The sequence below is a fragment of the Schistocerca gregaria genome, chromosome 1, assembly GCF_023897955.1.
Source record: "Schistocerca gregaria isolate iqSchGreg1 chromosome 1, iqSchGreg1.2, whole genome shotgun sequence".
NCBI lineage: Eukaryota > Metazoa > Arthropoda > Insecta > Orthoptera > Acrididae > Schistocerca > Schistocerca gregaria.
Genome location: NC_064920.1, coordinates 462,416,949 through 462,643,228, shown reverse-complemented (window position 1 = coordinate 462,643,228; position 226,280 = coordinate 462,416,949). Strand labels below are relative to the sequence as shown.

The 226,280-nt window shown below is 40.5% G+C and overlaps 1 protein-coding gene and 4 non-coding genes across 5 annotated transcripts; 2 read left to right on the top strand and 3 right to left on the bottom strand.

Moving 5' to 3' along the window:
• Nucleotides 1-31,476: 31,476 nt before the first annotated feature.
• Nucleotides 31,477-31,551, bottom strand: Trnas-cga (transfer RNA serine (anticodon CGA)). Its single transcript has one exon. It is a non-coding gene; the product is annotated as a tRNA-Ser (tRNA).
• Nucleotides 31,552-31,776: 225 nt separating this feature from the next.
• Trnas-cga (transfer RNA serine (anticodon CGA)) lies at nt 31,777-31,851 on the bottom strand. Its single transcript has one exon. It is a non-coding gene; the product is annotated as a tRNA-Ser (tRNA).
• A 225-nt stretch (nt 31,852-32,076) lies between these two features.
• Trnas-cga (transfer RNA serine (anticodon CGA)) lies at nt 32,077-32,151 on the bottom strand. The gene has a single exon. It is a non-coding gene; the product is annotated as a tRNA-Ser (tRNA).
• Nucleotides 32,152-32,606: 455 nt separating this feature from the next.
• On the top strand, nt 32,607-32,681 carry Trnas-cga (transfer RNA serine (anticodon CGA)). The gene has a single exon. It is a non-coding gene; the product is annotated as a tRNA-Ser (tRNA).
• An 8,954-nt stretch (nt 32,682-41,635) lies between these two features.
• On the top strand, nt 41,636-226,054 carry LOC126352518 (uncharacterized). Its single transcript, XM_050002693.1, has 8 exons — nt 41,636-41,767; nt 152,664-152,779; nt 154,953-155,068; nt 162,408-162,577; nt 166,490-166,677; nt 175,668-175,778; nt 209,801-210,013; nt 225,658-226,054. The coding sequence occupies exons 1-7, from the start codon at nt 41,713-41,715 to the stop codon at nt 210,008-210,010; spliced, it is 966 nt and encodes a 321-aa protein (XP_049858650.1). The 5' UTR covers nt 41,636-41,712; the 3' UTR covers nt 210,011-210,013; nt 225,658-226,054.
• The last annotated feature ends 226 nt before the right edge of the window (nt 226,055-226,280 follow it).

Genomic DNA, 226,280 nt, shown 5'->3' with positions numbered 1-226,280 from the left:
CATATGCTCTTATCAAGTAGTCCTGACTTGAGTGAAATAGAAATGATACTTTGATATTTGACATCCAACAATTACCTGTCATCTTTCCAATAATTATACCAACCTCTCAAAACTACAGTTTCAGGTTCCTTGTGTGATGATGCTGGCTCTTGAAGGCTCAATTAAGAGCTAATATTTTCACACCTGCACCCCATAATGGTTAGAGAAAACAAATATTAGCACAATTTCACACTTAGGTATAGAAAAGATTTATCTGCAAGTGCACTAAAAGACACTGTAATTTAGCTGGTGATTGGATACTCATGTTTCTTTACTAAAAGATACAGTGAAGTTGAAATTCTGCTGCCACCAGAAACCTTGTTACTTTCTTTCGCAAATTCACTGAAAAGATGTTAGGTGCATCATTTATATTGGCAGTAGCAGAATCAGAATATACTCTCATTATTGCATTAATTTTAATCATTTGTAGAATTAAGTGAGCTGCTGTGGAACTACAAATTACCTTTCACTAATAACTCAGATTCCTGCTTATTCACACACAGATCTGATGCATGCATCAGATAATAAAGTATTGTATACTTTCACTACATAAATGTATCATTTTGTACCATTAATTGAAATGGCAAAAATCCTTAGCTACCAGCAACCTTGAATGTAGATAGGTATTACTTTCCTGTTAAAATACGCCTCATGTTGTCATTGATCTGGGCACATCCAAAAAAGTTTTGCGTCACCTCCGTTCTGAGAGTTCTGGAACTTGTACAGAAAATTGGAAGAGAGATCAACGTAAACATCATTTCTGTCCCCCCCCCCCCCTTTCCCTCCCCCCTCCCCCCCCCTTATGAAAACCGCACATTTCATGTTGTACCACCATACAGCGAGACCTTCAGAAATGGTGGTCCAGATTGCTTTACACGCTGGTACCTCTAATACCTAGTAGCACATCCTCTTGCATTGACGCATGCCTGTATTTGACATGGCATACTATCCACAAGTTCATCAAGGCACTGGTGATCCACATCGCCCCACTCCCTCAGTGTGGTTGGTGGGTCATGTCATCCATAAACAGCCCTTTTCAATCTATCGCAGACATGTTCAATAAAGTTCACGTCTGGAGAACATGCTGGCCACTCTGGCGAACATGCTGGCCACTCTAGTCAAGCTATGTCGTTATCCTGAAGGAAGTCATTCACAAGATGTGCACAAAGGGGGGCACAAATTATCGTCCATGAAGGCGAATGTCTCATCAAGATGCTGCTGATGTGGTTGCACGATTGGTCGGAGGATGGCATTCACATATTGTACAGCAAATACGACATCTTCCATGACCACCAGCAGTGTATGTCGGCCACACATAATGCCACCCCAGAACAGCAGGGAAACTCCACTTTGCTGCACTCACTGGAAAGTGTGTGTAAGGCATTCAGCCTGACCAGGTTGTCTCCAAACATGTCTCTGATGATTGTCTGGTTGAAGTCATATGTGAAACTCATTGAAAAGAACGTGATGCCAATCCTGAGCAGTCCATTCGGTATGTTGTTGGGCCCACCTGTACCATACTGCGCTCCATGGTGTCATGGTGTCCAAACAAAATCGCTTTGTTTCACTCCGAAATGCTTGTACACTTCCCTTGTTGAGAGCCGTACTTGGCACAAATTAACAATGTAGATGTGATTGAACCGTGGTGTTCTTGACCGTCTAGGTATGGTTGAACTACAAACAACACATGCCGTGTACCCCCTCCCTGGTGGAATGACTGGAACCAATCGGCTGTCGGACCCCCTTCTGTCTAACAGGTGCTGCTCATACATGGTTGTTTACATCTTTGGGCGGGCTTAGTGACATCTCTGAACAGTCAAGGGACTGTGTCTATGATACAGTATCCACAGTCGACACCTATCTTCCAGAGTTCTGGGAACTGGGGTGATGCAAAACTTTTTTGATGTGTGCAATTTAGAAAAAACAGACATATTATCAGAGTTGTTTGGTTCTCAGCGTATGGAATGAAATCTGAGGCCACATCACTTTATTGTCATTATAGTTGTGCAAGCATAAAATGTGTTTTATTATTATTATTTTGAATCTTTTTCTAAACTTGCATAAAGAAAAGATTTAGTGTATTTTATTTTGTTTATGACAACACATTTGCTGCATGATTTTCAGAAATCAACCTTTTTTTGTGCCACATTGACCTGCAGCCACACCACTCATAAGATTTTAACCTTTTGTCATGTCAACTGATGTAGGTTTTGCAAATGCTTATTTTTAGCTTTTGCAATAAAAAAAATATCACAACTGGAGGTGTGTTCCCAAATATCATCCACAATTCCAAAAAAAAATGCTCAAACTTTTGTATTTGTAGCGCCTGTTTTTGTGCTTTACAATCACTCACTCACTGTTCAGTTCAGTAAACTGTAAAGTTGTTACAAGCAATCACATTTTTGAAATTTTTAGGTACAGCAAAATAAATACAGCAAAATTATTGCTGTGAAACCCAAAACATTTTGATGGCGCATTAGAATTCAACCCTGAGAAAGACAGTAATTGGTGGTTGGGGAAAGAGAGTGGTGCCACATTGTTAAAAGCAACTTTGTTTTGTGGCATGTCTAAAGGTGGTGTCACTTATGTGGTGCCATAGGAATTTGGGTGTTTCCTCATGCAACTTTGGTGACTCCACTGGAGTGGTGGCCAAGTGGCATCACTTTTATTGCATATGGAGACCCAGCTTTATACAAGCAGCCCAACAACCCTGTCTTACACTTTTTGGTTCACTGAAGAAACTAAATGTGCCAGCACGTCTTCACGGCTGTATTGTATAGACTTCAGATAAGTACTGTCAAGTGTGGTGAGACACCAAACTTTGCAAGCACCTGTCACACCTTTTTTCCCTGACAACACAGTCAGAAGCTTTCCTGAAAAAGAGGAAGTAGATTAAGAGAACAACACAGAACTCCTGTAATTACTCAGTTATTTGTCACATGTTGAGAATAAGTTCATGAGTTCCTTGTTCTGTGGATATGTGAGACTGTAGAGCAACATTTTGCTTGTGTGGGATAAGAGAGCAATAGTTCGGTAGTTGGAGCACTTTCCTGATAGACCCTTTCTTGTGTTGGGGGATGAAGAGAAACTTAGACTAGTGTTCTGGCCACTCCCCAGTTTCCCATATTCTTGTACTCATTGAATGAAGCACATCACAATCTTCCTGCCCTCAATTCTATAATCGTATCATCAGATATACTGTGTAGACCAGGGGATTTATAGTTATTCAGATGTTGAAGTTCGTTCCGTGTTTCACTGCATAATATTGTAGGTTACAGTGTAAACTGCTCGTCTGCTGAACAGTCCATACTGGTTTTTAATCCCAGAATACAATTTTCCACAGCACTGTTTCACCTCTCAACAGTGTCTTCCTGGTCTACAAATGGGTTGCCATTCTCATCTTCTCCCACCAATGTAGGAGGATTAAATTCACCGGTGATGCTGTTGAGTTTCTTGAAGAAATCATGTACATTATAATTATGATGATATCGATCTCATCACAGATCCCATTAATGAAGTGTGGTCTGCCCTTTCCCCAATGACATTGTATTTCTCTGTGCAGGTTCTTATATCTGTCTTGACCCTGAGTGGTTTGGATACCAGTTTTCTTCAGCTTCCTTCTCTGTTCAATTAGTAGTAGTGTGGACTGTGGTATCCAAGGATGTTTTGCACTTTGTGGTCATTCTGATGGTAGATGAAGAAACCACCTCCTCCACTTGTTTGCATGTTTGTGATGCTGGAGCATCCTTATCAAGACTGATGTGGAGTTTCGGTCTTAAAAATTAACCAAATTCCCAAAGGGCTTCCAGGTTTGAGAGTCTCAGTTATATTTCACCAATCTTATTGGTGGATTAGAGCTTAATCAGTAGTCAGCTCCTGGGAAGGTCTTCCAACACAAGACCAAAGTCTTTCAGTAGCTTTGCACTAGGATGACATCACTCTAGTTTCTAAATCTGTTACCAAATGATAACCAAGTGTACAGTCATCTTGGGTGATGGAACATAGTGTTATGAACAGTCAAGACCTACACAGAAATCTAGTAAGTGCTTGTATCGGTCATTTCTCTCACCTAGACCATAAAGTCCAATCACAGTTTGAGTCTGCAGTTGTATTTCCAATTTTAGCATTGAAGTCTCCTTGAATTATTGCTTGATATTTATTAGGGATCTTACTAAGGACTTGTCCCAATTGCACCCGAGGCTGCAGCAGTAGTGACTTAGATCTGAATGATGTTGAATTTATATGAAGAGCCAATCAATTTGATGGAGATTATCCTGTCATTAATGGGTACATAATTGAGAACACAGTTGTTCAAATTTCTAGAAACAACTATTGCAGCACCATTTCTGCTTTATTTGATTAAAATGCATAGACAGGGTTTTTTTTTTACTTTCCCTGCATAGAATGCTATGTTCACAATATTTGTTCAGAACATGTTGTATTTGGTTGTAAGCTACTTTCTTCATATGGTTTGAAATGATTTAAAGGAACAAAACGAGTCTGTCATTCGGGGTGATTTACTTACGTATGGTTTCATAGAGAGATAGATAGATTTAAATATACAGTAGTAATAACGGTTAAGATAGATGCCTCAAATTATTACTTGATTTCAGTTAAAGTGTAGAGGGAGCTTGGCAGGCAGTGTGTGTTGGGAGGGGAGGGGAGGGGAGGGGGGGCAGGTAACATTTTAATAGGTCAATGCTCACTCAACTAGCACTCTCCTATCCAGATTAATTACTTATTTCCAGTGATCTAATGATTGCTGCAATACTTTTCATGGTTGTATGCTGAAAATGAATTTCTGTTGATGGTGTATGCAATGTAAGATGGAATACATTTAGGAATAACATGGTTCTTACAAGCCTTACTACTTGCACAGTAATATTGCCAGATCATTCTTTCTTTGCTGAATAGTTTTATTTTGTGTATAGTGACTGCAGTTTGTTAATACTTTGGAGCATATTACTGTACCATTGAGAATGTAGTTTCATCTCTTGACTTCAGCCTAGTTTCTAAATTAGGTAAACATTTCTCTAACAGGGACAATACAATTTAATTCCGTATGGTGTTATTTTTTCCTCATAGCATTTTCAGTTCATCTGTTGTTGGGGAGGCTAGGAAAAACTGCTGCAGTATTTATTACATCTTGTGAACTGGAGTTCTCATCTACAACTTGGGCTTCTAAATCTCTTCCAATTACTTCTTGTAAGTTATTGCTTACAACTGTTACATTAAGTTTTTCTTTTTATTAGCTAAACCTAACTAATCAGTGTATTTATTCTATTGTCAGTTGTCTGCCATGGTGAACTAAATAATTTGTTATTACTGAATTCTGAGTAATTAGCTTCCATGGAAAGGAAAAAAAATCCAGAAATCTTTCATTATGTAAATACCTTATACTGAAACTATAGGGTACAAGTGATTGTTAACAAAACACACACTTTGAATGTCAGTATGATAATAAAGAGTTCTGGCACAATCAAAATAATTAATAATAATATTTTACTCATCATTTGTAGCATTTCAAAGAATGTATTGAACAGAGTTCTCAGTGGAGCTACTGTTGGGGAAAGATGAGACAACAAAACAACACTGGGACCTGAAAATGCATTCACAAGGAAATATTTGCAGTAAATGCCATAGGCTTACAAACTCTGCAGAAGATAGATGGCTGAGATAAGACTCACCGATACTGTAGTGGACAATTAAAAAGTACTAGACTCATTTGGAGAAACAAAACCCCTACTTTAAGTAGAATCGACTACGTTCATGGTAAGAGGGCTGAAAGGTGGAAGGTTTCAAACTATGTTTAAGGTCCGTTGGAAGTGGCTAAGTGCTCTTGTTATCAAACACTAGATATGTACAGTCTGAGTAATATGCACTCAGTTCTAAGCAAAAGCTGTTTTGACATGTCTGAGTGTTTATGATGTCATATATCATATCGTACAATGATATAAGTTTGCAGGTACGTTTAGTTGTGTATATGGATACTATCTACAAAATGCGTTGCAAATAGTTGATAGTAAAGCAGTAATAAATTAAAGCTTCATGCCCACTGCTGCAGTTTTTCTGCATAAACAGCAAAAATGTAGTAATGGATGAAGCTACATATTAACTTTGAAAGATGTGGAGTCCAGTTTGATTGTCATGTCCAGTGAAGCATGAAGTATAACAGAACAGACTTTGGCATTCATTTGGGATTTTGAAGGCAGAAAGTGAAATGATGGTTTGTCAATCTGATTTTAAACCATATGCACCACCACCTGTGTGACATTTTAAATGCATACTCTTTGAACATGCTTTCATCATACTGTACAACTAACTCTGTATGTGGAGCCTGTTGTTGACCATTACAAGAAAATACTCCATGTCGAAAACCAATGTTTTATATTGACTGTGAGGAAGAGCATTTTTTTCCCCACTCTGTTGAGCCATTCGTTCAAAAAAAAGAAGACAAAACACAATAATATAGAGCCTTCATCCAACTAATGTACTCTGAGGGTTAAAAACACATGAATGCTTACATCCTGTACAAACACCAACAAATTTCACACAAGTAGTAAGGATTATCTCTGGAGCTAGGTAGAGATGTGTATACGAAGCTCTCACTAAGTTAAGTAATTAATATTGAAATGAGAGGTAATTTAGTTAATATTACATTTTAGACTAGTGTATATACTTCTTCTCTAGGCTATCTATTGAAGGTTTTGGTAATTTTCTGACCGTGATTAGATAGAAAAGGAAGTATTTCGTAATAGGTCGGTAGTCACTAGGTTTTTTTTAAGGCATAAATTTCTTCAGTGTATAGATTTTAGTTTTTGACTAGTTATCACTTCAGAGTCAAATTAATTCGTATCGGTCATACAGAGTTTAGGTAGTTAAAACTTTTGGGAGAAAGTTTAAAGGTTTGTTTACATTAGTGTTTATTTATGGACTAGTAGGATACAAGTTACCAAACTATTGTGGTCTTCGTGCCAACTTATTATCTGCTTTTCTGTTAAGTTTGTCTATCAAACCATGTGTGACAAATGCGGTGGTTGCTGCAGAAACTTGAAATGGGGGGGGGTGTTTTGTGTAGACTAAGTTATGGTTTAATTGGTGCGAATGTAGCGGCGAGGAAACGAGGGTAGAAAATGAGGCTCTTCCGTGGCAGTATAGGTTATGTAGAAAGGACAGAAAAATCACTGAACAAGAGGCAAAAATTTGTGCTCTTAAGGCTGAATTAGAAAATTCGAACTTGAAATTACGTAGGTTAAGGGAGGAAAAAGAGACTGGGAAAAGGTAGCAATCAAAGGGCGAAAAAGGGAAACACTTGAAAAAACTCCAGAAATTTAATTAGTAAAACAGTTTGGCTTGCTATCTGAAGTGGAGGAAGGTCCTCATCCAGTTATAGTTGAAAGTAGGTTGAAGCAGAATATTATCTTAACGAAAAAAGACAGGTCGGGATCAAACCAGAATAGGAAAAGAAGAATTCTGCTTATAGGCAGAAGTCATGGGAGGGGTGTGGGCCAGCAGCTTCAGGAGAAATTCGGTGCAGGATACCAGGTCACAAGTTTTGCGAAACCAAGTGCTAACCTTAGCCAGGTGATAGAAAACTTAGGTCAGCTATGCAGGGACTTCGAGAAGGAAGATCAGGTAATTATAGTTGGAGGAACAGGAAACAACCTGGCTATGAATATGTTACAGTATTAGGAGTGACCTGGATAAAATAGGAGCAGAAACGGAGCACACAAATGTGGGGTTTTTGGAGGTCTTTCAGCACCATGATCAGCTGTGGGTAAACACGGCTGTAAGGCATGTTAACACTGAGCTGAACAGGATGCTCGAGACACTGGCAAAATTTCATATAAGTGGTGTTCCAGTAAATGCTATTGGTAGGTGGAGATACACTCCACTTGGCCTGCACCTGAGTAGGGTGGGGAAAAATAAGTTAGCTTCTCTAGTAGGAGAAACTGTAAGGCGTTCCCCAGTCACACAAGACAGATTTTTTAGGTTAAAGCCAAAATCCAGACAGATGACAATCAAGATAAATAGAATAAAAGAAAATTCATGTACAGTAAATAGGGGTAAAGCTAAGGGCAGTATCAACTTACTGCGTCAAAAGATTGGGGGAATAAAATATAAAGTAGATGAGCTATTAGTGTGTTTAGATGATCTCAAAAATAAGAATGAGATTGATATACTATGTCTGTCTGAACACTGTGAGAATGGATTGTGTCAGTATAAGTGGGTATAATTTAGTATCTTACACTTGTAGATCTAGTAAGAATAAAGGAGGAGTTGCCATTTTCATAAAACATGGATATAAATGCAAAACCCTAGAAGTAAGCAAATTTTGTGTTGATCAGCATTTTGAGGTTTGTGCATGTGAACTTCAGCTAGATAATGTAGTATTGATATTAGCAACAGTGTACAGGTCCCCATTAGGAGACTGGGAGCTGTTCATAAAAAAGTTTTACTCCCTATTATGATGCCTGACAGACAAAAAGAAGTTATTAATCCGTGGTGATTTCAATGTAAACTTTCTAAGTAATTCTTACAGGAAAAGTGAACTAGTACTGTTATTAACGACATATAACTTAGAATCGGTGATCAATTTCCCTACACATATAGCTCGAGAGTAGCTAGCTAATAGATAATGTATTTGTATAGAAAGAGGATGTAAAACAAACTCATGCTTTCCCTGTGGTAAATGGATTGTCAGACCATGATGCCCAACTGATTAACATACAAAACCTAACAGGGCGTACAGTTCAGAAACCATTAAATAAAAGTGTGAGGTCGCTCAACCCGGTAAGTATAGAACACTTCAGAGAAAGCTTAAGAAATGTTAATTGGGGAGATGTATATAATGGGCCAAATGCTAATGATAAATGCAACATATTTATTAATAAATTTATATCTCTTTTTGAACATTGTTTCCCAAAGAAAATTACTAAATGTAACACCACACACTTTTCAAAGAAACCTTGGATTGCTATAGGCATTAGTGTCTTCAGAGAGAGAAAGAAAACTGTATGAGACAGCAAGAACTAGTAAAGATCCAGAAGTAGTTTTACCCTACAAAAATTATTGTAACATACTGAGAAAAGTTGTAAGGAAATCAAGAAATACGGATGTTAGAGAAGAAATTAGCAATTTTGGCAATAAAATAGTCAATTTGGAATGTTGTTAGAAGGGAGTCAGGGAAAGTACCCACTGGGGTAGGTAGTATTACTACTAAAGAGAATGAGACCATCCTAACCAACAGTACAGAAGTAGCTAATGTATTTAACAACCATTTCTTAAGTGTAGGAGAAAAAATTGGTGAGAACAGTTCAAAAGATAAAGCCAGGAAGTAAATGGAAGAGTCTGTTTTGAAAAAAATTTTAGACAGATTAAGTTTCACCTAACAACCTCTTATGAAATAAGTAAAATTATTAAATCTTTGAATAATAAATGCTCTGTTGGAGTAGGTTACATCTCAAATAAGATATTAAAACAATGTGAAGTAATTACAGCTGATGTTCTGAGTCACATATGTAATATGTCACTAACTCAAGGTATTTTCCCAGAAAGGTTAAAATATGCCATTGTCAGGCCTCTCCACAAAAAGGGGGGACACCACAGATGTCAATAATTATTGGCCAGTATCCTTGCTTACAGCATTTTCAAAAATCTTTGAGAAAGTAATGTACTCATTAGTGGTTAGCCATCTCAACAGTAATGGGATACTTAGTAAATCACAGTTCAGATTTCAAAACTGCTGCTCCACTGAGACAGTAATATACAATTTCACTGCCCACATAATAGTCTTTAAATAGTAAAATGTCACCAATAGGAATTTTCTGCGAGTTGTCCAAAGCATTTGATTGTGTGAACCATGAAATTGTGTTACAGAAATTACAGTCGTATGGTATAAATGCAATAGCATATGAGTGGTTTAACAGGAAGCAAAAAGTTTCCTTATATGGGTCAAGTGATTTAAATAAGTTTCCCCACTTCATCTAACTGGGCGAAATTATGTTAGTTGTTCCACAGGGTTCAATCATGGGTTGCCTTCTGTACTTGACATACGTGAACGACCTCCCTCCCTATCTGAAACAGGAAGCTGAACTGACACTGTTTGCTCATGATACAAGCATCATTATTGATCCAGTAAAAGGAACTCCAATTGAAAATGATACAAATAAGGTCTTTGAAAAAGTCACAAACTGGTTTTCTGCAAATGGGCTTGCTCTAAACATTGAAAAAACACAGTGCATCCAATTTTCTGCTAAAAAAGTACAGTTCCTAAAATATATATAACACATCAACAGAAGTCAGTAGACAGGGTAGAGAATGCTAAGTTTTTGGGAGTACATATAGGTGACAACCTTAATTGGAAAATTCATATTTTGGATCTTCTAAAGCGACTAGGTTCAGCAACTTTTGCAATCAGAATAATTGCCAATTTTGAGGATATAGAAATTAGTAAGCTAACATACTTTCATACATTCACTCCTTGATGTCATACAGAATAATATTTAGGGGTAACTTAACATTTAGACAAAAAGTATTCACTGCTCAAAAGAAAGTGGTTAGAATAATAATGTGTGGGGTTCATAGTCGCACATCTTGTAGGCATCTTTTTAAAAGATTGGGAATTCTTACAACAGCCTCACAGTACATTTACTCACTAATGAAATTTGTTCTCAACAACATGGACCAGTTTAAAAACAGTGACATTCATGAGAATAATACCAGAAAAAAGAAAGACTTATAGTATCCTATACTCAACCATCTTTAGCACAGCAAGGGGTAAAATATGCTGCTCTAAAAATTTTCAACAAATTACCAGATGAAATAAAATGTATGAGAGACAGCAGTAATAGCTTCAAAAATAGATTGAAATAATATCTCTTGACAACTCCTTCTATATCATAGATGAATTCTTCAATAGGAATAAATAAATCTATAAAACTTTGTGCCATTTAAGGGAAAGGGGTAAATAATAGAAATATTATATATGACTGGGCCAAATATCTCACAAAATAAGCATCAAATGAAAAAACTACAAAGAACGAAACATGTCTAGCTTGAAAGGGGAAACCAGATGGCGCTATGGTTGGCTCGTTAGATGGCGCTGCTGTAGGTTAAATGGATATCAATTGCGTTTTTTTTTTTAAATAGGAAACCCCATTTTTTATTACATATTTGTGTAGTATGTAAAGAAATATGAATGTTTTAGTTGGACCACTTTTTTCACTTTGTGATAGATGGTGCTGAAATAGTCACAAACATATAAGTACATGGTATCACGTAACATTCCACCAGTGTGAACGGTATTTACTTCGTGATATCTTACCCATGTTAAAATAGACAGTTTACCAATTGAGGAAAAGATCGATATTATGTTGATGTATGACTATTGTGATCAAAATACCCAACGGGTGTGTGCTATGTATGCTACTCGGTATCCTAGATGACATCATCCAAGTGTCCGAAGCGTTCACCGGATAGTTACGTTATTTAAGGAAACAAGAAATGTTCAGCCAGAACGTGAAATATCAACAATGACCTGCAACAAATGAGCCCAAGTAGGTGTTTTAGCTGCTGTTGCAGCTAATCTGCACATCAGTAGCAGACAAATTGCGTTGCTGAACCTAGTCGCTTTAGAAGATCCAAAATATGAATTTTCCAATTAAGGTTGTCACCTATATGTACACCCAAAACTTAGTATGCTCTACCCTGTCTACTGACTTCTGTTGATGTGTTATATTTATTGAAGGAACTGTACTTTTTGCAGCAGAAAATTGGATGCACTGTGTTTTTTCAATGTTTAGAGCAAGCCCATTTGCAGAAAACCAGTTTGTGACTTTTTCAAAGACCTTATTTGTATCATTTTCAATTGGAGTTCCTTTTACTGGATCAATAATGATGCTTGTATCATGAGCAAACAGTGTCAGTTCAGCTTCCTGTTTCAGATAGGAAGGGAGGTCGTTCACGTATGTCAAGTACAGAAGGCAACCCATGATTGAACCCTGTGGAACAACTAACATAATTTCGCCCAGTTAGATGAAGTGGGAAAACTTATTTAAATCACTTTTTGAGATTTTAGTTCCTGTTGGAAAATGTTCTCCCAGTAATGTATAAGCGAGAAAGGGGAGGGTTTTTTTCCCTGATGTAGTGCACTTGGGATGCTATTTGGGCATAGTGTTTAAGGGGAACAATGGACACATTTTCTCTGTAGGTTAGTTAGTTAGTTGGTTGCGTGATGATGTGGAATGTGTCAAGTGCACAAGAAATGCACATATGAAACAAGATTTTTTTATATATACAGGATGGTTCATTGATAGTGACCAGGCCAAATATGTCAAGAAATAAGCATCAAACAAAAAATCTACAAAGAACGAAACTTGTCTAGAGCTTGAAGGGGGAAACCATCAACAATGACCTGCAACAAATGATGAGCCCAAGTAGGTGTTTTAGCTGCTGTCACAGCTAATCTGCACATCAGTAGCAGACAAATTGCATGGGAATCTCAAAAACGTCGGTGTTGAGAGTGCTACATCAACATCGATTGCACCTGTACGATATTTCTATGCGCCAGGAATTGCATGGCGATGACTTTGAATGTTGTGTACAGTTCTGCCACTGGGCACAAGAGCAATTGCGGGATGATGACAGATTTTTTGCACGCGTTCTATTTAGCGCCGAAGCGTCATTCACCAACAGGGGTAACATAAACCGACATAATATGCACTATTGGGCAACAGACAATACCCAATGTCTGCGACATGTGGAACATCAGCGACCTTGGCGGGTTAATGTATGGTGCAGCATTATGGGAGGAAGGACAATTGGCCCCCATTTTATTGATGGCAATCTAAATGGTGCAACGTATGCTGATTTCCTACGTAATGTTCTACCGATGTTACTAAAAGATGTTTTAATGCATGACAGAATGGTAATGTACTTCCAACATGATGGATGTCATGCACAAAATTTATCTCATGGATGTTACAATAGCTCGCGTGTGGTTGAAGCGGTATTGAACAGCATATTTCATGACAGGTGGATTGGTCGTCGAAGCACCATACCATGGTTCACAATTTCACCGGATCTGACGTCCCCGGATTTCTTTCTGTGGGGAAAGCTGAAGGATATTTGCTATCGCGATCCACCGACAACACCTGACAGCATGCGTCAGAGCATTGTCAATGGATGTGCAAACATTACGGAAAGCGAACTACACGCTGTTGAGAGGAATGTTGTTTCACGTGTTGTCAAATGCATTGAGGTTGACGGACATCACTTTGATCATTTATTGCATTAATGTGGTATTTACAGGTAATCACGCTGTGATAGCGTTCTCAGAAATGATAAGTTCACAAAGGTACATGTATCACATTGGATAAACTGAAATAAAATGTTCAAACGTACCTACGTTCTGTATTTTAGTTTAAGAAACCTACCTTTTACCAACTGTTCGTCTAAAATTGTGAGCCATATGTTTGTGACTATTACAGCGCCATCTATCACAAAGCGAAAAAAGTGGTCCAACTGTACGTAGTACACCAATGTGTAATAAAAACTCGGGAGTTATTTTAAAGAATGCAATTGTTATCCGTTTGACCTATGGCAGCGCCATCTAGCGGGCCAACCATAGCGCCAACTGGTTTCCCCCTTCAAGCTCTAGACAAGTTTCGTTCTTTGTAGATTTTTTGTGTGATGCTTATTTCTTGACATATTTGGCCTGGTCACTATCAATGAACCATCCTGTATATATAAAAAAAATCTTGTTTCATATGTGCATTTCTTGTGCACTTGACACGTTTCACATCATAATGGCTACTGTACCGTGCGATTGATCAATGGAACACGCAACCAACTAACTAACCTACAGAGAAAATGTGTCCATTGTTCCCCTTAAACACTATGCCCAAATAGCCTCCCAAGTGCACTGCATCAGGGGAAAAAAAAACCTCCCCTTTCTCGCTTATACACTCCTGGAAATGGAAAAAAGAACACATTGACACCGGTGTGTCAGACCCACCATACTTGCTCCGGACACTGCGAGAGGGCTGTACAAGCAATGATCACACGCACGGCACAGTGGACACACCAGGAACCGCGGTGTTGGCCGTCGAATGGCGCTAGCTGCGCAGCATTTGTGCACCGCCGCCGTCAGTGTCAGCCAGTTTGCCGTGGCATACGGAGCTCCATTGCAGTCTTTAACACTGGTAGCATGCCGCGACAGCGTGGTCGTGAACCGTATGTGCAGTTGACGGACTTTGAGCGAGGGCGTATAGTGGGCATGCGGGAGGCCGGGTGGAAGTACCTGGGGTATCGGCGAGGACCATTCGCAACCGTCTCCATGAAGCTGGGCTATGGTCCCGCACACCGTTAGGCCGTCTTCCGCTCACGCCCTTACATCATGCAGCCCGCCTCCAGTGGTGTTGTGACAGGCGTGAATGGAGGGACGAATGGAGACGTGTCGTCTTCAGCAATGAGAGTCGCTTCTGCCTTGGTGCCAATGATGGTCGTATGCGTGTTTGGCGCCGTGCAGGTGAGCGCCACAATCAGGACTGCATACGACCAAGGCACACAGGGCCAATACCCGGCATCATGGTGTGGGGAGCGATCTCCTACACTGGCCGTACACCTCTGGTGATTGCTCTAGAAGGTGTAAGTCAACTACCGTGGCCAGCAAGATCTCCGGATCTGTCCCCCATTGAGCATGTTTGAGACTGGATGAAGCGTCGTCTCACGCACTCTGCACGTTCAGCACGAACGCCGGTCCAGGTGGAAATGGCATGGCAAGCCGTTCCACATGACTACATCCAGCATCTCTACGATCGTCTCCATGGGAGAATAGCAGCCTGCATTGCTGCGAAAGGTGGATATACACTGTACTAGTGCCGACATTGTGCATGCTCTGTGGCCTGTGTCTATGTGCCTGTGGTTTTGTCAGTGTGATCATGTGATGTATCTGACCCCAGGAATGTGTCAATAAAGTTTCCCCTTCCTGGGACAATGAATTCACGGTGTTCTTATTTCAATTTCCAGGAGTGTACATTACTGGGAGAACATTTTCCAACAGGAACTAAAATCTCAAAAAGAGGAGAAGAGAAAGGAAGAAATTGAAAGGAACGACTGATATAACTCCAGTGTCCCTGGATACCACAGATGCCTCCTAAAGAAATTATGCAGATTGACAACAGTTCCTCACAACTGGAACTGGCTCTCACTGAATTGTGGCAAAAATTTCCACCACTTTCTGGCAGCCCCCACCCCCCTTTCCCTCCCTGTCCATCAAAAATGAACACAGCTAATAAACAATAGAACTTCCACATCACTGAACTTAAAATACCTAATAACACTTCACATGGTGGTTGGTATAGTCCTATAAGAAACCAGATTCCCAGCAGACTACTATCTTATTCTCATGCATTACAAAGCATATTACAAAAATGAAGCTGACCTTTGGAGTGCATTGAGTGAGGTTTCTAATGTAGTTCACAAGATAAATTTCAGTGAATGTGTTCCACTCAGTACTTCACTGGAAGCGGTTGCTTGTCATATATGGTCATATGCACATTTTGCTCCTTGTAACATTTGTCATAAGGAATTTTAATCCTCACAATTATTTTTAGGGCACTTCCAAAATTTCTCAGTGCGGTATCAACTAGAACAGATTTTTTTTAATTTAATATCTGTGTTTTAAACTCTGGATTTCTGCGTCATTTTAACCCAGCATTGATCTGTCTGTAGCTCCAGTTTTTCTCGTGTATATATTGGAAGGTGCACAGTGATTGTGACAGTAACCATTATCCTGCCATTCTTTCTTTCCCACACCAATAACTATCAGAGCGTCCGCCATGAGGGAACTTAATGCAGTTTAGCATAGCTTCATCATTTCTTTAAATTCTGGAGTCCCTTCCCCAGGGGGGAAATGAAGTTATCATCTGACATACAACCTGTATTCCTGTGATATTACAAGTGGCAGAAGCAGCGAGTCCTCTTCCATCAGCATCCCACAACAAAAATCTGTATGCACGTGGAGCCATGTAGTAACTGCAGTCATTAAAAAATCACAGAAGTCTGGCAACATAAATGACGTCCATCAAGGGGTACATTTATAACATTCAAAGGTCTTCAAACCTGGGACCGCTATTTTCTTAACAAACACAAGTGTGTTGGGAAGATTTGTAATTAATATTGGGGCTTGTACTTATTCCTCTCAAGGAAGGGGCAAACTACTCTGCATTTACTGTCTCCAGTCATCCTCTAGTATCCTGAACATCTTTCTTAATCACATCTAGCATGAAGGTGAACCAGTCCGCACCCCCTACTCCTCCATCTTTCCAATCTGCCAACTCCCTCCTGTGGAGTGAAAGTATAGTTACCCCAACTTTGAAGCCAGAACAGAACCCTCGCGAGGTGGACAGCTATTGCCCTGTTTTTCATACAGATGTTATGTGTGTGTGTGTGTGTGTGTGTGTGTGTGTGTGTGTGTGTGTGTGTGTGTGTGTGTGGCATGAATGGTGAATAGATAATTAATTTGGACTCTAAATGCTAAGGAATTTTTAACCAAATTTAAGTGTGGATTTCAGAAGGGCTGGTCTATCAGTGACCTGTAATTCACTTGGAATATGCTATCACAATGGCCCTCACTTGCTACCAACATCTCATTAACATCTTTCTTTAAATTTTTTTTCCAAATCTGCAAAAAGTTTATGACAGTGTGGCAGCATTGTATTCTTATTACTTTATGTGATTGGGGCTTTAGAGTTGTTATCCTGATTTGTCTCATCAGTTCTTCCATGCCATTGCTGGTCTGTTCACCCATACTATACTACTTTCTACAACTAGTTTTTGATATTAAACTATGAGGGTGCTGATAACCTCAGTGTTGAATGCCTGTTAGCTGCGCGTGCGCGCGCTCACACACACACACACACACACACACACACACACACACACACACACACACATTCTCTCTCTCTCTCTCTCTCTCTCTCTCTCTCTCTCTCTCTCTCTACAGTAGCCTGATTTACAGACCAGCGGCCCTATCAGTGATATATCTTTTAGATCCTGTACATCACGGTGGGATCATACTTGCAACTTGTGCCTTATGGATGAGCCTTATGGCTATCCGGCTAACAGAGATTGGACGGCTTCCACTAGTACTTTACTATGCTGTCCGTCCAAATAGCCTCGAAGATGGTCTAACCAATCCTTTTATCATCCCAGATAGAAGGACATGACTTCCACAAAAACACTGTCTTTCTGGTGCCTCGATATCAATCCTTGTAAAATCCATCCTCTCTGAACTACTTACAACCTTTCTGAATCTTCTCATGAACATTCTTATGAACACCATCTTGAGGGTTCCCTTGCCCATAACTTTGTCTAGATATATCCTTCAGGCAAAACAGCATAACAGATTCATTTATTCTACAATCACAGTTTTCTTCACTGGTGAACATATTTGAGTTTGGAAAAAATTTACACTGATGGATAATGTTGATGGCCAAATGGGCTATGCCTTCACACATACAGGTGCACAGGAATGTAGTGTTTTTACTGCAGAACTAATAGTCCTTGTGCAAACACTGAAATACAACCACACTCACAGTGTGGGTCTTTCCTAATTTGCAGTGTCTCTCTCTGACAAGGTTACAACCCATAACACTCTCTGCCCCAACACAGACACCAATTGGTACTGTCCAGTCAAGACAACTCTTAACACAGAAACACTGTAAGGCTGATCCTATTTCTGTGGACCCCTAACCACATTTGAATCCCAGAGAACTAACCCATACATCATGTGGCCCGGAAGGCTACCAAAGGAACATCTTGGAATTAAAGGTACGGGGCCTTGACTTACGGAAGAACCTATCCCAAAAACTTCTAGTGTTGTGGAATAGGGACTGGTGCACTGTGGCTTACACTAAAAAGCTACACTCTATAAAAGATTCTTCAAGTAGAATGTACCACTAAGAATCTAAGATTTTTTGCTGACCCTCCATTGGCCACACAAGACTGACCTGTAAATACATTCTTAAACAGGCTGCTCCATTCTGTTGCAGTTGTGGTGCCCATTTAGCATTTTAATAGAGTGCCCCACTTTTGCCACATGGTGTCACATTTTATTTGACAATGCAGCTTGCAGATTCTTGTTTGAAGATCCAGAAAGTCCCTAAAGTGTGCCTGGCTGTAGGATTGATCTGGCCCCAGTTGTCAGTTTGTTTATTCTTTTACATCTCTCACAGTTTTAATCTAAGGATTTTATCTTACTCTCACTACTTTATTGACCTGATTATGTCACCAGTCTTTTATAATGATCAGGGTTCTACCATCTGGACACAGTAGGTGTGCTGCTCACTATTTGACATGCTCCAGAGGGCCTTCAGCTGTTTAAAAGATATGTACTTCCTTTTCCTTCCAGTACTTTACCTTCCCTTTACAGATAGTTTCATCATTCCCTTCTACTACTCCTCAAGCCACCGTATAGTGCATGACAGAGGGTACCTTGTACTGCTGCTAATCATTCCCTTACATTTTCCACTTGCAAATGGAATAAGGAAAAACGACTGCCCATATGAGCTGTGACAGCTCTTATCTTGTTTTTGCAGTCCTTCTATGACTTGTTGTTTGGTGGCAGTAGAATTGTTCTGCAGTCTGTGATAAATGCCGGTTCTCTACACTTTCTTGACAGAGTTTTGCAAAAAGTATGTTCCCCTCTATCCAGGATTTCTAATTTGAGATCACAGAGCATTTCTCTAATGCTAGCATGTTGAATGACCCTACCAGTGGCAAATGTAGCGGAACACATATTAATTTCTTCAATTACTTCCTATAATCCTAACTGGTGGGATCCCAAACATTCAAGCAGTTTTCAAGGATGGGTCATGCAAGTGCTCTGAACGCAGTCCTCCTTATACATGAGCTACACTTTCCTAGAATTCTCCCATTAAAAGCAAACCTTTTGCCTTCTCTACAATCACTCGTAAATGCTTAATATCATTATGCATAATCTACTCACCAAACAGTGGCAGAAGGTCACACATATAAAGCGATATAGGTTTGCAAGCTTTCACAGCCAGTGGCTCCTTCTTCTGGCAGAAGGATTGTAGGGTAGAAACAGGAGTGAAGCTAAATGACTGGTGAGGTAGGGGTAGATTTCAGAAAAGCCGCTCAGAATCCCGGATAAGGGAAGATATACTGGATGGGATGAGAAGGAAAGACACATCGTTGGGGACTACACCTGGTGAGATTTGAAAATGTGAGAGCTTAAAGCTGGATGATACACAAGACAGAGTTTATTGGCAAAACATTGTGTACAAGTTAATGAGAGTGGAAAGCTACGTGCATTGTATGTGATAGAGGATGGTGCAGGGGAGGTGGGGGGTACGACATAGACAGGTCAGAAAATGAAATATATAAAAAAACTCTAAGGGACTGAATAAAGGAACAGTTACTGTGAGGAAATGCTGAGAACAAGGAAACCAAGTAAATTAAGGCCAGGTGGATGGGGAGAACCAAGAACATGTTGCAGCTCCATTTCCCACCTGTGGAGTTCTGAGACACTATATGTGTGGGAAGAATCTGATGGTATGTGTGGTGGAAACAGACACCAACATCATGACCTATGCCCATTCACCCTAACTGATAACTTGGTGGCAGTCATGCCGATGTAAAAGGTGAAACAGTGTTTACATAACAGCTGCTGTATGACATGTCATTTCACAGGTGGCTCTCCCTTTGATAGGTTTTGCCAGTTACAGTGCTGGTATGGGTGGTGGTAGGAGCGTGCAGAGGGCAAGTTTTATAGCGGGAATGATCATAGGGGTAGGAGCCGTAGGACAGTAGGGAGATTGGTGCAGAAGGGGCATAGGGTCTGACAAGAATATTGCTGAGATTTTTATTTTATGTTTAATGTTCCATAGGACCAAATTGATGAACAAGTCTCTACGGCCACGGAATGAGTCAGTACATAAAATTACAAAAGAAGAGAAATAATAGATAAATGAAATGTATATTAATCATTTGCAGATAAGAAGCCATAAGTTTATATAAACGTAATCAATAATGCAATACAGGAAATAACTTTCTTTTTTTTAATATTTCCAGGAGTTCCTTGACAGAATAGAAGGAATGAGCCATGGGGAAATTCTTCAATTTGGACTTCAAAGTGCGTAGATTACTGCTAAGATTTTTGAATTCTTCTGGCAACTTACTGAAAATGGACACTGCAGAATACTGCATGCCTTCCTGCACAAGAGTCAAGGAGGTCTGGTCCAAATGCAGATTGGATTTCTGCCTAGTATTAACTGAGTGAAAGCTGCTAACTCTTGGGAATAAGCTGATACTGTTAACAACAACAACAAAAATATTGCTTAAACCACCCGTTTCTGAGCCAAAAATACCATTTTTGAATCACAAGAGTTACTCCAAAAAATAATACCATAATTCAAAAGCAAATGTAAATAAGCAAAGTAAACTACTTTCTGTGTTGAACTACCACTTATTTAAGATACCCTTCTAATGGTAGCTAAAGCAGCATGTAGTTTTTGAACAAGATTGTGAACATGGGCTGTATATGACAGGTTACTATCTGTCTGAGTGTCTAGGAATTTGAATTGTTCAGTCTCATTAATCGTTTGCCCTTTCTGTGTAATCAAAATGTTGGTTTTTGTTTAACTGTGTCTTAAAAACTGAGTCCTACTGATAAATCAAAATATTATGAGCACTGCCCACCATGATGCTGGATGCCGTGTGGTGGCATTGTGGCCACTTCATGTAGTAAGAAAAGAATGTAAGTGGAACAGACAAGGACGGAGGAGCATCCTAATGAAGATATGGGTTGCAAATGGGACAATCTATTGAGATAATCGATTTTGACAAAGGGTGGATTACCATTAGGTGCCAAGTGGTTGGATACTCATGACTCTACACAGAATGTGGAGTTCAGTTAAGTAGGATACATGATGATCTGTGGCATCTCTGCCAAAAGAGCACAATACTGGTACATGCACAGGTGTTTTGGAACACACCGCTCATCGTACATTGTTGAACATGGAGCTCCACAGCAGACCACCTCTATGCGTTCATATGTTGACCCAGCGATATCGTCAAGTATGATTACAGTGGGCCCTGGACCATCAGGATTCGATTGTCAATCAATGGAAACGTGTCAGCTCTTCGGGTGAATCACATTTGTGCTACACTGTGCCAATGGTCATCTCCACAAACACTGTCATCGAGGTGTGTGGCAGCTTGAAACATGCAACATGCCACGGGTGCAGGCTGGTGATAGCAGTGTCATGCAACAGGAGACATTCTGCTGTGCACGCATGGGACCTGTGGTAGTAATTGAAGACACGCTAACAGCTGCAAACCACCTGCGTCCATTAATGCTTGATGTCTTCCCCAACGGCAGTGCCATCTTTCAGTAGAACAATTGCCTGTGCCTTGCAGCCAGAACCGTGCTACAGTGGCATGAGGAGCATTATATTGAATTCATGTTGATGCCTTGTGGCCAAATTTGCCTGATGTAAATCCTATGGAACTGATCTGGGTTACTATTGGGCACAATCACTGCATACACAAATAAGTGGCCTATTATTTATGTGAAATACGTGACCAGTGTGTAGACATCTAATGCCACATACCTTCAAGAAACTACCAACAAACTGTCAGAGCCCTGATACACAGAAAATCAGTGATGTATTTGGTTCCAAAGGCAGACAAACAAGCCATTAAGCAAGTGGTTGTAATGTTTTGGCTCATCAGTGTATTTTGTATAAGCCATAAACTTATGTCTTGAACTGTGTTATTTGATACTGTGCCAGTACTGCACACAACATCCTTGACTTGCAAACTGCTGTCATTAGGAAACAAACAATTTTGAACCACCTGTAATACTAGAAGGCATGTTGTTGTTGTTGTTGTTGCTGCTGTTTGTGGTGATCTTCAGTCCAAAGACTAGTTTCATGTAGCTCCCCATGCTACTCTATCCTGTGCAAGCCTCTTCATCTCTGAGTAACTACTACAACCTACATCCTTCTGACTCGGCTTATTGTATTCATCTCTTGGTCTCCCTCTACGATTTTTATGCCCCCCCCCCCCCCCCCCCCATACTAAATTGGTGATCTCATTAGCTACGTGATCTACCCATCTAATCTTCAGCATTCTTCTGTAGCACCACATTTCAAATGCTTCTATTCTCTTTTTGTCTGAACTGTTTATTGTCCCTGTTTCACTTCCATACATGGCTACACTCCATAAAAATACAGAAAGGACATCCTGACACTTTAATCTATACTTGATGTTAACAAATTTCTCTTGTTCAGAAATTCTTTACTTGCAATTGCCAGTCTGCATTTCATATCCTCCCTTCTTCGACCATCATCAGTTAGTTTGCTTCCCAAATAGCAAAACTCTTCTACTACTTTAAGTGTCTCATTTCCTAACCTAATCACCTGATTTAATTAGACTACATTCCATTACCCTGGTTTTGCTTTTGTTGCTGTTCATCTTATGTCTTCCTTTCAAGACACTGTCTATTCCATTCAACTGCTCTTCCAAGTTGTTTGCTATCTCGACAGAATTGCAATGTCATCAGCGAATCTCAAAGTTTTTATTTCTTCTCCCTGGACTAGAATTCCTACTCCATATTTTTCTTTTGTTTCTTTTACAGTTTGCTCAGTGTACAGATTGAATAACATCGGGGATAGGCTACAACCTGTCTCACTCCCTTCCCAACCAGTGTTTCCCTTTCATGCCCCTCGACTCTTGTAACTGCCATCTGGTTTCAGTACAAGTTGTAAATAGCCTTTTGCTCCCTGTATTTTACCCCTGCCACCTTTAGAATTTGAAAGAGAGTATTCCAGTCAACATTGTCAAAAGCTTTCCCCAAGTCTACGAATGCTATAAACGCCAGTTTAACTTTTCTGAACCTATCTTCTGTGAGAAGTCGTAGGGTCAGTATTGCCTTGGGTGTTCCTACTTTTCTCCAGAATCCAAATCATTCTTCCTCGAGGTCAGCTTCTACAAGTCTTTCCATTCTTCTGTAAACAATTTGTGTTAATATTTTGCAACCGTGACTTATTAAACTGATAGTTAAGATAATTTTCACACCTGTCAGCACCTGCTTTTTTTTGGAATTGGAATTATTATATTCTTCTTGAAGTCTGAGGGTATTTCACCTATATCATACATCTTGCTCACCAGATGGAACAGTTCTGTCATGGCTGCCTTTCCCAAGGCTATCAGTAACTCTGACGGGATGTTGTCTATTCTCAGGGTTTTGTTTTGACTTGAGTCTTTCAGTGTTTTGTCACATGTTTCACACAGTATTATATCTCCCTCCTCATCTTCATCTGCATCCTCTTCCACTTCCATAATATTGTCACGTAGAAGAAGGTGCAATTAGATGAATGACAAACACTAACTGCACTTAATGAAGGTTTATTCAGCATTTGCACATACAAGAGCACGGGACAAACTGCCTCTGGCTAGAACACATACAGTATATGTACAGTCACAGAACATTCCACTACAATGATTCTTGACATTTGTGGATACTTCTAGAATGTACTCGAACCAAATATAGAAAGTAAAATTTTACAGTCCAGGTGGGTTTAGAACTCACAACCCTCCATGCATCAGTCTAGTATCATAACCACAACACCACAGTAACTGTGCTTCTGAACTTCTTCTGCGACATTGCTCCTTCCTTAAGAGAACAGCGTCTCAGTGTTGTATCCTCCTGGTCCGGGAACGAGTCATCAGTCCTGCATACTCTGACTCCCGACGATGGTGGTGATATTCTTAGATCTTCCTTTGCCACTACATTCTTTGTCACCTTTCTACTCGTTGCCTGTCGCTGGAGCTTCAAATTTACCCTGCGTTGCAGGATCTTTATAGGGCTTCATTCAAAGGACGTGGTCTGTATTTCTGATCTTTCGTCGTCATGTGTCGGGGTCGAAATCTTCAACTTTATAAGCAACATAAGACAACTGTCTTCCAACCTTATAAGGCCCAAATTAGCACCTGAGGAGCTTCTCTGAGAGACCAACCTTACAAACAGGAGTGAAGATCCAAACGAGGTCACCAGGCCGGTAGACAGCAGGGCGGTGGCTCGCGTCATACCTTCGGCATTCATTTTCTTGAGCCTGAAGTTGGAGAGTCGAGCTGACTGTCAAGCTTTCTCAGCTCTGGTTAACACCTGGCTGATGTAGTTGTTGTACATGTCATCGGGATGTAATGGAAACACAGTGTCCATCGTCCTAGTCGCCTCATGCCCATGCACCAGGAAAAATGGCATAAATCATGTGGTGTCTTGTTTGGCAGTGTTGTAAGCTAACGTCACAGAAGGTAGCACCTCATCCCAGTTGCCCTGCTCCAAATTGACGAACATTGATAGGATGTTGGTCACGGTCTTATTAAGGCATTCAGTAAGCCCGTTAGTTTGTGGATGGTAGGCAGTCGTCTTGTGATGAGTAATGTTGCAGCAACGGTTTATCTCTGTCACAAGATTCGATTGAAAAACTTACCTTCGATCCATAATTAATGACCGTAGAGCACTGTGTTTTAATACAATGTCTTCCACGATGAATTTGGCTACCTTGGATGCTTTGGCTATTTTCACATCTTTTTTAATGGCACAATGTGTCAGATAATCAGTGCAAACAACAATAATCCATCTATTGCCACTAGCAGATGTTGGAGATTGTCTGAGGAGGTCAATCCCAACACGGTGGAAAGGCATTTTGGCTGGTGGAATTGGTATGAGTGGGCCAGGTGGTTTCTGAGGAACTGCCTTTCTCCTCCAGCACTCTCAACAGTGTGACACATAGTTGCAAACACTCCTAAATAAACGTAGCCAGAAAAATCTCTTGTTCATCCTATCATATGTCTTAGTAAATCCTAAATGTCCGGCCTCAGGTGTGTCATGGAATTTCTGTAGAACATCTAAGTGCATGTGTTTAGGAATCACTGGTAGCCACCTCTTTCCAAACGGATCAAAGTTTTTCTTGCAAAGTAATCCATTAACCACATCAAACTGTCCTTTCACATCCTCTGACTGGTTTAAAGCAAGCATAATTTGAGATATCTTGGTGTCCTTCTTCTGCTCAGCAGACAGATCCTGTTGTGCAGCGAGACAGTCACTATCTCCATCAAAGTCTTAATGGTCTTGCACAGGGTTTCTTGAGAGACAGTCGGCACCTTGGTGTTTTATTCCACATTTTTACACTATGGTAATGTCATACTCTTGAAGACGTAGTGCCCACCAGCAAGCCGTCCTGTTAGATCCTTAAGGCCTGTGAACCAACAAAGTGAATGATGGTCTGTAACAACAGTGAATTACTTTAGATAGAGATACTGTCGAAATTTGCACATGGCCCAGATCACAGCAGGACATTCTCTTTCTGTAGTTGAGCAGTTTCTCTCAGCTTTTGTAAGTGTCCTAGAAGAAAAGGTTATAACCTTCTCTTTTCCACCTGAAATTTGAACCCAAACAGCACCAATCCCAAGCCCGCTGGAATCTGTGTGTAGTTCTGTAGGTGCTCTCTCATCGTACAGACAAAGTACAGGTTAGTCGTCAGAGCTTTTCACAGCACATCCAAAGAATATTGTTAAGCACCACCCCAGATAAATTTAGCATCAGCTTTTAACAACTCTTGGAGTGGTCTGGCTTTGATACAAAAGTCTTTGATAAAATGACGGTAATAAGAACATAATTCAAGGAAGCTTCTCACGTCTCTAACACTTTTAGGAATAGGAAATTCCGTTAGAGATCTCACCTTTTCTGGATCTGGCCGCACACCTTCATTTGACTCAAGGTGTCCAAGTATTCTGATTCCTTTTGCTCCAAAGAGACACTTTCTTGGATTAAGTTTCAGTGCACCTTGTCAGAGACACTTAAGAATGCTCCTCAGTCTTTTTGTGTGTTCATCAAATGTCTGACAACACTATAATGTCATGTAAATAACAAGATTATCCATCATCCATTCAAAAGTTGCTGGTGCATTACACAAACCTAACGGCATTACCTTAAACTCAAACAGGCCCTCAGGGGTGATGAGTGCAGTTTTCTCATGATCAGCTTCATCTACTTCGATTTGCCAGTATCTCGAGTACACGTCATGACTGAGAAAAACTTAGCCCCCTTCAGACAATCTAGTGTATCGTCAATTCATGGAAAAGGGTAAACGTCCTTTTTAGTTATCTTTTTAAGCTCCTGTAATCAACGCAAAAGCACTAACTGCCATCCTTCTTCCTGACGAGTACCACTGGTGAAGACCATGGGCTCTGCGAAGGCTGAATGATGTGATTCTTCATCATTTTCTCTACCTCGTCGCGAATTATTTGACAGTCCATTGCTGACACACAGTATTTTCTCTGGCTTATTGGTTGATGGTCTGGTGCTTCACCATCGATTTGCCTAATTTGCTCTTCACCTGTTGATTGAAGCATTCAGAGAACTCTTGAAGAAAGGCAAGTAGCTCCTTCTGTTCTTCCTTGGTGAGATCTGGTGATAGTCGAGCTAGAAGATCTTGTCTCATAGTCGTAGCACTAATTTTGCCCACAGACTCGGCATGGGAGATTTCTATGATGGTCAGCTGTTTGGCAATTAACGGCTCAGCATTTGCTATGCACATGTGTCTTGGAAGGATATGCGGTTCTCGGCGACAGTTAACTATCCATAATTCATCGAATCTGTTCTTAAACGAGATGACAGAGGCTAGGATGACCAAGTTATTCTTCAGAAGTATGCTTCTCTTACATTCCACTACAAGATCCATGGATTGATGCATGGTATGACACATGACTGTTACCTCTCTAGTGCTATCTGCAGGAATGATCACTTCATCCAGCTCACATAGTCTCCACACACTCGGATGCGCATCTTCCTGTCCACAGTATCTCATCTCGTCTAGCATAATCTTTGAGCGACCACAATCTATAATTGCCTGAGAAGCTTTCAAAAAGTCCCATCTGAGAATGATGTCATGACTAGACTCTTGTAGGACAATGAACACTAAGTGTTGTGTATGGTCACTTATACCCACACGAGTGATACATCTTCCTGTAGGTTTTACATATTTACCATTAGCCACCTTCAGCAGAGATGTTTTTATGTTGACAAATATGGTTTTCTGCAACCAGTGACAGTACTTCTCCTAAATGACTGAATATGATGCAACAGAGTCCACAAGAGCTAGGGCTGGTCAGCCATCCAAGAGGATATCAATGTAGTTTCCCATCATTTTGGTAGTGATCGACGGATTTTTCTCTTCTGCAGCCTCACCTCCAAGGAAGGTCACCCTTTAGTTTTCCAGGTTGCAGTGGCAAGGTGATCGACTGGAGCTTCTAAACGGTGATGGAGACCTTCATCAACGTTTTGGGGAGCATCTTCCCCTGCAGCTAGCTTGCGGTGATGGTGACCTATGTTGTTCTGACCCACACCTCCTTGTTCATCTTCGTCATCCCAGAGTTGGTGTCAGCTAAGATCGATCTGCTGTCTTCTGATGTGGGTATCATCAAATATCTGTCACTTTTCTCGACAATAGTGCACCACATGTCTTGGTCGTCCGCACTGGAAACATACTGGTTGGTTATCCTGGGTCCTCTTCCTTGGTGCCCAAACAGGTTCCTCATGCGGCATTGTAGGAATGTAACTCTGCATGGGTCTCGACTTTTTCACCATTTTAAAGGGAAATGAAGGGCAAGAGATTGGGTTCAATGTCTGTTCCACTTCCTCCCTTATGATCTCTTGAAGTGTCTCAGTTTTTTGCTCACCATGCAATCCAAGTGTCTTTTGAACTTTCTCTCTCACTATCTGATGAAGAACACCTGTGAAATCAGTTTCTTCCTCCATCACAGACATCGATACGGTGTTTGGAAGCAATTCAAACTTCTTGCGTGTAATTCTTTTTTGATGCATTGTCTCAATATACTGGCACAATTTTATGAAGTCGTCTGCTGTCGAAACCTCCTTTAGGAGTAGGGCTTGATGGACGTCCTCAGTAACACCCTTCAGGAGATGTGTAACCTTATCTTCCTCCTTCATTCTAGGATCCACCATTTTACACAGCTCCAAGACATCTTGAATGTAGATTGCTGTAGTTTCTCCTGGACGCTGTGCCCTACGCTTTAATTTCTCTTCTGCCTTGCACTTCTGTCGTTGTGTGTCGCCGAAATACTTGCACAGTTCTGCCTGGAATACTTCCCAGCTTGTGAACTTCTCCTTGTTGTTCTCATACCATTGCTTGGCAGTGCACCCCAAGCAGAAAAATATGTTAGCCAAACAAACACTGTCATCCCATTTGTAAAATTTGGCTATACTCTCTTTTACCTTCAGCCACTTGTTTGGATCTTTGTCATCATCACCAGAGAACCCAGAAGGATCTCTCATGTGGTGGCACACAGTTGCTGTTATCATAACATCCTCATCTTCTTCTGTCTCCTATAGATTGCAAGCTCCTGAATATGGCTCGAACTCGGGTTTCTTGCCACGTAAACGTAAGCTCTGTCGCAGCCTGATGGGAGCCACTGTGTTGTCAATAACGTGCACTATCACAAGTTCCAATACCCAGTGTCTCCACCAGAATAATGTCATGTAGAAGAAGGTGTAATTAGATGGATGACAAACACTAACTTCACTTAATGAAGGTTTATTCAGCACTTGCACATACAAGAGCATGGAGTGAACTGCCTCCAGCTAGAACACATACAGTATATATACAGTTACAGGACATTCCAGTACAAATGTCAATTTGTGGATACTTCTAGAATGTACTCAAACTGAATATAGAAAGTAAAATTTTACAATCCAGGTGGGTTTAGAACTCACAACCTTCTGTGAAACAGTCTAGTATCATAACCATTACACCACGATTACTGTGCTACTGAGCTTCATCTGCAACAATATTGCCCTGAAGTACATGCCCCTTGTATAGATTTTCAAAATACTCTTTCCAGCGTTCTGCTTTCCCTCCTTTGATTAGGACCGGTTTTCTATCTGAGCTCTTGATATTCACACTGGTGGTTCTCTTTTCACCAAAGTTCTCTTCAGTTTTCCTGTAGGCAGCTTCTATCTTATCACTCTTAAACCTAGTGACATATGCTTCTATGTCCTTACATTTGTCCTCGAGCCATTCCTGCGTAGCCATTTTGCCCTTCTTGTCAATCTCATTTTTTAGACCTTTGTATTCTCTTTTGCCCTGCTTCGTTTATTGCATTTTTATATTTTCTTCCTTCATTGATTAAATTCAGTATCTCTTGTATTATGCAAGGATTTCTACCAGCCCTTGTCTTTTTACCTACTTGATCCTCTGCTGCCTTCACTATTTCATCTCTCAAAGCTATTCATTCTTTTTCTACAACAATCCTTTCCTCTGTTCTTGTCAATTGTTCCCCAATGCTGCATCTGAAATTCTCTAGAATCTCTGATTGTTTGAGTTTATACAAGTCTCATCTCTTTAAATTCCTGCCTTTTTGCAGTTTCTTCAGTTTTAATCTGCAGTTCATAACCAATAAATGGTGGTCAGAATCCACATCTGCCCCCAGAAATGTCTTATTATTTGAAAATTGGTTCTGAAATCTCTGTCATACTATAATATAAACAATCCAGGTTTCTTCCACATTTAAAATCATCTGTCATGATTCCTAAACCATGTGTTAGCAATGATTAAACTATGCTCTCTGCAAAATTCTACCAGGTGGCTTCCTCTTTCATTCCTTTCCTCCCAGCACCTATTTACCTATTATTTTTCCTTCTCCTCCTTTTCCTACTTTCGAATTCCAGTCCCCCCTGGTTATTAAATTTTCATGTCCCTTAACTATCTGAATAATTTCTTTTATCTCATCATACATTTCCTATATCTCCTCCACATCTTGCAGAGCTAGTGGGTGTGGGCTTCCTGTCTATCTTGGCTATAATAATGCATTCACTGTGCTGTTCATAGTAGCTTATGTGCATTCCTATTATTTATTCATTATCAAACCTAATCCTGCATTACCCCTATTTGATTCTGTATTTATAACCATGTAGTCACATGACCAGAAGTCCTGTTCCTCCTGCCACTGAACTTCATGAATTCCCACTATATCTAACTTTAATTTATCTGTGTCTCTTTTCAAATTTTCTAACCTACCTGCCAGATTAAAGGATGTGGCATTGCACGCCCCCATCCATAGAATGCCAGTTTTGTTTCTCATGATGATGACATCCTCCTGAGTACTCCATGCACAGAGATCCGAGTGGGGGACTATTTTACCTCTGGAATATTTTACCCAAGAGGATGTCATCATCAAACTATACAATAGAGCCCTTGAGGAAAACTTGCTAGAAGGCATATCATTTATATAAATAAGAAACAGTAGTGACCATGGCACCAACCCCAGGGGCACCCCACATTTAATTGTACCCCATTAGGAATGCATGTCATAGCCATTCTCAGTACTGCAGAAAATGACCTTCTGTTGTCTGTTCTTAAAGCAAGTAGTGAAGCTACTCCCCTTATCCATAATGGTCCAACTTTTGCGCTAACATTTTGTGATCAAAACAATCAAACATTTTAGTTAATCAAAGAAAGTGCCTAGTGATCCCAGCCTATTATTTAATCCATTCAGAGCCTCACAGAAAAAAGCAAATGTAGTATTTCCAGTTGTTAAACCACTTTTAAAACCAAGCTGTTTGTTTGACAGCAGGTTATGTGACTTGAAATGATCAATTACCCTTGTATATACAACCTTTTAAATAACTTTAGCAAACAATGATGGCATAGAAATAGGTCTAAAATTGTCTATAGAATCCATTTCTCCTTTCTTAAGAAATGGCTTCACTTCCGAGTATTTTAATGTCAGGAAACTGAGCATTCCGAAAGAAAAAGTTACAGGTATGGCTAAGTACGGGGCTCACTTATGCAGAACAGTACTTTAGTATATTCTGCTAGATACTCCATCATATAGATGAGACTCCTTGCTTTTTAGTGATTTAATTATTGACGCAATCTCCCTGTTGTCAGTATCACAGAGGGATATTTCAGATAACAGTCTTGGAAAGTTATTTTATAGGAGAGTTATATGATTCCCTGTAGTAACTAACTTCTACTTAGTTTTGCTATATTCAGAAAGTGATAATTACATGCTTTATGTATATCTGACTTACCAGTAACTGAAACATTTCTACTAGGCACTGACTTTATAGCTTAGCGCTGCTGACCAGACATGTCGGTCTCAAGTGAGCATTTATTTATGATTTCATCCTGAGAATTAGATATTCTATTTGTGCACTACATAATTTTTGCCTTTTGTTTTGAACATTCTAATGGAAAGCAACTCTAAAGAGCAAGAAAAAATGCATTGAAGAAAGCATTATATTTATTTGCAGAATGAGATTTTCACTCTGCAGCGGAGTGTGCGCTGATATGAAACTTCCTGGCAGATTAAAACTGTGTGCCCGACCGAGACTCGAACTCGGGACCTTTGCCTTTCGCGGGCAAGTGCTCTACCAACTGAGCCACCGAAGCACGACTCACGCCCGGTACTCACAGCTTTACTTCTGCCAGTATCCGTCTCCTACCTTCCAAACTTTACAGAAGCTCTTCTGCGAACCATGCAGAACTAGCACTCCTGAAAGAAAGGATACTGCGGAGACATGGCTTAGCCACAGCCTGGGGGATGTTTCCAGAATGAGATTTTCACTCTGCAGCGGAGTGTGCGCTGATATGAAACTTCCTGGCAGATTAAAACTGTGTGCCCGACCGAGACTCGAACTCGGGACCTTTGCCTTTCGCGGGCAAGTGCTCTACCAACTGAGCCACCGAAGCACGACTCACGCCCGGTACTCACAGCTTTACTTCTGCCAGTATCCGTCTCCTACCTTCCAAACTTTACAGAAGCTCTTCTGCGAACCATGCAGAACTAGCACTCCTGAAAGAAAGGATACTGCGGAGACATGGCTTAGCCACAGCCTGGGGGATGTTTCCAGAATGAGATTTTCACTCTGCAGCGGAGTGTGCGCTGATATGAAACTTCCTGGCAGATTAAAACTGTGTGCCCGACCGAGACTCGAACTCGGGACCTTTGCCTTTCGCGGGCAAGTGCTCTACCAACTGAGCCACCGAAGCACGACTCACGCCCGGTACTCACAGCTTTACTTCTGCCAGTATCCTTTCTTTCAGGAGTGCTAGTTCTGCATGGTTCGCAGAAGAGCTTCTGTAAAGTTTGGAAGGTAGGAGACGGATACTGGCAGAAGTAAAGCTGTGAGTACCGGGCGTGAGTCGTGCTTCGGTGGCTCAGTTGGTAGAGCACTTGCCTGCAAAAGGCAAAGGTCCCGAGTTCGAGTCTCGGTCGGGCACACAGTTTTAATCTGCCAGGAAGTTTCATATCAGCGCACACTCCGCTGCAGAGTGAAAATCTCATTCTGGAAACATCCCCCAGGCTGTGGCTAAGCCATGTCTCCGCAGTATCCTTTCTTTCAGGAGTGCTAGTTCTGCATGGTTCGCAGAAGAGCTTCTGTAAAGTTTGGAAGGTAGGAGACGGATACTGGCAGAAGTAAAGCTGTGAGTACCGGGCGTGAGTCGTGCTTCGGTGGCTCAGTTGGTAGAGCACTTGCCCGCGAAAGGCAAAGGTCCCGAGTTCGAGTCTCGGTCGGGCACACAGTTTTAATCTGCCAGGAAGTTTCATTATATTTATTGTCTAGATTATCAGCACTATAAATATCCTGCCACTCTTGTTCCTTAATGAGTTTTAAATGGGAGGATGACCATATCTATTGTAGATGTGATGGGCAAAATGTCAGACAGAACGGATCTCATTTCAGGCAATGATTTTAAGAAGTCATAGTCTTGCTAAAGTACCTGATAAATATATTCAAAACCAAGTTAATACTGAGTGACAAGAGGTGTATTCCTAAGTGTGGTGTTTTTTTTTTTTTGTTTTTTTTTTTTTTTTTTTGGGGGGGGGGGGGTCTTCAGCATTACTGGGACTGGATGTAATGGCACAGGAAATCTGCTTTTGTACTCGGTTAGTGGGGTAATTATGTCCAGTGAACGCTGAGGTGAGATTGGTGGTGTACTGCTGTAAAGAGTCTGTAACTGAACAAAAATGTTTGCTTCAGATGTCAAGGCTGTGTGGGAGGACACGTTTGACATGGAAAGGATGGCAGCTGTCCAAATGTGAGTACTGTTGTTTGTTAGTAGGTTTAATGTGAACAAATGTTTGCAGCAGACATTTTGCGAGGATGAGATCAACATCAGGGAAAATGGCATGAGATTCAGAATTAGAGATTCCATGAACTTTAACAGGTTATCCTCAATGTGAATCCATATGGCAGAGAGGTCATCAATGTTTTCACACCAAACCAAGGGCTAAATGCTTATGGATCCTGGGAAAGTCCCCTCTAAGCGACACATGAACATGGTGTCATTGGAAGTAGCAACCCTTGTTCCTATGGTTGTGTCCCTAATTTGTTTTTGTATCTGCCCCTCAAATGTAAAGCTGTTGTTGGTGAGTATACAATTCATTAAGGTGCGCAGGAAGAAAGTCATAGTTTTGGAACCAGGTTGGCACTGACTGAGGAAATGTTCAGCAGCAGACTGACTACAGACACAGGTGATGGTGGTATAGAGGGAGGTGGCATCAATGGTGACAAGCAAGATGGGTGGTTAGAGTGGGACAGGCATGGATTTCAGACATTCTAGGAAATGTTTGGTATCATTAATACAGGAGGAAAGTCTTTGTACTATGGGTGTTGATCAACTAAGACAGATATACAATCAGTGGGTGTTTTGAAACCAGCAACTATGGGATGGCTGGGTGATTGGGTTTCTGGATCTTAGTAAGAAGATAAAAGGTGGGTGTGTATGGTTTGGATAGCGTAAGAAGTTCTATGGATTGACGTGTTAGTCTTTATAAGGGGCCTGAGGTTTTAAGAAGGGACTACAGGTAAGTTTGGGTCACAGGGTTGGGATCTTGATGGCAGATGTTGTTTGTAGAAGTGTCAGATAGCTGGCATAGGCGTTTGCTAACTTACTCACATTATTCAGGTACCACAGTGCTAGATCCCTTGTTCCCTGGGAGGATAGTAGTAGTAGCTTTACTCATCTGTAGATCTCTTTTTACAAGGATATAGGACATGTCAAAATATTTACAAGTTTAACAGAGGAAAATCCAGGATGGAATGTCCTACCGTGGTATTCCGCCGTCCACCGCACCTACACAATACACTCGTCCATCCTTACACAACCCCTGCTCCCAATCCCTTATCTCATGGCTCATACCCCTGTAAGAGACCTAGATGCAAGACCTGTCCCATACATCCTCCTACCTCCACTTACTCCTGTCTGGTCACTAACATTACCTATCACATCAAAGGCAGGGCTACCTGTGAAACCAGTCATGTTATCTACAAGCTAAGCTGCAACCACTGTCCTGCATTCTATGTAGGCATGACAACAAACAAGCTGTCTGTCTGCATGAACGGCCACCGACAAATTGTGACCAAAAAAATAAGTGGCCCACCCTGTATCTGAACATGCTGCCAAACATGATACTCCTCATCTCAATGACTGCTTCACAGCCTGTGCCATATGGATCCTTCCCATCAACATCAGCTTTTCTGAATTGCGCAGGTGGGAACGTTCCCTGCAATATGGGTGGACTACACAGCCTTCATTTCACCACCACACCCAGTCTTTTAATTTCTTTTATTTTTATTTCTCTCCTTTCCGCTACTTACCCCCTCCCCCTCCACACCTTTTCTCCTACCCTCTGTCTAAACTGCAACACTTCACTGCCCGCCACTCCCACCATACTATCCCTCCCCCTTCCCGCCCCAACCTCCTCCTTACCCCCACCCAGTCCCGTCATGCACTAGTGCTGCTGCTTGCAGTGTAATTTCAGCTCTCTGAAACTGCAGATTTGTGTGCAAGTTGCGCTTGCGTTAGTGTGTGTGTGTGTGTGTGTCGCGCGCGCGCGTGTGTGTGTATGTGTGTCTACTGTTGACAAAGGCCTTAATCGTCGAAAGCTATGATTGTGTGAATCTTTTTATTGTGCCTATCGCGGCTCAACATCTCCGCTATATTGTTATTTACAAGTTTAGATCAATTTAAAATAAGGTAATTTGTATACACATATATTTACAGACTTCTAGCTAGAGACAATCATTAGATTTGCTCCTGGTACCCAAACTTTTTTTTTACAAATAACTTGTTAAATAATGTAATGCCACACTGTTCACTCATATTTCACTATCAGTCACTGCACACACTATACATACATTGTTTCATAACACTTCACTCACTACACATAGCTTCCCATTTGAAAAATTGAGACAGCATCCATCCATAATGAGTGAGGTGTTAGTATTGTGCTTTGCATATAGTATTTCTAGAAAGGAAAAAAGAAGGAATAAAATTAGAAAGTGAAAGTGTTATGTGGAATGTTGGATGTTTTCTAATAATAATAATAATAATAATAATAATAATAATAATAATAATACTTTTTAGCTGCCTTTTTAAATAAGTGTATTTTTGCAATTTCTTTAATCTCTTTTGGTAATTTATTGTACAATTTTATTCTTTGGTAGAAAATGCTGTTTTGAGTTTTATGTTTATTTTTTCTTGGTAAATGTAAGTTGAGTCTATCTCTTGTTGCATAGTCATGGACAGAGCTGTTTGTGCAGTAATTACAAATGTTATTTTTGATGTGTACAACTGACATTCACATGGAGCAGTTAAAATCCCCAGTGTTTTGAACAGATCTTCACAATGAGCTCAACTAGAATTTTTGGTTATTATTCTTGTGGCTCTTTTCTGGAGTTTGAAAATTGTGTTCATATTTTGTGTGTTTGTTCCCCAAAAATGAATGCCATAGCTAAGCACTGAGTGTACATATGAATAATATGTAACTAAAAGACACTGCATGTTACACACTGATGATAGGATTCCAAGGGCATAATATGATGGTGACATTCTGTTTGCAAGTACCTTTGTGTGTTACACCACTTCAATTGAGAATCAATATTCATTCCTAGAAATGATGCATTTGTTACACAGTCTATAGAGGTGCCATCTACATTTAATTTAACATTGTCATTTTTCCTCTTCAAACTGAAATTCATGGCATTAGTTTTCCTTATGTTCAATGTCATTTTAGTGATTATTGACCAATCATAAACTTCCTTGAGAGTTTCATTTGCTTTCTCAGCAAGAAGTTCTCTTCTTTTATCAGTGGCTATAATATTGCTGTCATCAGCAAAGAGAATTTTTATCACCATGAGTAACACTATTGGGAAAGTCATTTATGTATATCAAAAATAGTATTGGTCCTAATATGATACCTTGAGGAACCCCTATATTAATGTATTTTGATTCTGATGTGTTTTACTAAATGTTTAGATCTATTTGAAGTACGTGTTATCTCTACTCTTTGTACCCTATATGTTAGGTATGATAGAAACCTGTCATTGGCTACCCCTCTTATTCATAATTCTTCTAATTTATTTAATAGAATCTTGTTGTTGATGTATCAAATGCCTTAGAAAGATCCCAAAATATGCCTGTGACACACTCATCTTTATCAAGAGCATCAAGTACAACTTTTATGAATTCTACTATGGCTGATTCCGTATTTTTGCCACTTCGGAAACCAAACTGTGATTCGCTTAAAATATTGTACTGTATTTATTCAGGTAATTCATTAATCTGTCTTTCATAATTGCTTCTATTATTTTTGAGAATGCTTTAAACAGGGAATGGGTCAGTAATTTTCCATGTCTTCTGCATTACCTTTCTTAAGCAAAGATACAACTCTTGCCTGTTTTAACTTCTCTGGAAATGAGCCCTGATGTGAAAGATTCATTTATTTTATTTGTTAAGGGGCCTTATACAATCCCAATGCGTTGTTTCAGTACACACACTGGTACTTCATCTGAGCCTATTGACTTTTTGTTTTTTAGTTTTTGAACAGTTTTATTGACTTCGTTCTCTGTGGTTGGAAGTAACATCATTGTATTTAGTGCAACATTATTTACAGGCATTACATTTGCTTTGGGGAATTCTTGCTGTAACTTCTCTGCAGTACTTGAAAAATACCCGTTTACATAAGTTTGCTAAGTGTTGTGGATCATTTATTACCTTACCCCGCTCCCTTAGCAGTATGTTATTCTGCACTTGTTTGCCTCTCCCCAGTTCCTTTTGTATAACATCCCAGACTGCTTTGCTTTTATTCTCTGCATTAAATATTTTTTTGTCATTAAATGACTTTTCTTGCAGCAATCAGCACCTTCCTATAGATTTTTTTGTATCTTAGATCTGTTCGTATCTATGATAGAAATTTAAGAATTCTGGATCATTGTGAATCTTTTTCATAGAACTGAGGTGTTTAAGCATTTGGGAGGACTTCTTAATATCTGCTGTTATTCATCTGTTTTTATGAGATGGTGATACAGACATGCAAACTTTTGGAAATGCGTTTTCAGAGTTCAACTTAAACAATGTGGAGAATATAGAGAATTTCATATTCACATTGGATTCCTTGTACACTTCATCCCAGCTTTGTTTTTCTAGTTCTTTTGAAAAATCTTTTATTTTGATTTCTGATAGATGTTGTTTGTAGGCTTGTAGTTTAGGGAATGATTCGATGATTGAGTTTACTGTTGTTATTTCACAGAGATTGTCTGATAGGCTGAGATCTTTTACAGCTACATCACATTTTTCCTTGTCTATATTTGTGGCCACATAGTCAGTTACTGATGCAGTCGTTGTGGTAACTCTCGTTGCGCTACTGACCAATAGGGACATGCCAAAACTTTGATGGATGTTTTTGAAGGTGCTGCTGGATTCATTTATGATATTAGTGTTGATTTTAATGTCCCCACACAGAATTATGTTGACCTTTGTACTTGAGACTTTATCTAGAACTTCTGTTAATATATTGAAAAAAGTGTCCACACTACCACTAGGAGATCTATACACACACAAAATGATCAATAATGATGGAGTCATCAGTTTTTAGGGAACAAAGAGCCTGGAGTTCTGTAGAGGACAGGTTAGTGTCATGTTGTAGGGACCTGAGGAAGGACAGTGAAGCAATGCTGGATGTGGAGAATTCTTGGAAGGGTTGATTTAGAGCTAGTGGTGGGGGATCAAGTTGGGATTGTGGTAGGAACTGTCCAAGGCAGATTTCAATGTCAGGTTTGCTGCTGGAATGGTTTTGGGATTGGGCTCCAAAGTAATATTTCCAGTTGACATTACATGAGCAGCAAAGTAGGCCCTTCATCATAATCCCAAGTTCACCCATCAGAGCAAGGGTCGCTGGAAAGCAACTTTCCTGCGGTCTGTAAGGATGCAGATACATTGATGACACCTTTGTCAGATGAACTCATAGTGAGGCTCACCTGTTTATATTCTTGGTTTCTTTAAATATATTCTCCCAATTAAATTTCAGATGTTCATATTCAGAATCCCGTGCTACTTTCCTTGACATTGATCTCATCCTCACTGAAGGTCAGCTATATGCTTGTGTTCACATTAAACCTACTAACAAACAGCAGTACTTGCATTTTGACAGTTACCATTCTTTCCATGTGAAACTATCCCACTCATACAGCCTTGGCATTCAAGGTAAACACATTTGTTCAGATGCAGACTCTTTACAGCAGTACACCATCATTTTCACCTCTGCCTTCATTGGATGTAATTATCCCACCGGTGCTGGTTCATAAGCAGATTTCCAGGCCATCACATCCAGTCCTGGTGCTGCTGCTCCCTCCAAAAAACAAATTAGAAGTTTGCCTCTCATCACTCGGTATTATTCTGGTTCTTGGATGTAATATATAAGCTACTTCTGTCTACCAGGTATGTACCAGCTACCTACCTGTTGACAATCTATGCTGCAAACTCTGTGTTCATTGTCTAGCTGGACTTCTCAAGGGATCAGAGTGGTCTTGGGCCTACACATAGTCTTGCAGTATTTCACAGTTTTCATCTTTTGTATTTGCAGCTCGACAGAACCTTTTGTTATGCTCTGAATTCATAACCTGCACAGAACATGTAATGAATGTTTGCGTTCATGCGAAGGGAACACAAATAGTGGCCCAACAAATTTAATTTCCAGTAATAGCTCACCTTATTTGCCAAGATTTGAGGGAAGATCAGAAAGAAATGCACAATAATTTTACTACCAAAAACTTTAATAGATAAAAAAATCTTAAGCCTTTTATCTACTGTTCTACATACTCACCAATGTTGTCAACACATTTCTCTCATCATTGTACCAGTTTCAATATGCCATATTTGTAGAAGTATATTTGGTTGGAGTATAGCCATCTGCGGACTATTATTTCACTTACGCATATTTTGGTCATCCATGAATTTCTCCATGGGGCAAAACAGATGAAAGTCTGACAGTGAAAGGTCCAGAGTGTATGGTGGATGCTGGAGCATCTCCCATCCTGACTTGGTGATTTTCTCATGACAGTAGCAGCAACATGGAGGTGAGCATGTCATGAAGGAGTCTGACACCATCAGCATTAATGTTATGGCTTTTGTCATAAAGGACATGATGCAACTTAACCAAAGTTTTAATATAGGCTGCAGCATTCACAGTGGGCCTGTGTTCAGCAAAGTCAACCAATAACACACCATACATATTTTAAAACACTGTCACAAGCACTTTCGCAGCAGAGTGAGTCACTTTGAATTTTTTTATACTGAGGAAGCAGTATGTTTCCTCTCCATAGACATCTGGTTGGTTTTGGGCGTGTAGTGCTTTTCGATCCTCCCCCATATATTTCTTTCAGTTGTGTATTACTTCAATCTGCTGTTGCTCTAAATGTACTAGGGATACCCTTGTAAGTGCAAGTCTTAGACTGGAATAGGGACACACACCAATTTACTCAGTGTTTTGACATATTTATTGCTCTGCTGGAAGTGTGTGGATTGCAACTACTGCACAGAGTCCACCACACTGTGTCTGGTATCAATTCTATTATTTCTCTCCCAGTACTAAGTAGTATAAGTTGTAACTTGTGTCTTATGCTCTGTAGGCCTACTGAGAAAATGCTTCTGGTTTCAATAACCTGTTTGTACACTTTGCTGGATGAAATGAAAATGAAAACATTCATCAGGCACTGCAAGTGTGATAACTTCTGTCTGAACATCTCAGACAGCTACTGCTCTTGTAAAACTAAAAACACAACAGTTATTTGAGATGTGTGGACAGGAGCAGTACCTCCTGAATCTTTTCACTGATTTGGAAGGCCTGACATGCATCCAGTAATGATTTGACTCTGCCAGTACAAGTATAAATTGCTGCTCACAACTGTTTTAACTCCTCCTGTGCAATTTCTTATCAGATTTAAGATTAGTTGCTTTTTATCAATAACTGTATATTGGTAATATTATTTAATGGATTGCCAAAAATAATCAGCATATGAGTTCAAACATTGAGCTAATTAGGTTTCCAATTGCTCACCAAGAATAAATTTTTTCAAGTCCCAAAAAGGACAGAATTTCCTCTGCTATTAAGCATAGGAACACATATCAATTTATTTATTGTTTTGACACCTTTGTTATTCTGCTGAAAGAGTATGGATGGTGACTAAATGTGAAAGGATATTTTGTCACAAGTTTTCAGATAGAATGGCAGTGAGAACATTTATTTATTTCCTCCATGACAGGACCATTTCTGTCGCATTGTAATGTCCTTACTTCACAGGTTTGTGTCAAAGAGATAGTTTTCTATATGGTGTGCTGACAGAAGAACTATATCTGACAAAAACTCAAAAGATATAAGCAGAATTTTCATCACAAAATCATGTGATATCCATGAAGATACTAGCCATACTTCCAGAAGTGAAGCTGTTATGTAAGTGTTTGATATCTGCTACTATTTAATTGGAATATGTGGCGGCATCATAAAACATTGAAAACTGATGAAACATGTGCTCCAAATGGCTCACTTGTATTCTAGCTATTACGTGTCTTCTTTCCCACACACATGGTCAACAACACTACAATTTTTTGTAGTGATAGAGCAATGGAGAAAAATACTAGAAAATGTGATTCTGTCAAAGATAACCTATCGTTTTTCTCATATTATACGCCACAAACTGTTGTGGTCATTAAGCATGAGGGGATGTAACATGGGGAATTTCAATTGAGAATAATTGGATGTACATTGCTTACCCAAAACAACTTAAAAAAATATGAAAATGTCATGGCATATATTAAATTCCAAATCAGTTAACAGTAAAAGATATGATTTTATCACGTATTTGCGTAAAGTTCCTTATGATGTCTATGTGTTACAAACATGCTGATTGCATTAAAATAATAATAATATTAGGAGAAAGAGTTGATTAAAAGCAGGGAGATTTCAATTTCTTCCTGGAACCTGATACAATGCAAAAACAATTGTACTATTTCGATGTAAGACCTAGAGTTCCCCAAAAGGAAGCTACATTCATCTGGTAATTTTTAGCCGTAAATGAATTAAGTAACTGCTGCAAGAATAACTGTCAATTGTATACACCTCTGGTGGTATCGGCATAAACTAATCGAAATGTGTCTGTCATAGAGCGCCTCTGGCGGTGGCGTCAACAGTTTTGCAGTCCCGCGTATATGAGCTCGCCAAGTATCAAGTAGACTGGCATGTTATGCCTTTAGTCGCTCACTGTCAAGCAGAATGGAGACATTGCTGTCGAGATCAGAGATTCCTATAATCGACCTCGCTCACCTAGGTGAGTACAGCACTCTTGCATATTAACGTTCTTTCTCTTACTTACAATTCGGTTGCCCTAAGTAAAAAGTTGGCGGAGTCGGTGATCTCACCCGCAAGTTAATGATATTCGGAACACCAGTGTCCAACGCAAACGTCGAAGTACAAGTTTAGAGACAATATATTGCAAGAAAGCAAAATAACAGATGTATCTACATGTCTCGTACAGTTTCTGCGTACGTGACGTTAAAATAAGAAAAATAAAGAAACCTATCGTGCCAGTAGCTCATTTTAAAAGTTGCAAACAGGATTCCTCAAGGCAAGAGTTTTAGCAGACATTAAAATTCTGTTACTAAAATAAGAAAATAAACATTTTTCGTAGCGTAAATGATTACAAAAATGTGGACAGAAAGTCACTGAAATCTACTAAGAGTGCTTGTGTTCACACCCCTACAACTAGAGCAGTTGAAAGACTCAATCAAATAATTGTGGCAATCTTACAGCTGAAAATGTGTTTCTTAGATGGCTCGTCCGTGGTGTCCTTCAGTAGCTCAAAGAAAATGATTACTCTGGAAAGCAAACAGCTGATTTTTTTTCCCATTCTGAGTCCCACGCACGCTGGTCTCTCTCCAAACACACATTCATTTGCTACATTTAACTGAGTTCCATAAAGGATTACAGAAGTTAAAAGCGAAGTTGTAAAATCTCATTTAGAATGCACTATGAAGTAATTTTCACAAGCTGTACACACGCGTCCTTGCATTTAAACTCAGCGAATCATCGTGAAGCCCGTACTAAAGAGTGTATACTGTTACTGTGCTTGATTCTGCGCAACAATTGCAGCTGCCCTAACGTTGAAACAATGGATAGACGGTTTTTCGTGTTGGTATATGCGTCATGTTTGTCATCAAGATTAGTGTGTTATCACAATGTGACAGCCGGCATTCAGTTTCTGATTTTACTATGGTCGCAGTTTTCACGGACCCTCTGTTTTTCATGATTTGTCATATACGAACTCTCGGCTTTTATCACTGTGGCGATACAGCAGGATACAATTCGTATTTCTTTTATTCGTAAGATATAGTATCACCAACGAATCACCACTCTCCTAAGTACATTTGCTCTCTTAGTTCTACCATGGGCGTCCGCAGAAATTTGTCCGTCGTGAGGGGGGGAGGGACCACAAGATTATTAAATAACCATTTATTTTTTATACAAATAAGTGTTGGTTAGCTTCGAGACGTATCATGCCACATGAACTAAATTTTACAGGTGACACAAAAAATTTATCTCAGAGCATTGTTGGTTATCCGCTCAGTAATTGTTATAGGGTCAATCCATACCAAGTGGTCCAAAAAAAGACAAAAAAAACGCTTGCTTGACCATCTAGGAAAAAAATTATATATGCTGAGTGAATTCCCCAATACTTAGTAGTCACAAAAATATTTTTTAAAAAATTATTGTTTATTATTTTGAAATGACGGCCATATTTGTTCCAGGCAGCGTGCGTTTTTTCGTATTTGCAAGCATCTACATTTTTTACAGCTATGCCGTAATAATTGTCCTAAGCCTTTCAGATAAAATGCATTTAGTTCAACACACTCTGGGCTACAAATTAACATCATTATCACAAAGCTGAATGTATTCTTTAATATATTTTAATAGTTCAAGGTTATCAGCCGGAAATTAAAAAAAACTCAATTTTTGAACAGTTGTTTTCCAAAGAAAGATTAATTTCTCAGCTTTAATATTTTCTACTATTACACTGTATAGTATAGTTACTTTTTATAGAGTATCAATGATCAGCAGCTTACACTTTAAAAAACACTATTTTTAAAAACGGATTTTTAAATTTTTCCTGCAAAAAAAGTAAGTAATCATAGATATGATTAAATTACATACTGTAACTGATCTATTTTATTCCATAATCCTAGATATCGCAGATGTTAAAAAACGTATTTTTGACTCATGTTTGTAATATTTTTTCCATAACTTCCAAATTAACCTCAAAGTTGAAATTTACACTGAAGTTTGATATCATAAAGGTCTATTAACTGTGAAATTTTCAGATTTTTATCTGATCCCCCACCAAAGATATTGTAGGCCACAAAATGGAAAAATTTAAAAAATCTATTTTTTAAAACAGTATATTTTTTTAGTGTAAGCTGCTAACCATTAATACTCTATAAAAAGTAACTATACTATACAGTGCAATAGCAGAAAAAATATTAAAGCTGAGAAATTAATGTTTCTTTGGACAATTACTGTTCAAAAATTTAGTTCTTGTAATTTGTGGCTCATAACTTTGAACTATTAAAAATATGTTAAAGAATATATTCAGCTAAGCGATAATGATTTAATTTGTAGTCCATAGTGTGCTGAACTAAATGTATTGCATCTGAAAGGCTTAGGACAATCCACAACTGCATAATTGTAAAAAATGTAGATGCTTGCAAATACGAAAAGACGCATGGGGCCTGGAACAAATATGGCGCCATTTCAAAATAATAAACAATAATTTAAAAAAATATTTTTGTTATTACTAAACATTGGGGAATTCACCAAGTAAATATAATTTTTTTTTTCTGAGATGGTCAAGCAACCAGTGCTGGACCACTTGGTATGGATTGACCATATATGTAATGAACAGAAACTATATCCGTTACTAATTTCCCCCAATTCTGTGGTTAGCATCAATTTCTTGGTAATTTAGCGTGTTGCTGTTTCACAAAGCATCGTCAGTCTTGTGTTGACTTTACCTCATGTGGCGTGGCGATAAAACCCACTATCGACACACAAGCGCGATTAGAGATGCATCCTTGTGCCATGTCCTGAAAGACAGTGGTTGATGCGATCACAGAAAACGCTTTTTGAAATCGGATGTTATTGCTGATTGGGGTTTTGGGTACTCAACACCTGGGACTCTGTTGCGCTTAATGACGCGCTCGGTATACGCCTGGGTTTGGACCGACACCTGTTTCTAGAGCGTTACAAGTCGGGAAGTGGTGGATATTGGCAGGAACAGAAGGTTTAAGGATTTAAAATTCTGTGAGCAAATGCTTGACACGTTTATCTCCAGGCGGTTAAAATGTATATTCAGTATCGTATCTGGTGAAAAGACGCATGGTAAAGACCTTTTAAGAGTTTCTTGTTCAGTAGTGGGTAGAATTGAAAGTTTATCAGAAGCCAGTTCTACGGATTTTAATAGTCCAGTGCCCACCATGCGTTTGTCTTATCCAACTCTGGTTTGGTATTTAGTCTACATTTGGCCGAATTTTTGAGAGAACGAGAACTGCAGAAGTCTCGTTCGGTCGTCTCTGTGACCGTCGTTTGTAATCAGGTATATATTTAGTCATGGCCAGAATGATGAACAAAGAAAGGAATTTCCTGCAACGTGTGTACACGAGATCAAATAAATTACATACATTGTAATGGCTGTATGCTAAATGGTTGCATTGCTAGAACAACTCTTAAGAGAATATTACAGTAAATGTTGATTGGTAAGTTGGATTACGTCTTTCTACGTTATTTGAAAGTATCCAACAGAACCTGCGAAACCTGTTTTTGGTCTCCTCAAAACCCGACATAGCCCTGATCAGAAGATGCAAGAACATGCACTTCTTGAGGCGTTTCGAATCAAACTGTTCCGCATAATCCTCACAGACCAGCACTGGCGCCCTTCCCAAAACCTCAAAAAACTGCCAGTGGACAGCTGAATATACCTACCGAGCTTTCCTCATCAGACATCCAGGCACATGGCATGCAACCTAAGTGCCTCCAGAGAATATATACAACTTGGAGAAAATGTGAACATAGGAACGAAATTCCAATAGTTTTTATAACTTTTGAAAAGAACAGCATGATGCTGTTAATGTATATTTCGGATGAAAGCAGAAAAGACTCAGTCACAGTCATGAGTAACACTGACTGAGCTGTATTATGTCAAATGTAGTAATACAGGGCGTAAGGAACAGTATTTGGGGAAGCTGCAGATGCCGTATTTGCTGCGAGATGACACAATCATTTATCATCTCTCGCTGAGTAAACAATCCGTGCAGTATCATAATTCATGAGCGTTTGACACCCGCTTCATCCATGTTCGCCTGGTGCGCACGAAGATAAGAACGTCCTCCACCCCTTTCCCCAGGGCTACTCCTGGGGTCACTTTATTTTCAGCAGCAATGGGAAGCTCCGCTTAGTTGCGAAACTCTCTATCCATCTGTTTGTCCGTCTGTCTGTCTCAGGTAAAGAGAAAAATCAGAACAGGAAATAACAGTACTTAGAAGTTAACTACACCTTGTGCAGTCGAGCTAGAATTGTAAAGTGCGAGACAGAGAAAATGCATGCTCTTTATTTGGGTATAGTACGCCTTAACGTATAGAAAATAACGCAAGAAATGAGGTCGTTACGCTATAGCCCCATGCAGCATATGGCATACCGTGGGTGTTAGTCAGATTGAAGTTATCCAAGATCAGGAATGATATGCACAAGTGAAGTGTTTCCACAACTCTGATCTACAGCTATTTACCTATTTCGTCAACACCGCCACCATCATAATCAGCCATTTGCGTTAGAGTGCTAAAAAGCAAGATCTCTTCGGTCGTACATATCTGCTTTGCTCGTCCATGTTCTTTAAAGTCACCCCCTCACCTTCCACTAGGGCTCTGTCTTGGTCTTTTGTCGTGCACTGGATTCAACCAATAAATTTGCTAGGTCCAACTGTCATCCAGTTGCTGGTTACGTGTCTAACTGAAAGTATTTTTCTTCTTTCGTCGTTATGTCCAGTTGAAGGGCGCGTTTGAACTTGTTGGCTTGGTCTGACAGCTTCTTTTTCTTCTTCTCTTTCCAAAATATCCTGAGTTCGCTGTGTTGTTTTTAGCGTTCCTCTGTCCAATGTTTTCTAAGCTTTCTCTGCAGTTGAGTGACTCGCAACTAGGATTCTAAAGACTGCGTTCTTTGTTGGTATCTGCTGTGACATTCATTTATCGTAAGTCCTGCTTAACTTCTTCTAAACAAGTGAGTTTCATCGCTTTTAAATTTATTATATCAAGTAGTTTTTTGTTAATCTAGTGTTGTCCATTCTTAAATGTGAACACAGAACTTCAAGCATCTAGGTATTGCATCAGTGAGCCCATCTATTGCTGTGTTTAAGTCTGTAGTTGTTCTTTTAATCCACTTGCAATTTACATTAGAAAGACCACAACTTTTTCTTAGAATTTTTCGCACCTCCTTTGCAGTATCATCAATTTTCGAATGGTCTCCTAGAGTTGTAGTTTGTGAGACATATAGTGCTCAAGGCAGAACAACTGTCTGTCTGGCAACTGTCTGAAGTTTCGCATTGCAGACTATCACTCTTTTATTTTAGTGATTCCATGTTATTCTGTACGTTTTCTGAAGTCTGTTGGTTCTTTTTAAATTGACTTCACTGTCTACCCAAGATTGTACAGTGATTTCTTCGGGACAGTTAACAGAAGACATATATGAAATCGTCCCGTATCTCATTTGTAGTGAAAATATTATGACATTTTAATGTAAATTTTCCATCAAATAAGTTCTCTTATATGATATTTGGAGGCCTGTCTTTGATGCTACCTCGTCTAACTTATCTATGGAGTACTTGATTTCCCCACTAGTCTTAGTGAATGTAGCTAAATCTTCAGTTTGATTCCCGATATTTATAACTTTGAATTATTTCCCCCATTATCTGATGACTTTGTCCAATAAAATGTTGAACAGAAGCGGGGAGACGTCATCTCCTATCGAACTCCTGTACGTACTTCAGAAGAATCAGATATTTCACCAAGCAACTTCGCTTGAGATATTTTGCCTGTGAGAATCCGGTAGATTAGTTCCCTGGTCTACCTGTCTACCCTGAGCTCTTCTGAAGTGTCCAAAACGGTTTGGCTGTCAGCAACGGATTGAGCTAGGTGGCACAGTGCTTAGATCACAGGACATGCATTCGGGAGGATTATGGTTCAAACTCGCGTCTGGGCATCCTGATTTAGATTTTCCGTAGTTTCACTAAATCGTTTCAGGCAAATGCTCGGATGGCCGATTTACTTCCTCATCCTTTCCAAATCCGAGCTTGTGCGCCGCTTCTAAAGACCTCGTTCCCGACGGGACGTTAAACACTAATCTCCTTCTCCCTCCTCCTGTCAACATGGTCATACGCCTTTTTGAAGTCCACAGACGCGATGCAATGCGTTGATACTTCACACATCCTCAATTTGTCTTCAGACACCAGATCTCCTCAGCACATGATGTGGTTCTTCCGAAGTGTGCTTCATGTTCACCAACCAAACGATATATTTGCTGTTCAAATCTGTTTCAGAGAGCTTTGGTTAGAACCTGAAAGAAGAGTTAGGCCTCTAGTTGTTGGGATGTGCTCCATCACTCTTTTTGTGCAACGGATATATAATAGCTTTCTTCCAGTCCTTTAGAATCCTTTCAGTTTTCCATATTTCTGCTTAGAGGGTATGAATCCTTCTTATGAGGTAATCTCTTCCTATTTTAAACCTCGCATCGGTTATGCCATCCCCTCCTGGCCCTTTGTTATTCTTGAGTGGCTGAATTGTCTCTCTTGTTTCTTGAATTGTTGGAGGATGATGACCTAGGTTTGTTAAAGGTTTCCAAAATGCAATCTTTCCACTAGAGCATCGCAGTTCAATAAATTTTGAAAGTAGTCAACAACCATCATACAATTCACTTTATTGTTTGCCTCTAGTTTTCAATTAATTTGGCGAAAACACAATGTTGGTGGTTTATACCGAAACAAATCCTCACGTAATGTCTTGTAGAAACATCGGGTGTTGTTTTTCTAGAAATCCTCTTCTATTTCTGTGAGCCTGCGTTTGTCGTAGGCACGTTTCTTGTGGCGGATTCTTTTTGAGGTGAGTTTTGTATCTTCAGTGAGGACTCACATCTTTCAACTGTTTGATATCCATTCCAAGGATTCCATTCTTTGATCCACTTATCGACAACTTCATCGCCACCATCTGTGTTTACATTTCCTGGCTGGCTATCCTAGTTTCAAGACTGTCTGTAATAATCGTGTGCCTGGGTAATGTGCCGCGGAGGTCTGGCTACTCCTTGGGATCTTGTTCTCGTGTCACAGGCGAAAGCCTCGGAGTTGTTCTTCAGGCAATCTGTATCAGCTTTGTAAATCGATTTCCATTAGATCTGGTCTATTTGATGGGAACGTAATTCTGTTTTGTGTTAAGTAGTTATCCAAATCAGCTACTCCCTTCCGTACTCTGACATATTTATTCTTATGCATATTCTCTGCAAGAACTGCCACATTCCCTAATCCGTTACGTCACTGCTCGGCAAACCGCGGCTCGCGAGCCACATGGGGCTCTTCAGCTCCTTGCCTGTGGCTTCTCCATAAACACCACATGTGAACGCACGCTATAGCGCTAAAGCTCCTGATCATCGCCAGTTTCCAGTCTGTTTAGTTGAAATGGAGAGTGAGTACGCGCTCTTCTGAAGCATCATAAGATACTTTGATCGTATAGAGGAAATGTTTTGAAACGTTTAGCTTCCTTATTAACATAAATTAAGGCATTTCTCCTTTAGGAAGCTGTCCACGATCCAGAACGAACGATCAGTGGATCCAAAAATTCTACTTCATAGTAGACGTTATGTCGCAGTCTATGTCAGCTTAATCGTAAGCTACAGGAGAAAGGAAACACAATTTTTTCGACGTTAGAAGAACTTATTTCGTTCGAAAATAAATTATCTCTTTTTGCTCGAGATAGTGAAAGAGAATCTTTGATTCACTTTCGAAGCCTGTTGAAACATTGCCAAGAAAATAATCACGATATTGGATATTGCTGTTTCAAAACAGCGCTTTTAAATATAATGGAAGTTTTCCTCAACAAGTTTCAGGGATTTTTTTAAAAAAAAGTTGCTTGGAGAACAGGTAGCTGTATCAAAAATGAACTGAAAAAATGTCACCTTCGCACATTGCTTCATTTGCATCAACAGGTTCATCATGAGGGACACAGGTAAACTGCTTCTTTATTTTCTTGGAATGAATTTTCTTTTCTTTTTCAAAGTGTGATGAGATCTAAGTTTGTCAGCTTTCACTTTTGCAGCATCCGTTACCCCACGGGTAGTCCTCTCCTTATCTCGTCTCCTTTAAATAAATAATAAAAAGAAATGAACTGCCATGAACCTGTTATGCTGTCGTAGCAAGGGAAGGGGTGGCGCATGTCATAGTCAGGTGGCGAACAGGTGAGGTTCTCAGCGGCTTGCCGGCGGACTTCAGCGAAATAAAACAGGTCTCGCGGACTGAAACAGCTTAGCCGGAGAACTGTTACAGGCACCACTAGATCTCTACAATCGAGTTGCAATTTTGGGATCTTTCCCCAAAGATCATCTCCACTTATTCCTTTAATTTGTAAAACAGGCATAACGGAACAAACGCAACTACCCCAAACCCCTGACACATATCCGAAAGTTTTCAATCCAAAGGATTCTCTGGGATTGGGAATATCATACAGAGATGAATCGGAGATTCTCAAAATCTCTTCGCCACCTCCCCCCCCCCCCCCCCCCCAAAAAAAAAAAAAACTTTTTAAGGTGTTGTTAATATCCAGCACCCTGCTGAAAACTGACACACATACACAACTGACACTGTAGAAAAATTCGCCATTCATGTCCTAGCAATCCAGGAAACACGTTTCCAACTTTACAGCCATTTCGACTCAGAAAACTTGAGCATATTTAAAGATAAACCAACCATAAAAATCAAAGGAAATTTATCAGTGCTTGGAGCTGTCTTTGCAGTAAGAAATAGGATTTTAGATTCAGTTGTCGACTTTACATCCTCATGCGAAAGAATCTGTCATTACTTTAAAATCAAGCAACAAAATAAATGCACTGATAAATGCTCACGCTCCCTCTAACAGTGACAGCAAGAAAGCTCCTCAAACACTGGAAGATTGTGGGAAAGACAAGAAGGAACTACGTGCAAGATACCCAAACATTGTGAGAAAATCTTGTTAGGTGATTTTAATGCACAGGCTGGCATGGAGGGGGTGAAAAAAGTGAGTTGTATGACTTCATGCAGCGCATCAGCGAACGAATAAGTATGAAGAATATCTAATAAGCTTCTGTATATTACCCGCACTGGGTCTTAAGTCAACAAAGTTTACAAGATCTCTATGTAAAAAGAAAACCTGGACATCACCTAATCCAACGGTCGACGTACTCATTAGTCGACAAAGCCCAATATCAACAGTACAATGATTTAAATTTTTTTGAGAATTAGATTTTTTACACTTAAACTATATAGGAAGGTACATTGTTAGGGTCGTCATAAGCGGGCCTTCGTTAAAAAATATCCTCAGTCTGATTGATGTACGTTCGCTGAGGTCGACCCCATCCTAATCTCCCATCCACATTCGTTTCGTATGCTTGTTTCAGCTATCTCCTTTCGGTCCTCTCCTTTGTATGTCCAGACTACCTCAACATATCTTTCTCAATATTCCACACCCCATCTTCTTTCACTACACAACGCTCCCTAAAGTTAACTTAATATACTTTACTAAAGTTTAAGTCTTATTGAACTACAGGTACGTTGAATAAAACTTGATGTCATACTTGTCAACGATATTATTTGTTGGTGAAATTTAATTGCAAAGTATACATAAAATTAAATTATGACAATGACTGACAAACACTAATGTGCACAGTAGCCTCGAATGTCTTTGTAAAGTTTGGTAAGTCCAGTTTCTATGTTGTTGATTTCAATTTTAGGCATGATTCCAGGTTCTAATTAATAAGACGACTTCTCAATCAACAAATGGCACCTCCATTTATGAGTAGCGGCCACATTTCTCGTGTTGGGAGTTGTAATTGTACTTCTTTTGCCAAAACACAGTATAATTTGCACAAACTCATTTTTGCAGCAGCTATTGTGACATAATTCTGAAACAGAGTATCTCATTAAACAAGTAATTGGCGACCAGAGAGCTCAATAGCTTACGAGAAACCTATTGTATCGGTTTGGTGTGACCTAAGAGAAGAAATTTCATGTTTATTTTCGTACTAGGAAACTCTTGTTTTTCCCTAACTGTCGATAACTCTTAAAGAATTAGCGTCACTGGAAGAAAAAACAAAATAGAAAGTACAACTTGTGGTATATCACCATAGATAAGAAAACTCAGTGTGCTTACGAACTGGAACTATACTCCCCTCCTTTTGTGCCATCAATCGTCAAAATCTCGTTCCATGTCTCGAGTGGTTTAGGGGATGTGAGGGCTGTTGCGAACATTTGAGTAGGTTAGAAGCATAACTCACATGCTCCAAAAACATACATTTTCACAAATGAGTAAAAACGTGTTTTATATGCGTCGTGCGCATGTCCCATATATTGACATCGGTATGGAAAGAACAATGGCTATAAATCATTATGTATATTTCAGATTATGTTTGCTTATTGAGAAATTACAATTATTTAAGGTTATGTTATGGACAGTGTGAATTTTGTTAATGAGGTATGGAACATGTAAGTTTTGACAATCCCCATTTTGGATCTTGTGAGTTTTGGTACTGAGCTGTTTGGACGATGTTGGTTTCGCGGGAACTAACGTGTAGCGACTCGATATGCAGATCACGAAAGTTTTTGATATCGTTCATAGAAACTGAACAACAATTAAACGCTCCTCCACGGTGTTGACATGTCGCATACTGGGGCAGCACTGAAGATTTGTACCTATAATGATAGAACAAGCTGCACTGTGAGGTTCTGTTTATTTTTCAAAAATGGGCTTAAAATATTGAATTTGCGATTCCTCACTGTTAAGTTCCAAAGAAAGAGTCCTATACATTCTTACGTGGAGGAACAAATCAAGCCAATAAAAAGAATCAGTTTAATTTGAAAACAATGAAGAAAACACGATATTGTAACGTCATTCGTTTGGCTTCCACATTTCTGGATGCTGTGGACGTTTCCTTGGCCTTCCTCTTTCTCCAACGGGTGAAACGTTTTCTTCAATGACTTGTGTCTCAAATCAGTTTTATTCCAACCACTATATTGAATCATATTCCCCAAAATAACTGAACAGAAGAGAAAACACACTCCACTGGCATAAATATTTACTACTACACAAGAAAATTGCGCCGAGTGAGCTAATCGCTAATTGGTCAAGATGAGGTACGGGAGAAAACTTAACAAGATCCCGCGGAACATGAGACTTTTGAAACTAACCATGCAGTTTAACACCGGTTTTCTCAAGGATCTTGTGCCAAATGTGAATAATTGTTTCGTGAATTATGTTCTTTGTATAAAGCTATATGTGAATACGTCATCATTTCAATTTTCGTTATTTTGGAGCATGTCAGTTATGACTCTAACCCACACATTTCATTCCCGCGGGCGTGAGATCGGGAGTGAATGCACTACATAGGATTAGCTTTCTCGGGATCGGAGACAGATAGAGACCTCCTCCCAAGTCTAAAGAAAAATCCAGTATGTTAGTTGAATTTCGTGCGCAGCAGCGTATGGTGTATTACGACCAAACGCAAAGTCATAGCGCCCCCTATTTTTCACCGCACATTTTTTGAATTTTGCATAGTGTCTTAGTTCAAATGGTTCAAATGGCTCTGAGCACTATGAGACTTAACTACTGTGGTCATCAGTCCCCTAGAACTTAGAACTACTTAAACCTAACTAACCTAAGGACATCACACAACACCCAGCCATCACGAGGCAGAGAAAATCCCTGACTCCGCCGGGAATCGAACCCGGGAACCCGGGCGTGGGAAGCGAGAACGCTACCGCACGACCACGAGATGCGGGCAGTGTCTTAGTAAAATGTGTTTATCACAATAAGTATGACCATTAGCGAGATGATGGGCACTTCACCATGAAGCTGACATATAACGCTACAGATAAGCCAAAGATCAAATCTTTTCACTGAATAGTTTCTATAAATTCGTTTGAAAAAAATCACAGTGTGCGCGCGCTTCGATTCTGTCAGCGCAGAGCGTCGTCAGTCGGCGCTTGCGAAGCTTGTGTACGCGTCGCAATGTGCGCAGTTCCAGAGCGACTAGTGTAGAACGTGCGCGTCGCGTTGTAGTTTTGTGTCAGGTCACACGTGCTATAAGTTTCTCAATTTGTGCTTAGCCGTATAGTAGAAATGGAGTTCCTTACCGTGTACGACGGAATTAAGTACTTTCGGCCACTGCTAGATGCAAGAGTATTCACCATATACACTGATCATAAACCACTGAGATACGCCTTCAAGTGGAACAGCGACAACTGCTACTCACCTCGCAAGTATAACTACCTGGAATTCATAGCCCAGTTCGGCACAGACGTCAACCACAGTTCGGATATTGACAGTGTAATTGCTGATTGCCTCTCCTCATCAACAGTTCATGGAACTCGCCCAGGCATAGCAGGATGATCATAAGCTCCAGAGCTTTCTACTTGACAACACATCTGTGTTACAGTTACAACTTGTGAGCGTGCCTGGTAAGAAAGTCAAACTGCATTGTGATGTCTCTCAGGAATCCTTTCTGACCAGTCACATTTCGGAGACAAGCTTTCAGCATCCTACACAACTTTTGCCACCCTGGAATATGTCCATCTTTTGCCTTTAATCAACGTGTTTTGTATGGCCTGGTACGGAAACAGACTGTCGTGACTGGACACGTCCATACCTACAATACAATCGTAACCAAGTGTTTTGCCACGTGCATAAGGCTGCCTGCGATTTCCCAGATACTACTTTACGTTTCCGCATGTGCACGTTGACGTAGTAGAACAACTGCCTCCTATGAATGACGAATGCCACGTATTAACCATGGTAGATTGTTTCACTCGTTAGCCGGAAGTGGTGCCGGTGGACAACATTTCCGCAGGAACTTTAGCTTCCGCTTTCAAGTGGACGCGGTTAGCTAGGTTTGGTTATCCTCTGCACATTACAGCTGACTGCGGACGACGACCTGAGTCTTATTTGTTCGCCCTGCTCGCAAGTTTGTGTGAATATTTGCACAATAAAACCAGCAGCTATCATCTGGTGAGCAATGGCATTATTGAGTGATTGTTCCCTCAAAGCTGCTCTCATGTGTCATGACACCTCTTGGACGACTGCTCTTCCGATAGTTATCCTTGGTTTGCGGAATACTTAGAAGCAAGACACAGATTCATTCGGAGCGGAACTGGTTTATGGAGAAAAACTACGTTTCCCAGGAGGACTTACTGATGCCAGTTCTCTGCAGTCTTCATCTCATGATCATCCAGTCTCTATACAATGATTGCAGTACCCCATAGCTCGCACCCGTCTTCGCAAAGCCTCCAGACAAGGTACATCACCTTGTTACGTCCATCGTGACTTGGACGATCGCTCGCACGTAACGTGCTACGTGTGGACGGCGTGAAACCGCTGTTTCATCCTCCGTACATTGGCCCGCACCGTGTTTTAAGAAGAGGTACGCGGACGCTGGATACTGCGGTAAATGGCAGAAGGACAACCGTCTCTCATGATCGCGTCAAGCCCGTCTACACCTTCAGGGAGGCGCTTCCAGCTGAAGCACCAAGAAGACAGGCTCATCTTCCGATGCCGGGACAGGGACAACAACCACAGACTCAACCGCCCGACGCACAACCGCAACCGGTACGCACGACTCGTTCGGGACGTAGCGTGCATATTGCTACGCATTTTCTCGACGACGCTCCGCTTCCGCCACGCGGTCTGCTGTAGCGTCAGACCGCTGTCCTCTGCTGTGTGTGAATGGTAGTGTCGCGGCAGCCGAAGTTGTAATCATGCGTCAACCAGCGACACTGTATACAGCGACAGTGGCAATGTTTATTTTTTTTATCTTCGTACAGCTTACTCTTTCCCGTGAATTCTGTACGCAGTTACGCAATTTTTACCATCGCGACTATGCCCATCTTCGACGGGCCGTTCAGCATTCATGTATAGATTTTATAGTATATTAATTACAAAGATGGGACTGCCCTAAATCAAGCAGTATCCGTCAGGAGGAACACTCTCAAACATTGCACATACATATTTATATGTAGTAAAAGATGGAGAAAACATAAAATAAAAAGGTTCTGTATCGCTGCAGATAAATGCTAATAGAAAGAAAGAAATTTCAAAAGAGAAATCATTCAGAAATATAACGTTTACTATGGAAATTGAGTTAACAAAAGAATTTATTTTCAATTTAACTTTTTGTAAATTACTGAAAATATGATTTAAAGTGCCCGTGGTTAAAGTAGAGCTCCTGCAAAATAACGTGATATCAGCGCAGAAACATATTCTTGTTTTGAGCGATAGGTGGTTTCACCCCTTTGTTCCGCCTCAGTTGAGTGACGCCAGTCATCTGGCAGTTCCAGCTTTTGTTGTTGGAATCCCTTTACTGCATAGGATGGTATTGCAACCTCAGGGCCAGTAGCCGCCGGAGCGGCCGAGCGGTTCTAGGCGCTACAGTCTGGAACCCCGCGACCGCTACGGTCGCAGGTTCGAATCTTGCCTCGGGCATGGATGTGTGTGATGTCATTAGGTTAGTTAGGTTTACGTAGTTCTAAGTTCTAGGGGACTGATGACCTCAGCTGTTAAGTCATATAGTGCTCAGGACCATTTGAATCATTTTCTAGGCCAGTAGGTGCTGCGAAAGTTCTTCATAATCAGGCAGTGTGATTATGTGCAATGTCTTTAAATTTTTGTCGGAAGAGGCAAACGAGAAAGCAAAAATCTCATTAAATAGTATGCTCGGAATGGTTACAGAAACCGCTAGCTATCCCAGTCGCACAATAAGAAGAGTAAAATAGGTGTGGGTAAACAAAACTTCAAGTACATCCCAAGGCTTTACTTTTTTGGGAGAAGCATGTAAGAAGGTGAAGAAATTTTTATATTTAGGTTATATTAATGAACTGGTTCTCAGGAGACTGATACACAATTTCCACATGGTACATGTTCTTTATTCTGCTATGTCAGTATAGCAATAAGAGGCATTGTCCTGCATGCTACATTTTTACACCTTTTGTGTTTTATGAATTTTCCGTCTGCTAGTGCATGGTTAGACTTCATTGCTTTGGTTGATCCCTTGTTTATTATTTCTTTTTCAGTACTTACGATTTTGGTGATCCCTTGATGCCTCCAGAGTACGTTCTACCAACCGATCCCTTCTTCTAGTCAAGTTGAGCCACAAATTCCTCTTCTCCCCAATTCTATTCAGTATCTCCTCATTAGTTACGCGATATATCCATCTAATCTTCAGTATTATTCTGTAGCACCACATTTCGAAAGCTTCTATTCTCTTTTCAAATGGCTCTGAGCACTATGGGACTTCACTACTGAGGTCATCAGTCCTCTAGAACTTAGAACTGCTTAAACCTAAGTAACCTAAGGACACCACACACATCCATGCCCGAGGCAGGATTCGAACCTGCGACCGTAGTGGTCGCGCGGTTCCAGACTGTAGCGCCTAGAACCGCTCGGTCAACCCGACCGGCTATTCTCTTTTCGTCTAAACTACATGCTGACCATTAAAATTGCTACACCACGAAGATAACGTGCTACAGACGTGAAATTTAACCGACAGGAAGAAGATGCTGTGATATGCAAATGAATAGCTTTTCAGAGCATTTACACAAGGTTGGCACCTGTGCCGACACCTACAACGAGCTGACATGAGGAAAGTTTCCAACCGATTTCTCATAAACAAACAGCAGTTGACCGGCGTTGCCTGGTGAAACGTTGTTGTGATGCCTCGAGCAACGAGGAGAAATGCTACCATCACGTTTCAGACTTTGATAAAGGTAGGATTGTAGCCTGTCGCGATTGCTGTTTATCGTATCGCGACATTGCAGCTCGCGTTGGTCGAGATCCAATGACTGTTAGCAGAATATGAAATCGGTGGGTTAAGGAGGGTAATACGTAACGCCGTGCTGGATCCCAACGGCCTCGTATCACTAGCAGTCGAGATGACAGGCATCTTAGCCGCATGGCTGTAACGGATCGTGCAGCCACGTCTCGGTCCCTGGGTCAACAGATGGGGACGTTTGCAAGACAACAACCATCTGCACGAACAGTTCGACGACGTTTGCAGCAGCATGGACTATCAGCTCGGAGACCATGGCTGCGGTTACCCTTGACGCTGCATCACAGACAGGAGCGCCTGCGATGGAGTACTCAACGACGAACTTGGGTGCGCATGAATGGCAAAACGTCATTTTTTCGGATGAATGCAGGTTCTGTTTACAGCATCATGATGGTCGCATCCGTATTTGGCGACATCGCGGTGAATCCACATTGGAAGCAAAATCGTCATCGCCATACTGGCATATCACCCATCGTGACGGTATGGGGTGCCATTGGTTACACGTCTCGATCATCTCTTGTTCACATTGACGGCACTTTGAACAGTGGACGTTACATTTCAGATGTGCTACGACCCGTGGCTGTGACCTTCATTCGATCCCTGCGAAACCCTACATTTCAGTGGGATATGCGCGACCGCATGTTGCAGGCCCTGTACGGGCCTTTCTGGATACAGAAAATGTTCGACTGCTGCAATGGCCAACGCCGGCCGCGGTGGTCTAGCGGTTCTAGGCGCTCAGTCCGGAACCGCGCGACTGCTACGGTCGCAGGTTCGAATCCTGCCTCGAGCATGGATGTGTGTGATGTCCTTAGGTTAGTTAGGTTTAAGTAGTTCTAAGTTCTAGGGGACTTATGACCACAGCAGTTGAGTCCCATAGTGCTCAGAACCATTTGAACCATTTTTTTTTTGCAATGACCAGCACATTCTCCAGATCTCTCACCAATTGATAACACCTGGTCAATGGTGGGCGAGCAATTGGCTCGTCACGATACGCCAGACACTACTCTTGATGAACTGTGGTATCGTGTTGAAGCTGCATGGGCAGCTGCACCTGTACACGCCATCCAAGCTCTGTTTGACTCAATGCCCAGGCGTATCAAGGCCGTTATTACGGCCAGAGGTGGGTGATATGGGTACTGATTTTTCAGGATCTATGCACCCAAATTGCGTGAAAATGTAATCACATGTCAGTTCTAGTATAATATATTTGTCCAATGAATACCCGTTTATCATCTGCATTTCTTCTTCGTGTAGCAATTTTAATGGTCAGTAGTGTATTTATCGTCGATGTTTCACTTTCATACATGGCTACACTCCGTACAAATACTTTCAGAAAAGACTTCCTGACACTTAAATCTATACTTGATGTTAACAAATTTCTCTTCTTCAGAAACGCTTTCCTTGCCACAGACAGTCTGCATTTTATACCCTCTCTGCTTCGACCATCATCAGTTATTTTCCTCTCCAAATAGCAGAACTCATCTACTACGTTAAGTGTCTCATTTCCTAATCCAATCCCTACAGCATCAACTGATTTAATTCGATTACATTCCATTATCCTCGTCTTGCTTTTGTTGATGTTCATCTTATTTCAAGACACTGTCCATTCCGTTCAACTGCTCTTCCAGGTCCTTCGCTGTCTCTGACAGAATTACAATGTCATCGGCAAACCTCAAAGTTTTTATATCTTCTCTATGGATTTTAATTCCTACTCCAAATTTTTCTTTTGTTTCCTTTACTGCTTGGTCAATGTACAGATAGAATAACGTCGGGGCTACAACCCTGTCTCACTCCCTTCCCAACCACTGCTTCCCTTTCGTGCCCCTCGACTCTTATAACTGGTTTATGCACAAATTGTAAACAGCCTTTCGCTCCCTGTATTTGACCTCTGCCACTTTCAGAATTTGAAAGACAGTATTCCTGTCAACATTGTCAAAAGTTTTCTTTTCTCCAAGTCTACAAATGCTGGAAACGTAGGTTTGTCTTTCCTCAATCTACACTCCTGGAAATTGAAATAAGAACACCGTGAATACATTGCCCCAGGAAGGGGAAACTTTATTGACACATTCCTGGGTCAGATACATCACATGATCACACTGACAGAACCACAGGCACATAGACACAGCCAACAGAGCATGCACAATGTCGGCACTAGTACAGTGTATATCCACCTTTCGCAGCAATGCAGGCTGCTATTCTCCCATGGAGACGATCGTAGAGATGCTGGATGTAGCCCTGTGGAACGTCTTGCCATGCCTTTTCCACCTGGCGCCTCAGTTGGACCAGCGTTCGTGCTGGACGTGCAGACCGCGTGAGACGACGCTTCATCCAGTCCCAAACATGCTCAATGGGGGACAGATCCGGAGATCTTGCTGGCCAGGGTAGTTGACTTACACCTTCTAGAGCACGTTGGGTGACACGGGATACATGCGGACGTGCACTGTCCTGTTGGAACAGCAAGTTCCCTTGCCGGTCTAGGAATGGCAGAACGATGGGTTCGATGATGGTTTGGATGTACCGTGCACTATTCAGTGTCCCCTCGACGATCACCAGAGGTGTACGGCCAGTGTAGGAGATCGCTCCCCACACCATGATGCCGGGTGTTGGCCATGTGTGCCTCGGTCGTATGCAGTCCTGATTGTGGCGCTCACCTGCGCGGCGCCAACAAGCACACGACCATCATTGGCACCAAGGCAGAAGCGACTCTCATCGCTGAAGACGACACGTCTCCATTCGTCCCTCCATTCACGCCTGTCGCGACACCACTGGAGGCGGAATGCACGATGTTGGGGCGTGAGCGGAAGACGGCCTAACGGTGTGCGGGACCGTAACCCAGCTTCATGGAGACGGTTGCGAATGGTCCTCGCCGATACCCCAGGAGCAACAGTGTCCCTAATTTGCTGGGAAGTGGCGCTGTGGTCCTATACGGCACTGCGTAGGATCCTACGGTCTTGGCGTGCATCCGTGCGTCGCTGCGGTCCGGTCCCAGGTCGACGGGCACGTGCACCTTCCGCCGACCACTGGCGACAACATCATGTACTGTGGAGACCTCACGCCCCACGTGTTGAGCAATTCGGCGGTACGTCCACCCGGCCTCCCGCATGCCCACTATACGCCCTCGCTCAAAGTCCGTCAATTGCACATACGGTTCACGTCCACGCTGTCGCGGCATGCTACCAGTGTTAAAGACTACGATGGAGCTCCGTATGCCACGGCAAACTGGCTGACACTGACGGCGGCGGTGTACAAATGCTGCTCAGCTAGCGCCATTCGACGGCCAACACCGCGGTTCCTGGTGTGCCCGCTGTGCCGTGCGTGTGATCATTGCTTGTACAGCCCTCTCGCAGTGTCCGGAGCAAGTATGGTGGGTCTGACACACCGGTGTCAATGTGTTCTTTTTCCATTTCCAGGAGTGTAACTTCTAAGATAAGTCATACGGCCAGTATTGCCTCACATGTTCCAACATTTCTGCGGAATCCAAACTGATCTTCCCCGAGGTCGGCTTCTACCTGTTCATCCATACGTCTTTAAAGAATTCGTGTTAGTAAATTACTTCCGTGACTTATGAAACCGAGAGTTCGGTAATTTTCACACCTGTCAACACTTGCTTTCTTTGGGAAGTCCGAGAGTATTTCACCTGTCTCATACATCTTGCTCACCAGATGGTAGGGTTTGGACAGGACTGACTCTCCCGAGGCTATCAATAGTTCTAATGGAATCTTGCCTACTCCAGAGGCCTTGTGTCGACTTAGGTCTTTCAGTGCTCTGTCAAACTCATCACGCAGTTTCATATACTCCATTTCATCTTTATCTACGTCCTCTTCCATTTCTATAATATTGCCCTCAAGCACATCAGCCTTCCACCTTTCTGACATCCCTTCTTTGCTTAGAACTAGTTTTCCATCTGAGCTCTTGATATTCATACAAGTAATTCTCTTTTCTCCGAAGGCCTTTTTAATTTTCCTGTATGCAGTATCTATCTTACTCCTAGTGATATATGCGTCCACGTCCTTATATTTGTCCTCTAGCCATCCCTGCTTAGCCATTTTACACGTCCTGTCGACCTCGTTTTTGAGATATTTGTATTTCTTTTTGCCTGCTTCATTTACTGCATTTCTATATTTTCTCCTTTCATCAATTAAATTCAGGGATTTCTACTAACACTCGTGGTTTTACCTACTTGATCCTCTGCTGCCTTCACTATTTCATTTCCCAGAGCTCCCATTCTTCTTCCGCTGTATTTCTTTCCCCCGTTCTTGTCAATCGTTCCCTAATGCTCTCCCTGAAACTCTCTACAGCCTCTGGTTCTTTCAGTTTATCCACGTCCCTTCTTGAATTCCCACCTTTTTGTAATTTCTTCAGTTTTCATCTACAGTTCATAACCAATATATTGTGGTCAGAGTCCACATCTGCCAATGGAAATACGTTACAATTTAAATCATGGTTCCTAAATCTCTGTCTTATCATTATATAATCTATCTGAAACATTCCAGCGTCTCCAGGCCTCTTCCACGTATACAACCTTCCTTCATGATTCTTAAACCGAGTGTTAGGTATGAATAAGTTATGCTCTGTGCGAAATTCTACAAGGCGGCTTCCTCTTTCATTCCTTACCCGCACTCCATATTCACCTACTACTTTTCCTTCTCTTCTTTTTCCGTCCCACATGACTAAGACCAGAAGTCTTGTTCCTCCTGCCACCGAACTTCACTAATTCCCACTATCCCTTATTAAATTTTCTAACTTACCTGCTCGATTAAAGAATCTGACATTCCATGCTCCATCCGTAGAACGTCAATTTAATTTCTCCCGATAACGACGTCCTCTTGAGTAGTCCCCGCCCGGAGGTCCGATATGGGTGACTGGTTTCGATGAGTGTTTCCATCCAATCGCCGTAACTCTCAAGCTGGCGGCTACCAGTGGAATACAAACCACAACCATTGTTTATACGGTAAAATGTCCACGAAATGACAGTGACAGGCGCACCTGCTGTTGATACTGAATACAGTGGCGAGGGGCAAGGCGACTCACCGAAATCACGCACGGTGTCCAGCATCCCGACGTGAACAAAAGCTATTACACCCACAGCTTTGTTTCTGAATCACACTAAACGTAGTTTCTAACCCGGGAGTGAATTAGCTAATCGTATTGTACTGTACAACCAAATTTGCAACAATGAAGTAAATTTCGAACGAAATTATCAATAGTTAGAACACAAAGGTTTACGTTTTCATCGTAAATTAAATGCACAACCAAATATGTCGGCTCTTAGTTGGAAAAACTGTCGATTAGAGCACCATCTACCACGAATTGAAAACAGTGGTCTGAATACAACTTAAGTCTTTTTGACGTAGAATACGAATCGCAATAAATGGGGGAGAGAAGGGTTCTCATTTGAAAATACAAAGTTGACCCTGTCCACACAGGAGCGATGGTTAGGAGGTCGCTAGTTATAGCACGGACTGATGTCCCCTTTATAATATCAACGTTTCACCTGGAACTTTTTTTCTTCGTCCAATCCCTCATTTTCGAGATATTTAGTGTCTCAAGTTAAAACAAACACTCTGTATATTTGAGAATAAAATTCAGTCGTCAGCTGCAAATACATTTTTATTTTGCTTGACAAGTTTCGATAAGTTAATTTGTCGTCTTCAGAAGCTTAGTATTGGTTTAGCAGATGCCAATAACTTCTTCATAGAAGCATAAACCCATGATAAGTGTACAAATTGCATGTCATTCGAGGCGCTTCAGTCTGGAACCACGCGACCGCTACGGTCGCAGGCTCGAATCCTGCCTCGGGCGTGGATGTGTGTGATGTCGTTAGGTTAGTTAGGTTTAAGTAGTTCTAAGTTCTAGGGACTGATAACCTCAACTGTTAAGTCCCATAGTGCCCCGAGCCATTTGAACCATTTTGCGTGTGATTATTGTAAACACAGACTGACAGATTGATAATTCACCGTAACTGAATCACATCTATGTACATGTCAAGCTGTTGTGCCGGCAGCATGGCATTATGCTTCTATAAAGAAGATACTGACTTAAGCTAAACGAATACTCAGCTTCTGAAGATTACAGAATGATTGGTTTTAAACTGGTAAAACAGTAAAAATATATTTGCGTCTGACAACTGAAGTTTTGTTCTGAAATTATAAAACAGTTATCATAACTATTCGAACATTGTAGTTTTTATATTCGTTTCTTAGATATTTGTTTATGGCGAGAAGGACTTCGTCACATTTTTATTTCACAGACCTCACTACTGGACACGCCCTAAAAATCATTCAGCGCACACGGTACTCCACTATCCGTACATCGTAATTTTCAAGTTACTTTATAAGATTATAGTCCACGACAGGAAGCACTTTAATATATTTATAGTTTAACTTCACAGTCCGATATATGTGTGGGAAATGGGGTGCCGACGGTGTGATAGCAGAATAATGACACAGCACAGAGATACGATTTCCACACTTATCTATTGGTGAGCACAATATACATAACTCGTGTAATCGTTACGAGCGTACAGAAATACTAACGCCCACTGCCTTGCGGGGCAGCGATGTTACTCCGCCACATATGCGCCGCAGACAATCCGCGTTATATACCAACAACATAATCTGGAACTACTGCTCTGAAAACGACATTACCTCGATAACGTGCGACATTGTTGTCTCTGCACTTCTCAGCGGACACCTTTGTTAAGATTTCACATAGCTACCTTCCGAAACATTTCAAAGCTCGTCTTTCTTGCAGAGTATTACGTAGATTGCAATGTTTTGAGCCCTTAAAACAACTTAAAATTTTATACCAGTTAAATATTTAAACCCTACAACACTAAAGGGGTCATTTTACATTGTTACTCAATCATGGTAAATTGTACTACTCTAGGTTTATTAAAAGGAAGTCATAATGTATAGGTTATGCATTAGTTACAATTATTTGATCTCCAATGGTGTGCTACGAGAGTAATTCAATAATTAAAGAGACAAATTCGTCTGGAGAAAAAAAGCGTTTATTTTTACAAAAAAAAGAAACTTTTCTGCTTTTCAACATAATCGCCTTGAACATTAATGCACTTGTTCCAACGAGCTACAAGCTTTTTTTATTCCGGCTACAAAGAACTCTTTACCTTGATGTTTGAACCAATTTCCCACAAACTTTTTGTCCTCGTTGTCAGGGAACCTTCTACCACGTAACGCCTCCCTCAGTGCACCAGACAAATGGAAATCGCTATGTGCTAAATCAGGACTGTAAGGGGGATGAGGTAGTACTGCCCAACCCATTTTGTCGACGGTTTCACGGGTTAGTTGACCAATATGAGAACGTTGTCTTACTGGAGAATCGCACCTCTCCCCTGAGATCCACGACGCCTCTCTCTCATAGCTGGCTTCAACTTGTTCAAAAGCAAATCCGAGTAGTATTGGCTGTTCATTGTACACTGCTCTTCGAGATAATCACAAAAAACTGGACATTCAGCATTCCAAAACACCGTCAACATGACCTTTCTTGATGATGCTTGGGTTTTGAATTTTTTCTTGAGAGGTGAGTTGGTGTGCTTCCACTCCATGCTTTGTCTTTTTGATTCTGTCTCATAATTTTCGTGTGTAGCCGCGTCAACTCCTTTGAGACCCATCTTGTACATGTTTTGCGGCACTTCATCTTATTGCAGATAATGTTGTGAACTATACCAATAGTAACTTGAAACCTTATCAGTTGCCGCGCGGGGTAGCCACTCGGTCTGAGGCGCCTTGTCACGGTCCGTGCGGCTCCCTCCGTCGAGGTTCGAGTCCTCCCTCGGGCATCGGTGTATGTGTTGTCCTTAGCGTAAATAGGTTTGATATTGATTAAGTAGTGTGTAAGCTTAGGGACCGATGACCTTAGCAGTTTGGTCCTATAAGACCTTACCACAAATTCCCAAATTTTTCCTTATCAACTATCCTCTCCACAGTCACACGGCGGTCGGCACGAATAATGTCATCAATTAGACTTTAAAGTGAGGGAGTTGAAACTGCAACTGGTAGGCCAGAACAATGTTTGTCAGTCGCTGAGTCGCGACCATTTTTGAATTGCCCCACACACTTGTAAAAACTTGCGCGATACATTCAACCTTCACCATAAACTTTAGACATTCTACAGTATATATTCACTGGTTTCTCGCCTTCAGTAAGTAAAAAACGAATAACAGAACGTTGTTCAACTAATGTGGACGTTTCTAGCGCACTCCCTATCTTGAAACGTATTTTTGATGTTATAAACAAAACAATGTTGATACATCACCTGATTAGGGCTCATCCCAGTGATGCCAACTCAAAGCCACAAAAGTACCAATCTTGCCATACTAACAGTTTTTTTCCTCAGACCAATATGTCTCTTTAATTATTGAATGACCCTTGTACATAACAACTTACGTACAAAATGTCCTGTTATTATACCCTACTGCAATCGTAAATTTTACGTTGATTTAGTAATCTACGGTTAAGCAAACAACAGCAGAAAATTAAAAATTACAATTCCCTAGATGGCAGTTACAGAATGTATATAGAAACAAACGCAAAACCTTGCAAATATCTTTTGTGTATAACGGATTGTAGTAATATCTTCACATACTTTGCGGTGTACTCGTCTATGATCACCAGAATTTCGATTGTGGTTCACGAGTGTCACATCCTGTAAAATTTGTTGTTGTTCGATAAGATGTTAATTTCATATTTAATTTCATTTTGTCGTCGTCAAGCCCTATTTCTATTTGGAGAATGTGTTACTGACAAATATATTGTCTTTCTTGTCATATTGTACTGATACGATCTCTGTCGTTTCTGTTGCCGCGTGTGAAGTTTCCCGCTGGAGCATCGGTCTGAAGTTGTCTTTCTGCTTATGCGTCACAATCCCCGTTATTACGTTGCAGTGAGATTTGTGGGTGCCGAGCGAGGTGGCGCATTGCTTAGCACATTGAACTCGCATTCAAGAGCACGATGGTTCAAACCCACGACCGGCCATCCAGATATAGATTTTCCGCAATTTCCCTAAATCGCTCCACGCAATTGCCGGGATGGTTTCTTTGAAAGGGTACGGCCGATTTCCTGCCCCATCCTTGACAGAGTCCGAGCTTGTGCTCCGTCTCTAATGATCTCGACGTCGACGATACGTTACACCCAGTCTTCCTTCCTTCCTTTATTTACTGTGGACGGGCACTCAAAAGTTAAACACAGAGATTTCGACACCCATACTGCTAATTTGTGTGTTGGTGAGACTGGAAGTAGGTATGATTTCGTGATATGTACAAGAATATACTGAACAGGTGAGGACTGATTCCTACGGTCGCAAGTTCGAATCCTGCCTCGGGCATGGATGTATGTGATGTCCTTAGGTTAGTTAGGTTTAATTAGTTCTAAGTTCTAGGCGATTGATGACCTCAGAAGTTAAGTCGCATAGTGCTCAGAGCCACTTGAACCATTTGAAGGACTGATTCCTTGAACGATGCTTCTGGTCTCCGTTATTGCAGTCCAGAAGGCAATCATTCAAGGGCGGTCTAGAAGTCAGTCCATCGACAAACTGGAAAAATTTGGTGTTGCTTAAGTCATTTTATCCAGTCTAATATAATACTCCATTGGGGTATCCCATAGGCCCGCCCCCTTGCCACCACCCCTCTTCAGAATTATAGCAGAAGGGAGAAATGGAAAGCGACTGACTGACAGCCAGAATGGTGATATTTTCAGCTAAAGGAGGGAAAATCCTAATAGAAAATTCAGGAAATTCTACGAAACGTTGACATCCTCAATAGGAGGGAACCCAAATTCAGTTTATTTGCGCTGACATATTCTAGCGCATCAATCAGTTAGCACTGGCCCGAAGAGCACGCATCTGTTAGAAGAAAATAACAAAGAAATGTTTATCCCATTTTCAGTAACACAATCGTACGATCATGTGTTGACACCGGATTTTAAAGTAGTCGAACTTCGGCGTCTTATTATGCGTTTCTAGAATAGTTGCTCTCAGCAATCTGTAGTCCGCCAGTAGATTCTTTAACGAGGATCACGTCTTATCAGCCTTTTTGTCGGGATTCTTCTTTTCTGCAGTTTCCTTTTCTTCAGCCTTCTCTATAGCATTAAGTTATGTCACCCTTACGTACAAGACCGATTTGCGTCAGAGGATACGCTTATCCGAAAAAAAAACAGTCCATGCATATCAGTTAATTGAGCGCATGTGTTGTTTTGGGAGCCTCTATATCAGCGGTTCTTCCGTCAGCTGTTTCCCACGTCGCAGCTGTGTTGTTGAAACTCTCGTATCGAGCTATTGACGGACAAGTCCCGTTTCGTAAGCCGATGATCGGTCTATTTTCGTATCGAAACAGTCCAGCTATAGATTACATAGTACTGCGATTCCTGACTTCCGGTTGTGTTTCGTTTTTCTTCTTCCCCAGTATTTTTTCATTGTTCCGCTCTGCTGTTTGTTCTGTTCTGGTGCGAGGTGAAGATTCCTGTTTTTTTGGGAAACGTTCAGAGCTCTTACTTTTAGTTCTGATGTTCTTTCTGTCAGAAAACTTCAGTAATATTGATTTCTTGTAGGTCTTTTCGAGTTTCATTTATGTAGCTACTTTTATTCTTATTAGCACTGAATTACTGAACATATGTTTAGTTAATCTGCTTTCATCTATTCTTTCTAGTTGTCCTAACAGAGCGATATATTCCGAATTGTGTCTGAAAGTTTTTAAGTTTCCTGTAGAGTTATACTTAATGTATACTTCAGAATTACCAGTTTAAAGCACTTCCCCCCAGTCTTCAATAATATTTGTAGTTACAGTGTACCCCATCGCACAGAAATACAATCAGTTTCGCTGCATGTGTCACGTAATTTTTGCCACCTTGGCTATGATGCCGCACTAAATGCGAAGTAACAATTTTATAACGTGGCACAGCAGTCATAGGTCAGGCGTGCATTACACGCCGGAAGCGGCTACGAGGGTAGCGGAGTACGTGTGGAGTGCACATGGGGTTTTTTTAGGTTAGAGAATTCCCTCCCTAGGCCCGACAAGACGCCTCCTGAGACGCGGCAAGGCAGGAGTAGGCAAAATGCAACAAGGAATAACAATATTAATGTGCTAATAGTAAACTGCAGAAGCGTCTATAGAAAGGTCCCAGAACTGCTCTCATTAATAAACGGTCACAACGCCCATATAGTACTAGGAACAGAAAGTTGGCTGACACCAGACGTAAACAGTAATGAAATCCTAAACTCTGATTGGAATGTATACCGCAGAGATAGGCTGGACAGTGAAGGGGGAGGCGTGTTTATAGCGATAAGAAGTGCAATAGTATCGAAGGAAATTGACGGAGATTCGAATTGTGAAATGATTTGGGTGAAGGTCACGGTTAAAGCAGGCTCAGACATGGTAATTGGATGTCTCTATAGGCCCCCGGGCTCAGCAGCTGTTGTGGCTCAGCACCTGAAGAATAATTTGGAAAATATTTCGAGTAGATTTCCCCACCATGTTATAGTTCTGGGTGGAGATTTTAATTTGCCGGATATAGACTGGGAGACTCAAACGTTCATAACGGGTGGCAGGGACAAAGAATCCAGTGAAATATTATTAAGTGCTTTATCTGAAAACTACCTTGAGCAGTTAAACAGAAAACCGACTCGTGGCGATAATATATTAGACCTTCTGGTGACAAACAGACCCGAACTATTTGAATCAGTTAATGCAGAACAGGGAATCAGCGATCATAAAGCGGTTACTGCGTCGATGATTTCAGCCGTAAATAGAAATATTAAAAAAGGTAGGAAGATTTTTCTGTTTAGCAAAAGTGACAAAAAGCAGATTACAGAGTACCTGACGGCTCAACACAAAAGTTTTGTCTCAAGTGCAGATAGTGTTGAGGATCAGTGGACAAAGTTCAAAACCATGGTACAATATGCGTTAGATGAGTATGTGCCAAGCAAGATCGTAAGAGATGGAAAAGAGGCACCGTAGTACAACAACCGAGTTAGAAAACTGCTGCGGAAGCAAAGGGAACTTCACAGCAAACATAAACATAGCCAAAGCCTTGCAGACAAACAAAAATTACGCGAAGCGAAATGTAGTGTGAGGAGGGCTATGCGAGAGGCTTTCAATGAATTCGAAAGTAACGTTCTATGTACTGACTTGGCAGAAAATCCTAAGAAATTTTGGTCCTATGTCAAAGCGGTAGGTGGATCAAAACAAAATGTCCAGACACTCTGTGACCAAAATGGTACTGAAACAGAGGATGACAGACTAAAGGCCGAATTACTAAATGTCTTCTTCCAAAGCTGTTTCACAGAGGAAGACTGCACTGTGCTTCCTTCTCTAGATTGTCGCACAGTTGACAAAATGGTAGATATCGAAGTAGACGACAGAGGGATAGAGAAACAATTAAAATCGCTCAAAAGAGGAAAGGCCGCTGGTCCTGATGGGATACCAGTTCGATTTTACACAGAGTACGCGAAGGAACTTGCCCCCCTTCTTGCAGCGGTGTACCGTAGGTCTCTAGAAGAGCGAAGCGTTCCAAAGGATTGGAAAAGGGCACAGGTCATCCCCGTTCTCAAGAAGGGACGTCGAACAGATGTGCAGAACTATAGACCTATATCTCTAACGTCGATCAGTTGTAGAATTTTGGAACACGTATTATGTTCGAGTATAATGTCTTTTCTGGAGACTAGAAATCTACTCTGTAGGGATCAGCATGGGTTTCGAAAAAGACGATCGTGTGAAACCCAGCTCGCGCTATTCGTCCACGAGACTCAGAGGGCCTTAGACACGGGTTCACAGGTAGATGCCGTGTTTCTTGACTTCCGCAAGGCGTTTGACACAGTTCCCCATAGTCGTTTAATGAACAAAGTAAGAGCATACGGACTATCAGATCAATTGTGTGATTGGATTGAGGAGTTCCTAGATAACAGAACGCAGCACGTCATTCTCAATGGAGAGAAGTCTTCCGAAGTAAGAGTGATTTCAGGTGTGCCGCAGGGGAGTGTCATAGGACCGTTGCTATTCACAATATACATAAATGACCTGGTGGATGACATCGGAAGTTCACTGAGGCTTTTTGCAGATGATGCTGTGGTGTATCGAGAGGTTGCAACAATGGAAAATTGTACTGAAATGCAGGAGGATCTGCAGCGAATTGACGCATGGTGCACGGAATGGCAATTGAATCTCAATGTAGCGAAGTGTAATGTGATGCGAATACATAGAAAGATAGGTCCCTTATCATTTAGCTACAAAATAGCAGGTCAGCAACTGGAAGCAGTTAATTCCATAAATTATCTGGGAGTACGCATTAGGAGTGATTTAAAATGGAATGATCATATAAAGTTGATCGTCGGTAAAGCAGATGCCAGACTGAGATTCATTGGAAGAATCCTAAGGAAATGCAATCCGACAACAAAGGAAGTAGGTTACAGTACGCTTGTTCGCCCAATGCTTGAATACTGCTCAGCAGTGTGGGATCCGCACCAGGTGGGGTTGATAGAGGAGATAGAGAAGATCCAACGGAGAGCAGCGCGCTTCGTTACAGGATCATTTAGTAATTGCGAAAGCGTTACGGAGATGATAGATAAACTCCAGTGGAAGACTCTGCAGGAGAGACGCTCAGTAGCTCGGTACGGGCTTTTGTTGAAGTTTCGAGAACATACCTTCACCGAAGAGTCAAGCAGTATATTGCTCCCTCCTACGTATATCTCGCGAAGAGACCATGAGGATAAAATCAGAGAGATTAGAGCCCACACAGAAGCATACCGACAGTCCTTCTTTCCACGTACAATACGAGACTGGAATAGAAGGGAGAACCGATAGAGGTACTCAGGGTACCTTCCGCCACACACCGTCAGGTGGCTTGCGGAGTACGGATGTAGATGTAGATGTAGATGTAGTTTGATCTGCTGGGATCCCAGTCCTGCCCCTCCCCCATACTACTGCTGGTTTATTCATGAGTGTATTGACTAGTTTGGTGTGTTAGCCACGAATTCATTTCTTGTGCCAACCTCTTCAGCTCAGACGAGCACTTACACCCACTGACCTCAATTATTTTTCGAATATTTCCATTCTGCCTCTTTCTCTACAATTTTTCCGCCCTGTGGCTGCTTCTTGTACCATGAAAGCTGTTCCACAATGTTTTATCACGTGTCCCGTCATCCTGTCCACTTACTGAAGACCTGGGGTAGGAGTGGAACACAAACGAGCTACTCTGACTACCCATAACACTTAACGACCACCCCACACCCCGAGACTGAATGCAGCTTCCCGCCCGGTGGCGTTGCGGGTACGTTACGCTCTAAGGGAAGTAGACGAGCGTAGCAGAGACGGGTGGGGAATCATTTGGGCAACTTTATGGGACACAAATGGGGAAACCAGCTAAGTAAGCTGCTTTTACAAAAACGAAATTATTATGGCCTGGCATCTGAGAACGAGCATCTCGAAAACGGCGAAGCATTTCAGCCATTTACGCACTACGTAGTGAGTATCTATGGAAAGTTGTCGAAGGTCTGTGAAGCCCCGAGTGGCGACAAGGTGTTGGACGGCTGCGCCTCATCACATAATATGCGGCTTGAAGGTTCAAAAATGGTTCAAGTGGCTCTGAGCACTATGGGACTTAACAGCTGAGGTCATCAGTCCCCTAGAACTTAGAACTACTTAAACCTAACGAACCTAAGGACAGCACACAACATCCGTACTGTAAAGGAGGATAGGCCGATGCTTTTATGTGTGCTCTCCACAAAGACTGGAAAAGGATTACTGTCATGCGTCTCATGCTGGTTACTGGGCAAGTATTTGTAGGAGCCCTACTGTTATCGATACAGGCTGGATACAGTTGGCCTGCTCTGATATCCCCTTCAGCTGTTTATCACTAGTTGATTGATTGGTCGATACGTATGACACTGTATTGACCTTGTTGAGAAGCCGCTGCTTATCGTCCTCTCCATGTTAGGTTTATTGCTTAGCTTGCAACTTTCCTGGGTGGTGGCTGGGCCTCAAAGATGGGTTCATCCATTTGGTTTTCATCTGCAATGAGAAACTGTAGTGTGATATAAATAGCACTGGACATGCAACGTGGTGCTGCTGACGTACGGTTGCGAGAATTAGACGGTCCTCCTCGTCTCTACTCGCAATCATCCATCTCTCGCACGGAAGGAAGGTTAACACACGATTATATTTGAGTACCGTACAAGTCTATCACTAGAAAACGCTAAACTATCAGTCATAAAGAATGGACTGTCGACCCGTGCTCGCGAAAGATGTGGTCTAGTCCTGATGAAAGGTATTCCCGTGCAGTGAATCAGGAGAGGAACACCTATGGTACAATGGTTGCTGAGCAAGTAATGCTCCTTGAAGTTATCACGGAGTGAATACTAGCAACGTTGTTAATGGTGATCTGCCCATCGGATGTAGAGTTGGAGACTATGTGCCGGCGCATGGTTACTCCCTATCAAGGCCATACCCAATAGGTCTCATCTCACTTCTCCCTGTCCCTAAAAAAACAACAATGACATTTCGAAATGAATTCGCATCCTGTCGCGTCACACAGACAGACATCTTGTTTCGATGTCAGTTTGAACAACATGTCGTGAACGCAACTGTATCAAGAGCCATTTGTCGTGAACTGTCAACACTATTTAGGTGTTTACCACTACACTTCCTCCAATTGGAAAACTCAGATGTGCCCGGATTCTAAAAGCTCCCAGTAGCGTGCCTTCAGTTCGCAACTTTTTTGATGTTTTACCACCCAATGGCGAAAACTACTAAAGCATGCCTACAGGATGTATCTCCATCTGAAAGTTACCTGCCTGGCAAAAAAAAAAATGTGTGCCTCTCAAAAAAAGTTCATCTTCTCGGTTAAGTACACTGAACGTAGTAAAGTAAACTAAAACCGTATGGTATGAATGTCTGGGAGACCCCGAAGGGCAGGTTCAGCCGCCTGAATTGGAAAGGTGTTTTCTGTCCATTGCATCCGTAAGCACCTTTCCATCGAAGTGTGAGCGTTCTATGTTGTTTAAGTGCATTTGCGGAGTCTTGTTGAGTAAAGAATGCGCGGATAGTGTGGTGTTATATTTGTATTGTATGATAATGATGAGAGAAACCCGGTGCCGGCACATAATCTACTCCTCTCGAATTCCGACAAGGGGCCGCTGAGCTTAACGTCCTTATGCGACGGACGGATCACCGTCCACAGTTTCGCGTGCGCTCACTCCATGAGACACTGGAGAGGTTTGCAGTTTACTACAGGACATTCGCCGTAACACTGGTGATCAGAGACTCTACGCCACAACCCCTCGTGTCCCCTTTGCTGTAAAGGCAAAGGGGAAAGAAAAATTGCCAACAGCACGGATTACCTGGGCGGTCTCAAATACAAGTAATGGCAAGGCGCGACGGAGATTAACTTCGGTGAGCTAACGGGAGCCGGTGTATCCACCGTGGCACGGTCGTTGACGTTGAAAGAAGTAGGTCCCTTATATAAAGTGGTAGCATAGTACGTTTAGTGATTCATAAACACAGTTTTTCTTAAGTTCTGCGTTTTATTTTGAACTAAGTTGTGCTTCGTTTTCTCCACTCTATTTCCAAAAAACTAACATCATTTGCAACCCTCCCCCCTATCCATCCTCCGAAGGAGAGTTTCTCTCTCTCTCTCTCTCTCTCTCTCTCTCTCTCTCTCTCTCTCTACTATATCTACCTGTCTCTCTATCTCTTCACAATAATCCATGCAACACAAACATGATACCGCAGTGCATAAGCATAATTATCCACAAACGAAATTAAATCTTCAGTGGACAGATGAAGCGAATTTGCATAAGTATAAATCCAGTAATAGAGTAGATATTGTTACTCTTTGCAACGATTCTTCCTCAGTTATGTTTATCATGCACATATAATAAATATTATCCAGCATTTGCAACGGATGTTTGTGGCTAAAACAAACATTCAGTTGTAAACGACGGATAGTAATATGTATTATTATCTACATAATAAACATAATGAAATAAATAAAAGTTCCATTATGGAAGACAGCCCTAAAACCTCAATTTAATAAATTTATAACGAATATTAAATCTAAGTATCCTGGTTGAGGCTGCTAGGGCCTCGGGGAAAAAAGAAAAAAACCCTGGCTTCAGAACTGAAACTGTTGAGTTGTATTTTGCAGGGCATTTTGGCGGATGTATCGTGCAGCTTCCCAGTTACCAATGTGCACCGCTAGTACAGTTTAATGTTTTCTAGAAACTCAGGTTCTACAATAAGTCAGCGGGATCTCTGTAATCCCTTAACTGCAACCGACATTTAAATCCGCAGTCTTAAATATCGCTCAACACATTTCCATCGGCGACTGTTTGTACAGGTCTAATCCGGGATAAACGGTTCATCTGGAAGAGTCAGAGATAAGATCAGCTGGGACGTGTATCTTGGGCTGGTAGGCGAAGCTGTGGGCAGTCGAGGCTGCTAGGGGCACCGCCTGATTCGGAGGGCGTCGGCTGCGGATCGCTTTGAACATCCGCAAAGAGAGGGCCGTAGTTAAAGGCACGACTTCCCCCTACATGCTACACTTTTCACATAATCTGTGGCGCAAGAAAGCTGGTCCAGACTGAATGAAATTCGAACAGCACTGTTGGCTGGAAAATCACCTGCGGGTGAATTGCAGAAATCGGAACGGTTTTTTTTAGTGGGTAACTACACCGCCTATGGGCTGCCGTTGATGTCAAATGGTAACTTTGATTTTGTGTTACTTGCGTCAGCCTTCACTATAAAAGTATTTGCGAATTCGGTGGATAGCTTCGTTCTGCGCTAAAGAATTATGGCAGAAAAAGTTTCACGTGCTTGTCAATGCTTGTAAATCAGATTTAGTTAAGTACTGGGAACCCTGCCGAAATTCCAGGAACTGGAACTGAAGTGTTATATGGTAGCGCACTTAGTCTTAGCACGTTTTACAAGGAGCTATTAGTTTCTGTGGCAGTATTGTGGACACCTTAAGAAGAAGCTGCTATCGAATTAAACAACAAATCTGTTGTTTGTACGAACAGTATTTTCAAAGGAAATCGGAGTAAAATATGCGAAGAAATGATACACGAAGCATTACAGGCGGCATAGTTCGCACATCTGAAAAGGTAGAGGTAAAATGTGAAGCTCCGCCTTTTGGCCTATACAGATCAATCGGGCCCGACCCACGGATGTGCCATCTTCTGCTTGTGGCGGCACCGGATGCGCGACGGAGCGGCATGTGGTCAGCACTCAGCTCCCCCGGTCTTGTCGGTTTTCTTGAAGTTGGGGCCGCTATTAATCGGTCGAGTAGCTCCTCAATTGGCCTCGGAAGACAAGTGCAACCCATACCAGTCCTCCCACCAAGGAAAAAACCCTGGGAGAACCGGGAGTGGAATCTGGGTCCCCCGCTTGGTAGTCAACCACAATCAGCTGAGGAGGTACAGAAGAGGAAACTCAGTGTCAATCCAGCTACGTTTCTTGATAAGTATAGTGTGACTAAATATAGACAAATAAAGCTACTCAGTAAGGTTTGACTGCGAAATAATTTTATTATCAATCACAATCACCTTCTTCAGCTGCGACCTGTTTCGACGTTGGTGTCAACATCGAATATGCAGGACCTTGTTATCTTCTGCTCAGCCGCAGTAGATCACTGCAGCAGAAAGTAGTCCAGATCGAACTGAATGGAGCAGAGAAGTGCAACATGTGGACACGGATATAGCTTCACGGGCATCTGAGTCTGCATCAGTTGTGTAGCAGACCCGGTACTTGCATCTGTATAGAAATTTCTCTACTTTTATTGCCCTCTGAACCTATTTCTTCTATTTCGGCAAATATGGCTAACTACTCTATGTCTTTACATACATTGTTTCGCGCAATTGTTTAGCTTTTTACCGTACAACACATTTATGTCTTTTGTGGATCTACGTTTTTTCACCGTCTTGTGTTTTGGTTTTTAAGGTAATGACAAATTTTATTTTAAATGAGACACTTAAAGTATTAAAGGAGTTTTGCTATTTGGGGAGCAAATTAAACTGATGATGGTCGAAGTAGAGACGATATAAAATGTAGAATGGCAATGGCAAGGAAAGCGTTTCTGAAGAAGAGAAATTTGTTGCCATCGAGTATAAATTTAAGTGTCAGGAAGTCGTTTCTGAAAGTATTTGTATGAAGTGTAGCCATGTATGGAAGTGAAACATGGACGATAAATACTTTGGACAAGAAGAGAATAGAAGCCTTTGAAATGTGGTGCTACAGAAGAATGCTGAAGATTAGATGGGTAGATCACATAACTAATGAGGAGGTATTGAATAGGATTGGGGAGAAGAGAAGTTTGTGGCACAACTTGACTAGAAGAAGGGATCGGTTGGTAGGACATGTTCTGAGGCATCAAGGGATCACCAATTTAGTATTGGAGGGCAGCGTGGAGTGTAAAAATCGTAGAGGGATAGCAAGAGATGAATACACTAAGCAGATTCAGAAGGATGTAGGCTGTATTAGGTACTGGGAGATGAAGACGCTTGCACAGGATAGAGTAGCATGGAGAGCTGCATCAAACCAGTCTCAGTACTGAAGACCACAACAACAACAACAACATATTTAACTCTGTAGTCAGATACTCTTCTTGACGCCACAGTCGTCAAAGTAATGTGAGGAGAAGGAAATTGTACGCGCCATGTGTCTGTGAATTGTGTGAACTCTTTTTGTTTCTTATCGTATTTCAACTATTTTTGTATGAATCGAAATTTTTGAGTTATCTGGCCGCATGTTTCTGCATTTTTGCAGACCCTCCACCGCCCCCCCCCCCTTTAATCTATCACACCTCTCTGCCCCCCGCCCCCCAAGAGGGTCGCGCTGGGAACCACTGTTGTAGATTATTATGAATTCTGAGTCGCGATTTACCACAAAGGAGCTGACTGACTTTTCAACAGCAACATATAAACTAGCTTCATCGGCTTCGTAAATATCTCTTATACATAGATTCTAATGAAGATACGATTTCGCTGCTACTTATATCCAATTTCCGGCGGCATGCAGTATTAGGCACTCACTGAAGCATGAAGGGCTGTAGTTATATCTCTGACAACTTGGCAGGCTTGAGTTTCATGTGGACGCATCTTTATGTGGTCTTTTGCCAAAGTTAATTTGTGAGTTCGAAACCCGCCTTTGAAAAATGCCACAAGTGCATGATCTGAAGATGCGTACAGAGATTCCTCTAACGAAGAGAACGCACAAGTGAAAGGCCGACGAATTCTGCAGTAAACTTAGCTCTTTCATGCATATATGACATGTGTGGCAGCTTTGGAGGAATCTCTAATTCTCTGTTTCATTTTGGCTCTCACGAAATGCGAATTTGTACTAGCTTTGTGGAAAAATGATGTCGTGCAGATCAGCAACGCCACATCGGCGATTTAATTGAGCCGACATCCAATTCTAGTCTATCAAGAAATAATTCATTCCACTCAAGACTGAATATAGACTACTTGTGGGAGAATCAGTTCTCATTTATCATTATTGGATGTCTTGTCTTTCACAATATTGGCCCTGGTAACAGGACATCAACAAAAAAGTCTCGTCTTACTCTGTTATGGGGTTAGTATGTTGCATTGTCGATTCGTTTTGCTCACTACCACAACCCGTACTCCTGCAGGAAGGCTATTCGCCAAGTTGCAATGGATCTACGTGTATTTTCCTAGTCTGATCCTTTATTTCCGACGGCTCTGTATCTGTTCTGTGGTGGGCTTCTGGATCTGTTAATAGGCTGTTTAGTTCAAGATATGTTCATCTGGACCGACGTCAGACTGTGCGCCAGCCGTACTATCTTACGTCATTCCCTCTTGAACAAACTGCGCGATTGTGACCTTCTCGATGTAAAAAGAAATAAAGGAAGGAAGATCGTTAAAGGCGGAGCACAAGCTGGGACTGGGGAAGTAAGAGGAAAGAAATCGGCCTTGTCTTTTTCAGATCAACCACACTAGCCATTGCCTTAATTGATTTATGGAAACCTGGAAAACCTGAATATGTACGACCGAGCGAGGTGCTCCAGAGGTAAGACACATGGCGTGTATTCGGCAGAACGGCGGTTCAAAACGCCGCAAGGCCATCCAGATTTAGGTTTTCCGTGATTTCCTTTAATAGCTTTAGACAAAAATCGGCATTATTCGCTTGAAAAGGCTCAGACTCTTTCCTTCCTCAGTTCTTCTCCCTCAGCTTGTGCTCCGTCTATTATTGACCTCGTCGTCGATGCGACGTTAAACCGTAGCCTTTCTTCTCTTTAATCCGGATGGCCGGATAGAGACTTGAACCGCCGTCCTCCCGAACAGGAATCCAGTCTCCTATTACTGCGTCACCTCGTTCGGCGTGACTGTAGTAAGCTCATGACGAGAAAGAAAAGAGTAGTTCTGAACTCAGTCTGATCCAGTGATGTACATTCAAAGATCTATGTCTACGGTGAAAACGCTCACTTCTGTGACGAGACTCGAGTAATACACTAAGCTGACAAATCATGGGATTGCAATATGCACATATGCAGATGGCGATGGTATCGCGTACACAAAATCTAAAAGGGCAGTGCGTAGGCGGAGCTGTCATTTCTACTCGGGTGATTCATATGAAAAGGTTTCCTACGTGACTATGGCCGCACGGCGGGAACTGACAGACTTTGGACGCGGAACAGTAGTTGGAACTAGACACTGGAGTTGGAACTGGGACATTGCATTTCAGAAATAGTTAGGAATTTAGTATTCCGAGATCCACAGTGTCAAGAGTGTGGTGAGGATACCAAATTTCAAGCATTACCCCTCACCACGGACAGTGCAGTGACAAACGGTCTTCTCTTAACGACGGGGAGCAGCGGCGTTTGCTTTGAGTTCAAAATGTTCAAATGTGTGTGAAATCTTATGGGACTTAACTACTAAGGTCATCAGTCCCTAAGCTTACACACTACTTAACCTAAATTATCCACACACACACACACCCATGACCGAGGGAGGACTCGAACCTCCGCCGGGACCAGCCGCACAGTCCATGATTTTGCGTAGAGTTATCAGTGCTAACAGATAAGCAGCACTGCGTGAAATAATCACGGAAATCGAGGTGGGACGTATGACGAACGTAAGCGTTAGGACAGTACGGCGAAATTTGGCGTTAATGGACTATGGCAACAGACGACCGACGCGGGTGCCTTTGCTAACAACATGACATCACCTGCAACACCTCTTCTAGGCTCGTGACAACATCGGTTGAACCCTCGACGACTGGAAAACCGTGAGCTGGTCTGATGAGTCCCAGTTTCATTTGGTAAGAGCGATAGTAGGGTTCTAGTGTGGTGCAGACCCCACGAAGCGATGGACCCAAACTGTCAACGTGGCACTGCACAAGTTGTGGTGGCTCCATAATGGCGTGCGGTGTGTTTACATGGAATGGACTGGGTCCTTTTTTCAACTGAACCGATCATTGACTGGAAATGATTATGTTCGTTTACTTAGAGTTCATTTGCAGCCATTTATGGGCTTCATGTTCCCAAACAGCGATAGAATCTTTTGGATGACAGTGCACCATCTTACCGGTCCACAATTGCTCACGATTAGTTTGACGAACATTATGGGCAATTCGAGCGAATCTTTTGGCTATCCAGATCGCTCGGCATGAACCCTATCGAAAATTTATGGGACATAATCGAGAGGCCAGTACGTGCACAAAATCCTGCACCTACAACAGTTTCGCAACTGTGACGGCTATGGAAGTAACATGGCTCAGTATTTCTGCAAGGGACTTCAAACGACTTGTTGAGTACGTGCCACGTCGAGTTGCTGCACTACATTGGGCAAAAAGAGGTTCGACACAACATTAGGAGATATCCCATGACTCCCCCTCAGTGTAGAGCGGTACAGAAGTGACTTGTAGCTTCAAACGCCGTGCGGTGACCTTTCTAAGTGACCTGGCGTCAGTATTCCAGCGTACTGTCCTTCAGGTCCGAACGTTTCTCTTCTAGCGGACGACAACAATAATAATTGTTCACATGTGTGTTAAATCTTATGGGACTTAATTGCTAAGGTCATCAGTCCCTAAGCTTACACACTACTTAACCTAAATTATCCTAAGGACAAACACACGCGCACACACAACACACACACACACACACACACACACACACACACACACACACACACACACACACACACACACACATGCCCGAAGGAGGACTCGAACCTTCACCGGGACCAGCCGCACAGTCTATGACTGCAGCGCCTTAGACCGCTCGGATAATCACGCGCGGCGATAACAATAATAGGCTAGCGGTGTACGTCGTAGCCCTTGGCTGACATTCTGAATGCTGAAGTTGAAATTTTGATGCCAAAGTATTGGAGAGACATATGACCGATCATTTGAACACATGTATCTCACCAACCTGTTATATGGCCTCCATCGCAGTATGTGCGTAAATTGTGCCTCAACTTCATTCGGTGAAGTTGGCCTTCTCAGACGTCTCGTCCAATTCTGCCAGCAACGACTGCCACCCTTCTCTCCAAAATGCAAATGCAAGTGTATGGCTGCGCACTTGTTGGCGTCTAATAGATAACGTAATGGCGACCTCATCTTTAAGCCGATTGTTTTGTTATTCCCGGGAGCATCTAACAAAAATAGTCGAACAACTGAAAACAACAAAGAACGACATTCAAAGCTGTGTGGTACAACCTGTGGGGCACTGGCATCAAATGGTTCAAATGGCTCTGAGCACTATGGGACTTAACATTTATGGTCATCAGTCCCTTAAAACTTAGAACTGCTTAAACCTAACGAACCTAAGGACAGCACACAACATCCAGTCATCACGAGGCAGAGAAAATCCCTGACCCCGCCGGGAATCGAACCCGGGAAACCGGGCGTGGAAAGCGAGAACGCTACCGCACGACCACGAGCTGTGGACGCACTGGCATCCATTGTTGTCTCAAATGATGAATATTGCGTCCCAGTTTGACTAAACAGCCCGTATGCACAAAAGAAAGATGTAAAAATGAATAACGCCTGATAATGTTGGTTTGTGTTATCAGATCAGCACCTACAGAATGGCTGACAGTGCTAAGCCACATTCCATCTCCTTAACTAAGGCGCATAAACATCTTCACGAATGAATACAAAAAGATCGTGAATAATAGAAGTCTACCAGTCCATCAAGATTTCGATGATGCAAATCCTTATCGACTTCGCAGTGTAGACGACCACTAACAATAGCAGCAAGGATTACTATGGAAGATCGGTTCAACGTTGCTAATGCATGTACTGCAGTACGAACTAGACAACAAATTAATAATACGCTGTGTCTCACCCAAAAACCGTCGTGATTTGACGTGACACGTCAAACTTGATCATTGCCAGACAGAATTAGAATGAAATACGGCAGATGTGCACATTGTTTGCACAAATTGAGTAAGCATCCATCACTGCTTTGTGATTGCGGAGAGCCGTAGCCTACGAAACACATCGTAGGAGAATGCTCCGTAGTATGATGCGGTGGTAGACCACATGGCTCGCTGTTGGAGACTCCAAAGTCGATAGATGACGTAAATGTTCTAGATGTTTCTCTATAAAATTTTATACTCTAAATGTTATTCTCGGCACTCTATTTATTCTTTTTCAATGTGTCAAAAAGCCATACGACAAATCAATAAATTTATTAAATCTAAGTTTCTTGTTATTTTTGCAATTCCTCCCCATAATTCGAGGAAACTGTTTTAGCGAGCTAATGTACATATGAAGACAGGTGAGCGCTTATAGTGGATGTGAGGTCGTTGTGGGTCCACCGCCGCCTTCAGAAGTACACGCTCGTTGTTGATTCGTGACCGGTTTTAACGCATCGCGCAGAAAGCCGGAGTGGTCGGGAAAACGGCGCCAGCCTCGCCGCGAGGCACCTGGCACGACTCCGCGGCCCCTTGCGTAATGAGGCTGTCTCCTCGTCACTCGGTTATCAGTCGCGGGAAGGTTGCACGCCGACACGGGATAGCAGCACGTGAAATATCGCCAGTTCAAAGCGTGCAAGCGTTGGCTATAAGTTCCATGTTGCCTATAACTCAAATAAATAAACAAACAAAGGCGTTTTATCGTGCGTTCTTATTTTCTGCTCCATAGAAAGTTTTGTTGCGGTATCGTTACTTTAACTCACGATAGGAAGTCGATAGTACACATAAATCACGTCTTAAGCAAATGTAGTAGCTAAATGGTAGCTCAGACCGCTGAAAAATGAGATTGACAGGAAGTGTAAACTGGCAAAACAGGGACACTTAGACGAGCAACTCAAGGCTGTAGAAGCTAAGATAGATACAGCTTAAAGGAAAATTAGACAGACCTTTTCAGAAAAGAGAAGCAGCTCAGAAGGTAAGCCTGTACTAAGAAAGTAAGGAAAGGCTGAAAAGTGGAAGGAATAAATAGAAGCAAAGCATTCACAAGAGCAACTGAGCTGAATGGCTAGGTCTTCAAAATGGGTTATAAGATGAATGTCAACAAAGTGAAACAAGGATAATACAATGTAGTCAAATTAAATCATGTGATGATAGAAGAAACAGAGTAGGAAATAATACGCTGCAAGTAGTCGATAAATTTGCTATCTCGACAGCGGAGTAAATGACAATGGCTGAAGAAAATAGGATATAAAATGCAGACTAGCAATAGCAAGAAAAGTACTAGTGAAAAAGAGAAATTTGTGAACATCGAACATAAATTGAAGTGTTACGAAGTATTATACGAAGGTATTTGCATAGAGTGTAGCTTTGTACGGAAGTATAACGTGGACGATTAGCACCACAGACAAGAATGGAATAGAAGCTTTTGAAATGTAGAGCTACAGAACTGACTCCATCCGAGCAGGCCTTGGAAGGCTAACGGTATCGATCGGCCGCCGTATCATCCTCAGACGGATGCGGAGCTACAGAGGAACGTTAAAAACTACATGGCTGGATCGAATAACTATCGAGATACTGAACAGATTTGGAGGAAAAACAACTTTATATCACATCTTGACTATAAGAAGGGATCGTTTGATAGGACACATTCTGAGACATAAAGGATTCATCAGTTTGGCCATGGAGGGAAGTATGGGAGGTAAGAAATTTAGAGGGAGAACCAAAGAAGATCTGTGTTGTCTGAATTGCTTACCGTCCGCGTTACACATCCCTCCAAGGTTGCACTCCATATAGACAGCTCCAGGAAACATTTCCGTACATTTAAATTTATCTTCGATGGTAACAGGTTCTAATGGATGTTGGTAGCAGACGTAAGCAGATATGAAGAGGCCAACACAGAACAGTCTAGCATCGAGAACTACACCAAACTAGTCTTCCGACCGAGGTCGCTACTTAGAAGATCGTAGTGAAACGCGAGGAGACAAGTAGATCTTTGGTCCTTGGTGTAGGAACTGGCAGAGATCCTCAACATGCAGAAATTTAACGTATTGGACATAGAGACAGAAAAATCCGTTATTGTATGGTTACAACTTTGTCGAACAGTCACTGTAAGCAGACACAGTCATTAAACAGCTGCGAGTATGCATACAGAGCGAACTGAAGTGGAATGACCACATAACACTAATCGTACGAAAGGCAGACGCCATACTGAAATTCTTTATGTCAGTAAGTGTAAGCCATGCACGGACGAAATAGCTTACAAAACCCTCGTTTGGCGATGCCTGAGTACTGCTGCTCAGTCTGCCACAATTGCCTCGTAGGACTGATGAAGGAACGACGGAACGTACAAACAAGGGCAGCGTGTTACGTATTAATTACTATGCCACTTCCGTCTCTGTGACTGAACAACAACAACCAATTACCTTTAGTTTATTATGTCACAGGTACTTGTTATGCGTAGGGTGGAAGTAGAGTGGAAGGAAATTAATATTCTGTCGATGATGAGGTGATTACAGACCACGCAGAAGGAAATAATAGGGAAGGGAATCTATCGATTCTCTCAAAGGAAATCACAGACAACCAAAATAGAGATGGTTGGACGGGGATTTGATAAGGGTTCAATGCCGTACCACTGCTCCAAATCGCTCGTTTAGATGTATAGTGCCGTTACCTCCGTTGACACTCCCCTATAAATAGTAGGCTCTTTGACAGATATCAGCATAGATCGATCAGCAACAAAAGTTTCTTACCCTCGGTACTGATCGACGTGGCGGAGTGCTGGCACACTGGAATCATATGCGGAATGGCGGAGGTTCAACTCAGCGTCTGGCCATCCGCATTTAGGTTTTTCCGTGGTTCCTCTAAATCGCTACAGTCACTCGCCGATGGGACATGAAACGGTAATCTTCCTTCCATTTGCAGCTAAAGGAGCTGCGAAGAGGGAAGTGGGGAACGTGACTACATCGTCGCCAGAGACAGCTTACTATCTCGCATTTGGAAAAACAAACGGGGAAGAAAGTCGGCCTTGTCCTTTCCAAAGGAACCATTCCGCTATTTGCCTTAAGCAGTTTAGCGAAACCATGAAAAATCTAACTTTGTATGAATGCGAATTCATCGCGCCAAGCTCGGTAGCTATTTGTTGGCAGTTTATGGATTCTACGGGCCAAAGACTGTAGGCGGATGGCCCAATATATTCAATAGGATAAACACAGGGCGTCCCAGCAGGAATGGTCAATATTCGGCGATATGACAGGAAGGTTCATTCGAAGCGAAAAAGTGGGCTCTAAAATGGATACCTTAAGAGCTAGGAGCACTTCTTCGATAATGTGAAACAAATCTATTCTACTGCAAGCTTTTTGCTTTCCGTATTTTGAGAGGTGGCAGTATGCAGCAAAACAAGAAAGAAATGTCCAATAAATACGGGATCCGAAATGCATATCTTGAACGTTATTAGCACTTTTCAACTTCACTATTGTGACCACATCTCTTCTACTGAACAATTGCTCATAGGCCTTTAGGGGTGCATTTTAAGAGCCCATCTTTGCTAGATAATATTTTCTTGTTTTGGTGCATACCGCTACCTCCAAAATTATGAAAAGTAAAAAGCTTGCAGTAGAAAGATTTGTTTCACAATATCTAAGATGACAAAGTGCTCATAGTTCTTAAGCCACGGATTTTAGAGCCCATGTTTAACAGACTTTCTTACTTCGGAAGAATTTTCTTGTCATTTCCCCGGATATTGGCCACTCCTCCTGGGACACGTTGTTTACCAACTAATTCATACTGTATACAACGTATACGCCATTCTCTAAGTTTCGCGTTTCACTGATGAACACTATGGATTAGTCGGTATTATTTGTTGTATGTAATACCTGTAACAGTGCGAATATAATTAGAAGGGTCATAATTTCGTTTACATGTAATCCCGGGATATTTCCGCTCATAAGCCTTCACAACAAGTTGCCGTAATTGCGATTTTGCGCTTCGTCATGCTTTCCAAGGACACATGTGGCATGTGGCTGCTTGATTTGCAGGCCCCTTCTCAATGTGCAGAGATATTTGAGGGCCGCGATATCGTACTGTTTGGGGATTAAGGAAGGAAGGTCAGAGTGTGACGTACCAGCCCTCAAGGTCACTAGGGACGGAGCAACTGATCACGCGGACGAAACGGCGTAGGTCTGACAGTACGTGTAACCCGATCCGGTTACTTGAGAATAGCCTATTCTGGCAAGCTGTTTTTGTTTTACAGCATTAACCGTGCTAAGTAATGTCGTGAGCTGTGACGCTCATTCTCGAATTTTCATGGACTGCATAGGCGCTATCTTGGAATCTGGTAAACATACTTGTAATTCATTACGCCTTTCAAGAAATAATTCTTTCCTATTGTCCTAAACTACAGATTTAGCGCAGGTGGACGGGGAATAATATGGCTACATCAGTCGCTGCTCAACTTAGCTTTGTTTGGTTGTCGCTCTCTTGGCGGGAAACTATGTGGTTTTCCGTGGCCCGCGACTGCGGTTTCGGTGATGCCCTGCAGTCAAATCGACTGCAGCTTCAGTGTATTTTTGAAAGCAGTTTGCTCAGCTTTAATTATGCCAATCAAGACATAACACAACAGCACAAGCGTTAACATGATCCAATGTGAAGCTTTATAAGCAAAGTGCTATAAATGAAATGAAAAATAAATAGCCGATATTTTGATTTGGTACCGTATTAGTTACATTTCTTAATCCCCAACGCCATTTTCTCAGTTCTTGGAAAGATTTCTGCGGACGCAGTGGAAGTGAGCACCGACGGTCTCCCAGGAATGTTACAGAAAATTTTGGTGTAAGGAGTTTTTATAGTGTAAGAAACTGTTAGCAGTGAGTATGTATCTCGGCCACCTCCATCATAGGATTTTGTCAATGGATTTTTCACTGCGGATCCTGTGTCACGTTTAGTTAACGAGCTTCCAGAAGATAAGTCATTGGATGCGGTTACCACGAATTGCAGCAGCTGATTACACGAATTCCGTCCTGTGCTGGAATGTGTACTACAATACGCAAGGCCTCACTGCACCGTTGCTGGTAGTTGTGTAAGTCGATTTTCAAAGCAACGTGATGAACCTTTTAGGCCGCCACCGCTTTTGAATTAGGATAATTACGTTGCCCACGTAGCTCTGCATACTGCTTCGTTTGTCAATTTTCAACTAATATTTGTTAGAAAGGAAGGAAAATTTATGTCTAAATTCAGGTCGACGACGAAGAGATTGTAGATGGAAAAAGTTCGGATTGTGGAGGGATAAGGAAGGGAATTGTCATGAAAAGAAAACATCCCAGAATTTGTGTAACGCAGTTTATAGAAATCGCGGATAATCGGATCTAATTGAACCCCAGTCCTTCCGATTTTGAGTCTAGCGTCTTATCAAGTAATCTTTATAGACTACAGAGCAATAATTAATTGATTTACTGTTGTATGTATAAGTACAGTTCATTACGTTCAAATGAACGTGGTACGAGTACATATCTAGCACAGTATCAAGTTACCCTTTAACAGAGCACCGGAGGCTGCATTATTCATAACACTCAACCAACACAACTAAACTGAAAGTTTCGTGAATCAAAACTGCGACTTACAGCGGCCAAAATGAAGTTTAGGGGAAGACAGGCATTTTGAGACGACCATTGAGGTGAATCCCACTCTGCGTACGATCGTAACCTGTCTTAAATGCGCACTTCTGTGGACTTTTTCGTAGTGTAATTATGCACACGCGCCTTTCATTTGATCTTTATTCAGACTCGTTTGTATTAGAAGGTGTGTGTCTCTTTTCTTACAGAATATTACTTTATGATGGCAGTTTTGCATAACAGTGATGCAAGCCGTGATGAGACGCAGTGGAGTCAATATAGCGTTACAAAACGGATGGTCACTGATCAGCTGAAAGACCAGGTGTTAATAATGATTTGGAGTGACTCCTGATTCCAATATTAGTTATGAACCTTTGTGGATGTTAGAAGTCCTGTCGAACGCGATGGGAACGTAGCCATTTACGGCAGTTTACTTGAGACATGAGTTGTGATGCGTAGGGGTCGCAGAGTTACTTCAAGTGTATAATTACATTACTTTCGTGGTGGGGTACTGTGGTGGGAGCTGTGAGAGAAATGTCCTTGCTGTGGAACTTTTGGTGGCAGTCGTGTGTTCCATTGTAGTGGTTGCAGCTAAATGAAGGAGGGCGTGGACGAACGGGAAGACTCGGCTTTGTCTAACAGAGGTGAAAAAACTGTGTTGTTGCTATGGAAGTTACTGTTCAATTTGAGTGACTGACTTTCGTGATTATTCATTATTACTCCGAGACTTTTAATTCTTAATTTTGCTGGACGTTCCAAGAAGCCAGTTAGAAGAGTAAGTGAAGACTGTTACCGTTTACAATTTTCATTCCAGTGCCCGGGTCAAAACTCTCTGATAGCAATAGGATAGCGACAGGGTTCAAATCAGTGTTGTACGAGGTGTGAGTGGTAAGTTATATTCACAGGTCAAAGTGCAATCGGCAGTCTTTATTATTACGGTTTACAAGTGTCATGTGAGGGAGGAAAAGTCAATAAAATGTTCCAATTACAGACCGTGACTTATTTAAGTCGCGTATCGAAATTGCGGTGCTTGAAAGCTCGGGAGAAGGAAAGGAATATCTGTTGCTAATAACTTGCCTCTATTTAGTTCCTCTGTCGGTGAGAATCAACATTTTTAACTTCTAAAACTGCGTTAGAAGTGTAAACTATATCAGAATAAAACAGGAAAAAAATCACGTTTCGCTCTGTTTCCACTGTAATCATTGCAGGATTACCTCATCAATAAGGGAAATTCAGTGTCACACTTACCCCATCTCTGTCAGGAAATTAGGATTATTCTAACTAGAAGTCACATTATAGAACAAAGTGGGTATTACCTGAAACACGCTTGACCCTCGGAAGGTTACAGCACGTGACAAATATGCAGTTGGGCCGCGTAGTCAGAAGGCAATGGAAGCCGTGTTGTCGATCGTGGCGGCGAAAGTGGGGCGGGACCAGACCCACATCGCGGGAACCGGTTTGGGGGCGAGGGGTATCCAGGAAGAGCACCTTCTGCTGCCGCTGCACGCTGCACATCTCACCTGCCTCCGTGGTCGATGTCGCCAGCGAGCGCCCGTGCGGCGACGTTCCACCCGGATCCGGTTCGGATCGCGGTGGTGGATGGAATTTCGGCAACCAGTATTTGGTCGGCAAGAGGATGAAAGGTGGTGGTGTAAAGTTTCTGGCCACAAGTCTTTGCATCAATGTCCTGGATTCCATTCCAAACCCCTCCACAGTGTCTCATGAAGGGAGAGAGTGTGACGCTGTCGATGGTGAGCCATCCGTCGGATGCAGACGTTAACCTCGGCGGCCGCCTCGATGCTATTCGAAAGGAGTAGGCTCTGTGCCGGCACCGTGTTTCATCCTGTCTCTTACCTCATCATTACCTACACGAGCACGACGCTACATTACACTAACGCCCGTTACAGTCACCTACGCTTAATAGCTACACTTACGGACACGGTTCTCATACTACTCGAAGCAAAGGTGTCTTGTGGGCGCGAAGGATAGGCAAAGTGTTTCCAGTTAGGCAGCTGAACCTTCACTTCAGGGTCTCCCAGTCATTAAAATCATACTATTTTACTTTTACTACACATCGAGACCAGATGGGCACTGGGGCTTTGAGTGCACGCTGAAGGTCTGGCTTTCGTTGCAGGAATGCTTAGCCTCAGTTCGAAGTCTGTTATACACTCCTGGAAATGAAAAAAAGAACACATTGACTCCGGTGTGTCAGACCCACCATACTTGCTCCGGACACTGCGAGAGGGTTGTACAAGCAATGATCACACGCACGGCACAGCGGACACACCAGGAACCGCGGTGTTGGCCTCGAATGGCGCTAGCTGCGCAGCATTTGTGCACCGCCGCCGTCAGTGTCAGCCAATTTGCCGTGGCATACGGAGCTGCATCGCAGTCTTTAACACTGGTAGCATGCCGCGACAGCGTGAACGTGAACCGTATGTGCAGTTGACGGACTTTGAGCGAGGGCGTATAGTGGGCATGCGGGAGGCCGGGTGGACGTACCGCCGAATTGCTCAACACGTGGGGCGTGAGGTCTCCACAGTACATGATGTTGTCGCCAGTGGTCGGCGGAAGGTGCACGTGCCCGTCGACCTGGGACCGGACCGCAGCGACGCACGGATGCACGCCAAGACCGTAGGATCCTACGCAGTGCCGTAGGGGACCGCACCACCACTTCCCAGCAAATTAGGGACACTGTTGCTCCTGGGGTATCGGCGAGGACCATTCGCAACCGTCTCCATGAAGCTGGGCTACGGTCCCGCACACCGTAAGGCCGTCTTCCGCTCACGCCCCAACATCGTGCAGCCCGCCTCCAGTGGTGTCGCGACAGGCGTGAATGGAGGGACGAATGGAGACGTGTCGTCTTCAGCGATGAGAGTCGCTTCTGCCTTGGTGCCAATGATGGTCGTATATGCGTGTTTGGCGCCGTGCAGGTGAGCGCCACAATCAGGACTCCATACGACCGAGGCACACAGGGCCAACACCCGGCATCATGGTGTGGGGAGCGATCTCCTACACTGGCCGTACACCTCTGGCGATCGTCGAGGAGACACTGAATAGTGCACGGTACATCCAAACCGTCATCGAACCCATCGTTCTACGATTCCTAGACCGGCAAGGGAACTTGCTGTTCCAACAGGACAATGCACGTCCGCATGTATCCCGTGTCACCCAACGTGCTCTAGAAGGTGTAAGTCAACTACCCTGGCCAGCAAGATCTCCGGATCTGTCCCCCATTGAGCATGTTTGGGACTGGATGAAGCGTCGTCTCACGCGGTCTGCACGTGCAGCACGAACGCTGGTCCAACTGAGGCGCCAGGTGGAAATGGCATGGCAAGCCGTTCCACAGGACTACATCCAGCATCTCTACGACCGTCTCCATGGGAGAATAGCAGCCTGCATTGCTGCGAAAGGTGGATATACACTGTACTAGTGCCGACATTGTGCATGCTCTGTTGCCTGTGTCTATGTGCCTGTGGTTCTGTCAGTGTGATCATGTGATGTATCTGACCCCAGGAATGTGTCAATAAAGTTTCCCCTTCCTGGGACAATGAATTCACGGTGTTCTTATTTCAATTTCCAGGAGTGTATCTACATCTACGTCCATACTCTGCGAGCCACCTTGCGGTGTGTGGACGAGGATACTTTCCCCATTTTCTTGTTCTATTTGCGAATGATTCGTGGGAAGAACGGCTGCTGATAAGCCTCCGTGTGAGCTCGGATCTCTCTGATTTTAGATTTAATGGTCTTTTCGCGAGACACACGTCACGCTGGCAGAAGTAATATATTGGTTGCCTCTTCTAGGAAAGTACGCTCTCGGAAGCTTAGCAGTAAACCAGACCGTGTTGCAGAACGCCCCTCTCGCAGCGACAGCCACTGTACTTGGCGGGACTCGTGACGCTTTCTGGCGCATTAACGAAACGCGATGCTCCTCTGTATTGGTCGAACGAGGGTTTTCCTTCTTTGTGGGAAGACTGTATTTCCTGAGGATTCTTCCAGTGAATTTCGGTTCGGCATCTGTCTGACCTGTAATTAGCTTTATGTGGTAGTCCTACTTTAAGTCACTATGTACGCCCACTCCTAGACATTTTATGGATGTGACAACTTCCAGTGATTGTTCTGCAGCTGTGTAATCATACAATAATGGGTCTTTCTACCTATTTATGCACAATATGTTAATTTGTTTATGCTGAGGATCAACTGCCAATCTGTGCAGCAAGCTGATTCTCTGTAGGTTTTTGTGCAACATTCTAGCGTTGGGACTTCAGCGTATACAACAGGATCACCCGCGAAAGGACCCGTGGAACTTCCGACATTATCTACTAGGTCATTCACATAATTTTGAGAAGGAATGGTCAAATAACGCCCGCTTGAAGCTTGCCGAAAGTTACTTTTTCATCTGAAGATTTCTATAATTTGAGGATAACGCCGGCCTCTGTGACCGAGCGGTTCTAGGCGCTTCAGTCGGAAGCCGTGCGGCTGCTACGGTCCAAGGTTCGAATCTTGCCTCGGGCATCGATGTGTGTGAAGTTCTAGACTTAAGTAGTTTTAAGTCTATGGGACTGATGACCTCACATGTTATGTCTCATAGTGCTTAGGGCCATTTGAACCATTTGAGAATAATGTGCTGTGTTCTGTTTGCTAGAAACTCTTCGGTCCAGTCATATAGCTAGTTTGATATTTCGTACGCTCGTATTTTTTTTTCATTGGGCAGGAGTGCGGAGCTGTATCGAACTCCTAGAGGTCAAGGAACACGACATACACATGGGCCCCTGTATCCACTGCTTTCTGGGGCTTGGGGGCGCGCAGAGCGAGCTGATTTTCACGCGAAATCATTGTTTTCGGAACCCATGTTGATCCCTACACAGGAGGCTTTCCCTCTCCAGAAATGCTATAATACGCGAGCATAAAACATGTTCCAGTAGTCTACAACAGACCGCCGTCAGAGATAAAGGCCTAAAGTTTTGTGCCTCTCTACGACCCTCCTTGAATACGGGAATGATCTTGTACGAGAAAAACTTGAAAATGAGTAAATCCCTTCCGTTGCACTTTTTCATGGTGTATCATTCTGAATAATTTATTATCATCATCATCCTGCGTCAAGTGCCTTTAACGCTGTTCTACGACAACAGGTTTCTCCTAACGTAAGCACGGCCACAAGTGTTGTCTTTGTCTCCAGTTCCACGAGTGCCATGTTTGTTTGTGATTTTCTTGCTTGAAGCGGAAAGGCAGCAGGGTAAAGAGTTTTATGTTCTTTGTTGCTTGAGTTTCAATTATGTTATCGTGATTTTGTGCTCCTTTTTTATTTCTTACGGACGATATTTTGTGATGTCCCGACGCTACTAAAAATAATTGGCATTTACAACGAAGCAGCAGCAAATATAGCTTTATTTTTAGGGTGAACACACTCAGCTTCATTTTATTCCGCTGAGGCATTAAGCCGTTCTAGTACTTCAAGTTGTGCTCGTTGTGGCGTTCAGTTGGAAGACGGGTCTGTTGCAGCTTTCCTCGCTCGTGTATTCTGTGCCGGCCTTTTCACCTGTACATGACCACCGCAACCTGCATCCACTTGAGCCTGCTTACTGCACTCTAGCCTTGGTCTCCCTCAGCAATTTTTACCCCCTCACATCTCAGGATGTGTTTAACAATCGATTCATTCTTTTAGTTCATTCGTGTCATAAATATGATTGAGTATCCCCTCATCTGTTATTCGAGCTACACATTTAATCTTCAGCATAATTCCATACATCCACATTCAGAAACTCCTCTTCTTCTCCGAAATGTTTATCTTCCGCGTTTCACTTCAAAGCCTTACCTGTGTAAAAGACTTACTTACACCTAAATTTATATTGGATGTTAGTAAATGTCTCATCTTCAGAAATACTTTTTTTACTAGTTGGTTAATTAGTTAGCTAGTTAGTTACATGTTCAATAAATCATTTGAACGATTCTTTTTTCGAAATGATGTGGAAGAATCAATTCAAGGGATATATGTAAGTGGTTAGAGTTAATATTAACGATCTTCTTTTTTTTAATTTCCACTGATGCAACTGCACTTAAAAACTAGGTCTTTTTTCAGCCTGCAAGTTTTTAAACAGAAATTAATCCCTGGAATGGAAGGAGTTTTTGCAAAAAATGTTTAGTAAGATATAAAACTTGCTTTGTTACGAGTCAGACACCTTATGTTATTGGGCAACATATGACACATTTTTGTTGCTGCATATTGAACTCGTTTCTGAGCAGTTGACAGCTTTAATAATGAGTAATAAAGGTCAGTTTATCCCGTAATGTTTAGTTATGGACATCAAAGTTCTTTTCAAATTTTGATGGATTATTTATGATGAATTTCATTACTGGATGTATGTATCGCGATAGTGCAGTTAAAATGCCTATTTCTTTGCAGAGTGCCTACATGACGGCCGCGGGTGAACACCATATATTATTGTTACTGCTCGCTTTTGTGCTATCATTACTTTCTTTCTATGTGAAGAGTTAACCATTATACGAGGCATTATTGACTGCAATATGCGAAGTATGTCAAGAGGCTGATTCATTTGTTCCCAAGACTAGCAGTTATACGAAGAGCAAAAACAGCAGAACGTGATTGTTTGAAAAGATCGGTAATATGCTTCTTACATGTCAAGTTTTCATCAGTTTGTACATCCAGTCAAGTCTTTGGCGGAGGAGATGTGGGATGTTTCCACAGTTGGCTTTGCCGTTTGCTCACGGGCTGTCGAAATGCTTTCGGAGGGGATCATCCTGTTGCACGATAATGTCCGCCACCACATTGCCAGTCGGGAGAAGGCTACGCCTCAGCAGTCTGCTTTAGAAACGCCGCAGCATCCTCCGTACAACCTGGATCTTTCACCATATGGTTTTCATATTTATGGCGATCTGAAGAAAGGCATGCATGAGCGTCGGTTCCTGTCGGACGAGGAAGAGCAAGTGTGGGCGCTGTTGAGGGTCCGCGAGCGACCGACCGCGTTCTACGAAACAGGAATTCTTCGTCTCGTCTCCCAGTGCGATAAATGTCTTAACGCGTGTGGTGATTACTTTGGAATCAAACAATTCCGTGGTCTCGTTGTGGCGGGCGTCCGATTTTCATTTGACGGCCCCCTCCCATACTTTAAAGTCTGCTGTTTGCTATGCATTAAGATTATCTTTAACGCCATTCTATTATATAATGAAACTTTTCTCATTGAAATGCTCTCTTTGAAAAGCGTTCTGAATGTCTGAGTTAAAAAAAAATGTAACTTAAAAAATTCTTTTCATGTAGGCCCAGATACCTCAAAATTTTGGGGTAACTGGGTGCAGCCAAATACGATGTGTCGCCCATAAGAGTCGTCAAGAACATTTTGTCTGTTGATTCGGCTCACGTTTCCGGAAGGTAATAGTAGTGGTGGTGTCTTCTTATCTATCGCCGAAGGATGATATGAAGTAACTGAAAAATGTAATTCGGACAGTGGACAAAAATGTATTTGGGCTGCCATCAGAAGATGTGCGGATATTCTGCAGTGTTACATAAAATGAAACGAACTACAATTATGACTCGAAAATCAACGGCATGGCGCCGATTTTTTCTTCCTTCGGTAAAAGTTATTTACTTTCTATAAAAAAGCCTCAAAGTACTTAACATTCTCGTTGTGCCCATGTCAACGTACAAGTGTTTTTTTTTAAGTACTCTGCCTCTGCCGCAGAATTAAGTGTATGGGAAACACAGGACAAATGTAGAACTGTGATGAAACCTCATTTTCTCATGAGACTAGAGTTCTTGGTTGAGCTGCGATCAAAACTGAATGTGAGAATATTTCTTCTGAACGAGAAAATCCTATAGTCTTATAGCGTTCATCAGCTGATGGTAAAATGATGCCAATACTTTGCACATTTAGAGGAAAGTACGCGGAGAAAAGTTGTATCGACAGAGAGGTGTCTACACGGATTGCAACTGGTGTTATTTGACCCGGTGACCCCGAGTATATGGCCCTGATGCACCATTTCATAAATCTGTAACGGGTAATTGGACCACTCGTGCTAGAGGTAATCAGAAACAAGCATTTACGTGAAATCTATCTATTATATTAAAAACAATAAAAAATAAACATTATGTTATGGAAGAAAACATGCAAAATTTACAGCCTAGCTACTCAAAAATGCTTATGAATTAAATTCAGTGTATTTTTTCTTTTTAATGTAAAATACTTCATTTAGTTATGGCAACACTGTAAAAATTAAATATTCACCCATTTCTTCGTGTTGACATTATGACCCAGTTACCCTCTCGGCCCCTTTACCGATATATATATACATGTTACACAAATGGTTCAAATGGCTCTGAGCACTATGGGGGGTCATCAGTCCCCTAGAACTTAGAACTACTTAAACCTAACTAACCTAAGGACATTACACACATCCATGCCCGAAGCAAGATTCGAACCTGCGACCGTAGCGGTCGCGCGGTTCCAGACTGTAGCGCCTAAAACCACTCGACCATTCCGGCCGGCCGTGTTACACACTTCGAGAGATTGCAGAGGGGACGTAGCAGCTCAAGTTTTACATAGGAGCCCATGTCCGAAAACGGTTGGTTTCCATGTTACAAAGAAACAAGTTGTACAGATTCTACTCCTATTTACTATGATATTACAACAGCTGTTAGAAATGTGGACCACCAAGTTCGGTGCACACATTATAACTGCCTTGTAACTTCGCATAAAGCCTGTCCAACATGCGTGGTGTATGGTTACTCACTTCTGCCGCAGCCATGACCGTGCAATCATATTTTCCTCCGACTGATTGGCGGTCTCGTAAACAAGACTCTTCATGTGGCCACACAAGAAAATGGACAAAGGGATGAAATCTCTATCTTGGTGACAAAGTGTGTGGTCCACCTCGACCACGTGTCCCCATAGATTACGTTCAGATGGTTTCGGCCGCGAACTGCAAAATGTGCTGCCGCCCCATCATGCTGGAACTACAATTCGTCCTGAACGTCACATATTCAAAAAAAACTCCGTCAGCACTTGTTGCAGGAGTATCAAGTAGTTAGCACACATTAGGTAGGCAGCGAGGATGTGCAACCTAATCGAACGACCATCGCAGATACCTGCCCAGACACTGATGCCGAAGGTGTGGTGAAATCTTAGCGTACATGTGGCTTTGTGGTTTCCTTAATCCCAAATGTGGCTATTTACAGCGTTCAAAATACCTTCCTTATTGAAATGAGTTTAGTCAGTGAACAAAATTCGTCTTGAAACGTAAAGAAAATTCACTCAACGGTGTACAAACCAAGTACAGAAACTGACACGTGGCACAAAACCCGCCGGGAGCAAGGCGTGTACCTACTGAAGGTGATAAGGGGTGGAATGCCTGTTCATGCAGAACGCGCTTGACAGGCGACTGAGACCCATGCAGATCAAGTGCAATGGCGCAGCCTTCTTGGAGCACAACAATTTTCTCTGCCGCTTCTAAATTTTCCACTTTCCCGCAGCCGTTGATCTACTCTGGCAAAAGTGGAATGAGATGGCTCACACGATTTTAAAAGTACTCGTGGTACATACGTTGGGCTTTCCGTTATGGCGAGCCTCACCGTAAAGTTAACAACATATTGGTGTACTCTGCGAATGTGTACTCAGGCATCCTGTTACTTCAGTACTAGTCACCTTGATGTCAACTAACGCATCACCGGAAAGCATAAAAACGAGATAACTGGGAACAGAGGACATCACATGACATCGCGGCATCGTGCTATTCATGAATGAAGGTAGCCTACCATAACAGGCGAAATGCTAAGAAACATATACCCCGACTGCGCGATTGAGCAGGTGTCGTTTAAACTTCATTTTCTACGAGTATTTTGTGTGTCACACGAATAAATACATGAATAAAAAAAACATGAAAGCGATGTCATAACAGTCATTAATGTAAGGGAGCTGATATGGTCACACATCAGCGAATAATGAACAGCGACGGTTCTACGACCTTCGTGTTTATGTAGGTAGCTAACGGAACGCTCTAACCTTTACGTAAACACCAGAATTCAAAGAGTCCGCAGTGCGCTCGGTCGCCGGCAGGAAGCCAGGTAATATGCCTACCTCCATAATTTCATTGCCACAGAAGAATGAAGTAGACACAGTCTTCTGTAAACGACCAACTGCTGTATAATGAAAATTATTTGATAAACTTTGTATAGAAATAGAATTTGCGGAGAAGAGGCTATAGCAGCCGAACAGCTGAAAATCTTGGGACCAAAACCCTTCTACGAACTCACTCAAATAATGACAGAGATTCAGTAGACAGTAAAACTTCTTGAATATGTAGATGCTCCCTAATTCACCCAGTTCACAGACGAAAGACACCTAAACGGACCTCCTCCAAAGAGTTCGGGACCAACGCGATCACAAAATTAACGTGTACCAAGGCGGCATCTGGAATGGTCAAGGCGGCTCCCGGAATGGTCGAACTTGTATAGAACAAATATTCAATTTAAAAACAACGTTAAAATACAAAGCTCAGTAACTGCCCGACCATATCCTCCTTTGTGGACTTCAAGAAGGAGTAAGAGTCAGTCGATTGACAGTCCACTTTTAGTATCCTCGAAGAACAAGGATTCGACCTGAAACAATTAAATCTCATCAAACAAATACTCACCAACACTACGTCTACAGTATTATGTACGATCAAAACGTTTCCGTTCGATGGTCGTACAGTCCAGAATCGGTATGCCAGTGAGACCAAATCGCCGTGAACATTGGAGCGATCATCTTACCAACGCACCAAGTTGAAGATACCGTTTGGGAAAACACCGTCTCCCGCTACATGAAGAAGTCCTTAACTGTCTGCTGCACAGCCTCGTCGACAGAAATCGCCAACCCTTCAAGGACATTTTTAAGGGACTGAAGGCGTGATAATCGCATGGAAAGAGACCAGAACTACAGGACAGGTGCTCGAGTGCCTCCCACTTGAACTGGCGTAACTTCTACGTTACATTTGCTATGCGAGGACGTGCGTTATCATAAAGCTGCCGGCCCATTGTAGCAGTTTGCATTCCACACGAATTACGATAAATAGTTTGGACAAGAAGAGAACAGAAGCTTTTGAAATGTGGTGCTACAGAAGAATGCTGAAGACTAGATGGGTAGATCACATAACTAATGAGGAAGTATTGAATAGGGTTGGGGAGAAGAGAAGTTTGTGGCACAACTTGACTAGAAGAAGGGATCGGTTGGTAGGACATGTGTTCAGGCATCAAGGGATCACCAATTTAACATTAGAGGGCAGCGTCGAGGGTAAAAAAAAATGTAGAGGGAGACCAAGAGATGAATACACTAAACAGATTCAGAAGGATGTAGGTTGCAGTAGGTACTGGGAGGTGAAGAAGGTTGCACAGGATAGAGTAGCATGGAGAGCTGCATCAAACCAGTCTCAGGACTGAAGACCACCACCACAACAACAACAACAACAACAACAACAACAACTCTGGTTTGCGAGAGACTTGTTGCCCCATACGCGTTCGGCATTCTACAGTGGATGTGTACCGGTGTTTGTCATTCGGCAGCCAAGAAGAGAATAACAGCACCTTGATCCTATTTGGACGCATTTGGTAATAACACCGCCACAGTTCACGTTTTCGCATCTACCTCACGCATGTCAGAGAGACAGAATGCCACACTAATCCCTTGCGTACATGTCGGTGATGGAGCAGCAACGTCCTCAAACGTGAACTTTTTGATCGATGGTCCGTCATAGAACTCATGGGTCAGGTGCCATACCGGTGTTCTGCAGGACGACGGTCTGTTTGGTACCCTTTTTAAACTGGTTTTGGACAAAATTATCCGATAGTGTCAAAAAGAACTTAAAAATGAAAGCTATTGGAAACCCATACGACTTGGGAGACCTAATAATGACATCAAATTTCTTGCCATCTTCGCAGACGGTCTGGCAATGTTAGCAGACGAAGAGAAGACAGCGGAGCGGTTAAACAGACAGAAACGCTCAAGGAATGCACAGAAAGATTTGACCTCCAAATATCCTTTCGAAGAACCAAATACATCCGCTCAAAACGTCTCACTCAAAAACTGATAACAAAAAAAAATGAACAAATCGAGAGAGTTCCATACTTCAGATATTTAGGCAAAAACATTGAATTATAGGGGGGAGAGAAAATGGCGCAGAAAATTCAGATGCAAAAACTTAGGAAAGCTTATAGCAAAAACTAGAATATGTAAAGCAAAACAAGCATGTCCATACAAACGAAAATCATGCTCTATTACACAGATATCAACATCATACAACTTTTCTGTGTGGGCAATCGCAGTTTAATCTATACATAGCAAAATTTTTTTCAAACTTCGCGTGTTAAAATCTTCTAAAAGATTGTACGGTATCCTTGTAGCGTGTGTGTAGGAAATTTGGGAGCGAAGTTGTATAGATACGCAGTTACATATTAATATTCATTGTTTCTTCTTTTCCCGATCGGTTATTTCCATATCTCCCGAGCAGTGAACAGAGAGTCTCCATTTTTAGGAAATTAGTGAAGTCGTTTTGGTTTATATATACAATCCCACAGACAATATCAATAGTAAACTCATGCTTTTTGAAAATTGTGCAGGTATCTATAATGAAGTACTTTCCGTGGAAAGCTACACAAATGTCCAGGCAGGTGTTGCTTGATAAGCCTTGAAAATGGTACAATGACTGTCAACGTACGTTAGCTGTACAGAAATGTAAAGTCATGCAATTCACAAAACGCAGAAAAGTAACATCCTGTGACTGCAACATCTGTGAGTCGCAGTTGGGATCAGGCAACTCATACAAATATCTGGGTGTAACAATTTGTGTGAACACGAAGTGGAATGATCACATTTCACTTGTACGTAAGGCAGGTGGCAGACTTCGGCTCGTAGGTAGGATTCTGGGAAACCACAGTCAACCTGCGGAGATGGCTGCTTGTTAAACACTCCTGCGTCCCGCCTTACAATAGCGCTCAAGTGTGTGTACCCACGTCAACTAGGATTAACAGGGGATATTCGTACAATGAAACCCAGCGCGAGTGTTCAGTTTGACTTACGGGAGTGCGCGACGGAAACGATGAAACAACTAAATTGTAAGACATGTATCAATTATTCCGCGAAAATCTACTTAGTGAGTTTCAAGAAACAGTATCAAATGAAGAATGTAAGAATACGCCACAGTAGGAACATGCCCGTGTGTGTCGCCCCCACAGTCACCGAGACCACCAGAATAGGCAAATCAGAGCGAGTAGGGAGGCGTTGTAACAGCCATTCTGTCCACTCTGAATTCCCAACTGATAACGGAAAAAAAATGATAATACTTGCAGAGGGAGGGGCCCTCTGCCACGCACTTCAGAATATGAATGGAGAAGAGCCCGATGAAGTGAATTGTGTGCGTGGTAGGACAATGGTTCATATTGCATGCGACCTTATACTTCCGTATTACTTCTAAGGAGCAAAGAAGAGTACAAGTTGTAAATGAATAGACTACTTAATGTCCCATTTGTTGTTTCTCATGAGTATAGGCTGCTCGATACATTTCATCCCAAGGGTAGGACAACACAGACAGTACAGAAGTTTGCACAGATTAGGCATAGCCTGCTGGTACGACTTTATTATGGTCTCTGGGGATTCATTTGATTCACGCATGCTTCAGTCACAGAGTTGTTTTGTGGTTTTTAATATGTTGTAAAAAGAATTTGAAGATCTGAAAAAACCCACAAAGGCGAAAAGCATTGTCAATAAAATAATAAATTGCAACCAAAACTGTTTTCAATTCAAGTAGGCATATTGCCTTAGCGACACTCTGACCATATTGTATTTTTTTTAAAAAATATTTTTGTATATAAGCCTGATGTTAGATGAGTGATATCGTTATCGGTTTCGAATTATTAACAAGTCGTAATCATATGACCTACTTAAATAGCAAGAAATGGCGGGATAGTAAACTTCTAGGAAACTAATGTACAAATCAAATTAACTTCTATACACAACCATACATATTTCGATACATAGTAATTCGTCAAATGAACAGGCCCAGAAAGGCTATCACAGTGTAAACCTATATGCGCTCTGATCGTTGCAAGTGAAGTCCGCACGCCTGCACTTGACAACTTTATGTTATTACGTAGTCAAGAAGCACTTTGTTCATAGCTTTGTTGCAATTGCCGCGTGAACTTGTTTCTGAAATCATAGAACCAGTGGCGCTTTACTGAAATTTTGTGAGTGGAAGTGGCTGGCTGGAAGAGAAGACCCAATCTCCTCCCCTCGAAAATTCAGGAAAATTACCTTAAAAAATTACTATATTAAGCTGTTTTGATGCGTAAAAATATCAAAGAAGTACGAAAATGTTCTTTGTTTCAGACAAAAGTGTTTTAAATTTTTTTTTTAATGTGTAGCATTCATAGCTCCTTTCTTAGTTAACTTCATTAATACAATCGTGAACATATAACCACAAGCCCTATACCCCTTCTAACGCAGAGCTATTTTTCAAATTGAAAGGGAATAAACTGAAATTAGAATAAAATACTTTTATAACTGCAGTTTTTAATTTATTGACAGTTACAGTTTTGACAGGGGTCGTTCTGAAAGTAATGACTCCTATTTTTATTGATGAAAACTACAGGAGATACATAAATCACAATAGCACAGCAGAACAGAGCAGTATTTCAGCTACAGACTGTTATTTTTCCACATAATCATCACCATTTGATATGCACTTTTGCCAACAATGAATTAGAGCCAGCATGATGCGCTTGTAAAAATCGGAACCAGCGAACCACTCCCTTACAGCTTTGACAAGTCTTGAAAATTTTTCGCCACGTAGTCCATCTCTCAGAGGCCCAAAGAGATGTAAGACCGAAAGCGCTAAATCGGGACTGTACCGTGGATGTGGTAAGACAGTCCAGCCAAAAATTTTGCAGTGAGCTGCGTGGTCGCAAAACTGGTATGGAACGTGGCGTTATCATGTTGCAGGTGAAAGTTGGTCTTCTTCTTTGGCCTTACCCTGGAAATTCGGGCTTTCACCTTAGTCATTATCGTCTTGTAGGGTGCTGAATTCACAGTTTCTCCAGGCTCCAGGGCATCCAAAAGAACCACACTCTGACTATCCCAGAAGACTGTGCACATCACTTTGCCTGCAGACGCCCTTGTCTCGAATTTCTTCTTTGACGGAGGATTCACATGTCACAGTTCCATGGTCTGTCTTTCGGATTCCAGCTCGTAGTGGTGACACCACGTCTCATCTCTGGTGACGATGCTATTCAGAAATCATCTGCAGGTCCATGTTGGCCCAGCAGGTCCTGACAAATCTCCATTCGATGAGTTTTTTGTTCTTCTGTAAGCACCCGCGGGACCCATCTCGCACAGATTTTGCGACGACCAGCATTGTTTCCCAGGCATTACAGCCGCCATCAGCTTTGCACACAATTCTCTCGTCGTTATCTGCCGATCAGCACGGATGAGTTGATCAAGACACCCTTCATTACGAGGGATGACATCTGTGCAGGGTCGACCGGACTGTGGCTTGTCGTACACACCTTTTCCGCCACCTTGAAAGTGCCGTACCCGTCGCCTCACATTGCTCACGTCTATAGTGACATCTTCGTACACCTTTAGCAAGCTTCGATGGATTTCAGTCGGTAATTTCTTCGACAGTGAGGAATTAAGTCATATATCACTGTTTTATAAGCGCGTCCATATCAGACTCCATTTTGGAACACTTTACTTATTTCCTTATTTGAAACAAACATAGTAGGAATAAAAATGCAATGTACATATTAATTATTTAGCAAAACAATGTATTTGAGGCTAATACATGTAAAGAAGTACAGTGAAATATGCCGTTACAGTGACTCAGAACTTTCCTGTAGGAGCATAAAACCGTAGCTCCGATGTAACATTGTATTTTTTTAATACAGTGAGTGGTTAAAATCTGGCACAGAAGACATTATTACAAAAAAATTATTGCGTTTTTATTTTTCATTTTAAGTCTGTGCTCTTATGCATACATTTGGCGTGCTTCACTGAACTCCGCATCTTTCGCTTCTGTATAAAATTGTGGAGAGTAATCGAAGTGTGTGAATCCTAATCACTCTATATTTTTACATCACGGAAAATTAACTATAGTATTATATTATCTGTACCTAGTAAATCATGTCTTCTCTGTTCTTTCCGCCCTGCTCAATATACCTATCTATAATTTTCTTTGTTAACAATAATGATGTCTCTATGGACATACAACAAAGCAAGACGCAACCAAGTATTTTTGAGTTTCAGTGTCGAGAAGGATCTTTCTTCTGTTGCAGTCGACGCGGGAACGAAAGAATGGATCGGCATTAAAGGTGAAGCAAAGAATGGATCGGCATTAAAGGTTTAATTGAAGGGAAAATTTCTAGAGTGCAGAACTGCAAGCACTGTACTACATAATGTGTCAGAAGTACTCTATTTGCATTTTGCGAGTCACAGTTTGATCTCTGCCTTCAGGTTAAGAAGACAGCTACTTTCATCCTCCCCAATTACTTTGTTGCTGAGTTTCTGCATCCCTCATCACTGACTGCATGTATGTTGTTGAATATGATCAAATTTTTGGTCGAATTGTGTTGAGATTGTATAAATCGAAATGTCTTTAGCGACTCTGTTTACTAGATCGTTGTTTATTGTGTGCGAAAAAGGACCAAGACATTTACCCTAAAATAACTTGCCGTACTTGAGGGAGCAGCATTAGGCATGTCAACTTGTCAAGATATGATCCAGAGTGTTACAGTGGTGTTTCCTACAATATCTGGCTTGATCGTACAGTAGTCTGAATCCTTGAAACCACATTTTCTCGCCGTGTTTTCAAAATTGAGGAAGTATTAGCCAAGAGCTCAGTTGCACTGCTAACACCAATAGTCTCTTTTTGGCAAAACCTACTGAGAGTTAATGTTTGGCTGAGCACACCGGCCAGGCACACGAAACTTATGAAGAATTCTCCATTACTGATTGCGTATAAAAGGGTCCCAGCTGTTACACTAGAGGAGTCAGATGAAAAATTTGGCCATAACGAAATTTCCTCACGCATGATATGACTTTTTCAGTTTAGAAAAGACGCTACACGTAGCTGCCTTTCCATCCACCTTATTTTGCACATGGATACTAGTTGGTTTTCTCCACATGTTTTGTGAGTGTAGTACTTCTTTTGGTCGAAGCAGTAAAAATGAGACAACCTCTTTAACGATCTCAAATGAGTTTCGCACTAATTGCACATCAGAACACCTAGAACCTGACAAGTTTAAAAAATGAGCTCATTCAGCATTATTACATTCTTTCCTTACTGTAGTGACTGCTCCCACAAGCACGGAACTCATGACAAGCGCCCACCTGTTACAATGTCAATGTTTTTGTTGTGGTCTTCAGTCCTGAGACTGGTTTGATGCAGCTCTCCATGCTACTCTTCTTCATCTCCCAGTACCTACTGCAGCCTACATCCTTCTGAATCTGCTTAGTGTATTCATCTCATGGTCTCCCTCTACGATTTTTAACCTCCACGCTGCCCTCCAGTACTAAATTGGTGATCCCTTGATGCCTCAGAACATGTCCTACCAACCGGTCCCTTCTTCTGGTCAAGTTGTGCCACAAATTACTCTTCTCCCCAATTCTATTCAATACCTCCTCATTAGTTATGTGATCTACCCATCTAATCTTCAGCATTCTTCTGTAGCACCACATTTCGGTAGCTTCTATTCTCTTCTTGTCTAAACTATTTATCGTCCATGTTTCACTTCCATACATGGCTACACTCCATACAATACTTTCAGAAACGACTTCCTAACACTTAAATCTATAATCGATGTTAACAAATTTCTCTTCTTCAGAAACGCTTTCCTTGCCATTGCCGCCAGTCTACATTTTATATCCTCTCTACTTCGACCAACATCAGTTATTTTGCTCCCCAAATAGCAAAACTCCTTTACTACTTTAAGTGTCTCATTTCCTAATCTAATTCCCTCAGCATCACCCGACTTAATTCGACTACATTCCATTATCCTCGTTTTGCTTTTGTTGATGTTCATCTTATACCCTCCCTTCAAGACACTGTCCATTCCGTTCAACTGTTCTTCCGAGTCCTTTGCTGTCTCTGACAGAATTACAATGTCATCGGCGAACCTCAAAGTTTTTATTTCTTCTCCATGGATTTTAATTCCTATGCCGAATTTTTCTTTTGTTTCCTTTACTGCTTGCTCAATATATAGACTGCATAACATCGGTGAGAGGCTACAACCCTGTCTCACTCTCTTCCCAACCACTGCTTCCCTTTCATGCCCCTCGACTCTTATGACTGTCATCTGGTTTCTGTGCAAATTGTAAATAACCTTTCGCTCCCTGTATTTTACCCCTGCCACCTTTAGAATTTGAAAGAGAGTATTCCAGTCAACATTGTCAAAAGCTTTCTCTAAGTCTACTGCTGGAAACGTAGGTTTGCCTTTCCTTAATCTTTCTTCTAAGATACATATACTAAAATCGAGATTAAGACTTTTCACAGTGTTAAACATAGTTTCATCTTAGTTTACTCCAATAATTTGGGGACCTTCAACCTCTTGATTTTCTTTACCTTTGTCACAAATATTAGCATCTTTGACATCTTCGAAAGACTCCTTTTGATCACTGTCGCTTAAAGAAGTTGAAGCGAAATCTTCTTTTATTTTACTTTTCTGGTGAACTTTGGGAGTCCGTTTTCACAGATTTTTTTCTGGCTCTAGTTAGATGAAACGTATGAAATTTTCTCTGATCATACCTCGGCAAATGCAACTCAGAAAATTTGTCCTTTGAGTTTTGTGACGAATACCAGTGGTCATCAAACCCCATTACTGCAGAATCCGTTTTCTTGGACTCTGTGTAATTTTTGCGAAAAACTTTCTTCTTCACAGCGTTCATTCAAGTAGTTTTGTACAGTTTTACTAGGAAATGTACCACCTTTACTATCACAGCTATACTGCGCCGCAAATTCAGTATCTCCACGTTCTTCGACAGAACATTTCATCCATTGTTTAGTTACCTTTATTTGATAGTCTGGGCTCTTTTGAAAAAACAGAGCCATCATCACGATGCTCTCTAAAAGGTATGTTCAGCCACCAAAGAAATAAAACGTATTGCAAAGTAAATGATAACTTTTTCTGTTTCGTTTTCGTCTTTTTATTCTGTGTGTGTACACTTGATTTTCAGTCGATTTCTCGCTGTTTTTATAAGTAACCAGAAAGTCATTAGCACATTCTAAAGATTGCTGATGATGCAGCGTTTTGCTGTGGGATTCAAAGCCGCCGTTTTTGGTGACAAAGCTAACTATGATTTATATTTATTCAAGTGCTCTTTCTTGAAACACCGCTTCCAAAATTTCCTCCCTTGTTATGATTAGAATATGGAAATTTGTATTCGGCAAGAGGTTGCCAGTGATTTTGAAGTACGGTGCCAAGTACTCTACATGCTTAGTCTCCATATGTATACCAGTGTCGTTTTCGTAATAAATACCTGAAGCTGAAGTGTAACCTGTAGATAATGAAGCTGCAGAGCAGCTGATCAGACCACCTTGGACGTGCGATGTGTCGCTCGTTGGAGGCTCTGAATCCGGAAGATGTTCATCTGGTCTGGAACGTGAAAAACATACGCAGCACCTAAATTATAAACGTTATATGTTTAACCCTTTTGCCATACAGGCACGCATGTTCATCTCAGTTAGGACGCTCAAGCTGCTATTGGCACAACTGAACGCGTAGCTGCTCGTCATGTTACGGGGCTGCTGGCCTACGCCCAGAGGTTATTGAAAATCATCATAGAATCAGCCAGTATTTCTTCCTGCGGAAGGGGTTAAAAACTGCACTCTGCACCCTGTACCTTTAATATTATTGCTTTCTGTAAAAAATAACTAGGCCTAATTACTTAACGTTTCCTATTTAGGAAAAAGAGTGCTCCAGGACGTAATTTTGTTTTGAATTTTAATTAAAATTGTGACGAATCCGTTTACCCTTCGCCAACTACAAGAATGGTATTTATGTATAGAAAATGGAACGACAACAGAATTAATGAAACTTATCAATATTACTAAACGACTCTCCGAAACCTGGGACCTAGTCCCAACTGCAAGATGCCTATGTAATGACTTCCTGGAGAAAATAAAAAATAAAAAATCGCGCAATTATTGACCGAAATGAAACATTTAAATGCTGTCGTAATGTATTCATTTAGAGGTATAACCTCGCGTTAAAAGTTTAACACAATAAGACAAGTATTGTAGTTAGAAAATGTGTAAAAATGCGTGTTTGTCTTCAGACAGCTTTAACTGCTGGTGGTGCAAACACCCGCTTTCCATTAATCCAATATTTGAGAAGGGGAGCACTTAGCCACTTCTAACAGACGTCATACATAATTTCAAGCCTTTAGGAAATTTTTCTCGCTGACATCCCGCGCAAAACGACGAAAGGAAAAAAATTCGTTGCTTAAGACATTTTCACAGTTCATGCAGTAAAACTTGAGCATTAGAAAAAACGTTTTAATTTGTTATTTATTTACTACCGACTCCATTCATGGCACAGTTTGCAGACAGTGTCCACGTATACCAGTGAATGTACCTGCAAAATTATATGATTGCACGACATATAGCTTAGGAGATATGACATATTAGACATCCAGATGCGTGAAAAACTTACTTCTGACTTCTGCTTAAAATAGTGCGCAAATTACCGAGACTACATTGATCCTCTGTTTCATAATGAGAATCAGTTGCAATAAACTTAAGACATAACTTCAAAGCCTTTGTAAGCTTTCTCTCGTTTGTACGGTGAACTTCAAATATTGAACACATTAACTCATTTGTAAAGTAATCAGACGTTTTAAGCTGTTTTATATAATCGAGTTAGATTCTGCCAACAATTGCTGGTTCAGTAGTAAAATATGAGTACTAATGTGGATGTAAAACGAGACTTGCTCTGTTGTACAGTGGCATGAGCATAACATTCTCAGATGTAACGTGTACGGGTAACCAGACGCAGGTGTGCCACATAATTTCCACACATTTAAAAATAAATTATCAGAAATGGTTCAAATGGCTCTGAGCACTATGGGACTTAACATCTTAGGTCATCAGTCCCCTAGAACTTAGAACTACTTAAACCTAACTAACCTAAGGACGTCACACACATCCATGCCCGAGGCAGGATTCGAACCTGCGATCGTAGCAGTCCCGCGGTTCCGGACTGTAGCGCTAGAACCGCACGACCACCGCGGCCGGCAAAAATAAATTATCAGAGAAAGGGAAACATTCTAGGAAGATACCTTTGTTTTAGATAAGTATGTGTAGCCGTATTTATGGCGGTTACGTAAACAAAATCACATACACATGTCACACTAAACGATGCGTGGTCATACAGATGTTAGGAAAAATTCTAGGAAAGATATGCTATCATTGTCTCAAGAGGACTCATTACACCAACAAGCCCGTATACTCATGAAAGCTCGCTTTTTGCTGCATAACCAATGAAAACCTATTAAGTTCGATCAATTAGTTTGATCGATTTACCACCTGAAGATGATGGTTGACTACCAAAATACTTTGTCTTTATGAAGTAAAGCAACTGATGCAAAAATACTCTTTAACTATACAGCTCCAGTGTTAAAAACAGTCCGCCATGGAAGAGAACTGGTGAGTAACCTCAAATAATGTGATCTTAGTCTCAAATAATGTTACATTAATAATCTTAAGTTTCGAAATTAAGTAAACCAGGAAAAAAAGGTACCGGTGCACATAATCCGTAAGGGGCAACTTGCATGTTGTCTTCTGTTTTTAGAGAAGAAAGATTTTATATTTTAAACTCTTTTCATGAAGCAAGAAACTGAAAAAAAATCTGAATGTTAAGACGAAACCTTTAGATAGGCTACTGGTCCAATCAAATTGTGACTTTTAATGGAAATTTTGTAGAAGTTTCTTTGACAAGCTTCGAGTTTTCGTATTTTTTTAAGTCCCACCAAAATTCCGCGTAGGAAACGGGTCAAAATGGGAAAGGAAAATTGGGATTTTTTGTAAGGGTTTTCACGCATAACTTGGAACCGACGCAGTTTTCAACAAAGCTGTCTATTGATGAAAATAAACAGGATAAAACTTCCCACAAACTATGTTTAAGTGATGTTCTTCATCAGACCAATCGTATGGCGTGTAGCGCTGTTGAATTTAGCGTAATTTCGTGCGCCGTCACCAAAACCGAGCACCTTAATCCCCAACTACGCAATTATGTTCTGCAAAATTATATCTTCTATCCCTCCTAAAATTAAAAGCTGTTCAAATAGCTATAATAATCACTTAATAATGGTGCTTTATTAGGCACTTGATGAACATATTACACTTTGCGCTACTTGCACCACTGCCCTCTTCTTTACTTGATTCATCTGAAGACTGAGGATATATATATATATATATATATATATATATATATATATATATACATATATATATATATATATATATATATATATACTAGCGGACCCGACAGACGTTGTCCTGCATGATATTTCAAGCGATTAGGATATTAAACAAAGTATGAAATGAAAGACAAATAATATAATAATTTCATTATTCTTTATTTTGAAATAACATCATTTTTTTCTAAAACCAATTCGTTGTAATCAATAATGTTTGTTTAATTTTATCATAATGCGAGTTGATGAACAGTATTTTTAGTCAATTCCTGAGGAGTATAAATTAATAAACTTGACTGTTTTCAACGCGAAAACACACCACATATAGTTGGCCAGCTGAACAGACCGGATTTTCTAGATCCAACCCACAAATCGACATTGTGTGTGCGATTATTTGCTGCTACTCATCACCCATGAAGTAGATTTGCAGAAATTTTGAATTGGCATCAGGCGTCGGCATTAAAGAACCCATTTTATGATACACTTGGCCCTGAATCTTAAACGTTGGTTGAAAATGGCGACCATCCTCATTCTGAATGATTTTTGTTGCTCCAAATAATTCAGTTCTGAATGCTGATTTGATATAGCTTCTGTATCGGATGTGGTTCACCAGCATACGACTTGGCAATAACGAGGTCATGAGATTTCACAGCGGTAAATTAATATAACAATAATGTGAAATGTGGCATACCTTCTTATGTTGCAGACCTCCTCTCGGTTTCTTCCTCCACTTCCATATCACTTACCACAGTCCGCTACGACCTCCTTGTCCATTTGGATCTTAAATATTTGTTTGTTCTGATGATATTCAGGATTTTCTTGAGTGTTTTGACACATTTCACATTGTCTTATCTGTAAAGGGCTCTCGGTGTTGTGATGCGTTTAACTTTGCCCAGAGGAGAGTAGCACCTGCAGTGAAATTTTCCCCGTCCTGGTTTAATTAATAACACATTACATTGTTGACTGAGGCATGTTAGAATGACAAAAAGCTCATGTCCTCCCCAACAACTACGGCGGTTGTTTGTGTGTGGACCGAAGACAGTGCGGTGTCGATAATCAAGGTATCAGCATGTTCCATAGTTTGCTTGGAGGCGATGCCTGCTTTGGCCAATTTACCCAGTAACACTGATATTAAGCAGTCCTCGTTCTTGGAATTAGAGAGTAATTTTATCTGAGCCCCACCTGTTACCATCGTTTCGCTGAAGATTATTGTGACAGAGCTGTGATTGCGGAACCTTCTCGCTCGTTCGTTGTACTTAGTATTTCATTAGTGTACTATTTTCGACATGGGTCATGAACCTTAATCACAATTTTGCCCTTCAAAAGGGCAGCCATACCATCCTTATCCTTCTTACTTGTTTCAAGTCTATTCTTCAACCCCACTTCGTGTCTAAGTGATGGTACTTTTCTTCCATCGATCAGCACACTATCACTTGGAACACACTGGTGTGTGTGGTGTCCTTAGGTTAGTTAGGTTTAAGTAGTTCTAAGTTCTGTGGGACTGTTGACCTTCGATGTTAAGTCCCGTAGTGCTCAGAGCCATTTGTACCATTTTGGAACACGTTGCTCACCTGAACTCATTACATATGACTATTTTAGATATTTAAGCCGAATCAACTGATCGGGAATACGTTCTAAGTAATCAACTGCGGGCGAACTCGTAAACAACTGTTGGTGCAGTGGACCAGCCCCTGTCAGGATGGGCAGGTGCCATATGATAAACATTTTATCCAGTCACCATCCCTAGTATCAACTATCAACCTCACCAATAACTTCGCGACACTATTGGAGGATGGAATTGGACAATAGATGTGTAACTAAAGTTTGGTACGGGTGCGGGGGAGGGGGGGGGGGGGTAGGACCTCAGATACCCATTTCTTCAGCTTTGAAATTGTGTTGTCTTCAACGCACGATATACACTATATGGTTGGTCAGACAAAACGAGTCATTAAGACCAAGTTTGTGGGAAATTTTATCCTCTCCACCTTATAGATAGTCAACTTAGCTGATAATTGAGTCTTTCCCGACTTGTTAGCGAAAAACACAAGAAGTGCCATTTTCCCGGATTTTCCCATTTTTTGCCCATTTCTGGGCCGAAATTTTTGTAGAATTTTGGAAGTTCAGATTCGGCACCATCGAAAATAACTAGAAAACTTGTCAAACAAATTTCTACAAATCTTGCCGCTATTTGGCCTTTCTGAGCACCATACTGCTCGATTACATTGAATTCTGGGCGAGCAGTCTAACAAACAAAAGCAGCATTGACAACAATGGGAGAAAAGCAGATATTGTCGTACGTGCGACGCGAAGCGTGCGCTGCTGTTGTACGTAGATATATTTTCCCACGCGCGGAAAGTAAGGTGTGATGAGGAATACGGAAGTAAATGACTAAATCTACTGAGTAGGACTCTAAATTTGTATGCTTTACTGAGGCACAAAAAAAGAAAAAGAACTGGTTTTAATTTAGTTTCGCCTCTCGTGGGAGGGGAGACGGCGATCGCTCCTAACCCCCTATTATTCCGCCCTCACCTAGAACAAAACTTCTTCGCCCGCTGTTCACACACAGTGCGAAGATGTGCTGCAGTCCATTTAGAAGGGAACACCTTACAAAATGTTCGTGTGCCTGTTTTTTTAATTTTGTTGTGAACGCAGGAAATTGGTACAGTGTATGAAGACGAATATTGAACACTTAGAGCTGTGTACTGGATGTAACATTTCTTTTCTGTTATAATACACGGGCTGACCTCTCGTAAAGCACCTCGCTAGTCGGAAGAAAGTCATTTGTAAAAAGCTATGTGTACGATACACAGTCAGGAATCTTTTGTTTCGTCGATTATTGATCGCTTACACTGGTGTGAATAAGCGTTGCGTCTTTTTCTCTTTTAGAGGCCCACAAGTGGCCCCGCAAAGAAATCGAAGATTAAAATTACTTCAGTGAACCGGATAAGGAAGTAAATATTTACGTACAGACTATCAGGGGGCCTGCTGTATATGAACATCGATAACGCTACCATAATAACACCCAGAAAGCCTCATGTAGATTCACAGTGAACGCTAAAAATGTCTGGAGCCTTCAGAAATCTGCGATAAGCACCAGCTTTCGTGGAGATTCCGCCCCGCTATTACTCTTGAGATGAAATGGCGTTGCTGTTACTGAGCTGAGTTTCATTACAGACGATGCTTTATTTTCCATTGTTTTTTAAGATTTTTGTCCAGGTTAATGGATTCTTCCGTCTCTTCCTGGCAGAAAAATTCTGTGTTTGACGGTAAAAAGGAAACAAATTTCGTATTTCATTCCACTGACATTAGTTATTCGTTACCATAAAATATTTATGTCAGAGAACAGTTGTGGTACAACTTGACTAGAAGAAGGGATCGGTTGGTAGGACATGCTCTGAGGCATCAAGGGATCACCAATTTAGTATTGGAGGGCAAGGTGGACGCTAAAAATCATAGAGGGAGACCAAGAGATGAATAGACGAAGCAGATTCAGAAGGATATAGGTTGCAGTAGGTACTGGGAGATGAAGAAGCTTGCACAGGATAGAGTAGCATGGAGAGCTGCATCAAACCAGTCTCAGGACCGAAGACCACAACAACAACAACAAGGTAAGGGTAGAAGTATCACTGATTTTCTGTACTAGAATGTCTTTCTAGCTAATGTGCTAGTTTCAAAGGCGAAATTATTAGGGCTATATTTTTTTCAGGGTTCGATGCGTCGGGAAATGAACACCACAGTGCAATTAGAAATTGCTTTATTTGTAACATTTAACTACATCTTCCAGCTACTTCTCTACATAGTCGCCTCTCCGATTCAGAGATTTATTGTAGCGTTGTACCAATTTTCAAATACCCTCGTCATAGACGGCAGCTGCCAGTGCTTTCCGTCAATTCTCTACGCTGGCCTGCATCTCGTTGTCTGTGCCAAAATGCTGTTCTCATAGCCAGCGTTTAATGTGACCAAAGAGATAAAAGTCAGAAGGACAACGCTCCAGGAACGTCTTTGTTGCAGCTGCATGCTCACAATATTCATCTTAACCTTGTTCTGAAATGCACTTCCCACCCGATTTTCGCGAATCGACGGATCTACTCGCTGAACGAGAACGTCAGTTGGCACTCGCTTCCTGCCCAGACTGCCTGCATCATAAACGTCTGTGTGTCCTGGTTCAAAGTTCCTGCATCCTGCTGTCACGCATGACAGCTACGTTGTACGGACTGGATGAAATCAGGCGGAACCCCTCAGCACGAAGAAATCGAACGACAGCACGCGCTTCGCGCTCGGCGGGAGTCTTTATAGTTCTAGCCATCTTTACATGCTGACTGTGCACTCAGGACGGAAAGGTGAGACGTGGCGCGATCGACGAGTATACTAGAGACGCAGCGCAACACATCTGCGCCAAGATTCATCGGATTCTCGCGGTGATTTTAATTTCTCGACCGATCGGACCTCGTATATGCTGGTTGTGGCCCATAAACTATCGGCGTCGCAACAAAAGGCCCGACCATCATTCTTTCTTGCTTATGTTTGACAAAACAATTAGCGGAGGAAGCTGTTCTTTTCTATTTGTTCAAGGTTAACATTATGTGATGATTTAAAACAATGTTAGCGTCGTCATTTTCTTCCTTCCTTTCTTAGCGCTTATTTTGAGCCTGCGTTACTTAATGTGCTCTCTTCCTTGCGAAGTATGATGTATGTGTGTCAGAAATAGCGAAGTATTTCATCTACACTCCTGGAAATTGAAATAACATCACCGTGAATTCAGTGTCCCAGGAAGGGGAAACTTTATTGACACATTCCTGGGGTCAGATACATCACATGATCACACTAACAGAACCACAGGCACATTGACACAGGCAACAGAGCATGCACAATGTCGGCACTAGTACAGTGTATGTCCACCTTTCGCAGCAATGCAGGCTGCTATTCTCCCATGGAGACGATCGTAGAGATGCTGGATGTAGTCCTGTGGAACGGCTTGCCATGCCATTTCCACCTGGCGCCTCAGTTGGACCAGCGTTCGTGCTGCACGTGCAGACCGCGTGAGACGACGCTTCATCCAGTCCCAAACATGCTCAATGGGGGACATATCCGGAGATCTTGCTGGCCAGGGTAGTTGACTTACACCTTCTAGAGCACGTTGGGTGGTACGGGATACATGCGGACGTGCATTGTCCTGTTGGAACAGCAAGTTCCCTTGCCGGTCTAGGAATGGTAGAACGATGGGTTCGATGACGGTTTGGATGTACCGTGCACTATTCAGTGTCCCCTCGACGATCACCAGCGGTGTACGGCCAGTGTAGGAGATTGCTCCCCACACCATGATGCCGGGTATTGGCCCTGTGTGCCTCGGTCGTATACAGTCCTGATTGTGGTGCTCACCTGCACGGCGCCAAACACACATACGACCATCATTGACACCAAGGCAGAAGCGACTCTCATCGCTGAAGACGACACGTCTCCATTCGTCCCTCCATTCACGCCTGTCGCGACACCACTGGAGGCGGGCTGCACGATGTTGGGGCGTGAGCGGAAGACGGCCTAACGGTGTGCGGGACCGTAGCCCAGCTTCATGGAGACGGTTGCGAATGGTCCTCGCCGATACCCCAGGAGCAACAGTGTCCCTAATTTGCTGGGAAGTGGCGGTGCGGTCCCCTACGGCACTGCGTAGGATCCTACGGTCTTGGCGTGCATCCGTGCGTCGCTGCGGTCCAGTCCCAGGTCGACGGGCACGTGCACCTTCCGCCGACCACTGGCGACAACATCGATGTACTGTGGAGACCTCACGCCCCACGTGTTGAGCAATTCGGCGGTACGTCCACCCGACCTCCCGCATGCCCACTATACGCCCTCGCTCAAAGTCCGTCAACTGCACATACGGTTCACGTCCACGCTGCCGCGGCATGCTACCAGTGTTAAAAACTGCGATGGAGCTCCGTATGCCACGGCAAACTGGCTGACACTGACGGCGGCGGTGTACAAATGCTGCGCAGCTAGCGCCATTCGACGGCCAACACCGCGGTTCCTGGTGTGTCCGCTGTGCCGTGCGTGTGATCATTGCTTGTACAGCCCTCTCGCAGTGTCCGGAGCAAGTATGGTGGGTCTGACACACCGGTGTCAATGTGTTATTTTTTCCATTTCTAGGAGTGTATATCAGCTGTATAGTTAATTCCACAGTATGTTTATTTTCTCCAGCCAAGTCTCTTAGAGTATGTTTATTAAATATACAGGAAGTTTCAAACAATTTCATTTGTTTTAGGAAATATAAAAAATGCTCATAGTAAGTAAATTCCGTCAGGACTGCTTCGGAGTGATGCCAGTCTGTTTCTACTTGTGATGTGTTCACATAATGCGGGCTAAACAGTTGCTGTAACTGGAAGTAGCAATTTAACCAAGGACGAACAAAGTAAGTAGGAGAAGAAAGCGGAAAAAAAAGCCACTATTAATTATGATAGCTGTTCTTGGAATGTGACTTTTGACCAGAGTGCCCTAGAGCCAGCACTATGATCTAAAAAATGGTTCAAATGACTCTGAGCACTATGCGACTTAACTTCTGAGGTCATCGTTCGCCTAGAACTTAGAACGAACTAAATCTAACTAACCTAAGGACACCACACACATCCATGCCCGAGGCAGCATTCGAACCTGCGACCGGAGCGGTCGCACGGTTCCAGACTGTAGCGCCTAGAACCGCACGGATACTCCATGATATTCTAAATCAGCCAAAATTCCGTCCCTTTTCTTTTCATTTTTTTTTCGTAGGAAGTCGCACTGCAGATTTCTTACGTTACCCAATACTATTCTATTTCGAAATGTACGCCCTCTTACCTTCCAAACAGATGTGATTTTATAAATAATGTAATGTGCGTACAATTCTCAGTTTTGTATAACCTTAAAATAGATCTAGAATGCCACGAACAGGCTATATACACACACCAAAAAAAGTTTTGCATCACCTCGGGGTTCCGGAACCTGTACAGAAAATGAGAATAGAGATGAATATAAACATCATTTCCGCCCTTTTTATTGCTCATGAAAACCACACATTGCATGGTGTAACACCATACAGTGAGACCTTCAGAGGTGGTGGTCCAGACTTCTGTACACACCGGTACCTCTAGTACCCAGTAGAACGTCCTCTCGCATTCATGCATGTCTGTATTTGTTGTGGCATACTATCAACAAGTTCACGAAGGCATTGTTGGTCATTGTCCAACTCGTCAACGGCGATTCGGCGTAGATCCCTCAGAGTGGTTGGTGGGTCACGTCGTCCATAAACAGCTCTTTTCAATCTATCCCAGGCATGTTCGATGGCGTTCATGTCTGGAGCACGTGCTGGCCACGCTAGTCGAGAGATGTCGTTATCCTGAAGGAAGTCATTCGTAAGATGTGCACGATGGGGCCGCGAATTGTAGTTCATGAAGACGAATGTCTCGCCAATATGCTGCTGATATGGTTCCACTATCGGTCGGAGGATGACATTCACGTATCGAACAGCCGTACGGCGCCTTCCAGAACCACCAACGGCGTACGTCGGCCCAGTATAATGCTACCCCAAAACAGCAGGGAACCTTCACCTTGCTGCACTCGCTGGACAGTGTGTCTAAGGCGTTCAGCCTGACCAGGTTGCCTCCAAACACGTCTCCGACGATTGTCTGGTTGAAGACATATGCGACACTCATCGGTGAAGAGAACGTGATACCAATCCTGAGCGGTTCATTCGGCATGTTGCTGGGCCCGTCTGTACCGCGCTGCATGGTGTCGTGGTTGCAAAGATGGACGTCGCCATGGAAGTCTGGAATGAAGTTGCGCTTCATGCAGCCTATTGCGCACAGTGTGAGTCGTAACATGACGTCCCGTGGTTGCACGAAAAGTATTATTCAACAATGGTGGCGTTGGTGTTAGGGTTCCTCCGAGCCGTAATCCGTAGGTAGCGGTCATCCACTGCAGTAGTAGCCCTAGGGAGGCCTGAGCGAAGCATGTCATCGACAGTTCCTGTCTCTCTGTACCTCCTCCATGACCGAACAACATCGCTTTGGCTCACTCCGAGACGCCTGGACAATTCTCTTGTTGAGAGCCCCTTGGCACAAAGTAACAATACGGACGGGATCGAACCGCGATATTGACCGTCTAGGCTTGGTTGAACGAGAGACAACACTAGCCATGTACCTCCTTCCCGGTGGATTGACTGGAACTGATCGGCTGTCGGACCCCCTCCAGTCAATACGCGCTGCTCATGGATGATTGTTTATATCTTTGGGCGGGTTTAGTAACATCTCTGAACAGTCAAAGGGACTGTGTCTGTGATACAATATCCACAGTCAACGTCTTATAAATAATTTCTAAAGATTCTTCAAAAGTACACTGAAGGAAAAAATTGCAACATCAAAGAGTTGTACGACATAAACGAAAGTTGGTAAGCGAGTCTCTACAACCAAAAGATGATGTCTATTCAAATTTCGCATCAGTAGCATAAGAGTGGCTCTAGTAGCGCCACTATGAGAATAAAAATATGGTTTGCTTTAAATATGTAGTGTAACAGTTGTGTTATTTTTGAGATTGAACGTGGTGGGTTTATGTTAGTCAAGAATGCCATTAAGGCGACAAAGACGCCACTATCAACATCTCACTGAGTGTGAACGAGATCATGTAATAAGCTGGATGTTCCTTGTGCGCTACTGCAGAAAGACTTGGCAGGAATGTAGCCGCTGAACGTGATTGCTCGGAGTGGTGGCCACGAGAATGTACAGTCGGCGTATGGCTGTGGCGCATCGTACCGTGTCTGCAGCAACAACCTGAGCTGTAGTTGGCCCTAGTGACACAGCGAACTGTTACAAATCGGTTTCTTCAAGGATAGCTCCGAGCCAGACGCCCTATAGGAGCATGCGCTGATATGTAACTTCCTGGCAGATTAAAACTGTGTCCCGGACCAAAACTCGAACAAGACCCCGAGTTCGAATTTCGCTCCCGCACACAGTTTTAATAAGCGAGGATGTTTCAGGACAACGCTCGCCTCTTGCGTTCAACATTCTGGCGGTTACAGCTCTTATTAATGTACCAGCATTTCATATTTGCAATGGCTTATCACGCGCTTGCATTAACCAGTGATCTTGCAATGCTAATCAGTTAAATATAGTACCTGGACAAAGGTATTCCCGATATTTCATTACTCTCCATTAATTCATTTTTAGTGTTGCGATTTATTTCCGGCAGTGTAGATAGGCCATATACATCTACATGTGCATAGATGCTCTGCAAACCGCTCTTAAGTGCCTGACAGAGTGTTCATCGAACCACCTTCACAATAATTCTCTGTTATTCCACTTTCGAGCAGCTCGCGGAAAAAAAACCAGCGCCTATATCTTTCCGTGCGAGCTCTGATTTCGCTATTTTATTATGATGATCGTTTCTCCCTATGTAGGTCGGGGTCAACAAAACATTTTTGCATACGGAGGAGAAAGTTGGTGATTGAAATTTCGCGAGAAGATCCTTGCGACGAGAAAAGCCTTTATTCTTATAATATCCACTCCAAATCCTGTATCATGTCCGTGACACTCTCTCCCCAATTTCTCGATAGTACAAAACTTGCTGCTCTTGTACGGACTTTCTCGATGTACTCCATTAATCCTATCTGGCAAGGATCCCCCATCAAACAGCGGTACTCCAAAAGAGGACGGACAAGCGCAGTGTAGGCAGTGTCTTTAGTGGATTTGTTGCATTTTCTAAGTATTCTGCCAATTAAACGCAGTCTTTGCTTCGCCTTCCCCATAACATTTTCTATATGTTCCTTCGAATTTAAATTATTCGTCATTGTAATTCATAGGTATTTAGTTGAATTTACGGCATTTAGATTTAATAGATTTATCGTGTCCAAACGCTAAATAACGTCTAAAAAATTAGGTGACGGGAAGCGCGAAATGACTAAACAGGAATGGCTAGAGGACAAACGTTGGGATTCAGAAGCATATATCACAAGGGGAAAGATAGATGCCGCCTACAGGAAAATTAAAGAGACGTTTAGAGGAAAGAGAACCACCTGTATGAACATCAAGAGCACAGATGGAAAACCAGCCCTAAGCAAAGAAGGGAAAGCTGAAAGGTGGAAGGAGTATATAGTCTATACAGGGGAGATGTATCTGAGGGCAAAATTATGGAAATGGAAGAGAACGTAGATGAAGATGAGGAGAGAGATATAGCACTGCGTGAAGAATTTGACAGAACACGGAAAGAGTTAAGTAAAAAAAAAAAAGGTCCCGGGTGTAGACAACATTTCATTAGAACTACTGATAGCCTTGGTAAAACCAGCCATAATAAAACTCTTCTATTTCGTGAGCAAGCTATATGACAGAGGCGAAATACCCTCAGACTTCAAGAAGAATATAATAATTCCAATTCCCAAGTAGGCAGGTGCTGGCAGGTGTTAGAATTACCGCACTATCAGTTTAATAAGTAGTGGATGCAAAATACTGACACGAATTCTTTACAGAAGAGTGGAAAAACTGGTAGAAGACGATCTCGGTGAAGATCAATTTGAATTCCGGAACAACGCGAGGCAATATTGACCCTGCGACTTCTCACACAAGACAGGTTAAGGAAAGGTAAACGTACATCTATAGCATTTGTAGACTTAGAGAATGCTTTTGACAGTGTTGATGGAATACTCTCTTCCAAATTCTAAAAATTACAGCGGTAAAATGCAGGGAGCGAAAGGCTATTTACAATTTGTTCAGAAACCAGATGGCAGTTATAAGAGTCGAGGAGCATGAAAGGGAAGCACTGGTTGAAAAGGGACTGAGAGAGGGTTGTAGCCTATCCCAGATATAATTCAATCTGTATATTGAGCAAGCAGTAAAGGACACCAAAGAAAAATTTGGAGTAGGAGTTAAAGTCCAGGGAGAAGAAATCTGGGTTGCGCCGATGACATTGTAATTCTGTCGGAAACATCAAAGGGCTTGGAGGAGCAATTGAACGGAATGGACAGGGTCTTGAAAGGAGGGCATAAGATGAACATCATCAAAAGCAAAACGAGGATAATGAAATGTAGTCGAATTAAATCAGGTGATGCTGCGGGAATTAGTTTAGGAAACGAGACAAAGTTGTAGATGAGGTTGGCATTTGTCCAGCAAAATAACTGATATTGGTCGACGTAGAGAGGATATAAAATGTAGACTGGCAATGGCAAGAAGAGCGTTTCCGAAAAAGAGAAATTTGTTAACATGAAGTGTATACTTAAGTTTCAGGGAGTCTTTTCCGAAAGTATTTGAGTGGAGTGTAGCCATGTATGGAAGTGAAACATGGTTTAGACAAGAAGAGAATAGAAGCTATCGAAATGTGGTGCTACAGAAGAATGCTGATGGTTGATCACGTTACTAATGCGGAAGTAATGAACAGAACTGGATAGAGAAGATATTTGTGGCACAACCTCAATGGAAGGAGGATTGGTTGGTAGAACCCGTTCTGAGACATCGAGGGATCACCAATTTTATACTGTAGGTAAAACTCTCGGAGGGAAACCAAGACATGAATATAGTAAGCAGATTCGGAAGGACCTAGGTTGCAGTAGTTACTCCGAGTTAAAGAGGCTTGCACAGGTTAGAGTAGCATGGAAAGCTGCATCAAACCAGTCTTCGGACTGAAGACCGCAGCAACATCGCGTAACCGAAGTTCAACGGATTCCCTTTAGCATGATGTGGCTCACGCTTTTCATTTTTTAGGGTAAATTGCCAATTTTAGCATCATACAGATACCTTGTCTTAATCTGTTTGCAATTTGTTTTGATCTTCTGCTGACTTTACTAGACGATAAACGACAACACCATTTGCAAACAACTTAAGGCGGCTGCTCAGATTCTCTCCTAAATCGTTGATTAAGGAACAGCAGAGGGCCTATAACACTACATACACTAGGGAACGCCAGAAATCACTTCTGTTTTGCTCGATGACTTTTCCTCAGTTACTACGAACTGTGAACTCTCTGACAGGAAATTGCGAATCTACTCGCATAACTGAGACAATATTCCATAAGCACACAGTTTAATTTGTGAGGAATAGCGTCAGGGGCCGTCTGGAAATCTATAAAAACGGAATTATTTTGAAATCCCTTATCGATAACACTCAACACTTTGTAAATAAAGAGCTAGTTGTGTTTCACAGGAACGAATTTTTCTAAATTCATGCTGAGTGTGTGTGAATAGATTGTTCTCTTCGAGGTGCCTCATAATGTGCGAAAACAACACATGTTTCAAAATCCTGCTGCATATCGACGTTAATGATATGGGCCTATAATTTAGTGGATTACTCCTATTACCTTTTTTGAAGATTGGTGTGACCTGTGCAGCTTTGCAGTCTTTGGATACCGATCTTTCGTCGAGTGAGCGGTTGTATATTATTGTTAAGTATGGAGCTAATGGATGAGCATACTCTGGAAGGAACCGAATTGGTACACAGTCTTGACCAGGAGACTTGCTTGTATTAAGTGATTTAGGTTGCATCATTATTTCGAGGATATCTACTTCTAAGTTACCCATGTTGGCAGCTGTTCTTGATTCGAATTGTGGAATATGTATTTAAAATTATATTTCATGGAGTAGATCTATGAACCGTGCATCACAAAAGAAGTATAACTTCATGTGTGTTCAGTTTTACAAAGATATCAATAATGTTATTGTATTTTCTTGGCAAATTACGATTTGTTGGACTTGTCGAATCAACACTAACTTGACTGTCTGCCCAGTGCAGACACCCAGAATAAATCAGAAGCTATAACATTTTCCACTCGTACAAAAACTTCACACTTCTGAGGAGTTGTATAGTAACTACACCGTTACTGAGGAATGAACAGGACCATTAAATTTTTTATCACTTCTTAAATGTATTTGCTTTGTCTGACATTAACAAATTAAAATCTAATGGTGTACGTTTCGAAATGATGAGAAGTTTCCTAGTACATAGAAATAATCGAAAGTAAGTAAGTCTACGCCTGATAAAGACGCTAATTGTGCTAGCACATACGAAGAACAAGATAACCGCATCATCTTTGAGGAGAATGCTATGTGTTAAAAAATCCACCTATTACTCTCAGGCAAAGAGATTCCGTATCACGAAAAGTTAGCTCAGAAGCTTTAGAGAAAATTTCAGATCTTTAAATTGGCAAATCGAATAAGGAATACTTTAGTTAAAGTTTTGGTACTACTTGCTATGTACAGGTCCAGGGTTCGTTTTTGCCAATGGGGTCACAGTTTTTCACTGTCCTTCCCAAATGTAATTTGCTACCACATGTACATGTGCAAATTGTGGCTAGGATTTCAATAATATTAACAAAAATATATAATTTTTTAAAAATATTATCATAATTTGTTTATATCAATGTTTAATACAGTGTATTTCCTTTTTTGGGGGAAGGGGGGGCAGAGGCCATGACTCCATGACAACACCTCTCCCTCTCTCCGATCAGCATCCTCTTGGATCTGCGCCTGGTTATTTATAGCGTATCGTTGGCTGTTTCACACCGCGGAGCGATGAAGCAGCAGTTGACATTGTCAAAGAAACCGCAGATCTGTTACACACTATCAACTCTATTCCTGGGAAACACCTGTTCGTCAGATGCACACTTTCTTCAGTAACAGTATGCACCACAATAAATGCCAGTACCACAGAGCTGATAGAAGATAACATTTATTTCTTGTATTAATTACAAGTTATCACAATATTGATTACCGTCGTCACTGTGTTATTTAAAATGAAAGGAGAGCTTAAAAAAGTACGAAGATAATATGTTCAGTAAACTAGATAAAGGCGTTAGTGAGTATCATGTCTCAGGGAGGAAATTGAAACATGTACCGTAGATTGTAGTGGAACTATGGTTCAAGTTTAGAACAATATTTGACCAACCACTGGATATATATGTGCCCTTCTGGAACATTGCCCCTGAGCGCAGTCAGATATCAGTTAGTACCTCCCCCACCGTTATTAAAATTAGCGCTTAACTAAACTATAGAATGAAAAATAATTTTCTTTGAATACTTTCGTTTTTAAAATGACGGAAGATAAATGACATTTAGTAATTGTCTGTGTTTCATTAAACCACGAACTATGACTAAGTGGGACAATTGGCAGTGAGTACCTATGACAAACTTTTTTAAAGAGTGATGACGCAGTCTTCAGCGCATCGTTAATGCTACCTACGACTCCTTCTCAGGAAAGAAAACTAACTATCCAGATTGAGGACTGACACTTGTTACAAAACGTGCTTCCTGTGCACCAGTCCTCTCCCCAGCGACATTTGCTTTACCCACATCCTACACCTCTATTTAAAATCAACCAAGTTAAAACGCGTGCACTATACTTACACCTGCTGCGTGTAGATCACTTGATTCCTAAATTACTTACCTCTGAACTGGCACAAACTGGAAGACTTCAGCCTGCCATTGCTTCGTGTCTGATCATTGTCACTACTATTTCTACTGCTACTACTAATGTTGTGCTGTCAATTAGATCAGTTTTTGTTCTCAAGTGAAGAACGAAGCAATTTCTGTTATTTTGCTGGAACTATGTACAACTCCGAGAAGGCATTTCATGACATACCTCTGAAATGGTACAAACTGGAAGAATTCAGGCTACCAATGCTTTGTATCTGATCATTGCCACTACTATTTCTACTACTGCTAACAATAATAGCAATAACAATAATAATACTGATTAGGTCTTACAGTAGCGTAGTAACTATTACATAGTTCTGTTGTGCTGACCTGTCAATTAGTTCAGTTATTGTTCTCACGTGAAGAATGAAGCGCTTTCTGTTCTGTTGAAGGAATCATGTACAACTCTAAGAAGGCATTTCATGACATATTTAAAGATATGCGATGTATAAGTCTCAATTTTACTGTTATAGATGCATGGTACATAGTACGAAGAATGTTTGGAGTTGATGAACTATGTGAGGGAGATATTGTTCATACATTCGTTTCAGTAGCTGTAACCTCCACCATACTGTGTCATGCATTAACGCTAGTATTTGAAAAGAAAATGTAATTATTGGCAACTTATGTAATTAATATTACAGTCACGAAATGTTGATAGTAATAATGCTCGTTTAAAAGTATCTAAATTTTACGGCCGAAGTACATTTAAATTTGTTTTTCCTCCTCAGAAAATTATACATTATCCCTAAGGTGATAGTACCCCCCCCCCCCCCCCCCCCCCCAGGTTGGGAACCACTGCTCTACAGAAAGATATTAGCCGCTCCACAGTTAATATTGTTCTATTATTGAACTAATAATAAACTAATTTATGTTCTATTGCGGAAACTATATGGGGCAGTGAAATGAAAAAGAGACCGAAACTTCAGCAGCATAGACGAAACGACAGGCGCCTGCTCCCGACACTATGACCTTTTTCTTTGACTGTAACCACAATTAACACACAGTGGTACGCGGGCACTTCGCAAAAATTGAAGCTTCCCATGGAGATCAGACGCCCAGGAATGTTAATGGATAATGCCCGCCTACATGTTGCCAAGGCTGTTTCGACTTCGCTGCAGAAGTTTCGCTGGTTAGCCCTTACACATCTTTCATACAGTCCCGATCTCTCTCCATGCGATTCCATATTTTTGGAACCCAGAAAAATGACATTCGTTGCCGTTGATTTCCTTCGAACGGAAATGTGCTCGACTGGGTACAATCGTGGTTCCCTATGCAACCGCAAACGTTTTTCCATGCTGTCTCGTTTTCACTTGACTGCCCCTTATACTTACAACACGGAGAGGGCATTTTCGTGAGATATTTAAGCATATAAGCGCCACCTGTCTCATAGATGTACGGTACAAGGTATGTGTGTAGTGGATGTTCTATGCGGTGGAAGATGTTGTTCATATATTAGTTTCACAAGCTACAATCTGCACCAGATTGTCATGCTTTACTGCTAGCACAGTACAGTCTCGATAATTCGAGGTGAACGGGACCGGAACCATCTCTACCTAAAGAAAATGGGACTATCGAAATTTATGTTGGAAAAGATATAAAACGATGGTTATAAGAATAAACTGCATGAACAACGCCTCACTTGTTTTTCTTTTATTTTCAAACTCCGTCTTCTTTATAGTTTTTCGATTGAGAGACTCTTGAGAGCATTTCCTTGAAGGGAAAAAAAACTGTTCCAATTTATGCCAGTTCCTTGGCCAGTGACCAACAATAACTTCGTCTACGCCATATTCGGGAGCAGTTCTCTTATTGCTTCTCCTTTGTCAAGTCGTTTCAATGCTTCCAACTTAATACTCAAAGCAACAAATTAGTTTTTCTTTGTTGCAGCAGTCATTTTTAGGTATACAAGCAAAACAGTCAACAAAGAAAACGAAACGCAACGTTGTACTTTCCGGATAATGACAAACATAAAACACCACTTTCAACTTGAATAAATTGTGCCATCAATGGCTGGGGGAAACGGATCGAGGTTCGAAACACAGTACTGTAGCTTATTTATTTTATATTAATTAATTAATTAATTTATGTATTTTATATCAGGCCCGGATTTTTGGGACACAAGTTATTCCGAGAATCTAAATATCTGGACTCTGCTGTATTTTAAATAAAAAAGATTATTATTGGTAACTTATGTAACCAGTATTACAGTCTTACGAAATAGTGATGATAGCAATGATCTTTTTAAAAAATTACTTTCGTTACTCTTTTTTAGCCCTAGAAAACTACATTTTACTTCTTAGGGGGTGATTACTTCCAGGTTGGGAACCACTGCTCTAACAGGATATACAGAAAATAATAACCGAAAATTTGAAACTATCCAGTGATAATAGCAATGCAGTACGGTTTTTCTTCTGTTAAAAAATGACAACCGGCTTTTATGACGTATTTTTTCAATACTTGGAGGAACAAAAATATATTAAAAACTGAAACACACATTAATAATATTCCACAATAATATTTGTCTTCCGTTTCGCTGTGTGCCAGTTTTCGGTTTTTTATGCCATCCTCAGACAACTTAAGACTAACCTGCAGTACGTGATGGATAATTGAGTTACTTTAGCACATTTTATGCCATTTGTGAAATAAAATTGTTCGAGTGTCACCTAGAAAGCAGAATGCCGGTTTACAACGAAATACATACTAATATTATAAATGCGAAAGTAACTTCGTTCTGTTTTAACAGCTAAACTGCTGACCCGATTTCGATTGAATTTGTTATGGAGATAGCTTGAACACTGAGGAAGAACATAAGCTATTTCAGAAAGCTTGCAATACAAGATATTTATTGATTTGAGGAAAATTACGCGAATTACTGGAATCTCATTGACTGGAGTACAATTGTCTTCAGTGATGAGTCCCGCTCCGAACAGAGCCCCTATGAACAGCAAAGACGTGCTTGGTGACGCTTCAGATAGCGGTAGGATACCAACCTAACTATTGCCCGCCAGACATCCCGACAATCAGGAGTGAGGGTCTGGGTGCCATTTCTTTTTGTAGCAGGACCACTTTGGTTCTTATGTCCAGGGCACCCTTACAACAGAGCGGTGCCTCGGCGATATTCTAAGTCCCGTTTTGTTGCCTTCATGTCAAGCCATCCCGGGGTTACATTTCAGCAAGATAATGCCCGCCCGCACAAGGCGACAGTTCCTGCGGCTTGTCTTCGTGGTGCTAAACTCTACCTCGGCCAGCAAGATCGCCGTGTGTCTCCCAAATTGAGAACATTTGGAGCGCTTTTGCAGAGCCCTCCAACTGGCTCGGGATTTTGGTGATCTAATGCGCTAGTTGGACAGAATTTGGCAAGATATCTTACAGGAGGGCATACGACAACCCTATCAACAAACGCCAAGGCAAATAACTGCTTGCTTAGGACCCAAAGGTGTACCAACGCGTTATTGATTTGCTCAATTTGTAAAGCTGTTACTCTTGAATAAAGTATCTGATTTTCGGAAATTATATTCATTTGTTTGTCTTTGCATGTACAGGGTGATTATAATTAAAGTGAAACTTTCAAACAGCTGTAGAAATAACACTACTGGTCAGAACGACGTCAAATTGCAACGGAATATTATCGGAGAAGTGGGGAAACGTATGGCGGAAGAAAAATAGTTGCAAAATGTAGGACTAGATGGCACTGTAAGCATCATACACTACTGGCCATTAACACTGCTACACCAAGAAGAAATGCAGATGATAAACGGGTATACATTGAACAAATATTTTATACTAGAACTGACATGTGATTACATTTTCATAGAACTTGGGTGCATAGATCCTGAGAAATCAGTACCCAGAACAACCAACTCTGGCCGTAATAACGGCCTTGATACGCCTGGGCATAGAGTCAAAAAGAGCTTGGATGGCGTGTACAGGTACAGCTGCTCATGCAGCTTCCAACACGATACCACAGTTCATCAAGAGTAGTGAATGGCGTATTGTGACGAGTCAGTTGCTCGGCCACCATTGAACAGACGTTTTCAATTGGTGAGAGATGGAGAATGTGGTGGCCAGGGCAGCAGTCGAACATTTTCTGTATCCAAAAAGGCCCGTACAGGACCTGCAACATGCGGTCGTGCATTATCCCGGGTTTTCCCCGGATCTCCCGGTTGTTCTGGGTCGTATACGCCCTGTACTACTTTCCTTTCCTGTTCCACGCGCAAACATAACGAGGGAAAAACGATTATCTGTATGCCTTTCTTTGTATGGGTCCCAATTTCTCTCATCTATCTTCGTGGTCCTACGCGACATGTACGTTGGTGGCATAGGAATCGTTTTGCAGTCGGTCTCTGATGCCGGTTATCTAAGTTTCATCAACAATGCTTCACGAAAAGGAATTCGTCTTCCTTCCATGGATTAGCATTTGAGTTGTTCACGAAACATGTTCGTAATACTTGCGTGCTGATCGAACCTACTGGTGACAAATCTAGCAGTACGCCTCTGAATTGCTGGGATATCTTTGTTTAATACGACCTGGTGGGGATCCGAAACACTCGAGCAGTATTCAAGAATGCGTCATACTAATGTCCTATATGCCGTGGTCTTTATAGATGAGCTGCACTTGGCCGGCCGCGGTGGTCTCGCGGTTCTAGGCGCTCAGTCCGGAACCGCGCGACTGCTAGGGTGGCGGGTTCGAATCCTGCCTTGGGCATGGATGTGTGTGATGTCCTTAGGTTAGTTAGATTTAAGTAGTTCTAAGTTCTAGGGGACTGATGACCTCAGATGTTAAATCCCATAGTGCTCAGAGCCATTTGAACAATTTGAGCTACACTTTCCAAAACACTTCCAGTAAAACTAAGCTGAACATTCGCCTTCGCTACTACCAAATTGACGATATCGTTCCATTTCATGTGGCTTTACAACATTATGCCTAGGTGTTTAATCGGTGTGATCATGACAAGTAGCACAATACTAATGCTGTGTTCTAAAATTATAGATTTTTGTCCAGTCACCCACATTAACTAACTGTCACTCAGCGACAACACCTTCTCATACAGCGCAGCGTAGTCAGCAAACAGCCTCAGAGAGCTGCGCACTCTGTCCGTCAGATCGCTTACGTATGTCGAGAATAAGATCGCTCCTTTCACACATCCCTGGGGCACTCCTTGACGATATTCTTGTTACTGATGAACACACGTCGTCGAGGGCAACACGCAGTGGCGAATTTAAAAATTTTGCGCCCCTAGGCAATCATATTATATGCCCACCCCCCCAAAAAGATTTAAATAATAACTATTACTCGATCACTTTACAATTGCCGTTTTGGGTGGGAGGGCTGAGAGCTGTTTACGTACTCTGCTATTCGTTGTTCTGAAGGGCGCGTCAGCTGTATAGTCGCGCTCAATTAAAATGTAATACGGATCCTGAACCGTACTTGGTTTACGAGAGCGGATAAAACAAACTTAAAACTACATTGTGTTAACTCATTCTTCTGTCGAAAGACAAAAGAAACGAACACAAGGAAAATAACTTTTCTTTTATGGCCTAAAATTTCGGCAGAGCGTGTAGAAGACAATGGATTTTTGGGGTCAGCTGAAGAACGGGATTCGGTTTTGACAAATGACGTCGCTTGTCGTACTCACGATTTATTCATATGGAGGTATAGCAGGGATCGACTCTGGCGCTTAATTAGACGAGGAACGTGGTTTGTGAAATCGAAGCTGGCCTCAAACAAGTGATATCCTTAACATTGTGTTCGAAATATTAATGCACGTGCTAAATGTCTACCATTTTCTCTCTACTGCATTCCTTTATTTATGAACAGTCGTCTTTGGTGTTAAATCTGTGTAATAAATCATCTCTGGTAAAGTCTGACGTCATTGCGCAAAGCCGACGGGTTGTATCCCGTTCTTCAGTAGTCCCCGAAACACACGTTTGGTATTAATATGTGCATCTATAGGAAAGCGTAAGGAATGAAAATGAAATAGAGATTTCGGCTCACGAACTAATAACTAAATAGACGAACAAACACAGAACTAGATTTGTTATTACTAATTTTACAGACTAGTGTGGAAAAATCAAATTTGTTCTGTAATCTAATAGTTAACGTGTAAAGCATCAGGGTCTGTGTAGCTAGATGCTTCATAATAAGTGTACATAATACCTTTAATACATGTAAGGGCTGAACAGTTTTGTACTGCAGCTACTGCCCTCACCACAGCTCTTTCTAAGGATATTAGCAAAGCTTTTACGTGTTTAGCGACAGAACTGAACTACGTTATTTATAACACTTTTTCATCTGAGAGTACTCTCCGATAACGTATATTTACGCGATAACTATTCATTTCAGCAGATGCCAAGAATTCGCGTGAGTCGTATTATATTACAGTACCAGTATGACTTGACTATACAGCGCCGAGCGGCCTGGGTCATTCGGGTATTGTTTAGTGTCGTCGGGCGCCTTCGGTCACGTCTGCTCGTAAGCGATGTTTAGTTCCGCGTTCTGCCATTGGCAATTGTCAAATAAACAGGTAATACGAAGTTCGTAAATCCAATGAATGTGCTCTAACAAATTATAATAAAAATAAGTTTGCGTCACAATCTCCATGGATTTATTTTCATAATAGTCGAACATAAAACGAACAGATGCAATAAATCCTACAAGTAGTTCATGCTGCACTATTTCAGTATCAATATTTACACTCTGCAATTTTTAGATTTACTCTATTAAATCTCTGGAGTATGCCCTTCCAAACAGTCATCATGAATGCTGTTTCTAGTCTGCTGAGTTGATTCAATAAAGCTGAAGCCTCATTTCGCACATATGGTTTTCCAAACGTATTGTTGGCAATGTGTGTGAGTGCATTGATAACGCCCTCCCAGTTTTCATATAGACTTACACACGCTTCTTCTCTTGCTGACCAACGTGTTTTTGATAAACATTTTACCGTTTTGTTTCCTGATTTCATGAAAGAAAGAAGTTCATCCCAAGGCTATGTAGAAGCAGAGAAAAAATTATAAAGATTTCGCACTGCATTGAAAAATGAATAAGCTTCCCGACAACAGCTTGTAGTACTAGCGCAGACTAAATACAAAGAATGCGCTGCACACGACACATAATGCGCTATCGAATTTCGTTCTTTAATGCTTGCCTGCAAACCAGTGTAGGTTCCTGACATTGCTTGCGTTGTCATATCATTGGCCTCTACATTCAGTAATATCAATGGAATTTGTAGACAGAACTTTTAGTACGGCCTCAGCTAAGTTTTCGGACTTGCGTCCCGGGTTTGGTAAAAAGAGACGGAAACGTTCAACAGATTCACCGTTCTCGTTCACGTATCTTAATATTGATGAATATGTGAAATGTCCGCAGTAGAGTCTACTATTATAGAGAAATATTTGACCTCTTTTATTTTACTTATGATAATTCTTTTTATTCGTTCAGAAAGAAGCTCTATTATTTCATCACAGATTGGCGAAGAAAGATAACTTATATGTCCATGCCCAGGATTTACATATCTCTGAATAGATCAAACTCGACTATAAGTTCAAGAGACTTCATAAATTGACCATTGTACAATGAATGGAAACTTTCAACGTGTCCACGTAGGGGAAGTCCACGACTTCTTAGCTTCTCTACTGCAAACACTCTTTTCATCGCCAGCACACTTTTTGTCTCAACATATGACTCGAAATGGTTATCTATTGTTCAATGTAACTTTTTTTCTTTTTAAGAGTGATAACCTGGAATTTTTGTGTTCAAGTGTATTCTCATGATGAGATAAAATACTAGAAATATTTTTCCAATCTGCAATACCATTAGTGGCAATCGCGGCCTTACCTCCGAACAATTTACATGGTACACGAAAAACAGCACCGATGCTACAGGAGTATACTAGAAAATACTAGAAAATAACGCAAAGTTGATTCACCATTTAAAAGCTTTCGGTAAAATACATTTTGTTCAGATATCTTCTTGAATTAGAAAAACCACTGTTACAATTTTGATTCATGCCACGTTGTAAGAGAATGTCGATTGTCGATTCATTGTCACACCATTCTGCAGGATCATCACTATCGAGGTTATTTCTTTTTGTAATGTCTGACTCGACACTTAGCTTTTCGTTGAAATTGGGAACAATTTGCTTTACTTCATTTTTAACTTTTGTGTCGTCTGTATTTACTTCTTTTACAGCAGCTGCAGTGCCAGAAATCTCAACCGTTCTACTTAAGTCGAACCAACAGCACTTTTTGAGAAAAATTTATTTACTCTACCAAACAACATTGGCTCCTCCTCGCCTTTCCTTCGATAATTTCCGAAATGCCGCCCCACTTAATTTTGCACGTTGCTTTTATCACTGTTATTAGTGTTAAGGCACTTACAAAATTGTATACCAATAGTGAAAACAAAAGAAAAAAATTGTAAAAGGAAAGAAAAACTGTATCCAGTTCCAATCGTACAACATCACTAAACCACTCATGAGCACAAAGCTTTTTACTTTAAATACGGCACACGAGAACACAGATTTTTCCTTTCAACACGAAGCGATGAACTGTCCAACTCGGATTACTCGATGTGACTGTGCTGTACTGCTATGAAAGAAGGACAGTTCAGAATAATTTAATTTCATTGTCGCCTGTTTCTTTGTTGTCAGTGAACAGTAGAACCACATCCGCCGGCTGGAATTCGTCTCGTAAAGAAAACGGGACAGTCCTTTTTTTGGCTTCTGTTTAACGCGCCGGAATTTTAGCTGAGATACAAATATGTTCTAAATATTCTTCACACTGTCTTTCTAATTCAAAAAACCAATAATGTTTGCAGTTTCTTGTAGTGACGTGTGCTGGATCGAGTCTTATCCCACATATTCTTATAACATTATGCAATTTCTGTGGGCAGAGAAGACAGACTACAAAATTTAAGTGTCTACATTCAAGTCCACCTTGTATTCCAACAGAAAATAAAAATAACATTTGCTCGAAGAAAAAAAGCTTAGGTAAGAAATTTAATATAAAATTTGCAATGCCACGTACTATTCGATTGCACAGAGTGGGAACTTTTGTTATGGTGCATACTGCAGCACTACAAATGAGATAAACTAAAGTTGGATTTTTCTTCTTTTTTCGCCAAAAAAGTATATAAATAAATAAAATTCTTAAACTGCTGTGAAGTGTATTTCACACATTATTAGATACTCTGCTAATGTTCTTTTCGTATAAACATGTGTTCAACAGGTTTTATTAAACGGGTGTCATTAAATCAAAGCTCAGACAATGAAGACCACAGACCTTTCATATTAATTACAGTAATGGAGGACTGACTTGACACTTCCTCGTAATTTCTACAAGAAATTTAAGTAGAGTCGGGTTTTACAAACTGAGGCCCACACATGTTACAGTATTTAAGAAACTGCTGATTAGTTTATCACAGCTATTCAGTGGTCCCCGTATTTTCACGGGGAAAACGTGGTAGGGTTAAATAGAAGTTGACAACATTCTCGGAATAATAACGTCTCAAATACTGTATTGTAGATTGCCGTCCTGACAGCTTGCTTCAAAATATTTTGAACAATCGTGAAGTTGATACCAGACAGAAACCTAATGATAAATTTCCATTCAGCCACCAAGTAAACTGTGTATATTTTCAATCTTGTATTGTCGAATTTCACTGTTAAGGACTAGCAAGTTGTTTAACAATATTAACATTTTTTGGCATTTTTAAGCGCAGTTATTGTAAAACGTAAAAAGTTAAAATGAGTGCAGAGCAAAAAATTCCGCCCGCCTTAAGGTGCCGCTCCTAGGCCCGTGCCTTGTGCGCCTGTATGTAAATCCGCCACTGGCAATATGCTGGGTTCTGTTACTTAAGAAATCTTCCAGCCACTCACATATCTGGGATCCTAATTCGTGTGCTCGGGTTTCCGTCAACAGTCTGCAGTGGGACATCCTGGCAAACACTTTCTGGAAATCTAAGAGTATGGAAACTGCCTGTTACTCTTGATCCATGGTTCGCAGGATATCACTCGAAAAAAAAAAAAAGGCCAAACTGAGTTTCGCACGAGCGATGCTTTCTAAATGCATGCTGGTTTGTGGACAGGACCTTTTCTGTCTCAAAGAAATTCATTACAATCGAGCTCAGAATGTATTAAAGAATTTTGCAGCAAACCGGTTGTTAAGGATGTTGGTTTGTAACTATGTGCGTCCGTTCTTTTACCTTTTTTACACGTGGGACCCGCCTGTGCTTTTTTCCAATCGCCTGAGACTTCGCAATAATAGGCTAAGTAAGGAGCCACTTCTGCAGAGTACTCTCCGTAAAACCGAACTGGGATTGCACTTGGACCCGACGATTTATTCTTTTTCAATTCTTCTGGTTGCTTTATTACGCCAGGTTAGCTATTTATATGTACTCATTGCGGGAGACTATGCGACAGTCAAACGACGGTATGTTTTTACGTCATCCTTAGTGAATGATTTCTTGAACGTGAAATTAAAAAACTTCAGCTTTCTTTTGCTGTCTTCTGTTACCATCGCTGACAAGTCGACGAGTGACTGGATAGAAGCCTTCGCCCCGCTTATTGATTTTACGTGTCACCAGAATTTTCTCCGGCTCTCGGCAAGATCTTTTGCTAAGGTATGACGGTGGATGCTGTTGTATGATCCTCGCATCGATCTTCTTATGGACGCACGAATTTCTGCTATCCATTACCTGTCGACGTTTGAGCGTTCTTTTTTAAATCGATAGTGTAACAACCTCAGCATTTTCCGAGTTTTGTTATTAAACTACGATGGGTCTTTTCCATTGTTGAACCCATTATTCGGTGCATACTCCAGCGCACGATTTGCATTTTATACTTTTAATAATTTCCGGGTAAGCAGCCGGATCCCGTCGACATTCTGCCGCGATATTTCGGCCCAGAGACGTCCGGCCATCATCAGGTGAGTCCTACAGCGCATGCGTCAGGTGTTGACATGCGCGGCATAGCCGAGTTGTACGTGCTGCCCTCGGTGGTGAAAATAAAAGATCATCTAGTCATTGAGTATCGAATGACGCTGTCGATTCCGCTGTGATTGTATAATTATAATAGCACGATTCCAATTTTTATCCAGCTGAAAGCCGTTGTCACGATTCATAAGATTATCGGCAAGACGTATTTCCACTGATTCCTTGTTTACGGAATTCCAAAATCCGGAAACCGGAGTTAAAATTTTTGTTCCATTGTATTTCATTGACTGTCCCACTGAAATACAGTGCTCTGCTACTGCCGATTATGACGGTTGCGCAGACGGGTGTATCTTTCATGTTCTGTACATCGTTCATGGACAGGTCTTGTCGTATGGCCAATGTATGCAGAGCCACATTCACAGGGAATTTTGTAGACGCCTGCTTTCTTCAGTTGTAAATCGTCTTTAACGGATCCAACCAGGGCCCGGTTCTTTGCTGGTGGACGGAAGATAACCTTGATTTTATTCTTCTTCAGTAATCGGCCTATTTTCGACGACACATTCCCGGCGTATGGAAGAAACGCAGTTGATATAAAGTCATCAGCGTCCTCAGTGCGTTGCTTCTTGTTATGACAGTTGCGCATGGCCTTTCTTATTTGGCGTGAAGTGTAGCCATTCTCTTTAAAAACCTTCTCCAAGTGTTCTAATTCTGCGTGGAGGTTTTCATCATCCGATATTACATGCGCTCGATGTATTAAGGTACTGAGAACACCGGCTGTTTGTGCTGGGTGATGGCAGCTTGACGCCTGGAGATGCAGATCTGTGTGAGTCGGTTTCCTGTACACAGAATGTCCTAATGACCCATCACTTTTACGGCGTACTAGCACGTCTAGAAATGGTAAAGTGCCATCTTTTTCAATCTCCATCGTGAATTTGATGTTCTCATGTAATGAGTTTAAATGATGAAGGAATTTCTCCAGTTCCTGTCTGCCATAAGGCCATACAACAAAAGTATCATCTACGTTCCGCCAGAAGACCGTAGGCTTTAAGACAGCAGACTCAAGTGCTTTCTCCTCAAAGTTCTCCATAAAGAGATTAGCTACCACAGGGGACAAAGGGCTCCCCATGGCGACGCCGTCTGTTTGTTCAAAGAATTCATCATTGAATAAGAAGTACGTTGAGGAGAGTATATGTTCAAACAAGGCCGTCATTTCTGCACTGAATAAGTTGCCTATAAGACGTAACGATTCCATTAAAGGCACTTTGGTAAAAAGTGAGACCACATCAAAGCTGACTAATAAATCCGAGCTGCTAAGCTTAACTTCCTTCAAGCTACTGACAAAATCCTCGGAATTACGTATATAGTGGCAACACTTCCCCACATACGGCTTTAGTAGTGAGGCCAGATATTTTGCTGTAGAATAGGTCGCAGCACCAATATTACTCACTATTAATCGTAGTGGGGCACAATCCTTGTGTATCTTGGGAAGACCGTAGAGTCTTGGTGGTACTGCATTGTGTGGTCTCAATCTCTTGATAACTTGTTCAGGTAGAGAACAGTCGTTCAAAAGGGTAGCAGTTTTCCTTGATATTCGGCTTGTTGGGTCCTTTTCAGTTCTGCGGTACGTAGAATCATTTAGCTGACAATATATCTTCTCGTCGTAGGCTTCCCTTGTCAGAAGAACTGTGGTGTTACCCTTATCCGCAGGCAGTACGACTGTGCTAGTATCTTCTCTGAGGCTGCGGAGAGCAGCTCTTTCAGCTGGCGAGATGTTACTCCGTTGTGGCCCACATTTCAACAACGTTCGGCAAGATTCACGTCGAATTTCATCTGCAGTAACCGCAGGGAGACGTCTAATGGCTTCCTCAATGAAACTGATGAAATCCGTTAAAGGCAGTGAAGCAGGTGTAGGGGCGAAGTTTAAACCTTTCGCAAGCACTGACATCGTCACATTTTATACTTTGCCCATGCGCCCTTTATACTGGAACTAAATGTGCCCATTCTTTGTCTAAGCGGGATGCTAATAACTGCTTATCTGCTTTTTGTAGCATAATACTCTGCTACTCCTCGTAATGAATTTATTAACTTCCATAACCATCGCCGCTATGATGACATAATGATCACTAATTACTGTATCTCTATTGTCACTGTCGACAAGTTCAGGTCTCTTCGTAGCTACAAGGTTTAAAATATTTCCATTGCGTGTGGGTTGTCTAACTACTTGTTCCAAGCAGGTTTCGGAAAACGTGTTCAAAAGCACTTCGCAAGACTGCCTATCCGTAAGTCTTATAATGAATCCATTGTAGTCCCAGTCTACACTCGGTAGAGCAAAGTCGCCTCCGACTAATATTACATGATCTCGGGATTTCCGGGTTACTGAGGGTTGACTTTCTTTAAATGCTTCTACAACTGTTATGGCTGAATCGGATGGCCGTTAAAAACATCCGATAACTTAACTTCACCTAGGCCTGTTACTCATCTCCGCATAACTTCAAAGTCAGACTCACTTTCGACCTCGATAGATAGACTGTTTTTGTCGACAACATTGAATACTCCCTTTCCTATGGCATCTAATCGGAGCTTTTGTTTCGGCTTTCTGGCAGCTCTCAGTTCCGAGAATCGAGCGCGACATTTTCCTCGAGGGCAGCAAATTCAGTGGCTTTGTAACGAGTACTTCGACAATTTACGTCAAAATTTTGACAGTCAAGGTGTCTACTTTCAACGCGATCTGATTTTGCGCTCTGCACGTTGAATGGCGAGCGTTCATTACAGGACCTCAAACTATCGCCAGTTACACTCCGCAAGTGCTCTGCTACCTGAGTAGCCTCTTCCTTTGTGTAGTGCACCCATGAAGTTTTAAGGAATGTTCTACCACTGTCCAAGTCATAGCGCAGGACCACAAATCTGCAGCCATGACTGTCACAGAATCGACGGAGCTTCTGGTTGAGACTGTCCACTCGATTGCAAAAAAAAAAAAAAAAAAAAAAATAAATAAAAATAAAAATAAAAAAGGGGCCCGTATCGACTCGGGCTAAGTTATGCCAAATAGCTTCTGTGTATCTGCTACTGCTTCCTTAATATACCAGTCGGATAACGAGGGGTTGTCATAACATTTTAATTATCACCTCGAAAGTATAAAGTTAAATAATTAATTTTGGTTAGTTTGCTGGTGCACGTCAGTAGTCTAGCTACTCACTGAAAATCCTGTAAGAGTACCGCTAGAGGCCCAAATTGTCGCAGCGCACTGATAAAGTGAAGTAAATCTGCGTTTTGAAGAAAACAACGCAACAACTCACGATGAGTCGGGGAAGTTGTACGGCAACAGCATGCCACCATATGGCACAGTGGTTAGGCGGGGCAGACGCTTCCAGTGTGACGAAAAACGAAGTGGGGTACCATATCTCTGCGAGTAATATTTAACTCCAAGAGAACTGGAGGCCTTTGTGCTCCAAATCCATCACTGTCGAGGCGACAAAGGAAAAAATGAAAATTTGTCATGGATCAGTTTCCAACACCTTACGCGACATTTGTAACGTGACGGAAGTCACCGCCCGCTGGACTCCACGACTAATCATATCCATTCAAAAAACCTTTCGGATTGAGGCAAGACCGTAGTTACTGGAATTCCAGGAACTGTGCTAGCAGCTATGTAAGGCCTGTCCTAATGAGTTGAGCCTGAGTCAAAGCAGCAAAGGAAGCTCACAACCACCGAGAAAGTCGGCCGCAGTGGCCGAGCGGTTCTAGGCGCTTCAGTCCGGAACTGCGGGACTGCTACGGTCGCAGGTTCGAATCCTGCCTCGGGCATGGATGTTTGTGATGTCCTTAGGCTACTTAGGTTTAAGTAGTTCTAAGTCTAGGGGACTGATGACCTCAGCTGTTACGTCCCATAGTGCTTAGAGCCATTTGAACCATTTTTGAACCACCGAGAAAGACGAACACACATCCTTCATGGGGCAAGGTGCTGTTGAGTAATTTTTCGGGATTGCCACGGTGTGGGCTAAAACATTCGACGACAGAAAAAACGACACGCCATAAAGGAATTCTCCGAATGAGCGGAAACCGGTAGATGGCATGTACGTTTGCAGACAAATACATGATTACAATTTTACAAAAACTGAATAATTTACTCAAGAGAAAGAGCTTCAGAAGTTGAGCAAGTCAATAACCCCTTGGTCCACCTCTTGTCCTCATGCAAGCAGTTATTCGGCTTGGCACTGATTAACAGAGTTGTTGATTGTTCTGAAGGGTAGCGTGCCAGATTTTGTCATTTTGCCCCATTAGATGGTCAAAATACGGAGCTGTTTGCAAAATGCTGCAAAAATTCTCGATTGGGGAAAGATCTGGCTGGCCAAGGTGGGGTTTGGCAAGTACGAAGACAAGCATAAGAAACTCTCGTCGTGTGCGGGTGGTCATTACCTTGAAATGTAAGCCCAGTATGGCTTGCTACGAAGGGCAACAGAACGGGGCATAGGATATTGTGAACGTCTTCTACCTGAAATCTCATAGACTGGAGTAGAATTGTCTCAGTTATAAGCCCCGCTTCAAACAGAGCCCCGATGGCCAGCGAAGGAGATGCCCTGGACAGCGGTGGAGTTCCAACCTGATTGTCGCCCGCCGTACGCCCGGCAACCATGAGTGATGGTTTGGGGTGTCATTTCATAGCACCAGTTTTTTGATTGTCATCTGCGGCACCCTTAGAACACAGCTGTAAGTCAACGATGTTCTAGGACCCCTTCTCTTGCTATTCATGTCAAGCCATCCTGGTGTTACATTTGAGCAAGATAATGCCCGACCGCACAAGGTTTCAGTTTCTATTGCTTGTCTTCGTGCTTGCCAACCCCTACCTTGGCCAGCAAGGTCGCCGGATCTCTCCCCATTTAAGAACGTTTGGGGCATGATGGGCAGAGCCCTCCAACCAACTCGGGATTTTGATGATCTAACGCGTCAGTTGGACAGAATTTGGCACGCTGTCACTCAGGAGGACATCCAGCAGCTCCATCAATCAATGCCGAGCCGAATAACTGCTCGCGTAAGGGCCAGAGGTGGGCCAACGCTTTATTGACTAGCTCAATTGGTGAAATAATCCGGTTTCTCTGAAACTATAACAATTTTTTTGTCTGTACATGTACGTCAAATCTACAGATTTCCATTCCATTCGGATAATTTTTTCGTGGTGCGTCGTTTTTTCGTCTTTGAATGTAGCTCATACTCATAAGGATGAAATTGTTACAGAAGCGTAGTACCGATATCCCCTGATGTGGTTTTGGTAGGCTGCGAATCCGAAACGAAGCGGGAACCTGTCCAATGAGCTATTTTTGCCCTACTGCAACACCCCATTGTGCACAGTTCACAGTCACGCACGCTGCTTCTTTGATTTGTCGATTTTTGCACTCTCCGTATTCTCTTGACATGGACCCAGTGTGTTCTTCCTCTTCCCCGGAGTAAGAAACCACTGCGTTAAAGGCATTTCCAGAATGATTTTCAGGTGGATCGTTTCCCGCACGGTGAAAATCCATCCAAGTCTTCCATGGGGAAAAATGTGTCGCATTGACTGGTGAATACGTAGGGATCTCACACTGTCGCCAACCTTTCATAATAGCAGCTTGATTGTATCGAGATGTTAATTAAAACGTGATGACTGCCCTTCAAAGAACAACAGTTGTCTTTGACGTTAACATTGTGTTCTCTCCATGTTTCCAACCTAACTGCTCGATTATTAAATTTAGGTAACGAGAAGATAACTGGTAGGTGTGTTTTTACTCATTTGAGATAGCATAATACGAGTCTCCGCAGGCTTAAGCTTGAAGCTGTTTACTATGGATCTGCTGTAAGTGACAGTTATCATGTGGCTATATCTTTTGTGGCTGAGTGCGTGCACCTAATTACTCTGCTCGAACCTTAAAGCAAATTTAACAATTTTGCACAGTGTTCTACAGCCTTTCGATGGCCATTTATAAAGTTTTTAAAATATTTCGTTTATTGGCACAATTACAATGATTAATGGATATGTTCTTATCCCTAGTAGGTCGTCTGTATATTGCTATGACTACGACTTTTCGCTGTATTTTATACAACTGTATAGCTGCTGCTTCAAAATGATTTACACGCTCAGTGATTCAGCTTCACACCTTCTGTTGTACCTGATACTTGATTTAGTAAAGGTACATACACCTCCGCTTTTGCCATTTTCTCTACAATACTGACTTACATTGATGAATATTAATGATATGGCGCTATTCATTGCTATCAGAAATTCTATTGATTTATTTCTAAGACACTGAATATTTAGGCTTAAAATCTGCATGTGACTAGTGTACGAACTGGTTAGAGTTTTATTTACGTTTTTTGTTGTAATATTCGTTCCCATGTCCTGGTGAGGTATCAAAAGTCCTTGTGAAGGACAGGTTTCCAGCACCTCTCGGGACGAACCTGTACATTGGGCAGCGGTGAGTTGCTTGTTGCTGCTGTTGTTGACGGTGATTATGTTTCTGACACTTCCATTGTTGGCTCTTCCACTGCTGCTGTGCTTTCTTGTGAACTTGGAGTCTTTGCGTTTTTCTTGTTTTCATCTAAAATAATATTTGGATGAAGAGGAACTGTAGTTATTGTCATTCAAATCGCTGTCCACTGTTCTTTCTGTTAACACTTTGTCTTTTTTTACATGCTTTGCTGGTGCTGATGGCGGTTCTAAAGCTTTTACCTCTTTTTTTTGAAGTGCTTTCGTTATGAAGTCTGGCGATGGCGATGCGATTATCATTTTGGTTTTGAATTTTTTTTATTTCCTTGGTTATCAGCACTCGCTGTTTGATTTTTGTAGACGTCGTTTGCGTCTGCCAGAAGTACAACAAAAGTCTTTATCGTGCAGATTTTTTACCTCTACGGATGCAGTAATTTTGTTATTTCGCTAAGTGGGACTCCCGATTTCACTATATTACACGAGTGTGTTTTAGTTGTTAGTCCACGACCATGGCAGTCTGAAAGCACAAACAGTTTGCTGTTATTGAAGATCACTATTTGGGAATCGTTTCGTATTGTTTTACTAAACACTTGGGCACAATTTTCGGTCGGCACATTTACATTGACCTCATTCACGCTTGTTTTCGTCAATAAATTTTCTTCTCCTACCTTATTCACAGTGCCGTTCTGGTTTTCCCATCGTTCACGCGAACTCTATGTTGCATTTTCACTATCGGCGGTTGAAAGTACTTGAAATCTGTTTTCGTGCACAGAGCTTGCGTTACTTCCACAGGTTTTCCGATTTTGCACTTAGGTCTTGCTGTTATTGCCCTTCACATTTGCCAACTTTTCCGTAACGGACGAATTATGTCGCTCAAGTTTTAGCATGTTCAGATCACTATTTTCTTGCTGTATCTTCGAAATATCCGTTTTCAAACTACCGATTATAAACTGTAAGCTCTTATGTATGTGGATGTATATGAAGCAACTGTATTTTTTAAGAAGATTTTACTGTACTCAACTGGAGCATGCGAAAGCATGAATGAGATACAGTACTTTAATGGGAGTTAATTGTTAACACGAGGTACATAATTCGTGTACGAGACCACACAGACTAGTCCCAATCACATAAGTTTGTTCAAGGAAATATGACGATTGACTGACTGAATAGTTCAACTATAACGCATTGTCTCATCTTGCCCATTGCAGTTACTGATCTGTTTCACGTAAGCCTCGCTTCTGCAAATTTAATGTCGATGATGGATGAGGCCTCCAGTCAAATCGAGCAAATTCAGCTGCAGTCAGACACGAATTGGGGCAGACAGTTGATGACGGCCTTCAGTGGAATATGAAGATGAAATTGAGAAGAGAAAAGAGTGACGCCAATATTCCACGAGAAGTAGTTAGGCTGATAAAAGAAATGCAACGTACTTCTAACTCTGTTACGAGCGTTTAATACTGATTGCGTAACTGTTAATGATAAAGTTGCTGCGCAGACGCGTTAGAAGGTGCGGCCCACGCTTCAAATCCGCCGTCCCAGAAATGTGCACGAATGTAGCTCCTTGTAGGTGGAACAGCGCGGTTTTCGCCGGTCGTAACTCGGGCACTAACGATAAGGCGCGACGTTCAGATAAAATGTTAGGTTTCACGAAGACTATTAGGAGATCGTTCCGTTCTCGTTCCTTTCTCTGACACTGTTACCAAATTCAGGAATTCCTTTTATTTGTTTCTAGCAGCCGTCCGTCAGTTTGTAAACAGAACGATATAGTGCAAGTTTGAGGCGGAATGGTATCTTGACGGTTCTGACATGGGACAGAAACTCTATAGTACAAAGATGTACAGTCACGATCAAACTGTCCAGTGTTGCAAATGACTGAAATGTGAGAACATATACAAGAAGAATCTCAAGGAACACAAGCACCGTATTAGTGTTCTCTAATGTTGCGAGGCCAGGTCAGTCAATCAACCAGACTGTTGTTCTTGCAGCTGTTGAAAATGCTGCTGCCTTTCTACAGGAACCACAGATATGCCCCCTTTGTGGCTGTACCTAAGTTAAGGTTCTATGTATTATTGAGGCATGCAAGCACCCCACCTCGACAAAGGTATGGTTCATGGAACATACATGATTATAGCGTAGTTCCAAGGAAATCAATCAAATCGAAATAACTGTGACAACGGTTAATATAAGATCAATATTCTGAATGTGTTGGCAGTTGAGAGAATCCCAAGACCAATTAAAACATAATGTCCAGGTCCAACACCTAACCAGCCACATAAGACCTGCATATAACACAACTTATCCACTGAGGATGTGAGAGGAATGGTACCAAACTTTTCACATATTTGAGCCAGGTACGGATATGTCACGTACGTCAGAGATTAGCAAATAAAATTTATTGCTTGGCATCTCACAACAATAATATACATACAGACAGTGATGCACCAAAACATTATGACCATTGTACATGAAGCAATAACATAAGTGAATAAGCTGAGTAGAGACAAATGAGAAATCATTCTAGCAATGATATGGGCCGCAAACAAGCAAATCGACTGACATACACTATCTGATCAATTGTATCCGGACACCTATGGGTGTCCAACCTATTAACAACAGTACAGTCAAGTTCTGAAGCTAGTGAAGGGATAAATAACTGAATTTATTTCTTTTACACATGATTACAGAACACATTTTTAATCATTACAAATTTTAATTGTACATTGGCCATTTTTAGAATCCATATGTCATAAGCCATATATGGATTCTACAGATGGCCAGTATTAGGCAGAAGCTGTCATGATTAAAAACATGTTATTTTGTTGAGTATAAAAGATATAAAAACATGTGCATAATATATGTCAGTGACTTTTCACCACAGATAGAACGATTATTTTTTTTTGCAAAAGTACTAAATTCTCGAGAATTTTGCTATTTATCTCGATAGTTATGACGTTGCTTCTCGTAGGGAGAGTGGAAACATTAGGCAGAAATACGGGGTGCATCCAGCCTTTGCCTTTACAGTGGCTCTAACTCGGTTGGGGACGCTTTCATTTGGTAAGGTGTCGGAATGTCTGTGGAGGAATGACAGCCCATTCCCCCTCAAGGATCAAAAACTAGAGAAGGTAGTGATGTTGGATGCTGGGGTCTGGAGTGACATTAAAAGTTTTGCCTGAGAAATACCGCTTTATTACACGGTGCATTGTCATGCTGATACGGATGATCATTATTTCCAAACGGTTCCTCTATTGTACACAGTACTCAATGCTGTAAAATGTTTTCATGTCCTTCCACATTTGACGTTTTCTTAAGCGCAATAACGGGACCACACTACATCCACAGAAAACACCCCATACCCTAGTAGCACCACCTCCTGTGTATTTATGTACTTCGTTGATTGCAGGCAGTGTTCCCTAGACATCGCCAAATCCAAAACCTTCCATCAGATTGCCACAGAGTATAGCATGATTCATTACTCCAAATTACTTGTCTCCAGTCATCCACTCTCAAATGACACCGTTGTTTGCACAGCATGAAGTGTTGCTTGGCGTTGACTACAGAAGTGTGTGGATATGAGTAGTTGCCCGATTATTGTACCCCATTCTTTTTAATTCACTACCCATAATCATTGTGCTAGCTGGACCACTGTTAGCTCTTTCGAACTCACAAATGATTCCTTTTGTTGACTTCATGAGATTTTTTTTACAAGCACTCATCACAGTGCTTGACGATCCTTATCCACCAGTGCATGACGTCTGTCTTGTCTTTGTTTAGATGTGGTTTTTCCTTTGGATTACCCCTTCACCACTGCATTACCAACAGTCAACATGGACAGCTTTAAAAGGATTGAAATGTTCCTAATGGATTTGTTACTCAGGTGACATCCAATGACTAGTTCACATTTGAATCACTGAGCTCTGCTGACCAACCCACTATGCTGTGACGGCTTCTCTACTGACAATACAGAACTTTTATACTGATGGGTTCATGTCTCATGACATCTAGCGGTCAATTCTGGATTAAGCTGAGCTGCCCGGATACCTTTGGTAAGATAGTGAAAGCGACTTCGATAGGAGGCAGATTGTTACAGACCAGTGCCTGGGTATGAGTATCTCAGAAACAGTGAAACTGGTCTGTCATTTGTGTCCTACTGTCGTGGACATCTGTGGAAAGTGGTTGCCACACAGTGAAACTATGAATAGACGACAAGTTGCGGATGTCTACAACTCATCACAGAATGAGGAGGTAGGAGGCTTTCGCATGCTAGGTGGCAATCTGTGGTCGACTTGACAGAGTATAAAGCTGGTGCAGTCGCGAGTGTTCTGGAGCATACCATTCAGCACACATTGTTGAACACATGGCTCTGCAGCATATGACCCCTAGATGTTCCCACGTTGACGAAAAGACATTGTCAGTTTCTATCTGACTGGATCACGTTTCTTGTTACAACATATTGATAGTCATATCAGGATACTCTATCATCCAGGCAGCGAGGGCAGCATTCCAGAAGCATTAATTTGTGATTCCTTGTGACCCCGGTAGTAATCGAATGCACCGTGACAGCTGTAGTCTGTGTGGACATTGTTGCAGACTAACTGCACCCTTTCAAGTTTGGCGTCCTCCCTGATGGTGATGGCATCTTCCAGCAGGATAGCTCTCCATGTAACAAGGCCAGAATCATGCTACTTTGTGTTGCAGACAATAATACTGTGGCTCAGGCCAGCAGGTCACCATACATTTCCCAAGCGTGCACTATGGCGTCGCTGGCGGTCCTCTCGGCCTAGTGCCCAGGTGGTGGCTAAGTGTAGCCTGGCTCTTAAGCCAGCCCTGTATGTGGGACAATATCAGGTGCCAGCTCCACACTCACAAATCACCAGCCTGAAACTTATGGAAACTGTGTGACCTACATGTAGATAACTGTGGCACATACCTCCTGAAACCTTCCAATGGCTTATTAAATCCATTCTACCCAGAATTGCAGCCTTATTGTGTTTCAAATGTTTATCACTGTGCTGTTAAGCAGGTGGTAATAATGTTTTTGCTTAACAATATAAATTATACACTCGTGGAAATTGAAATAAGAACACCGTGAATTCATTGTCCCAGGAAGGGGAAACTTTATTGACACATTCCTGGGGTCAGATACATCACATGATCACACTGACAGAACCACAGGCACATAGACACAGGCAACAGAGCATGCACAATGTCGGCACTAGCACAGTGTATGTCCACCTTTCGCAGCAATGCAGGCTGCTGTTCTCCCATGGAGACGATCGTAGAGATGCCGGATGTAGTCCTGGGGAACGGCTTGCCATGCCATTTCCACCTGGCGCCTCAGTTGGACCAGCGTTCGTGCAGGACGTGCAGACCGCGTGAGACGACGCTTCATCCAGTCCCAAACATGCTCAACGGGGGACAGATCCGGAGATCTTGCTGGCCAGGGTAGTTGACTTACACCTTCTAGAGCACGTTGGGTGGCACAGGATACATGCGAACGTGCATTGTCCTGTTGGAACAGCAAGTTCCCTTGCCGGTCTAGGAATGGTAGAACGATGGGTTCGATGACGGTTTGGATGTACCGTGCACTATTCAGTGTCTCCTCGACGATCACCAGAGGTGTACGGCCAGTGTAGGAGATCGCTCCCCACACCATGATGCCGGGTGTTGGCCCTGTGTGCCTCGGTCGTATGCAGTCCTGATTGTGGCGCTCACCTGCACGGCGCCAAACACACATACGACCATCATTGGCACCAAGGCAGAAGCGACTCTCATCGCTGAAGACGACACGTCTCCATTCGTCCCTCCATTCACGCCTGTCGCGACACCACTGGAGGCGGGCTGCACGATGTTGGGGCTTGAGCGGAAGACGGCCTAACGGTGTGCGGGACCGTAGCCCAGCTTCATGGAGACGGTTGCGAATGGTCCTCGCCGATACCCCAGGAGCAACAGTGTCCCTAATTTGCTGGGAAGTGGCGGTGCGGTCCCCTACGGCACTGCGTAGGATCCTACGGTCTTGGCGTGCATCCGTGCGTCGCTGCGGTCCGGTCCCAGGTCGACGGGCACGTGCACCTTCCGCCGACCACTGGCGACAACATCATGTACTGTGGAGACCTCACGCCCCACGTGTTGAGCAATTCGGCGGTACGTCCACCCGGCCTCCCGCATGCCCACTATACGCCCTCGCTCAAAGTCCGTCAATTGCACATACGGTTCACGTCCACACTGTCGCGGCATGCTACCAGTGTTAAAGACTACGATGGAGCTCCGTATGCCACGGCAAACTGGCTGACACTGACGGCTGCGGTGCACAAATGCTGCGCAGCTAGCGCTATTCGACGGCCAACACCGCGGTTCCTGGTGTGTCCGCTGTGCCGTGCGTGTGATCATTGCTTGTACAGCCCTCTCGCAGTGTCCGGAGCAAGTATGGTGGGTCTGACACACCGGTGTCAATGTGTTCTTTTTTCCATTTCCAGGAGTGTATATATGAGCTGCAGTGTAATACAGGTGTCTGGATTCTAAAAGATGTTGGTATTGCAACACATTGGCATAGCATTGGCATTAAGTGTTTCTTTATCTTGTTCTCAAACAATTACGCCAACAATACTGCGCAAGAATACACCACGAAATGTAGCAAGGGGATTCCCAAATGTAAGATCACGGAGTAAGATACTTTTTAACCCTCATTTACAGTTTACACCCTTGAACTGATACGGTATCTTACAACAGCCTCATTTGCATGTATTTGGTGTAGCAATATTGCCACGGGCAAACCTTTATGTTAAAAGTTAAAATGTGGTACTGTCAGTCAGTAAAGCAGTCAGTTGGTGGCATTTCAGTACTGTGTTAGTACAGTAGCTTAATGCGTTTACTGTAAATTTACGTGGAAATATTTATTAAATTAACTTACCTATCAACCAGATTGTGCTGAACCTCTGATTGTGAAATCATTAGGGTATCATATGAAGAATGATTGTTGAACCGATGGAAGAATGAACTAACTGTGAAAAAGTGTGTGTACTAGTGCACTGCAAAAAGGTGGGAATTTAAGGAGATGGGACATGGATAAATTGAAAGAACCAGAGGTTGTACAGAGTTTCAGGGAGAGCATAAGGGAACAATTGACAGGAATGGGGGAAAGAAATACATTAGAAGAAGAGTGGATAGCTTTGAGGGATGAAATAGTGAAGGCAGTAGAGGATCAAGTAGGTAAAAATACGAGGGCTAGTAGAAATCCTTGGGTAACAGAAAAAATATTGAATTTAATTGATGAAAGGAGAAAATACAAAAACGCAGAAAATGAAGCAGGCAAAAAGGAATACAAACATCTCAAAAATGAGATTGACAGGAAGTGCAAAATGGCTAAGCAGGGATGGGTAGAGGACAAATGTAAGGATGTAGAGGCTTATCTCATGAGGGGTAAGATAGATACTGCCTACAGGAAAATTAAAGAGACCTTTGGAGAAAAGAGAACCACTTGCATGAATATCAAGAGCTCAGATGGAAACCCAGTTCTAAGCAAAGAAGGGAAAGCAGAAAGGTGGAAGGAGTATATAGAGGGTATGTACAGGGGCGATGTTATTGAGGACAATATTATGGAAATGGAAGAGGATGTAGATGAAGATTAAATGGGAGATATGATACTGCGTGAAGAGTTTGACAGAGCACTGAAAGACCTAAGTCAAAACAAGGCCTCAGGAGTAGACAACATTCCATTAGAACTACTGACAGCCTTGGGAGAGCCAGTCCTGACAAAAGTCTACCATCTGGTGAGCAAGATGTATGAGACAGGCGAAATACTCTCCGACTTCAAGAAGAATATAATAATTCCAATCCCAATGAAAGAAGGTGTTGACAGATGTGAAAATTACATGTGTGTGTGTGTGTGTGTGTGTGTGCGCGAGTGTACATCTGTCCTTTTTTTCCCCTTAGGGAAGTCTTTCCGCTCCCAGGATTGGAATGACTCCTTACCCTCTCCCTTAAAACCTACATCCTTTCGTCTTTCCCTCTCCTTCCTGAAGAAGCAACCATCGGTTGCGAAAGCTAGCAATTCTGTGTGTGTGTTTGTGTGTTTTGTTCATGTGCCTGTCTGCCGGCGCTTTCCCGCTTGGTAAGTCTTGGAATCTTTGTTTTTAATATATTTACTGAACAATCAGTTTAATAAATCACAGCTGCAAAATACTAACGCAAATTCTTTACAAGCGAATGGAAAAACAGGTAGAAGCCGACCTCAGGGAAGATCAGTTTGGATTCCATAGAAATGTTGGAACACGTGAGTCAATACTGACCCTACGACTTATCTTAGAAGCTAGATTACGGGAAGCAGTGGTTGGGAAAGGAGTGAGACAGGGTTGTAGCCTCTCCCTGATGCTGTTCAATCTGTATATTGAGCAAGCAGTAAAGGAAATAAAAGAAGAGTTCGGAGTAGGCATTAAAATCCATGGAGAAGAAATAATAACTTTGAGGTTCGCCGATGACATAGTAATTCTGTCAGACACAGCAAGGACTTGCAAGAGCAGTTGAATGGAATGGACAGTGTCTTGAAAGGAGGATATAAGATGAACGTCAACAAAAGCAAAACGTGGATAATGGAATGTAGTCGAATTAAGTTGAGTGATGCTGAGGGAATTGGATTAGGAAATGAGACACTTAAAGGAGTAAAGAAGTTTTGCTATATGTGGAGCAAAATATCTGATGATGGTCGAAGTAGAGAGGATATAAAATGTAGACTAGGAATGGCAAGGAAAACGTTTCTGAAGAAGAGAAATTTGTTAACATCGAGTATAGATTTAAGTGTCAGGAAGTCTTTTCTGAAAGTATTTGTATGGAGTGTAGCCATGTATGGAAGTGAAACATGGACGATAAATAGTTTAGACAAGAAGAGAATAGAAGCTTTCGAAATGTGGTGCTACAGAAGAATGCTGAAGATTAGATGGGTAGATTACATAACTAATGAGGAGGTATTGAATAGAATTGGGGAGAAGGGGAGTTTGTGGCAGAACTTGACTAGAAGAAGGAACTGGTTGGTAGGACATGTTCTGAGGCATCAAGGGATCACCAATTTAGTACTGGAGGGCAGGGTGGAGCGTAAAAACCGTAGAGGGAGACCAAGAGATGAATACACTGAGCAGATTCTGAAGGATGTAGGCTGCAGTAGGTAGTGGGAGATGAAGAAGCGTGCACAGAATAGAGTAGCATGGAGAGCTGCATCAAACCAGTCTCAGGACTGAGACCACAACAACAACAACAACAACAACAACAACAACAACACTAGTGCACCTCAAACTTTTTATTGGCAACCCTTTTTTAAGCACATTAATAAACAACCCTCCAAAACACTGTTGGAAATGTAAATGATTATAGATAGCATACAAAACAACTGATAACCTAGTTTCTGCATGTATTTTTCTGCATGAACAATATCCTAATAAGCCTCTTTCCTGAAACTCTAATAGAATAAATTCTTGACAAGCCCTTTTGTTATGGCCATCACATAACACATTATTGAAAGGCTGTGGAAACTCCATGTGATCTTGTTGAATCCCAGCAATGGGAAGCATAGTCTGGAAATCTTACAAGGTATCTGCTCCATAAAAATGAAGTGTTTTGGTAATATTCCACTGTAATACAACTTAGGATGATATTGATACTCCAAGCTAATTCTCGTTTCTTTCTCAGAGCAACAATATCAGAACAGTTTGGCTGAATAGTGCAGTTACTCTCTGTCCTCATTGTTACTTGACGTTTCTTGATCTCCAGAAAATGTCCAGCTCCATATTAATCAATGACATGTGCAGATAACTCTGAAGAGTAGAGAAGAATACATTCTGATTTCATTTTTAAATGTTCTTTCCATTTTCTTTGAAGTGTGATACTGAGTAGAGAACATTTTAGAAGCAAATTTCTGTTATTCCATGACTGTCAGGACTGAAGCCTGCTAGTCATGTTTCATGTGACCAGTGCTTTTGCATCCCATCACAATTGCCACATAAAACACCACTTTGTTTGAGATGAGTCTGTATGTTCAGATAACATATGTTTGTAGCTTCTGTGTTATTGTTGGTACTAGCTCCAGACAGGTCCTCTACTACATGGGTGTGATTTGTGCTCTCTTATAATCACTAAGGAAAGTTTTCTGTTTTTTCTTCTTCTTTTTTTTCTTTTTTTTTAAAGATATATTTGAGAAGGCTTGTGAGTGATATGCTCTAGATGAGGCAAGTTTATGTTTTTCATACATACTTCCGACTGCTAATTTTTACATTAAATGATTCCACATCACTGAAAGTTCTGCTTCTGATTGGACAGAGTAGAATATAATGTATGATTAAATAAATAAGTGGATAATCATTTTAAATTCACAAAGAGAACAAAGCTTTAACTCACATGCAGGGCCTTCCTAGCATATGGGAACATTATTTCTTCAGGAGAGAAAAAAGGAAGTCGTTGAGGTAGGTTGTAGAGGGGACAGGTCTCTAGAACACAGGTGAAAATAGAGTATCTTTGTGCAGTGGGTTCTGAAGGAACTCATGGTCTGGAAGAAACCTGCAGCTCTGAAAACTAAGAGTGGTTTTACTTTTTTTATTTTTCATGTTGCTGTTGGATGTTTAGTGTATCCCAAAGCTCAGTACTGTCCAGGTTTTCTCTCCCTCTCTCTCTTTGCAAATGGAACAAGTTTTTGTATGAGATTTTCCCTTTTTATACAATTAACTCATCATGTGGGTGAACATTTTGTATTTTAATGAAGCACAATAAGTGCACAGACTTTACTCTCACTTGCTGTTTTGTTGACTATTTTACTATAAAAATAAAATGAGATTATACCACATAAAAATCCATTTTGCAGGTAGCGTAGAGAAACCAACTCGTAGCAACTTGAAGAAGGTTGCCGCTCAGCTGCATCGATCACTGGCACAAAAAGGAATTGCTTTCCTTGTTAATCATGGTATTCCAAACAATAGGGTGAGTTAAACTCTATTAACAGCCACATGTTAAATTTGTTGTCACATTTCAAACTCATGTATGTATGTATTGACACTTTGTAGTTGTATTCTTCTTCTTCTTCTTCTTCTCTCTCTCTCTCTCCCTCTCCCTCTCCCTCTCTCTCTTTTTTTTTTTTTTTTTTTTTTTATTTATTTATTTATTTATTTATTTATTTATGATAATGCTATTTTGGGTGACCAGTTACGTGATTCAGTTTGCAGAGAAACTTAAGTTATTTTACAAAATTTATGCGGTGTTCCACATCTGCTAACTTTTTGATGAAAGAAATAATAATTTGTGAGAGATGTAAAAAGGACATTTAAAGAGTTCTGAATTGTAGAACACTCATGACAGAATGACATGTTAACAAGAGTGTACAATGTTTCCACGTACACTTGGTGCTACTCACAACTTCCCTGGATGGGACCTCCAGGCTGGCAATGCCACACGATTATTTCATTTCATTTTTTCAGTATCTATTACATGTTCTTCCTTTCTTCAAAATTTGAAAAGTGGTTGTGATTTACTATGCTTATCTGTGATGCATGGCAGAACTTGAATCCAGTTTGTGAAAGTAATTTTATTCTAGGGGCTGGGGGGCAGTTGTAACTTCCATACTGGGCACACCCATGGGAATTGAGGAGGAAGGGACACACACACACACACACACACACACACACACACACACACACACACACACACACACACACCTGTCAAAGCAGCCATGTCAGATACCAACTCAACTGCCATTGCTGCACAAAACTGTGGCCAAGAACAATGTTGAGCATCCAGTTGCACAACACACTAAATGCTTGTGTTCAGCAGCTCCTTCGCAACCCACATCATCTGGAGCCTTCCTTCCATCACCATCTTTTCCAAACTATGTAGATGGGTGCTGTGTTTGTAATGTCGTCGCTCCCACAATACTCCTGGCCTCAGTCTCTGCTAATCCACTGTCTCACATCTTCCCTCTAATAGTTTCTTCTTTCACTGTCCTGCACCCCTCTCCAGTCCATGCTTCCACATCATCTTCATTGTGCACTACATCTCACCAGCTTCAATACTTGTATGTCACATTCCTATCCCATGCACTTGCTACCCCCTCACTCCTGCATTCCTAGCCATGCACATCTGCTGCTTCCCTCTGATTTCCTAGCTACCTTTCCCCAACATATTCTCTTGTTTCCTGCCTTTTTGTCCCTCTATTCTCCCCACCTCCCAACCAACACAACCCCCACCTCACTTCACTTGCTGAACTGCAATCTGTATTTGTACTGTAGCTTGTCAAACACTTTCTTCCAAAAGCTAGCAAAGTTTTCATTACCTTTATGTTTGCCTGTCGACGAGTCTGCACTTCTGCTATTTAGTGATTGGTCACCTTTTACATTCTCCTGGAAGTTTTCTTACTGTATGAATTACTTAATCTTTCTTTCAAGGTATAGAAGAGAGGGGAAAGGGGGGGGGGGGGGGAGAGAGAGCCCAGTTTCAAAGGAAATGCATATAAATGTTATTTTCCTAGAAATTTTCACCCTCATTTAATAAAAGTAAAACAAACCCTACTTTAATAAATAAATAAACCCTAGCACTGAAGTAAATACCACCCTGTTTTACTAAATCTTGTCCTACTAGAGACAGATGTCTTCTGACCTGTGAACTCTCATGCCTAGCCACTTGCAATGGAATATATAGTTTAACAGTGAATGTGAACCATCAGGTACATTTGAAATTTGTCACAAACATAAAGCAGTGTCAGTGATGCTTACATGCCAGGATAAAAAGAATCCTATGAATGTGTACCATGGATCAAATCCTAAAACTTTGTAGGTAAGTGTTTGACATTTACTCTGTGCAGCATCAGATCATGATCAGCTTATAACTGCTATTGAAAAAACTTTTAGGAGGATGTTCATAGATTTCACAAAAAAGGACAAAATTTAAGCTTTGCACAGGAACATACATAATACACTCTAACCCTGAAATGAGTTGTCAGTAGTGGTTGTGTCATGCTGGTTCTAATAATGTGGGACAGTAAATTCTTAAAAGCCAACTTTTCTATCATGTTTCCTTTCTAAAGAGTGATTGAAATGATATCTTAGTATTATGTCCACAGTAGAGTTTTGTGAAATGTATTAAAATACTTTGTAATTTACAGCTGGAAGCAGCATATTCAGCAATGGATCGATTCTGTGAGCTACCAAGAAATACAAGGGAGCTGTACTTGAGACATCCACCTAGCAACCATGGATATGTACCTCCAGGAGTTGAAAGGTAAATTTTAACTTGACAACTACCCAGATATGGAGAAAGGCTGTGCCTTGGAGCACCTAGGCATGTCTTGAAATCAGAAAATAATGATGAAAGAAGAATCTTTGTTATTCCAAAGGAAACAAAAGTGTTTCCCTGATGAAGCCTGGTGTTTCAATACTTATGAGAAGACAGACAGCACAGTTCCATGGTCCATCAACATTATTAACAATACAAAGATTCTAAGACTTACCAAGCGGGAAAGCGCCGGTAGATAGGCACAATAAATAAAACACACACACACAGAATTTCGAGCTTTCACAACCGGCGGCTGCTTCGTCAGGAAAGAGGGAAGGAAAAGGAAAGATGAAAGGATGTGGGTTTTAAGGGAGAGGGTAAGGAGTCATTTCAATCCCGGGAGTGGAAAGACTTACCTTAGGGGGGAAAAAGGATAGGTATATACTCGCACACACACACACACACACACACACACACATATCCATCCATACATACACAGACACAAGCAGATGGATATGTGTGTGTGTATGTGTGTGTGTGTGTGTGTGTGTGTGTGTGTGTGTGTGTGCGTGTGCGCGAGTATATACCTATCCTTTTTACCCTCTAAGGTAAGTCTTTCCGCTCCCAGGATTGGAATGACTCCTTACCCTCTCCCTTAAAACCCACATCCTTTCATCTTTCCTTTTCCTTCCCTCTTTCCTGACGAAGCAGCTGCCGGTTGCGAAAGCTCGAAATTCTGTGTGTGTGTTTGTGTGTTTTATTTATTGTGCCTATCTACTGGCACTTTCCCGCTTGGTAAGTCTTGGAATCTTTGTTTTTGATATATTTTTCCCATGTGGAAGTTTCTTTCTATTTTATTTACATCATTATTAACAATACAGAAAGACAATAAATTCACCTTAGAGAAAAATTGAAAAGGAGTCCCTTAGGATCCAGTCCTTGCTGTTCTTAGTTCAATGTACTGCTCTGCCATTTATTAGTAAGTAATACGGTAAAACTAGTTATGTTTGCTGATAATAGAAATATCTCGATCAAATACCCTGTCTCCATAATGCAGGAAACAACTTAAACAGCAGAGTGAATTGCCTGGACATTACCTTCTAACACTTTTCAGATTGAAATTATTCAGCCATGTTTGAAAACATAAAAAACGGAAACATTTAAATTTTTTCAAATGTTTCTACGTATGTTTCTATTACCAAGGCAAAATTTGATTATTTGTTTTAGGAGTTGCTGATTTTGCTTGCATATCAATTGTAAAATCAAGGCCAATTTAATTTAAAGAAAATGTTATTGAAATCAACTGAAAAATGTTTGGAAAGTACATAAATGCATTTTACAGAGTGAATCTTTAACTGTGCAGCAGAGTGCCTGCTGTCGTAAATTTCCTTGCAGCTTAAAACTATATGCGGGACTGGGACTTGAACGTGAAGCCTTATGTGGGAGAACTGTGAAGTTTGGAAGGTAGGTGAGAGGCACTGGTGAAAATAAGACTGGTGGGGGGGCTTAAGCTGTGCCTGAATATCACAGTCAATAAAGCATTGCCTGCAAATGGCAAAGTTCCAGGTTGGTGTACGAGTCTGGCACACAGTTGTAATCTGTTAGGAAGTTTCAAAACATGCAAAGTCCACTGCAGAGTGAGAAATTGAGTCTGGAAACAGTCTACTAGGATGACTTCTTCTACAAGTAGTAGTCCTGCAAGGTATGCCAGAGTACTTTCATGAAATTTGGATGGTATGAGGGAGGTAGGGGCTACTGGGAGAAAATGAGCTGTGAGGTTAGGTCTTGAGTTGTGCTGGGATAGCTCAGTCGGTAGGAGCAGCAAGGTTCTGAATTCAAGTCATGGTCTGGTGCATGGCTTTAGTCTGCCAAGAAGTTCTGTAACACAGTTTTGACTAAATATGCAATGAAACAAAGTAATGCTTTGTTGTTGAAAACAGGTACCTAGGTCACAGTCATCATGCACTGAACAGATAGCTTTGGGGCAACACCACGTTCTCCAAGGTGATGTGTTACAACCCACATCCTCCCACTGAGATGAATGAGGTCATGACAATTCTATCAGAAAAACAAACGAATATTCTTCTTAACTGACAATAAACTTTTTACATTAATACTGTGAATATGGACAACATATCTGTCTCTTAAGTTGTCCTCTTCTGATTCCATAAATCAAAATCATAAACATCTCTACTTGTCAGACATGAAATATTCTTTTGCAATATTTATTTTATTAGTTCCTTAAACATCACACGCTGACACAGTCAGTTATGCTTGTATGTGGATTATCCACATTAAGCATTATTCATTTATTCTTGCACTGCGTTTGTCATTGAGTGACTCTGGTCAAATGTGCATTAGTGTCATTATAAACTGCTCATTCCTTCTCTAAAAAAAGTCTGATCAACCCAACCATAGTGCTTACCTGATCAAAAAAGGTATAAAAAAAACCCAGTAGAAATTTCATAGCAAACAAGTTTACTTTTCACTGTGCAAAAATTATACAAAATCATACAAAATATATGAAGTTATATTTGCATACTATGCCTACATAAGGCATGGTTTAAGTTCCAGTTTCTCTTTATTGTAGATCTGGTAATTTACTTAACATTTCCACGATACATGACACCATATCCATAAGTATATGATACTTTATTTGCTTATGAAACATTCATCCACCCTGAGGAGTCACATACTTTACAATTAGCAACTCTTCATTGCTCAGCTTACTATATTTATCCGCTTGCTGTTCTCTTACCTCAGAACAAGCTGACAAACTCAGATATCTGCGTAGATACTAAAAAATGGACTCCAAGCTCGTGTAAGGTAATCTGTTTTGCAACTTTGGAGTAAGCCTCAACATAAAGGTATCTTGCATCTGTAAGAAACATCAACAGATCTTCCTGTAGAAAGAGCCTCCCAGAATAACCCTCGATTTGCACAGTGTTATTCATCCAACTCATGGTACAATTACACAGAAAATAAAATTATACTTGCAGCCCTCCATAGATGCAGTTGTCAATCTTTGATTCTTGGACTTCTATAATCTTCTTCATTGTAATAACCATTGAAGAGTTAAATGATATCTTCTTGAGTACCAAACTCTACTTAAAATTTCATAGGTCTAATGCATCCAGATAATTTGCAACCTGCATTCTAATTTTGGCCGTTGATCTTATTTCTAAGAGCAACACCAATCTATTTCTGTACAGCCTTCCTTCAAATTTATTATTTTCTTCAAAATTCATAGTTAATTTATTTGTGTTACTAAGATGTCTTCACTTTTCTATCACAGAAGAATTCTGGATCCATCACTTAGGGGACCAGAATGAAATGGTCCATGTTATGTTTGGTATACCATTTGTGAAATAAATTTTCAGTCACTATTTTTAATTTATTCTGGCTGAGTATATTTCAGTTCACCACCAGGAGAAATCAAGTTCTAACAAATGACATTGGTTTCTTCTCTGATAAGTATGCATATATATTGATCAGCCAGAACATGACGACCTTCGTAATGGCACAGATAACAGCAGTGATGCATCATGGCATGGAAGCAGTAAGGCCTTGGTAGATTGCTGGAGAGAGTTGGTACCACATCTGCACACACAAGTCACCCAATTCCTGAAAATTCTGGGGAGGGGAGTGATGGAGTCTGAGGCCACATTCAGTCACATCCCAGGTGTGTTCAGTTGGGTTCAGAACTGACAAGCTGGGGACCAGCATATAAACTGGACCTCACCGTTGTGTTCCTTGAACCACTCCATCACATGCGTCGCTTTGTGACATGGTGCATTATATTGTTGAAAAATGCCACTACCATCAGGAAACATGATTGTCATGAAGGGGTGTATGATGTATGCAACTAATGTCTGATAATCCTTGGCCATCATGGCGCCTTGCATGAGCTCCATTGGACCCATGGATGGCCATCCAAATGTTCCCCAAAGCATAATGAAGCCCCAGCCCTTGTCTCGGTGTCTCACAGTACTGATGCCAAGGAGCTGTTCTCCGGAAGTCGACAGATTCGTGCCCTCCTATCAGCATGGCGAAGAAGGTACTGGGGTTCATCAGACCTTATAATGGTCTGTCATAATGTCAGCATCCAGTGCCAGTGGTCACGTGGCCACTTCAGTCATAGTTGCTGATGTCATGGTGTTAACATTGGCTAATGCATGGGTTGTCGGCTGTAGAGGGCTGTCATTAGGTGTGTTTGGTGCACTGTGTGTTCAGACACGCTTGTACTCTTCTCAGGATTACAGTCTGATATTGGTTCCACCATTGTTCACCACTTGTCTGTTTTACCAATTTGCCCAACCTACAACTTCCGACATCTGTAATGAGGGGTGGCTGCCAAACCCCATGACATATGGACACAATCTTAGTTTGGTTTTGCCACATGTTCCAGACACTGACCACAGAACGCTTCGAACACCTGATAAGTTGTGCAGTTTCTGAAAAGGCCACACTGAGTCTCTGGGCCATCACAATCTGCCCTTGGTCAAACTCAGACAGATCGCATGCCCTTCCCCTTTGTGCATACAGACAGCATGCTGACAGATACTACATGCACTGTGCTTTTGCCTGACTACCAATTATTCCTTGCCATGTGATGCTGTTATCAAATGTTTATGTTGATAGTATGTCAGTGGTCATAATGTTCTGGCTGATCAGTGTATTATACTTTCCAATACAACACAATCACTCCATATATTATTTATAGAACATTGTCTGAGGATTCTTGTCTGTGTAAATTGTCTGTCTTAATACATATCTGTCAGACAAGCTAAAAAATGTTATTTATTTTGACAATGAAGACATCATGACCTTGTCTTCCACACCTCACAGCACACTTCCTATGTGGGATGCAGTTAGTATGGAGTAAAGTGTCGAATCAGTGAGTGCTGAAAATCACAGAAGGACTGCTGGCATCATACTGTCTGTTATATTTGGTGTATCCATCCCAACTTCTGCAGATGTCTGTTAAGAAAGACAAAATTCCTCTCACAGTATGCTAGTTGAAATGGACTGTTAACTAAAATAGGAATTACTTCCAAAGATCATGATAATCATTCAGTAGACAGATATCACTCTCTCACAGAGCAAAACACACGGAACTTAATTGCTGTACAAGCTTTATTACATGGTGATTGAAATTTAAGTTGTCTCATCCTAGCAGCTTTGTGAGTGTTACACTACTAATGACTTCGTCACCCAATACCGGATCTGGATTTACATTTTCACTTATTTTTCCCAAATTACATTTACTTTGTATAACTTACATTTAGTACCAGTGAAATAGATGAGTAGTGGACCTGCTTAAGGGCTTTATCAGTTGTTGTATGAAACAATTTCTTTGGCTCACTTAGCATCACACTAGTGTCATATGCAAATAGCATGACTTTGGCTGAACTATGTGGGGTGTGTATGTCATTTATATAGATAAGAAATGATATGGGACCCAAATACTGCTTTGGAGTACTCCTAGTTCCCCTTTCTTTGCATTTGAAACTAAACTGATTTTGTGACTGGACTAAAGTGATATCAGTTGTACAATGCATTTAGTTTTGTATGTGAGATTCAAACCCCTTTCTGCCAGACTCTTGTATATGTAGTGCTTCCAATTTTTCGAAATTATTGAATGCCATTATTGACACATCAACTGCTTTGGAGATATCTATATTAACTCCTACTATGCTATTTTTTCAAGATTTCTGATTATTTGTTCAGTGTCATACATTGCTGCTATTTCTGGGGTTTTACCTGCCTGAAGGCCGTGCTGGTTACTGTTTAGTAACTTATGATCATTTAGATATTCCTTAATTTGATGCTACATCAATTTTTCAGATGTTTTGGGGACTGCTAAAAGGAGTGAGACTGGCTCATAGTTTTCTGGTGTATGTCTACCAATTTCAAATAACAGCTTCATTTTTGATATTTTAAGCCTTTCTGGAAATTTTCCTTCACTAAATGAATACTTGGCAATGTATGCCAAAGGTCTTGCAATCTGTGAAACGGTCTTAATTATGACAGACCCTGGCACCTCACCTGCATCTGCCAACATTTTGGGTTTCAAGCTTTCTTGTACCTATTAACATATTGTCTCTCTTTGGTGCTTGTGTTATGTTGGTGTAGATTAGAGTGTATGCCTCCAGCACTTTGATCAACAAAAGTACTCTAAATATAGATATAGAAATTACTGTTAAAATTAAAGTTTTTGGGAGTTAACTTTGTGAGGATTATTTAGGGATAGTATCACAGATAATTATTAGAGCTCTTTTCTGTAAGACCAGTAGCCTATTAAAGTTACCTTGGATTGGTGCACCTGAGAGCTGCATAGCAGAGAGTGCTCCATACACTAGTTACTTCCCTCCTCTTCTGCTCTAGTAACAAATGATATGTGGGAAGAATGGGGGTGTGTAAGCCTCCATTTGATTTCCAAAATGTCTAATATTACATTCAGTCTTTTTGTGAGATATCTGCAGTAAGATAGAAATTAATGGTTGATTCTTCAACAAATGCAGGATCTTCGAATTTCAGTAGTAAACAACATTGTGATGCACAAGACATCTTTACAGTATTTTCTTAACATAATAATTACAAATATGCTTTTGAACAAGGAATGTTTATTAAGTTTTTATATTCATGTTAAATGGCCATCCTTAGAAATTTTACAATCAATTCTTTTTTTTACAGTTTCAATACCTATGTATACTTTCACAGCAGTGCATTTCATACGGATGCTGTGTTCAAGAACTATTTATTAGGAACTTGAATATTTACAGTCTTTACACATAATCATTTATTTATTAAGTTTCATAATGGAGCAATTTGAATACATGACCAAGTAGGCTTTTTTTTTTCTTGAAAATATCATGATGCTAACTGCTCTTCTACTGTGCTGGTATGCAACATCAACCACACATCATTAATCTCAGTACAAAAATGTATGGAACGTTCTGGTTGAGAATTACAAATTGATTAGAAATAAAGGAGATGACTCTCCAAAAGGCAGAAGTACTGCATCATTTAGAAGTTCACAAACAAAAGGCAGCTCTGATTGAGCACAATGTAGGGAGACAGGTGTGTGTTTGTGATTGAGTGTATGTGTGTTTGTGTGGATGCTTTTCCCAAAAGCTTGAAAAAGGAAGTGGATTCTGAGAGCCAGCCAAGCTCTGTACCATTTATTTGTGCACCTATCGATGATGCAGTGCTTCTGCCTTTCAGTGAGTCATCTCCTTTATTCCTAAATAATTTGTAATCTCAATACATTTCTTTTATCCAGTATACATTTGTTTAGTGTGTAACTTTTCACATTTATTTGCTTACTCCTTTGTTAGTGCAGGTTCTCAAAGGAACCAGCTGATGAAGCACGCCACACTTTCAATGTTCTCTGGTTAGACAGAGGGCTACCAGAATCTGAAGTACCAGGATTCCGTGCCATTGTTACATCTGTAGCATACGACTTTCAAAGGGTGGCTTCATTATTGTTACGCGTTCTAGCTGCTGGTTTTGGTAAGTGTGCTATTGAAGTTATGACAGAATTATAAAAACAGCTTTAGGGAACTCATAAAACACGAATCAAGTCTTGGATGAGGAATTAAAATATCATACTGTACCATAGCTTCAAAAACCAATTTATAATTTTGCCCTATTTTATATATTTACAAATTTTAAATTTTGATTAATATGGATAGTGTAAAAGTAAATTTGTAAATTTATCTTTGTTGATAATATTATGAAAAGAATATATTGCTACTGACCACGTGGTCAGTAACACACTACTCTTTTCACAATATTGACTTTTTTCTATCACGTGTTTTCCATTGTTTGATGGATCTTTGTTGTTTATTCCTCACTATCTAGTTGTGTGTTTCTCTGTTACATAAAACATTCCACTAACCTTTAGATTCAGAGTGGCTTCTTTTTATTTTTAAGACTTTCAGTCTCTTTCTGAAAAGTTTTTTTTTTATCTATTCATTTGTTTTGCTCTGTAGTCAGTGAGTTTCATGTTCCATGGATCATTTGTTTGATAAATTGTAATGATTTGAAATGAGTCATTTTAAATTTACATTGCAAACTAATTTTTAAATATGACTGACTAGCTTTTTTAATGTACAGAAATGAAATATTAGTTCCTATCAACCAACTTTTACACATTACAGTAATAGAAAGTCTTCTGTGGACTAGAAGGACCTGTCAGAGAAAAACATTCTCAGTTTGTTTTCAAATTTTACTTTGCTGTCTGTCAGACATTTTATATCACTGAGTAAGTGATCAAAAGCGTTGGTCGTAGCATTGTGCACCCCTTTTTGTGCTAAAGACAATCTTAATACATCACTGCTAATTTTGAACTGCAGTGTTGTATTTACAAGAAACTTCATGAGGAAATTAGTATTTTGTGGAGCAGTAGTCAGAATGCCTAACCCCTTAAACAGATTTCTACAATATGATCACACCACATATTATTCTTACAGTAAATTTTTGAGCATTGAAGACTTTCTTTCTTAAAGGTGAGTTACTCTACAACATTATTCCATATGACATCACTGACTGAAAACACTCAGAATATATTAACTTACTGATTTGTCTGTTTCCAAGATTCACAATGATTCTAAGGGCTGATGTGGCTGAACTAAGCTGTTTTATGAGTTTCAAAATGTGTTTTTTTCTGCTCAAATTCTCATTAATGTGGACACAAAAAATTTTGAATTTTCTATCCTATTTATTATTTACTCACAATGTGTTACATTTATCATCAGTGTAATACCACTAGATGTGCAGGAATGATCATGTCGTGTCTGTTTGAAAGTGAGAGTGAGACCTTTCACAGAAATTCAGTCAATGATACTTTTAAGAACATGTTCTTGTTTCTTCTGTTGCTGCATGTGTGCTTTGTTTGATTATGATACTAATGTCATCCTCAAAAAGAAATAAATCTGCTTGTTGTATATTAGACAGAAGATCAATTTTATATACATCAGAAACAATAGCAGTCCTCAGACTGATTCTTGGGGAACCCCATACGTGATTTCTCTCCAGTCAGAAGAATCTCACCTGAGTACATCGGCTGAATTACTAGGTACAACTTTCTGCATTCTTTTCATTAGATATGAAATTATCTATTGGTTGGCTGTATCACAAGTTCCCTAAAACCTTAGTTTATTTAGGATAATACTGTGATCCACACAATCAGATGTCTCAGATAGGTTGCAGAATATACAAGCCAGTGCTGTTTTGCTATTTAATGCTTGTAAAATTTGTTGAGTGAATGTGTTAGTAGTATTCTCAGTTGAGTAACGCTTCTGAAACAACTGCAATTTACTGAGGATATGATTTTCTCAGGTGGGATAGTATTCAAGAATACATCACCTACTCAAAATTTTTTGTAAATGATGTCAGTAGTGACACAGGTCAGTAGTTAATGACATCTCTCTTATTCACCTTTCTTATAGAGAAGTTTAACAATGACATATTTCAATCTCTCCATAAAAGTACCTTGAGTTAGTGATTCATTACACATTTCAGATTTGTCGGAACAAAACTTTAGTACTATGTTGGAGATGCTGTCAAATCCAGATGAACTTCTATTTTTAAGAGAATGTAGCAGTCTCATAATACCAGAATGAGAAGTTGGCAATACATTCTTATGATTGAATTTTATGAGAGTTGCAGCTTATGCAAGAATAGCTTTTAAGGAACACAATTTTCTGGCAGAAATTGAAGGAGAACGTTAAAATCATTACCTCTGAAGTCTTATAAGCCTACACTACTACACATTGTGAATGAGATGATCCTGATCAAGGGCATGAATTATGTGGGTTATTTGTGATCTACAATAAAAGTGATTCAAAATTTTTCAAAACTGTCCTGTGAATTGATGAAGCAAGCTCTAAGTTAAATGGAAGAGTTAACAACACAACTGTGGGTACTGGACTTCTGAAAATCTGCAATTTGTTATTGAGGAGCAGTTAAATGTTCTAGGTGTTGCAGTTTGAGCTGGTACATGCAGCAAAGGTGTGATAGACCCTTATTTTTCCAATGGGACTGTGACTGTGGGAAGGTATCTTGAAAAAATCTTAAGAGAAGCTATTACTGTGTTTGAAATTGTACAAAATAACCACATTTAGCAACAAGACAGTGCTCCACTACACTACAGATTACATGTCCATGCAATTTTGGGTGACAATTTTCAAGAGCGGGTAGGAAGGCGGCATAAAATCAATTGCCCTCCAAGATCACTGGACCTCAAACCATATGATTTTTCAATGTGGGTGATAAAAGTTTTCATAACAAAAATCAATAAACATAAAGCAAATGATTTAATTGAACAAGAATTTGAAAATTTTTTGGCAATAATAGGCAGTTAATGTGACAAGATATGTAATTTAGAATAGAAAGAAACTTCCACATGGGAAAAATATATTAAAAACAAAGATTCCAAGACTTACCAAGCGGGAAAGCGCCGGTAGACAGGCACAAGAAAATAACACACAAACACACACACAAAATTTCGAGCTTTCACAACCGGCGGTTGCTTCGTCAGGAAAGAGGGAAGGAGAAGGGAAAGATGAAAGGATGTGGGTTTTAAGGGAGAGGGTAAGGAGTCATTCCAATCCCAGGAGCGGAAAGACTTACCTTAGGGGGAAAAAAGGATAGGTATATAATGTATGGATGGATTTGTGTGTGTGTGTGTGTGTGTGTGTGTGTGTGTGTGTGTGTGTGCGAGTATATACCTATCCTTTTTTCCCCCTAAGGTAAGTCTTTCCGCTCCCGGGATTGGAATGACTCCTTACTCTCTCCCTTAAAACCCACATCCTTTCATCTTTCCTTCTCCTTCCCTCTTTCCTGACGAAGCAACCGCCGGTGGCGAAAGCTCGAAATTTTGTGTGTGTGTTTGTGTGTTATTTTATTGTGCCTGTCTACCGGCACTTTCCCGCTTGGTAAGTCTTGGAATCTTTGTTTTTAATAGAAGATATGTAATTTGGTGTTTAAATGATGTGTTCAATGTCTATATAAAAATGGAGGATGCTTTGAAGAATTTCATTAGTAAAAATTGCTTTGCATAACCCATGAAATTATGAAACACTGCAGTACATTTTTGGTTGACTGGTTTTTGCTGCACCCTCTATTATACAATGATATTGTGTGAGAGAGTTGTTGACAAGTTACCAGTTAGGATGACCGTGAAGTTATGAAAATATTAAATAAAAGGTATTGTTGTGGTAAATGTTCAAGCTGACTAGGAGTTGGATGAGTAATACTTTCATTAGTGGTAGAGGAGACAGAGGGAGGGTGGGGAGGAGCAGATAGATAGATAGATAGAGACAGAGAGCGAGCGAGAGAGAGAGAGAGAGAGAGAGAGAGAGAGAGAGAAATTGTGTAAAAACATGATTGTCTTGTCCTGATTCAGATACTTTTCTTCAGAGCTTCCAACAGATTATCTTCTTGACATGCACCGTGGAATGCTGGGAGAAGACAATGAAACATGTGTCCGATTACTCTACTATCCTCCTTGGACACCAGAAATAGATGAGGCAGCAATACGCTGTGGAGAACATACTGATTATGGCTCATTCACTCTGTTGGCCCAAGACTCAGAAGGGGGCCTAGAGGTAAGTTCATTTGATATTTTTTTCCATGAAGCTATATTCCAAAGCAGTTATATTCCAAAGTAATTATTAATTTTCCTCAAATTTTAAGTGATATGCATGATGTTATAGAACATGACATTGCCAGCAGAATCTTAAGCTCTCAATAGAAGTTATTGCATATTCAGCTGGATAGTTGCCAGTGAGCACTTAGTTTTTTACCCAGTAACTGCTGGTACATTTAAGAAAATTTTGCAGTGGTGTATTCTCTACCCAGAATTGACCTCTGCATAAATTATTTTGTATCAGGTGTTATAGCTGCATATATAACAGCTACATCACAATCATTTTATTGATAGTTACAAATATCACTCAAGAATAAATATACTGGCATAAAGAGTAAAAATATTTATGACATTGAAGAGGGCTCTACATTTATTTCAGTTATTTACTTCATGAAATAGTTTTGTCTTATATATATTTTAGGATCAACACTGTTTATTTTTTATTATGTTATCCCAAAAAACACTTTTACATAGCAATTTGAATTAAAAAAGTCATCAATACACTACATTCATGCAGATTAATTGGTAAAATTTTGACCATTTATAATGACTTGCAGTGAAATTAGCTTGTTTTTGATGCTTTCCCTCTCAGTTGTTTAGTGTTGTAATGTAGAAAAAGTCAGCAAAGAGTGTATTATACAAAACAAGCAATAAAAGTGTTGAATAATGGTTTACTTTTCAGTACTTTTAGCTGTAACTACAGAGGATACTGTTGTTAATAATAGATTACAAGTTCATATGAACTATGGCAAACACAACAAAAACAACAACACAAGGTATAAAACTTAATTTCTGTGTACGCTGTGCTTTATTGTGTAAAATCATAATGAAGTACTTTATGCTGATGGAAAATTCTTAAACTAGCTCATCCCAGACGCAATGCATGCTGCACGCATGAAATGTGGAAGCTACAGAAACTGAAGAGCAGTTTAAAGGCACACATTATTAAAAATTTGCTTTATAAATTATCTGATCATCTAGATTTTGGTCTACCTTTGGAATGCAATGGAGCACTGATTATGCATGGCATGAGACCAACAAGTCCTCAGTAGGTTAGGTTCCCGGAAGTACGTGGCAACAGGTATTTAAGCACAGGTCGTGTAATTCCTGTAAAGTATGGGCACATGGTTTGTTAGTACAGAGGTGGAGCCTGATAGCATCTCGGATGTGTGTTGTTCTCCTGAGATGCTGGTCCCTGTTTTGACCAGAGCCAAGGCTGGAATCTCTCCACACATTGGTCGGGAGGCCTGAAGATGGTGTAATACATCGCCGAAACTGGTAGCCAAATAAAATAACAGTTTGGAAATTAGATGATTTGACTTTACTGTACTGTATTGAACAGCTGAGTCCCTCAACCATCTCTGGCTCAATAAACTACTTCTGCTGGCTATGACGCTTACTGCCACTAGTATGCCAAAATATTATGATCGCTGGTTGCTATAAGACTGAAAGCCACCTCATGATGTTGTGGACACATATAAATGGAGCAGAAAAATTGGGGAATCATTGTAGTCCACAAATGGGGAAATCCACTGACATAAGCAACTGTGACAGAGGACAGATTCTAATGGCCTGGTATATAGGAATGAACATCTGGGAAATGGTTAAGCTGCTCAGCTTTTCATATGCTACTGCCATGAACATCTACAGAAAGTAATATAAGATGTCACTGGTTGGTGACAGGGTGTTGGACAGCCATGCCTCTTCACAGACCATCAAGATTGGAGGCTTTCCCACTCTGTAAAGCTTGATAGGTGGTGATCTGTGGCAGATCTGATGGCAGAGAACAATGCTGGTGCAGGCAGAAGTGTTTTGAAGGATACCATTCAGTGCATATTGTTGAACATGAGGTTCAACATCAGACAACCCCTGCATCTTCCCATGATGACCCAGCAACATCAGCACTTAATAATTGCAATAGACGCAAGGTTGTTGAGACTGGACTAAGGACCAATGTAAAGGTGTTTCCTGGTCAGATGAACCAAGTTTTTCTGTTACATCATGCTGATGGTCATACTAGATATACCATCATCAAAGTAAATGGCACTCAAAACGTGAAGCACACCATGGATGCAGGCCAGTTGGGCCAGTAGTACGCTACAGTGGACATTCACCTCAGCTTCTATGGAACCTGTGGTAGTAATCAAGGGCAGCATGACAGTTGCGAACTACATGAGCATTATTGCAGACTGCTTCCATCCCTTTGTGACTGATGCCTTCCCCAAGGTGTTGGCATCTTCCAGCAAGAATAGCTTTCCATGTCACAAGGCCAGAATTGTGCTACAGTGTTTTGAAGGAGGGAACTCATGTTCATGTCGTGACCACTAAATTTGGAAATTATATTATGTCATCTACTGTGGTACTGTATCTCACAGTTTGTTTGAATTTTACTTTTATTACATTAAGTGATTGAACTTAAAGAGCAAAAATGCTCTGATGGAAGTGTTAGAATTCCTATACTCTTTGAAGGGTCCTCTACAAGACGTTTGATTATTTTAGCTTTGTATTGTAATTTTGTTATTTACTTTTGTACAGTAAATAAGTTATTGACCTTATGTACATTACCCCAGAAGTCTTATGTAAGATAACAATGTCTAAAATTATCTCTTTCATAATATAGATATAAATATCCATAACAATGTAATATTATTTTTATTCAAGGCCATTTTAAAATGTTTATATTTTGCTCCAATTTTTCTTCAATTATTTTATGCTATTATGTACAGTGCCATTGGCAAAAAATCTTAATAGACATTTCTGTACTGTCATTCCCATTGCTGAATAGAAATAATAAGCACTTGTTTTGATTTTATAGCCAAAATGCTAAAAATAACATTGCATTTTATCATTTTTTCACTCTAAAGTGGCTGTTTTTTAACACATTACATAATAATTTATTTGTATTTTAGTATATAACGTGCTCACAGATGATTTTTATATGTAAAGCTACAGAATGACAGAACTGCCAATATGTTTTACACTAGAATTCTTGGATTCAGTAGAATAAAATTCCCATTGACCTAATCAATTTTCTTATTTGCATGAAGCAATTTAGGGAAATCACAGAAAACCTAAATCAGTATGGCTGGATGTGGACTTGAACCATCATCGTCCCAGATGTGAGTCTATTGTCTTAATCACTGTGCCACCTCACTTGGTGCTGAATGAGTCTAATAGGAAAGTGCCATATTACAAATCTATAATCTGATTAAAATTACTTGATAGTTACCATCTGCCACTTGACACTACTGTGTTGCCACATCCACTGCTGGATGTTAATGTGTAACTCGGAACAGCATTGGAAGCGGCCACTGCGAGGTATGACAGAATTGTGAGATGCTCTGTTGACAACTGATTTTGAGTGAGAAATGATCGAAATGTGACTGACAACTGTTTCATAGCCATGAATTTAAACTCATGTACTGATCTAACCATGACCTCAAGATGTGCAGTGTATCTGAGAAAGTGATCAGCAATCTATGGAAGATCTAATATCGTGATCACTTTGTTCCTGGTGTTGAACACTAACATTTATGAGCAAACTCAAGACAGAAAAAATTCATAACATGTTTTTTGCCACAGACATTTTCTGCAGCAAAATTTCATAAGTCGATATGATAATGAAGATGATGTGATGAAGTATTAGAAATAAAAAAAAAAAAAGAATTACAACTAAACCAATTTAATAAAAATTATAATCAAAGTCTTTTTATTAGGTCTAGAAAAAAAAATGCTACATTCAATAAGCTTTGAACCTATGACCCTCTCCACATCAGGTTAATACACTAACCACTATGCAATGCCATTACAATGTAGAAGGTAGTTGTATTTATGGCTCTGGTGATGATCCTGGTGACCCAGTTGCAACAATTAATTGTGGTCTTCAAAAATTCGGCTTCACACAATGTCATGTGAAACATATCTAATGTAAACTGATCTCTTTGATTATAATTACTGTATATGTGATGCTGATTTGTATCTTATACAGAAGGATCCAGTAGTTGTGAATTTTGTGAATTGTGTGTTATTCATCTCATGACATACATTTGCAATCCATTTGGTTTACTTACACGAGGCATGTCAAAAATTTATAAAACCGTTACAGTGCATTTTATGATAATAAATAATAGCACTATAATAAATAACAACACTATAAGGATATTTCTTGGAATGTGTAACATATCGTATCCAGCGCAGATTTCTAGTTTGTCCCGCATGAATTCATCCACTGAGTAATAACACTTCAAAGTCAGTATCTCATATAGCTTTCTTTTAAGTGAACCTAAATTCATCTGTATCAACTTGTTCCCCTTTTAATTTATTACAAATTTTCATCCCCATGTATTGAGGTCCCTGGGCACACAGTCTGAGGTGGTGGGTGGGGAGCATAAAATTTTCTTTGTTTTTAGTATGATGTGAATGGACAAAATGGTTTACCTCAAATAATTCATGTCTGGTGTACAAAAATATAATAATCCCATACATGTATAAGGATGACAGAGTTCATATTTTAAGTTTTCTAAATAATGGTCAACATGGTTCTTTGAGATTAGCAGTGCACATATTTTGAATGATTTTTTTTCTGTATTTTTAGTATCCGCACTATGTTTGTCGAGATCCCCAAAAAACAATACCATACCTAATAATGGATTCAAAGTAGCTTGTATATGCTATTTTTCATGTGTCCATGTGAGTTGCAGTTGATAATATTTGCATTGCAAAGGCATAGCTGCTCAGTTTGTTTTCCAGATATTCAATGTGTGCCTGCCAGCTTCAACTATTATCTACATTTAAACCTAAGAATTTGACTGAGTCAGTTTCTTCTATACCATGGTTGTTGTGTACAATCTTAATCTGCTCACATTTTGATTGTTTGGTTTTAAACTGCATCATGTGAGTCTTAGATATGTTTATATTCAACCCATTTAGCTGAAACCAACTTTCTATGGTACTGAGGATACTGATCACAGATTTGGGAATTTTTCCAACTCCTGATCTTCCACTAATACAGAAGTATCATCTGCGAACAGAACTGATGAGGAGCTGACATTTAATGGTAAGTCATTAACATGAAAGAGAAATAGGACTGGGCCTAATATGGAGCCTTGTGGAACACTCTGAGATATTTTTTTCCACTCAGAAAAATAATATGTGCCATTTGAAGAAATGCTAACTCTTTGCTTTCTGTTTGATAGGTAGGATTTAAGCCACTGTACGGCAGTGCTGCTAATGCCATATTTTTCAAGTTTGTAAACAAGCAATGCTTGGTCTACAGAATCAAATGCCTTTGTGAGGTCACAGAAAATTCCTGCCACCTTATTTCTCTTGTCTAATGATGTACTTATTTTCTCAATGAAACCGTTTACTTCATCTATGGTTTTTTCCACTGCTGAAAACCAAATTGATTGTTTAGGATAACAAAATATTTTGCAATGTAGTTTTGGATTTGAGCAACAGCAAGTTTTTCAGATATTTCAGGTACGACTGGGAGAATTGAGATAGGATGATAATTTCCCATGATCTCTCTTGATCCCTTCTTGAAGAGTGGTTTGACTTTAGCATATTAGCATATTTCAATACCTCTGGGAAACAGCACTCTTCAAAACATTGATTTATTGTTTAAGCTAATGGGTTTGCAATTCTATTGTGTACAACTACAGATTTTTTGTTTCTGAATGTTAGAATAGCATTTTCCACATCCTCCACAGGGCAAAGGGATTTACTTTGTTGTGATAATCTGTTACATCTACATCTGGCTTTGCTACATTTATAAAGAATTCATTAAAGTACTCTAGTATTTGCTTTAATGCCAATTTTTGAAATTTGTTGGTTATAGGCTTTAACACCTAATTCTGATTTAATGACTGACAACATAGCCTTTGTCTTACTTTTATGATTTAAAATTAGTCTGTTATTTGCCAGTTGTTTTGCTGCCCTGACAACTCTTTTAAATATGGTTTTATAGAATCTTAACATATTTAATGATATTAATATCTTTATTATATTTTAGTTCTCTGTGCAGTTGTCTTTCCTTACACTGGAAATTTTTATGCCCTGGGTAATCCACTTCACTTTATTTGTTATTTTGTTGCTGCAGAGTCTAGGTGGAAATGTTTCATTAAAAACAACAAGGAAACTATTGAGGAATTTCTCTAAGTTTTCGTCACTTTAGTTACAATGATCAAAAGGCCATGTTTTCTCTTTTAGCTTCTCACTAAATGTTAGCAAGTTTTCTTTGCTAAAGTTTCAGCTCATATGGGATCTCATATGTGAAATGTTCCTGTCTGTCTGTGGCTGCTCAATGAACAATCCACAATGATCTGAAATACCTTGATCTAGACAAAATTTATACACATCTTCATACACATAATTAGTTACAACATTGTCAATACATGTTGTTGATTGCCATTTTCTCTAGTAGATTCAAAGAAACTCAATTTTAAACCATATTTCTTTACCAAGTCAGTGAGTCTTGAAGTGTGGCTATTATCACTTATGATACCAATATTAAAATCAGCAGCTATTGCAATTTTTTTTCTTTTTTACTCTACAAAGGTTTTCTCACATAAATTGAAGCTTGGATAAGAATAGTTCTGTTGTTGATGTCACTGGAATTATGTATATTGAGATTGTTGTAACATTTGCTAGTGAGTCCACTATTTCTACCCAACAAGTCTCAAACACACATTCTTCATTTAAATAATTAAGACAGTTTCTGGTCTCATAATTTATATCACTATCTAGAAGTATACAGAAGCCTCCACGTGGCTTGTTTCTTCTGCAAAAGGTACTTGATAATCTGAAGTTCCCTATTTTGTTTAGAATTTTTATTGTATCCTCAGTAAACCAGTGCTCATTTAAACAAACAACTCTAATATTTGCACACTCTGACAGAAGGATTTCCAACTCATCTATTTTGGAGCTTTTTTTGTTAGAAGCATCAGTGTTTAAACCATTTATATTCCAGTGGATAATATACAGGTACCTACTTTGACTATTAGTTATGGGCTTTGGCATATTTCTTGCCAGATCATGGTTTGGTTTTGTCTTTCTTACTGCTGATTAGTTTCCCTTATTTTTTATGACCTGGCAAGTGTCTATGAACATCTTATTGAATATTTTTGAGCCCAACCTATTCACATGTAGACAATCTTTGGCAAGACACTTATGGATAAAAACGCCTTTTAGATTTCTGCTATGCTTATCTGCTGTGTTCTATCTTGAGTTTAAGATGATGTTTAGGTGTGTATGCAATTGATGTGTCCTGATTCCAGGCCAAATGTCAATTCCGGAGTTTGGAATGACTGTGTTTTTCAAGTGAATCACCTGTAATATATAATTCACTTTCTGTCTTATTGTAATGCTTCTTTCTGTCTTTTTTGTATGTTATGCTGGTCCACTTAAATTTGTTTGGTTCTTCAGTATCTCCAGTCCCCCCCCTCCCCCCCCCCCCACCCCCACCCCTATAGCTTAACACAAAATTTGAACCACCGAATGAACTGTATTTTTCTTCACATACACAAAGAATTACCAAAAGAGACTGAGGGAAACAGTAAGTGTCTGTAATGAACATTGCACAACCAACCTTTCACTTTTAGCCCAGACACTCATACACTTAGCCACTTAATCTAAGTTGCTGAGAACTTTAATCTTGCTTTTTTTTTTAACTTGCTGCAGGTTTATTTCATCCTTAGCATATGTGAAGCATATTTCATCTGTGGATAATTTAGATAAAACACATTCCAACTTCAGTACTAGCCACAATATCTTTTGTGAACATTTTAAGGGGTGCAATCACATCCTTATTTCATTCTTAAGCAGTACTCTGTCCAACCTGTTTATAACAGTACAATCAATTTCTGAAGCTAGTGAAGGAATAAATGATTGAATTTATTTCTATTAGACGTGATTACAGAACACATTTTTAGTCATTACCAATTTTAATTGTACATTGACCATTTTTAGAATCCATATATCATAGCCTATATGAATTCTACAGATGGTCAGTGTCAGGTGAAAGTTGTCATGATTAAAAACATGTTCTTTTGTTGAACATAAAATAAATACAAACATGTGTATAATATATTTTGTATTAGCAGAAGAGCCAACACCGTGTTACGAGTGGAGGCCGAAATGCATGCGTTTTAGCTCAAGCAGGCTAGCGTGAGGAGGGAAGAACTATACTGACATGAGGTCTGGAACATGACAAGGAATGAGAATTCAGAAAGCGGCCATAATTAGTTTGATACTTAACTTTAATCCATTAATGATGAACGTCGCTCTTGACCATACATGATTCACAATATTATCTGTTCAGAATACATTCTTGAAGTTATTATAGTAACTGAATATGGCGCCTTGCTAGGTCGTAGCAAATGACGTAGCTGAAGGCTATGCTAAACTGTCATCTCTGCAACTGAGAGCTTATGTAGACAGTGAACCATCGCTAGCAAAGTCAGCTGTACAACTGGGGCGAGTGCTAGGGAGTCTCTCTAGACTAGACCTGCCGTGTGACGGCGCTCGGTCTGCAATCACTGATAGTGGCGACATGCGGGTCCGACATATACTAACGGACCGCGGCCGATTTAAAGGCTACCACCTAGCAAGTGTGGTGTCTGGCGGTGACACCACAATATATGTCAGTGACTCTTTATCACAGGCAGAATGATTATTTTTTTCCCAAAAGTATTACATCTGGAGAATTTTACCATTTATCTTGATAGTTCTGAAGATGCTTCTCATAGGGAGAGAGGAAATGTTAGGCAGAAATATATGCCTCAGTTCATGGCCTAAATCCCAAAAATTGAAGGTCACCAAGGATATATCTGTCAAATCAAAAACTGTCATTATACAACTTTGAAAAGTAATGTACAGTACCAAATTTAAATTATGGAAATAGCTTTGGACTTCTTTAACAAATAAGAATTAAAACAAAGTTTTATTTCACAGGTGAAAACAGCTGCAGGTGAATGGGCACGTGTTGGCTTCTTACCAGGAGCATTAATTATCAACACTGGAGAGCTGTTATCCTTTTGGACTAAAGGAGAGTACACTGCAATTGTGAGCACACACATATATTTTTTTTCCTATGTAGTTTGAATAACTGATAACACTCCAGCAACTGAATTTTATTCTGATGGGTATCAGAAATTTATGAAAAAAAGTGTTTCTTGATTTCCTGTGACAATTTGTAGACAAACCAGGTTCTCACCAGAATGTGGCATAATAAGCCAAAACCAGATTCTATTAACAAACAAAAACTTGCTGCATAACTTCAGGGAAAGTGATATTCCTTTAGTAATTACTGGTAGCATAAGTAATGAGATATAAAATGGAATGAGCACATCAGGTTGGTAGTAAGGAAGGCCAATGCTGAACTTTGTTTTATTGGGAGAATTTCAGGAAAGTGTAAATCAACCATAAAGGAGGTGGCATACAGAACACTAGTGTAACTCATTTTTGATTCTGTTCAAGTGTTTGAGATCCCCATCAGATTGGATTAAAGGAAGACATTGAAGCAATCTGGAAGCATGCTGCTAGATTTGTTACTGGTACGTTCAATCAACATGCAAGTATTATGGAGATGCTTCATATATTCAAATGGGAATCCCTAAAGGGAAGAAGATGCTCTTTTTGCTAGGCACTGTTGTAGAAATTTGGAGAGTGATTCTATTCCTGCCAACTTGCTTTTTGCATAAAGACCATGGAGATAAGATGCGAGAAATTAGACCTTATACAGAGGCTTGTAGATAGTAATTTTTCTCTCATCCTATTTGCAAGTGCAACAGAAAAGGAAATGACTAGTAGTGGCATGTGGTACCTTCTGCCATGGACAGTATGGTAGCTTGTGGAGTATGTATGTAGATGTAAATGTAAGTGTAGATGAAGAAGTAGAGGAAAACTAATTCATCTAGCAATTTGACACCAGTACCAAAATTTCAAGTAAAAGTTGGGATTTTATTAACTGTGACCATTTATATGGGATCTGATAGAAAAAAGCAAATAAGAATAAGTTTTTGTAAAAGTGTAGAGAAACCTGAAAACTAAATTAACCAGAATGTTTGGCATAAAAATGTACATGAAATAAGCAATGGATAACATGAAACTTCTTGGCAGATTATAACTGTGTGCCAGACCAAGATTCAAACTCAAGACATTTGCCTTAAGCAGGTGTACATTTTACTTCCATTGGTACCATGTCTCCCACCTTTCAAGTTTCACAGAAGCTCTCCTGCAAAACTTGCTTGCAAAAGGTAAAGGTCTTGAGTTTGAGCCTCAGTTTGGCACATGGTTTTAATCTTCCAGGAAGTTTCATATCAGCACACACTCTACTACAGGGTGAAAATTTCATTCCGGAAACAACACTGAACTGTGGCTAAGCCATGTCTCCACAATATCCTTTCTTCCAGGAGTGCTAGTCTTGCATCTTTTGCTGGACAGCTTTTGTAAAGTTTGGAAGGTGGGAGGTGAGGTACTGACAGAAGTAAAGCTATGAGGACAGGTTGTGAGTAGCACTTGGGTCGCTCAGCCAGTAAAGCAGTTGCATGCAAAGGTCACGAGTTCGAGTCTCGATCCAGCACACAGGTTTAATCTGCCAGAAAGTTTCGTATCAGTGCACAGTCTGCTGCAAAGTGAAAATTTCATTCTGGAAACAGATAACATATTAAGGGGGAAAAAAATAATCCATAGACATGTAAACCAAATTGCAGTGGTATCAAGAGAAGCTGGTGTGGGAAAGTTAGTTTCATTTAGTTTCATGGATCTTTTTATGAAGAATAATTTTCAGAAATGTGTAACTTATTAAGGTTATGTCGATAAATTGAAAGACTTTTATAAATTATGTTAATATTCTGTTTATCCTGGCTAAATTAAAAATTAACAGGGTAACACCCACTCAGAGAAAAAAAAAAAAGGTACTGTCTTCTCTTTATCATATGGTGTTGCTGGTTATCTGGTTTAAGGGGAGTGTGTATGTCCTGTACCTACAGTGTTAAATTTGCTATATTGATGACCCATTAGATCAGAACCATTGAGAGATAGAGATCTGAAATTTTTAGGAAGTATAGTTTCACTCCTTTTCTGATTACTGAACCAGGGTCAGAATATACAGACAAATAATTAGGTAGTTATGATTTTTTAAAAATTATGTTCAATTTATTTTATTTTATTTTATTATTATTTTTTTTAAAGTGCCCTGTTCCTTCTCTAAGTAAAAATCTTTGCAAGTTGAGATGTTTTTGTGGTTCAGCAGGTGCAGCGTACTAAGAGGTAACACTGTGTAAAATGAGACATATGTATCTGTAATAGTTATTATCTGTAATAGTTTCTGAGATAATGGGTCAAATATTTTAAAAAATGTCATTTCTGTGAAATCAAGTTTAAACATTTTATTTGATATTAATCCACATATGGAACCATCCATATCGCCCTAGAAACAGCCAGGCCTGTAATCAGCTTTTTCTGGATCGTGTACTTGATCATCCTGCAAACCTAGAAGCTTTCTGCTTTTCCTGCCTCTTGCTTCTTTAGCCATTTCCTCTGCTGCACACTACCCTTTCATGATCCTGAGTCGATCCATTCACTGGAATGCTTACAGTGTGTTGGCTCCTGGAGTGATTCCAAGTTGCCCTAGTACCCTAATTCATCCCTTATTGCCATCATTAAGCGTTGTCATAGCATCAAAAACACCCAAGCATAGAGTTTTCATACAAAGTCATTTTTTGGTATGTGGGTTCAAATGACATTATTGAAAGACTCATCCCGGGTTTTGCATTCGACCATGGGGACATTTGGAAAGAAGATCAGGATGAACTAACTCTCTACATATTGGCTTAATTACTTCCATCACTGCAGATGATATGCTGTTTTTGTGCCTAAACTGTTCCTCTGTACTTCCTCTGTACTCGCTGCTTGAGCTTTACGGTACTTGCACCATGAATCAGCACCAAGTGGGCAAATACCATATATATGTGTATCATCAGTGGTTGATTTGTGGGAGAATGTAGCCCACTATGCTCTTTTCATTCCTTGAAGGCCATGTGTGTTGTTCCTTATTGTCATTATATAATGTTTCTGGAGTTCATCAATGTTTTTGTCTGTAAGTCTTCCTTTACCATTTAGCGTCTTTCCATCTGATAACTTCTCTTTTCCTTTTGTCTGCTTCAGTTTTCAAAGGCATGTTCCCATTCGTTGTTGAACATGGCCCACACATTCAATCTTCAAAACATGCTTTTCACCATATGGTTGGCTTCCCACAACTGATTGGAAGGCCTCCATTCCCCAAATACTCAGTGTAGGACACACCTCTTTCCTGCTGTGAGCGTCTCAACATAGAAACAGCTGCAGCAGCTTCCATACCCCCACTAGTTCTCTCATAATTCTTGGCACAGTTTGTTTTATGACTTTCAACTGTTTCATTGCCAACTGATTTACACAGATGGCAGTATTTAGTTAGCACTTCGATGTCTGAAATTTTACCCGTGTCTACACTAATGATAGTTGCAACTGCATTTTTAGATGTGTGGCCTCTATTCTGCTGTGTACCATCAACTGCCACAGATAAGTCTGTCATGTTCTTTAATTCTGCTTCTTTATCAGTGGCTTTCATAGAAGCGACAGCAACAGAGATGACACACTCACCAATTACTTCTGTGTACTCACTTGCTCCAGATGGTGGGTTTGACAAGTTCAGCCTCACACACAATACTTGAGCTGCAATCAGTCCTTTACCTATGCACCTTATTCCATACAAGAATCTAACATTGCTCTCAAACAAGTCATTCTTGCCCTTTTGAGAAGTCCAAAATGATGTAGAGAGCCTGAAACTTTGCTTTGAACAGCAAGTTCGTTAGCTAGTCCAGTCCTTGCAGATGTGTCTTCAAAGATGATAATTTGCCCACAACAAACCTTATATGAAACAGCATCTTGTAAAACTTGTCCTAACACACTCAAATCTAAAAACAACATAACCTAAACTATTTACATGATCTCCTTTGTCAATAAATAAATCCTCATGGTTTCCAAGTTTCCTCCTAGAAGCACTAGTAGGCATGTCCTTTTTGTGTGTCTGTGAAACATCTATTTCAGGATCAGCACTGGATTCAGATCCAGTCCTATGCTGATTCCCATGGAAATGTTGCTTCTTTCTTTTCGTCGTGTTGTAAAGAGGTATAAGAATGTGTAATAGTACACAAAATGACTATGTTTGCAGTTCAACACCTATGAAACACTACACCCACAAAGTAAATCCACAAGATGCGTGTGCAAATACTGCCATTTCTGTGTACACAGTGCATCCATCCTTTTAACATGAATTCAAGGAATAAATAGCTGAAAACTACAGCCTTGTAGATTGAATAGTTCCAGATATAGCAAGTCAATACAGAAGGACCGGATTTTTTTTACACTTGCACTGTTAACTTTGAAATGATAAAAAGTACTCTTCCAATTGGAATTTATTGACAAATGATGCAACAAACTAATCAGGAGAGATCAAATGTTATTAAGACATAATAATCAGAAAATGCCACCTTTTGAGCAATTTCACCATATGTATTCTCCTTAGTAACTATTTTTATCATGACCAGACTGACATTTGTCACAGAACAAAGATTATCTACATTCTGTGAGAATAGAAGACTGTTTACAATGAATTCTGCCCCTCAGCACATTAACTAACAAATTCAAGCAAGAATACTAATCATACAGTTAAAGAGACAATTTATGGATGTGTTTGAAAGTGAATAATGGGTAGAGAGAGGGATACGGGAAATCTAGATGCTACAGAGAGGGGGGGGACCATGGATAACATATGTGCAAGATACAGAGAACCAAAAGTGTGTAATAAAAGGGAAATAGTGTGTGTGTTGTGTCTGTCTGTGTATGTGTCTTTTGGACAACTGTTGAAAGAATGATGCAATACCAGGTGGGAAGGGGGGGGGGGGGGGACCCTATAGCTCTCAGGAATGGCAAAAAATATATAGTGTGGTCAGGTGTTTTTCTTTCAAGAACATGATTTAAAAATCTGTATTACACAGGTTTTAACAGTGTCAGAATTGGAAATTTTTATGACTGCTGACAAGTTGCCATTCATCTTCTAAAATATTTAAAATACTCCGTACTTCCAGTTCTAGCCGCCCCGCACCCCCTCCTCTCCTCCCCCTTCCACCACCACATTCTTCCCATCTGCTACAAACTATCACATCAGTCCCCTTAAGTTAAAAGGAGAACCAGTGGGCTGTGACAGATACAATAAATACATTAGTGTAGGAAAGAGAAGTACAGGAACAGATTGCATGTTATGGAAATGTACTTATCCTTTGGTCATCTTTATTCACCGTTGACCATAATGGCATAGGCTCCATGTATCATACGTAATATTAATATAGTTAATTACATACGCCATTACAGACATTTAACTATAGATTCTGAATTTTAACATATGTTCACAATCTGTACATGAAAAAATATTTTATATTATAAATTGAATTTTCACTCAACCAGTTACACAATTTTCCTTGAAATAATTTATGAGACATCAACCATGCCACGGCTGATAATTTGTTAAAGATATTTAGTGAGCTGACTTTGGGGGGAATAGGCTGCTTTTAAGGGTCTGTGTCTTTTAATTTTCCCCCTAGTGTTGTGCTAGTGTATATCTCCTATTAATTGAAATTCTTTTACATTCAGTTTAACGTATAGTGATGAGACATATATACAGAGATATACAGTAGTAATTTGACCATGAGGCAGAGGTGAGAGATAGTGTGTGTGTGTGTGTGTGTGTGTGTGTGTGTGTGTGTGTGTGTCTGTGTGTGTACTTGGGCTTTGCAGCATGACTCCTCGCAGCCCAGCAATAAACAAATGTCTGTCACCAAATTATTTCCGGTAAGTACATCCAGCAGAAAGACGTTACAAGATTGACAATCTGGCAACACTGTAACCATATGTTTGGTAAATACTTGTTCAGCAAATATTAATCATGCTGTAAAGTTGATGCAGGAGGATGATGGTTCGATCCTGGATTGAGGCATATGTTTTTTGTTTGGTAAATGTGGTCCAGGTGGTACAGTATCCGGCATCTTAACCACCAACAGCAATTGGAGCGGTCCTCTAGAAAACATTTGCACTTACGTACTACAGTCATAGAAATGCAAGATTAGTCAACTTTGAAAGAAGCCCTTCCCACGCCGTGAGTATGAATTTATTTGCACCACTTCATCTAAAACATATGAGACCTATTTTCTTTGTACCCTTCTCCAATGTTCTATTGGTTAGTACCAACCATTATCGTTGCCCCATTCTGGTCCATTACATTTCATTAGGGGCTTATGCTATCAGTAGGATTTGCAACGTGCTTTGCAAATTATGTTACTATTTGTGTGTGTCACCATGGTCCCACTAATTATGCCCACTTTCAACATTGTGTCTTGTAACTGCATGCTGTTTAATATGTATCTCAATTCATTATTATTATTATTATTATTATTATTATTATTATTATATCGATATGACTGTGGAAACATCACATCTCTGACCGTCAGGGAAACAGTGTAATTCAAAACCTAACGTTTCACAATTAGTGGTGTCCGGATGAATCATGCAGAACAATATCTGTCAGAGGGGTAATGTGCGTTAGGTGGAAAAGTGCTTTGGACTGATGATGTGCTTATACTGTATGTGCTGTCCACCAGACAGGGACTAGTTACGAGTGGAGTGATGTGCCTGTGACAGACTCCAATGTTCATGTGTACACATATCAAATTTTTTCATTGTAAACCTCTAAACCAGAGTGGCAGATGTATGCATACGCAGACAATGATTATGTGGGTATGCTTCCAGTCCTTGGTGCATCTGATAACCGGGCTGGTATTGTTGCTCATGAATATGCTGCTAGATATCCTCATTGATGCCATCCACATAAAAATGTGTTACGTTGTCTGGAGCTGCACCTTTGGAAGTCAGGTGCTCTGCTTCTACAATCATGTGACAGAGGTCGTCCATGGACTCGCCATACTCTAGCTACTGAAGAAGCTATTCTGGAGGTCATACACCAAGAACCCCAGGGAAGTACACATAGCGTAGTAAGTCAGCTGCATATCATGCAATGCATGGTGATTAAAGTGGTGCACAAGCATGGGCTGCACACTTACCATTATGCTTTCACGCAACACCTGCATCCTGCAGATCGCCATCAGCAGATGCAATTCTGTGAATGGTTCCAATGACAACAGGAAACCAATGATGACTTTGTGAACAGCGTAATATGGTCGCTTGAAGCAGCTTTCACTTGTAGACAGAGTTGGTAGCCCTGCGCCTGCTATACGGACGTTTGAGTCACAGCTCCCATACAAGATAAGTAATTTTAGTAGTAATAAACTGTTTCTAACACTTTAAACTAATTTATTATGTTAATTATAGTGGTCTTCAAGCGTACCATTAAAAGTTTTTGTCTTACTCGCGTATTTTCACAGTAATCAAGCAAAGTTCGTTTTGTTTACATATCGTGGCCAGGCCGAACTTTTGAGCCTTCAGATTAAACTTCATACTGCAATTTTAAGTGCATTTACTGATAGTTTAGTGTGCCAAATACGTTTGCTGCCCCTTTATATCTGTAGAGTATCGTCATCTCTTAAGCAATTTCCAGTAAGAAACTTCTGAACCATTGTTTACATTGTCGCGAGTAGGCCTAATTTTTTGTATATGTATTTTCATTGTTTTCCAGTAACTTAATTGTCTTTCTGTCACTAAAATCGATTTGTACCATGAGTGTAAAGTGCCTGACGTGCCATAGGATCGTTAGCTCTGGGGTCTGGTGTGATGGATGTAGTAACTTTTTTCATTGGGGAGATTGTAGTGGCGTGGGAATCGGGAAAATGAGCGAGACTCATCAGTGGTTCTGTAGGCTATGCAGTAGAGATAGAAAGATTGTGGAACAGGAGGGGAAAATTGCTGCCCTTTAGGCTGAGTAAGATGAGGCTAGACGAGAACTGTGCAGGTTAAGGGGGGAGAAGGGTAAACAGGGGTGGGAAGTGGCAACAGGCATAAGGAACAGGCCAAGAAATTCTTCTGACAGCTTTGTTATTAATGTACAAAATAGATTTGACCTGTTGCCTCAATCGGAAACTGATGAGCCTCTCACAGAAGTAGATGTAGACAGGGCTCAACAAGCTTTCAGCAGCAAATTGAATAAGAAGGTAGGGAAGTGTGCAAAGAGAAAGAAAGTCTTGTTGCTAGGTAGTTCGCATGCTAGGGGTGTGGGCCAACTTCTGCAGGATGAATTAGGGTCAGAATACCAGGTTACAAGTTTTTTCAAACCTAGTGCTGGACTGGGGCAGGTTACAGAGGATTTAGGTTCACTATGTAGAGGCTTTACTAAGGAATATACCGTGGTTATTGTGGGTGGGCCGGGCAGCAGTATTGACAGAGATCCGGGGTACAGCATAGAGTGTGACCTGGCAAATATTGCATCGGCATTGAGTCATACCAGTGTTGGGTTTGTGTTGGTTCTGGAACGCCACGACCGGCCTCATTTGAGCTCTTCTGTCAAGAGAGTTAATTTGGAGTTGGAACGGCTACTTGGATCTGATGCGGGGTCACACATTGGTGTGGTTCCTGTTGATTCACTCTCTAGGTGGTGTAAAATCAGTGTCCAGTGGGAAACTCAGCCAGGCAAGTACTAAAGATGTTAAAAAAGTTAAAGATACTCACAAAAGTAAAATGAAAAATGTTAGTATATTTCATCAAAATATTGGGGGATTGAAGAATAAAATTGATGAGCCTCTGCTTTGTTTAGAAGATATAGAAACTGAGAATGTAATAGATGTACTATGCCTGTATGAGCATCACATTCTCACATATGCAAAAGATTAGCATCAATGGGTACAAATCAGCTGCACATGTAAGTAGAGATAATATGATGAGAGGAGGAGTTGCCATATATGTCAAAAGCTTCCACAGCGCAAAACATTTAGAAACTAAAAAATTTTGTGTAGAGCAACATATGGAAGCATGTGCCACTGAACTAAAACTAAATGATGGCACTTTCATAATTGTAACAGTGTATAGGTCCCACTCAGGGAATTTCCAGCTATTTCTAGAAAACTTGGATGCTTTGTTGTGCTATCTGTCAGACAGGGGGAAGCAAATTATCATTTGTGGGGATTTCAATGTTGATTCCCTGAAAGAGTGTGATAGGAAGAATGACCTTGTAGTATTACTCAGTTCTTTCAATTTGAGCTCCGTCATTGATTTTCCTACTCGGATAACAAAGAACAGCAGGACATTGATAGATAACTTTTTTATAGACCAAGATAAGTTTAAGGACATAAATGCTTATCCTGTTGAGAATGGTCTTTCAGATCATGGTGCACAGCTAGTTACAGTACATGGCATAGCTCTATGCAGTATATCAAATCAGAATTTCAAAGCAGTGCATTCAATTAACAATATAAATACTGCAAACTTTAGGGAAAGACTAAAGGAGCTAGACTGGGATGAAGTGTATATGGAACCCCATGCAAACTTGAAATATAACTTATTTCACGATACATTTTTAAGGGTATTTGAAAATTGTTTTCCCAAGAAAACAGTGAAACATAATTCCAAGAAAACATATAAAAAACCTTGGCTAACTAAAGGAATAAGAATATCTTGCAACCGTAAAAGAGAACTGTATCTAACAGCAAGAGGGAGTATTGACCCCGAAATTGTTCAATATTATAAAAACTATTGTGCGGTACTAAGAAAAGTTATTAAAAAGTCCAGAAGCATGTGTATCATGTCTGAGATCAGTAACTCTGATAATAAAATTAAAGCAATTTCGAGTATTATTGAAAGGGAGACAGGGCAACCAAGAGCACACGAAGACTTTAGTGCCATAAAACTGAATGACAAGTGTACTAACAAACAATATGAAATTGGAAATATTTTCAATAATCATTTTTTAAATGTCGTGGAGAAAGTAGGATCTAGATCTTCACTAGAAGAGGCAAGACTTCTAATAGAAGAGGCAATACCTGTGCAGTTTGAAACAACTGTATTTCCATGAACCTCTCCCTCTGAAATCAGTAAAATAATAAACTCACTGAAAAGTAAAAGCTCTTACGGAATTAAAAGATGGCATTTCCAGCAAGATACTTAAAGCTTGTTCCCCACAGATAAGTAGGATTCTCAGCCACGTATGTAATAGCTCTTTGGAGCAGGGTGTTTTCCCCGATAGACTGAAATATGCCATTGTAAAATCATTGCATGAAAAGGGGGATACGTCGGATGTCAACAACTATTGCCCAATCTCTCTTCTGACAGCTCTACCAAAAATTTTTGAGAAAGTAATGTATTCAAGAGTAGCCTCCCATATATGTAAAAATAAAGTACTAACAAAATGTCAGTTTGGTTTTCAGAAAGGCTTTTCAACAGAAAATGCTATATACGCTTTCACTGATCCAATATTTAATGCTCTGAATAACCGGACATCACCCATTGGTACTTTTTGTGGTCTCTCAAAGGCCTTTGACTGTGTAAATTATGGAATTCTTTTAGATAAGCTAAATCATTATGGTTTGAGGGGGGCAGTGCACAAATGGTTTAATTCATACTTAACTGGAAGAATGCAGAAAGTTGAAATAAGTGGTTCATGTAATGTTAATACAACAGCTGATTCCTCAAACTGGGGGGCTATCAAGCATGGGGTCCCACAGGGTTCGGTCTTAGGTCCTTTACTGTTCTTGATATACATTAATGACTTACCATTCCATATTGATGAAGATGCAAAGTTAGTTCTTTTTGCTGATGATACAAGTATAGTAATAACAAAAACCAAGAACTAAGTGATGTAATTGTAAATGATGTTTTTCACAAAATTATTAAGTGGTTCTTAGCAAACGGACTCTCTTTAAATTTTGATAAAACACGGTATATACAGTTCCGTACAGTAAATGGCACAACTCCAGTAATAAATATAGACTTTGAACAGAAGTCTGTAGCTAAGTTAGAATTTTCAAAATTTTTAGGTGTGTCCATTGATGAGAGGTTAAACTGGAAGCAACACATTGATGGTCTGCTGAAAAGTCTGAGTTCGGCTACGTATGCTATTAGGGTTATTGCAAATTTTGGTGATAAGAATCTCAGTAAATTAGCTTACTATGCCTACTTTCATTCACTGCTTTCGTATGGTATCATATTCTGGGGTAATTCATCGTTGAGTAGAAAAGTATTCATTGCTCAAACACGTGTAATCAGAATAATTGCTGGAGCCCACCCACAGTCATCTTGCAGACATCTACTTAAGGATCTAGCGATCCTCACAGTATATGTATTCACTTACGAAATTTGTTGTTAATAATCCAGCCCAGTTCAAAAGTAATAGCAGTGTGCATAGCTATAACACCAGGAGAAAGGATTATCTTCACTATGCAGGATTAAATCTGACTTTGGCACAGAAGGGGGTAAATTATGCTGCCACAAAAGTCTTTGGTCACCTACCAAACAGCATCAAAAGCCTGACAGATAGTCAGCCAACATTTAAAAATAAATTAAAAGAATTTCTCATTGGCTGAATTTTTAGATATAAATTAAGGGAGGGAAAAAAACTAACTTAAGCATTAGTGTCATGCAATATTTTGTGTAATGTAATATCGTGTACAGACATCTTTCATTAACCTGACACATTCCACATCATTACGAAGTGTCGTATTCATGCTCTATGGAACAAGTATTAATCTAATCTAATCTAATCTAATCTGTGAGGGTGTCTTCAATATGAGGTTAACCTGCATGTCACCCATGAGTGTGGATATCAAGTTCCCTTTGGTATCAACGCCTGGGCCAGAAGATTGGCTGACTGGTGTTTGGACCCCTACATGTTGCATGACTGTATCATGCATTCCTTTCAAGCTATCTGCCTGATGTGCTGGGAAGTAATGTGTGACAGTATTTGAACAGAACATTTACAGGGGAATGGCTCTGACATGGAGGTCCATTAGACATGGAGGTCCAGTTGTATGACCACCGCCTTCACATGACCTAAATCCCCTGGATTTCTTTATGTGGGGACATATGTACTCTACTCCACTGATGAATGTGGAAGAATTGGTAGCGTGAGTTTGTGCTACTCTTATTACTGTGGATGCAGCTTTGGTGCAAAGGGTCCAGAGCTGTATGATGCGGCGGGCTGCACAACGTTTGGACATGCAGGGTGGTCGCTTTGAGCATCTGTTGTCCTGAGGACAATTTATTCTGTTGTGAATGTCATGTGGTCATTAATGTGGACATTATTATTGTCACTGGCTGCTAATGTGCAACACCTGTGTACTCTCATTACGTTCAGTATAGATGACAAGTAGATATGTTATTGTACTGTGCTAGCATCTTCAGCATCTCGAAATTGACATTGTTTTTATAGTTATTCTGTCCTGTGTCAGGTCATTTGTTCATTTTCCTATTTGTCTAACAATGTATTTGTTATGTTCAGCATTACAAATACTTCTATCCCTCTCTACTGACTTAAGAGTCAAATTTACACTTCCTTTGTTTCTTTCACAGTAGTGCATCATGTACAAGCATCTCTTAGATGACAGTGAGAACACTATTTGTAGTTTAAGCTATCAGTAGAACATAATTCACAGATGTTTAACATAACTGAGCAAGCAACAGCATTTAGCAAAGTAATAATTTTCCGTCTAATTCACTAGAGTATGTTCAAGCAGTGTAAGCAGTTTTTAAGAACTGTACTTGATAAAAGCTCTCGTGTTAAACACACAATGGTTGTTTTCCAGAGTAATGGGAGGCCATTATATTGGGATAACAGATTTCCTTCAAACTTTATACACCTTTAGTAGGCCATTAAAACAACATTATGCGCAAGTAGTAAGGTGCACTAATCTGGGAATTCTGAGAAAATTGCAAGAGAAGTTTTACTTGTCTATCATGTCACATAGGTTCTGACGGTTAGAGTTCATGGTGGTCAAGTAGATAGCATTTTAGATTTGCAAGATGAATGTGTATGAGGCAACGGTTCAACTACCGTTCGTACTTAAATTTCAATCTATATTTTTTCATCACTGGTCATATTTAATTTAAATGACATTTGAGAGGTAATATAATTAAAAAATCACATATATTTGCATGAAGTTTTACTGAATTTCATGTTATTTGGCTACTTACTATTTTTAATTAAATTTAGTTAATAGAACAATCATATTTATAACTATTGACAAATGAATGGTTGGTTGTTTCAGGGAAGGGATGAAACAGAAAGGTCATCAGACCCATCAGATTAGGAGAGGGTGGAAAACCATCCTGGCATTTCCCTGAAGCGATTTAGGGAAATCATGGAAAACCTAAATCAGGATGGCCGAACACGCATTTGAACCATAGTCCTCCAGAAAAAAATATGAGTCCAGTGTGCTAACCACTGTGCCACTTCACTCGATCAAGTGAATGAAGAAGCGCATCGAGTTTTCATGAAAATGTATGCCTGTCATGATTTATGCAACCCCTTATACATGCAATCTGGTAAGGCACCAAGAACTACTTTGTACCTCGATGCTTCGAGCTGCAAATACAGAGGCAGGCCCCATTTGGCAGTTAACCTGTGTAGAGCTGAGGCATTACTAATGTAGCAAGAATGAATAGTGTAGGGGAAAATTTATTGAATATCATAGAATTTACAGTTGTACTACAAAAATGAATGTTTGAGCCCGTCACCTCATACTCATCCGTTTCATGAAGCTCGAATGCTAACCACTTGACCACCATGAACTGTAATGTCTGGTACCTATGCAGAGATACATTAGTTACATAATAGACCCATAAAACTTCTCTTCTGATCACCTTTCTACTTGCACATTATGTTGTTTCAGTGGCCTACTAAAGGAGCACAAACTTTGAATTAAATTCATGATCCAATATTTTGGCCTCCCCTTGTGAGTATACCATTGAAGTGTATTGCTTGTATGTACACACATCTTATATGTATTATAAATGCACAAATTTGTGTGTGAGTGATCTTGTTACTCCTTCATGCTGAAATGGCTAGATGGATTTGATTTGGAAGAAATCTGGAGTGGAATTAGCTTATACCCTGAATTAACACATAGACTATTTTTAAAAGTGAGTAGTAAAAGATATTAATGTACAGAATTACGAATTATTTAGGAGTAAGGGAGACTACTCACTAAAAGGCATAAGCACTGCATTGTCGATAGGTACACAAACAAAAGATACAGAGTTTTGGTAGCTTTCGGAATGAACTTCTTTTTCAAGTGTGTAGGAAAAGCATGTGCATGTGCATGCACACACACACACACACACACACACACACATACACATACACACACACACACACACACACATGTCTGGTTCCTTACATTGTGCTCAGTCGACGGCAAGCTCGTTCTTGGCTCACTGTGAGTGTGCTGGAGTGAGATGGGCTGCAGGGTGGGGTGGGTGAGAGATGGAGGGAGGCAGGGGGCTAGGGAGGAGGTTGGGGGAAGTGTCTAGTAGCTTGTAGCTTGTTCAGAATTGTGGAGCTGTCAGTGGGCTAGCTAGGAGTGCAGGTAGAAGGTAGAGGGGCTGGTGGCAGACAGCTGGGCATGCAATTTCACAGACTAGGGCTTGAGACAGCAGCGCACAACTAGCTGACACGAATTGGGTGGTATACTGGGACAGGGGATAGTGTATGCACACACACACACACACACACACACACACACACACACACACACACACACACATAGTTTAGGCCACGGAGGTTATGAGAATAAGGGATAGCTCCTGTCTGCACAGCTTAGAAGGGTTGGTTCCTGTGGCAGGGTATGTCTTGGGTACAATGTCCCTCATTTAGGGGCATAATGTTAGATAGTCAAAGCCCTGACAAAGGATGTGGTTCAGTCATTCCAGTCCTGGGTGATATTGGGTAACAAGGTTGGTGCTTCTTTGGGATTGGTTCTTGGGATGGATGCGAGGATCAGGTGCATGTGAGGATACAGCATGGAGGATCTGTTTATGTATTAGGTCTGGAGGGTATTGCCTGTCTGTGGAGGCCTTTGTGAGGCCTTGCAGCATACTGGACAAGGGAGTTCTTGCACTGCAGATGTTTCTCCAACATGTGGCCAGCCTGTATGGGAATGATCTTTTGCTGTGGAAGGGGTGACATCTGTCAAAGTGCAGGTGCTGTTGGTGAAACATGGATCTGATGTGGACCAATGTGTTGATGGAGTCATCTCAAGCAGACTGACATCTAGGAAAGTGGCGTAATGCATGAAGGAGGACCAGGTGAAGTGGATAAGAGAGAAGTGTTGAGATTGTGGAGGAAGGAGAATAAGGTGTCCTGGCCATGGGTCCAGATTATAAAGAAGTCATCAGTAAACCTGAAGCAGACCTGGGGTTTTGGGAAGCCAGGAATGTCTCCTGTAGATGGCCCATGAAGAGGTTTGGTGTAGGAGAGTCCTAAGCAGGTGCCCATGACTGTGACACGAATTTGTTTGTACACCTTCCCTTCAAAGGTGAAGTAATTGTGGGTTAGGATGTAGCTGGCTATGTATATGAGGAATAAAGTGGTGGTTTTGGTATCTCCAGGGCACTGGGGAGGTAGTGTCCAATTGCGGCAATGACATGTGCATGAGGGATGTTGCTGTATAAGGAGGTTTCATCAATGGTGATGAGTAGGGACCCAGGAGGTAAGGGTGTGGGGAGGATGGAGAGGCGATGCAGTAAGTGATTGTTATCTGTAATGTGAAAGCTGGGTTTTGGACAATTGGTTTCAGACATTGGTCAACATGGGCTTAGATTCTTTTGGTGGGGGTACTGGAATTGTTAGGTTTGTGGATTTTGGGGAGCATGCAGAAGGCGGGTGAGTGGGCTGTTGTTGGGGGGGGGGGGGGGGGGTGGAGTAGGAAGATGGATTCAGAGGAGAGGTGCTGGGAAAGGCCTAAGGATTGGAGAGATTGGAGGTTATGTTGGATTTCTGGGATGGGGTCACTTTGCAGGGCTTGTAGGTGGAGGTGTCAGACAACTGGCTGAGTCCCTCTGCCATGTAGTCACTCGGGTTCATCACAACAATGGTGGAATCTTTGTCTGCTGGATAGTGAGATCAGGATTAGTGTAGGAGGATCACGGTTGGATGGTGGCGGAAAGTGAGACAGACAGGGTTTGATGTTAGGAATGTATTGGCATTAGTTAGAGGTGTTGGTGGCAAAGAAGTGTTTCTACTGTAGGGAATGGGAGGAGGATAGTAGGTCTTTTACAAGTCCAACATAGTTAAATCTGGGAGGAGGGCTGAATATGAGGTATATGGATAGGACTGAAACTTCAGTGGGGCTGATGATTTTGGTGGTGAGGTTAACAACAGTGTTCTGGTGTTATTTTGGCTCTGGATTTCATGGAGTGTTGGTAGGAGGTTCTGGACAATGTGTTAAGTTGAAAAGGTCAGCTAGGCTGGGTTTGACAAGGAGAAACACTGTGACTAGATTTGTGGTTGAACAGTGATGCCCTAAGGTGGGAGTAGGATTCCAGCAGGATGAATAACTCGTGAAAGAGGTGAATGGAATGTTCCTCTAGGTGTTTGTGTGCCAGGATTTCAATTTTGGTGATGAGTTGTAGGTAGTGGGGATCGCACAGTAACAGTATTTTGCCAAGGGAGTGGGAGTGGTTCAGGGATGTCTGTGCCATGAAGACATGTTTTTGTAGAACCTGGTTTGTGAGGGAAAGGGACTGGCAGAATATGAAAAGGTGTAGGTCATTGTGGAAGGAGGGGTGGGATCCAGAAATAGGGATTTTTTTATAGTTAGGCCATTGGGGGTGATCGTGGATAGTTTATCATCAAGTGTAAGAAATAAAAAGAAAACAGGGGCAGGTAGATATAGAGAGATACATGAGGCAGGGAAGGATTTTGTATTACTAGAACTGTGTTATGCTGTTATTGGGAGTCGCATGGCACATAGAGTTGTGTGCATGGCTGTCATAACCAAGGAGCTTAGACTTCCTAACCTCCTTGGTTATAACGGACATGGGCATAACTACCAGGTGTAATAAAAGTCATGTGCAACCACATGTGTTCAGCCATTAAGGATTGTGTAATAAAGATAAGAGGGAAGATACATAAGAGAAAGAAAGAGACAGACAATAGAAGCCAGCTAGATGAAGGAGACAGTAATAAAGGATGGGCGATAATACAAGATTTGGCTGAAAGGGATCCACTAGTTGCTATAATAATGGACTGAAAGTTCTGTTGAGAATTACGAATTATTTAGGGATAACAGAGACTACTAACGCAAAGGCCTAACTGTAAAAATCCATATTTCTGGATCCCACCCCTCCTTTTGCAATGACCTTCATCTATTCAGATTCCGCCAGTCCCTTCCCATCGCAAGCTGAGTGAGGTGTCACAGTAGTTAGCACACTGGACTCGCATTCAGGAGGATGAATGCTCAAACACACATCCAGCCACCCTGATTTAGGTTTTCTGACATTTCCATAAATCTATTCAGGCAAATGCCAGGATGGTTCCTTTGAAAGGGCATGGCTGACATCCTTCCCTGCCCCTCCCTGATCCAATGGAACCAATGACTTTGCTGTTTGGTCCACTCCCCCAAATCAACCAACCAACCATCCCCTCACAAACCTTATTTTACAAAAACATATCTCCATGACACAGGCGTTCCTGAACCACCTCGACTCACTCTGAAAAATTCTGTTATTGTGCAATCTCCACTACCTACATTGCATAACCCAAATTGAAAATCTGACACTCTAACACCTAGAAGAACATTCCAAACACCTCCTCCAAAAGTTATCCAGCCTGTCGAAATCTCACTCCTGCCTTGGGGCACCACTAACCAATCCCAATCCTACTCACAGTGTTCCTCCTCATCAACTCCTCGTAGCACCCAGACCCTGCTTAGCTGGCCCTTTCAACCTACCACATCCTCCAAAACCCCCTACCAACACTCCACAAAAATCCAGAACTGAAAGACCTACTCCCTCACCCCACCTCACCTTGCACCCTCCACCTCATCCCAGTACACTCACCATGGGTCAGAAAAGAGCTGTCAGTTGACTGAGCACAATGTAGTGAGACAGGGTGTTGTGACTTACCAAACGAGAAAGCACTGGTAGATAGACACAATAAAAAACACACAAACACACACACAAATTTCAAGCTTTCGCAACCCAAGGTTCCTTCATCAGGAAAGAGGGAAGGAGAGGGAAAGAAGAAAGGATGTGGGTTTTAAGGGAGAGGGTAACGAGTCATTCCAATCCCAGGAGCGGAAAGACTTACCTTAGGGGGAAAAAGGACAGGTATACACACTCGCGCACACACACACACACACACACACACACACACACACACACACACAGCACACACACACACACATATCCACCCACACATATACAGACACAGGCAGACACACACATGTTTGTGTGTGTGTGTGTGTGTGTGTGTGTGTGTGTGTGTGTGTGTGTGTGTGTGTGTTTTCCCTACAAGTTTGAAAAGAGAGTTCATGCTGAAAGTTAGTGAAGCTCTGAACCTTTTGTTTGTTTACTTATTGACAACGACATGCTTCTGCTTTTTGGCGTGTCATCTCCTTTATTTGTAAATAATTCATAGTACAAGATATTCATTGATTTGAAGAACATAGCACAAAATGTGGAACAGTAATTGATTTTAGAAATATCTCTTTACTCTTTGGCTTCTGAACTGTACCATATTCGTAAAAATGCTTTTATTGCGTGATATGTCCTACATAATATGATACATTGTAATGAATACATTGCTTTTGCAATCCTTAAAGTGTTAAATCCACATTTCCATACAAGCCTATCGCGTTTTAGCTGCTGAGTGTCAGGTGTATCTTATAGCGTCTGTGACACTTGAAGACTCACAACAACCATGTCATTTAAATGCTGATCGACAGAGGGATGTCATGCCTTTGCATGCAGAACATGCTAAGCATTTAGTGAGGCTAGATTTGATTATGATATGTGAGTGTATCCAATGGTAAAATGCCCACATATGAGGGAAATTGAAGTTGTTTCACTTCCTTCACACTGAAGTGGCTAGATGGATGCGGATGAGCTTTGGGATGGAGATAGCGTATGCCCTGTATTAACACATAAGTTACCTTTTGTTCAAAATAAATAAAATAAATACTGTTTCTGTGGGATGGTCAGTATGACTACTGTTCCCATGGAATGGGGTATATGACTTAAAAGTCATCCAAGATAGTTAGCTATGAAATGAATTCAGTAAGTTTAGCATAGAGATTTGCCATAAGTAAACAAGTTAGCTGTTAGTGTCGTGCATCCTGTCAGGTTCTTCCATTGTCACAATATTTGGTGCTTTTTTCCCCTGTTGAATGGTTTCCTGAGTCACAAGTGGCTTGTGCCTCAATACCTGCAAGAGATAACTTTTGCAGTGGCAAATACAGGTAAATAGTGAGTTTCAGCATTGTTGTTGTTGTTGTTGTGGTCTTCAGTCCAGAGACTGGTTTGATGCAGCTCTCCATGCTACTCTATACTGTGCAGGATTCTTCATCTCTGAGTAACTACTGCAACCTACATCATTCTGAATCTGTTTAGTGTATTCATGCCTTGGTCTCCCTCTATGATTTTTACCCTCCAGTACTAAATTGATGATCCTAAGATGTCTCAGAATATGTCCTACTGACCAATCCCTTATTCTAGTCACGTTGTGCCACAAATTCCTCTTCTCCCCAATTCTATTCAATACCTCCCCATTAGTTACATGATCTACTCATCTAATCTTCAGCATTCTTCTGTGGCACCACATTTCGAAAGTTTATATTCTCTTCTTCTCTAAACCATTTATCATCCATGTTTCACTTCTGTTCATGGCTACACGCCATACAAATACTTTCAGAAGAGACTTCCTGACACTTATATCTATACTTGATGTTGACAAATTTCTCTTCTTCAGAAATGCTTTCCTTGCCAGTGCCAGTCTACATTTTATATCCTCTCTACTTCAACCATCATCAGTTATTTTGCTCCCCAAATAGCAAAACTCATCTACTACTCATTTCATAATATAATTCCCTCAGCATCACCTGATTTAATTCAACAACATTCCATTATCCTCGTTTTACTTTTGTTGGTGTTCATCTTATATCCTCCTTTCAAGACACTGTCCATTCCATTCAACTGCTATTTTATTTTATTTCTTTACACATCAAGTTCCGTAGGACCAAATTGAGGACCAAATCTCCGAGGTCATGGAACATGTCAGTACATGAAATTACAACATAAAAGTAATAACAGATAAAAATAAAATGTTTATGAAACCAAAAAAGTCAGTCCTTAAGTTTAAGTAAATGCAGTCAATGATACAACAAGAGTCCGCTTAATTTTTCAAGGAACTCCTCGACAGAATAGAAGGAGTGACCCATGAGGAAACTTGTCAGTTTCAATTTGAAAGCACGTGGATTACTGCTAAGATTTTTGAATTCGAGTGGTAGCTTATTGAAAATGGATGCAGCAGTATACTGCACACCTCTCTGCACAAGAGTTAAGGAAGTTTGATCCAAATGCAGGTTTGATTTCTGCCAAGTATTAACTGAGTGAAAGCTGCTTACTCTGTGGAATAAGCCAATATTGTTAACAATAAATGAGAGTAAGAGATATATATATATAGTGAGAGGCCAGTGTCAAAATACCCAGACTTTTGAACAGGGGTTGACTAGTGGTTCCTTAACTTACACTACTTATTGCTCGAACCACCCTTTTCTAAGTCGAAAATGTCCTTTTAGAATGGGAAGATTTGCCCCAAAAATATAATACCATAAGACATAAGCGAATGAAAATAAGCAAAGTAGACTAATTTTCGTGCCGAATGATCACTCACTTCAGATAGGGTTTGAATAGTAAAAATGGCAGCATTAAGTCTTTGAATGAGACCCTGAACATGGGCTTTCCACGACAGTTTATTATCTATATGAACATCTATAAATTTGAACTGTTCAGTTTCACTAATCATAAGCCCATTCTCTGAAATTAAAACATCAGGTTTTGTTGAGTTGTGTGTTAGAAACTGGAAAAACTGTGTCTTACTGTGATTTAGCATTAGTCTATTTTCTACAAGCCATGAACTGATGCCAGAACTGCACTATTTGAAACTGAGCCAACGTTGCACACAAATTCCCTTACTACCAAGCTAGTGTCATCAGCAAACAGAAATGTTTTAGAGTTAACCGTGATATTAGAGGGCATATGATTTAAGTAAATAAGGAACAGGAGTGGCCCCACTCAGACTCCACATCACAGCCATTCTCAACGTTCTGAGTAATGATCTTTGGCTGTATGTTGCCAAAGTAAGAGGTGAACCAATTGTGAGCTACTCCCCATATTCCTTAATGGTCCAAATTCTGGGAGCAATATTTTGTGATCAACACTATCAAACACCTTAGTTAAATAAAAAAATATGCCTAGCATTTGAAACCTTTTGTTTAACCCATCCAGTATCTCACATAAAAAAGAGAATATAGCATTTTCAGTTGTGGAATGGCTTCTAAGGCCGAACTGTACATTTGATAGCAAATCGTATGATATAAAAGATCAATTATCCTTACATACACAGTCTTCACTGATGGCATAGAAATAGGTCTAAAATTGTCTACATTATCCCTTTCTCACTTTTTATAAAGCAGCTTTACTGCTGAGTACTTTAATTGTTCAGGAAACTGACCATTACTAAAGGAAAAATTACAAATATGGCTAAATACAGGGCTAACATGTGCTGCACAGTACTTTAATATTCTGCTAGGCACTCCATCATGTCTGCGAGAGTCCTTAGTCGTCAGTGATTTAATTATTGACTCAATCTCCCCCTTGTCTGTGTCACAGAGGAGTATTTCAGTCATCAATCTCGGAAAGGCATTTGCCAAGAAACTGTAGAAACTAAATTTTTATTTAATTCACCAGCACTGCTCAGAAAACGATTGTTAAATACTGTACATATATCTGATTCAGCAGTAACAGAAATATTTTTACTATGAACTGACTTTATACCGTCAACATTGTGCTGCTGACCGGATACTCCTTCACAACTGACTATATGAATTTGATTTTATCCTGTGAATTAGCTATTCTATTTGCATACCACATACTCTTTGCCTTCCTAACAACATTTTAAGCACCTTACAATACTGTTTGTAATAGGCTACTGTAGCTTGATTGTGACTACTTCTAACATTTTGATATAATCCTGCTTTGTTCTACATGATATCCTTACCCCACTAGTCAGCCACCCGGAGATGCCTATAACTGCTAGTACCACATTTAGAATGTTCTAATGGAAAACAACTCTCAAAGAGCATGAGAAATGTGTTAAGGAAAGCATTTTATTTGTCATCTATGTCATTGGCACTATAAACATCCAGCCACTCTTGTTCCTTGACAAGGTTTTAAAAACTCTCTATTGCTGTTGTATTAACTTTCCAACATAGTTTGTAATTATATGTGACATTTGTTTGAGTGCAAAAGCCTTTGTGTTAAAATTTGTGCATCATGGTCTGAAAGGCTGTTCACCCTTTTACTAACAGAATGCCCATCTAATAATGAAGAATGAATAAAAATATTGTCTATGGCTGTGCTGCTGTTCCCCTGCACCCTAATTGGAAAAAAACACAGTCTGAATCAGATCATATGAATTTTGGAGATCTACCAACACCCTTTTTCTTGCACCATCATATACGTAATTTATAATTTCTGGTTACTTCCTACAAAGTGAATCAAGAACCATCCCTAGCTTGAGCAGAAATGCTCTGAAGTCATAGTTAGGGGACCTGTAAACAACAAAAATTAGAAGTGTAGTTCTACTAGATTCAACTGCCTCTTCACAACATTCAAATATCTGTTCAGTGATATGTCTATGGACTCAAATGGAATACTGTGTTTTACATACATGGCCACTCCCCCACCCCACAAGGAACTCCTTGAAAAACAGCCAGCAATCTATATCCTAGTAAATGAAGCCTCTGAAGTGTCAAATTGTTTAAGTTCTGCTCCGACATAACAATAATTTCAGAGTCAACATCTATAAGCAGTTCACTAACTTAATCTATAATACCTCTTATATTTTAATGAAATATGCCAATTCCTTCTCTACCTGGAAACATGACGTCCTCTGAAGGTGAGCCCTTAGTTAAAGGGACTTCCTTTAAGCAGGTATACCTATCAGCAGACTTCAATCTAAAAAAGGTACAGCTCTAAAACCAACTACTACAGGAATTTTTCCATGAGTAATCCCACCACCACCTACTACATTGTCACCTATAAGCTTTGCCAGTCTCCTCTTCCCATACCTATTGAGGTGCAGACCTTGCCTAGTGAAAGCTGATCTATTGATAACCCCAACTGGCACCACTGAAATGTGACCCACGCCCTCTGCCATCAGCGCCCTCTCCAATTCCACATTAACATGCCTAACAGCTGCATTAAGATGAGGTCGACCATGATGCTGAAGCAGCAGCATGAAATGCACATTAGTGCTACCAATTTGAGTACCTATCATTACCAGGGCACCACCTACATCATATTCCCTGTCCCTGTCAAGACTGTTCCCTGCTCCATCCACTATCACTACCTGATCCTCTTTTGTAGAGTTCCTACATAGCTCCCCTGTGCTGTCAGTCACCTGAGCCAACCCTGTCCAGGTCCTTTGCTGTCTCTGACAGAATTACAATGTCATTGGAAAACCTCAAAGTTTTTATTTCTTCTCCATGGATTTTAATTCATACTCCAATTTTTTCTTTTGTTTCCTTTACTGCTTGATCAATATAGAGATTGAATAACATCAGATAACACTACAACCCTGTCTCTTTTCCTTCTCAACCACTGCTTCCCTTTTGTGCCCCTCGACTCTTGTAATTGCCACCTGGTTTCTGTACAAATTGTAAATACTCGTTTGCCCTCTGTATTTTACCCCTGCCACCTTCAGAATATGAAAGAGAGTATTCCAGGCAACATTGTCAAAAGCTTTCTCTAAGTCTTCAAATGCTAGAAATGTATGTTTGCCTTTCCTTAATCTGTCTTCTAAGATAAGTCATAGGGTCAGTATTGCCTCATGTGTTCCAACATTTCTATGGAATCCAAAATGAACTTCCCTGAGCTTGGCTCCTACCAGTTTTTCCATTTGTCTGTAAAAATTCGTTGTAGTATTTTGCAGCCATGACTTTTACTGATAGTTCGGCAATTTTCACACCTGTCAACCCTAGCTTCCTTTGGGATTGAAATTATTATATTCTTCTTGAAGTCTGAGGGTATTTCGCCTGTCTCATACATCTTGCTCTCCCAAGGCTATCAGTAGTTCTAATGGAATCTTGCTACTCCTGGGGCCTTGTTTTGTATTAGGTCTTTTAGTGCTCTGTCAAACTCTTCACGCAGTATCATATTTCCCATTTCATCTTCATCTACGTCCTCTTCCATTTACATAATATTGCCCTCAAGTACATATAATCCTTACACCTTTCTGCCTTTCCTTCTTTGCTTAGAACTTGTTTTCCATCTGAGCTCTTGATTTTTGTACAAGTGCTTTTCCTTTCTCCAAAAGTCTCTTTAATTTTCCTGTAGACAGTATCTATCTAACCCTTTGTGATATATGCCTCTACATCTTTACATTTGTCCTGTAGCAGTCCCTGCTTAGCCATTTTACATTTGTTTTGATCTCACTTTTGAGACGTTTGTAGTCCTTTTTGCCTGCTTTTTCTTCTTCTTCTTCTTCTTTGTGGATGCTTCACTTAGGACCATGCGTAATCAACGTTTGTTGGCCTTCCATTTCGCCCATTATTCCTTGATACGCAACAAATGGGCTAGTTTTCATTGCGCAGACCATGTATGTCTGTTAGTTCTTCTCCTTTCTTCCTCAAAACCATGTGTGTTTGTGATTTTTCTGATTTCATTTCTGTCATGTAGATTTGGAGACCCTAATTCTCTTAGGTCTTTTTTATCTCTTTGTACCAGTTTGGCCTTATAGTTTTGTTCTTTAAAAATGTATGTATTTTGTGCATTAACCTGTTTGAGTCCATATTTCTAAATGCCCCAAGGATTGGATTCTTCTCATATGCATTGTGTCTGTTATTTTGGAGATATTTTTATATGACAAACTGCCTGTTGGCTTCTGTCTCGGGTTCTTCGGCCGACGTTCATCTAATGATTTTTCTGACGTTGCGCCAGCACGAGTGGCTGGCATTGTCAAAGCTTCATCCTCCATTGCCGGTGGTGAACTGGAGCCGAGCTCGCGGCCAAAGACTATATGTACCTGGCGCCTACATCCGAAGGCTTCTCCGTGGTCATTTCCGGTGCGGTTCTCCTTTTGCTACCTGCCACTCGTGCTGGCGAAATGTCAGAAAAATCATTTGATGAACGTCGGCCAAAGAACCCGAGACAGAAGCCAACAGGCAATTTGTCAACAACTGGCCACGAAAGCCTTAACAATGTTGTATATTTTTATATATTTCTGCATTGGGTTTTGGATAAGGTACACTATCTTTAGTTCTTGGTCCTAGGATTTTCCTCATTATTTTACCTTCTTTCACTTCTAATTCCCCTTTTAGTGTTCTGTGTTGATTTAGTGTCTCAGATGCGTAGAGAGCTTTGGGTTTAATTATTGTTGTGTAGTGTCATATTTTGCAGTTCCATGACAGACTCTTTTTGCTGTTAACATTTTTTGTTAGTTGAAGTGCCGTCTCCATTTTCTGGACTCTCAATCAGACAGATTTCTTTTCATTACAATTTTCTGCAATCCATTCCCCTAAATATTTAAATTCTTTTACTCAATAGATGTAGTTATTACCAATTTTGAGATCAGAATGTGCATCTTTGACGTCAGTCATAAATTTTTTTTTTTTTTCAAATGAAATTTCTAATCTATTTTTGCGGCCTGCTCTTGAATTAATTCTGGCTGTTTCTGCGCAGCGGCAATGTCTTGGGTGATCAGTGCCATGTTGTCAACAAATGCTATACAGTCTAATTGTATGCCCTTTCGTTTTTGTCCCAGTCTGTGTGCTGGTACATCTGCTTTTCTCCATTCTTGAACAACTTTTTCAAGAGCACAATTGAAGAGCACTGGGGACAGTCCATCCCTTTGTCATACTCCTGTGTCCATTTCAAATTCTGTGCTCAATTCTCCCATAAATTTTGCTTTGGATTTAGTCTCCATGAGTGTTTCTTTTATGATATTTGTTGTCTTTTGATCTAGTCCAAATTCTGCTAACACTTCAAAAAGCAATTCTCAGTCTATACTGTCATATACTTTTTTAAAGCCGACGAACATGATGACATAACTTTTGTTTGAAGTACTATGCAAATATTTCATCGAATTTTTCAAGTTAAGGATTTGTTCTATGCATGATCGATCTTTTCTGAATCCACCTTGGTATTCACGTAGTTTTGAATCCAGCTGAGGTTCTGCTCGGCTTAGTAGGGCTGTAGACAGAATTTTGTATGTTATTGACAGAAAAAAGATTCCACGATAGTTGTTGGGGTCTGTTTTGCTTCCTTTTTTGTACAGAGGATGTATTATTGCTGTTTTCAAATCTGTGGGGATTTTTTCAGTTTTCCAGATTTCATCTACAATTTCTTTGAGTTTTTCTTCTGCATTTTTCCATAATTCTGTGGTTATTTGGTCTTCTCCTGATGCTTTGTTATTTTTCAGTGACTGAATTATCTCTTTAATCTCCTGTAAACTTGGTGGGTTTGAGTCTGGGTTTCGTTGTGTATGACGGAACTCAAATTTTTCTGCAGGCTTTCCACAATTCAGTAATTTAGAAAAGTATTTTGCAGGAATTTCACTATTTTTGGTGTTGGTATGGGCAATTTCTCCATGTTCATTTTTGAATTGGTGTGATGGAGGAGAGTACTTTGTTAATTTTTGTTTGAATACTGTGTTGAAATTTCAGGAATTGTTTTTCTTGAAATCATCTTCTATGTCTTGCAATTTTTTCGCTTTGTGTTGTTTATGGACTGTTTGTATAGCTTTTGTGACTGTTTTCCTGGTATCTTTTGATCTTCCAGGGTCTTTCGATTTTGCCACACCTGTTGTCTGAGTTGGTCACACTCATCTGTCCACCATGGGTGTTAACATGTTCTTGTTTGTGGTGCTATAGTTTCAGCTGCTTTTAAAAATTCTGCTTGCAGTTGTTGCCAATTTTTTGGTTTTAAATTTTGCATTTCTTTTGTAAATTGTTCATTACCGTTTATCTTTTGTACATTATATTTACGGTGTGGAGATTTCTTAGTGAATTTTCTTTTTTCTGAAATGACATCTAGGGAGAATTTTGTTTGGTAATGGTTGGTATCTAGGACTAATCCATTAAGGACTTTAAGTTTCATGATTTCTACTGTATTTATGCAGGACATCATTATGTGATCCAACTGATATTCACCTAGTAATGGATTAGGTGAGATCCAAGTTTTGGTTTCCGAGTCTCTTTTCCTGAAAAATTTCCAAAAAATAGGTGGCGGTTTTTGCAGATTTCAATGAGTCGCATGCCATTCCGGTTGGTCTGTATATGTCCTGACCATTTACCTTCCTAATATCAATATTTCTCTTCCTTACCAATTTGTGCCTTGAAATTACCCATAAGGATTTTGACATGGGTATTTGGGATTTTTTGAGAATATTATCTAATTTGTTCCAGAATTCTTCTACTTCTCCTACTTTGTTTTTGTTAGTGATGTTAGTTGGTGCATGTCCGTTGATTAGAGTGTATATCTTATTAGCTGATTTTATTGGACTGGCGACACGAGTAAGATTTGAAAGTTGTGACTGAATCAAGTATTGATTATCTACTATAAATCCAGTTCCAAATTGTGGACAATTTGCCATGGTTCATTTTCCAGGTTCTCCTTTGTATATCCTGTATCCTGCTGAATCAAAAGGATTTTCACCTGTATATCGTAATTCCTGAAATGCGATAATTTTGATTTTACATTCTCTGGATTTGTCCAGGATGTTTTTTAGATTTCCCATTTTTAAGAGAGAATTTACATTAAATGTCATTAGCCAAATTCTTGATTTTTGTTTGATTTTGTTATTACGGGGCTTTGACGCTCTCTGATTTACCTCCATGCACACTTTGGTGGTCTCCCCAGAATCCGAATAGACCACTTGCAGTTTTTCAACCGTGGGATTTGACCCACTGGGTAAATTTGTCTTTGAAGGTGCTGTATCCATGTTGACTTATTTGGACTGGGTTTGTGACTGAAATTGAGATTTCAGTGTGGTTAAGCTCAGATCATCTGCCACAACATGTGGAAAAGATGCTATAGGAGTACCGCCATCGTGCCCTTTGTCCAGATAACTTTTATAATGTCCCAAGAAGCGAGGCTGCCTCTTCTGCCAGCTCCACCGTACCGATGATCTTCATCTCCGTCTTCATTGCCATTGAGGTCTTCACCGTATCCCTGTCGAGGGGCCCTCACGAGGTACTGTCACCTGGGCCAGGTGAACCAAGGTTTTATTATGAGGTGTTACGCCTCCCCCTCCTCCATTTTCAACTGGGCTTGCGACCAGCTATGGCAGAGTTTTTGTCTGCTTCATTTACTGCATTTTTATACTTTCTCCTTTCATCAATTAAATTCAATATATCTTCTGTTACCCAAGGATTTCTACTAGCTCTCGTCTTTTTACCTACTTGTTCCTCTGCTGCCTTCATTTTTTCATCTCTCAAAACTACCCATTCTTCTTGTACTGTATTTCTTGCCCCCATTCTTCTCAATTGTTTCGTAATGCTCTCCCTGAAACTCTGTATAACCTCTGGTTTAGTCTGTTTATCCAGGTCCCATCTCCTTAAATTCCCACCTTTTTGCAGTTTCTTCAGTTTTAATCTACAGCTCATAACCAATACATTGTGGTCAGAGTCCACATGTGCCCCTGGAAATGTCTTACAATTTAAAACCTGGTTCCTAAGTCTCCGTCTTACCATTATATAATCTATCTGAAACCTTCTAGTATCTCCAGGGTTCGTCCATGTATACAACCTTCTTTCATGATTCTTAAACCAAGTGTTAGCTATGATTAAGTTATGCTCTGTGCAAAATTCTATGAGACGGCTTCCTCTTTCATTCCTTACCCCCCTTCCATATTCACCTACTACTTTCCCTTCTCTTCCTTTTCCTTCTATCAAATTCAGTCCCCCATGACAGTTAAATTTTCTTCATGTCCATCTTTGCTACAATAATGTTTTCACTATGCTGTTCATAGTACCTCACCTGTGCTCCTACTTTTTTTATTCATTCTTAAACCTACTCCTACATTACCCCTATTTGATTTTGTATTTATAATCACGTATTCACCTGACCAGAGTCTTGTTCCTCCTGACACTGAGCTTCACTAATTCCCACTATATCTAGATTTAACCTATCCATTTCCCTTTTTAAATTTTCTAACCTACCTGCCTGATTAACCTGAGAGGCGCGCGTGTGTGCCAGATATGTAGCGATAATGTTTGTTACCTTTTCTTGGAAAACGGGAGGGAGGGAAATCCCCCATTTGTTCTAGCCACTTCATTCAACCCCACCCTACTTCAGTCCTGGTCGCTGCCCACTACAGTAAACAGTAAGCTAGTAACACATGTTTCATATATGAGAAATATGCGCAACCCTCCGTGTATGTTTTCAACTTTGTGTTTACCATTATTTATTGTTAAACATTTAATGCTTATTAGTAATTTAAAGTAGTGTACATGGCAAATTTGCTTGTGTCTCTAATTGACAATGAAATTAAACTAAATTGTATGTGTCAGATAGGCGTGAACTTCAATGCTTGTACCATGTTATTTATTCAGTTTTGTTTGATATTTATTTCTTAGGTATTATGGGGGATAAAAAGATGTATAATTTAAACAATCCTTTGGGTGTTGAAGCTGTGATAAATGCAATTCTGCGTGTTACCGACAATGAGGATGATCATGACAATAGTTTTATAGAGGGCAGTGACACCGATGAAGAAGGTCATGTATCAGAAAGAGTTGAAGATTCTGATATGGAACTGAATGCTCAATCCAGCTCAGAAGACAATTAAGTTTAGAACACCAAATCGACGTTTCAAGCTGTTCATGGAAAAATAAAAAAATAATCGAGGTTTGGTAATAGCAAAAAAAGCCAAGGAACAGGCAAAGACGAGGTAAACAAAATATTTTACTTCATCTGCCTGGAGTAATCAGTTTTGCAAAAATCATGACTAATATTCTAGATTCATGGGAATGCCCCACCTGTGACACAGTGATTTAGCATATTGTAGAAAATACAAACAAATTTATTCTTAAAATACAAGATAACTATTCTCATTCAAGATATGCTGAACAGACAGACACAGTGGAAATGAAAGCCTTATTCGGGCTGCTTTATCTCGCTGGGGTGTACTACATGAATTGTCTGAATCTCAATGACTTATGGTGAATGAATGACTTCCTAACCATTGTGAGTATAAAAAGATTTAAGTTTTTAATGTGATATATTGATTTTGATGATGTGAAAACAAGAGGAAAATGAAGAAAAACTGACTGCCTAGCTCCTATAAGAATTATTTTTGAAGAATTTGTTGTGAATTGCCAAAATGCTATTTACTTGGTGAAAAGTCACAATCGATGAAAAACTCGAGGCTTTTCGAGGTAGATGCAGTTTCATAGAATATATGCAAAAAAAAAAAAAAAAAAAGCAAATATTGCATAAAAATTTCCGCTATAGTTGACTCTCGGCTATTTTATACATCTACTATGGAAATATACACTTGAACCCAACCAGAAAGTCCATTTAGTGTAAGTAATAAACCTTCCAAAGTTGTGAAAAGGTTAGCAGCACCCATTTTCTACAGTGGGAGAAATGTCATAGCACAATTGGTTTATGGTTTATGATTTGGTAAAGGAATTGGCATCAAATAAATTTCATTCTATGGCAATAAAACTAAGCCTCGAATTCCTCCAGAATTCACAGAAACCAGAAAATGAGAGTCCCACTCAAGTCTGTTTGGTTTTCACAAAGAGGCAAAACTTGTTTCATACGTGCCAAAAAGTACATGAATGTTTTGTTGATATACAGCCTTCTCAACAGTGGAAAAATTGATGAAGGAACAAGGATGCATTGACACTGTTGACAAACTTTGTGGGTCTGTCAACGTTGCAAGAAACACAGAGCGATGGCCTCTGGTGGTCTTTTTTTTTCGATGATGAACATTGCTGCCATAAATTCATTTATAATCTGGAAAGGAAACACCAGCAATAATCTCAAGAGTAGAAAATATCTCAGATAGCTTTCGAAGAAACTTGTGCAGGAACATGTAAAAGGAGAAGTACTAAAGTAACTGGAGACTCCGTGCAAAAGTATTAAATGTATTGAACACAGAAGATGAACACCAACAGCAACGAAGAAGAGGAGAAGAAGATCAACCTCAGGAGCCTCTGAAAAAGATGTACCCCATGTTTAGTCAGTAAGAAAATGAGAATCGGCCATTTCAAATGTGAAATATGAGGGTAATCCCAAAAGTAAGGTCTCCTATTTTTTTATAAGTACATAGACCTGTTTATTTCTACCATGGTTTACATCCCTTTACAGCTTGAACATTTAGCTACTTTGTGACATAATCACCATTTCTGTCAATGCATTTTTGTAGACGCTGTGGCAGTTTTTGTATGCCCGTGTCATACCAGCTCGCAGCCATGCTGTTCAGAAAGTTATGAACCTCTTCTTTCAGCTTGTCGTCAGAGCTGAATCGCTGGGACCACAATTAACGCTGACAGGTACTGTGAGACTCTGAAAAAACTCAAACGGGCAATTCAGGACAGGAGAAGAGGAATGTTGAGCAAGGACATACACATTCTGTGTGACAACGCTTGCCCACACATCACTCAGCAGACCATTGCTCTCCTGCAATAGTTTCAGTGGAACATAATCACCCACCCATCCTATAGTCCTGACTTGGCACCCAGTGACTATCACCTGTTCCCTAGGTTAAAAGAACATTTAGCTGGAAAGCGATTCAGCTAATGAGAAAGAAAAGGTTCATAACTTTCTGAACAGCATGGCAGCAAGCTGGTATGACATAGACATACAAAAACTGCCACAGCGTTTACAAAAATTTAGCAACAGAAATGGTGATTATGTCAAAAAATAGCTAAATGCTGAAGCTGTAAACTGATGTAAACCATTGTAGAAATAAACAGGTCTATGTACTTATAAAAAAATAGGAGACCTTACTTTTGGGATTACCCTCATATGTGGACAGTTTATTTGTTTAGAATATTCAAGAAATGTTTGCAATGATTGTATTTCAGCTTCTAAATAATCATCCATGTAAAATGTGAGGTACATAGACGGTATGTATTGTTTACATCATTCAAGAAATGTTTGCATTGATTGTATTTCAACTTCCAAATTACTTTAGTATATTGAGAAACCAACATTTCAAGCACAATCCTGTATAGATTTGACATTTGTACACAGAAAGTGAGTATCACTACCTTGACAAGCTGTGGGAACAAAATGTATGTTTTGAAACTTAACTTCACTTTTAAATTATTTTTTTTACCTTGCTTTTGTTTGTATAACCCAAGAATAATACCTTATATTTCTTTTATGATAAAAATTTGATGTTTAAAAAGACAAAGTTTATTAACAAGTAGTATCTGTGAGATACGCTCGACTGCCCTTGTCCAACTAGAAAACGTGGCTATCGGAAGGTTAAGCGATCTGACATTCCATGCTCAGATCTGTAGAACGCCAGTTTTCTTTCTCCTGATAACGATGTCCTCCTGAGTAAACCCCCCCCCCCCCCCCTCTCCCGGAGATCCGAATGGGGGACTATTTTACCTACAGAATATTTTACCCAAGAGGACGCCACCATCATTTAACCCCACAGTAAGCGTGCATCCCTGTGGGGAAAAATTATGGCTGTAGTTTCCCCTTGCTTTCAGCTGTTCGCAGTACCAGCACAGCAAGGCCATTTTGGTTAATGCTACAAGGCTAATCATCCAGACAGTTGCCCCTGCAACTACTGAAAAGGCTGCTGCCCCTCTTTAGGAACCACACATTTGCCTGGCCTCTCAACAGATACCACTCCATTGTGGTTGCACCTACGGTACGGCTATCTGTATCGCTGAGGCATGCAAGCCTCCCCACCAATGGCAAGTTCCATGGTTCGTGGGAGGAGGCATTAATATTTCTTTATAAATAACTGTTTAATTGCAGGTAATACCATGTGAGGCAGCTAGTAACTAATAAATAATCAGAACCTGAAACTGTTATTAAGTAGAATAGCGACAGTTCATTGCCGATATGGTGTACAGATTACACTCCTGTGATTTGTTTGTCTTTTGTTAATGTGTACCTTGACTTGCTGTAAACCACTGAAAATTCTCCTTCTCCATGGGATATACAGAACACAGTGAATGAATGAATCAAGGAATGACTTAACAAACCTGGGATGAAATTTTTTTAAAAATGAAAAGATTAGTGCCTTGATTTCTCAGGATGAGAAAAGTGATACATGTAAAAAACCAAAGGGACAAAGAAAGCACAAACGATATTACTAATGTTGAAGAGAGAAAGTTGGTATCTTATGATGTCCTGTTGTTAAATAGGCTGTCTTTCTGTGATATCGATACAGGCTGTGCTGTTCATTCCTTAGCTGTGACTGCCATGATACTCTCCAGTTGTTTGTCTGTTTGTCTAAGTAATTCAGAAAAGTGTTGATTGTGATTGTGAACTGATTGCAATTTGGGACAGTGATATTGTAATAATTAAACATAATCTGTATGTCAGTAGCTTATATATTTATTTTATGTACATAAACAGTGCTTTTGTAGGCAGTTGTTACTTAAACAGAAAATTTGTAATCAAGTCACGGGCTTCTTTCCAACATAGAGAGTTGCAAATGAGTAGACCAGCATATCAGAATCTGTGTGTGACGAGCATAACAGAGACTGTGTGTGATGAGTTTACAGTCTTTATCTTTTATTGTACATTTAGTGTGGTGTTAACAAGGTCATCAAAGTTGCAGATGCTTGTGTGTCTGAAATATAAAACCATTCTAATAACAATGGAGACGTGAGGAAACAATTTTCTTTTTGCAGCCACATCGTGTTGTGATGCCTGATCAAGCATCAGTGCGGAGCCGAGCGCGCCACGCTGTGGTCTTCTTTGTGCACCCAGATAACAGCACTCCCCTCACTCCGTTGCCGAGCCACGTACAGCCGACAAACAAACCATCACCGATACTTCCAGGGTCTGTCCAGACGGCCTACCAGTACCTACAGATGCGTTTTGGTGATACTTATGCATGACAAGTAAGTCAAGATTGTTGTTAAGGCATGAAAAATGTACCAATGGAAAACAGCCTTGACACAGTACTTGTTACTGTAGTAAATAGTTTCTTTTGACTTCACTGAACTTCCATATTTGTCTGTTTTATGAAGGTAGATTCCAAGAAAGCATTCAGTAGGCCTACACAAAAAATTTGTCCAAAATGAACTGATTTCAGAGCTACTACTGATTAATTAATGCATAAATGAGAACCATCTTCTCATCTTCTCCATCACCCGTTCTTAAGTTTTTTTTCTGTTGTGTGTTCTGCTGCTTGTACTTTCAGCATCAAGTAGACTTTCTAAACAGTAAATAAATAAATGGTTTATTTGTACATAATAACTTAACGGTTGTGGTCATAGTCAGTTTACAAACACAATAATGTTAAAAAAAAGTTTAGAAGTAAAGATAAATTATACACAATAACATTAAAAATTCCCGGAATATTGAAGGGGAGGAGCCTCATTCAGCTGTCAAAGACTACCGTATTAATAATAATTTGAGAGATATGTCAGAAACTAAATTGAACAGAAAAAAAAAGTCTTTCAGTTAGGTAGGGGCCATGGAGGGATTAGAGGCCTACACATGCAGGTAAAATTAGGGTCAGGGTATCAGGTCACAGGTACTGTAAAACCTTGTGCTGGCATTGCCCACTTGATAGAGAATATTGAGAGACTGCCTAGGGATATGAGTGTAGAGGACCAGCTATTGATGGATTGGGGAACAGGCAACAACCAAAATAGAGACTACTGTATCAGGAGGAGTAACCTGGAGAAGTTACATGCAACAAGATTACACACAAGCATGGGCTTTGTCGAGGTGTTGCAGTGGCGTCACCAATCTCGGATGATCAAAGTCATCAGGTGAATTAACCAAGAGCTGACCAGGTTGCTGTTGTTCGTGGGTGAAGGTCACGTTGGGGTTAAGCCAGTTGATGCTGTTGGAAAATCGGCATGGGAAGGCATGAGACATGGCCTACACCTTAACAGAAAGAATAAGGGGAGATTAGCTGAACTGATAGCCAAGAATGTGAAGGAGGTGTCGACCATCACCAGTGACAGATTACAGCTGTGAGAGGTAAGCCTTCTTGGATTAAATATATCATTTGGAGAAACTGCTTTAAATGAGGTCCTGACAAATGAAGTGCCACACGCAAAAATAGTTTTTAAATAACATTGTCATTATGCATCAGAATGTTAGAGAACTAACAAACAAAATTAGTAAACTTCTTATCTGTTTACACAATCCAGAATGTTAAAAGGGAGTTGATGTATTATGTCTGTTTCAGCATCATGTAAATACATGAATCCATGAGTTAAACAGAGAATTATAAATAAGCAACCCATTTCTGAAGGGAAAATATGGAGAAAGAAGGAGTTTTCAGGTGTATGTACAAAATAAAATCGAGTTCAATTCAAAAAAATTCAGTATTATATATGCTGACCAAGAGTCCTGAATGAAACTGCAATGAAGACTTGGTATAAATTTTAGAAGCTAGGTGTCAGCTGTGCCCACGTTAACACCCACTATGAAGAAATCGATTATGAAATCATGTCTTCAAAAACAACAGCCACAGTGATGTGGAGCTGGAACAACAACTAAACGTTGCTCTTATATCATATGTGCAAGAAGTCACTTATTATCTGGAGAAAATTCTACATCAACTGAGCATTAAGTTCTGTTGTAACAGAAACAAGATTAGAGATGTGTTTCAATTCACCAAAGATGCTGTTCATACATTGCACAGGTCAGGAGTTTGTGAGGTCAGTTGTGAGTTCTGATTAATTTACAATGGACAGAATGGGCTGCCTATCAACACATGGCAAAGAGAGCACAAGCATCACATAAAACTCAGACAGCATAACAAATCAGAGGTGGCAGAGCACCAGATTCAATGCAGTTAACACATACAGTTTGAGGAAGCCTGTTTTGCTGGATAGCCACATACCTTCAAAGCAGGCATCCAGCACTAACCACAATAATGGTTACAGGCTTCCATATCAAGGCTGCCAGCAATAATTGGAAAGACAGTCAATGCTTGCCAATCAGTTGTATGCAGACTGGGCTACTGCTCTACCTGGATTAAGTAGGAATTGCAGTTTTAAATGTTTGTGCAGACATAATTATATGGACCCTTTAATCAAGGATATTATGTGCCTCTTAACAGTGACATGGAAGTGAGGAATCATATATTGAGGAAATCAGACCTCTCTCTGTTGGAAGAAAGTTGAATAGCTCAAACTCATGAAACTACCCAGCAGGTCATAGCAGTGGCAGCCGCTGAGGCTTTTCATTGGTGGTGAGGGGAAAAAAAAAAAAAAAAAAAAAAAAAAAAAACCACTTAGTTCTGTAGCATCGAATGTATTATGGAATTTTGTTGATAATTAATATACACTACTGGCCATTAAAATTGCTACACCAAGAAGAAATGCAGATGATAAACGGATATTCATTGGACAAATATATTATACTAGAACTGACATGTGATTACATTTTCACACAATATGGGTGCACAGATCCTGAGAAATCAGTACCCTGCACAATCACCTCTGGCCATAATAACGGCCTTGATATGCCTGGGCATTGAGTCAAACATAGCTTGGATGGCGTGTACAGGTACAGCTGCCCACGCATATTCAACACGATACCACAGTTCATCAAGAGTAGTGACTGGCATATTGTGATGAGCCTGCTCAGTCACCATTAACCAGATGTTTTCAGTTGGTGAGAGATCTGGAGAATGTGCTGTCCAGGGCAGCAGTCGAACATTTTCTGTATCCAGAAAGGCTCGTACAGGGCCTGCAACATGCGGTTGAGTATTATCCTGCTGAAATGTAGGGTTTTGCAGGGATCGAATGAAGGGTAGAGCCATGGGTTGTAACACATCTGAAATGTAACGTCCACTGTTCTAAGTGCCGTCAATGCGAACAAGAGGTGACCGAGACATGTAACCACTGGCACCCCATACCATCATGCCAGGTGATACGCCAGTATGGCGATGATGAATACACGCTTACAATGTGCGTTCACCACAGTGTTGCCAAACACGGATGCGACCATCATGATGCTGTAAACAGAACCTGGATTCATCCGAAAAAATGACGTTTTGACATTTGTGCACCCAATTTCATCATTGAGTCCACCATCAGTGATTCATATGTAGATTATTACATTGGTTCTGCCTTCCCAGGAGCAAAGAAAATGGAAGTAGGCTGCCAGCCCTGTGAGAGGGAGGCGTGGCTTGTCTCCCAACTCCATTCTTCTCCCCTCAACAGCCAGAACTACTCATTTGTTTTACATTCACAGCTGACTGCCAGAAAAGTGTCCTCTACAACACAAGTGCCAGTACGAGCAATAATAGAGCATGTATAAATTATTCAAACTTTTAATCTGGATTTTGCAAAGCAAATTTAATCAAATTACCAACAATTGGAACTAAAAGCATTGTACTCACCAAAAGCAGCAACTCTGTGACTTTGGGAGACAGCTCCAAAATAATTAGTAGGAATGATATTGTAAATTGATTCATTGCTCCTTCTTGTTGGCAAATAAATTTGTCATCTCAGATTGAAATGTTCAATTGTACATATGAATGACTTTTCACATGATAGCATTCCTAAGGCACTGAGTTGTTCATCTTTTATGGTGTTTTATAGAAATCTTTTAATTCTCTTGAGCATTGAAAAGCACTGCTCAGCTTATGATGTTGAGATAGGCATTGTGATTAACAGTTTCAAAACTTTAACAGTCTCATCGAATGTGTTGTGAAGTTCATCCACTTGAATCAGCGAAAGAAACGGAACTGTTCTGGAGCTGCTCTCAACTCAGGCCCAGCATAGAAGACTTGAAGCTCACCCTTCAACTTTCTTTTTACCAGAAATGTGTATGTGTCTTTAATTTCAAGTTATTTGTCTGGAAAATCTGTGATGTGTTTGTCAAAGTGAATTACATCACATAATTTGGCTGCAATGAGGTGTCCAGTGAACTGAAAATGTAATTTTATTTTGGAAAGGACAGCATTGCACACTTCCAAAGCATCTCTTATTTTCATGTCCATCAAGAATCCATGGCTTCTTGGCAGGCATCATTTCTACATTTTCGAAACTAATCTCATTAAGGATGGAATTAATGTCATCTCTGATGCTTCTCACTACTACTTCAAAGTTCTGGTTGTCTTGTGTTGCTGTGGTTGGTTCAGTTATCTTCTTCTGAAGCTGATTAAGAAGTCCATCTGCATCTTATAGAAAAATGATAATCAGAAAATGAATTTGTTTTCTTGCAATCTTTGCTTATATCAACCAGCTTTTTCAATAGTAGAAGACAGTTTTATGCTGTCACTTGTTTCAGTGACTGTCACTTGTTTCAGTGACTTCCATGACAGTAATAACATTGTTCCCTGTTTCCAAAAACGTCTTTTACTACTCACAAATGGTAATTCCATCTCATCACACACATGGGGCAAACTTTTTTGAATAATGCTATGCAACACTTTTGATTTCTGTGGTGAGTTAGAAAAGAAAGAAGAATTACCTGAAAGGTGTGCAAAAAAGATGTGGGCTTTGCGATTAACAAAGCCTGCCGTAGACATATTGTCGCACTGATGCACAGAACAATGGATGTAGTTTGCATCTGGATATTTGTCTTTAATTAACTTCTGAACCCCGTTCGACTTGCCACTCATAATGTTTGCACCATTGTAATTCTGAGCTATTAGTTTTGCTCACTCATCGGCAATTAGTGGTTCAATTTCTTTCAGAATACTCTCAGCTATAGTATGAGCATTCTGATTTTCTGGATTAACAAAGTTCCAGAATCTTTCAACACATTTTTCAACAACATAATGCAAAACAATAACCAACTGAAGTTTGCAAGACACATCTGTGCTTTCATCCACAATTATTGCTATGTAATTTGCGTATTTTATTTCTTTACGAACTTTGTCATGGTAGAGTTCCAACGTACACTGTAGCAGTTCGTTCTGAACAGTCTTAGAAATGCCTATGAACACTGATGAGTTAATGAGATGAACTGGAAGATGTGTGTCCAGTGGCTGAACTGAATTAGCTTACACACACACACACACACACACACACACACACACACACACACACACACACACACACACACACACACACACACACACACACAAAAAAAAAAAAAAAAAAAAAAAAAAAAAAAAAAAAAAAAAAAAAAAAAAAAAAAAACAACTTTATTTTGAGGATTCATCGTGGCCCCTGAGAGCCAGTTCCAAAGCAACACAGAACCGAATGCAGGTCACAGTTACAATCAATATACATCTGTTCTATTCTACACGTTTGTTGTGGCTGTCAACTGTTTGTCTATATTGCGAATCTAATTTCTGCTGAATGTTGGTCTTGCCTGGAAATGAAAGACTAGGCACATTATTCACGTGTCGCTTTGACATTTCATGTATTTTCATTTTAGACCATATACGCCCAATATCAATTATTCTGGTCTTACACCAATGAACATCTCCTCCAGATAACACAAAGCAGGGGAAAAAAAAGAAAAAAAACCAAAAAAACAGTGTTGCTTTCTTCACAACCATAAATCCATTTCTTCTTTTGGTAAATTTCTTGATTGAACTTACGGCATTGATTTTTTCTTTGCTGCTACAAATTCAGATTGAGGAGTGGCCTACCTAGTGTTTTTTTTTCTGAGAGTCCTGTTGCTAAATGACGTTTTTAATAACCCATTTACACCTGACCTCGCAATAACTACAATGTGTTTTTACAGAACTATATTACACGAACGTAATGAGTATGAACAGAAATACTACACCTTTGTATGGAAAACAGATGCGCAACATGCAGTGAATACATTAGTTTCTTTTTTTTTTCTGCAGCAATAGCCTTGCTGTTGTGAGATATACCAATATTGAAATAATGCCTCTTAGCTTCAAAATCTAAGAGCATAATTATATTCAAATTGCAAATAGCTATTTATAATGATATTTAACTGTATTATTTCTGTATTCAATTTAATTAAGCATTAATTAGCATTTAGGAATGCATTAGCATTAACTTGCAGAAAGATTGTAAAACTGGATTACAAGAAATCTGTGCGCCGATGTATTCTAACGTGATCCCTAGAGATGGCGGATCATGCTTCCATAGGTCCTGCACTTAACTGCTCTCTGGTGGAAGGAACATAAAGCTCTGAGTCAGACTTCTGCCATAAGAAGCATGTAGAAACCAATGGCCGAGTCTTTCAAACTATCTTTCAAACTACACTTATGAGGACAGACGGTGCCAATCTGCAGTTGGCTCCAGGTTTCAGAAATCTACCATGCAAGTGCGCACAACGAAATGTGCCTCTTCAAATCAGAAAACACATACTCCAAAACAATGTTTTATGTGTAATTTGCATACGTTTCTCTTTCTTTCTTTTTAATGCAAGTGGTGCTGTGGCACAGTGGCACTACCTCAGACGCCGCCCCTGGCTCAGAGTCTGCTTGTAGTGGAAGATATTGTGGCAGTCAGCTCTCTGGCACAGATTACACTGAATGCAAGCCAGCTCCGGCAGGGTCCCCATTGCTCCATAGTCTGGACAACCTTATAAACAACCACACATGCAGTGACGGACCACATCAGCACCAGAGTCATTGCCCAGCTGTAAACATTGTTTTCTTTGCCATGCAAAAGCAGGTATCTCAATGGCACGCAGTACGCTACATGTGCTGAGAAGAAGTACATTTGCAAGAGGTCTACTTTAACAGTTCTAATGCTGTCATGGCTCATCCTATGGAAGTGAACTAAGTTAGTGATAAATCTGTGGAAATTTAGAATCTTCAGGACAAAACACAGCAAATATGCCTTGATCCTTTCACAGCATATACCCTGTGAAATTAGTTTTGGACATTAGTGCAGGCAGTTGAGACAAACCTATGTTCCTGTGGATGCTATCAGGGGAGCCATTGCTAGGAAAAGTTCTAGCTTTATTTGCTTACAACAAAATCACTCAGCCAGTAAATTTTCTTGCAGGAACAGAGCCAACAGTGAACAATATTTTTGAGATAGATTCTTCTTCTCATGCTTTTAGATTCACGATTCTTGAAACTGCAAGGGGCTAAAATGAACTTGTGTAAGGGTACTTCCAGGCAACCCTGGCACTCAACCTCTCAGGCAATAAAGTTGAACAAAGTCGAAGATTATGTCGTGGCTGCCACTTGCAGGGAAATGCTGTCCAACACCACACCCAACATCTGCTGTCGTCTTCTAGCAACATGCAGGACCATCCTGACTGAAGACCCCTGCTGCTCAACGCGACTGCAGGACTACCCATCACCGCACTCTTGTGGTTGCATCTACCGCCACAGCATGTCATTGCAGAGGCATCTCCTTTCCAGGTGGGCACCTGGGCATGGGCCGACGAGCTTTGATGCTCCCCAAGCTGGATCCAGGACAATCCCTGCATGCCACATGTTACAGGTTCATGATGCGTCTTGTGACCTCTCTTCAAAGATTTATTTGACGCCATCATTACCTTCATCTCTGATATTCTGTTCAGTAGCTGCCAGTCTCTCCACTCTTGGCATACCCTTTGGACCAGTGGTGACTCATATAACTCCCTATCAGGTGTCATCCTGCCCTGTATTTTCGAAGCAACCTCCTTGGACTTTAATCCGCCATCTACCCCAACTCTTCTGGACCAAAAACCAGTTTATGGCGCCATTCCAGTGCTCTGGGTGTTTGCTGGTAATTATTGTCTGCATTGTCGCATTACTCCTCTCTTTGACATGCCTAAGCAAAGTGACTTTGTATATGGTTTCATGACAGGGTATGCTCTTCTCACTTGGGGGTCAGGGGATGTAGTGGCACCACCTATTTTTACCATGGAAACTGAATAACTAGTGCAACATTACTACCTACTATTGTGGCCATTACACAGAAGGCACTGATTCTCAAGTGTGGCCTGTGAGAGGACCAAACCAGACTCCAGCATACAAGCCATCACTAGGCCGATCTGATGCCCTCTTCTCTGTGTTTGTGATGATATGAGCAGTGAAGTTTGTCCTATGAGTGTTATTGTATTGCCCACAACGTTATCTGGTGTATTTTATTTGCAATACGGTTTGACCTAATTTATATTTATGTAAGGGGGAAGAGAATAAAACTTGTAACTCAGAATTACTTAGAAGTCCAATAAAGATATGATAATACACATCATATTTCTCACTGGGAAAAAAGAAAGAAAGAAGGCATACAGGGGTCTACATGTGTAAACTTTACAATCAACAAAGATAGTGTTCAGTATTAAAAGAAAAAATATCATTCGCTCCTGTTTAGAGAAATTAGATACTACATCGTAATTTGGCATGTTGCACTGTATAAATGGTGAAGGTACAGTTTTAAAGGGAAAGAACATTATTTTGAACTTCATCCTGGTTTAAACAAATCAGATAATTTGGCTTGTTTCTCTTTTTGTGCATTAAGTGCACACACCTCATTTTGCAAACTTCTTAATGAATTCAGGTTTTGAAATACTTTTCACTTTGACTGCACTTACCACTTCACTTAGTTTAGGTGTTTCAAGATTCAGGTCGACATCTCCGTCTCCATCACTGTCACTTGAAGCTGGTTCACCTTCTTGATCAATACCACATTATTGGCACACATTAGCAATAATCTCCTCATCCTATAGTTCCAGAAACATGGTGAGATTATCATCAAAATATACAAAACTGCCGAAATATGCACCCTACAGTAGAATTAACTCATTACCAGACATGACTTCACTGTCACCACCACCACCATCATCAATGGCAGTCCCTTCCTAGAGCTTCCTAGAAACAGTTGTTTTTTGTGGAGGATAAAACCAGCTGCCAGGCAGCCAAAAAAATTCCATGGCTTGTGGTAAGTTAATGGAGAGACTCTCATTACCTGCATCTGTCAGTTCTTCGACTGTTTTTTTCAATAATGAACTTTGAAATTAGCAATAATGCCCAGATGAAGTGGCTGTATAAAACTGTATAATTTAGAGGGAAAAAGTCCACTCAAACATTTTCAAAACTATTTAGAGTGGATGTTCTGCACGTTGATCCCTAAGAAGCAGGATCCTTTTCTTTTTAAAACCACTATTCTGTTAAAATCACAATTATCCAAAAAAATTTATTGGATTTGTATTCCATAGGATTCATCTTTACACCTTTGAAACACCTCAGATTTTTAGATTTTGCTGACACAAGTGGGGAAAGTTTGTAGATCGATCTGCATTTGTGGTGAGAAGAACTGTCATATGAACTTTACTTTTTGTACCTCCATAACATGAGCCACACTTTGCAGCTACTGTTCTACTAGAAATCACACTGTGGAGCAGACCAATCTTGTCACAGTTGTAGATGTTTTGAGGTTAACAATCCCTTAATATACTCAGCAGATCCTCATCAATTCAGTGTTGCATGGTGACATTGTTCACAGCTTTCAATTCACCAGAAATTGTTCTCCCTGTGATTCCATGATGATATTTAAAGCCTTGTAACCATCTTGATGAAGTCTTGAAATCAGCAGTGATGTTCATACTTCTGGCACCTTTGCTTTCAGCATGTCACCACTGATCAATAGAACTGCAACCCATTTTTGCTGGAACCATGTAAAAAGTGCCTTTTCCAAATCTACATACCTCCTTCTTGCTGATAGTTGTGTTTTGTTGATTTTGTACCCAATCTTAAAAACATGTTCAAAGTACAATTTCTTTTGCTGATGGCATTCATACTGTAGTACAGGCAACTCCTAAGCCTGATTGTGTGGATCAGCATCCAAACTTGCATACAAATTTTACTTTCTGATCTAGTGTGTAACTTTCCCTTTTTCTGTTCTCCATGGCTGATCAGAAGTGACTGAATGATAGAACCACTTTTCAACAATAAATGTCAGCAGGCAGCTTTTAACTTCTCGTATGTTACCACAAAAGAAATTCTTGTATTGAAAACAACGATGGTGGGAGTGTCTTTGTTTCCATGCTACTTACTCTGGTTAATTGTCTTTGTCCCAGGTCTCCATGGGACTGACCACTTGCTGTACTTGCATACATCAAAAAAGTTAAGGAAAATATCACAGGGAATTTATTTCACTGGAATATGTTGTCTATAATAGTGAATTACTAAAAATGCTTTGCATATATGTATGGTTTAATGGACGCGTTTTAAATTATATTTTAATGGGACCAACAAAACTTTACATATAAATAAGACTTACACAGAACAGACTTTCATATAAATCAATTTCAAATGTATAATAGTAATCAGTGCCAGCTACTGTGTAAGAGCACAGGTGAACATGGACACCCTAACTTTCAATACCTTGCAGATTTATTGGTTATTTTTCTTTGAATGCTGGTAATGCAGCAGACTTTTATCCCCATTCGCTTGGCATTAAAGCTGCTACATGATAGCACAGTTCTCAGATAAGCTAATTCACTCACTATATACTGTAGGAAAATTATATCGGACATCAGTGTATGTTAAAGTTGGACTGAAAATAAACCTATTTCGTGGGCTTCTGAATGAGTTATAGTATATTAAATTATGAATTTTATCATACAGTAATCCATTTGAGGTGGCGAGAATCGTAATGGCATAAAGCACATCACCATCGATTGTGACAATGAAAATTCACAAAAAACTGTATCACTGGTTTCTCTGATATTCACTTAAATGTGGGATCAATGGTGGCATGCTTTAGGCCCTTATGGATCTCAGTGCCTCATTTGTATTCGAGTCAAGTGACCATGTTGGCAGACATTACTTAATCATTCCACAAATGGCACTTGGTGTTGGGAGTTGGTTGTTTACTATGCAGGAATCGGCTTTCATGTGCCTGTAAACATAAACTATGGTGAATCTATTTTAAATGTTAACAGAAAAGTAAAACTGTGAGTATGGGTCATGAGTCATCCTTGGGCAGCTTAGTTTGTAGAGGACTTGCCGGCATAAAGTAAAGGCCCCCAGTTTGAGGCTCAGTCCACCACACAGTTTTAATCTGCCACGAAGTTTCATATCAATGCGCACTCCACTGCAGCATGAAAATCTCATTCTGGGAACAGGAAAGTAAATTACCAGGAAAAGTTAGCCGCAGAGGAAGTAGGGCCTCTGAAAACAGAGCCTTTGATTGAGAGAGTGACAACATCAAATAAGTGCGACTATGAGCGAACTTTAACAAGGAAGTGTACAGTTAGTACAACAATAGTTGCTTGAATGGCGTTAGCCTACATCTGTTGGTAATTATTCTACATCACATTTTTGTAGTGTGAGTATGGTTTCTAGATTTGTTGTGTTATGAACCTCTGAAAGTGAGGCCACAGGTATAACTGTATGAATGCAAGCAAAGTAGACAGTTCTGTTACACTGTTTATGAGACACATTACTAATTACACGTAGTGCAAGGCAAGCAGAACTTAACTTGCCAGCGAGATAATGGATTTTGTATTCTGACATCCAGATCATTTTGTGACTTTGTTTTCCTGTAATGGATGTAATTAGTTTTTGAAATATTTAAAGTTAACTTGTTCATTTCAAACCAATTTTGTAAATATTCCAAAACTCTAGTTCAGATGTTAGAAGAACATCTGTTAGAAGAACATTTGTATCATCAGCAAACAGGGTTATGTGAGTACCATTGAATGGAATTTTTATATAATTTGCATACATTAGAAATAAGAGAGGTCTTAGAACACTTCCTGTGATCTGCAAGTATTACAGTCCAAAAATCAGAGTTTTAAGCAATACTTTGGTTCTTAATTTCTACTATCTGTCTTCTGTTACAGAGATAAGACTGGAATCATTTTTTCATAACTCCTCATATATCAATAGCTTCTAATTGGTCTAGCAAGATATCATGTTGGACAGTAACAAATGCCTTTGATACATCCAGATTTATTGCTATTCTACTATTGTGCCTGTCTACTCTCATTGTTGCATTTTCACTGAAATGGAAAGTAGCTTACAAACAAGAGATTGAATTTTTCAGGGAGATTTGTAATTCTGTGTTTCAAGACTTTCACCATTACTTTTGAAAATGCAGGTAACAAAGCCACCAGTCTATAATTTCCCACTTCATATATATTGCCCTTTTTATACAGTGGTTTTATTTTTGAAATTTTTAGTCTTTGAGGAAACACTCCTTCCAATAATGGTATATTTATGATGGTCAAGAGCAGTTCTGATATGACACTAGCACATTTTATTATGACAGAACCAGTTACTTTGTCAGCCTGAAGATATTTTGTTCCTCATTGTTTTTATTATGTTTAGAACTTCTGGTTTATTCATGGGGCATAACAATATTGAATTAACACTTTTTTTTTAACAAAGTCCACTATTCGTATGGCAATTTTCACTCTGGTTGGCTAGAGTATTTATGAAGTAGTCATTTATGTAATTTGCAAGGCTAAGATTTCTGACTAATGCACCATGATCATCTTTTAAAACAATGTCCTCTTGACTTTTAACATTTTTATTTCTTTCTTTCTATTTTACTACTTCCCATACTGATTTTGATGTATTTGCTGACCCTAAAATTATTTCGTCATTGTGCATTGTGTTAGCTTTCTTAATCACCTTCCTATAAATGTTCTTATATGTCTTTGCATAGTCTGCATAGTTTTTATCATTGGATTTTTTTTTTTTTTATTTGACTGTGATGTTTTAGAGTTTGAGTAGATACTCCGATAGCAGGTGATACCTACTGACTGTTGTTCCTTGGCATGACACTGATTTTTCAAGCTGTTTTGGAAAACGGATCTCAAATAGGAACATGAAAGTACTAGAAAAAACATTGTATGAATTACTGGTTGTTGTGTTTGAAACTAAATTTTCCTAGGTTTCCTTTGCTAACATCTGAATAAAAGTATTTAGTTTTTCTGTGCAGAAATGTCTTTTATATTCCTGTTTATATTTTATTACCTTGGATATAGAAGAATTGATACTTGTGATGAGTGTGTTATGATGTGAAAGACCTAATTTACATAGTGTATTTTCTCCTTCCAGCATTATTTGAATTACCCAGCACTTCATTTTGCATTCTTTTGCAAGTATGATTCAAACCCATTGTTTGTCATATTATTAGTTTTATTATTCAGACTTTACCAATGCTTTCGGCAGATCACAAGCGATATCTGTTAGTGAAATTTTGTGATTTAAGGCTTACAACATTTGGTTTGACTGTATAAATGACATTCTCAGACAGATACTCTGGTATCCAAACTGTAATGTGCTACATAAATTTATCTTCTTAGGAAAAAATCTGTAAAATGGATTGCTGATTTTCATATCTTTACTTATAAAAAGTTGTATTGGTGGCAATTGTAAGGAAGAATTCTCTGCCTTACTGATATCACTAAGAACATCAAAACATTTTTGAATTTTATTTGAAGTTCTATCAACATTGCATGAGATTCTTTTTTGAAACTTTTATAATACTTTTAATTTTGATTTAGGATGTTGTTGAAACTTGAAATTTCATTTTTTATGTACCTATTTTGAATATAAAGTATCATTTTACTTCTTCAACTAAAGCATCTGACTCTGTTTTTTCTTAAATATGCTTGCACTTTATGGATTCTCATTTACAGTACAGTGATTCTGTTTAATTATATTAATTTTCTGCCTCTGACAGACATATTTCTGGAGTATTTAACAGTTCTTACTAAAAATTACCACATTTTTTTTTAGGGTAATAAAAGACCTTTGTTTGCTTGGCAAATATATTATTTCCTCTTTCTCATTTCTTCCAAAATTTATAAGAAGACTAGTTCCATATATTGACACTTATTTATCATGAAATACACTGATTTCAATCTCTTTCCACATATATCTCATCCCATTGCTTCTTTTAGAAGACTGTATCCTGCTGTCTTCATGGTTTTATGTGTTTTCCAAGGTATAGTTACCCATCATTGTCAGATAGTGTACTACTGATGCAGTTAGTATTAACATTTTGGTACTAAATACTGTTCATCAAAAAGTTAACAATCAGTATCCCGCTATCCCCGCTATCTTACTGTACATCAGTTGGAAAATTCACTTCTGAAATCAGACGTTAACAGCCAAATAATCTGTCAGAATATTTTAATAAATCTACATTAAAATATTAACAAACTTTTAACTACTTTCTTCTTGACTGTCAGACACTGAACATAGATCTCTCATAAATATTTCCTATATGATTTTGTGGACTGTTACAATTATAAGAGAAATATTCTTCAGTAATTACACAAGCACATGCATCTAAGTTATGGTCTATGAAAAAACTGCCTATTTCAATGTTTCTGACTTTGTGATCAAGTTTTATATAAGCAGCAACAACCTTTTTCTTCTTTTTACATATTGACTTTAGAAGAAAATGATGCTTATAACTTCCTTAAACTTGAGGCTATATGCTATTCAGATAGGAATGGAATATCTCTCGACTCAGACTCTTGCAAATCTTCTAAACATACAAGAATCTCATTTACATTGTTTTCAAGCCTCATAACATCTTGGAAAACAAACTAACTCATAATGATACAAGATATTTTGTGGTACATTCTCTTATGATTTCTTTCAAGATTATTGTCTGTAATCTGACTCTAATTTAAAAACTGCTCATCTGTCTCCATTAAGCTCAAATGTTTTTTGTTTCTTTGTGACACATTTATATTTCCTAGTAGACGTGCATTTAGTCTTTACTTCTTGCTATTCAGGTGGAAGCCACACTTAACATATCCACATCTTCCAATTGCAGCAACTGATACAGAACAGACATGAGACTATGCTGCAGACCATAGCAACTCACAAACTTTTTTTACATGGCTGACAGCTGTGTTCAGCCAGGTTTCATCTGAATACTGCAAAATCAGTGGTTGTGTATGCTGTTTTCATCTGAGTCAGGTGATATGTCAGAGTGTTGTTCAATGAAGTTTTCAAATATGATTTCTGAATTTTTCTCCTTTCAGTATTTTTACTTCTAATCCTTTCCCACTAGCCACATTCTCAATCTCCTTTCTAATTAAAAATATGCCACTCTAATTCTTTCTGAAGAGTGCAAATTTTTCTTCCTTGTTCCATGATTTTCTTGTGTTTTCCACACCCCCCCAGACCCCACTGCCGCCTCCCCCCCCCAACCTTTTTTGTTTTTCCTTGGGATCACAGTAAAAAAAAAAGATAAGCACAGGTTGTTTTGGACACCACACAGTGCTTTATCTACTAGCCATGGAACTGGTATGCCCTTGTCTTTCTACCACCTCTCAACTGACTTACCCAGCCAGTTGTAGTATGGGGAGCTACAGCATTCTCCACCTCAAAAATTGCAATTTCACTATATACAGCTTTTCGTTCATATCATATATCTCAGATACTGATAACTATGTTTGATATTACTTGTGATGAGATTATAACACTAGGATCAAAGTAGTCTTTTTTGCAATTACATACCATAATCAATATTGCATGTAGTAGTTCATTTATTTACTTTGAGAGACATAATAAAGAATATCTCTTTTTAAGCCTCACATTTTATTTCAAACTGTGTATTGTTATTACCATTAACAGCAAAAACTATGGATGATTTGGTTTGTAATATTCTTCACTTTTCTACACATGTATGACAAAAATTCCTTTTTTCTTTTACAGATAACAAATATTTGAGTTCTGCTCTCTTCAAATCATTCTGCATGAAGCCAAATGACTGTGAAATTCATAACTTATGACACCCTTTGCAAATCAGTCAATGAAACTTTACAAATCATGAAATATTTATGGTGCTTTCATAATGAAATCAAAGGCACTGAGACACATTTCATTATTATAATAATTATTATTTAAAAGATAATGATTCAGGAGGCATAGTTGAAGTTATATGCGAAACCTTGAGAACCACTGACTTCCAGAGAAATGCACTGTGATGATATCATATCTCATATGTAAGCTTCTGACTGATTTATGCATTCTAACAATTTTTAAGTCATGTAAATATTGTCAAGAAAAGATAATGTATTCTAGTATGTACAAATAAAGGAAATAAACAACACATATTTCTCATTTTGTTGTGTAGTCTCAATAAACCAGTAAATATGAAAGGAATCTGCTTGCCTCAAGGTGCCACTAACAGTTCCAAAACTGCCAGTTTATTAACGTTTAAGTACTTGATTTGCTCTTGTATACTTACAGATAATCTTGGAGGTGAAACATTACATATAAATGTATCTGTTATCTGAAGTATGATATGGTTTAGTATGAATGATACATTTAGCAAC

Bases quoted from the DNA above. Each gene is read 5' to 3' on its own strand.
- LOC126352518 (XM_050002693.1), top strand. From the start codon at position 41,713: ATGGAGACATTGCTGTCGAGATCAGAGATTCCTATAATCGACCTCGCT. The intron at 155,069-162,407 runs GTAAATTTTAAC...TTGTTAGTGCAG, and splicing joins GTACCTCCAGGAGTTGAAAG to GTTCTCAAAGGAACCAGCTG. The intron at 162,578-166,489 runs GTAAGTGTGCTA...ACTTTTCTTCAG, and splicing joins CGTTCTAGCTGCTGGTTTTG to AGCTTCCAACAGATTATCTT.